Genomic DNA, 288,358 nt, shown 5'->3' on the forward strand with positions numbered 1-288,358 from the left:
AAACACTCCCATTTACCATTACAAACAAAGAATAAAATACCTAGGAATAAACCTACCTAAGGAGACAAAAGACCTGTATGCAGAAAACTATAAGACACGGATGAAAGAAATTAAAGATGATACAAACAGATGGAGAGATATGCCATGTTCTTGGATTGGAAGAATCAACATTGTGAAAATGACTCTACTACCCAAAGCAATCTACAGATTCAATGCCATCCCTATCAAACTACCACTGGCATTTTTCACAGAACTAGAACAAAAAATTTCACACTTTGTGTGGAAACACAAAAGACCCCAAAGAGCCAAAGCAATCTTGAGAAAGAAAAATGGAGCTGGAGGAATCAGGCTCCCTGACTTCAGACTATACTACAAAGCTACAGTATTCAACACAGTATGGTAGTGGCAGAAAAAGAGAAATATAGATCAATGGAACAGGATAGAAAGCCCAGAGATAAACCCACACATGTATGGTCACGTTATCTTTGATAAAGTGGGCAAGAATATACAATGGAGAAAAGATAGCCTCTTCAATAAGTGGTGCTGGGAAAACTAGTACAGGAATGACAGCTACTAATGGATGATAGCTAATGGATGATCTGTCCATTGGTGAAAGTGGGGTGTTAAAGTCCCCTACTATGATTGTGTTCCTGTCCATTTCCCATTTTATGGCTGTTAGCATTTCCCGTTTTATGGCTGGTAGCATTTACCAAGGCTTTACAGCTACATGTAAAAGAATGAAATTAGAACACTCCCTAAGACCATACACAAAAATAAGCTCAAAATGGATTAAAGACCTAAGTGTAAGGCCAGAGACTATAAAACTCTTAGAGGAAAACATAGGCAGAACACTCCATGACATAAATCACAGCAAGATCGTTTTTGACCCACCTCCTAGAGAAATGGAAATAAAAACAAAAATAAACAGATGGGACCTAATGAAACTTCAAAGCTTTTGCACAGCAAAGGAAACCATAAACAAGGCGAAAAGACAACCCTCAGAATGGGAGAAAATATTTGCAAATGAAGCAACTGACAAAGGATTAATCTCCAAAATTTACAAGCAGCTTATGCAGCTCAATATCAAAAAAACAAACAACCCAATCCAAAAATGGACAGAAGACCAAAATAGACATTTCTCCAAGGAAGTTATACAGGTCGCCAACAAACACATGAAAGAATGCTCAACATCACTAATCATTAGAGAAATGCAAGTCAAAACTACAATGAGGTATCACCTCACACCAGTCAGAATGGCCATCATCAAAAAAATCTACAAACAATAAATGCTGGAGAGGGTGTGGAGAACAGGGAACCCTCTTGTACTGTTGGTGGGAATGTAAATTGATACAGGCACTATGGGGAAGAGTATGGAGGTTCCTTAAAAAACTAAAAATAGAACTACCCTACTACCCAGCAATCCCACTACTGGGCATACACCCTGAGAAAACCATAATTCATGCACCACAGTGTTCATTGCAGCTCTATTTACAATAGCCAGGACATGGAAGCAACCTAAGTGTCCATTGACAGATGAATGGATAAAGAAGATGTGGCACGTATATACAGTGGAATATTACTCAGCCATAAAAAGAAATGAAATTGAGTTATTTGTAGTGAGGTGGATGGACCTAGAGTCTGTCATGCAGAGTGAATAAGTCAGAAGGAGAAAAACAAATACCGTATGGTAATGCATATATATGGAATCTAAAAAAAAATTGGTTCTGAAGAACCTAGGGGTAAGACAGGAATAAAGATGCAGTCGTAGAGAATGGACTTGAGGACATAAGGAGGGGGAAGTGTAAGCTGGGACAAAGTGAGAGAGTGGCATGGGCTTATATATACTACCAAATGTAAAATAGATAGCTAGTGGGAAGCAGCCGCATAGCACAGGGAGATCAGCTCAGTGCTTTGTGACCACCTGGAGGGGTGGGATAGGGAAGGTGGGAGGGAGACGCAAGAGGGAGGAGATATGGGGATATATGCATATGTATAGCTGACTCACTTTGTTATAAAGCAGAAACTAACACGCCATTGTAAAGCAATAATACTGCAAGAAAGATGTTAAAAAAAATTTTTTTTCTAAATGGCTCTTGATTCAAGAGGAAATAAAACACTGAGATTATAAATGCTTTAGCAGTTAATGCAAATGAGCCCTTGTCATTGAGAAATCTCCATGATGTGAATAGAGCTGCACTCAGAGCAAAATTCATGACTTTAAACTTTTTAATTATTTTAGTACAAATGAATCAAGCCCTTCACTTAGGAAACTAGAAAAAGAATAACAAAATGAACCACAAGTGAAAGGAAGAGAGCAAGAATTGAACAAACATAAGGCAGAAATTGCTATATTTTACAATATTTTTTTATTGAAGTATAGTTGATTTACAATATTGTTTTAATTTCTGTTGTACAGCAAAGCGACACAATTATACGTATATATACATTCTTCTTCATATTCTTTTCCATTACGGTTTATCCCAGGACATTGAATATAGTTCCCTGTGCTATATAGTAGGACCTTGTTGTTTATCCACCCTAAATGTAATAGTTTGCATCTACTAACCCCAAACTCCTACTCCATCCCTCCCCCCACCTCCCCCTTGGCAACCACAAGTCTGTTGTGCGAGTCTGTTTCTGCTTTGTAGATAGGTTCTTTTGTGTCTTATTTTAGGTTCCACATACAAGTACAACTCTTTTTAACAATTACCTTTCTCATGTACTGGTGGCCTTTTGAACATTCTAGAGTTTCATATTCAATTTAGAATTGCTCTCAAGTCTTAGATATTATATACTGTTAGGTGACTTGGAGAGCAAGTTTCTGTGTTTTGTTTTTTTTTTTAACGTCTTTATAGGAGTATAATTGCTTTACAATGGTGTGTTGGTTTTTGCTTTATAACAAAGTGAATCAGCTATACGTATACATATATCCCCATATCTCCTCCCTCTTGCATCTCTCTCCCACCCTCCCTATCCCACCCCTCTAGGTGGTCACAAAGCACCGAGCTAATCTCCCTGTGCTATGCAGCTGCTTCCCACTAGCTATCTATTTTACATTTGGTAGTATATATAAGTCCATGCCACTCGCTCACTTTGTCCCAGCTTACCCTTCCCCCTCCCCATGTCCTCAAGTCCATTTGCTAGTAGGTCTGTGTCTTTATTCCCGTCCTGCTTCTAGGTTCTTCAGAACCATTTTTTTTTTTTTTTTTTTAGATTCCATATATATGTGTTAGCATACGGTATTTGTTTTTCTCTTTCTGACTTACTTCTCTCTGTATGGCAGCCTCTAGGTCCATCCACCTCACTACAAATAACTCAAGAAATTGATATGTTTTAAAAAACCTACCCCCAAAACCTCCGAAAGCACTGGACTTAATCAGTAAAACCAAAACAAAATTTTTTTTAAACAAAGATGCTTAATGGGTAGACTTGCCAGATAAACTAAAATATATATACAGTACATATAATAAGTTTATACAAAAATTATTGTTCATTGTCTGAAATTCAAGTTTAACTGTGTGTCCTATATTGTTATTTGCTGATTCTGGCAATGCTCTTAGTGGAAGAGAATAATTATTTTACTTTGAGAATCTAGATGAATTAGATCACTTTGTAACAAAATTAAAATTAAACAGACTGCTTCAAGAGAGGATGATAAAGACAAAAGCTAAACAAAGAACTAAATACTGAAGAAATGAGGGTCTAAATATCTATCATCAAAAAGGCACCAGGAATTCTGCTTTCATCCTTGAAGGAGTAACAATAATCAGATTTAACTTTCTGCCGTAAAACTGGAAAAAGTATATGGAACAACTACTTCTAGATACTGGACGACAGGCAGTGCACAGCATGGTCTGTGCGAGAAGGGAACAGATGAGGTAAGCCCTAAGATCTTCTTGGCTTAATGCTTGGAGGCAATTTTCAGACACAGGCGCAGGGAGAAGAAACCCCTACAAATCCTTGTTGAGCTGTGGAGATGGAGTTTGGAGTTTGGGGAGGCAGAAGCAACCAGAAATTATAATGCAGAGTTCCAGAAATGAAGCCCTGCAGAGAAGCAAAGGCCCCCAAACCTATATGGGGTTCCTTTAAGGCTTTGCTGAGCATGCATGACCTGAAACTCCACTAGGAGGTGCAAAGGATGACTGGGGAGGTATAATCTGAATGATTCCCACAGCACTGGTTGGATGGGAAACTTCTGAGCTCAACAGCAACAAGGGCGGCACCTAAACTACAATTAGTTTTACTTATGACTAGAGGTGCAGAAATGTAAAACAGTACATTTAAAATTACGTACAGAAATCTCTCACGCTCAAGTGAGATTTATTCTAGGAGTGCAAGGGTCCTTTCAATTATATTAGCGAATAGAGTAGAATCAAATGGGATTTATTCAAGGAATGCAAGGATAGTCCAACGTTAGTGAATCAGTCTATCAACTTAGCATCTGTTCTTGGTGGAAGCTCAAAAACTAATAGAGGTGAAAAATTCCTGAATATGGAAAACAGTATTAGACATAAATAATAATCATATTAAATAATAAATGTATTTTCTTTAAATTCAGGGAGGAAGGTAGATGCTATTGTCATGTGATTCACATTTTTTTGAATATTCTAGTTAATGCAATAATACAATAAATGACATCTATATTAGAAAAGACACAATTATTATATATAGAAAACATGACCTTATGCATAGAAAATCAAATAGATCTAAATGAAACAGTATTCAAACGCATAATAGAATTCACAGAAGTATTTGGAAGCAAGTCAAATATATAAGATAGTTTAGTTAAATCAGCAATAAATAGTTAACATTAAGTTTTTAAAATGTATTAATGATAGCAACAACAACTGTGAAAAAGTCTCAGACTAAATGTCATAAGAAATGTATAGGTCTTCATGAAGCTAGAGATGGCATTTTGCCAAAGAGATATGGGCCTGAATAAATGTAGTCAAACTATCATCTTTCTCAAATTCATATATCAGTCTTCTGAAACTCCCATCACAACCCTAATATGGTTGTGGTAGGAAGTCAATAGAAGGGGACTTGCTAATTTTTTAAAAAATATTATCGACTGTGTGCATGTGCAAATTCACTCAATAATTTTTTGAAAGTGATTTTATTAAGATGAGATTTAACTTACTTGGTATTAAGGAATTCTATAATAATATAATTGAAACATTGTCACCCTGTCCCATATTGGACAAATAAATAAATGAAACAGTAAAGAGGGTCTGTTAAGATATGAAAAAAATGATTGCATTTGAAATCTACAGAGCAGGCATGTCTTTTATAATAAATGATGATAGGACAATTGGATTTCTCCTTGAAAATAAAAACTTAAATATCTACCTTGTATCAAATATAAAATAAACTCTATTAAATGAAAGATCTAAACATTAAAAAATAGAACAATTAAAGTACTACAGGCAATATTTTATTATCTTTAGTAACTAAGGCCTTTTAAATATGACACAGAACTCAGAAATCGTAAAGAAAAAGATTAAGATGTATTACTAAATAAAATTTTGAAATCTTGGTATGGTAAAAAAACAATGACAGATCAAGGAATATATATTTCCTTATTTATAGTCATATATGTCTACTACAACATTATATTATATATATAATGTATTATATATATCACAGGTTACTCTTTGATGCATATGGATATAATATAATCATATATAAAGTATCATATCAATGATATATAAAGAGCTTTTACAAATCAGTGAAGTAAAGACAGTGACCAATAGGAAACCACACAAAACCAATGAACAGGTGATTTGGAAGAGTTAATTTAGATGACCAACAAATAAATGAGAATATTCTAAACTTTGCCAATAGTTAAATTTGAATTAAAATGAGATATGATTTTTCATGTTTTGTCTATCGTATTTACAATCATTTAATAACTGATAGTATTCCGAGTTGGTGGGGTTATAGGGAAATAATAATTTCCATGCACTTTTATGCTTATAAACGATTATACTTTGGAAGGCAATTTGATAGTATTCATCACATTTAAAAATATTTCTACCTTTTGGTAGGAAAATAGTACTTCTAGGATTTATTATATTGAAGCCTCTTTACTAATAGGCTAGATGAATACAAAGGCCACCTTGATTCCTTGGTCACCTGCTTCTTCTAGGTATTGGATTCTACATGCCCTAGACTCAATCTACGAGGTAGCTTCCCTTCTAGTCTTTGACTTCTACAGGTCAGATCACTACCTCATATCTCTTTAGATGAACCCATTCTCTACGGTTCCTAGAATATTTTGCGTTAGTAAGTTTATTCTCTTCTCTACTATTATCCCTTTGTATAAGATTTTTCAGAACAAAACCCTTTGCCTTCTATCTCTAAAGATTGTGTTTCTAATGTGAAACTAAGCCCCTGGGCTGTGACATCTTTATTACGGTGAGGAAGGTCCTCTATTCATCTAAAATCCAGCTCAGAACAGATCACTCTGATACCTGAAGTTGATATGGCCCCTCAGTGCCTCCAGTTATTGTTAAACCCCTCCCTGGTGTAATATATTTAAGCACTATATTTCATATATTTTAAAATGCAAAATATTTTTCTCCATAGAGCATCCCTATACTCATGACATGTCTTAAAATCAGTGTCATACTGCAGTTTAATTGGCAGTGTTTTTTCTTTTCTAGTAGGACAGAGGGTAATAGTGCATCTTATAATCAATGGTATTTTAGTTACAATAAAATTTAGTTGTTGTACCAGTTTAATGAAACTGTCAATCCAGTGTTGTTGTTGTTGTTTTAAATTATTTATTTATTTATTTTTGGCTGTGTTGGGTCTTCATTTCTGTGCGAGGGCTTTCTCTAGTTGCGGCAAGCGGGGGCCACTCTTCATCACGGTGTGCGGGCCTCTCTTGTTGCGGAGCACAGGCTCCAGACGCGCAGGCTCAGTAGTTGTGGCTCACGGGCCTAGTTGCTCCACGGCATGTGGGATCCTCCCAGACCAGGGCTCGAACCCGTGTCCCCTGCTTTGGCAGGCAGATTCTCAACCACTGCGCCGCCAGGGAAGCCCAATCCAGTGTTATTTTATTTTGCTAGTGAGATATGTCACATCGAACTACATCAGAGGTCTTGCTATTATTATTATTATTGTTATTATTATCAGTAGTAGTAGTAGTAGTAGCACCAGCAGCTGCCTCTCCTTAATCTATAATCTCGTCAGTATTTTAGGAGATTTTTTTCCTAGTCTGAAGGCTGTTGTTTACCAAGAGTAGGTATTTGCAAGTTAATAATCTGCTTTGGTATTAATCATGAGCCTACAAGGAAACTAAGATCTGGGTTTTAGGCATCATTTTCTGTAGCATTATTTTATTTAGATTGTTTCTTCATTTTCTCTCTTTCTCCTACCCCTCCAAACTGTTTTCCCTTACTTTGGAAAGATTTATAGGAACTGAGATTCAGATAAAGTATTTCTTCTTCTTTTTTTTTTTTTTTAATTTTATTTTGGTGCGCTGGGTCTTAGTTGCAGCAGGTGGGCTCCTTAGTTGCAGCTCACCAGCTCCTTAGTTGTGGCACGTGAACTCTTAGTTGCAGCATGTGGGATCTAGTTCCCTGACCAGGGATCGAACCTGGGCCCCCTGCATTGGGAGCATGGAGTCTTAACCACTGTGCCACAGGAAGTCCCCCAGATAAAGTATTTCTGAGAGAGTGTTTCTGAGAGTGGCTAAATCCAGGTTATGTTACTTAGTAGCTATATAGACTGGGCAGGTTATTGCAGTTCTCTCAGCCTCAGTGTCCTCATTTGTAAAGGCTTGTTTACCTCAGGTTTCTTGGGAAGAGCAGCTAAGGTAATGCATGTGGATGTTCTTTCTTAACTCTAAAACTATAAAATTTCTGGGGGTTATTAATAGTCTCAGAGGGCACCTTCAATAATAGCTAGTTTTAACTAATTTCCTGGGCAATGACGCAAGGCACCCCCATATATTCAGTAAATCTAGGATAAGTTCCTTTATTTCTGCTATAGCTCATTATTGTGTCTTCTCATCCCTGATGGCACCTGCTCCCGTGTTCAGATAGCCTTCAGACAAATGGAGTTACGTCAAGGTTATATATCATGAGCCTATGAGAAAGTAAGGGGAAAATTCACTTCTCTCATAAACCAGGTTGCTCTATCTTTACTAGATTAATAGCTTCCCATGCATATGGTTTTCATTCTATGCATATTTCTCAAGTGAACATTCTGCTTCTGTAATCTTGTAATCAGTCTGCAACTACAGGATCACGTGCAAATTGCTAGCCAACCCAGAGCTCTATTCACTACAGTATTCTATGAACGATGGAACTGTAAGTCTGGAAGTGACTTGGAGTCAATCCTGTTCCCCTAACGGCTAATCACATCTGAAGCATCTAAGACAAATTATAATTTAGTCTATTCTTAAAGACCCCCTCAGGTGATTTGCCAACCTCTCTCAGGAGCACATTCCAATATTGAGCAAATGTTACGGTCAGAAAATACTCCTTTGTACTTCAATGAAGTTTCTCATGGCACAGACTAACCAAGGTTTTACTTTGTTTTTACCTCAGTGAGATGAGGTAACACTGAACATACCATCTACTTAAGCTTAGCACTGATTTGTTTCAAACCCTGTAATAAAGAGCTCCCTCTTGCCTATAAAGTCACATTCGAATTCCTCAGTATGCTGTACAAGACCCATCAGAATCTGCCACTGGCTATATTTACAGTATCTATTCCTGACATGCCCTTTCATGCATTTGTTGTTTAGTTTTGCTAAAGTACTTTTCGAACCCCAGGAATACCATGTTCTTTAATATGCCTTGTTTTTGCACACACCCCTTGTTTTGGAACGTGTTACCCTCTCATCTTCCTAAGTGACTCTTACCTTTATTTCAACATTCAGTTCAAATAGCACCTCTTCTGGGAAGATTCCCTCAGCCTCCAAAGCAGTTGGTCACATTGTCCTCTTTCCAAACTTCCATTACAGTATTTGGCTATTTAGGCTAATACTGGTTTTTTAATTATTTGCTTGCTATTCTTCACTGCTCACCAGACTGAGGATTGAAGGCTGGGATGAGTCTTTTTCATGTATTCTCTGTGTACAATAACTGGCATCCAGTAGGCGATCAATAAATGAATGCTCCTATTTTTTAGGGAACCAGAAGGCTTTCCTTGCCATAAATTAGGAGGAATGTGAATATAAAAACGTGAAAGACCTGCCAAAAGCATCAACATGCTAAATATCTGTAAAGTTATCCTCATTTACGTTACCACTATCAGAAATTGTTGAAGGACATTTACGATTGTGTATATCTCTGTGAGAGACATCCTAGTAGGTCCCCATTTGCCATCCCTAATGTGAAAAGACTTTCCTAAGCCAGAAAGTCAAGGATTGATGTTTTATTATCAAAGAGTGATTTTTCCATTAGCTTTTCAGTACCCGTCAGCAGGACATTTTGCAAAAGCATATGGATGTTGGCAACCAGTGATGTATCAGATGCATGCCATTAAAAACATTCACGCAGTTTACCAATCCCATTAGAGGTTCTGATGGCCAGAGATAAAAGACCAAAGATCTGCTTATACAAGATGCACTGACACTGGCAAAGAATTGTGATATAAATAACGAGTGCGACATCATTACGTTTTCCTGATTTTATTAACAGGACAAAAATATAACTTCCCAGTAAGCATGTCCTAGGGAAGATAAAGTGAATCAGTACTGGGAAGGGACCTGAGGTTGTATAGTAATTTTTGTTACAAAGGTAGGGGAAGTTTCTTAAACTCCCCTTTATAAGCACTTGTAATTTTGTTTTCTTACCATAATCTTTTCTTCATAATGTACAGGTTGCTGCTATTTCTAGATGGCTTTTTAATCTTTTTGTGTCCTATACTTCCAAAAGGATATATTTTTTGATGTTGCTTAGTTGGAGTTAGTGCGAACAGAAGAAAAAAAAAAAGGGTTTGTGTAATTTACACACTGGAAACATCTACTCCCCCTCTCTCCACCCGCATTACTGTGGCTATTGACGACATGTGTTAGACACCTGTAGGTTGCCCTTCTCTGGCCGTACATTAGCATTTAGGGCATCTGTTGGGATTTGAACTAGCTATTAAAGGAAGAGATTGAGATATGTCTTTTTATTAATGGAGGATATAGAGTCTCTTGTATGTAAACTTTAAAAATAAGTGGGCAACAGTTTTCTTTCTTCCTTTTTTTCCTAAAATTGGCTTCTGAGGGGTTAAATAAAGACTACTTCCAGCTCTCTATGACACATGTCTTTATTTTTAGGAATGCCATTTCCATCACCTAGTTTCCCTTTGTGAGTAGTAGTATTCTATCCAATTCTCTAATGATGTTTTTAGTAAAGTTCAATTATTGATTTTGTGCATCAGTCATGGCATAGCTGTTATATCTGTATTTGGGATGGTTAAGAGTCTTGGGTTTGGAGTCCTGGATTTGCTCTGTTGTGTGACCTTGAGAAGAGTATTTAAACTCTTTAAATGTTATATTCCTAATCTGTGATAAGAGACATGGCAGTTGTAACGACTTCATTTCTTAATAGTACCTATTCCATAGGGTGGTTGTGAGGATTTAAGGAGATAATGGCACAAATAAAAAAGTGTGTATGTATATTATATGTATACATACATACATGTATACATATACATACACTTGATCTTTAGCATTCTTTTTAGATCCTGGGGCTAGAAGGCAGGTTGTAAGGTAGAAGGTATAAGAACAGGACCTGACTTCATTTCTCCCAACTTGGCTATCCTGGCAGAAAACTGTGTGTATATCATCTCTCCAGGTGATTCTGGTATGTCAACATGTTTGAGGACCATTGGTCTAGAATATTTTCTTGCCCTAAAACATAGCTGGTTTTAAAAAGTAAGGGTTCCCATCCTACATTTACAGTGTATCAGAGAACTTGAGTTTGCAACCTTTCCTAGTAATCTGTTCCCAATATGTCTTGTTGTCACTAAATCCTTTCTTAAATTGTCTTTCTAAATCATCCATGCTTCAGGTGAGCATAAAGCCCTTATTATAGCCTGTGTGAAGATGAGGCTATTTTACATAAAGTTCTATCATATGTGGTTATTTGTGTATGTCTGTGTACCTCTTGACTGTATGGATATCAGTGTGAGTCACAGAGAATGCCTTATTATGTATATTTGTCTACATCAAGGTAAAATGAATGTACAAGCATCTTATTGAAATTTACAGGAAGGAAGAGCCAGCAAAAGTTTCTAGTGAGAGATTACAAATGGAAATTAATGGCAGTTTACTCATTATTGCAAAATTAGATTCTATAAAGCATCACAGATATTCTCGACCTTAATGTGTTGTCTTGATTGATTGATGTGGGAACATATTTATGAAGTCTTTTATAAATTTCCTCATGAACAGACTTGCCCTCACACAATTCTTCCACTGTGTTAGTTAGGACTCTATTGGTTGCAACTGATAGAAACCCAATTCAAACTAAAATTTAAAAGGAAGGATGAGTTTTTTGGTTCTTACAATAATCCAGAAATTAATCTGTTGACCTGTCTCTGGACTAGCTAGACTACCTATATCCAGGGGTTCATACCGTGCTTTTAGGACCCTGTAACACCCTTACGTCACTCAGCCTTACTTTCCTGTTAGTTGGTTTCATTCTTAAGCAGGCCCTTGAGTCCATTTCCCCCAGCTTAGCCATTCCAGCAGAAAGAGCACTTCTCTTTTCCAGTAGTTCCAGTAAAAATCTCAGGGCCAGGTCTCATTGAGTGTAATCTGGATCACATATCCATTCCTGACCTAACCACCACAGCTAAGGAATAGAGTACAGTGATTTGGTAGGCCTAAATAACATGCCAGTCTCTCTGTGGATGGGATCAAGCACATCCTAAAAACACACAGAAATTGGAGATAGGTGATTCCCTCAAGGAATGCTGAGGGACAGTTATCAGAAGAAGAAACATGCTGAGGAGCCAAAGGACAATAAATGTCCACTACATCTCATGAGGTCCTAAGTCCCTTAACTATGAAACTTCCCACCTTGGAGATATTCACCACTAAGTCTTAGGAAGGGAAGACTAAGCTGGGGCCTTTTCTTTTGGTGGGGAAAACTAGTAGTTTTAGAAAGATGTCAATATGATTTTCCCCCAGCCTCTTCTTCTACCAGTTTATACAGTTCTTGTCTAATTTTTTGCCAGTGTGATGGGAAAGAGAGTTGAAGTCATCAGAAGGCTTTTACATTGTGCTAAAGTGCCATATTTAATTATATTTTAATTATCTTCCTAAAAATATTTGAGTGGAGTAAATTGAGCTTACATATAAACCCAGGGAGAGCAAACCACAGGAGAGAGATTTGTTTTCTGAGAGCCTCTCTGTGCCATTAGGTCCAAATTTAATAATATTTAATAATAGTCCATACATTACATGCAAGGTCTTCTATTATGCAAAAATAGACATCCTATTTGGGTATTAAACATGCTTTTAAGCAGGCAGTGCCTCTCTCTTTGCTTTCTATACTTTCCCAGGAAACCAATCTTCAAGAATCAATGCAATTTCTTGAGTTTCCTAATTTGTAATATTTTGGACTTTATGGCGTAGCCCCAATTTCATGCATTTATATCACCTCAATAAAGGAGACTTGTGATATGCAGTTAAAAGGTTTTTTAACTATTTTGCTTTGTGAATGTTTATATATAAATACATTTTTAAAATCCCAAAATAATTATATCATGATTCTAATTCGTGCTTCAAAAAATGTGATTTCAGATGCCCAGTGACCCATCTTCCCAGCACCACTTGCTGTGGATGAGGTGGTGAGCAGAGATGTGACACAACCATCCTTTCTTGGTTAGAGATTATTCCCAGTAAAAAAGAAAACCCTGTTGATTGTCCTTCATGTTCACAGTCCTATGTTTGGTACCATGATACATTAAATAGAAGACAGCCTTTGCTCTCAAAGCCGTTAAGATTTAGGACAATTCACAAAACATAAACAGGCACTTCAAAGAGTAAACATACAGTGTCCCTGGGAGTATAGGTTGGTATAATCCCTTTGCAAGACAATTTAGCAATATCTATAAAAATTTTACATGCAAAATCTATAAAACCTTAATATCAGAAAAAGATATAAAAATAATTAAAACAATAATCTCCAGGTGGGGAAGACATTTCAGAGTATGACATAAAGCCCTTAACAGCATAGACTGATGATTAGACTATATAAAATCAAATTTTCTGCATGACACAAAAAAAGTCAATGACAAATATCAAACAGTAACTTATAATTCACACAAAGAGCTGCTTTCTTTAGTGTATAAAAAATCTGCTAAAGATCAATAAGGATAAGGACACCAAACCAACAGAAAAAAAAGACAAAGAATATGAAAAGTTAGATCACAGAAAAGGAAGCATAAATGTTTTTTAAATATATTAAATCAGATTGATACCATAATGAAATACCATTTAACCTCTCAGTTTGGCAAAGGTCAAAAAGTTTCTTAATACATTATGTATGTTTTGGTAAGTTGAGAGTATGGGGCAACATGTAAGTTTCTGTTGGGAATGTAAATGGGTACGACCTCTTAGAGGGCAATTTGGCAATTGTTACCATACTTTAAAATACAGCTACCCTTTGACCCAACATTTTTATTTCTAGAAATATATCCTCCTCTGGACGTATTTGTTCTTTTGCCAAATGATCTGTGTAGAAGATTATTTATTGCAGCATTGTTTGAACTAATAAAAAACTGGAAATAACCTACAAATCCATCAAAAGGACTGGCTAACTGAAATTATGGCACATCCCCGTGTAGAATGCTACTCACCGTAAAAAAGAATGAGAGCCTTTCTACATGCTGGTATATAGTCATATAGCCAAGATATATGGCTAAATGAGAAAGGAAGGTATAGAATACTGCATTTCTCAGCACATATAAAGGAAGCTGGTAGCAGAAAGTTGCCTCTGGAACGGGAACTGAATGGCTTTCAAACAGTGGTACTCAGGAAGCTTACTTTTTCCTAAATACACACATACATATATATATATATTTTGTATAATGTGAATATATTCAAATCTTTAGAATTTAATATAATTTTAAAAATACAATAAAACACACATTGGAATTTATGAAACAACTCTACCACTAAAAATTAATCTAACAGCATCATTTATAATAGCAAAATACAGTCCATCAGTAGCAGCTTTAAAAAAGAATCTCATGAGTGGTGGTGTGGAATGCTTTCTAAGACATAGTGTTCAAAAATAAAAGGCAAAAGCAAGTTGCAGATATACTATAGTATAAATATATACTATGTGTCCTTTATGGAAAAAGTGAAATATGTATATAAACTTCTTGTATAGGCAAAGGACATGCATGTGTGTGAAAAGACACACAAGGTATTTAACAGTGACAGACTCTGGGCAGGAGGCCAGGGGGTACTTTCTTTGCAATGTATCCCTTTATATACCCTGTGTATTTTAACTTTCCATGTCCAGATAATAATTAGTCAAACAAAAAGGAAAACATAAAGACGAGGACAGACGTGTAGCTTTATTGGTTTGTGAACAGCTGAGTTGACCTTCTGGATGAAGAGAACCATGCCGAGTTAGAATTAGTGTTCAAGGAAGACCCAAGCTCATAATGAGCAGAGCCGAAGTCCTAGAGTTACATTTGGGTTCTCTTTAATTCCAAAATGACCAAATAGAGAAGGCAATCACAGATGATAGACGACTTTACATTTTGAGCAATATTAGGCTTAGTTTAAAAGACATTCAGCTATACCAATTTCTTTTTCATAGAAATTTTGCACTTTTTAGATCCTCCATGGAATTGGCAGACAAGAAAAGAAAAATGTTGACTTTTCCACGTTGCCCATTGTGCAAAATTCTGAAGTATTCAGAACACAAGAGACACATGCAACAAATACAGTGACCTTAAAACTTTTCAGGCAGATATATCAGAATCCGTTTCACATTGCTGATGTCCTTGGCCAGCGGGCCAGCATACAGCTGGTTAAATGCCGCCTCCACGGCAGCCGGTGAGGGGTGTGCATTAGCTTTTGATTTAAAGGGAAGCAAGGGAACATGATGGTGGAAAGCAAGGCATGTTATTCAGAGTCAGGTGGCAAACAGGGGAGGGCCTGAAAAACACTCTGATGGTGCCGGTAGCAGGAGGGCTCAGAGTGGGTAGAAATACAGAGATGGGGTTCCGTGTCTGGATGTGAAAGCAAAGTTCAAGTTACCCTTAGCTGCCACATCAGAAGCTCATTCGACCACGTGGGTACTGTTTATGTCAATCAGTAGCTGCTCTTGCTGCTTTTTCTGTAAGAGTTGCAAAGTGGCACCAAGTAGGGACACATTGGCTCATTACCATGTCCTCATGTTACCTGCTGTTTTCAATCAGGAGTCTCTCTAGTCGTGCTTCTGTCATCCTTACCTGGAGCACTCATCTGCTTACTTCTTGCTCTAAGCCTGTGTCTAACCGCAGATTTCCTGACTTCTGAGTGGGTATGTGTGACCATCCTGCTCAGCTTGCATTCTTGCTTTCTTAGTCCCCTGGGTGAGCCATCCCCTTCTTGCTCTGTCTCTAGTTCAGATGCTGAGGTTCCAGGACCCGAGGCCGGGATCAGAGCCAGTGAGGACTCCAGATCCCCTTGGCCACAGTGATTGGTTTGTGGGTGCACATGTGACCCAACTGATCAAAGCAGAACGAGTCCTGGAACTGGCGTGAGAGCTTCTGGAACATGCTCTTGCCCACTGAATTTGAGCAGGGGAGAACGTGAGCTGGAGCAGTCTTGTGGCACTGCATGGAGCCTGAGAGTGAGGGCACGCAGCTGACGGCGGAGCCCAGAGCTGCGCAGAAAGTGAGTCTGAGGGCATGGTGTGATCCTTGAACCCAGCTAGGCTAAAGCTGCACCTACCCTGGTCATTTTAGCTACAACAGTTCCCCAAACCCAATTCCCCTCTTTACTCCCATGTCCTTAGGCTGGATTTGGTATCATCTGCAAGAGAGCGAACTCTTGACTAAAATACCTCCCACGATGTGAATAATAGCAACAAACCTGGACAGGGCTTTACTCTTTCCAAAATTTTCATCTACATTAGCTGATTTGTCCTTCCAACAACGCTCTGCAATAGTTGGGATAACTTATATTAATTTCCTTTTATATTTGGGAGAACCAAGGCTCGTAAAGGTTGAATGACTTATTTGGCATCATAGCTAGTGATAGAGCCTGTTCTGTAACCCAGGACTCTGGATTTCATGCTCTTCGTAGTGCCTCCTGCTGCAGGTAGGGCGTGACTCAGGGTCCTGTGATTGGCCTCTTCTGTCTGGTGCACTGCTGGCCTGTATTTCAGAGGACCTGTCACCCCCCCCCCCCGAGGACTGCCACTTGGGCTCCTGCAGACTCAACCAGGAAGGAGAGTGTCTGGGGCCTCGGGAGCAGAAAAGGAACCTTTTGCTGAATGAATGGGAACTAACTGGTCCTCATCTCAAAGGAGTGCCAGGGTAGAGATTGGTTAACTGTCAGAAATAAGCCACATCTGGGTGCGGACGGCACCCAGGGACAAAGCCAAGGAAAGGGAGGCTGAGGGGAAGTGACTTCCTTGGCCATGGAGTGGATCTGGGGGAAGCAGACTAGCGGGGAAGCATAGGTGGCTGCGTTTCCATTTGCTGTGAGCATCTCAGCAGACTGGGCTCTCCTTCCCTGGTACCCGCTTACCTCATCTTTTTCCATTGCCATTTGTGTTCAAGAATGATATAAATATCAACGTGCTTGCTGGTATAAAAGAATAGAATATAAAGAATATAAAGTCTTTCTATTTTTTTTAAATCAGAGAATGGAAGCCATTTTGTATATTACAGAAAAAATTAAATTTCTGGATGAGGTTTGAAGTATTCTCTTTACATTTATCACTGTCTTTGAGGCAAGGGGATTCAAGACTTGAGGCACCAACCTAATTAAAACAGCTGGGATGGAGTGAAGAGGAAGCAGTATCTGTTAGCATGCTCTGTAATTAAGGTATTTTTTTTTTTCTTTTGAAGGATCACCTCCACTGCCTGCAACAGTGATTGCCATTGATTCAGGATTTCGTGGGTTCCTGGGGAGTGGCAAGGCCATGGGTGAGCTCATACTCTCCCCGTTCCCCCCGCATCTAACCTCTGCCGACCCCTCCACCCGCTCGTGGTTTTTCTCCTTCAGGTCTTGGCAGGTATTTTGTCACGCTGATCTTAATCAGATCACTGTGTAATTACAGAGGGACTGTCAGGATATTTTTGGTTGTCATCTTCTAACAAAATGCAGATTGCGTGGCATGTATACATAGAATTACTCTGTAATTCAAAGTAAATTGACATTTAATTTCAATTTAATTACACAGAAATTACAGACATGACAGATACAGTCTAATTAGGAAGCAAAGTATACGAATCTGTTTATGGAATGAAAATCCATATCATGTCACACTTTTAACAGAATCAAAAGAACTTCTCTGCATTTTTGTAGAGGGTATGTAAGAACAACAACAGCAGCAGAATAATTAAAGCTCCAGTTCTGGCCTGTCCACCATTTGCACATATTTTATTTCATCGAGGGGTAAAGGTGACTCTGTGAAGCTGGTGTGGGCATTCCCATGGCGCACGTGAGACTGGCAGCTGGAGAAGTTAGGAAGTGCGTGCCCAGTGTCACACCTTAGTAAGAGGTCACGGTGAAATGGAATTCGGTTCCTGGGGACTGAAAGGCTTAGGGTCAACTCTGTGCTGCCTCTTCTCCGTCTTCCTTTCTAGGAAGAGGTGCGGGAGGCCTGGGATGAAATGCTGAGCCCCGGCCTCTGCTCCCTGAGCTCTTTGGGTTCTTGGCCTGGAAAACTGGGCTTTTCTCTGCCTTCCTCTCCCTGCCCCTCTCTCCCTCGCTGCTTCCTTTCTTCTTCATCTCACTCACTTAACGAATGCCTCTGGGCACCCACTCTGTCGGGCCCTGTTCCAGGCACTGGGTGCTAATTTCCAGGGGAAGCTGAGAGCGTCGTTGCCTCGTGGGGTTCACCCTGCTGTTCTGTCCCCTTCCATCTAGGACAGCTTGAGCTGCCCACACAGCAGCTGGATGTGTAATGGACCCAAACCGCCTGGCTGCTGGTGCCAGGCCTCTTCAGGGTGCAGCCATGTGTGGACAGGCCAGAGCAGGGGTGTGTGTGGGCCAGGGCACAGAGCCTGTCTTGTGCTGTGTGTTTACCCTTAGGATATTTGTACTCAGACTTGGGTTCTACCTAATCTTCTCTTTTCTCCTGGTGGGTCTTCACATTGAAGCGATTTTTGTTTTGTTTTGTTTTGTTTTTTGGCTGCGCCACGTGGCTTGAGGGATTTTTGTTCCCTGACCGGGGATCAAACACGAACCCTCGGTAGTGGAAGTGCGGAGTCCTAACCACTGGACCGCCAGGGAACTCCCAAAGCAAAGTTTGTTTTTTGATTTTTTAAATTCCTCTGACCCCTACCCTTGTGCAAAACAAATCACACCGTGGGTTGCTTCCTTCCTTTCCAAGCCCCAGGCCCATGCAGCTCCAGCGATAGCAGAATTTTCTTTCTAGCTAATGAACCAGTTTGCTTCAACGTAACTTCCTTTTATCCTCTCTTATCCCTCCCTTATCACTCATTTATTATGATCATCACTTAACACGGGTATAATACTTTACAATTAGTAACAGCCTTTTCCTTATAATTTCTCACTTGATCCTTAACCAAAAATCTGTGAATTAAGTTAATATTTTTATTATATTCAGCTTAGCGGTGGGGAAACCAGTCACCAGATGTTCCTTAATGGCCTGTCATTAAGAGTATTAGTCTCAGACTCAGCTCTTCAGGGGTTAATACCAACTTTTTTCTCAGGACAACAGCTGCTTTTCTTTCACTGAAGGCCCTTTACCTTTTTCCTCCTCTTACCCCAAATGTAATCATTAATGTATCAGCTACACAATTATTTATTTAATTTTTTCTTTAAATCGATTAAAAAAATACTTGAATACATTTATTTTTAAAGATAACTTTATATCACTACTTCAGATGTTCAACTAGCATCACTTGATAGAAAGAGAAGGTAAAGGTAAATCTGAATACAGCAGAAGAGGAACATGATTGCTAGATTGTAGCTGGCTGCTGTGACTTGCCCGAGGTTCTTATCCTGATGCTGGCTCTTGGGTGACAATGGGACTTAGCAGGAGTGAGAGGGGTGTTAAATATCTACTAACATTGAGCAGAGACTTTACTCTAATTGGAAGCACTGAAAAAGAATTAAAAATGAAAATGAAAGCAGAGAACAACTTTCTTACCATGCATTCCAAGTTTTCTGATGTTCTTTGTTAAATAATCTCACATACAACCCTTCTGGCCTAACCACTCTATTTCACATGAATTTAACTTGACTTGTACTACAAAGGATGCCCAGAAGGTCATGTCCTGACTGTGCAGTTCAGCAAAAGGATACTTCTGGGCAAACCTTTCTCACCGGGTGCAGAACAGGCCTTGTGCCCAAGGTCTGTGGCTTTCAAGGCGTCTTCTCTGTGTGCTGGGGGTTAGGTGGCTGTCGTTCACTAATAGAATTTTTTTAGAAATTGTGTAGACTTATGTATCTTATAGAGAAGTGTACCTAATGGAAGAAACACAGATATTAAAAAAAAAGTGGGCTCCTCCAGAGTTTGTGAAAGCTTAGTGAGATTACGCCACACTTAGATTTCAGCTACCTGTCAGTCAAACTTCCAAGGTTCAGATTTCCTTTGCTTATGGAAAATAAAAATTCCCCACGCTGAGAAATGGAGCATTTCGAGAAGGACATCAAGTGTCTCCTTGAAAACATGTCATGATGAAATGTAAATGATGATGGAAATGAATCAAACCCCATGGATTAATCAAATCATTAACATATCAATCATTAACAAGTGGATTTGATAAAAAAAAAATCATATGGAACTGCTCCTACACATAGATCAGAAATTCATACATTATGCTGCCTTAAATCTTTCCTGGAACAAAGCAGATATAAATAAACAAACATAAGTTAATAATAAAACAACAAAAATCTTGTCCCTCATTGTAATTTCAGATTTTGAAGTGAAGAAAAGAGGTGCCCAGGAAAAGATACTTCTGTTTGTTGGATGCACCCACTCTGAACACAGCCAGAGTGTCGCACATATCTGATACCTGGCCGCAGTTGTGGTTCCTGCAAACCTCACTTCTTGTGCAATTGCTTTCTTAGCCTCATGGAAATGAAATCTAGGAGCAAGTAAGTCCCTTCTAGAAAACACACTTTGCATTCATCTTCCATCTGCAAGAGATGAAAATCAAAGAATGCATTGCTTTACCTTTGCCTTTTCATCAGTTTAAGAAGAGTGTAGACAAACATCAGATCTGAACATGCAGAGGGGTGAGCTAATCAAAAAGAGATCAGAGGCAATAAGAGACTCTCCATGTGGTGCAGAGTGGGCAGAGGAGCAGGGATGCTATAGAGAGACCATTTGTCATGTAGCAGGTAGAGGAGAGAGCATTTCCATAAAGGAGGAAGGTAGTCACCAGGTCGCACGCTCCCTGCTTTTGGGATTAGGAGAGAAATCTATCCTTCTGGCCAGTGCTGGTTGCCAATCCCGTTCACATTGGTGCTGGACGTGGCGGGGCAGGTAGGAGAGAGGGTGAGGGACCTCCTCTTAGTGATGCTGTTTGATGCTGAAGGGTCAGCTCGTTTGCAAAGGAGCAGTGGTGGGAAGGCTAAAAGCTCACTGTGGTGGTTCTCTTCAGCAACATGGTCAAGTCTGTATATTTTTATTGTATCTCAGTAACCTGTCTCAGTTGGCAGACACCCCTTTTCAGTCTTGCTCTACAGCTGGGTTACCTCACAGAGAAGATGCCCCCTTCTCTCTGGATCTGAGCCTCTTGCCTCCCTGTGGTCCAGCTCTCATCAGAAAATATCCACGCCTTGTCCTAGGCCCGTGACACAAGAGGTCAGGGGGACAAGCTCAGACAGCTGTCCAGACAGGCAAGCGGTGGTCCCCTCTGGCGGGAGCACGGGTGCCGTTGTGTACAGGGGAGCAGGCCCTCCGTCTGGAGCAGCCAAGTAGAAGGCGCTGCTAACTTCAGAGCTCGCCCAGTAAAACACTTCTGTGGAGAGGCGTCCATCAGCTGCAACGGCTCCCAGTTTGAAACCTCTGCCGGGTCTGATAAAGAGTCTGCTACAGGCAGTGGAGTTACAGTGTTCATGAGTATGATTTATACAATGTGCTCCCTCTCTCTCCCACCCCCCCCCTTCAAAAAGAAAATAAAAAGGATTTGGACTCTGAAGGGAGTCCTAATCATGTGAAGTCAAAATAACATGCGGTGGAAGTACTCAGGACCGGAAGGCAGGCTGGTCAGAAAACATGCCCCTTCAGGTCACAAAGACTCCGCATAAAGCAAAAGCCACACATTGATTCTTGAGTCGCACTCCCATCTCCCGCACTTGTGCGCTGGCCCATATGCCTGGCACTTCCACTCACGGATCTTAGAGTAATCGGCCAAAGACACCTTTTCCACGTGGCACTCCCGGCGGTCACCCTGCTCTACTGGGATTGGCAGGGGAGATGGAGACGAGAGGCGATTCCTGTATACCCGGAGCACGTGCCGTTTGAGGCTGGGTGGGGAAGGGTCTTGGAGGTACACTCAGCCCCTCAGAAGGAATAACTCTCCAGCACCACCATGGAAGTCCACTGTTAAGAAATCTCTCACTCACACAGGCCAGTGGCCACCAGACCCCATTGGAAAGTTGGATTCAGATGGTGAGTGTGATCAAAAAGGACTGAGCTGGGAGTTGGAAAGTCTAAATTCTAGCTCCGGTTCTTCCATTTATTAGTCATGAAACTTCGGTCAAATTGCTTCGCTTCTCTAGCCCCTGGTTTTCTTGCTGTTAAATGACTTTTCCAACTCCATCATTGTGGTCAGGTCCAGAAAGAGAGTAATTAAGCTTAAATCACAGAGTTATGTCAGGCCCAAAATGAGATGCTCTGTGTAAATGTCTTGGGCAAACTCAACAGCACCTCCCACATGTGCAGTGATTCATTTCTGGCTATTTCCACATGGAAAGTCAGATGCCATGGAAAATTGGAGAAGTCTATTCTTGAGAATTCCTAGTATCCTCCTGAATCCAGTGGAGAAACATCAGGCCAATTGTAAATCCATATATTTCAGAGAGTAGAGTTCTTTTAATGCTAAAATAAAAATTTTACTTACCCCAGAACTTGATGGAAATAAAATGAAGGCTGCAGGAACACTGAGCATTTAACCTGTCATTTGCTTGCTCTTGCGAAATATTAAAAAACGGATGCATTGTGTTGTAGTGTCCTGTGTCTATACATAATTAAAGATCTCTTTTACCATCCAAGATAATTTCAAGTTCAGTAGGAATAAATATCACCACTCTTGCAAATGTGATAAATTGATGTTTTAATAAACTGAATCTTACGCTGCTTGGTTCTTGCAAAATTAGGAATTAAGAACATATGCTTTCCAGGAAAAGCAGTCATTTGCCGTGCTTTCATCTGGACTAGAATATGATCATTTCCCCAGCAAAGAGAAAAACAAAAAAGGCTGGCCTGTGTTTAGCACTGCTTGATGACCCTGGGGCCAGCTGGCAGCATAGAAAGGAAGAGATTTGGGTGTTAGGAATGGAGGTACAGCTTCAAGACTGCAGCTGTTAGGGAAGAACCCCAGGGACTGCCCCGCTTTTGGAGGTCTGCAGACTACATCTATCTTTCCTCCTTGAGTTTGTCCTTAGAATTTCCAAGTGTCTCCTGAAGTAACTTTAACTTTCCTCTTTCTCTTTTTAAGAAGTTAATTCCACTCAACACATTTTCACTTTTGATTTCAAGTCAATTGTTTCTCTGTTCATAATTTTTGTATATTCAGAAGAACCTTAAGTTTTAATGATCGCTGGGTCCAGTAGCAACTGTCCTCCAGAACGTAATGTGATAAGGGTAATCCTGAAAAGCCAAGCAGAGAAGTAAATTTTATCAACATAGTCATGTTTTGTATGCACTGAGAGACTTCTTTATAAAAATTACCTGCCACTTGCAAGTAATAATTCTTCTTGGTTTTTATAATTAACATATCTAGATTAAAGCTATAAACATGTCTGAAAAAAGTTGTCAGTGGATAGAAAAGTATTGCTCGACAAATAAAAATTCTGTTTACAATGTGGAGTCACATTGCTGTCCTTGCTGGAAAGTAACTGTAGCTTCTGTTTTAATAAAATGCACCAGGTGGGTCCCTGAGGCGGGCTTCCAGTAAAGAGAGGGTGTGTCTGAGAGGAGAGGGCAGAAGCGGCTTCCCAGAACTGAGCACTGTTTACCTGAACGACCTGCTTTCTAGGAACCCCTACATCCAGCTGGTGAGTCCCAGGGAGTGAACAAATTGTGTGTGTGTTTGTGTGTGTGTGTATGCACATGTGTGTTTGTATATGCAGACCTTTGTGTGCATGCATGTGTGGCTTGCACACATGTGTGCAGGCATGTGTACTTTGTGGGTTTGCCTGTGTGAGTGTGTGCATGAGTGTGTATGTGTGTGCATGCATTGGGGCTTGCATCTGTATGACGGTGATGTGTGGACAGAAGAAGGGAGGAAAGCTCTCTTTATATGCTTGCCTTCAATTCAGAGTCACTTCTACAGCTGCAAAGTTAACGACATCTAGCGTGATGCTTATTCTAAAGTATTACTCAGGTCCCACATTCACAGAATCCGAGGGATGGCAAGGAAGAAAAAAGATTAACAGGTTTGGTAGAAGGTAAGTTGCTATGACTATATTCTGAAAACATGAAAGTTCCCCATTGAAATGATTCTGAATTAGGATGATAACAGTCCTAAGGAAAAAGGATTGTGAAGAACCTCTTCAGGCGCAAGAAATGCCCCATGAGTAGCTAATATTGATGAGGAAGCCATGGCCTGGAGGACTGGGGGCTGTACATGGCTGTGGGAGCGCATCTCAGCACATCACGGTGCATGCTGAGCGGTGAGATGATAAACAGTTCTGCGCGAGAGGGTGGCTGGAACGGGGCTGCACCACGCGGTATCTGGAGAGATTGCACAGCTTGGGGTTTAGAGCCTGGGTTTTACTTCAGGGGCCTGGGATTTGAACCCCTAGCTCCATCATTTACTTGCAGTGGGACTTGGGGCAAGCTACTAACCTTCCTGAATCTCTGCTTCCCCATCTGTAGAGTAGAAATAGTGGTACCGTCCTCTCAGTGGGGCTGCGAGAAATTGAATGAGAAGTATCAGGCTTCATGAGATGTCTTCTCCATTCACTTACGAGTTCTATCCTGAAGTGAGTGGTTTTACAGGAAATAAGTGTCAAGAACTGGGTTCCCTTAGATCAACTAGTTATCCCTCCCCTCTAGGTCCAGTTATGAAGTTGAGGAAGATTGGAGTCTTGAGTTATGAATGTCTGCAGTCGAATCAAGGTCAATGATGAACCACGTAGGCCCTGGTGCTGGCTGTGCTGTGTCCTGAGGGGTCGTGTTCCCGGTGAACCCCGTTCAGTCAATGGTATGTAAGTAAGGGGAGGTCAGGAGAGAAAGGGCATTGTGATTCCAGGGTCAGGAGGTTCCACTGGCCCTTCTGCTCTTGATTATTAATCTCTCTAGATTTCTGTCCTCAGAACAGTGCCTTTGACAGAGGACACTCAAGTTTTCCTATAGTGTACGGGTTACAAGCATACTTTTTGCCCTAGACTGCCTTGGTTCAAATCCTGGCTCTGAGAGTTACCAGCTTATAGCGACCTTACCAAATTACCAGCTAAGTGACCTTAGCAAATTACTTCGTCTCTCTGGGCCTCAGTTTCCTCACCTTTAAAAGTACAGGGATCATGCTTACCTTATATGGTTGTTGTGAGGATTAAATAAGTTTGTATATGTAGACTGGCTGGCTCATAGCAATGAATAAACATTGGCTTTGATTATTATTAGATGATGATGGTTATTATCGTAGAATATTGCTTGATGCTGGATTCTGGGCATATCCTTGGTCTGCTGAACGTACTTCAGAAGACATAGAACTGTGAGGTCTGGGAGCCATTTTGGGGTCATGAATCCCACAGTCCTAGGACCAAAATGTTCAGTTATCCAAGCTGAGAGCCTTGACAGTAATGCCTAGACCCAAGTGACAGGAAAAAGTCACGAGAGAATCTTGTTTCTTTATGGCGTTCTGGCAATATCAGTTTATATTCTCCTGTGTACTCAGTGGGGGAAAAAAAGACTGTTTTTCTATGACTTTTAGCTTTCCAATCAGTCCTCATCTCCAAACTCACAATCAATCAGCACATCAATCATGAATCTTACTGCCAGTGAAATGAAGAACATGTTTTCCTTTTATAATCAAGCTATATGGTCTGGTGGCTAAAACTACATGTTTTAGAGTTAACGGCATCTGAGTTTGATTTGAGACAAATTACTTGAACTCTCTGAGAGTCCATTTCCTCCTCTTTAAAATGGGGGTATGGGCTTCCCTGGTGGTGCAGTGGTTGAGAATCTGCCTGCCAATGCAGGGGACACGGGTTCGAGCCCTGGTCTGGGAGGATCCCGCGTGCCGCGGAGCAACTGGGCCCGTGAGCCACAACTGCTGAGCCTGCGCGTCTGGAGCCTGTGCTCCGCAACAAGGGAGGCCGCGATAGTGAGAGGCCCGCGCACCGCGATGAAGAGTGGCCCCCGCTCGCCGCAACTAGAGAAAGCCCTCGCACAGAAACGAAGACCCAACACAGCCAAAAATAAATAATAAATAAATAAAAAATAAATTTAGGGGCTTCCCTGGTGGCGCAGTGGTTGAGAATCTGCCTGCCAATGCAGGGGACACGGGTTCGAGCCCTGGTCTGGGAAGATCCCACATGCCGCGGAGCAACTAAGCCCGTGAGCCACAATTGCTGAGCCTGCGCGTCTGGAGCCTGTGCTCCGCAACAGGAGAGGCCGTGATAGTGAGAGGCCCGCGCACCGCGATGAAGAGTGGCCTCCACTTGCCACAACTGGAGAAAGCCCTCGCACAGAAACGAAGACCCAACACAGCCAAAAATAAATAATAAATAAATAAAAAATAAATTTAAAATGGGGGTAGTGATGGTGCCTGGGGTAATGATGCTTTTGTGAGGATTATATGATAAAAGGCACATAAAGTGCTCAGAACAGGGCCTGGAACGTACTCAACATTCAGTAAGTATTCATTTCTACAGTGTTTCCAAATACTGCCAAAGGGGGCTTGGTAAAAAAAAGGAATGCATCACCGTGAGGTTGTGAGAACCCGGCTGGCCCCCAGAGCCCTCATCTCTAAAAACCAAACTCAGGAGGTGTTTCAGCAGAGGTTGTCAGGATCCATAAAGGCAGGAGCAGGACTGGCTACGTGATTTGCAGGGCCCGGTGCAAAATGAAAACGCAGGGCAGTAGCGAGAATTTCAAGAAGACGGCAGCAGCGAAGCAGGAAACCACGTGTGGAGTCCTGCTGAGCCCGGGACCCTGTGCAGCTGCTCAGGTCACTGGCCCTGGCAGGGACTAAGGGGGTGGTGCTGAGGAGGGGGCCCTGCCCTAGAAAAAAAGTGTTGGTTTTAGAGCCCAGGAGCCACGTCGAGTACACTGACATCCCAGGCCAGGACACGCTTTTATAAATCTGCTTCACAGAAGGTGTGCTCCACGCTTTGAGGAGGGGAGGCAAGCTAGTGGCTGCACATTTGTTTAGCTCTGTGGTTGCCAAAAGCCAGGCCAGCATTTTAGGGCCAAGGTGCAAGGTAACCATTTTCAGGCTCTTTCCCCGCGCAGTGTGCTTTACTTAGGGTTAATCCGGTTCAGTAGAGGAGTAGCAAGGACATGTGAAAGACGCCTTGGAAGGGCTTCACGTTGCAGCCTCGACTCCTAATAAAACGGGCTGTCTCCACCAGTCCCTGGCCCAGTTTCCCACAGATCCACCGGCCCAAGGAGGCAGAAGCGGGCTTCCCGCCAGCCGCTCAGCACTCACTTCATTTGCTGTGGCTTAAGCACCAGCCCTGCCTCCCCCTAGAGCTTCCAGGCCTTGAAGCGAATGCCTGGCCTGGGATTGAAGGGAGCGAGGGCTTTGTGGGAAAATGGGCTGGGAGAAGGGGGGAGGGGCCGAGGAAAGAGAATGAGGCTGGGCAGAGCGAGTGATTAATCAACGCACCGCTAAGAAGGTCCCCTTGCCAAGAGCACTCACTCACTCCTAAGCTGCCCAAAGACCTCGTGGAAGAGCTGCTCTCTGAACTCCAGGCAAGCCTTCTCTCCTGCAGTTAGCTAGAGCAATTAACAATACACACGTTACCGTCCAGAGAGGGTGATGCATTGCATGATCCGCGGTCCTTTCAAATACTGGTGATGGATGACGCGTAGTTCATTTGTGTCACGTGAGGGGTGTTTTTTCAGTGCTCCAGAACGTGGGGTTTTCCCTCCCCCGTCTTATCTCAGGAGCTGCACAAAGAAAGAAGTAACCGCGTGCCTCCTTGTGTCATTTTGTCATCTGAAATGGATTGACGAGGCCCAGTACAGTTCATCTCTTCTTCAGTCCTTCGTGGCAACATCCAGGGGATTCAGCTGTGCAGCTGAGTCAGTGAGCGATGTGTGCTAATCCTGGTTTACGGGGATCTGAAATCCGGGTGTGTGATTCTGAGTTTATGTGCCTTGGAAATTTTTCTGCCGAGTACTATGCAGTCTGCGTAGGACAGAATTGGAAAAACATGTCTGTGTAAATGACACGTGTCATGAAATAGACAGCTAGGCCTCTGTGTGGGAAGGACAGCAGGCATTAGTGGCTGGGCAATGGATAGAGATGCTTACCTCTTTTTCCACCATTGTAATTTTGTCTCTGAAGAACTTCCAGGGGCTTTTAAAGAATTTTCACTCCTGCCGAGAAGAAGCAGGTGAACATTTCTGAGGCTTTTGACTTTGCCAGTTCTGGTTTGTTTCTCTGTTCATTTTTCAGGAATTAGTCTCTTGCAAAATATTTTAAGAGAGTTTCACTTCAAAGATTCTTGCTTCCTTAATACAGAAATTTACGGCTGACAGAGATTATATAAAACCTTTAGAACTTTTCTGAATATAAAGATGCTCAAGACCATAACAAATAGGATGAACCTAGGGAAGATTTGCTTTTAAATCATGCTATGACTAAAAGCTATTTAATAAACTCCCTGATGAAAGATTACTGAGAAAAAAATCCTTTGGATTGGTTTGAACATCCAAAAATTAAATATAATTTACACTAATAAATAACTTTAAAGTGAGAGACTAAGTCAGAACAACCAACTACATAATCTGTTAAAATATAAATGGTGATAAAATGTGTTTTTACATCCATTGTTTATCATAAGGAGCTGAGTGAATTGAAAAGGTTTTTTAATCCAGCTCTGCTGACCAGAGGGAGGGTAAAGTTGATCAAACCCAGGAAAGAAGTTGGGGGCCTGGGGAGGCCCTGGGGTGGGCTGTGCCTGATTTATCGCCTGGACAGCCAGCTCTCCTGACCTCAGGGTCAGTTGACCCCTAGAACTGATCCTTTGCAGGGTGAGCAGGGCAGAGCTGGGCTGAAGAGTATTTTATGATGGGTTTACTATAAATATATTTATTTTAGCATGTAATGATGAACGTTTGATAATTTTTGGTCTTTTGCTACTATAAACTGTTAAAATGAATAAGACTGTACGTATGTCTTTGCCCACTTTTTGGATTTATAAATCCTTATGAGAGCCAAATTCTTGTTGAGTCAATGGATATGTGTATTTCAGACTGCCATTTTGCCTTCCAAATAGGTTGTACCAATTTATACACCTGCCAGAATTTTATGAGAATATCTGCTACTTCACACACATGCCAACACAGCACGCTATTCAACTTTTTGATCTTGATTCATCTGTTAGGTGAAAATGACATCTCAGGTTAGTATTAATTCGCATTTGTTTTCTGATGAGTAAGGTTGGATATCTTATCTATGGATGAAAAGGCCATTTTGTAATTAGTTTTTCTGCAAACTCAGTTCACGCTGTCTTCTTAATTTTTTGGTTGATGGTCTTTTTCTTATTAAGTTTCAGAAGTTCTTTATATATTAAGAAACTTATCCTTTTGTCTATCATTTATGTTGCAAATACTTTCCCCAGTTGCTCACTTGTCCTGTTACCCTTTTTATGGTACTAGTTCTTTATTTTACAGTGCAGAAATTGAAAATGTCTTATGTATTAACGCTTTCAGTGGTACTGAATGTGCTAATTTTTCAGAACGCTGTGAGATCACTGTGGGATAATTTATAGGGAAATGCCAGGAATCCAGGGCCTCCCAGCCACCTTTGGTGTGTCTTTTCTGCCCTTAGCGCATTTTCCTCAACGCAGTGCTTTCCAGAAACACCTGGAGAAGGCTTCAGCACATCTGCCATTTCATACAACATCCCTGGTGTTCAGCTGCCTTATGTTTGGGTTCTCCAGGACACAGATTCTGTGGCTGTGCTTTACACATAGTGAGTCCCCTGGGGAGTGGTCTCAGTGTTTGCGAGAGAGTGAGGGAGGCGGGGAAGAGGAACAGTTGAACTCTGCTGCAGTTGCAAGCAGGGACCCCGCCACGGAGAGCTTTGTAATTGGAACCATCCTTCAGAGATGCAAGGTGGAAGGGGCTTGTACCCCACATAGACTTGTCATTGAATGGCGGTTACTCCTCGCGTTACCAAAGCAAACTTGGGTCCACTTGCCCGCGAGCAATAAAGGCAATCTGCTGACACCGGGTTGCGGTGAAGGAAGGCGCAGCGTTTATTGCAGGGCGCCGAGCAAGGAGTCCAGGCAGCTAGTGCTTAAAAGGCCCGAACTTCCCGAAGGCTTTCAGGGAAAGGTTTTTAAAGACAGGGTGAGGGAGAGGGGTTGTGGTGTGTGCGTAATCAGCTCATGGACATGGGCGTTTTTCTGATTGGTTCATGGTGAGGTAATCGGGCGTCAACATCATCAGCCTTCTGGTTCCAGCCAGTCTGGGGTCTGTATGCTGGTGGTCAGCATACAGTTAACTTCTTCCACTTGGTTTCAGTATCTGCAAAACAGCTCAAAGGACGTGGCTCAGAAGATTATCTAGAGCCCTTGAGGAGGAACTCAAGGTCCTTGACTTAGTTTAATGGCTAAGCTATTATTATTTTGTCTTGCTTGACTGTTATCCTTTCTGCATTTGCTCACTTCTCTGTTTAAATGTACTCTTTGGGACTCAGGGAAGGCCTAGGAGGCTAAAGTTTTTCTACAGGCAAGAGGAAAGTGGGGGAGGGAGAGAGGGCGTCTGTTCCGGGAAGGGTCCATAGGGTCCTACTTGGTTACACAGGGAGGGGAGGGACCCTTGGGCACAGGTGCTCCCTTCAGCTAAGATAATTCCCAAAGAGGAACCAGGCTATGAGCTGTCAGCCCGTAACACTCTTTGGAAAAGAAGCCCTAGTTTCTGATGGGAGGATCTGATGACATATCCCAGTCCTCACTGCACAAACTACTCTGGCGGTCCCTCTTGCAATTCAAATCTAGTCCTAGGGTCCCTCCAGCCTTAGTGCTCTGCCAACTTATGCCCCCTTCCATTTTGAGCGGTTTAAATACCTTTCCAGTGACAAAGAGAAAGGACCAGCAGCACAGTCATTGGCCTGAGTGAGCGTTTCCCCTCCCCCCATCCCCAGGGTCTTTATGATTCTTTCACACCTTGCACCAAGATGTGAAAATGCTGTAAAAAGTTCCCGTGATTGCAAATAAAGTGAACCAGACACAGTAATTAAAGAGATGAAGATGGCTGCAAACTTAGGGCTTTTTAGAAGATTCTGGCTGATGTGTTTCAGCAGTGAAGGAAGGAGAAAAGGGATTGCATTTAATTAGCTGGAGGTCCCAGGAGGCCTTCCCTTTTCCATGCCTGTTACCCACTGAACGCCATCACACCGCTGAGCTGGAAGCTCCTTTCTGGATGGTTTGATAGGCATTGCAAATCCTCTCAGAGGACCCTTTCCAGAGCCCACAATAGCGCTCCTAGCAAAACATCACCACATGTTCGTAGTACCATTTCCTTTTTCGGTGCTGCTGGCTCTTACTGGAATTGGGTTTTCCTGGTGCTTGCTTTGGCTCCTGGCCACCAGCTGCTCCTGTGCCTGGAACAGGGCATCCAGTGAAGAGCGGAGGTTGGAGCAGATACTGCTCGTGCCCTGCCTGTATCTCCTCAGCAGGCACTGTACTGCAGACTCCCACAGCCTGGCTCTATCCTCAGAGTTAATGCCCCTGGAAGCAGCTCTCACTCAGGAACTGTGAGTAAATACCCCAACCTCAATGCCCCTGGAGTGGGCCAACTCTGAGGCTTGCTGGAGTCTGGGGGGCTCCAGAAGGACCGAGTGAGTGCCAGTTGCTCCCAGAGCAATCCTGCATATTAACTCATTATATTCTGGCTCCCTTCCTTCCTTTCCTCACCTCACTCTCCTGCTCCCCACTGCTGTTTCCTGGGATCACTTCCCAGCTCAACTACTAGCATTCAAATCCTTATCTGCCAGTACCAGGTGAGCTTCAAGGTGTTAAAGTTGCCAGGCAAAGGGTTCCATCTGGGAAATCAGGCTCAAAAGTGTATGTCCTCCCTTCTCCATCATCTTGTCCATCCAAAGGAAAAACAAACCACCAGACAAAAACAAGAACAACAGCAACAAAATACTAGTGGCACCTGTTATGTTGCCCACAGAGGACTTGTCCTAATTGTCCGAATTGGTCTTTGCAAATGTGTTAGTTTTTACATGGCGGGCTTCCAAAACTACTTTCCAGGCAGGATTCCAAGCCATTCTGCCTCCTGGTTCTTCACTTGCCATTTGCACAATCTCCTTGATTCTTGACATCACACCTAGCACATTGTCGGTCTAAACCCACTGGGATTGGAGAAAAGGGGGTTGTGGGTGAGGAGTCAGAATTACTTCCGGCTGCCCAGGACCCGGTTCTGATGAACTGCATCTAATTTTGGATGGGCAGTTATTTTCCCTATGTCTACATCAACAGCGTGATCTAATAAAGATGAAAAGGGGGAAAACAGGGCTTGAGAGCTTTGCAACTCCTACTGGAGTTGCAGTGCATTTTCCTATCTGTCCGTTTGATTGGAAATTTAAAACATCTCACATTTCAGGAAATTGGTAGCCTCATAAGATACGAAATCTGACAGTTCATGGCTCAATCTGTGTCTTGCTGTCTTTAAAGGAAAGGTGGTAAAAGTTGAAATTCAGGAAAACAAATAAATACCCTAGTCCTCTGATGGTGCACTTGATAATTATCACATCTGCTGCGAAGCGTCTGAAAAATGGCTCTGGAAGGCTGCCGGCGCCGCAGAATGGCTCGCTCTGTTAAGAGGAGCTGGGCAGGAGAGGATGTGGAGTAATGGGCTTTTTACACGAGAGTTTAACCTTGCAACCACGAGTATGACTGGTCTTTCTCCCTTCTGTTTTGTTTGTGTTGCAGTTGCTCTGCATCTTTCAAAGCACATGAGATTCCTGTCCCTCCACACCCTTGCCCTGGGGTTCCCGTGTCACAGCGCAGGAAGGAAATAGACAAGAGCAGTCAGCAGGGCTGGTGTGTGCACGACCCTGAGAGAGGGTTGAGGAGAAGCCAGAGAAACAGAGCAGCAGCTCTGACCTCTTGCTGCCCTTTGCTTTGGATCTTGGCTCCTTGGCAGGTCAGGAGGACAAATAAAAAATTCAAGGCTTACCTACATTATTTAAAATTAGAAAGATAATCATGAGAAAGTATTAATTCATAATAAAATAGTGGTTAAGTTTATCGTGTCAGACACTGTGCTTAGCAGCTTATGTGCAATATTTTATTTAATTCTGACAACCTTCAGAGGTGGGTGGTATTATTTTTATTATTATTCCCGTTTTAAAAGTTAAGAAATCAAGGTTTAGGGAAAGCACCGGAGCTGCTAGTGAAATCAAGGTGATTGGCCTCATTTGCAGCGTTCTGATTGGCGTTAGAGCCATGTCCACTCTAGGACCACTTTTCCCAACCGAGGGAGGGCGTGGCGGGATGAGGGCCCTCCTTCCCCCTTCCCGGGTGCGCCTTCCTCCACGCTCCGCGTTCGCGCCCATCCACCCAGCTTGCAGTCACAGCCTGTCTGCCTATTAAGATATAAATAGCCTGCAGTGCTTGTCAGGAGGCTTCCCTCAGGGGCTCTGCGTTTTCACCTGACCTCATCCTAAGACCAAGGAGCTTCAAAGACCAAGCCAAGGTATTAGGGGGAAGACTGTGTTGGGGGAGAAGAGGTGGCTGGAAAGCTAGAGCTTTGTATTAGTTTGCAATAAGCCAGCTCTGAGTCAGCAGTTCTTTGGAGGTGAATGAGTCTCTGGCAATGGACTGGGGGACAAAAAACAGGAAAGGGGAGCAGCCACTAAAGCTTGCTTTATTAAGCAGTGACCTCAGAGGGCTAGCAGAACTTCATCCCCACTGGGGACACTTATGGAAGAACATATGCCCCAGAATCATCCTGTTCAAGGGGCAAGGAAAACTTGGGTATTTATATTCTACTCCCTTGGTCGCTGGTTGGTTGAGGGCGGTTCGGTGGGGGAGTGTTAGTTCCCTGCTGTTTTGGCCTGCCGAATAGGCAGGAAAGCAGGCTTCCATGGTCAGAGAAAGCCCTCAGGCAGAGAAGTGCAGGTGCTGGCACTTGGAAATGAGGCCAGAAGTTACTGGCAAGGAAAGGGCAAGGAGATGGGGCAGGGCGCTGGGGTCCTGCCCGACCTACTACAAGCTTCCTTGGTCTTTGAAACCAGTGGCCCCTGAAGTTTGGAGTTTTATCCTGAATGGGCATCTATCTAACTGAGCCTCAGGTTCACCAGAAAGTGTTTCCTTTCTAGGTCCAGATAGATAACAGAACAAAAAGTGATATTGGGTTCAAATTGGGGCACTATTATGTGTGTGTGTGTGTGTGTGTGTGTGTGTGTGTGTGTTTATATAACTGTCTTCTAAACCCTAGAGGAAATCATGAAAAATTATACCTGTTTTGTGTGGGTTAGGTATTTTCTATAGCTTCCCTTTTCTTCTTTGATTTAAAGAAGCTTTGATTTAAAGGCCACAAGATCCTATTATGCTTCTAAGTCTCTAAGTAATACAATTGAAATTGTCTACTGCTCTGCATGGCAGTAACCAATTCTAGTTATTCTACTGTTTAATGCACATATTTATTCAAGTGACAGGAGTACAGGGTCTTGGTGCATTATTCTCCATGACTACTTTTTCTTTTTTGCCTTGGGGGAAAAATGTTTTTTTATTAGTTATCTATTTTATACATATTAGTGTATACACGTCAATCCCAATCTCCCAATTCATCCCACCACCACCCCGTGCCCGCTTCCCCCCCTTGGTGGTCATACAATTGTTCTCTACATCTGTCTCTATTTCTGCCTTGCAAACTGGTTCGTCTGTATCATTTTACAAGATTCCACATATATGCGTTAATATACAATATTCGTTTTTCTCTTTCTGACTTACTTCACTCTGTATGACAGTCTCTAGATACATCCATGTCTCTACAAATGACTCAGTTTTGTTCCTTTTTATGGCTGAGTGATACTCCATTGTATATATGTACCACATCTTCTTTATCCATTCGTCTGTCGATGGGCATTTAGGTTGCTTCCATGACCTGGGTATTGTAAACAGTGCTGCAATGAACATTGGGGTGCATGAGTCCTTTTGAATTATGGTTTTCTCTGGGTATATGCCCAGGAGTGGGATTACTGGATCTCTATGCCTGCTTTAACTGATAGTTACAGCACGTTTTTGTCCACTCATTCTAATGATCCCTTTGTGAGACAAATGGGTAGCAAGTATTCTTTACACGGAGAACTTTGCAGCTTCTATATGCAATCCAAATGATTTTTTTTAAAGAAACAAAATAACTAATTCATTCACTTTACAGCTATTTCTGGAAAGAATAGTTCTTTGGCTGAATTCAGAGCTTCCCTCATCTGCCACTTAATTTGTGTGTGTGTGTCTGTGTGTGTGTAGTTCAGATGGATATCAGCCATTGTTATCAATTAACAGAAAAAAATTCATTGAGAGAGTTTTTAAAGAGTATATCTGTACTGGATGTCCGTGGGGATTTAGGGAGGATTATTCTCTCCAAAATCTATCTCCTTTTTTTAAAAATTAATAAAAAATTTTTTAATGAAGTATAGTTGCTGTACAATATTATATGCTACAGGTATTCAATATAGTGACTCAATTTTTAAAGGTTATACTCCATTTATAGTTATTATAAAATATTAGCTATATTCCCCATGTTGTACAACATATCCTTGTAGCTTATCTTACTCCCAGTTGTTGTACCTCCTAGTCTCCCACCCCCATATCACCCCTCCCCCATGGCCTCTTCCCACTGGTAACCACTGTCTGTTCTCTCTCTCTGTGAGTCTGCCATCTCCTTCTTATTTTGTGGGAGTTTCCCCAGCGCATGTGAGTATTTGTAGCAGGGTCTTCTCTCCCCCACAGGTGGGAGCCAAGGCAGTCACGTGAGTTAGGTGATCAATCAGAAGCTCCAGATAATCTCATGCCTTGCGCCAGCAATGCAAGGATAAAGCTATGGTGCATATCTTCCATGGGAGTACTGGGGCCAGGAGTGATGGTGGAATATAGTGGTGACAGTCACAGCAGCAGCGTCCACTTGTGAGGGTGTTCTGGCAGATTTTGCGTTTCCTGTTTTTTTGCCTTTTGGAGTTTCCTCTATTTTATTCTTTTAAGAAGTATTTATTGAGAGCCTGCTCTGAGCAGGTCACTGTTTTAGATGGTAGAGCTATAGAAGTGAATAAAAGAGATATAGTCCTTGGGATAGTTTGTAAAAATAACCACAAATTCCTCTCCCTGCATCTAGGACCAAGCGATGTTGCAGGTCCTTCCAACTAAGAGGCAGAATCTGTTCTTCTACCCTTTGAATCTGGGTTGGGCAATGGCACTGGCACAAATGTGACTCACTCACAAGTGCATAAAAAGCACTTGTGTGTTGGAACCCTGACCACCACAAGAACAAGCCCAAGCTAGGCAGCCAGAGGGTAAGAGGTCACTTGGAAAAGAAACAAAACAGGCCAACTGAGAGCTGGCCAGCCTTCCACTGACTCAGTTAATGAATGCACAGATTTGAGTAAGGTTCAGTCAAGATCAACCAAACCTGCCCCAGACTGGAGAACCGCCCAGCTAAGCCCAGCCCAAATTGCCAAACTATAGTATTAGGAGCTAGATACATGGTTCTGTTCTTAGTGACTAAGTTTTGGGGTGGTTTATTAACTCAGCAAGAGTTAACTGATAGCGTCTCTGCCCTCATGGTATTTACACTCTAATGGGGAGAGATAGTCTATAAAAATATATAGCATAATCTCAGCTTGTGAAACTGCTATGTAATTTGTAAAAGAGAAGCAGGTAAAGCAGTCAGGGAACAGTCAGCTGAGAAAAATACTTGAATGAAGTGAGGGATTGAACATTGTGCAGACTTGGAGGACTGCTATTTCAGAGAGAGGGGACAGTAAATGCCAGTGCTCTAGGTGGGAATGTGTTTGTTGTATTCAGGGAAGGTGAGAAGGCCAGTTGTGAGTCAAGAGAAAGAGGGTAGGAAATGAAGTAGGAGAGGCAGCTGGGGGCCAGGACTCACTGCAAAGGATGGAGCAGTGAATTCAGATTTTCAGAGTGAAAGGATCTGCCGGGACACACTGGGTGCCTGTGTACCGCCTAGGCTGGGCCAGCTCAGAAGGAGGAAATGACCAGGAAGGCAAAATGAGCAGGTCAGGCCATCTGGAGGAGTACAGAAGTGGCATTTAGAAAAGAGGGGGAGGTAATGAAACAGCCAAGAGAAGAGCAATACAAAAATATGATGGACAAACAGCTTTTTTTTAGGAGCACAATAAATATTTATTAATTGACTGACTGATTAAAACTTTGTATTTTTACAAGTCATGATCATAGAAGAGTTGAATTTATGCTAATGATCTTGATGAATTTCAAGAATTTTGAAAGTATTTTGACTTTGAAAATTTTTAAATATGCAGAAAAGTTGAAGGGATAGAACAATAGTATGACCTCCCCCTAGATTCACCAACTGTTAAATTTTACCACAAGTACTTTATCTGCTTTGCTGAATCATTTGAAAGTAAGTTATGACAATATGACAGTTCATCCCTGAATACGTAAGCATTCATCTCCTAGGAATAAGGATATTCTACATCCTGGACAATAGGTTTAATTCTATACTATTAGCTCTTTGCTCCCTCTGTACAAATCATCAGTTTTGTGGATGTTTTCCCCCCAGGAAACCTTAAAATCCCATACTCCCTGCTCTTTTCTGACATGCAGTTACATTCTTCCCCACCTTTCCTCTTATGCAGTGATAGGTGCATAACAAGGGGCATGGTTCTTAATTTTAGCCCAGGCATAAAGTAATTTGGAAGATAAATATGTTACATGAAAGAATCAATCCTTTTACTCATTCTAAAATCAAACTGAAAGTTTTTTTGTTTTTATCCAAGTCATCACACTCTTCCATTATGAGAGATTGTACTGAGTTTGCTGCATTGTTTTCAAGTTGCTAATTAGAAACAGGAACAATTAGTCCAGTGTGCACAACAGTGAGTTCATGTGTCAGAAGTTCAATTCTGCATGATTAGCCTCTTTCATCTGAGACCACTTTGAACATGAATCCAGATACCATATAGTTTTTTGTTTTTAAATTGAAGTATAGTTGGGACTTACCTGGAGGTCCAGTGGTTAAGACTCTGTGCTGCCAATGCAAGGGGTGTGGGTTTGATCCCTCGTCGGAGAACTAAGATCCCACATGCCACGTGACGTGGCCAAAAGATAAAAAAAAATGAAGTATAGTTGATTTACAATGTTGTGTTAGTTTCAAGTGTACAGCAAGGTGATTCAGTTATACATACATACATATCTATTTTTTTCAGGTTCTTTTCCCTTAAAGGTTATTACAAAACATTGAGTATAGTTCCCTGTGCTATACAGTAGGTCCTTGTTGGTAATTTATTTTATATATAGTAGTGTGTATATGTTAAACCCAAACTCCTAATTTATCCCTCCCCCCACTTTCCCCTTTGGTAACCATAAGTTTGTTTTCATGTCTGTGGGTCTATTTCTGTTTTGTATATAAGTTCATTTGTATCATTTTTCTTTAAGATTCCACATATAAGCGATATCATCTGACATTTGTCTTTCTATGTCTGGCTTACTTCACTTAGTATGATCATCTCTAGCTCCATCCATGTTGCTGTAAATGGCATTATTTCATTCTTTTTTATGGCTAAGTAATATTCCATTGTATAAAATACCACACCTTCTTTATCTATTTATCTGTCCATGGACATTTAGGTTGCTTCCATGTCTTGGCTATTGTAAATAGTGCTGCTATGAATATTGGGGTGCATGTGTCTTTTCGAATTATGGTTTTCTCAGGATATATGCCCAGGGGTGGGATTGCAGGATCATATGGTAGTTCTCTTTTTAGTTTTTTGAGGAACCTCCATACTGTTCTCCATAGTGGTTGTACCAATTTACATTCCCACCTACAGTGTAGGAGGGTTCCTTTTTCTCCACACCCTTTCCAGCATTTTTTATTTGTAGACTTTTTGATGATGGCCATTCTGACCAGTATGAGATAGATACCATATAGTTTGTGACACAGAGATTTACTAAAGAATATCCTGGTCTTCTGAAATAGTTGATGCATCTTGACTGTTCCCTGGTGGTATGAGACATTCAGCACCAAATGGCCAGTGAGGGCCGGAGGTGTGTACAAAGTGGTTTCTGAGACAGCATGCCAAGAGTCAAAGCTGGTGATATGTGTTGAGGCACAGTAGCAAGGCAGAAAGACCTGGATTGGTAAAATAAAATGAAATGTGAGAACCACAAGATTGGGGCTCCATGGAAAAACCACAGTGGTGGACCCACAGTGGGTTGAAGGGTAGTCGGAGGAGAATGGGGTTTAGCAAAAAGGTCTTTTTATTCTTTGCTTGGTGCTTAGCCAGATAAGATCTAAAGAAGGAGCTGGAGGGGCTAGAGGGGATGAGGGATGCTTTTCCAGGGAAGAAAATTCAAATGTAGGTATACGTCTCCCTACTGCCTGAGGATTATTCAAGGAGAAGAGTTAGTGTAGAACAGGGCAGAGAACGTCCAGACTCACAGTCCTAAATGGAGAGCACATTTGGGACAGTTCCAGCAGATGAGATGGCTGTGGACATGCTGTGACTCCACCCCAGGTGCTGTAGGTCTGTGGCCATGTACATGGTTTCAGCTTGCAAAGCTTCCAGAGACAGCACTGTCCAGTAGAACTTTCTCTGATGATAGAAATGTTCTATATTTCTACTGTCCATTAGGGTAGCCACATGTGGCTATTGAGCACTTGAAACGTGGCTAATGTGACTAGGAGCTGAAATTTAAATTTTATTTAATGCTAATTAATTAAAATAAAATTTTGAATTTTAACAACCATATGTAGCTAGTCGCTACCAACCCTTTTGGACAGCACCATTCTAGAACATTTGGTCACAAGGTCTCTGCCTTTGATCTGGTGATGGGAATATTGTGGGAGGTCAGGGGACCCATGAGAGCAGAGACTTGTTTTGTTTTATTCTAACACCTAGAACAAAGCCTGGCACAGGGTAGGTACTCAATAAACATTTGTTGATATGTTAATTACTTAATTAACGAGAGAGAAAGATAACCAATCAGACTTAACACTCTTAGATCAATATTCATTTTTTTACCAAATTGCCACCATTTTGGTTTCCCTTCTGGGGCTGACTCCATGGTTTGGGATGATCTATGTCAAAACTTCTCTTTGAAAGCCCCTTGCTAAGGACGGGACTAAGACAGAGTCTCCATCCAGTCTGTCTTCAGATGATTCTTTCACTTCAGGCTTAGTTGTTACATATCAATATTTTAAAAGGTGTATTATTTTTTGCAAAGTTTATAGAAAATAAATCATTGAAAAACTAACTAATACATTGTAAATTCTCTCTCCTCAGAGGACCATGATCTAGTTTTTTACCATATGAAAACAGTCACAATAGCTACTCTTGATTTAGACATACTGTGTGCTGAGCATACTTTGCAGATAGTATTTCTAATCTTTACAACAGTCCTACCAGTAGGAATTTCCATCTCCATATTACAAGTGAAGAAGCTAAGGCTCAGAGATACTTGATTTACTTGTCCAAGGTCACACAACTTCCAGATGTCCCACTTTTCACTGTACCATATTGACTCAATACACTGTAGTTACATCCTTCAAGAAGCCCAAGAGCATTGGAATGTAGTAAAGAAAGTTCATTGCAAATTGCTTGTTTTTTTGAATACACAACCCAGAAGAAAACAACCCATTATTTTAACTAGCTCCTTCTTCCTGGAGCCCAAATTTAATTATGCATCCCATACAGAAATGACAGCCACCTGAAGCACAGGCCTGCCCTGTGGAAGAAGGTGGTATTTAGCCTAGATGATGAATTGCCCCGCATAGGTAATAAATCTGAGAGAGCTTCATGAAGGATAACTACTGAGAAGAAAGATAAGGGTTTCCATTGGGAAGCTGGAGAAGGGAGGTGGATAATTATTGTGGTGAGGTTATTTATGTTGCCACTTTGGGCTTTCATGGGAAATCCTAAAAGCTACATCTCTGGAGCTGGAAACTTGGCAGGAAGACAAAAGAAAATGTTGTCCCATTTCTATCCAAGTGGTTACCAACGTGATGGCAATGGGAGTCATTCTCTTTCCAGAAGTGATTGAACCCAGCGTACAGTAATCAAAAGGGGAAAATGAGCCTAGCATCAAGTCAGGATGACTCTCATGTCTTCACTTTCTGCCAGCTTGTAGCACCTGCTGGGAAGTGGTAGCAAGCTGGTTTAAGGAGAACAGGCAGTGCTCTGCCTCATTTTCATCAGAACTTAGCCAACAGAGACCAATGAGCAATGCAGAGTCAGACTCCGAATGGCATTGCTGAGAGGAATTAAAGATGGTTAAGAAAGAGGAGACCTTAAGGTCATGGGTCCAGTTCTTCCTTTCGTATGAATTAAAAAGCGTTCCAGGGGAGCGGATGCGCTGTCGAAGGACCCCAGGCCAGTATCCAGAATCCAAGTCCAATCCATTTTGAACAACCCCACTCTTTTTTAAATTTAATTTTTATTTTATATTGGGGTATAGTTGATTTACAATGTTGTTAGTTTCAGGTGTACAGCAAAGTGATTCAATTACACGTATACATATATCCATTCTTTTCCAGATTCTTTTCCCATATAGGTTATTACCCCACTCTTAAGAGCCAATCTCACCATGACTCTGCTCCCTATGGCCTCATTCCCCTCACCCTAGCCATAATTATTGTCATGGTCTTTATTTTTCTCAGTACTTTTCTGGAGGCATAATTACCTGTAAATTTAAGTCCTGGGAAAATGCTTGCCTGCTATTTGTCATGTCACTGCTATCTTCCTTATCGCTGCCCACACCTAGCACCTAGCAGATTTCTGTCGAGGAGAGACTATTATTGCGTGATAAGCCTGCTGAGATGTATTTGGAGTAAGCTTGTGCCAGAGAACTCTAGGAGGCTTCTGGAGGAGGAGAAGGAGGAGCAACAAGAATAGGTTTAGTGATGGAGTGGTGAGAGCAGTTGTCTCACCATTTATTGAGCACTTAGCGTGCACCGTATGTGATGTTAAACATTTTATGTGCATTGTTTCCTTTAATTCTCACATTATACTTATGAGATGGCTATTGGTATTATTTGCCTTTTCTGACTAAGGCATCTTAAGCTGAGAGAGCTTAACCACTTGTCAAAAGTCATGCTCTGCTGAGTAAGCTTAGGTCTTTCCATGACTTTATTCAGGGAGTTGTGTGCCAAGCATGGAAATTTTTTTTTTTTCACTTGAAGCCCCCCTGTGAAATGTGGGACTCCCTGGGCTTTCCCCCAGATCTCTCAAGAGTCCTGCTGACACCTGGGGCTAGAGTGAGGTGTCCAGATTCCACGTTCCTTCCTGGGTCTGCTGGAGTCCCACTCTGGGTCTCCCCTCCCTGCAGGGGCCCTTCTGATTCGTTGTCCCCCTGGTCACAAGGATGCATGTGAATGAATGCAGGGAGTTTCCATGGTCGAAATGATCAGCTGACCATGTCTGTAACTGTGCCTTAGAGTCTACCATTAGCTTCATAACACAAGCTAAACTCTACTGTTTCTAAATACCCTCTTCAAGGTGCTAGGAGAAGTTCCCAGCTCAGAAGCCAGCAGTCTTGAAAGTTCATTCACTGTTTGGCATTTGAAGTGTACTTTCCTATCAAAGCCATGGTACAAACAGTGGGTAGATTTCTACATTGGCCCACAAATCCTTCACTTTAATGTAAATGTCCTTTGGTATTTGTATTACCGTGATGTTATTTTAACTCCATGTAACTACTGTCTAAAAGTTATTTCTTTTAGGAAATGAGGGGAGTTTCTTTCTTTTTTTTTTTTTTTAGTACTATATAGGCATGTTCAGCACTGCTTTTGTCTGTTTACTTTTTTTCTTATTTATTTGAAGTATAGTTGATTTACAATGTTTCAGTTGTACAGCAAAGTGATTCAGTTATACACACACACACACACACACACTTTTTCAGATTCTTTTCCATTATAGGTTATTACAAGATGTTAAAAATAGTTCCTTGTGCTATACAGTAGGTCCTTGTTGTTTATCTATTTTATATATAGTAGTGTGTATCTGTTAATCCCAAATTCCCAATTTATCCCTCCCCCACCTTTGGTAACCGTAAGTTTGTTTTCTGTATCTGTGAGTCTATTTCTGTTTTGTAAATAAGTTCATTTGTATCATTTTTTTTTAGATTCCATGTATAAGTGATAACATATGATATTTGTCTTTCTCTGTCTGAGTGACTTCACTTAGTATGATCATCTCTAGGTCCATCCATGTTGCTGCAAATGGCATTGTTTTATTCTTTTTAATGGCTGAGTAATATTCCATTGTGTGTGTGTGTGTGTGTGTGTGTGTGTGTGTACACACCACATCTTCTTTATCCATTCATCTGTCGATGGACGTTTAGGTTGCTTCCATGTCTTGGCTATTGTAAATAGTGCTGCTATGAACATTGGAGTGCATGTATCTTTTTGAATTAGAGTTTTCCTCTTTTCCGGGTATATGCCCAGGAGTGGGATTGCTGGATCGTATGGTAACTCTCCTCCAGACTATTTTCCATAGTGGCTGTACCAATTTACATTCCCACCAACAGTGTAGGAGGGTTCCCTTTTCTCCACACCCAATGTGAGGGGAGTTTCAATGCAGGAGACACACATCCTTGTCCTTTCAACAGTGGGGCTGGGGACCGACTGCCTGGGCTTCCATAACTGCGACAATAGTGTTTCTTGCCCAGCCAGGATAATTGGCAACCATGGCACAGGGCCCTGGCTGCACTGGGGTTTCCAGCCTTGGCACAGGTACTGAGCAGAAGCTGCTATGGGCCACTGTGCATGGAGCTTTGGGAATATTCAGGGAGGCACTGTCTGGGGAAAAACAACCTAAAGCCAGGCAGAGTCCAACTATATACTCTGACAAAACTTTTTTATTTTCTTTGTTCATTTTTTTTTATTGTGGTAAAATATATGTAACATAAAATTTACCATCTTAACCATGTTTAAGTGTGCAGTTCAGTGGAATTAAGTACATTCATACTGTTGCCCAGCCATCACCACCTTTCATTTCCAGAATGCTTTTCATGTTGCAAAACTGACTCTGTGTACCCATTAAACAGTAACTCCCCATTCTCCCCTCTCCCCAGCTCTTGGCAACCACCATTCTACTTCCTGTCTCTCTAAATTTGACTACCCTAGGTACCTCATGTAACTGGAATCATGCAATATTTGTCTTGTGACTCGCCTATTTCACTTAGTAAAATGTCCTCAAGTTTCACCCATATTGTAGCATGTGTAGGAATTTCTTTCCTATTTAAGGTCTAAGATATTCCATTGTACATATAGAGTACATTTTGTTTATCCATTCATCCACTGATGGACACTTGGGTTGCTTCTACTTTTTGGGTATTGTGAATAATGCTGCTGTGAACATAAGTGTACAGATATCTCTTTGAGACCCTGCTCTCAATTCTTTTGGGTATATACCCCAAAATGGAATTGCTGGAGCATATGGTAATCCTATTTTTTAACTTTCTGAAATTTCTAGTTTCCCTTGTGATTTCTTCTTTGATCCATTGGTTGTTTAAGAGTGTGTGGTTTAATTTCCATAAATTTGTGAATTTTCCAGTTTTCCTTCTGTTATTGATTTCTAACTTCATTTTGTTGTTGGAGAAGATACTTTGTATATTGTCTGTCTTTTTAACTCTATTGATACTATTATTGTAAAATTGGCTATTTTTCTCTTTAGTTCAGTAAATTTTTGCTTCTTATATTTTTTTAATAGATCTTTATTGGAGTATAATTGCTTCACAGTACTCTGTTAGTTTCTGTTGTACAACAAAGTGAATCAGCCATATGCATACATATATTCCCATATCCCCTCCCTCTTGAGCCTCCCTCCCACCCTCCCTATCCCACCTCTCTAGCTCATTGCAAAACACCGAGCTGATCTCCCTGTGCTATGCTGCTGCTTCCCACTAGCTAACTATGTTACATTCAGTAGTGTGTATATGTCGATGCTACTCTCACTTCGCCCCAGCTTCACCCTCCCCCACCGTGTCCTAAAGTCCATTCTCTATTTCTACATTTTTATGCCTGCCCTGCCACTAGGTTCATCAGTACCATTTTTTTTTTTTTTAGATTCCATATATATGTGTTAGCATACAGTATTTGTTTTTCTCTTCCTGACTTACTTCACTCTGTATGACAGACTCTAGGTCCATCCACCTCACTGCAAATAACTCAATTTCTTTTCTTTGTATGGCTGAGTAATATTCCATTGTATATATGTACCACATCTTCTTTATCCATTCATCTGTCGATGCACGTTTAGGTTGGTTCCATGTCCTGGCTATTGTAAACAGTGCTGCAATGAACATTGTGGTACATGTCTCTTTTTGAATTATGGTTTTCTCAGGATATATGCCCAGTATTGGGATTGCTGGGTCATATGGTAGTTCTATTTTTAGTTTTTTGAGGAACCTCCATACTGTTCTCCATAGTGGCTGTATCAATTTACATTCCCACCAACAGTGCAGGAGGGTTCCTTTTTCACCACACCCTTTCCAGCATTTATTGTTTCTAGATTTTTTGATAATGGCCATTCTGACCAGTTTGAGGTAATACCTCATTGTAGTTTTGATTTGCATTTCTCTAATACTTAGTGATGTTGAGCATCTTTTCATGTGCCTCTTGGCCATCTGAATGCCTTCTTTGGTGAAATGTCTGTTTAGGTCGTCTGCTCATTTTTTAATTGGGTTGTTTATTTTTTTTTTGATATTGATCTCCATGAGCTGTTTGTATATTTTGGAGATTAATCCTTTGTCCATTGTTTCATTTGCAAATATTTTCTCCCATTTTGAAGGTTGTCTTTCGTCTTGTTTATGGTTTCCTTTGCTGTGCAAAAGCTTTGAAGTTTCATTAGGTCCCATTTGTTTATTTTTGTTTTTATTTCTATTTCTCTAGGAGGTGGGTCAAAAAAGATCTTGCTGTGGTTTATGTCAAAGAGTGTTTTTCCTATGTTTTCCTCTAAGAGTTTTATAGTATCTGGTCTTACATTTAGGTCTTTAATCCATTTGGAGTTTATTTTTGTGTATGGTGTTAGGGAGTGTTCTAATTTCATTCTTTTACATGTAGCAGTCCAGTCTTCCCAGCACCACTTATTGAAGAGGCTGTCTTTTCTCCATTGTATGTTCTTGCCTCCTTTGTCGTAAATTAGGTGACCATATGTGCGTGGGTTTATATACTCCGACAAAACTTAATAAAATTCAGTAACATATTCTTTTGACCCAGTGGTCTCTGCAGAAATCTAGCCTCAGAAATAAAAGAATCTGTATATAAGGTGACACACACACACACAGGCTGTGGCACTCTTTTTTAGCAGCAAAATCTAGAAAACAAGTTAAGTGTCCATCAACAGCCAAATAATGGTACATGTTTAATATGGAATATTATGCACCTGTTTAAAATTCCAGTTAGTTTTGGAAGGATGGCCATGAGGTATTGTTAAAAGGGAAGAGAAATGTAAATGATATGTATATTCTAAGTCAAATTTTGTCACATGGCATCAGCAACAACCCAAAGCAAGCAGACTATGCCCTCTCTCTGCATCTGTAATGAGAGTTGGTCTGAGAGTGGAGAAACAGGTGGGGTGACTCATACTGGGGGTCAACAGTGGTGACCTCAAGGAAGGAGTGGCATGGGGGGATTAGAGATTTCATTTTCTTTGTGCTTCTTTGGCTTGCTTCACTTGTTTTGGAAGCACATGTTGCTTTTCTAAGTATAAACATGGAGATAATAGTAGTTCTTAGAATAGAAGAGAACATACCTCTAAAAGCAGAGGAAGTAGGAATGAAATGGGGGAAGGCGAGGCATTCCTGAGGAGCAGCAACTTCTCCACCCTATAATTCCTATAGGCAGAAAAATAATCTTATTTTGTACCCATAGCTCCTAGCGCCATATCTGGATCGAACATCAAAGGGTGTTGTGATCTGGAGAGCAAAGGCCATTTCCAACTTCTGTCCCCACCCCCACCTTCCTGCCACCCAAACACACACACACACACACACACACACACACACTGGATAGTGGGACAGGCAGGAGTCTGACAGCTGTAGAGGATATTATTTTTGTATATAAGGCATTGAGAAGATGGGCATGGGGTCTTAAGCTAGGGATAACTTTCTGGTAGGGGTTCCATTAAGTCATTTGCACCAAAAATTCAGACCTAGCACATGGGGACATTCTCATACTCTGTGTTTTGGCAGAGTGACCCAAGAAACATGCCAAGTAGAGACTGCATAATAGTTCTGTCAGATGATTTATATCTTGTTGAACAAACATTCCTCAGCTCTGTTAGCATATCAGAGTCATCTGCCTGTTTTGATACTTTGATATCATAAATATCATCATCATCATCATCACTAATGCACCTTGAGTGCTTATGTTCCAGGCACTCTGTAAAGGCTTTACATCCATTATCTCATTTTATCTGTGTAAGAACCCTGTGAGGTAGGTTCTATTATTATCCTATTTTACAGAAAGGGAAACTGAGCCAGGATTCAAACACATGATCTCCGACTTCAAACCCACACTCTATTCTAATAAACTTGGGAGGTCAGTTGTTACCACAACTATTTGATTTCAGATTGTTGGTTCGAGCCCCCAGATCTGTGGTCACAAGCTGAGTCAACAGTGTCAACAGTCCCACATGGCTTTAATAGAAGTCCAGGGTCGTAATGTAATTAAGTAATGGGCCCGTTGGACTCTGTTGTTCAAAACCCATCGGGAACAATTTTTCCTTTGGACAGTACATTTTTAAAATAAGCATGCACAAACAAGAGTGTGTCAAGAGAAGCATGACAAGGAATTTTCAAGCTACTCTTAGTGAGAACTGACTCTAGGCCAGGCTCTCTACTAAGCATTTTACATGCATCCCATGCATCCCATTTTTCAGTCTCATAAGGCTTTAAGAGGTGTGCTCTCAGTCTTTCACAGAAGAGAAAATCGGGCTCAGAGTGCTCAAGAATCTTGCCGCAGGTCATAAAACTGATAAAGTCAAGCTGGGATTTCATACCAGGCTTATCCAAGACCAGAGCCTAGGACTGGACCGGAGCCTAGACTGCCTCTAGCTGGGACCCAGGACACTATGGTCTGCAAGCAACTGTAAAGGAAGTTCAGGATGAGCCCAAAGAAGATGGTACTTTGTTGAAAACGCCAATAATTATATTCTGCCGTCTGGATAAACATCTTACAAAGACATGTTTTGTTGGACCCACAGAGTTGTTGCTATTGTTGTTTTCTTTTTAAGGAGAATTTTACATTGCGATCCTTATTTCCTACTTTTCTTAAAAATTTGCAAGCAACGCTAGACTTGCATGTTTAGCCTCTGTAGCTGCAGAGTACCTTTGCAAATGAAAAGGCATAGGCTGGCCAAGTCATTACAGTGCCCACAATACCTTATGCAATCTCCTACCTACTTGGTTCCCTTAAGTGATCCACCTGGCTCCAGGGGAGAAGAAAGGAACATTTGTGTTCTGTCCAGCCCCTGAAAACAGTGAGCAGAAGGGATGCCAGTTCCCACAGCAAAAGCTCTTTCTATCAAGTAGAGCTAGTTGCCCATTTAAACCAAGAACCTCAAGAGGCAGTGAGGTTCTCATCTGTAGAAGTAATCAAGTGCAGTTTGAATCTGTCAGATTGTGTGTAAGGCTAAGATACCGGAGTAGATGACGTCTATCATTCCATCGTTCTGACTTTCACTTAATAGGTTCTTAATATCTACCTTTGGGTTTCAAGTCCCAGCTAGAACATTTTCTTGCAGGGCTATTTTTCTTTTTAGGAAAACAATACCCATCAAATAGAGAAGAAAATTGGTACTGTGTTTGCATGTCCCCCACCAAACAGGTATTATCTTAATGATAAAATATTAGCTAGAAAGAGCGGATAACTGTAGCCAGGTATTTTATTCAGTCAGGATTTTCTTTGCCTACAAGTAGCTGGATATTGTTTTCTGCCAGTTAATTTCCATGTAAGCTATTGCAAGATTCTTGCAGGTGGACATTTACAAATAACGGTTGAATTCCCAGGGAAAAGGGGGCTTCTTGACAGATCTAACCCTAGCCTTTTACATTCACACTAAAGTAGAAATGACTGGCCATGGTTCTATTATTTTAAAACAGTCAAGTATTAAGATAAATCAATCACTTAGAAGGCATGGTGGTGGGTTCAGAAGAAATACAGTGATCCTGCATCCCCTCTCCTCCAAAAAAGGAAAGTCTACTTGTAAACAAAAAGTCTAGATACCACAAGATTTGACGTGCAGTAAAATCAGAATGTAATAAATGCCACATGTAGGCAACATGCATTTGTGAAGTCAAGACAGCACAAGATAAGAGCAAGCAGTGAAGACTCTGGGGACCCAAGAGGGACTGACTAGTGGCACTCTGACACTGTGTGGGGAGTGAGAGAGTGCTGGCATCATCTAAGTGGTCTGACAACAAGTCAGCTCTATGTGATTCTTGCCCTGCAGGAAAGAGGACTCAGTGTTGGCAGATCTTGAACACAACAGAAACGCAGACATTTCAATTAGCGCCACTATAGTATCTTGATTCTGCAAATAATACTGTGATGGTTTCCAAATTTTGAGATTCAAACATCTTTTGGGCCACCAGTTTGAGACCTCTGCTGGGGAGGATATTGCAGAGCTACTTGCAGTAGAATCAGGAAGTTTCTGGAGGTCTTGCCTAGACCTGGAGTCTTGCTAGGAGGCCCTGGGTCAGACTGTGCCAGCAGCTTTAACTTACCTGAGTGGAAGGTCCGCTGCAGCCCCTTCTCATGATACTTTGTCCATATCACCATTGGGAAAGCTGAAATCATAGGGCTTAAACAGCAACGTGGCCAGCAGATGTTGTGCTGCCTCGTCCTGCCTCTTGCATGTTTTTTCAAATTTACTGAAAACATTCTCAACCATCACAGCCTGGCTGGGGTGCTATGGGACTCAGGGTTGCAGTAAAATAATCGTCATTACTAAGTTAGATGGGCACTTAGAGAATAGTTGACTTTGTACATTTAGTGAGTAGAGCCTTAGGGGGTAGAACCAGACTCTCCCCTGCTGATCCAGTGCCTGGGAGTCAGCCCCCCAGACTTGCATTCTGGGGCTCTCGGCCATCCATGCCTTCTGAGGCTGAGCTAGGCCTGTAAAGTCTTTTCTCCCAACAAAGAAAAGCAGGCTGAGAGGCTCAGGCGCTGGATGATTGTGTGTCCCTCGGCCCCTCTAACCCATGCTCCCAAAGCCCAGTGAGCAGGCAGGCTGGAGGGGATCCCCAAGAAACCACCTGCCCTGCTGTTTCAGGATTAATGGAATCAAGTGATGCAGCAAAAATGCCATGACAGAACCTTATGCTTCCAACCCTCTCGGTGTCATTTAGCTAAAGAAACCGTCAACAAAAACGAAGGCGAAGAAAACAGCTGGTGGTATAATCCTGCTTTATTCTTCAGAAAAAAGCAAAGCAGAGAGGGAGTCCTTATTTTCACATCTTAGAGGACTCTATTGGCAGAAACTTCTAGGGAACCCGCTATGTGTGTGTGTGTGTGTGTGTTTAGTTGTAACTCCAACTTGATTGTGAAACGTTAGAGCTGGGATTTAGCTGCAGCCCCTCCCTCTCCAACGTGGCCCTTTGTGGGCCTCGACAGAGTTTTACTTCAAACAACTCAATTTCAGGGATTTCATAGCTCTTTATAAATCCAGCAGTGAGGAGCACATTTGATTTCCCTGCTTCAAGAAAAGAGAAACCAAGGCACTGAGTAAACTCAGGCCTATTGGTGTGGTCGGGGGGGTAAGGGCATGGGCAGAGTCTGACATTTGAGTTCCATCCACTGGCAAACAATACTATTTCTTGAAAATTTCAAATTTTGCTCTTGAGGGAGGAACTGTAGTTGTGACTTTGTTCCTTCAAAGACATGGAATCAGGCACTCAAATGTGCCCTCAATAATGCAGGGGTTTGCAGGAGGTGACAGCAAATGGGACAAGTCAAGGATGTTAACGGCTAAGGCAGATGAACAGGTGATTCACTTTCTTTTTGAACTCTCCACCTCTCCACCTTCTGGGGATTAGATCTCCCCCTCCTGAGAAAGCAGATTGGCTGTGGTGGAGAGCCCAGATGCTGGCTGGAGTCTCATTAGAGACAGTCTGCTGGTCCTGCTGTCACTTAGCTCTAGGCTTTTTTTAAAAAAAAAAATATTTCTCAAGCTTGTGTACAGAGCTAAATGGACCTGGAGTGGTGGAGAATACTGGAGAATTGGCGGCTGAACCCAGGGTGAAATGATTACAATGTAAAATAATCCTTTTTAGAAAGCCTCAAATTTTAAAAGTCTTGTCCTGGAGTTTGGGAATTACAGAGCTGTGATGAACAGTGGCTGAGTCATGACGTGGCAAGTTAGCATCCAGCTTTTCCTAGTATATATTATCAAGGTCTTCTTCTTCGTTAAAAAAAAAAAAAATCAGAAGTAATACTTACTCACCAGAAAATCATTTCTACATCCAAAAACCAGGACTTTTGTGGCTTAATACCAAGTGCTTTATTTAGGTTAATAAAAGTGAATATTTATCAAATGTTTTATCACGTGCCAGGGACTGCACTGAATTAGCACATAACATAAATTGACTTAATTTTCACAATCCTATGAAAGAATATGATTATCCTTAGCTTAGAGATGGATAAATTAAAGCATGAAGAGGGTAAGTAATATGCCAAAGACGGCACAGATAGTGAGGGACACAGCTCTCAGTAGGCAGAGCTGGGACTCAAACTCAGGGATCTGGGGCAAAGGCTCAAGTGTTGACCTCCTGCCACCTCTAGACCCATTGTTTGGAGTGTGGATTCCTCCATGTTTCTATTACTCCATGCTGCACCCTGTCTCTGGGCTCCAGCTCTACTTCTTGGCAGAATTTTAGGTTTCCTATTTGAGAGCCCTTAGAGGTGGGCCACTGGGTCTGAGTATGTCCCCTTTGCAACGATAACACCCTAGGTACCACTAGCAGCACAAACTTGGCTATGTACTTGCTGTGCTCTCTGCACACTTTTGTTTCAACACAGTCTAGCACCTGTAAGTGGAATTAATTAAATTTAACACAAATTAGACCAGCCAAAGTTCAGAGTGAGTTAAGGAAGAATCTATTTCACCAACTTATGTGAATGTTGGAAAAGTACTCAGGGAAACTCTTCTGTCAAATGAGGAGTGAGGGTGGTGGTAAACAAAGCCCAGGTCCCATAAAATCCCCAAGTGTAACTTTTTCCATGAGTATTCTTACTGATTTTATTATTTATTTATTAATTTTTTTAAACATCTTTATTGGAGTATAACTGCTTTAAAATGGTGTGTAGTTTCTGCTGTATAACAAAGTTATTCAGCTATACATATACATACATGTATATGTATAGCTGCGCCTCCCTCTTGCATCTCCCTCCCACCCTCCCTATCCCACCCCTCTAGGTGGTCACAAAGCACTGAGCTGATCTCCCTTTGCTATGTGGCTGCTTCCCACTAGCTATTTATTTTACATTTGGTAGTATATATAAGTCCATGCCACTCTCTCACTTCATCCCAGCTTACCCTTCCCTCTCCCTGTGTCCTCAAGTCCATTCTCTACATCTGCATCTTTATTCCTGTCTGCCCCTACGTTCTTCAGAACCTTTTTTTTTTTTTTTTTAGATTCCATATATATGTGTTAGCATATGGTATTTGTCTTTCTCTTTCTGACTTACTTCACTCTGTATGACAGTCTCTAGGTCCATCCACCTCACTACAAATAGCTCAATTTCGTTTCTTTTTACAGCTGAGTAATATTCCATTGTATATATGTGCCACATCTTCTTTATCCATTCATCTGTCGATGAACACTTAGGTTGCTTCCATGTCCTGGCTATTGTAAATAGTGCTGCAGTGAACATTGTGGTACATGACTCTTTTTGAATTATGGTTTTCTCAGGGTGTATGCCCAGTAGTGGGATTGCTGGGTCATATGGTAGTTCTATTTTTAGTTTTTTGAGGAACCTCCATACTGTTCTCCATAGTGGTTGTATCAATTTACATTCCCACCACCAGTGCAAGAGTGTTCCCTTTTCTCCACACCCTTTCCAGCATTTATTGTTTGTAGATTTTTTGATGATGGCCATTCTGGCCGGTGTGAGGTAATACCTCATTGTAGTTTTGATTTGCATTTCTCTAATGATTAGTGATGTTGAGCATCTTTTCAAGTGTTTGCTGGCAATCTGTATATCTTCTTTGGAGAAATGTCTATTTAGGTCTTCTGCCCATTTTTGGAATGGGTTGTTTGTTTTTTTGATATTGAGCTGCATGAGCTGCTTGTATATTTTGGAGATTAATCCTTTGTCAGTCGCTTCGTTTGCAAATATTTTCTCCCATTCTGAGAGTTGTCTTTTCATCTTGTTTATGGTTTTCTTTTCTGTGCAAAAGCTTTGAAGTTTCATTAGGTCCCACTTATTTATTTTTGTTTTTATTTCCATTTCTTTAGGAGGTGGGTCAAAAAGGATCTTGCTGTGTTTTATGTCATGGAGAATGTTCTGCCTGTGTTTTCCTCTAAGAGTTTTATAGTGTCTGGCCTTACATTTAGCTCTTTAATCCATTTTGAGTTTATTTTTGTGTATGGTGTTACGGAGTGTTCTAATTTCATTCTTTTACATGTAGCTGTCCAGTTTTCCCAGCACCGCTTATTGAAGAGGCTGTGTTTTCTCCAGTGTATGTTCTTGCCTCCTTTATCAAAGATAAGTTGACCATATGTGCATGGGTTTATCTCTGGGCTTTCTATCCTGTTCCATTGATCTATATTTCTGTTTTTCTCCCAGTACCATACTGTCTTGATTACTGTAGCTTTGTAGTATAGTCTGAAGTCAGGAAGCCTGATTCCTTCAGCTCCGTTTTTCTTTCTCAAGATTACCTTGGCTATTTGGGGTCTTTTGTATTTCCACACAAATTGTGAAATTTTTTGTTCTAGTTCTGTGAAAAATGCCATTGTAGCTTGATAGGGATTGCATTGAATCTGTGGATTGCTTTGGTTAGTATAGTCATTTTCACAATGTTGATTCTTCCAATCCAAGAACATGGTATATCTCTCCATCTGTTTGTATCATCTTTAATTGCTTTAATCAGTGTCTTATAGTTTTCAGCATACAGGTCTTGTGTCTTCCTCGGTAGGTATATTCCTAGGTATTTTATTCTTTTTGTTGCAATGGTAAATGGGAGTGTTTCCTTAATTTCTCTTCCAGATTTTTCATCATTAGTGTATAGAAATGCAAGAGACTTCTGTGCATTAGTTTCGTATCCTGCTACTTTACCAAATTCATTGATTAGCTCTAGTAGTTCTCTGGTAACATCTTTAGGATTCTCTATGTATAGTATCATGTCATCTGCAAACAGTGACAGTTTTACTTCGTCTTTTCTGACTTGGATTCCATTTATTTCTTTTTCTTCTCTTGGTGCTGTGGCTAAAACTTCCAAAGCAATGTTGAATAATAGTGGTGAGAGTGGGCAACCTTGTCTTGTTCCTGATCTTAGTGGAAATGCTTTCAGTTTTTCACCATTGAGAACGATGTTGGCTGTGGGTTTGTCATATATGGTCTTTATTATGTTGAGGTAAGTTCCCGCTATGTTTACTTTCTGGAGTGTTTTTATCATAAATGAGTGTTGAATTTTGTCGAAAGCTTTTTCTGCATCTATTGAGATGATCATATGGTTTTTCTTCTTCAATTTGTTAAAAGGTTTATCACATTGATTGATTTGCGTATAATGAAGAATCCTTGCATTCCTGGGATAAACCCCACTTTATCATGGTGTATGATCCTTTTAATGTGCTGTTGGATTCTGTTTGCTAGTATTTTGTTCACGATATTTGTATCTATGTTCTTCAGTGATATTGGCCTGTAACTTTCATTTTTTGTGGCATCTTTATCTGGTTTTCGTATCTGGGTGATGGTGGCCTCATATGTAGCATGAGTTTGGGAGTGTTCCTCCCTCTGCTATATTTTGGAAGAGTTTGAGAAAGGTAGGTGTTAGCTCTTCTCTAAATGTTTGATAGAATTTGCCTGTGAAGCCATCTTATCCTGGGTTTTGTTTGTTGGAAGATTTTTAACCACAGTTTCCATATAAGTGCGTGTGATTGGTCTGTTTATATTTTCTCTTTCTTCCTGGTTCAGTCTCGGAAGGTTTTGCTTTTCTAAGAATTTGTCCATTTCTTCCAGGTTGTCCATTTTATTGGCATAGAGTTGCTTGTAGTAATCTCTCAAGATCCTTTGTATTTCTGCAGTGTCACTTGTTACTTCTCCTTTTTCATTTCTAATTCTATTGATCTGAGTCTTCTCCCTTTTTTCTTGATGAGTCTGGCTAATGGTTTACCAATTTTGTTTATCTTAAAGAACCAGCTTTTAGTTTTATTGATCTTTGCTATCGTTTCCTTCATTTCGTTTTCATTTATTTCTGATCTGATCTTTATGATTTCTTTCCTTCTACTAACTTTGGGGTTTTTTTGTTCTTCTTTCTCTAATTGCTTTAGGTGTAACGTTAGGTTGTTTATTTGAGATGTTTCTTGTTTCTTGAGGTAGGATTGTATTGCTGTAAACTTCCCTCTTAGAACTGCTTTTGCTGCATCCCATAGGTTTTGGGTCGTCGTGTTTTCATTGTCATTTGTTTCTAGGTATTTTTTGATATCCTCTTTGATTTCTTCAGTGATCTCTTGGTTATTTAGTAGTGTATTGTTTAGCCTCCATGCGTTTGTATTTTTTACAAATTTTTTCATGTAATTGATATCTAGTCTCATAGCGTTGTGGTCAGAAAAGATACTTGGTAAGATTTCAATTTTCTTAAATTTACCAAGGCTTGATTTGTGACCCAAGGTATGATCTATCCTGGAGAATGTTCCATGAGCACTTGAGAAGAAAGTGTAATCTGTTGTTTTTGGATGGAATGTCTCCTAAATATCACTTAAGTCCATCTTGTTTAATGTGTCATTTAAAGCTTGTGTTTTCTTATTTATTTTCATTTTGGATGATCTGTCCATTGGTGAAAGTGGGCTGTTAAAGTCCCCTACTATGATTGTGTTGCTGTCGATTTCCCCTTTTATGGCTGTTAGCATTTGCCTTATGTATTGAAGTGCTCCTGTGTTGGGTGCATAAATATTTACAGTTGTTATATCTTCTTCTTGGATTGATCCCTTGATCATTTTGTAGTGTCCTTCTTTGTCTCTTGTAATAGTCTTTATTTTAAAGTCTGTTTTGTCTGTTATGAGCATTGCTACTCCAGCTTTCTTTTGATTTCCATTTGCATGGAATATCTTTTTCCATCCCTTCCCTTTCAGTCTGTATGTGTCCCTAGGTCTGAAGTGGGTCTCTTGTAGACAGCATATGTATGGGTCTTGTTTTTGTATCTATTCAGCCAGTCTATGTCTTTTGGTTGGAGCATTTAATCCATTTACATTTAAGGTAGTTATCAATATGTATGTTCCTATTACCATTTTCTTAATTGTTTTGGGTTTGTTATTGCAAGTCTTTTCCTTCTCTTGTGTTTCCTGCCTAGAGAATTTCCTTTAACATTTGTTGTAGAGCTGGTTTGTTGGTGCTGAATTCTCTTAGCTTTTGCTTGTCTGTAAAGGTTTTAATTTCTCCATCAAATCTGAATGAGATCCTTGCTGGGTAGAGTAATCTTGGTTGTAGGTTTTTCCCTTTCATCACTTTAAATATGTCCTGCCACTCCCTTCTGGCCTGCAGAGTTTCTGCTGAAAGATCAGCTGTTAACCTTATGGGGATTCCCTTGTATGTTATTTGTTGCTATTCCCTTGCTGCTTTTAATATTTTTTGTTTGTATTTAATTTTTGATAGTTTGATTAATATGTGTCTTGGCATGTTTCTCCTTGTATTTATCCTGGATGGGACTCTCTGCGCTTCCTGGACTTGATTAACTATTTCCTTTCCCATATTAGGGATGTTTTCAACTATAATTTGTTCAGATATTTTCTCAGTCCCTTTTTTTTTCTCTTCTTCTTCTGGGGCGCCTATAATTCGAATGTTGGTGTGTTTATTGTTGTTCCAGGGATCTCTGAGATTGTCCTCAATTCTTTTCATTCCTTTTTCTTTTTTCTGCTCTGCAGTATTTATTTCCACTATTTTATCTTCCAGGTCACCGATCCGTTCTTCTGCCTCAGTTATTCTGCTATTGATTCCTTCTAGAGAATTTTTAATTTCATTTATTGTGTTGTTCATCATTGTTTGTTTGCTGTTTAGTTCTTCTACGCCCTTGTGAGACATGTCTTGTATTTTCTCCATTCTATTCCCAAGATTTTGCATCATCTTTACTATCATTACTCTGAATTCTTTTTCAGGTAGACTGCCTATTTCCTCTTCATTTGTTTGGTCTGGTGGCTTTTACCTTGCTCCTTCATCTGCTGTGTATTTCTCTGTCTTCTCATTTTGCTTATCTTACTGTGTTTGGGGGTCTCCATTTCACAGGCTGCAGGTTCGTAGTTCCCCTTGTTTTTGGTGTCTGCCCCCAGTGGGTAGGCTTGGTTCAGTGGGTTGTGTAGGCTTCCTGGTGAAGGGGACTGATGCCTGTGTTCTGGTGGATGAGGCTGGCTCTTGTCTTTCTGGTGGGCAGCACCATGTCCAGTAGTGTGTTTTGGGGTGTCTGTGAACTTATTATGATTTTATGCAGCCGGTCTGCTAATGGGTGGGGTTGTGTTCCTGTTTTCCTAGTTGTTTGGCACAGGGTGTCTAGCACTGTAGCTTGCTGGTCGTTGAGTGGAGCTGCGTCTTAACATTGAGATGGAGATCTGTGTGAGGGCTCTCGCCGACTGATATTACGTGGGGCTGGGAGGTCTCTGGTGGACCAATGTCCTGAACTCGGCTCTCCCACCTCAGAGGCTCAGGCCTGACACCTGGCCAGAGCACCAAGACCTGTTCTTTAGGAATTCTGGGGTATTTTTTTCTTTGTTTTCTTTCTTTCAGGTATTTTTTTTTCTTACTTAGTTGCAATGAAATTTCCAGGAATGAAGCCATAGGCAGGTGAATGGTCTCCAATTCAAAGCCAGGCATTTGTTAAGCTCTTGCTAGTTCTTCTTTTCTTGGTGTCCCTGGAGGGAGAAACAGGAGGTGGTGCCCAGTAGGCGGTCCCTACTGCTTCCCCGTGCAGACCAGTGCACACATGTCCTCTCGCTGCCTCTGCTCTTGGACTGGCAGCCTGTGAACACACTTCCCAGTCCAGGGCATGTATGGCCGTTGTACAGACCGTCTGTGTATTTCTCACTCTGTCCCGTCTGCCACAGATCGGCTGCTTCACCCTCTTCTGACAGCCTCAAATGCTTCCCTTCCAGTTATGAAGGGAACTTTATAGTCCTTTTTGGTGTCCAAGGTCTTCTGCTAGTTTTCATCCGGTGTTCTCGGAGAACTGTTGCATCTGTAGATGTATTCCTGATATATCTGTGGAGAGAGATGAACTCCACGTTCACCTACTACTTCGCCATCTTGAATCCTTACTAATTTTAAATGATGTTATGCTAGCCTCACTTCTCTTCACTCCCCAACCCTCAGCAATTAATTTTCCCCTTAAAGATTTTCTTTTTACAACTTCCCTTTGTAAATGCACATCAGCTTTTAGCAACAAATGCAAGCAGAATCCTTTTTTGGTACTTTCTTTGTTGCTTTTTCTCAAAGTCTGGTACTCTAATCTTATGTTTCTAATACATTAATTAGATTCTTTCTTTGCCGTGATTTTGACCAGTTACCTAGATTGAAAAGAAGACTGAGAAAGAAACTCACCTGTAAGGAATATTTCAGGTCAATCAGTAGGGAAATGGCAAAAACAAACTTTAGTATATTTATGCTATATAAGTGATAGCATAGTTAAAAATGATGAGATACAAAGTAAGTTCTAACATGGTAGAGCAAAATCACAGTATATATGTATAAAAGCATTTTACATTTCATTTATGTAAAAAGCAGTCACCAAGCAATGCTATATCTTTTCCCTGTGAGGACACATACGTGGATGCAAATGAATAGAATAAGGTCTTCAGATCTTTCAAGATGCATTCCAAGCCATACCAACACCCTCAGGAAGGAGAGAACAGAAGTACCAGGAATGAGCAGTGTTAAAGGGGATTTGAGTCTTATCTACATTGCTTTAATGTGAAAAGAAAAATTAATTCATGGATTTCTTCTATAATTAAAGATCAATTTAAAAAATGTAAAAGAATAAGTTCAGCCTTAGGAAAGGCTACGGTGGTTCCCAGATAGACTTTTACTTATTTCTTGGTGCATACAATCCCTTATTGCCTTTATTCACAACTACAGTTAGAATTGAAATGTATATTTTCCTGGACTAGGACACAAGGAGATCTCACCTTCCAGTAGAATGTAAATGAGTGAGAGTTTCCTTGAGATCATCTTTTGTTTGGGAGGTGGCAGGGCTGCAGGCTCAGAGCTGAGGAAGCATTGGTTTTCCTGGGGTGTAATACTTAGTCAGCTTTACATTTCCTCTGGGGGTTGCCCTGGTTAAGTGGTCAGTCTCTCAGCAGAGTTTTCCCAGTTTTTAAAATTTTATTATTATTATTATTTTTTTGCTGTAGTCTACACCCAAAGTCCTGTCCAAGCAGCTTACCTCTTTGGTAAATTTTTATGGAGTCCAGACTTTTTGGGAAGCCAAAGCAAAACCAAACATCAAGCCAAGAAACAACCCCACTGCAGTGGTGACAGTATGTCTCCTTATTAATGACCTCAAAAATCTGTAAATTCTGATGACTAAGAAACACGTCATCTCAGTTGAAGTACAATCCAGAAACTGCAAACCTGCATGCATTTAGCACCCAGTCTGCCAGGGAACTGGATCTCCAGGACCTCCTGGTGGAAATGACCTGGAGATAAGTTAGTGACCCCACATGCTCTGTGTACTTCAGTGCATCTGGGCTGATTCACGGTCGTCGCAACGCCTCAAGAGGATTTGCTGCAAAATCTCTGAGCTCAGGGAAATGAAGGAATTGGAGAAATTGGGCAAAAGTTGGGGCTGGTTGGTCTAAGAAAAAGCTGGGCAGGGGAGAACGTGGGAAAGTAAGATGAAATGGTGCAAGGAAGAAGAGTGGGCAGCAGAGAAGGTGAAGGAAGAGCCGAAAGCTGCAGAGGGTCTGGAGGAGAAGAGATGGTGAGCAGGCTAGAGTGAGTTCTAGATGTGCAAGTTTGTTGAGATGGGGCCTCGCTGTATCCCTGAGGCTATTTCCAATTTAGGTTCAGCTTTCTCTCTCACCCAAGACAATCATGCCCCAAAGCTACTTCCATAAACAGATACTCTAAGTGGCCACAAAGTACTTTCTGTGTGAGCTGAGCTGCGGGACTAGCTCCACTTTCAACCAGATGGCTACCCTCTGACTCTTCTTAGTAGACAGAGAGCTGCCGCAAGGGCCACATTTTGACTTTCCTGGGTCCTAGAGACCTTTTGCTTTTGTGTTGCCCCTCCTCCTAAAGATAGTGTTAAACATTACATTTAACGATCGTGTTGGAATAAAGGTAAATATATTATATCTTAAAACTCTTTGATTTTAAACTTCACTTTTTTCTTCTGATTTTAAAGGAATGAGAACATTTTTGTTGACTGCCCCCCTGGCCCTCCCCCCCCACCCCGCAAAAGTACTGTGAACCCTAAGCACTCTGGCTACAGTGCCTGATGGAGAAGTCATCCCTGCCCCAGATGATTGACACCTTTTTTGTTTTCTCCTATAAATAAATTTAGCCTTGAATCATAAGCTTTCCAGGAACTCCTAATCTGGCTCTTCTCTGATTTTAAGTTTCCTGATGTTCTTTTGGCTGTGCCCCCTCCTCAAATAAATAAATAAATAAAAGCATAAAATCTGATTTTAAGATCAGAGTTTAGTGGCCTTTAAATCTCAAAGCGTTTGTCAAGATAAGATAGAAAATCAAGTCCCTTTTAAGGAGCAATTACCATGTGCCATTTAATAAATAATCCTATACGTTCCTGCGAGTTAGATAGTGCAACCCTTTCAAAGGATGACCTTTCACAAAGGGCCTCGATGTGTAAAGGGACATGTTTGAAGTCACACGCCAGACCGAGTTGGAGATCTCCGAGATTGAAACTCCCTGTCTTTTCCCTCTGCCCTCGCTGGTTCCTCTGCTTGGAATTCTCTTCCGCCAGATTCTGACCCCGGCTGGCTCCTTCTTTCCTTCAGGCTCAATTTCTGAAGAACCTGCTCGGAGGGCAACCCTTAGGTCCTTCTTGATTATATGACACAATGGTAGTATCTGGCATGGTGTTTTCCATTATCCAGCATTCTTTCTCATTTTCTTTCTCCCTTGTATGTGTGTTCATATTACATAACGGTCTCTTTCTCCCTTCCTCTCACCCCCATCCAAGTATATGAACTCTGTGACAGCAAGGATCTTTTCTCTCTTGTTTACTGTAGGCCTGGCACACAGCATGAGGTCAGTAAAGAGTTATTGATGGAATGACTCAGAATCCAAAGCCTGTATGCGCATAACCAGCATACTATCCTGCCTCTGGGGAAGGCTTTTTTTTTTTTTTTTTTTTTTTTCTCTTTTCTTTAAATTTGATACAACCAAGCAAATTTTAAATTGAGGTGGTGTGACTTACTGAACAGGAAGCACAGGCTCAAAGTTCACAGGCTACATGAATTTTGAGAAATTGTTTGACCTTCTTATGTTTTGATTTCTTAAAAAAATAAAACCCAAGAACGAGAGGACAGTACCTCCCACTCTAAATATAAGAAATAATCGAAAAATGAAATGCACCTTTAAAGTGTACAGATGATAATACTGATGAAGGTTAAGGTAGCCCAAGGAATGTTGTCTTGCAATACTCGAGACATGGCTCATCAATAGCACAGCATGCAGTGAGCCTTGAGACGGTCCATTATGAGGTGCTTTCTGGAGAGAGCTCTGAAAGGCCAGAAAGAAACAGTGACTCAGCCAGTATTACTCACCTCTGATGCAGAGAACTGCGAGTTCTGGGCATTCTTTTCACATTCAGTGTTGCCATCACCTGATGCTACAGGAGGTACGCCTGGGGCCTGAGAGTCCTGTCCATGTGGAAAACAAGACTTTGCACAGAATCGAATGAAATCAAAGCTGTGGGAGGTTTGGGGAGCTTCTCTGGATCTTTTACATCATTTAACCAAGTCCGATAGCTAGACACCAGAACTACTTCTGCCCCTTCTGTGTCAAGAGGGTAAAATAAGAATCAGAACCTGGGCAGACACTTGTGTCAGCAGCCTTTGGGGTCCAAGGTGGGAGCTCTGCATGGCTGGGGAGCATCCTGGAGTCCTGGCAACGATCCTCTCATGGTAGAAACCATCTCTAGGGTCCAAGGCTGTACCTCTTGACACTGAGGACCTAACGGCTGCTGGATTTTCACTTGCACGGTCATTGCCCTCTCAGCGTCCAGCTCATCACTTTGCAGAGCACTTTGGGACAAGTAAGGTCGAATTCTGCCCCAGAATAACAGAGACTGATAAATATTTAAGGCTGTAATTTTATATTGCTTTATGGAGGTTTACATATATAACTCTTTTGCAATCATATATGAGTATATTCAGAGCAGGTATTTTCCAGTTAAACACACGCATCTATGTATATTTGACTCTAAAAACATCCTTTTGTAATTGCAGCCTTGAAAGAAGTTGGCCAACATTAACCAGACAACGATGTTGGCAGATGCCTTTTGTTGTCTAAAGAACATAACTGGGGAGGCTGAGCGACTCCTCTTCTGTGTCAGGTTGGAAAGCCCCTCTTGGCAGTGGTCTGGCTGTGCTCTGTTTGCCTTGCTTACAGCATAGCACACCCTGTTCTGTAAGAGAAGGCTTGTGAAGCTGTCTGCATCAGCACTCATCATCTTCAAGCCTCAGCTTTTTTTATTCAGAGTGGTTAGGGCATCAACACACTTGGGACCCATTTGTTCATATTTTGCATAAGGAGCCTTGTATTTTGTTAATTCATCAGAAAAAAATGTGCTTTAGTGACTGATTCTTTGGGAGGAAATTCAGCGTCTCATTAGAGATCATCATGGTAGCCTAATACAATTATGTATGTCAGACTGAATGACATTTGACATTATGGGGTGAGGGATTCTCTCTAAATGGGACATGGCTTAGGACAATGATAAACCCAGGATAGTCTCTGTTTCATTTTTTTTCCCCTTCAAACAGAAATGTAGATCCATGAGGAATGTGAAAAATACAAAACCTTAGGGCTCGCTGGTATCTCCTTAGTAGCTGACTCAAGTGCACTGCTCACTAAATTCTCTTGTTTAAGGCTATGACTTGGTGGTGGAAAAAGAAGAGTTAGAAATTATGTTTTCCTCTATTTAGATGTCCAGGGCTCCTAGGAAAATAATATCTCAAGCAAAGCTCTATGGCACAAAAAGTTTAACCGAAAGACCAGTCCAGACTCAGTTGATAGGCTCAAACAAACAGGCTTGTATATGCATGTCAGTGAAGAAGAAGTGACCCGCATATACATTAAAGGTGTATCATTATTTAAAATTCCCCATTCATTTAAAAGAGGCCTGCCAAATTGTTTGATACGTCCATTGAAGTTTTGCTAGTCTATCCTGTTAACCAACACCTCACTTCACCTCTTACCAGACATTTAGGCCTCTTGTCTTTCACTTTTCCTTATGTTTAGGACACAGGTCTAAAGGTTTGCTGTGGCTGAAGTTTTGTTACCGAACTGGTTGACTGGACCAGTGCCAGGGAGGTTATTTTTCCAATCAGTTTCTTGCAGCCAATAATGAAACTGATGCTGAGACTGGGACAGTACAAGCTTTACTCAGTGGCCAAAGAATGGAGAAGTGGGATCCTAGTTCACAAATCAACTTCTCATTTCAATTCTGGAGGAGACACGATATATATAGGAAGGTCGAGGTAAAAGGGAGGGAATTGGAAAGGGTGGGAGGAATATGCATGGGTGTGGTTTGGACCCAGAACTGATGCAACACTTCAGTCCTTGTGTGGGCTTTTCTCGTTGTTGTCATGGCAGTCGTCAGTTGTCATGGCCCTGGTGGGTGTGTCATTTAGCATGCTATTATATTACAGTGAGCATATAATGAAGATCAAGGTCTGTTGGATGTCAGATCTGCCACCATCTTGGGCCTTGTTGGTTCTAACCAGTTCTTGGATTTTTCTCTTTGCAACTTCCTCCCAAAACTTAGATAAGAGGAATTCGTTTCTATCTGAGGGAGGGGCAGGGGGATGATTCTGGGGCAACAGCCTTGGTAACAGTTTGACCAAAGACCAAAGCAAAGAAGACCAATGACAAAATTCAAGAAGTGTTTGAGAGGTATTGTGGTACAGCGAATTTGATTAAAAGCCAGACTGTAATGGACTTGCTTTCCGATCTTGGGAAAAATCATTTAAACTTGATATCTTCAGTATTACCTTCTGTCTGCTCAGATGACCAAGGGCTCCTCCTGCACAAGTATGAATTACCCTTTCTCCCTCTCCCACATGGTGCCCAGCACAAGCTCTTTGTATGGCAGGGGTCCAGCAACATATGACTGTGATGTTAGTTCTTAAAGATAAGTATTATTCTGTGCTCAAGGCATTTGCTTAGCTTTATTTCTTAGCATTAATAAGAGTAAAAATATTTCTCTACATAGGTAGATCTAGCTTAAGACACTAAAGAGATTAGGAGAAATTTTGACAATTTTGGCTAATATAATCAAATTTTAAATATAAATGAGAATACTTTCACCTTCAGGAGTTCTGTTATAAATGGTGTGGTAAAGCAGGCAAGATCCTTTTGCAAATGAATTCACACCATTTTTCACATCCACATGTATTTTAATAAACTACCTTTGCTTAAAATAGGATACACCTGAAACAGGAGGGAAGGGGGCAGGGGACAACTTTTAAAAGAATGACATAGCCATAGGACATGACAAAAACTGGTTAGAACCAACTAGGTCCAAGATGGTGGAAGATTAGACTTCCAGTAGACCTCAAGCCTCATTATACTCTCATTGTAATACATTAGCATAAGCTAAATGACCCACCCACCAGCGCCATGGCAGTTCTGAAGCCAACCATAAAAGGTCAAAAAGTGGGCAGTGGCCCAATTCCTGGAAATCTCTGCCCCTTCCCCCAAATAACTGCAATAACCCTCCCACTCATTAGCCTATAAACTTACCCAGCCCATAAAACCTAACCATGCCATATTTCGGGGCCCGCTCTTGCCTTCTGAGATGGCCCACACTCTGTCCGTGGAGTGTGGTTCTCTCTAAATAAGTCCACTTCTTACCTATCACTTTGTCTGTCACTGGATTCTTTCTGCGATGAGACATCAAGAGCCTGAACTTCATTAAGTCCTGAGACCAGATGTGTGATCTCAGTGAAAAAACTGTGGGTTCAAGTCCCAATCTGGATTTTGCCTGGGTTTGGGTCCCGGGATGTGGGTTCAAGTCCGAATCTGAGTTGCACGGTTTCACATCCGTGTGAACCAACATCTTATACCCACATATTTAGAATTCACCTAGAGATGTCCATTAAAGAGAGGGGGAATACCAAGATATGTCTGATTTAGAAGTTCACCCACCTGCATGCCAGGAGAGAGACCCTCCTAATTGCTAAGCCTTTCTAATTTGCATCCGCTTTGTTTCACAGCAGATCAGACTGTCTGGAAAGCAGGGGGGAGAAGTGAGTGTATTACACTCGCCTCGGAAGGCACTCTTGATGGTAGCAGAGCAGAGGCCAAGCTGTTTCTAACAAATGTGCTTAGTTGCTATGAATGTTTTTATGAAACCTCCTGTTCACCAACATTTTTAGCTCTCCAGGGATCTTATTAGTTATCCCTGAGAAAGCCAGTGACCAGTAGCTCCTCTGGGGAATCTCTGTTCTAGCTTTAAGCCAAATTCCCTGTGCAGGTCCAGAGGAACTATGGACAATGGCTTTGCTAAAAAACACACCTTGGACCTGTAGGTTTATCTCTTAAGAGGTGAATTCTCTTACTGAGTTCTCTGGAACAAGCTGTAAAGTTCTTTGGCTACAAGACACTACTCTTTCAACAAGAACGACATTAGGGTTTGCCTAGATGGAAGACCTTTGTGAAAAGCTAGCTTTAAAGTAAATACTGTAAAACATTTTTTAATGCCACTTGGGCGTGAGAGAGTGTCCTCTTCACTGTGTGTGGCCAAACCATGCTCAAGGACTTTTCCTCCCTGCTCTGAAAAGGGGCATGTGGAAGTGATTGTCAGGAGAAGGGAGCAGCTGTAGACACAGGGTGAAGATTCCGCAGCAACACCCCAAACCAGTTCTGGAAGCCAGGGAACAATGTCAGTTCTGTTGTCCAGGAATGCAAACTCAACACAGCGATTTCCTGAAGACCCCAAGAGATGCAGGCAGCAAAAGGCTGAAGTCCAGACTACAGGGATATCTCTGCTGTTCTGTGCAGACAATATTCATGACTCCCTAGTGATGCTTTAAACGAATATGCAGCGTTCACACACGGACCACGTCTAGTTAGATAATGTTAGCATGAGGGCTAGATTCTACTTGTGAAGGGATAGGATATACACAACTTTGAGTAATTGACATCCCAAGGTTAGAAAATATGTTTGAACTGTGAAAATGTTAAAACAAAGCAGAAATGTAAATTGGGTGAAGTTGTGATTCAGTGGTTATGAAACCCTGAACTTTTCACTGAAAATGCACGATGCAGTCCTATTATGAGAGACAAACTAGATTAAGCTCCTCCGACATCGGAATCCTTTCCAGTGTTTAAAGTCTTAATAGTTAGTAATAGGGTAAAGACGGCCAACTGGACTCTGGGTTAAATGACAAAGTCACTAGCCCATCTTAGTGTTCTTTATTTTTTCACTTTTAGAATGTTTGGGTGCTGGACAAACAGTCTGAACTCAGGTTATCTACTCATTCATGTTAATATTTATTATTTTTTCTTTCTCCAGACCATCCCTCCAGCTAAAACTGCAGTGGGTCTGAGACAGGGGGAAATAGCTGCTTCTGACATCCCTCCGGAGAGCTGAATTTGCAGATGGGATCTATTAGTTGCATTTCTAAGCTTGAGAGATCATCTTCCCTTTACCTTAAAGGTAAAACTTTCCTCTCTGATAATCCACAGAGTGATTTTCTAATCTGCAATTTAGATTACTGGGACCATCTGGGTACATTTGCAAAGCGTGCTGTGTTGTTTTGGAAATAGGTGTCTGGCTATATACATCTAAATGTTTCTCCTCCTCCCCCCGCTTTATGGACTCTGTTTTCCAAGTCCCATTTTAAAACATGGAATGGGTTAAGCTCAGCATAAATCAGAGACAGACGATTGCTAAAAAGAGGCTTTCGTTTAGCCACCGATTTTAGTGTGGAACTTAAAATGGGAACGTCTTTAGAAGTATTTTAGGTCGAAGAATAAAAACAGACACACCAGAGGGAGACTGGCCAACCATATAAATACATAGGCGTTAAGCCCCCTATACGGAAACCAAATATGAATGGAAAGACAATGAGTAAACTGCACATATAAACAGGCAAAACCCCAGTGGATAACTCATAAAGATCTGACAGCAAGGACCATATGTCTTTAAAACTCTCAGCTTTTCTACTCAAGTAATGTGTTATTTGTCCCAGGTTCGCAGTTCACTCATTCCACTCAACATCCTCCTTGGCACTGTTCAGTTTGTCTGCTGTCTACCCGTTTGGGCTTTTGGCAAATGGAGATGCTCTCGAGAAGAACAGCTTTTGAGTGTTATTCAGACCCCTGATGGGCCTCAGATTGTATAAAACAAGGATTTGTAGCTCTTGAGGGATGTAGCTCTGTTTGAAGCAAAATATCTTCTCACTTCTTGCCAGCACTTACACGTGGGGAGCTAATCCCAGAGCAGGCACTTTCTTTCTTACAGTACCAGCGCATAAGTCATTTTCCCAGAGTTTGGGGAGTAGGTGAGCAAACATTAGAAAGCTGACGAATGGTCTCTGATCATCTACTTGAGCAAATCCTGAGCTGTGTTTTCCCATATGAAATAGTCTCAGGTAAATACAAGTTAGGAATCCCTCAAACCACTTTTTTTTACTATCAAATGAAATGACATATGTGAAAGTGTTGTAAAACTGTAAATCGCTATGCAAGATTATTATTGTTAGAGGGAAGAGAGGGGCTGTAAAAATTGACTTCAGAAGTCATGACTTGGGGCTGATGGCAAGCTAGAAACCACTTAGGTTCTTAGAAGACGTGTTCCCACGGCACTGAGCAAATCTTTATTCTTCACTTAATGGTCTAGTCACATGATGCCCAAACTTATTCAGTTTTTGGTCAACAGATATTAAAATGTCATTCCACGTTATGATCTCTGGAGTTGTTATGTGTCCCATCCTGTCTTGGAAACAATTATTACTTTGAATAGCTCTCATCCCTCGAGCTCCCCAGTTTCTTTGACTTCTTTGGTGTGCCAGGACCCAGGCTGTGACATGTGAGCATGTTTAGTTTGCAGAGAAGGGCAGGGAGCCCCGCAGGGGCTGTGGACAGACAGGCCGGTGAACGTTGTGGCACACCCCAGTACAGCTGGCCATCCGGTGGCCTTGCTGTGAGCGATTGCCAGACAAACCTTCTAAAGTGACAGCTGTTTACACGAAGAAGGTGGAATATTCAGCCAGAGCAAGGACAAGGGGCAGCATGATCCCTTACAAAGGGGTCGGGAGGCAGGGCGCTTTACCTTGCTCGGAATTATTCAGGAGGCTCAATAGCTTTGCATAGCAACGGAAGGCTTATTGACAGGAGTTAAAGGCTGGGGACAGCCACACACAAAGTCATTAACACCCTGCGGGAAAGTGTGAAATTATCCTGTATTGGGGGCTGGGTTAACTTGTGTGGCCCTATTGAGGCCATTTCCCCCCTGGCCAGTTGAGAACCAATCTCCCCCTTCTTTCTGAATAATTAGTGAGTTTTGGGCCCTGTGTCGCCAAAACAGTTGAGGTCCCAGCTTTTTCTTCCTTCCTCAGGGGGCCCTCATTCCCCTCCTCACAGAGTTGTGTAGTTAGCTACTGTCTCTACACCCTGCTGGGAAGTGAGCTCTCACAAATCCTCCCACCTTGACTTTAGGGGGAAATGCTTGCTCCTCCCCTTCTCTCCACCCCCCCCCCCCGCCCCCGCCCCGCTGCCCGCTCCCCTCCCCCCCCCCCCCCCCCCCCCCCCGACCCTGCCAGAAGGAGCTGCAGAAGTCTTATTTCTCCTTCTCCTCCAGCAAGGAACTCTTGCATTTGGAGGGGTTAGATTTTTATTTAGTACAAAGAAACGAGGGGAGTCTTCTCTAAGTAACTTGTTCGTAACCACATGAGCCATTCTAACAGTAGTACTTTGGACAAGTCACTTAGCCTCTGAGTCACTTTCTATGGAAGCAGTAGAAAGAAAAGAAATTCCTAGGGGAAGGTATCGAGGGAACAACCAAAAGTCTCTCCCAGCTGGTTGGCAGACCTCATGCCTGGGGTTAGCTGGGTAAACATCCAGTATAACGGAAAGAGCAGGGACTTGGAAATTATACAAACATGGATGTAGTGTTAGCTCTGGTGCTTTTTTAGCAGAGCAATATCAAGCAATTAACTCGTTTATCCTTTTTTGAGCCCTAGTTTCCCTCCTTGTAAAATGGAGTGGCTAATGCCTACTTAATAGAAGAAAGTGGAAACAACCTAAGGATTGCAAATAGGGAAGCAGTGAAATAAATTGCGGTACATCTACAGTAGGCAGTACTATACAAACTCTAAAAATAGATAGAGATGTATATACTGATGTGGAAAGACGACTAAAAATAATAAGTGGATAAAAGCAAGATGGAGGGCAATGTGTATGTTAGCGTTCCCTTTCTGTAACTATAAAGGAATTTTACCTAGGGACATATGCATCCTAGTATGTACATAACAAGCAGGGGGTGGTAGGAATCATAAGAAACAGTTAAAAGTTAGCTTGAGGGAGAGGGATGAAAAGTTAGGTGTCAGGAGGAAGGTTTACACTATTTATATTTTTATCTGTTGTTTAAGTTCTCTAGCCAGGTCCATGTATTACTATTAATTTTTTAGCATCAACAGAGTTTATTTGCATAGTAAGATTGTGGATATTTCTTCCTTTTCATGTTTTTCTGGATTAAAAAAATGAAAACTTTTGAAACTGATGTGAGAATAAAATTACACATATCAAATGCTTGAAGCACAGAAGGGGCTTGGTGAATGTTAGTGCAATAAAACAGAAAGAATGACCTGAAAGTTCTTTTTATCAACCTTTTTCATAAATAGATACAATTTTTTAAAATAGTGATCATTACTATCTATTAGATACAATTTATTATTTTTATTACTATTTTCTAGAGAGCATTTTCTGTCTACCTGTTTCTCTGTCATCTTTGGTCTGTGGATGTGGGGAAAGGTCACTGGATTGGTCGTAGGACCAGATTTGCCAACAAGTATCGTGATTTGCGGCAGGATGGTCGTCTAATTTTTCTGAGCTTCAGTTTCTTCAGCTTTCGGTTAGCCAGGAATCTGGATGATCTCTAAATTCCCTCCAAACTTGAAATTCACATATCCATTCGCCGATGACATCGGCTTAACTCAAAAGCAAGAGCGTGCAGTGGTGGACTGTCTGGAGATCCAAGGCAAGAAAGAGAAGAAATGTCATAAAGATAAGCTTGAGGTTGGGAAAGTTTCCTAAGACGGACCCAATCTTTTACAATCCACACAGCCACTAACTCACTTACTCTGTTTTTTTGGTCGGAAATTTTAAGCTATTTCTACCAATGAAGCCGTAGAAACAAAGCTCTGTCCCTGCTATAAAAGGCGGCTAGGATAATTTTATATTTCCTTGGGTTGTGTTTTGTTGGCTGTTTTTTCTTTTCAATGATTTGTTTAAAATCTAAAAGACAAGGTAAACGTTTTGGTATACATATTTATTTTCTCCATCTCCTATTTGGTGGAGTAGATAAAGTCAATTCTCTTATCCAGAGCAGTCCCTAGTAGGCAGCAGGCCTGTCCAACTGAGGCCTACTCTGTCATATATGGGGGATATGTATGTATCTAATCTATGTAAAATAAAATAAACCTATGGTACAGAGTACTGTGGGCCCCCCACCAAGAGCAGGGTACAGGACAACTATCCCACTCGCCCCTTTCCAGGGGAACAGCTAACCCTCATCCTTCTCTTCAGCAGCCGAGCAATCCGTGAATCAACCTGCAGGCTTTTTCCAAGCTGCAAATGTGTGCAGGGATTATGTCCTTCCTTCCTGTCTTGATATTGTTCTGGCAGCCTGGTGGGCTCATGTGTGTGGCTACAGGAAACTGGGAAAGACTTTGTTCCCTCCCTGAGCCTGGCTTCCCCGGGAGCGGAGATGTGTAAGAGCAAGCAGCGGGCCTGGAGACTCTGCGCTGTTGCCATGGTCACTTCCCAGCGTGCCAAGGACAAGTCCCCGCATCCTCTGTGAGACTTCATTAGGGACAGAGCAGCGTGTGACTGCAGGCCTCGACACTTCATAAGACTGGGGCCTGGTCTTTTTCCTTCATGTAGTTTTGACTCATGAGTGGAATGGAGGTGATCTGAGGCCAGTAGACCAGTGCGTTCCTAATGCAGAAATAAGCACACTAACACTTAAAACACCCTTGATAGGACCAACAAGCAAAATTGTGACAATGAGAATATTGTTTTATAACCAAAACAATAATCTGAACAAATCACTGACATGATTTACGTCCTTGTAATCATCCTATACCCAGGATTTTTGACTTTTTTTCACATAACATGACTTGGTGAACTTTTTCCCATGTGACTTTGTGGCCTACATAATTAGTTAGGATTTAAAGGAAAATCAACATGGTTGGTCTTAGACCCCCCCAGCTACTAGCCTCCAAGACACAGGACACGGTAGAGAAAGACTAACTGGATCATATAAAATGTCTCTAATTTGGATTAGATTGTATTTTACGTACGAGAGAGTTTGCCCCTGCTTATGAGGGAGTCCCAGACTTTATTATCTTTTCCTTCAAGGCAAGTCCATGTATCTCTCTGCTTGTCTCCATGCAATGTGCTGAGAGTGGCAATTGCTTGTCTCTTTCTCTTGTCCTCAGCCGGGGGACGTGTTCCTCATTAGTTGGAAGTAACACCCCACCACCTGTCTCACCAGACACGTGACCAGGGGCCTCAGGTAGGATTTCTCAACGTGCCAGCCTCTTTCCCCGAAGTCATTAAGAACTCCCATCAGAAAGAATGAGGCTACCTTTTTTTAATTTCAAGGGTTCTGATAAGTATGCAGAAGTCGGAGAAGGTACGCAGAATTCAGGCAGATTAATCACTTGGTTCCCGAATGTAGGAAATTTCCATGACATTGATTCTCATTCCGTTTTGAGTGGCTCAGGAGGAAGGGCAGTTCCTGACTGTGGGACAGACACAGGGAAATCTCCATTTCTCTGAGCCGAGCTCTGATTCTCCCTGCTGTTGACTGGCTTTAACGTGTGAGGTCCTGGGCGGGCCTTGGGGGAGAGACGTGCATCTGGGTGAAAACTGTGTTGTGAGGGCAGAACTCCCACAGCCAGCCAGGGCCCTCCTTCCTCCCCTCTGGAACGTTGCCACCAGCTCGCTGGATCCCTCCTCAGTGCCCCTTGGCCGCAGTAATGCAGGCTCTCTGTGTGGCGCCTGTCAGCCATGTGCACCGGGGCTGTTTGTCACTGCTTGGAGCCCACCTGCCCCTGAGAGAGGGAGGCTCTCTGAGCACGAGGTAGCCTGTGTGAAAACGTGGACATGGCTGAGAGCATAGATTCCCACTGGGGGTCCTGTACGTCCCCCAGGAGAAGCAGTCCCTGGATTCCTAGGCACAGAGCAAAGAAAAGCCTCTTGTGAGACCAACCACACCTAAGAAAACTGGGAGCCCCGTGTGGCTAGTACACAGGGATGTCCGACAGAGAAGGGAAGCAGGGATTGTTAAAAACACTGACAAAACTTTCAGGTTCAATGGCTCTGAATCCCATCTGAATAGTAGAGCCAATGGTCATGGCAACAGCAGTCCTAATTAAGGGTTCACAATTTTATTCGAGTCAGCCGGGGGAGAAGGAGAAGGGTGATTTTTCTTGGTTTGATTGTTTTCAGCTTATAAAACAAATCCTGCTTCCCCCTACAATTATGTGAAATTACTGTCTCCAAAGAAATACTTTACGTATGGACGCCCTCTGATCTGTCTTCCCAGACCGACTGACCTGTCTTTCATGCAGCCTGGGAGGGTCCTTCGAGGTACCGCAGGGGTGGGAGGCAGGAGGTGGGCCCAGGCCCACTGACAACTAGCTGGTTTAAAGAGTATAATCTGACTGTATCCTGCAAATAGTTACTGTGATCTTTTCTACCAATAATCATGCTTGTCAGAAAATACGGGGGGAAATCACTGCAAGTCAAAACTGCTGAAAGATAAGATGTTATGATCTTCTGCTGATTACGTGCGTGCAATTAAGAAGTTGGGGCTGATCGCTCAAAGCTTCCAATACATAAAATCAGCAGCCATTGTAGTTGAAATGCTGCATCCTGTGACCTGTTTTTAATTGACTTTCCTCCTCCTCACTCTTCAAAGCAGGGCTCTGCCAAAGCCACCAGCTTCTGACTTTGAAGCTCTCTTGAAAACGAGAGAAAAAACAAAGGACAAGAGTCAAGGGCTTTCAACTGCATATGGTTTAGGCCAAATTTACAAATGTCTTTTTTTTTTTAAAAATTCCCAAAAGGTTACTTTTAGCGAGTCCTTTGATCTAGAAAAACAAAAACAGAAACTAAGACACCCCGTATTGATCATGTTTAAAAACATTATTTAACAATTGGTCTAGTCACAGATGTCTGCTTTTCTAATTTTTTCCTAAAGATTGAGGCTTAACATTTCTGATAGGTACAGAATAGCAAATCAAATTTTTTTTTTCTTTTTCCTTCAAAATACCTCTTTCTCTAACGTAATGATCACATCCGGCCAATGGCCGGTGCTATTGGACAGACTCTTTGCCGAGCCCTATGGGCAGCCAGCTGTGGCTCAGTTATAGTTCTGGGCTCGTGGTCTCTGTTCAGGGAACACATCATTCTCTACGACCACCTTAAATTATAATATTTATATTACAAAAATAAAATCCCAATGATTTAACATGAAATTGATTATTTGCCAAATTCAGACATACATGAAAAATGTTTGTAAATTCATGGAAGGAAACAAGATATACTAGCCCATCTTGGAAGGAATATTTTGCAGACAGACTCAGATAAATGCTCAAAGCTTAAAAAAAGGGCCTCCTTGGAAATGCTAATAAGACTTGCAAAGTCTTCATTTTGTAAGGGTTAGGATACACTGCAGCCCACTTAGTTGTGATGCCTGTTCATGGATCTTCAAGTCAAAACTAACATGTGTTTTTATCTTGGCATCACCTTCTCATTCTGACATATAGAAGGTCCTGGGTTCTGTATAGAGCAATAAGCCACATTTGGATAATGCTTTTCCATTTCGGACCCCCCCTCCCAAATTTTTCAGATCACCTTAATACTTAATTCCGATCTTGTGAGGTAAGTACTGTTGTTATCTCTATTTTATAGATGGAGATGCTGAGCTTCACACAGATTTTAGTGCGTTTAGTTAAGTAGATGAGCCAAGACCAGATCTTCTGATATCACATCTTTGTATATACTATGTGCACCTCTTCCCTCAATGCTTCTAGGCTTAGTGTCCAAAGGAGTAGGGTGGGGCAGTGTCCATGCTGTGCCTGTATGCTGATACTCTAGTCAAAATCCTATACATTCTTGGGAATTCCCTGGCGGTCCAGTGATTAGGACTCCGTGCTTCCACTGCAGGGGGCCTGGGTTCAATCCCTGGCTGGGGAACTAAGATCCCGCAAGCCTCGCAGCATGGCCAAAAACAAACAAACAAAATCCTATACATTCTTTACTCTGGGAAACTTGTGTGTCCCATGTTACCGAAAAAGGACATTATATGACCTTCAAATTAATTCATTCAACTTTTTTGGTCACCACTGTGAGCCAGACTCTATTCTAGACATGAGGATACAGCAATGAACAGTTAGAAAATGTCAGTCCTTCTTCTTAGATGGGGGAAAACAGAAAACAGATGTGTAAAAACAAACACTTCTTGATTGTTATAAGCATTATGAAGGAAGCAGAGCAAGGGACTATATTAGGGATGTCTAGGGAAGTGAGTTGGAGGTGGCGGGTAAGGTGGTATGGGTGGTAGTATTTTTAATAGGGTGTTTATTGTCAACCTGCCTCAAAACATTCAGAGTCATGTATTATAGGTTCTGTGCCAACATATGGATTCAGCTAATGCACTGCATGAGATCTTTCATACGGAATGGTTTTTATTTTACAGATTAAAAAAAAGAAACTAAGAGAGAGGTCAAGGAGCTTGGCCAAGGTCACACAGGTGATTTGTGCAAGGTTAGGGCCAAGGTCTAGGTTTCCTGACTCCCATGATCAAGCTCCTTCCATCACACTGTACAGCGTTTATCTGCAGGAGCCAAGCACCCTCGACACGGCAGCTTAGCCCGGTCTTTCTGCCTTATGCCGAAGGCCAGGGAAACCCAAGCAGGGAGACAAACAGCGTGTTCTTGGTAGCTCAGAGCCACACTCCCTGACAGCGAGCTCACCCTGAGCGTGCTAGTGTGCACGCAGCTTATCACAAGTTTCCAGATTTTTGGTTGTAAAAACTGAGTGTGCATGTGGCAGTAGGGCATGGATTTTTCTGGGACTCTGAGGACCTCTGGGCTGTGGTGATTCTTTGTGGAGAATTATAGACAAAGAGTTTGGCAAGGCTGATAGTTCTCAGGCCACGTGTGCCATGGAAACCCAGCCAGGTCAGCTTAGATTGAAACAGTCTTTTGGTGCGATTCCCAACAGCTCACCTCTCCATCTCTGTGGAGGAGACCTGGAAACACAGACTGGCCTCAAACAAAGCCACTCAGCCACGTGTGTCAGTCCTGTTGTTTCAGCTCATTTCATCATTTTTGGCTCTACCCTTGGAAAAGTACTTTCATATAATTGCGACAGCAAAATGTTTTATTTTCTTGCCATAGAAAAAAAATGCATGTTCATTGCAGACAATTTAGAAATTATTGAAGAACACAAAGAAGAAATGTAAATCACTCACTCTAATCTGATTACCTGACAATGATCATTAGTAAATGGAAAGTAAAGCCCCAGTCTATTTTTCCATGACTTAAGATACCTTTTAAAAAATAGAAAAAAATTGGACCCTACCATAAATTGCATTGTAATTGGCTAATTTTTAATTTTCTTAATACCATCATCATAATGATTTAATCTGAATTTTTATCGACTGTCTACTACAACTCAGCTACAGAGATTCTGTGCAACAGCTGTTTCAATTCCTATTTTACTGCTGAAGAAACAAGGATTCTGAGATTGTTTATTCTTCCTCTTCATTGTCTCATTAGATGACCTCATTCCTGGCCGAGTCTCACAGTTCATTTGTAAGCTCTAGCTCGAAATTTGATTGTCAGCCCTGACCTTTCCTCTCAGCTTTAGACTTTTATATCCAGTTGCCTACTTGACATCTCAATTTGGATCTCAAAGGTACCTAGGACTCAACCCACCCAAAGTCATGCACCGATCCTCTGCGTTGTGCAGTGTGAGGGCCTGCACCTCTGTCATCACAGCTTTGGTCTGAGCTACCATCTTAGCCGGTCTCCAACAATACACTCTTGACCTTCTTGAATTTATTCTCTACACAGAGCCAAAGGATCTTTTCAAAATGCAAATCCTATTATACTACCACACACTTACAGCCCTTGAATGACTTTCCTCTGCTCTTCAGGTAAAGACCAGAATCCCTAACATGACCTACTAAGCCAGCATGATCTGCCTGTCTCCCCTGGCTCAGTTCACACCGTGCTCCCCACACTCTGCATCCTAATCATGTGGACATTATTTTAGTTCATTTATTGACCAACTAAACCTCAACAGGGTTTTTGCACTTGCTGTTCCTTCTAACTGGAATGCTCTTCCCACCACCTTGTTTATTCTTTGCCTGGATAATTCCCACTTTCTCTTTAGACGTCAGCTGCCTCAGCACATGAAATAGAGGAGGGAAGACTGCATAACTTGCCCAAAGGCACAGGGCCACTAAATGGCAGCTCTTGGCCTCGAATTCACATTCCCAGACTCCAAGTTTGGTGACGTTTCCTTTGCCTCTTGCCTCTGGGTTAAGTGTAAGAACTTGAGCTGTAGTTCTCTGAAATCTCTGTGAAGTTTCCCACAGAGGTGGAGGCTCATCTTCCAAGTTTAAGAATGTACTAGGAATAATGCAGAACCTGGTCTGAAGCGTCCCTGACGTCTCCTAGGCTCAGTCCTTCTCGCTCTCAGCATCAGGCAGGATGCCAGATCTCAGGGAGCAGTGATTCTGTGACAAGTTCAGCAGGGAGCATTGGATTAAGATTCTCATGTTGACAGCAATTTTATCTTGTGAAGATGCACAAAGCCTGCCTTATGCATTCCTTTCACACCTGGAAGGATTGAAATATATTTCTGTTTGCAAACATATATACCTTGATACATATATCATAAAAACAGAAATGTGGTTTCTTTGAAAATATTCACAGTTACTCTTCCATTTCTATCATTTAGTGTGTTTTGAATGTATTTCTCTTTCCAGAGTCCATGAAAAGGTGTTTGTTTTCCTCCCTCTTTTAACTAGCTTGGTGCCAACATTTTCTTTCCTTCCCTTGATCTGACGTAAGTTCAGTGTTTTGCTTCTGTCTGCTACTCCAGCTGGTAACCTGTAAGTAGTTGAATAAAAGAAGCTTTCTCTCAACTCAGGCAATGCACCAAGTCCCACCCCAAACACAGATACACATACTCACACATAAACACTGTGGAGTACAATAGTTTGACGTACAGGATGCTCTGCAGAAAGAGGGCAGTTCACTTCCACCCACAGTCCTCTGCAGGCCAGTTCAGGGCAGTGAAATTGGCTGCTATTCGTGCAAATCAGCATGCTGGAAAAGGAAGGTCTGGGTCAAGAGGAAGGAATATCCCATCCTGAGGAAGAAAGATTAGGTTTGTTCTGTATGATTGCTTGGGGATAGCTTCCAGATTTACAATGCACTGAGGCTCTTAATTTAGCCTGCTATCAGTCTGAGACTGCGAAACTCTATTTAGAAAAAAGACACATTCATTATTGTTATTAAGCAATCTAATTTTAGAACTATTACTAGAATAAAACGCAGGAATACGATAATATTTAACTAAAAATGTGACTAATAAAGCTCCCCATGTTTCCACATTTAGGTATTAAAGACTGTAATTAAATGTAAATAGTGAAACGGAAAATTCTTTTGGGTGGTATGGTGAAGAATGAATTGCTTTTAGCAAGCATTGTTTGATGGAGCGAGTTACTCAGATGACAGATTGCCTTTTCAGATTTGGTCACATGTTTTTTAGATTAGAGACTGACTATAAAACATATTCTTTTTATTTAGGCTGGGTGGAGACAAGGGATTACTTCTAGTTATCACAGGACACACACAACTACTTCATTACAGATCAACTAGGAACCACCTCGGACCCTGTGAACATAGGGTCAGAGACACAAATGAGATGTTGAGACTAGGAATTTCAGGTGACTTGAGCCTTCACTCAAATCTAGTATATAGTAGTATTGTTTATTAACCTGATAAATTTCCCTCCCTCCTTTCTTATATGCATACAACTGGTTTTTTTTTGTTGTTGTTGTTTGTAATTTTGTTTTCTTCTCTAATTGCTTTGGCTAGGACTTTGGCTAAGACTTTCAAAACAGCATTAATTAAGGATAATGATTGTAGTTATTTTCATCTTCTTCTTGACTTTGATGAGAAAACTTATGGTTTATGGAGAAAACTGATTAAGTTTGTATTCTCTCTCTATCTCTGAAAGTTGCTGCACTTACTGGTAGTCCTTGAAGAGACTTCTGGAGTAAAGCATTTTATGACCTTTATGATTTAAGACCTGTGTGGTTTGCAGTCACTGCAACCTTACCTTTGTCTGTGCCTAATTAGCCTTGTCTAAGTCTCCGGGACCAGTTCCTAACCTGAGTCAGAAGAAACTTTTGGAAGTCTAGCCCAGCATGCTGGGATGCAGCACTAAGTTATCTTTGATGATAGTCTATCACTGGACTTATGCTTTGGCTCTGACATGTAGATTTCTGCCTTGTGCCCAAGACTTGGTCTTTACCTTGTACCAAGCGCTGGTAAGTGAATTTCTGTGCTTGGGTTTCTGTCTCTATAAATGCCTATGACAGGTACTGGTTAGTGCAGTGACTCTAGACCATAGGGCCTGGGTTCAAATCCTGGGTTTCTTCTACTTATTAGCTATTTAACCTTATGCAAGTTATTTAATGTTTTTGTGATTTCTCAATTGTCAAATTAGTGTAATAGCAGTACTTGTCTAAGAAGGTTGTTATGAGCTTTAAATTAAATAATGCATATAAAGGTGTTAGAAAGATGTTGGCACATAGTATGGTACTCACTAAAGGCTTGTATCATTATTGCTAGTGAAAAACGTAGTAGTACTGTATCCCTTTGCATGTTACCTGACTTCCGTCTATCACCCTCCTCTCAGGGTTGGATGTCCATGACTTGAGTCTCATCTTGGTGGTTGGGGATCTGTTGCCTACTATTAGACTTGCCTTTGTAGGGCACCACACAACAACATATTGACCTTTGAATAAAGAGTGTTTTAAAACTATCCTACTGCCTGACCTGAGGTTACAGTATTCTATCTGGTGGGTGAAACTCTCTTCAAAGCCTCACTTCTGACTTTAATTCTACTGGTCACCTTCCATCACACTGAGCCTTCTCCCATCTAAAGATTTTGATTGCATATTCGTGGCCTTTTTTTTTTTTTTTAACAGCATCTGACACACTCATATAACTTATGTTAGTGCTTTTCCAGAATTGACATTGATTTGTGATTAGGCATATTGTTCCAACTCTGCAAAAATTCCTTCTATTTATCATGAGCCAGAGTTCATAAACATAAAATCGTGTTAATTAATTAGTTTGTTTATTTAGCACATATTTATTTAACCTATAATCTAGGGATAAACTATGTCAAGACATAAAATAAATATGAAATAATGTAAGACATGGCCACTGCCCTTGAAGAACTTACACTTTAGTTGAGTAAGACAAAGACCACGACTGTATGAGGCCCAGCTGTGGAAGTGAAGGTGTGAATGGACAGCCCAAAAGGGAAGTGAGATCTTAGTTGAACCATGCAATTTTTGCATACAGTGCGTGAGTTTTGCATTTTTTTCCTAGAGTCCATGGAAAAGTGTTTTCTCTTCTCTTCTTTTGACTAGCTGGATGACAACATTTTCTTTCTCTTTCTCTTGATCTGAAGAAAAAGGAGGGCATTCCAAATGGATTACTAATACTGTCAGTAGATTCCAATTTGATGATATTAATTACAACTGACGTAATGCACTCAGTTGACTAATTAAGCTATTCTTGTACTGTTTTCATGATTTTCCCTTACCTGTATATTATCTGCACCATTATTTACTTAATAGTTTTAACTCCCTGATTTTTCTTTAAATAACTTTATAAAGTGTTGTCATCATTATCTTAAAATAGAAAAGCAGTATACCTTGCCATACAAAGATAACACAAAAGATATACACAACTATTTAAACCCATAAGTCACCTAAAATTGTCTCCATATTGCTACTGGGAAGCTCCATCCTTGCCATTCTGATGTTACTTTGGGAAGAAACCCTGGACAGTTTATTGAAGTCTCTGTTTCAAACACTCCTCCAATTCGAGTCACCTGTCACTTGTTCCTGACTTTGTTTTATTTTCTTCACAACGTGTGTTATTTTCTAAAATTGTATTGTTTATTTCCTGACTTATTCTTTGTTCTTTATGGCTAAAATATAAACTCCAGGAGAGTGAGGACTTTGTCTTGTTCACTACTGTTCCCCAGGACTTGGTGTGTATTAAGCACCCAATTGCCTGACTTTCATGGCAAAATGGTAAGAAACTGCAAAAATCTGGGTTTAGATAAAATAACCCTACTTGGTAGCTCAGCACATTATGGCTTGATTTTTTCTTTCCTGTGTCTTTGATGGTCTATTATGACTTTGCACTTTATTTACCCACCTGGGCTCATGGGACCTTTTTACTTTTCAGGAATGTTTTACTTTCTTACACTCATTTACTTCTTCTTCTTAAAGTCAATCTGTGGGCTCCAATTCCTTTCCTGCCTAGACTACCTAACAGGGCACTGATTGGATTCCTCTGTTCAGGTAGCTTCCTGGACCGCCCACCATTATGCATCTAAGTGGCCCAAAAAAGCCATATAGCATTTGTCCGGGAAAGGGTAGCTATAACAATTCAATCGTCCTGGATGGTATGTTCTAACATTTAAAAAATAAACAATAGGACAATGGCAAGTATACTTGTCTGTGCGAAGAATAGCTTTAACTAAATCCTTAGTTATGTCCCTTTATTTTAGTTCTGAAGACTGTTTGGATATTTCATTCTTAAGGCGATGGGTGCATAATCATCAAGGTTGTTCTCCCAATAGATGAGATGATTTTAAATAGATTTGGTTGGAGCAGAAGCATAAAGAACTACAATCCTATAGCTTGTGGAACGAAAACCACATTCACAGAAAGATAGACAAAATGAAAAGGCAGGGGACTATGTACCAGATGAAGGAACAAGATAAAACACCAGAAAAACAAAGTGGAGTGGAGATAGGCAACCTTCCAGAAAAAAAATTCAGAATAACAATAGTGAAGATGATCCAGGACCTCGGGAAAAGAATGGAGGCAAAGATCGAGAAGACACAAGAAATGTTTAACAAAGACCTAGAAGAATTAAAGAACAAACAATCAGAGATGAACAATACAATAACTGAAATGAAAAATACACTAGAAGGAATCAATAGCAGAATAACTGAGGCAGAAGAACGGATAAGTGACCTGGAAGACAGAATGGTGCAATTCACTGCTGTGGAACAGAAAAAGATAAAAGAATGAAAAGAAATGAAGACAGCCTAAGGGACTGCTGGGACAACATTAATTGCACCAACATTTGCATTATAGGTGTCCTAGAAGGAGAAGAGAGAGAAAGGACCTGAGAAAATATTTGAAGAGATTATAGTCGAAAATTTCCCTAACATGGGAAAGGAAATAGCCACTCAAGTCCAGGAAGCGCAGCGAGTCCCAGGCAGCATACACCCAAGGAGAAACATGCTGAGACACATAGTAATCAAACTGACAAAAATTAAAGAAAAAGAAAAATTATGAAAAGCAACAAGGGAAAACGACAAATAACAAACAAGGGAACTCCCATAAGGTTAACAGCTGATTTCTCGCAGAAACTCTACAAGCCAGAAGGCAGTGGTATGATATATTTAAAGTGTTGAAAGGGAAGAACCTACAACCAAAATTACCCTACCCAGCAAGGATCTCATTCAGATTTAATGGATCAAAATCTCAAAAGCTTTACAGACAAGGAAAAGCTAAGAGAATTCAGCACTACCAAACCAGCTCTACAACAGATGCTAAAGGAACTTCTCTAAGTGGGAAACAGAAGAGAAGAAAAGGACCTACAAAAACAAACCCAGAGGCTCTTTGGTGGGGCTAATGGCGGACTCCGGGAGGGCTCGCGCCAAGGAGTACTTCCCAGCACTTCTGCCAGTCTCCTTGTCCCCGTGCTGAGCCACAACCACGCCCTGCCTCTGCAGGAGACCCTACAACACTAGCAGATTAAATTTATTGATGAGCTTAAAATGTAAGAAGAGAGGGAGGACCTTAAAGATGGTGGAGGAATAAGACGTGGAGATCACCTTCCTCCCCATAAATATATCAAAAATACATCTGCATGTGGAACAACTCCTACAGAACACCTACTGAACGCTGGCAGACCTCAGACTTCCCAAAAGGCAAGAAACTCCCCACGTACCTGGGTAATGCAAAAGGAAAAAAGAAAAAACAGAGACAAAAGAATAGGGACGGGACCTGCACTTCTGGGAGGGAGCTGTGAAGGAGGAAAAGTTCCCACACACTAAGAAGCCCCTTCACTGGCAGAGACGGGGGTGGGCGGTGGGGGAGGCTTCAGAGCCATGGAGGAGAGCGCAGCAACAGGGGTGCAGAAGGCAAAGCGGAGAGATTCCTGCGCAGAGGATTGCTGCCGACCAGCACGCACCAGCCTGAGAGGCTTGTCTGTTCACCCACCAGGGCGGATGGGGGCTGGGAGCTGAGGCTCGGGCTTCGAAGGTCAGATCCCAGGGAGAGTACTGGGGTTGGCTGTGTGAACATAGCCTGAAGGGGGCTAGTGCGCCACAGCTAGCCGGGAGGGAGTCCGGGAAAAACTCTGCACCTGCCTAACAGGCAAGAGACCATTGCTTTGGGGTGCGCAAGGGGAGGAGATTCAGAACACTGCCTAAACAAGCTTCAGAGATGGGTGAGAACTGCAGCTATCAGCACAGACAACAGAGCCGGGTATGAAACGCTAAGGCTGCTGCTGCAGCCACCAAGAATCCTGTGTGCAAGCACAGGTCACTATCCACGACTCCCCTGCCAGGAGCCTGTGCAGCCTGCTACTGCCAGGGTCCTGAGATCCAGGGACAACTTCCCCGGGAGAACACACGCACGCCTCAGCCAGTTGCAACATCATGCTGGCCTCTGCTGCTACAGGCTCGCCCCGCATTCCGTACCCATCCCTCCCCCTGGCCTGAGGGAGCCAGAGCCCCCTAATCAGCCGCTCCTTTAAGCCCCACCTGTCTGGGTGGGGAACAGATGCCCTCAGGCGACCTACACACAGAGGCGGGGCCAAATCCAAAGCTGAACCCCAGGAGCTGTGCGAACAAAGAAGAGAAAGGGAAATCTCTCCCAGCAGCCTCAGGAGCAGTGGATTCAATCCCCACAGTCAACTTGATATACCCTGCACCTGTGGAATACCTGAATAGACAATGAATTATCCCAAATTGAGGAGGTGGACTTTGGCAGCAACTGTAGACTTGGAGTTTGCTTTCTGCGACTGTCTAGTTTCTGATTTTTATGTTTATCTTAGTTTAGTTTTTAGAGCTTGTTATTATTGGTGGATTTGTTTATTGGTTTGGTTGCTCTCTTTTTTTATTACTTTAAAAATTTTTTTATTTTAGTAATACTTTTGATTTCTAATTTTAATAACTTTATTTTATTTTACTTCTTCCTTTTTTTTTCTCCCTTTCTTCTGAGCCGTGTGGCTGACAGGGTCTTGGTACTCTGGCCTGGTGTCAGGCCTGAGCCTCTGAGGTGGGAGAGCCGAGTTCAGGACATTGGACCACCAGAGACCTCCCAGCCCCACGTACTATCAATCGGCGAGAGCTCTACCAGAGATCTCCATCTCAACACTAAGACCCATCCCCACTCAACAACCACCAAGCTCCAGTGCTGGACACCCCATGCCAAACAACTAGCAAGATAAGAACACAACACCACCCATTAGCAGAGAGGCTTCCTAAATTCATACTAAATTCCCAGACACCCCAAAACAGACCACCGGACACGATCCTGCCCACCAGAAAGACAAGATCCAGCCTCATCCACCAGAACACAGGCACCAGTCCCCTCCACCAGGAAACCTACATAACCCACTGAACCAACCTTACCCACTGGGAGCAGACACCAAAAACAATGGGAACAACGAACCAGCAGCCTGCGAAAAGGAGACCCCAAACACAGTAAGTTAAGAAAAACGAGAAGACAGAAATACGCAGCAGATGAAGCAGCAAGGTAAAAACCCAGCAGACCAAACAAATGAAGAGGAAATAGGCAGTCTACGTGAAAAAGAATTCAGAGTAATGATAGTAAACATGATCCAAAATCTTGGAAATAGAATGGAGAAAATACAAGAACTGTTTAACAAAGACCTAGAAGAACTAAAGAGCAAACAAACAATGATGAACAACACAATAAATGAAATTAAAAATTCTCTAGAAGAAATCAATAGCAGAATAACTGATGCAGAAGAACAGATAAGTGACCTGAAAGATAAATTAGTGGAAATAACTACCGCAGAGCAGAATAAAGAAAAAAGAATGAAAAGAATTGAGGACAGTCTCAGAGACCTCTGGGACAACAATAAATGCACCAACATTAGAATATAAGGGTCCCAGAAGAAGAAGAGGAAAAGAAAGGGACTGAGAAAATATTTGAAGAGATTATGGTTGAAAACTTCCCTAATATGGGAAAGGAAATAGTCAATGAAGTCCAGGAAGCACAGAGAGTCCCATCCAGGATAAATCCAAGGAGAAACACGCCAAGACACATATTAATCAAACTATCAAAAGTTAAATACAAAGTAAATATATTAAAAGCAGCAAGGGAAAAACAACAAACAACATACAAGGGAATCCCCATAAGGTTCACAGCTGATCTTTCAGCAGAAACTCTGCAGGCCAGAAGGGAGTGGCAGGACATATTTAAAGTGATGAAAGGGAAAAACCTACACCAAGATTACTCTACCCAGTAAGGATCTCATTCAGATTTGATGGAGAAATTAAAACCTTTACAGACAAGCAAAAGTTAAGAGAATTCAGCACCACCAAACCAGCTTTACAACAAATGCTCAAGGACCTTCTCTAGGCAGGAAACACAAGAGAAGGAAAAGATCTACAATAACATCCCAAAACAATTAAGAAAATGGTAATAGGAACATAAATATCAATAAGGCATAATTGATATCAATCATAATATCAATAAAGAACATAAATATCAATAACATAAATATCATAAGGCAAATGCTAACAGCCATAAAAGGGGAAATTGACAGTAACACAATCATAGTAGGGGACTTTAACACCCCACTTTCACCAATGGACAGATCATCCAAAATGAAAATAAATAAGGAAACAGAAGCTTTAAAAGACATATTAAACAAGACGGACTTAATTGATATTTACAGGACATTCCATCCAAAAACAACAGAATACACTTTCTTCTCAAGTGCTCATGGAATATTCTCCAGGATACATCATATCTTGGGTCACAAATCAAGCCTTGGTAAATTTAAGAAAATTGAAAGCTTTTTTTTTTTAAACATCTTTATTGAAGTATAATTGCTTTACAATGGTGTGTTAGTTTCTGCTGTATAACAAAGTGAATCAGCAATATGTATACATATATCCCTATATCCCCTCCCTCTTGCGTCTCCCTCCCCCCCACCCCCCCATCCCACCCCTCTAGGTGGTCACAAAGCACCGAGCTGATCTCCCTGTGCTATGCAGCTGCTTCCCACTAGCTATCTATTTTACATTTGGTAGTGTATATATGTCCATGCCACTCTCTCACCCTGCCACATGTCACCCCTCCCCCTCCCCATATCCTCAAGTCCATTCTCTAGTAGGTCTGTGTCTTTATTCCCATCCTGCCACTAGGTTCTTCATGACCTTTTTTTTTTTTCTTCCTTAGATTCCATATATATGTGTTAGCATACTGTATTTGTTTTTCTCTAAGAAAATTGAAATCTTATCAAGAATCTTTTCTGACCACAATGCTATGAGACTAGAAATCAATAACAGGAAAAGTAGTGTAAAAAATACAGACACATGGAAGGTAAACAATGCACTACTAAATAACCAAGAGATCGCTGAAGAAATCAAAGTGGTAATCAAAAAATACCTAGAAACAAATGACAATGAAAACACGATGACCCAAAATCTATGGGATGCAGCATAAACAGTTCTAAGGCGGAGGTTTACAGCAATACAATCCTACCTCAAGAAACAAGAAACATCTCAAATAAACAACCTAACCATACACCTAAAGCAATCAGAGAAAGAACAAAAAACCCCCCAAGTTAGCAGAAGGAAAGAAAGCATGAAATCAGAAATAAATGAAAAAGACATGAAGGAAAGATAGCAAAGATCAATAAAAGTAAAAGCTGGTTCTTTGAGAAGATAAAATTGATAAACCATTAGCCAGACTCATCAAGAAAAAAAGGGAGAAGACTCAAATCAACAGAATTAGAAATGAAATAGGAGAAGTAACAACTGACACTGCAGAAATACAAAGGATCATGAGAGATTACTACAAGCAACTATATGCCAATAAAATGGACAACCTGGAAGAAACAGACAAATTCTTAGAAAAGCACAACCTTCCGAGACTGAACCAGGAAGAAATAGAAAATATAAATAGACCAATCACAAGCACTGATATGGAGGCTGTGATTAAAAATCTTCCAACAGGGCTTCCCTGGTGGTGCAGTGGTTGAGAATCTGCCTGCCAATGCAGGGGACACGGGTTCGAGTCCTGGTCTGGGAAGATCCCACATGCCGCAGAGCAACTGGGCCCGTGAGCCACAACTACTGAGCCTGCGCGTCTGGGAGCCTGTGCTCCGCAGCAAGAGGCCCTGATAGTGAGAGGCCCACGCACCACAATGAAGAGTGGCCCCCGCTTGCCGCAACTAGAGAAAGCCCTCGCACAGAAACGAAGACCCAACACAGCTAAAAATAAAAAAAAATAAAAAAAAAAAATCTTCCAACAAACAAAAGCCCAGGACCAGATGGCTTCACAGGCGAACTCTATCAAACATTTAGAGAAGAGCTAACACCTATCCTTCTCAAACTCTTCCAGAATATAGCAGAGGGAGGAACACTCCCAAACTCATTGTACAAGGCCACCATCACCCTGATAGCAAAACCAGACAAAGATGTCACAAAAAATGAAAACTACAGGCCAATATCACTGATGAACATAGATGCAAAAATCCTCAACAAAATATTAGCAAGCAGAATCCAACAGCACGTTAAAAGGATCATACGACATGATCAAGTCACGTTTATACCAAGAATGCAAGGATTCTTCAATATACGCAAATCAATCAATGTGATACACCATGTTAACAAACTGAAGGAGAAAAACCATATGATAATCTCAACAGATGCAGAAAAAGCTTTCAACAAAATTCAACACCTATTTATGATAAAAACCCTCCAGAAAGTAAGCATAGAGGGAACTTACCTCAACCTAATAAAACCCATATATGACAAACCCACAGCCAACATGGTTCTCAATGGTGAAAAACTGAAACCATTTCCACTAAGATCAGGAACAAGACAAGTTTGCCCACCCTCACCACTATTATTCAACATTGTTTTGGAAGTTTTAGCCACAGTAATCAGAGATGAAAAGGAAATGATCCAAATCGGATTTGGATTATAAAAGGAATCCAAATCGGGAAAGTAGTAAAATTGTCACTGTTTGCAGATGACATAATACTATGCATAGATAATCAAAGATGCTACCAGAGAACTACTAGAGCTAATCAATGAATTTGGTAAAGTAGTAGGATACAAAATTAATGCACAGAAATCTCTTGCGTTCCTATACACTAATGATAAAATATCTGAAAGAGAAATTAAGGAAACACTCCCATTTACCATTGCAACGAAAAGAATAAAATACCTACCTAAGGAGACAAAAGACCTGTATGCTGAAGACTATAAGACACTGATGAAAGAATTAAAAGATGATACAAACAGATGGAGAGGTATACCATGCTCTTGGATTGGAAGAATCAACATTGTGAAAATGACTATACTACCCAAAGCAATCTACAGATTCAGTGCAATCCCTATCAAACTACCACTGGCATTTTTCACAGAACTAGAACAAAAAATTTCACAATTTGTATGGAAACACAAAAGACCCCAAAGAGCCAAAGCCATCGTTTTTTTTTTTTAATTTATTTATTATGTTTATTTATTTATTTTTGGCTGTGTTGGGTCTTTGTTGCTGCGCGTGGGCTTTCTCTAGTTGTGGCAAGCAGGGGCTACTCTTCGTTAAAGTGCGTGGGCTTCTTATTGCAGTGGCTTCTCTCGTTGTTGAGCAGGGGCTCTAGGCATGTGGACTTCAGTAGTTGCAGCACGTGGGCTCAGTAGTTGTGGCTCACGGGCTCTAGAGCACAGGCTCAGTAGTTGTGGCGCATGGGCTTAGTTGCTCCATGGCATGTGGGATCTTCCCGGACCAGGGATCGAACCCTTGTCCGCTGCATTGGCAGGCAGATTCTCAACCACTGCGCCACCAGGGAAGCCCCAAAGCAATCTTGAGAAAGAAAAACGGAGCTGGAGGAATCAGGCTCCCTAACTGCAGACTATACTACAAACCTACAGTAATCAAGACAATATGGTACTGGCACAAAAACAGAAACATAGATCAATGGAACAGGATAGAAAGCTCAGAGATAAACCGATGCACATATGGTCACCTTATGTTTGGTAAAGGAGGCAAGAATATACAATGTAGAAAAGACAGCCCCTTCAATAAGCGGTGCTGGGAAAACTGGACAGCTACATGTAAAAGAATGAAATTAGAATACTCCCTAACACCATATACAAAACTAAACTCCAAGTGGATTAAAGACCTAAATGTAAGGCCAGAGACTATAAAACTCTTAGAGGAAAACATAGGCAGGACACTCTATGACATAAATCACAGCAAGATCCTTTTTGACCCACCTCCTAGAGAAATGGAAATAAAACCAAAAATAAACAAATGGGACCTAATGAAACTTAAAAGCTTTTGCACAGCAAAGGAAACCATAAACAAGGCGAAAAGGCAACCCTCAGAATGGGAGAAAATATTTGCAAACGAAGCAACTGACAAAGGGTTAATCTCCAAAATTTACAAGCAGCTTATGCAGCTCAATATCAGAAAAACAAACAACCCAATGCAAAAATGGGCAGAAGACCTAAATAGACATTTCTCCTAAGAAGATATACAGATTGCCAAGAAACACATGAAAGGATGCTCAACATCACTAATCATTAGAGAAATGCAAATCAAAACTGCAGTGAGGTATCACCTCACACCGGTCAGAATGGCCATCATCAAAAACTCTACAAACAATAAATGCTGGAGAGGGTGTGGAGAAAAGGGAACCCTGTTGCACTGTTGGTGGGAATGTAAATTGATAACAGCCACTGTGGAGAACAATAAGGAGGTTCCTTAAAACACTAAAAATAGAACTACCATATGACCCAGGAATCCCACTACTGGGCATTTACCCTGAGAAAACCGTAATTTAAAAAGAGTCATGTACCACAGTGTTCATTGCAACACTGTTTACAATAGCCAGGACATGGAAGCAACCTAAGTGCCCATCGACAAATGAATGGATAAAGAAGATGTGGCACATATATACAATGGAATATTCCTCAGCCATAAAAAGAAACAAAATTGAACTATCTGCAGTTAGGTGGATGGACCTAGAGTCTGTCATACAGAGTGAAGTAAGTCAGAAAGAGAAAAACAAATACCGTATGCTAACACATATATATGGAATCTAAGAAAGAAAAAGAAAAAATGTTTCTGATGAATCTAGGGGCAGGACAGGAATAAAGATGCAGACGTAGAGAATGGACTTGAGGACACGGGGAGGGGAAAGGGTAAGCTGGGACGAAGTGAGAGAGTAGCATTGACATATATATAGTACTAAATGTAAAATAGATAGCTTGTGGGAAGCAGCTGCATCGCATGGGGAGATCAGCTGGACCTAGAGACTGTCATACAGAGTGAAGTAAGTCAGAAAGACAAAAACAAATATTATACGTTAACCATATATGTGGAATCTAGAAAAATGGTACAGATGAACCAGTTTGCAATGCCGAAATAGAGGCACAGATGTAGAGAAGAAATGTATGGATACCAAGGGGGTAAGCGGGGTGTGGGGTGGTGGTGGGATGAATTGGGAGATTGGGATTGACATATATATACTGATATGTATGAAATGGATAACTAATAAAAAAAATAATAGATTTGGATGAATTTTTATCCTTATTTTTTAAATGTTTTGCTTGACATTTATATATCAGTCAGAATCATTTAAAGAGGTAATATGATGTATGAGATAGAGAAATGTTATTTAAAGTATTTCAGTCTAGTTTTTTATTCTTCAAAGAATCTGTTTACAATTTCCTTCCTAATTATATAATGAGTAAGTCAAGGGGATGAAAGTACATACCTACTTCCTGTGACAAATCCAATGCCTGTTAAGGCTGGTTGATTAAAGAAGCCATAGTTCTTGGTCATAAATGACTCCGAGTCTACGATAAGGCTCATGTACTTCCAATGAAGTCTTTCCTGTCGTGGAACAGGAAACAAGATTGCAAATTTGAGCATGGATGCTAATGATTAGTATTGGGTGCTATTTATAATCAGTGACACAGGAAGTTAATTAGTTGTTTTCAATACAGTGACTGAGCTGATCCCAATAGAAAAAGTGCATATGATTTTGTAAATGAAACCTGTTTTTAAAAGGGCTGAGACATTTCATGGTTTTGGTAAGGTTAGGAAGAAAGCATGCTGAGTAGTTAAAAATGACACAACTGGCAATTTTGATTGTAGTCAGAGATGATTATTTTAAACGTATTTTAATAAAATAAGCAACAGAGTATTTGAAGGAACTTGGGTATGTATTTGTAGAAAAAGAGACCTTTCTACTTTGGTACTGATTATCATCATAAAATAATGTTATATTCTCTACATATACAAAGCATTTACCCTGTGGGAATAAGTATGAAATGTGTTAGTAACTGACCTAAACTACAAAGATACTCTTTAATGCACTATGGGAATATTTATTAGTGAATACCCGTGTGACCTGAAAGAGCTGATTGATGTTGTTTGCTAACGGGCCTAACTTGTTCCCAGAGAGCCATTCACAAACTGGCAGCATTTGGCTGATTATGGGAAAGCATGACCCTCACAACAAAAATGAAAACTGCAAGTGCTGCCGATAAAGAAGTCCAAGGTCAGAAAAGGGCCGGTCTGATTCTAAAATGCATACTATCTGGACAGTAATTGGAAGAATCACCTAGATGGTGGCCCGGCGTCGGGACATAACAACTTGTGTAGTGCTTCCTGTACTTAGTGTCATTGATTCTTACACATCAACAGGTTTAAACCATTCAAGTAATTTAATTCAGATGACTAGTGATGATATTTCTTTATTGACATCCTACAATGGGCCAGACCTTTTGCTACAGGATTTACATGCCTTATCTGACTCTATTCTTGCTAGAGCCCTTAAGAGGTACTTCTAATACACGCATTTTAAAAAGGAGGACAGTAAATCTGGGAATGAGGATCCGAAACTTGTCCAGGATAGCAGAGCATGGCGGTGGCACAGTCAGGACTGAAGCCTGGGTATGCCGAGTTCTGAGGTGGAGATCTTCTATCACTAAGGTAGGTCTTGGAACTTAGTCTTCAATATACAAGTCCACTGCTCTTTTTTCCACTTGGCCCATCCTAATCCCTTCTTTCTTCCAATAGATAATCAGGTTTGCAGCATTTGGGGGTTCCGGGTTTTTGTCTTAATTTTGAAAATTTTGCGTGTGTATTTTATAATAGATTTGTATTTTTTAGAGTAGTTTTAGGTTTACAGGAAAATTGAGCAGAAAGTACAGAGTTCCCAGTTACCTCTCCCCTCCCCATACAGTTATTATTTGCCCCTTGCATTCTTCTTACAATTGATGAACCAATAGTTGATACATCGTTATTAACTAAAGTCTATAGTTTACATTAGGATTCACTGTTTGTGTTACACACTCTCCGGGTTTTGACATGTGCGTAATGTCATGTATTCGCCATTATAGTATCATGCAGAATAGTTTCACTGTCCTAAAAATCCCCTGTGCTCACCAAATTCATCCCTCCTTCCCTCCTCCCAGGGCCTTGGCAACTACTGATCTTTTTACTGTCTCTGGAGTTTTGCCTTTTCCAGAATGTCAGATAGTTGGAATTATACAGTATGTAGCCTTTTCAGACTGGCTTTTTTGGGCATAACAATATGTATCGCTCCATGCTTTTTTGTGGCTTGAAAGCATAATTATTTGTTTCTTTGCTGACCTACACAGTAGACTGGCAGAAGCAAAGTCCTACTCGGAGTTTGTTTTTTCCTGTACCAGTGTCTGCCAGGTAGGAGGTCTTTAAGACGACAACACTGAATATTGACTCCATCTTCTCAATTGTTTTCTTTTACTCATGTGGTCTTGTTACTCCTTTCCATTTGAAGAATAAAAGAGGACCAGGATCACAAGATGAGAAAAAAGAACCCAAGTCAAAGGGATGCTGGGATAGTTTCCCCTTTAGCCATAGCTGAGCATGGGGCTGAAAGGACCATGCCCAGTCTATCAGGGCACCTTAGTCACCTTAATGATCCACACGGTTAGTAGCATTATGAATTGGGCCACTGGGAATATTATTGATCATAGAGGTGGCCAAAATAATTGGAGCAGCCAAATTGTGGTTCAGTCCAGTAAGTACTTGCCTATTTGATGAGTGTTCCTGTAATCTGGTGATTTTTCTTTGTTTTTTACAGAATCTCAGTGTTAGAAAGAATCTCAGAAAGCATCTAGCACAACATTCTTATTTTAGAGATTAAGTCATTTAGTTCAGAAGTTAAAATCTAGACCCAGGGCCAGTGGCTAGTGTTGGAAACACTGGTCCCCAGGCTCCTAATGCCTTTTCCTTTCAACAGCACTCTAGTACCAGTGAGTAGTAGAGTGAGAAATAAGCTTCTGTTTTTATATGTCTCTTGCATTTCTTTTTCCCTGTGACTGCAGTGTATCCTAGCCCAGGCTGTCTGGTCCCTGTATGACTAATTTTATGAATAATAGAGTTCTGTGGACATGTAAGGTTCCTCTGAAAGGAAGAGGTGGGTGTAGCACCAAACTCATACCTCCATGCACTGGTGTTGACTGTCTACTGTTTTAGAGCCTCTTAGGTTAAGTGTATGTGTGTGTTTGTGTGTGCGTGTGATTGTTGTTGTTATGTTGTATTTAATTTTATAGATATTACACATCTTTCTTGAGATTGAGAGCTTTTTGGGGGGAATTTGTGGATTGGGAGTTTATTTTCTTGAAGAATAGTTAGTAGAATCAAGGAAAATAATGTAGACCTAGAATCTCAGCTATCATTCCTTAATTATGAACAATGTGTTGGAGTAGAAAAACCAAAGGAGGGTAGATTGAATCATTCAACAACCTTTCATTTCTCTTTTTAATGATCAAAGGTAATATATAAGAATCTCAACCCATTGAAAGAAGTTAATAAGAAACTTAAAGGGAGCTTTGGCAAAATAGACTGAACTGATAGTATTTGAATGGTGTACATTTCCAGCCAAGCTGACTCATGTTACCTGCAAGCCTGGAGATCCCACAGCTCTTAGGTATAGACCTGAGTGTGCAAAGGGGGGCAGAAAACTGGCTTGTGCCCTCGAAGTGGTTGAGACTGGGTCCCACCAGGGGAAGACCTGTTCCAGTCCAGATTCTTTTCTTAAGAAGCAATGGAAATGATGCCTGGATGACAGTGATGGGACCACAGCTCAGCACCCAGCTGGATACCTGGTCTACCAAATCAGCTCTTCTGGAAACAGACACTTGAACAGGAGGTAAGATTTTGTTGCTGTTAGGCTTAGGCTTCCCAGAAAAAATGACATGTTCTGAAAAGCTTCGTTAACACTTTCAGAAGTTCCAGTAATTATTTCAGACTCTGTAGACTCTGCTAACAATAACACAGACATTGGAAACATCCCAGGAGCTGTTTGCCAAAAGGAACACCCTAAGTGCACCTTATGATTCACATCTGACTGTTCACCTTTCCAAATTCCACAGGCGATTCCCCAACCCCTGCTTTTGCTCCTCCTCTTCCCAGAGCCTGGGTGGCCTTTAGTTCCTTTTCTACCTCATCCTTCAAGGTTGAGTTCAAATGCCCCAACTTTCATAGTAAATACCCACAAAAATGTTAAAACCCACACTGACCTTATAGCCCAGCAATTCATTCTAGTTATTTACCCAATCAAAGTGAACATGCATATTCACAAAAGACTTGTTACAAGAATGTTAGTAAGAGCTCTGTTCAAATAGCTAAAAACTGCGAACAATCCGAATGTCCATCAGCAGATCCAGGATAAACAGACTGTGGTGTATTCATACAGTGGAATACTACTCAGCAATAAAAAGGAAGCAATTACTGGTTTTCATAACATGTGAATACATTGTGCTCCATGACAGATGTCAGAAACAAGAGTGCATATAGAATATTTCCATTTGTATAAAATTTAAGAACATAGGTAGGTGATACTAATCTATGGTGAATAAAATGAGAACAGTGACTGCCTTTGGCCAGGTGTGCAGTGGAAACTGACTAAAAAGGGCTGGAGGAAACTGTGTGGGATGATGGAAGAGTGTTTGAATTCATGAAACATCAAACTGTAACATCTAAGATCTGTGCAGTCACTGTAGGTAAATTAAAACAATTAAAAAAAAAAAAACATTGGAAGGAACCACGTCATTTTTTTTTCTAGCTCTTAGTATTGCTTATTTCTTATTACTTTAGGCATTATGCTTTCCCAATCACCTCTCTGCAAACTTACTATCAGAAAGACAATAGAGTATAATTACACTTTAATGTTTATTTCAATCGATGGTTTACATCTCCTAGTTTTCAAGTCTAATAGTGGATTTAAAGTATTTGTTTTCAGGTCAAAGTATTTCAGACATTACACAGAAGACAAGAAAGATATTCGGGGGTATTGCAAGGCTCTTTTTGGTGCTTCTGATATCACAGCCAGGTGGTTCATTCACCTATGATGGTTATTGCTAATACCTATGTAGTTATATGTTAAGGATAGTTTTCTGTTTGCCTTTCTTTTCCATTTCTTCTCACTTACCCCTACACAGAAGATTGTATAGGTGTGTTTGTAAACACACATTATCTTCCTTTAAAACCCACTCTCAAAACTTTCTGCTGAATCTTTTTCTTTTATGGAACTTCCAAATTATTTTATGATTTCCCTTGGCATGTGTCTCTCCCCCATTGAACTTGGAGCTCTCTTAAGGGTGGGAAGTATCGTAAAAAGTCATTGCAGCAGTGCCCAGCACAGGATCTGAAAAAATTATAGGCATTCAATAATGTTTATTGAAAAAATTAATAAATGACACTATTTTTTTCCTTATGTGGCTGGTGAAGTGAAAAAGAGCTACATTCAGAGAGGCAAGAACTTTTGGATGGTTTGTGTTTTACAGTTATATTATCTGTGCTCTCAAAACCATCTCGTTTTCTTCTTACTCTTACCCTCGCCTCCCCATATGACTATTTTATGACTGAATCAGTGTAGTATAAGTGTTCCTACTAATTTCATACTAGAGAAGTCTTTGAAAAAAAATGACGTTATAAAATGAAAGCAAGTTGAGTCCCAAAACAGGATTTCTTTTCAAACGAGATTACAGAGTTTTACACCTTGGCCTTTTACTTTCTTGAAGTCAATGTTTTTTTCACCATGCTTCTCAAAACACAATATGTTCGGATTGGATTGGGCTTCAAATGCAATATTTAAAACAGCAACATGTCTGACAGATCCCAGAAATGAAATATGTCCCTTTCTTTAGCAAGGAGCTGAAGGCAACATAAAGCAGCTGCAAGAATTAATTCACCAAGATAGTTGACATTTTCGAGCTGACTGCCTCTTAGAGAAAATGATGTCATCCTCCAGCAGCCTAATGACAGTCCTCAGCCTTAGAGGACACATGCTAATAAGGTTCATTGCTTACCTACTTCTCTTTGTTGTTCAGCCAGGGTGAACTTGGACGCCCATAATTTGGCTTTGTGCTCCTAGAATAATTTCTAAGAGGGACTGGAGTGTGAAACTCAGGGAATGATTTTTTTTTTTTGGTCAGAAAAGGGAATTAATAGATTTCTTCCTTCTTCCACTGACTCAAAGTTCTATTTCCAGTTTGCTCATAAATAACCACATTCGGGTTGACTTGTCTTTCTAAGGTGTTGGAACCAGTGATTAAAATGTGAAAGACCATTGCTTCTGGATGCTGGGACAGTTCTGACAATGAAGAAGAAAAGGTGGCATAAAAATCGAAAATTTTATTTTCAACCATAATGAACATTACATCTGAAACGTCTAGAATACCCAGGGTAGGTGTCCTGGGTTTGGCTTTACTCCTGGACAAAATTACAGTTTTCAAAGGAGTTTTGAGATGAATTTCCACAGACCAGGTATGAACAAGGGAACAAACAATACCAGCTTAAGGGAATGAACTCTGCCAGCTCACCCACAGCTCTCTGACAAGGGCTTTCAAATCTAGTATCAGGACTCACCTCGAACAAAAGACTTGTTAAGTTTCCCAAGCCTTTCTGTCTTTATCTCTTCCCTGGTACACAGCACCAGCATAGCCTCTTCTGAGCAATTTTGCACTGGGGACATCCTGATACATCTAATGGCACCTGTATATAACTCCCTTCCCTAGCAAGGCCCACTGGAAATCGTTCAACTGAGAACTGTCCTGAACAAGTAAAACATGTTGGCTAGGGGCCAATAAAGAAATTGAGCCCTGGGTTTTGGAGGAAATCAGTGAGTTGCAGGTATCAAAGGACTGTAATTCAGAGTAGTGTTTATTGCTAAGGAGGTTTTATTGGACCCTACCTTTGGCTTCCTAGTCTCCCTAGAGAGGAACTTCTGGAAAAAGAAGCACTTCTCCACTTGGATGAATGCTTGAGAGTTAGACATTTAGACCCAGCTGACAGGAGAAAAACTATCTCCTTGGCAACTGAGGTGCTCCAGGTGATTTCAGGGCTCCCTACACTGGAGGGCAGGCCGGTCACTGACCAAATCAGTGGTCAGTGGTGTTTTGTTGATAATATAATGAAAAAGTCAGTCTTCATTGAATCTGTGGAAGCATAGATTCAATAAATTTAATAAACTAGATAATTTATATCCTCTGGATATGATGTCTGACATCCTTCAAATCAGCTGTATGTTAATTTGGTTAATGCTTATTTAGCACCGATTCCGTGGAAGGCCTCTTCGAGGCTATGGAGGAGGGAAAAGATAAAGGAGATACTGTAGTTGCTTTCAAGGGTATGCACTCCAAATTGTGTGTTAGCATACTTACACAAATAACTTACGTTTCATAAGGCATATGTCACATATATTTAATCATCACAACGATCCTGTGAGTTGGGTACTGTTATTAATTATACACCTTTACCTCAGTGTGAAGTTTTTCTTTTGTCTATGCCTCAGTTTGTTTTCTGTAAAATGGGAATGTTAGATTAATACTGATAATAACATTGGCTAACATTGATTATGTACTATTTGTCAAGTGCTTTGGAAGCATTAGCTAATTTAATCTTCACAGCAGCTCTGTGAATTCTATCCCCTTTTACAGAAATGCAGCAGGGTTAAGCAACACACCCAAGGTCAGTGTTGCAACTCAAATCATCTGGCTCCAAACCCAGTGCTCTTTCCAAGATGCCATGCAGCTTTCCTTCGGAGTGGTAAGCAGCATGTACGATAGGTAAAGGGCACATGAAATCCATGGAGGGGGCATTACTTCTGGCTGCAGAATTCCAGGGGCTCTATGGCAGACTTGGCATTTTAGCTGTACACCTGGAGGCTCAAGTTTGACCATGGACTGAGGAGGCAGCACAGTGAGCCCCCTTTATAGGTGACCTTCTGGTCCCTTGCAGATGTTATCTTTTTATTCTTTCTTAATTCCAACACTTATCCTTGACAGCTTTCCAAGTAGGAAATCCTATTTCCTATTGATGAAATTGTTGCAGTTTTTGTCCAATGCAGGACTAATCTTTTATTTGTTTATTTATTTTATTGAAGTATAGTTGATGTACAATACTATATAAGTTACAGGTGTACAACATAGTGACTCACAATCTTTTTGAAGATTATACTCCATTTATAGTTGTTATAGAATATTGGCTATATTCCCTGTGTTGTACAATATATCCTTGTAGCTTATTTAATAGCTAATAGTTTGTACCTCTTAATCCCCTACCCCTATACTGCCCCTCCTTCTACCAGGAGGAAAGAACTCGAGGTTGCATTTGGGGCAGAGTTAGGTGTGATGGTCATTCATGGAGAGATGCAGATTGGTTTCGGATGAGGGGTCAGGGATGTGGGTTATGGTCTTGGCTTTTCTTGTTACTGTTTTTATGTCTTTGATGAGCATTCTCCTTTCTCTAGGCTCATTTCCTTCCTCATCTGTAAAACCACTCTATCTTCTGGACTTCAAAGAACTGTTGGTAGTTTCCAGTGAGACCAGGGACGTAAGAATTCTTTGTGAATGACTCCACCAGTGTAAGGTATGGCCACAATCATTCATGATTTTTCTCTTAAGGAGTATTGATACACGTACCCTCTGGATTTTTCAGACATCGTGGAAGGTTCTTTTTCTCCAGGGAAAAAGAGAATCCTGAAATATCAATTAAAATCAAACTTTTCACAGCAAGTAAAGTATCTTTGTGTTATCTAAGTATGTAATCTCTTTTTTTTTTAATTCACTTAAGGAATTTTGAAGAACTAGATCTCTTTGATATCTTACATTAATTTTTTAAGCCATGCATAAAAATACTTAGAAAGGAGGCTGTAGGCAAAATGAGTGCAGAAGAGGCATGATGGAATTCCTTTCCTTATAGGTCAGGTCATTAATGTTGGAAGGAGAGAATCAAGTTCAGTGACTTTGAGACAAAGAGGGAAGAGATGGACTTGACTCTCCATGTTGACAGGTAAGAAGAGACATTTTATGGCCCAAATGATAAAGCGGAGTGTTCAAACCATTCTAGTCAAGCGGCCCAGACAGTGGAGTACCAAAGAAACACTATTCTGAAGCCTCTTGTTAAGTGATAGTCCTGGTCATTGTCAACATGGAAATCCCACAACAGGGCAGAAACATTCACTCTCTTCATTAACATTCTCCTTGCTCTCAGTTTGCATCTCTCTCTCCATTTTCTAGCTCTGAATGGAAGTTTCCTGGGAAACCTTTTCTATGAATGGAATGTATGAGGTTTGTCCCGTGAGAGAAAAATAAAAAAACACAAGGAACTACAACAAAAAACTTCTTCCCCTGAAATATTGCCTTCAGGAGCAGATAACACCTATCTTTTTTCAAGGATGGGTGAAGAGTCCCACCCTCTGGTATTCAGTAGTACCAAGTATGTTGCTCCCTCAGTTTAACGGCAGAGCTTCCTTTCCTACTGATTAAAAAAATTAAAAGGGGTTTAAAATTACTTAGGTAAAAAAAACTATGGTGGAGCCTTCTCAGTCACAGATAAGCATCAGCTCTTTCTGATCTGCTCTATTGTCAGCTAAGGAATGGCTCACTTTGTGCATTATTCTCTCTGTGCCAAACAGAAGGGAGAGTACACCTTATCCACAGGCTCCTGTTACCAGCAGACACCCGCTCCCATCAGAGGTGGGCTCTGGGGACACAGCACATTCACCAATTAAAAGAAGGGGAGCGGCCAACATTTACACAAGTTACTGATATACCCTATCCCAGCTAAACCTTGAGTTTTTGTTTGTACAGTGTTGTCTACTTTGTTTTTAAAAAAACAATGAGAGAGAGAATTTATAGACTACTGAGTTGGATTGCAAACACAAGGAACACTTGAGGGGTGGGGATGAACCACCGCTAATTAAAATCGGGTTTTTGTTTGAAACCTCTTACTACTTTACTATAGCAGCTTCCTTGCTATAGTAAGCATTCTGTTCCTGAGCTGGGTAAGGCATGTCTTAAAAAAAAAAAAAAAAAAAAAAAGAAAAGAAAAAGAAAGACAGCTTTACTGAGATATCATTTACATACCATTAAATTTACCTAAAATATATAATTCAGTGGGTTTTAGTTTATTTATGAATTTGTACAACCATCACTATAATCTAATTTTAGAAAGTTTTTATGGCTTCAAAAGGAAACCCAGCACCCATTTGTTGTCACTCCCTGTTCCCTCCTCCCCCCACCAGCCTTAAGCAACAACTAATCTACTTTCTGTCTCTATAGATTTGTCTATGGAATCTTTCATACATGAACATGCAGTACACGTGTTTTGGTGACTGGTTTCTTTCACTTAGCATAATGTTCTCGAGGTTCATCCCTGTTGTAGCAGTACTTCATTTCTTTTTAAATCACCAAATACTATTCCACTGTGTGGATAGAACACGTTTTGTTTATCCATTCATCAGTTGATTGACATTTGGATTTTCCCCCCTCTGGGGCTATTAGGAATAACACAGCCATGAACATAACGTGTACATGTTTTTGTGTTGGCATATATGTTCATTTCCATTTGGTATTTAACTAAGAGTGAAATTGCTGGGTCATATGGTAACTTGATGTTTAATATTTTGAGGAACTTCCAAACTGTTTTCCAAAATGGCTGGTCCATTTTACATCTCCACCAGCAATGTATGAGGGTGACACCTATCTTTTTGCAATTTTCTCCTGTTTCTAGGGATCTAAAGCCCTGTGATAGATTAGAAATGTAGCAGGTAGTTCATTTTGACACTTATTTAGGAAGTCTCCTTTCTCTTCCCAAAATACAAAGCATTTCTGTTGGTCTAATGAGGAGGTGCTATCGCCTATGAAGCAGGAATACAAATTTCTTCTTTGATTTATAATCGTCTTTAATAATTACAGAAGAATCTGTATGTATTTAGCTTTCTATGTATATATGTTCTAGAGTACTAATGTTCCTTTCTTTTTAAAATGCACATTCTTCAGTGTTTCGCTATTTGCTAATTTGTACCTTGATTACCGGTCATTAATGCCTGTTTTAAAAGCAAGTTCATGTTCGCATTTCAAGACATGCTGTTTATTTCATACCGATTCCAAGCAATTCGATTCTTCATCCATAGAAACATTTAGGCCAAGTTATAAAACAGCTACTGTAAGCAGACTAACATTTAGTCTTTGGAATTGAAGTGTATTTATCTTTTATTTGTACTTGACCTGAAGGCGTTAGGTATGGAATGAATTTTTGTGACTCAAATGTTGTTCCACTGGTAAAGCCCTTCTCTTATAAACATAATAGATAAGGCTACTAAGATAAAGCTATCTTTAAGATAAAAAAACATTTGTACGTTTAGATTGATTTCTTCATTGTGCTTACTTAACGTGAAGGATGGTTCAAGAACTAATCTTTCCCCTGTTTCAGACATTAGTTGGCATTTTAGTTTCAACATTTGCTAAGCAGTTAGGGGTCCAGCTCATCTGCATGGACCAATTTGGAGGATCATCTGTAATGAGCAGGGAGCTTTCCCTCGATACTATCACCCCTGCAACTTGAAACCAAGGCTCCTAACGACATGTGTTGAAGGACAAGGCCTGATTGCAGGTTTCCCTTTGGCTTGTTTCATCTCCGTTTGCTGACCCTGGATTATGCAGATAGTATCCTGCTTTTAGTAATCTGGCCCCCTGTGCCAGACCTTGGCTGTCATACTACATTATAACCGATGGTCCAAACACTTCTTTTACGTAAGGACTGTCTTCTTCCCAGCGATCCCTCTAAGATATTCATGGCTAACTAAAAATACTGCTGAATCTCGTTCTTGAGTAGAGTTTCAAGGTTAACATGAGAACAGTTATCACTTGCTTATGCTGCATAAAAATCCGCTTTATCTTTGTAATAATCCTTTTATTTAAAAAACCATTGCCATTCCTCTGCTACATTAGTGTTTTCTCAGATACCAAGCAGACTGTGGCTTGCTGGCAAGAAAACAGGTTGTGATTATTTATATGCCAGTATGCATTTGTTTCCATCTAGTTATATACGATTAATTTATGATACTCAATCGTGACAGCAAAAAGAATTTCTACCACACTAGCTTATCTTTCCAACAACAGAGGAACACAAGTAATTTTGATAACGTCTTGTGTGTCCAGTGAAGTAATTTCCCTACTACTGGTTTTTAGCAAGACCTTATAATTAAATCAGTGAAAAAACACTGACAGCCAACGTTGTGTCACATTTATTTCAAGTGTAATGTCAAAAATTTCGTGGATGGTTGTTGAGGCATTGAAAAAGCACAAAGATTAGAGAACAGAAATGAGGCCATGAGGGTTTATATTCATTTTCCTGCCTTCCCAAAATAAGAAGGGTAAACATAAATAAAACCATTTGCTTAACAAGGCACTTGAGTTTCTTTGTAAATGAACAATTGATAAGACAGAAATCCACCCTCAGATTTTTTCAGATAAAGTAAATCTCTTAAATCTGTTCTTTTTTTTAAAGAAGTTGTCTGTATATACAATACTCCTATGTCTATATATAAAATCTTTAAAAAATGGATTTAAGAGAATTACTTTATATATTTTATATATGTATAAAATATACATATACTTATGTATGTATACATATATATGTATAAAATATATAAAGTATACATATAATACAACAAATGTGTATGTCACTTGTTAAGGATTTGAGAACGTATTTATGCAGGTTTTTCTTTCCCATGTCTGCCTATGTACTTTTTCAAAAGGCTACCGACAGAAAGGGAAAACATTAACAGCATTGCAAGATTAAAACTATGTTTTATGGCAAACGGTTTAAAACTTTAGGAAACCATCTTTAAAGTCTGCAAATGAATGCCTGCTTTTCGCTTAGGCCAGTGGTGATTGTGTATCACCTAGAAATGCAGAGACACTCTGTAGAGCATGTGTACTAGTGTGCATTCCTGTCCTCATTATAACGTGGCCTGGGGCTTGGAGCTAAACATTTTTCTAGAACATAATGAGCTGTGTACTGTAATGAAGGTGTTTGAAATTGATTTGACTGTTGTTTAGTATAAAAAGTCCCAGATCAAAGACTCTGGCAAGCCCAGAGACACATAGGCGTCCACAGACAAAGGATGTCGTATGATGGTCGAGGGGGAAGTGGAGAGGTGTGGTGGCTTAAGCTGAGCCAAGGAATCTATCAAGCAGTTATTTGCTCGTTTTTATTTCAAGTCACCATACATCGCTCGCAAACTGCCATATGGCACTAGATGATTTTGAGGATTATTTTGAAGAATATTACAAACCCAATTTAATTTCCCTCTTGTTTCCTAGTATTTTTGCATTGCTCCTTCATCACAGTCATGGACACCCTCCCAAGCTAATTTGTAAGATGAATTTTACTGAATGCCATTTAGTCTTATTGCCATAGTTACAAACCAAGAAATCAAAGATTGCTAGGCTGAGCTGAAAATAGCTGACTTGATACACGGAAGAGGACTAATTCTTATGCAAAGCTCTGTACTGGCATACAATCTCTGATTCAAAGAACAATGGAAAGTTTGATCCTTGAAAACCCGACCTTCTGATGCCTTTTCACTCTTCAACACAGAAAAATCATAGGTTTGAATGCAATGTGTAAAAACTATAGATGAGGTTCTGCTTTGCAACTTGCTGTTTTAGCTTCTATGTTATTATTGCAATGAGTTTTGATATTTGTCTTGATATTTTCATAGGCAATACTGGGGATTTTTATAACCACTTACAAATTATAAAGCTAGGAACCCATGTAATGTTCATAATTTAAGAAAGGCTTAAATTATCTCTGAGCATTAGTATTTACAATTGACAAATTATCTATATCTATTTGTCTATCAACCTGACAAATCTGTCTTTCTTTCTGTCTATCTGTCTATCTATCTATAATTCTGTCATCATAAAGCAAACCCATAACCTGGGTAAATACATGTACTCAATGGGAGAGGCTCAGGATTTGTTATATGAAAAGAAATTGAGGTGCTAAACACCAAAAAGCTTACTTTTGTAGATATATGTATACCAAGATTATACATACCCATATACATATATTGAATGTAAAGGGATAAAAAGGTTATCAATATAATTAAATATATCTGAAGGAGAGTTATACGCTTGTTTGATAAGTAATCAGTTTTTAAGATTTTTCTCAACACCAAGGGTCCTTTAATCTAATATTCAGTATACTAAAAACCCATTCTATGTGCTAATGATTTGTCACCATCTAGTTCGTGTTATTCTTGGTCCTTAAATCAATTTCTTCTGACATTTAATATTTCATTTCCTTGGCTTTCCATTCTGTCACCTGTAAAATGAAGGGTTTAGACCTTTGAGATCTTTATCAGGCAGAAAATTCTGATTTAATTGTTATTTAATTTCACTAATTCAACCTGCAATTTATCCAGTTTAATTTAGATGACTAAGGCTTTGGTGTATTTGAATATAATTTTATGGTATTTGACCAACAATTCAAAAACAACCATAGTCACTTAAAGATTCTGAGTAAATAGGAAGCACAGCATGTATTGAGGGAGTCAGCACAATGAGGTTCACTGCACTTGCCAGGGCAGGAAGCCAATAGGCCAGAAGCTGTATAGCTATTACCGTATAGTGCTTTCTGACTGTCCTGGGGCTTCTGTACACTCCTTTTTTATATGCAAAAGTCTCCAGAGGACTTTGGGAGTCCTGGAGAACTGCTTGTTGAATGTGGGAGGCACAGAGGCTACCACGGTGTTTTCTTTCCATAATCACCCCGCTCAAGAGGCTGTGTGTGCAGACTGGCCTCACCCATGTGGGATAAGGAGTTGCTAAAAGAGGATTTTGCAGTGTACGTTCTAAGGGACCTTCTGTTACTTTGAAAGTGTGGGAAGTGCTGGGTTAAGCACAGGAAACAGGCTTCCTTACTGTAGGACTTCTCTAGGTCTTCAAAACGCCAGTTTCCAAAAACGTAAGTCCCCAAAAGTGGGATGGGGGATGCAACACTGCTTACTTTTCTTGATCACGAAAGCTTTTCTCCTCTGGGCCACCAGTATTGTGTGGAATGATTGTGTCATTAAATGCAATTGGGCAGAGTAGCAAATAGGTATTTTCTTGAGTGCCACATTTGATCAGTCGGCAGAGACTTCCTGCAGTTATTCCAAGAAGGGCTTGGAGTGCTGGCTCTGGTTAGAAGGAAAGAGAGGGATAGTGGTGATGGATGTATATGGATTTGCCATCCCTGCTCTTGTTCTCAACCCTTTCCAAGTCTTTCACACATCGCTCATAGATACATCCATAGCCTACCCTATTTGGAAATCCTGGAGATTCCAACTGCAGTTTGACTGAGTCTAAGATACTCTTGATTTCACATAAGTTGGAAGGTCAGAAACTACCATGGAAGCTCTCTAGTTGGCTGCAGGCCCACCAGCTGGGGCTCTGTCCAGTGGAGGTGCTGCTTTTAGGGCAGGGGCTATTAGAACCAAAAGGGCAAGAGCCCGGGATTCTAGCTCTAAACTTCATTCACACAAGTACAGTCAGTGAACCACTGCACACATTCAAGGCATGTTCATCTATTTATTATGAAAGAGGAATTATGTTTTGGGCTATCTTTTTCTGAAAAACCTGTTGAATAAAACCTTATTAGCTATTTGCTTGGAGCAAAAAAACCATTTATTATACACTATGTAAACTCTAAAATATTTATTAAGCTTCACTGGAAATGTAGTTTCCACTCCTTGCATTCTTGTGAATATATATTATCACATTATATCCAGACCAATTAGACCAAGTAAATATAATCCAATGAAGTTTGGATGATGTTAGCATCAGTCATACTGAATTATTGCTTGAACCATCGTGTACAATTCAGCATCAGAAATGTGATAGATATGGTTTGTTAAAGACAATGTAGACAAATTTTAAAGGTAAATGACCTGTAGCTAATGACAAATAATAAAATGTCAGCGTTAAGTTAATCCCCCCAAATGTCTATGAGAAGAACCGAATATAAGAGCAGACAGTTTGAACCAGACAAAAAGACAGGAGCCCAGTGCCTTTGAAATAGAAGGCTTGTGTGGGACCCAATGTCTTGCAGGCTTCAGTGTATGCTTTGCCCTTCAATTAATAGGGGAAAAGGCGAGAACACTCGAACTGCTGTAGGATGCTTAGTACAGCTACAGATATAACAAAAAAAGATGCTAGCTCCTCCCTATGAGTTCTTTACCCAGAACTGTTTATGGAAATCATTATCAAAATATTGGTACTTCAATTTCAAATTCTTTGATCAACCTACCATTGTCGGGAGAGTTGGGTAATATGGAAACTTTAATAATTTGAGAAGAGCAGTTTTTTAAGAACTAATGGCATCTATATTACTTATGTTTGGAATACATCTGTGGTTCGACATCATGCCTTAGGTAGGTGTTTCTTATAAACAGAAACAACCAATTATAGATCTCTATCTTTATTTCTAATCATCTATCTATCATTTATCATCTATTTATTTTTTTCCCCAAACAACAAATTATGGATCTCTATCTTTATTTCAAATCATCTATCTACCTATCATCTACTGTTTCCCAAATAGTGGAGCTGACCCACTTCCTAAGGATTGCTTAAAGACAAACTAAAACTCTATGCATGCTACACCCAAAGTAAAAATCAAATTTTTTTTAAAAATTAATTAATTAATTTATTTTTGGCTGCGTTGAGTCTTCGTTGCTGCACGCCGCCTTTCTCTAGTTGGGGCGAGCAGGGGCTACTCTTCGTTGCGGTGCGCGGGCTTCTCATTGCGGTGGCTTCTCTTGTTGCGGAGCACGGGCTCTAGGTGTGTGGGCTTCAGTAGTTGTGGCTCGTGGGCTCTAGAGCGCAGGCTCAGTAGTTGTGGCGCACAGGCCTAGTTGCTCCGCGGCATGTGGGATTTTCCCGGACCAGGATTTGAACGCGTGTCCCCTGCATTGGCAGGTGGATTCTTAACCATTGTGCCACCAGGGAAGTCCCCCAAATCAAATATTTTTGAAGAAGAAAAAGGCATCATATTAAACAGGGTTACCAATATTTAAAAATGTGGAATATAAAAAGTCCGTTGCACTTATGGTCGCGAATGAATGTGTGTGACCGTGGCCCTCTTTCCAGCCTGCCTTTTTGTGTCTCCTCGACAGATATTACGGCAGAGACTGGGCTCACATATGCAGTCTTGAGAGTCAACATCCAAATGTTTTGGGGAAGATCTACTTGCATCTCCCAGGCCTGACCCATAGTGATCATTAAAGAAAAAGTTTTTGAGCAGTGAACAAATAGAAAGTGGGTAGGAAAGATACATATCTAGGATCTTTGCAGGCATCTCTGATCTGTGGACTTTGGGGGGAGTTAAATCTCAGTTCTGAGCACTATGATAGATCCCCTTATATTTTGGAAAGGTAAACTTCATAATGAGGTAAAAGATGATTTTAATTAATTCAGTTATTTAATCTTTATCAAAGCCTTTGTTACTGCATTTTTCTTTTTCTTAGAGCAAACGTTGGAAAGACACAGTTTTACAAAAAAGTTTTTATATGATACTGTGGTCTGGAATTTCCTAAAACATTTCCAGTTAAGAAATGTTGAAAGAATTATTTCTCATAAAAAAATCAAAATGGAACATTTTTTGAAAAGACGACTAATGAGCAAAACCAAATCTTTCCCTCTTAATAAGTAATGTAAAGTGTTAAAAATATACAGTGTGTCACCAAATGCTGGATCCAGATGTGCCCCATATCGACATTTTGGCATATTTTGACATAAAATGACTAAGAAAAATTTTAAAATCCCTCTAGATGGCTCAAGTTAATGAACAAGTAATTTAAAGTGAGGCCAGGATAAGTAATGCCCCAGGAGGAAGACGAGAGTAGAAGAAAATGACATGTGATTTTGTCCCTTGAAATGAGGCCAGCTGAGCACAGCAAAACCCTCGGAGCCACGCATGTTGAAAAGGCAAGGATTATTGCTGTGAAACTTCACTGAGCCTCATCCTGAGCACTGTGACTTCCTACTACTCTACCTTCCTATGTCTGTATGTCCTTCATGGTCTAGATTAATTTAATCAGAGAGCCTCATTTAACAGTCTTTGGAATACTGCCTACAATAGAAGCTTTTTATCTGAAGCAGTGGGGACTGGCAGTGGGTCAGTGAATTAAAGTCAAAGCAGGGAATCACACAAAAATATCCTCTTTAACTTGAGTATTTTATTTTAATCTGACATATATAAATATACGTTCATTTATAATCTTTGATATTGGCCCACGGGCCCCTCTTTGGAGTTTTCCATAGCTTTTCTCATCTAAACTAGACCATAATGCATTTCATTGACTTCCATTATCAGGGATTTGTTTAAAATGGAGCAAGAACTCAAGTATACATGCAAAGCAGTTTGAGTGCAGAAATCTGTATTTTTCCCTGATCATTTACATTTGTCTGGCCCATAACTAACTTAACAGCATTTTTTTTTCTTGGTGACTCATCTTTATCAAGTTTTTCAAAGCATGCCTTTGATGTTCATGAGAATGACAATGATTTCTCTTATCCCACTTTTATTTCTTTATTAAGGATAATAAAATGTGCAATTGGTACAAACAGGTGCAGAGGGCAAAAGTCTACCAAAGTCTAAGAGGAGTACCACCTGCCTGGAGCATGCCGTGTGCTCTGGCATGAGTCACTCCATTAAGGGAGCTTCGACTATGGGTGTGACAGGTTTTAGGAGGTGAGAAAACAAAGGGGAATAAGATGCTTTTATGGGATAGTGCAAGAGGCCAATTAAACATCAAATACACACACACACACACACGCATACACATATATATGTATATGTATAATTTAAAAAAAAATACATACAAAGCAGTATAAGAGAACCAAGGACTAATTTGTGTGTTTAAAGAAGCTTTCCTTGATCAACACAGTTCACACTAATCTTTCTCTTCTCGTGTATGGTTATTTCAAATATGCTTCATATGAATGATAAGGAAATGAGAACAAAGTCACTTCTATCAAATTAAGGTTTATTAGAAAACATTGTAAGTTAGAGATAATTGTTGCATATAGTGTGTATCATTGAAACGCTCTGCTTTGGTGGTGCCATTTCTATGGGGGATGGATATGGTGAGTCGTGTCTAAAGGGGTAGGGGGGAGGCAAAGGCGTCTAGTATAAACTACTTTAAGGCTGAACTGAGAATGTTCTTATAAATCTCTGACAGAGTGGCTGCAAACTTTTCGATATTTCCAACTATACTGAATTACACCAGGCTAAACTTGGTTCCAGAATATCTATCCTGTCAGTGGTCTGCATGGTGTGCTTGAATTGATGATTTTCTTTTTGATGACATTTCTAGGCCATAATAATGACTAATCAAGGAAGCAATCAATGAAATGTGCATAGTGCATTTGATTCAGTAGGATTAGAGTAACTGCATAATGTGACAGGGTATTGTGACATTTAAAACATTTAATTGAATTAAACACATGGCCATTCTATTTACTGGCTGCTGTTAGAACCCAAACATCTACACTGACAAGCCAAAAAAAGATTTGGTCATAAAGACTGGACATCATCATTGAAAAGCAAATCGTGTTAATAGAAAAGTTTTAAATCAATAATGTACAAATTTAAGGTATTTTTTTGAGTCAGGATATGTTTGTTGGAGAACAAAAATAAAAGTGAGAGAAGCACAAAATCTCTTTGGAATTTTTGTAATGTTGGGACCTTATGTATAAAACATTTGAGTGACTGTTACTCTTATAGTGAAGTTTTCTTTGGCTGAGGTTACTGTGAAAGATAAAGATTTAACAATAGCCCCTTAGATAAATGAGAAATGAGACAGAAATTCAAATACTGAAAATATTAACACTTAGGAAAATAAGGTGAAATACAACTTTTACATTACATCAGTGGCAGGGAAAATAATCATTCATCACATACAAGGTTGTTTTGTTACAAAAAAAAAGTAATAAAATCATTCAAATTGTTCACTGCTACCTTGGCCTTTAGAAGTAACTTTTGTCCTCGGTTAAACAAAAGCTTGCAGTTGGTAATAAGCAACCACGAATGTCTGGGGGGATGTCTTTTTAGCTGGAAATTTATGAATTAAGACTTGAACAAATCATTATCGTTGGGGTTTCAGTTAGGTTGTTGTACCTTGGAAAAATACAGTACCGATCTGCCGGAAGCCAGAGAATTAACCTTTTTCTATTTGTTTTTAGAGGCACGTTCTCATTTTGTACTTAGCAGTAATTACTTCCACTTTTCGCACTGATTCCCTATTGTTGCCAGTTGTAAAATTTCTGTTACGGTGTTTTGATTGCAGTGTGTTACGCGGAATGTGTTCAGATGGGAAAAAGCTTTACTAAGGCCTTATTCCCTAAGGTGTGGGCTGCTAATCCTGAGTTTGCCAGGCTGAGAGTCAACATTATTAATAATTTTTAGGGAATGTCCACTTTTCCCCAGATGTCTATAGTTAGCAATTCTAATATGAGGTCCTTTATCTAAAGTTTTATTTAAATGTAAAAAAGGACTGGTTGAAAAATGACGGACCTGCTCTTTTGAAACAGTAATAGGTAACATTTATTGAGTGGTTAATGCATGCTAAGTTTTATAAACATCACTTCACTGACAGAGTGGCTGCCTCTCTTTGATACTTCCAACTATGCTCAATCTTCAATTAGCCTTCTGAGATTGGTAATGTTCTTATTTCTGTTAAGAATCATTTTCAAAAAAGGTAAAGTCATGACTATCATACACATATAAAAAAGAATGTCTATTAAAGATTTTATTCTATTCATTAATCAATGAGAGAGCCAGGCAGATGTTACAGGTGATGCAAAAGAGAATCCAAACTACAAACACATTTGCAGATCAGAACCATTGAAATGAGTGTACAAATAGAAGCAGAACATTTTTTTTCCGTAGCAGGGTGAAGAAAGTCCATTGAACTTGTACTTAACTGAACAGAATTTACATGTCTACAGACAAATATACTGCATTGCTGTCAGTTATTTATGACGTACAGAGTTGTAGAACAGCCCCCTGGAGGGGTATCCCCTAGATAATGCACAGTTTTCCACTTAAGCACATAATTTCCCCTCCATGCCCATCTCTGTGTGTGTGTGTGTGTGTGTGCGCACACGTGTGTGTGTGTGTGTGCTCATGGATTGGAAGAATTAATGTTTTTATTTTAATTTTAATTTTATATTGTAGTTGATTCACAGTGTTGTGTTAGTTCAGGTGTACAGCAAAGTGATTCAGTTATACATATACATGCCCATTTTATAGGTGGTGATATCAAGGTTCAGAGGGGATGGGTTTTTGAATGGGTAATGTTCATTAGTAGGAAAAATCACCATATTGTGGGGAGGAGGAGATTTCTGAGTTAGTTAGTGGAAACAAAATACATGAGGTGAGTGAAGTCACTGAAAGATGTCCGCAGCTCCAGAGCCTTGTGGAGAAACTAACCAAATAATGAGTGGAAGAGGACTGCAGAATGTTTACATTTGACCCATTTGAGGTCTGGGCAAATGAGGCAAAGGATCCAAAATGACAGTTTGTGCCCTGCAACTGTTTCCTGACAATGGGAACCCCTCTCCAAATGCATGGCATTCCAATGAAAACAAATGCACAAACTATACAAATGGTGCTTAGAGCCGTATTCATTTTTCTTCTTAGTTTCACCTAATGTGAAAACCTGGGGAGGAGCTCTGGAAGGGTTTGTGATGCAGATAAAGAGTGAGGTTATTTTGAGCCTATAGTCAAGACAGCTTCTGGGCGTGGTGCAGGTTGCTCTTGCATCTCTGGCTCTAATACAAGTTAAGATAGTTGACAAACTGTGTAGTTACCCTTTGTTATGTCATCACTGCCTGGAAGGAAGCTAGGTAGGACAGGGATATGACACAGGCTCGTTTCCTTGGTGCTCTGGTGGGTTGTCTCGAGGCTGGAGCAGTTGCTCACATGGCTCTCATCCCTGCCACTTCCCAGAACTTGGGAGGGTTGAGCCAACGCAGAGGAGGTAGTAAGGATCAAATAGAGAGCATACATGACATACTGATGGACACAAAAGTAGTAAGTGACAAAGCCCACATTCAAACACCACTTTGTCTAATTCCCAGTTGTGTTCCTAAGTTCTCCACTACACCGTTTACCCTGTTTCCTTTAAAAAGCTGCATGCCAGAGGTCCACAGTAACTGCTAATTGTTCTAGGTAATGAGCTGTTTATCGGTCTCCAGTGTCTCTTCACGGAGTCATTTGGTGGGATCAGCATTGACTGTGATTGGTGACAGTCTCTGCTCTGTGCCATTACTACGGGTGAGAGAAGTTTCATACAGCTTTCACAGCAAAGTGACTTCATTTAGAGTATAAACTGAAAGCCGATTTCCACTGCATGAGGCCAGGAAATGTCCAGGGTGGCATCACACACTGTCCACAGTGTCTTGGGTCTTACATTTATCCACTTCACCTTTAGTATCATGTTGGAAATGCATGGGCTCAAACAAGAGCAAGCAGTGGGAAGTCTTGAATATTGTCCCAGCCCTTGAACATCATTACCTTTTCTGTCTCCGTTTTTCTCATTAATGAAACAAGGATAATAGCATTTGAGCTATATAGCTTCTGTGTAATTAATTCCACGAGAGAATGTAAAATGGGGAAAATGTTTCACATGTAAGAAATGATGCTGTTTGTTGTCAACCATAGAAATGCAGATTCAGGCAATGTCTGTAACAACCAGAGAGCCAGAGTAAAGTTAAGGTAATTTGGATATTGGATAATTCAGAACAGTCCCTTAAAAATGCCTCTTGTCCCAGTGTTTTAGTTGAGTTTCTCTCCATTGCAAGTGACCAGAAACCTAATTCAAATGATCTCAAGCTAAAAAGGGCTCTGATTTTATTTTTCATTTAGGATACCTGAAAAGTTCAGGGGTAGATATGGCTTCAAGTGTAACTTGATCTAGTGGTTTAAATGTCAGTATCAGGACTTGGTTCTTCCCTTCCCTTCCCTCCCCTCCCCTCCCTCTCCATCTGGACTTTGCTTTCGTTTGCATTGGTTTCATTCTCCAACAGATTTCCAGACCAAATAGCAAAATATCTGCTAGTCACTTTGAATTTACATTGGAGAGAGAATGTTTCTCTCCACGGTTCCTGCAAAAGATATGGGGTTAGTTATGATTGGCTCTACTTGGCTGCTCAGGCCAGTTTTTGGTTCTAAACTCACCCTTAAGGCTGGGATTGGAGTCAGCCTCATAGATGCCATTGGAATTGAGATGGGGGAGGAGAGCATTCACAAAGAAAATAAGGGTGCTCTTACGAGAAAAAGAGCAAATGTTGGCAAGGCAGAAGTGGAAACATTCTGAAGGTATTTGTGATAGAAAGAAACTTGAATTATCCTGATTGACTAGATGGCAATCAATACTATAAAATATGAAAAGCACATCAATTAAAATATCATTCTTATTTTGCTATGGGGATGTTAGGGAGATTGAGGTCAAGAGAAAAAATTGCTTGGAGTTAGAATAACAGTCCTATCAGAAATACGTCTTGAAGGGGTTACAGAATGAATGTTTATTTAGTTGGATTTTTAAATTTTATTTGTCTAATAGAATAATGGAAGTTCTAGGAGTAGTGATATAAACTTATCATTTATCTGTCTACGCCTGATACTCTGAAATATGGAACCTATGTTAAAAATTATGTGGACTCAATTTGTCTTTTCTTTTTTGAGAGAGAGATTTTCATGATGTCGGCTGTTTTATTCATTTGTTCAATAATTATTTATGGAGATATATATACAAAGCACTGTATATTCCAGGAAAAATAATTTAGCCATGGTCTTGCTGTATTTTAGTATATGTTTTCCTGATTGAAAAAAATGACATGAGTTATATAGTCAATTAACAAAAATGAAATTTAGCAGGCATATGGAAAATTGCTTAACCTCAGTAGTAAATAGAGAAATAAAAACTTAAATCAGTTTCCTTCCTGGTTCATCAGTGTTGATAATATCAGGGGAGAAATGGTAAATATAAATTATACAGTCATCATAGAGGGAAATTTTGCAATCTATTAAAATTTAAATTATACACAAGGACTCACATAAAAGAAAGCTTATTGTGGTATTGTTTGTGATAGAAAAAAAGCTGTACATAAACTAAAATTCTAGCAAGGGAAAAATGGTCAAGATGGTCAAATAGGCTAAAGAAAAAGAGTCCATGCTTAGGAATGTTACACAGCCATGAAAAAGAATTTGGTATATATGTAAGCATATTGAGAACAATAAAATCTGCTCTAATTTAATCTAACATGGATATATAAATATATAGATTATATTGTATCTATATACAAATATGTTTTTAAATACATAGAAAAAATTCTGAAAATAGACACATCCAACCTAAATATAATAGTGTTTCTGCTGGCCCCCCAGAGGATGTAAGGAATGGAATTGGCTGATGGGGTGGGAGTGGGGAGGCTTCATGTTACCCTGCATTGTTTGAAGAGTTTATGAGAATGCTCTCATGTACAGTTTCAAAATTGAAATCCAATTAATTTTTAAATTGGAGAGATACATATAGCTATGAGTAAAATACATACTGACTTTCTGCAAGCAATCCATTTATTACTGATTCTGCATAAAGAACTTTATTTTTTGATGTAATTTTATTCTTTTCATAAATATATTTAATTAAATATAATTTTTGTATCATTGTAATGTGTATGTCCAAGAGGTGTGAAAAATCTGTGCTCTTCAATACAGTAGCCACATGTGACTATTTAAATTTAAATTTAGATTAATTAAAATTATATAAAATTAAACATTTATTTTTTCAGTTGCACTAGCCATATTTCAAATACTCAGCAACCTCATGTGATTAAGAGCTACTGTACTGGAGAACACAGATATAGAATGTTTCCATCATCACAGAAAGTTCTATTGAACAGTGATTGTCCAAACGATTTTATTTTCCAGGTTCTCTCCTGTCCTTTGAAATTGCTTTTTTTTTTTTTTTTAATAAATTTATTTATTTTCTTTTTGGCTGCATTGGGTCTTTGTTGCTGCACATGGGCTTTCTCTAGTTACAGCGAGCGGGGGCTACTCTTCATTGTGGTGTGCGGGCTTCTCATTGCGGTGGTTTCTCTTGTTGTGGAGCACGGGCTCTAGGCGTGCAGGCTTCAGTAGTTGTGGTGCATGGGCTTCAGTAGTTGTGGCTCGCAGGCTCTAGAATGCAGGCTTCAGTAGTTGTGGTGTACGGGCTTAGTTGCTCCTTGGCATGTGGGATCTTCCTAGACCAGGGCTTGAACCCGTGTCCCCTGCATTGGGAGGCAGATTCTTAACCACTGCGCCACCAGAGAAGCCCCTGTGGGTTGCTTTTGAAAACATAAAATGTATTAACTCTGACCAATGAAAGGGAAAAATCCATATATTTACAGCTATCATCATCTAACATTTCTTAAGTTAATAGAAGAAAGTTTTTTTCTCAAACCCATGAAAATTTAGTATTTGGAGATACTCATATTTCCAGTGTTTGTTTGAGTCAAACCTTTCTTTAAAGTTGCCCCAGACTTTCATAGGAGAACCCTGAAGTGCCCCAAGTGAGGGGTGGGCATAGTATTAGAGTCCACTTTGCACCAGGATGGAGTTCACCAAATTTCCTGAAACTTTATTAATATGGAAAGCAACCAGCCCCCGGTGGGAGAGATTTGCCACCTTTGCTCTTGTGGCCCACACTAGGGGACCTACAAATTTTCACTGAGTTGATTCATATGCATTGTCCTATTGGAGCTTTGGGGTTTGTGAAATTTTGTTGTGCATTTTCTAGGAAATTCTGTCTTTGCCTAGCTGTAACTGTCGTGAGCTCAGAGTGCGAATTCCTGGGCTAATATCTTCAGCTCCAAGAGAATCTGTAGGATAATAGGTATAACCATGACTGATATGACCATGTCAAGAAAACAGTGGCCGCTTCAGGTTCAGGGAGAAAGAAATTTAATACAGAGAGTAAGGGGCTGACACAACCATTGCAAATGTGGGGAGTGGGGAGGGGTTTAGGTTAGGAAGGTCGCTTTTGGGAAATCTTAATGTAACTGAGCAGGACCCTATGGGGCCTTCCCAGGACAGACCCTTCCCCCCTATCCTCTGCTCTAGCTCCTCTCTGAAGTACCTAGATACTAGGATCTGATGCACACTTACTGAGTTGTTTTATGGATGCTAAACCCAGCACCAAATGGAAGAAATTAACTACTTGATGATCCTGAGTCCCCAGGCCTACTGGTGCCTAAGGATTAATAATGTTAACCGCCCTGTTACCTCACCATCAACCAGTCAGAGAATTGTCCATGATGAGACCACTCCCCCACTCCGCCCCCATCCCCCCACATAGCCTTTAAAAGTGCTTTGCTGAAACCCTTTATGGGAGTTCGGGTTTTTTTTTATTACAAGCCACCTGTTTTCCTTGCTTGGCCCTGCAGTAAACCTTTCCTTGCTCCAAGCTCCGATGTTTTGGTCTATTTGGCGTCACTGTGCATCGGGTACACGAACTTGTGACCGGTAACATTAAGAACGCCACCATAGAGGTCTTGGGTATCTTTAGCTCCTAGAAGTTGGAGGCAAACACCATAGTCACCTATCTACCCATATCTACACACCTGCCAGGAACTGCTGCTGGAGAAACATGGCTTCTTCTTCTTTCTCATCCCTCCAAATTGAGCATAACTGCCAGACATTGATGGAGTCTAGCTGGAGCCCTGCTGGTATGGAAGGCTGAGAAATGTAATTGCCAAGCTTTCTGCTCCCGAGGGATAGATGAGAGCAATGAAGGCAAGGAAGACAGAGAATGCCACAAACAACATCCAACAGGCACCGTCCCACCCTGTATCCTAGCACACTGCCGTTGCACGTGCAGAAGTGGGAACGGGGCAATCCTTTCTTCCAACCTCTACTTTGGAACACATTTATTTCTATGATTTGTTCAGTAAGTGCAAACAATGAAGACGAGGATTTTGAAAACTCTCAAGGGTCATTTACTTCATGGGGTCCCCAGATGTGCTGCTTATCAGTGTCACTGAGAGGTGTTCTAAAAATCCCGATTCTTGAGCCCTACCTCAGAGCTCCTGAAGGGGAATCTTCATGCTGGGGGTTGAGGCTGGGGATGGGAAGGGGGATCATTAGCCATGGATGGTGCTGTCAGACCAGCATCTGGGAGACTGATGGTACATTTTCCTCCTGTTTTCTGGAAGGCCATGCAAATTTTTCTTAGAATGATGAGAATCTGTCCTCTGCTACAGCTGTAAGTTCTGGCTTTAGGATGGAAAAGCACTGTCAGATGCTGCTACGTAGTCATATCCTTGGGCGTCCCAATGGCTCTTTATGAAGTCAAAGTATCAGCCTGAGCATGGTCCCTGAGATGATGAAGACATCCCCAGAAAGGAAATGTTGATAAAACCCTAAGTATTGGTAAAGTTTTGTCTTGCAGGGAGAAGAAAAGGGAAATGAAATATTTTGAAACTGCTTATATCAGTAATAAGCATATGTTTTCTGCATTGTGAAAAGGCCAACTGTAAATAAGCACTACTGCTGTCACTGCTTATTAAAAGACACACAAAACACATACTGGGGGACTTCCTTGGTGGTGCAGTGGTTGAGAATCCGCCTGCTCTTGCAGGGGACGTGGGTTCGATCCCTGGTCCGGGAGGATTCCACGTGCCGCAGAGCGACTAAGCCCACGCGCCACAACTACTGAGCCTGCGCTCCAGAGCCCGCGAGCCACAACTACTGAAACCCGAATGCGACAGCTGCTGAAACCCGAGTGCCTAGAGCCTGTGCTCCGCAACAAGAGAAGCCACCGCGATGAGAAGCCCGCGCACCGCAACAAAGAGTAGCCCCCGCTCGCCACAACTAGAGAAAGCCCACGCACAGCAACGAAGACCCAACGCAGCCAAAAATCAATACATAAAATAAACAAATTAAAAAAAAACAACAAAAAAACCACATACTGGACTGATTATACTATTTTTTTTATTATAAAAACATATATTAAGCTGAGGCCAACTCTAAAACACAACTTGTGTCTGTGAAAGGTGCTCAGGGAACTTAGCGGTGAGCAGGTGTTGGCTGCAAAGGTATGGCAGGTACATTAAAAATCCTTTTGTTTGTGTGATTAATTGGGTATTCTCTGGGAGCATGAAATATGAACTGATTTCCAGTTTTCGTAAGGGCTCTGGTTAGTTTGTAGGGTGGCTGGAATATATGATTTACAGTATATTATAACTAAAGGGGGAGGAAGAGTGACTTGGTAAAGAAAACAAGGGATTCATCTCTGCCATCTACTGTTTCACAGCCTAAATAAATTTGCGGAGTAAATGTGTGCTTGTTGGGGTATCTTGCCCTCTCATCTTTTTTTCCTTAGCTTTTTATTTTTAAAACAGCTTTATTGAGGTAGAAGTGATATACTGAGAACTGCACATATTGAATAAATACAATTTCTTCCACCCTTATCTTGTGCCAAAATTTTAAAAATGAATTTTTGCCAGAAGAATAAAACCATGTAAAAGTCATTCGGCCACGTAGATTCTGAAATCAGACTTGCTGGTGCAATAAACTTGATAAATGATGCTACTTACAATTGATGAAATTTCCTTTTATGAATCTGTGTTAAGAATGGAAAATCTGTGAACTTTAAACATACATGGAAATTGGCTAGCTTTGCAGCATGCACTTTGAGCCATTGGACTTTGAGTGTTTAAAAAATACTCATTTCCTCCAGTGTCAAAAGAAAATTCTAGACAGTGATGTAAACATGGGTACATGAAAGGAAAGGGTTCGAGCTCTTTACACCAGGAAGAGATTGTAGACATGAACTGACACTGGAACATAGGAGCAAAGCAAAGATTAATTAAACTGGCAAAATTATCTGATTTCAGGTTCAAATTCAGGTTCAAATATCCAGATCTACCAAATATCGAAGTTTGGTTTTCAGATCTTACTGCCTGTTTGAGGCAAGGAAGAGGAAATTCTTGGCTAACCAGTCAGAGAAAACAATTGGATTAACCAAGATATTCTTCATGACAATAGTAGCAAAAATGCAACATGACTTTTAAAAATCTTGGTATTAACTTTAAGAAGTGTTCTTGATTTGGGAGAGAGTCAATAACAGGATCTGAAAATCTGATAAATCCTCTGAACATTTTATTCATAAAAATAAACATGTTTCTGGAAACTATATATATATATATATATATATATATGTTTTTTTTTTTTTAATTTCTGTAAATTGAATCATATAGTATGGATTATTTTGTGTGTCTGGTTTTGCTTTCAGTGACATGTTTGTGAAATTCATCATTGTTTTATGTGGTCGCACTCATTTACAATGCTTTATTCTCTCCTATGTTTGACTGTATCACAATTTAATTATGCGTTCTTCTGTTGGTGAACATTTAGGTGGTTATATGTTTGTTATATGAACAACATACATGAATGCATGCATTTCTGTTAGGTATATGCTTAAGACTGAAATCACTGCATATGCAAATCTTTAACTTTAGTAAATGATGCCAAACTGACGTTCAGACTTGTGAAAATTTATACTCCCATCAATAGAATATAAGATATCCTTTTGACTCATTTTCTTGCCAAAACTTGGTGATGTCAGAAGAGCAAAAAAGTGATCATATTATATTGCAATAGTGGCTTCTTGGAAGCAAGACAGACCAGTGATTGGGAGAGAGCAAAAGGGGCCTTTTGTAGGTACTGACAGTTTTCTGGTTTTGACCTGGGTTACGCTGCTTTGATGTTCACCTTGTGATAAATTGTTGAATTGTGCACTCTGTGCACATGTCCATATACTCATTATTTAACAATTAAAAAGTAAAACAAAAAAATGTTATCATAAAATTTCACATATGATTTAGGATGTTCACAGATGTTTTCTGTTGTAAATGATTAGGAAATAAATAATCTTAGTTGTGAAAATGAAATTTAATGTTTGACATTGTCCAGCCAGGAAGTGGGAGTTTCCCTCTTAAAAATGACTCCAAAATGCTCTGAAAATTAGGGGGGAATAAAATATTTGTGTTATAAATTCATGAATTTGTGCTATTTAAAAAAATAGAATCTTCATCCCTATTCAAGATGGAAAGTATTATGAAAGCAATCAGAGTTTTGACTGTGGGTTTAGTAAAACTCTGAAGTTGCATCTTGGCACCATGGGGTCCACTTACGTCAGTCATCAAGTGGGGCTTCATAATTGTTAGCGTGCCTGAGAACTAACTGAGGAGATTATCTGGGTTACAGATTTCTGGGTCCAAGCCCCCAGAGAGTCTGACTTGAAGGTTTAGGGCGGGTCCAACAGTCTGGGTCTGAACAAGTGCTGCAGGCAATTTTCATGCTCCTCTGAGCACAAGCTGAATAACGCTCATTTGAAGTGATGAGTCTCTTGGTCCATCTTTTTTTTTTTTTTTTCAGTATTCTTTTCTGTCTTTTAATTTGCCTCTAACCCTTGATCTCTGTTTATTTCTTTTCTATTTTAATTTAGAATTTTCCTAATATCTGTGAGAGTATAATTTTTCCCTTTTTTCTAACGCTTTATTCTGTCTCTGTTAACGTAATCCTTCTTAGATTGTGTTTACTCTGATTTCCTCCCTCTTTTTCGTTTCTCTTTTCTGTCATTTTACCTTAGCGGAATGTTCCACAGAATTTATTATAAATAATATTTACTAAATACATGCCAGTTTAATGGTCTTTTCTTAATTTTAAACACAGATAGGTGAAACATCTGCTGTTTCTCTTTAAATATGACAAAAGTTAAATTAGGTTGCTTTTTTTTACTGATGTGTTCATTCGTCTTCCTACTCTATTTTGCTGATTTATATATCCCTAGTTTAGGTATTACTGAAGAAAGAAACCAGGGAAGAGTTCGAGATGCCTCTGTATCAGGACAAAGGCTGGGCTATGGTCCTTTATAAATTGTTCCAGAGGAAGCTGGGCACATCTGCTGACAACTGACAGACTTTCACTCCCTTTTCTCATAGGAGACAAAGAAAAAGAAAGTAGATTGTTTCCTTTGAAAGATATGTTAATTTTTTCCTAGGAAATCAGATCACTATCTTGGGAAAAAAAATGATCAGTTGACTCTAGCTGTCTACAAGAAATCAAAATATAAATTACCTAGCTCAGTATTTGATACAGAACAGACTGCCAATAAATTTTGGATGAAAAACTTCTGGCAAAATGTTATTCCTGGTGTTTTTGCATATATGCCAAATATTAGCTATAGATTTAATGTGTGCTGTCATAAATGCCATATTTGTACACATAACATGCAAAAGAGACAGATATAAAAGAAAGTAAAATTTGAAATACATCTGTATTAGTGATCATTTGTGTGTACTCAGATTTCATTCTCATATACTTACCAGCCCAAGGCTGGGAAGCTGCAAGGCCTAGTGATTAAGAGCTATGGAGTCAAGTGGACCTGAGTTCAAATGCGAGCTTGACCACCATATAGCGGGAGACCTAAGTTACGTAGCCTCTCTCAAGTCTGTTTTTTCATCTGGATAATGGGGATAAGAATAGTAGCTCCATCATTGTCTTGTTTTGAGGCCTCAGTGAGATACGTAGGTAAAGCATTTAGCACTCTGCCTGACACATAGCAGTGTTAGACAACTGGAACTATTATTATTCTTCCTGAATACAGAACATTTGTTACTTCCCAGAAAGTCTGTGCTAAGGAAAGGAAACTATCAGCTTTTACAATAATACTCACCATTGCTTCTCATTTTAAAAAATTAAGGGCTTCCCTGGTGGTGCAGTGGTTGGGAATCTGCCTGCCAATGCAGGGGACACGGGTTTGAGCCCTGGTCCGGGAATATCCCACATGCCGCGGAACAATTAGGCCCGTGTGCCACAACTGCTGAGCCTGTGCTCTGGAGCCCGCGGGCCACAGCTGCTTGTCTAGAGCCCATGCTCCGCAGCAAGAGGGGCCACCGCGATGGGGGGCCCACGCACCACAGCGAAGTGTGGCCCCTGCATGCTGCAACTGGAGAGAGCCCACGTGCAGCAACATAGACCCAACTCAGCCAAAAAAAAAAAAAAATTAATAATCAAGATATTGTTTATGATGCCTAGAATGCCCAAACAAAACCACTGAAAAGCCATATCATTTCAAAGTCTTTGCTTTATTAACCGAAATATATAACAAATATAACCAAGCTGTATAACTTCCACCAAGGATGCTGATCTTTCACTGGAAAGTACATGGGCTCCAAAACTGCCTCTTGCCGTATGGTCTTGAACAAGTCATTCAAAATCTTTGAGCATCATTTATTTTTTCAAAATGGGGCTAAAATCCTGTGTCATAAGGTTGCTGCAAAGATTGAGACAACAGGTGAAAAGGCCTAGCAACCAGAAGTTGGAATAGATACCTCTCGGTACTTTCTGCAAGAGTATCTGTAATTCACAGCCATTGGGGTAGGGATGGGCCTCAGCCTCCCCGTCAGAACCATGGGACCCTTTCCTTCCCTTGGTGACTCAACCATGGTTGGGTGGCTGATCCAAGCTAGACCAATCAGACTCTCTTTTCTGGTCATTTGTAATTGGGACACAGAGACTCTATTGGCCTTGGGCTCTGAAGGTAAGAGGTCAATGGTCAGCCAGGGATGTGCTGGCTATTTTTTACCATCGAGGCCACTTTTCAGTAGTGCAAAGAAACCATTGGGTAGAGAAAGGACAGATAAAGGCAACACCCAGAGAAAAGTAAGAGTAACAAGAGCCTGTGTGAACTAGAATTTGATCAGTGTCATATTGGCTCTGCAGTGCCCATTTTTTGGACCTAGTGCCTTATCAGGCCCTACTCTGATGCTTGCCTTTGGGTATTCCTTACACTTGCTGAAAAAGTTTCTTTTTTGTTAACCTAGCTTAGGTATGTTTTCCTTTGTTGCAATCGCATGATTAACTTCGGAAAGCAAGCACTCACCAAATGCTAGTTTCCTTTTCATTTACTTTAAAAGTTACATAAAATCATAAACAGGGCTTAAAGGGCATGAGTAAGGTCATGGCCCCCTCATTATTCAGGTATGGAAACTGAGTCCCAGAAACGTGTTTGAATGATATGTCCAGTATTACATGAGAGCTAACAGAAGAGTCAAATTTAAACCCAAGTACTTCGCCTACCAACTGCGTGACACAAATAAGAACTGAGGTTTGTGTGTATGAGTGTGTATGGAGAGGATGGGGGAGGGACAGTGGTTTACATATTTTACATAATTTTGTTTCCATGACCTGCCCAGATGCATTTCAAGCTTTTGAACAGAGATAGAATGCTTCTTTTGGGATCAATTGCTTCTCTGTTATTCTTGGTGAGGTTGGCTAATGGTTAGTTGAGCCTGTTATCTTACGTGAACATATTCTGTAGACGTGTATTTAGGATCTTTTGAATATAAATGAAATTCATTATGAGTTTTAGAATTTCTGATGATTTAAAAAAGATGGACCCCTTACATTAAGTAATTTCAGTAACCAGAATCAGAATCACTGAAAAGTTTCTTGCCTGTTTATTTCAAGGTTCCCAAACATTGGAGGCAAATTCCTTAAGAGAGACTCCTGTTTACCATGAAACCCAAGAACATAAACAAGTTGAGAAGCATGCATTCTAAAGCCTTGCAGATGCTCAGCTTTCTTCCATTTAAAGAACAAAGCCTGAAAACATTCCTAGCTATATGAAACGTTTCCTTTCTTTAACATTGTTTTATTATTTTACTTTTTATAGTTAGGTTGAGAAACAATAATGACGTCTTGATGATAGGGCAATATGGGTCTGCTTTACTAAGTCTGGGAGCTGACACTGTGTGCAGAAGAGGTAGGTAGTGTGTGGGAATCGGAGTTTTGAGGGTCCTGAGTCCACTAGGTAATATCCGCCCCACGTGGAAATGATTTCTCCAGTGACCTCCACAACCCACACTGAACTTTTAAATGGTATTTCTCTGTTGAATTAAATTGAATTCCAAAAATGTTTATTGAACATCTATTTTATTGAAGTGGTAGTGTTGGTGAGGATTGGGGATTGGGTGATGTTCTATAGAAATGAACAGTGCACATTCTCCATCCTCAAGAAATTTACAACCTAGAAGTTTACTTAATGATGTTCCTGATCCATATTTTTATGAATGGTGGTCCTCGGTCTTAGATGCACATGAGAATCACCTGGGGAGATTTAAAAACTCTTAATGCCACAGGCTGTGCCCCAGACAAATTAACTCATAAATCTGGGGGTGATATCCAAGCATTAGTAGTTTTTAATGCTCTCCATGTGATTTCAATGGGCAGCCAATCAGTATTTCGTGAATGAGTTATAGGTATGTCCAGATACTGATCTTGTTAATTCTTTGAGCTGTTGTGCAAGGCCTGGAGTAGATGGAGCCCACAGCCTGTTAGCTCTGGCCACAAGTATTCTCCACCAGTAAGCTGTTAAAATATATTTTCTATGTACTATGATGTAGAGAAGGTTGGGGAGCACAGAAATGTCTCATTTAAACCTTATGATAACACTGTGAGAGAACCATTTGTTGTTTCAGATTTTACAGGTAAAGTATTTAAAGCTTTGAGAACTAAAAACTGACTGCACTAAAATCACAGGGTCATTCACAGAGCTGATATTTGGACCATACTTTTCTTACATTGCAACTTCTTAGGTATATTACAATGCAGACTGTGAAAAGTACTGTAGAGTCATGCAAATAAAACACTATGGAAACCCAGAGAAATAGACATTGATTCTGCTCTAGTGTGATCAGGAAAGAATTTGTCATTTGAGCTGGACCTTCAAGAATGTATGGATTTCCAGAGGTAAAAATGTGATGTTATCCTAGGTTTATATAATAAATAGTGATCTTATTTGGCTATAAAATAAAACATTAGAAGCTTACCTATCCTGGATCCCTAGTAGAATCGTTTGGAAAGCTTTCAAAATGTATTGATGCCAGAGCCCCACCATAAACGATCAAATCAGAGTAGTGGGATAGGACCCTCTGGGATGGTGTGGAAGGAAGCAGCAGGAAGTAAAACTGGTTTGGGGTTAGATCACAGAGAATATGGAATGTGAAATTTACTTGATTTATTACTTAGGTTATGGCAGGCCAGGGAAGGCTTTTTTAAGCAGGACAATGATAAAGCATCAACTTATAAACTCTGTCCAACTCCCTGCTGTCTTCTGTTTTGTTACTTTTTTAGAAAATATCAAGAATCCCAGTGGAAGTGGTTTTAAATCCAGGAGCCTATCAGGATTCCCTGGGAAGGCTTTTCAGTTACACCTTCTTTCTCTGGTTCTGGGACGATGCCAGAGTCTTGAGGACGCCTGGATAGTTCCACAAACTATATTCAAAGACAACCCCTTCTCTGGCCTACCCCAATTTTAATATATCCAATTAGGGGACAGAGAATGTGAAGTTAGGGAACAGTCTACCATCCTCACTTCTGACACCAATTTCAAATTTAGGGAGTCCCCAAAACCACCCTCCATTTTGATAATTCACCAGAAGGACTCACAGGATTCACTGAACTCTGTTATGCTCCCAGTTCTGCTTTATTACAAGGAAGGATCAGAATCAGATGAGGGGAGAGATGCCCGAGGCCAAGTCCAGGAGGGCTCCAAAGGTGGACCTTCCAGTTGTCCTTTCCCAGTGGAGCTCTGAGGGAGGGGCAGTTCCCTCCTGTGGTCTCAGGAGGGTGGGGCAAACGCTTATTGATTTTATTTCTTTCCCTGTCTTCCTACAGCTTGGCCCTGATGTGACATAGTCTCAGGAAGTGCAGAGCAGTGTAAAAAAAGCCCCCTTTTCTAATAAATGGGTCCAAAAGGGGAGTTTCAGTGAACCAAAGAGAATTGAAGATATCTCAAGAGAGGATGGAGCTTGGGAAGGGGACTCCATAAAGTTGTTTATGAACTCCTTTGAACTCTGGGGATCACGTCTAACCTACACATGTGAGTATCTTACTCTAAACAGTGAACTGTAGATTTTGAAGACTGAATTATAAGATAGAACACTGCCCAGATCCCAGACTGGTCACTGGATAGCAGACAGAGGATGGGTCCAAAGAGCATTACAGAGGCTTTGAAAACAGAACTGACATTGGAACCACAAACACAGTGAAAGGCTGGTCATAACTTGAGACTTGAATCGAACCAGGTTGATTGTCTACTGAAGCAAAAACTTCAACATTTTCCATAGAATTTAAGTAAGACCTAGAGTCTTATAATATTCAAAATGTATAGGATACAATCAAAATTACTTGGCACAGAGATAGCCAGGAAAATCTCAACTCACATGGGAAAAGACAATCAATAGATGCCAATGACAAGGTGACACATGTTGGAATTACCTGACATAGACTTTGAAGCAGCTATCATAAGAATGCTTCAACAAGTAAGGGTGAATACTCTCAAAAAGAAAGGAAATGCAGAAAGTTTAAGCAAGTAGAAGATACAAATAAGAACTGAATGAAAATTTGAAAAATACAAATTGAAAAATACAATAACCAAAGTTGAAAACTTACCTGTTGGCATAAGAGCAGAATGGCAATAACAGAGAAATCAGTGAACTTGAGGACAGATAAAATTACCCAATCAGAGTATCAGGGATAAATAGTATTAAAAACAGGAAAAGAAACAAAGTCTCAGAGAACTGTGTGTGTGGAAAAATCATACTACCCAATTTTAAGACTTACTCTAACGCTTCAGCATAAAGACAGCATGGTATTTATGAACAACTAGGCCAGTGGAACAAAACAGGGAGTCTAGAAATAGACACACACACAAATATAGCTAATTTGTTTTTGACAGAGGTGCCAAGCAAATCAATAGAGAAGGCATAGTCTCTTGGTGTTGGACCTCTGTCTGTAAAAAGAAAACCTTTGATCTAAATCTCTCATATTATTCAAAAATTAACACACGATGGATCTAACATGTAAATGTAAAATATAAAACTGTATGATGTTTAGAAGAAAACATTAGAAATCTTTATGACCTGGAGTTAGACAAAGAGTTCTTAGAGATGGTACCAAAAACAGATCCATAAGAGAAAAAAACCCATAAATTAAAATTTATCAAAACCAAAAACTTTAAGAGAATGAAAAGACAGGCTAGAGATAGGGAGGAAATACTTGCAAATTGCATATCCAACAAATAGCTTGTATCAAGAGCATATCAAAAGCTCTCAAAACTCAACATGAAGAAAACAAACAATCCAGTTTAAAAGTGGGTCTGAGACTTGAACAGACACATCACTTAAAGAGGAAATATGGGTGATAAATAAACAGGAAAAGATACCCCATGTCATTAGCCATTGGAGAAGTGCAAATTAAAATCATGGCATACCTGTTACAATGACTAAAAAAAAACCCTGATAATATCAAGTGTTGGTGAGAATGTAAAGTAACTAGAATACAAAATGGTACAGCCACTCTGGAAAACTGTTTGGCAGTTCCTGATAAAGTTAAACATATACTTACCATATGACCCAGCAATTCTATTCTTAGATAATTTTCCAAGTGAACTGAAAACGTATGTTCACATAAAATCCTGTACATGAATATTTACAGAAGCTCTGTTTGTAATCACTAATAACTGGAAATAACCCAAGTGTCCTTCAGTGGGTGACTGGATAAACACACCGTGCATGGTGCCTTCATATAATGGAACACTAAACATCTCAGCAGTAAAAAGGAAGAAACAATTGATGCACACAAAACTAGCATGAATTTCAAAGGCATTTTGCTTGGTGAAAAAAGTCAATCTCAAAAGGTTACATACTCTATGATTCCATTTATATGACATTCTCAAAAAGACAACCCTATAGTGATAGAGAACAGAGTAGTGGAAAAAGGAAAACATGAAGAGGTTTTGGGGGTGATGGGATTGCTCTGTAAAGTGTAGTTTATACATGCTTTCCCCACATAGATTAAGTCAGCTGCAATGATGATTCGATGATTTCATTATCAGAGCTTATAATAGAAGCAGGGCATAGGTTTTCTTTTTCTATCTTCCAAAAATTGAATAAATGGAGAGAAACCCACAGGCTTCAGGAAAAATGGTCTTTGTCCACTGGGGTAGTACTGTCCATGTTATCTTAGACCAGGGGTTAGCAACCAATAGCCCTCAAGCCAAATCCTGCATGCTTCCTGTCTTTGTAGAGCCCCAGAGCTTAGAATATTTTTTACATTTTAATGGTAGGTAAAAATCAAAACAAAAATATTTCATAGGACATGAAAAGTCAAATTCAAAAGCAAATTCAAATTTCAGTGCACATGAATGAAGTTCTGTTGGAACCTGGCCATGCTTGTTCATTTACATATTGTCTGTGGCTGTTGAGTAGTTGTGACAAGGACTGAACGGCCCTCCCAAAGCCTAGAATATTCTTATGTGGCCCTTTATGGAAAAAGTCTGCCAACGATTGTTTTAGAATACTCCTTAGATAACGTAAGTATTTTTATTTAATAGCAGAACCCTAAGTGGATTAAGATCTAGTTATACTTTGACTCCATGAATAACTTTTGACAATTTTTTCAGAAAAATAATTTTTCTTACATAAACAAGAATCTTAAAAAGATCCACAATATTTCAGATATTGTCCCTTTTTCCCCCTTCAAGATCTGATATTTGATCAAGGAAAGAAAGTTCAAAAGTGTCCCCTCACTGACACCAAAAGATGGGGAATCTATTATCGTTTTTATTATCTGTGGGCTGCTTATGGTATCTCTGTATTAGAGGTTAATTATAGCAGCCCATTCCTGGGTGATGGGTTGTGAAACCAGAAGTTATCAGAGATAAACATTGCAGAATCTGATTTACTTGTTCATGAGTATACCATAAAATCCTCAGTTAAATTACATTTTTATGACTATGGCCTCCAAGTTTTTAAATACAGCCGTTTGATTACTTCATCGTTGTAAAGGCTGACTTTCTTTTTCCTACGTGGCAGTGAGTAATTTATAACGTCTGTTAAGTGAACAATATTTACCAAGTGCTATCAAAGAAGATAAAGATATATTTCACTGTGTCTTTACAGCAGTGTAGATAGCTAGAGAAAATATATTCACTACTTATGACTGCACTCCATGACATTAGAGTTCTATGAAGCAATTTATGTCCTACCTCTATTTATTCCTTGCTTAGTGTGTTTTTGAAGACCACTTTGGGTGTCTTCTTTGAAAGGAAAAAAATGATGCCTTAAAATATGATTTTCTTTAAATGCAGCTTAAATGACTATTCCGTATGTTGGGGAATTTATGTGCCAATCACATGTGATATATTGAATCATGTCATGACTTCTGTTCACAGTGTTAAAGACTGTATAAAATAATAACTTGTCTATTTGTGGTGGTTTCATAATTAAATGTAATAGTGGGTGCAGAATGTTTTGCAAAAATAGAAAAATATCAACTATATAGTTTCCCAAACATGGTCTTGTACATTGTCTCAGTTGATTATAATATGAATATAATTGCAATATGAAATATACAAGGCAGATATAATCATCTTTATGCTACAAAGGAGGGAAATGAGATTCAAATAGGCTGAGCGACTTACCCAATGACACAGTTTATGAGTGGTGGATTGAGGAATAGAACAGAGATCTTCTAATTCCCAGTCCAGAGATTGTTCTGCTGCAGTATATTTGCTACCTTATTCCTTATTAAGAAAAACACTCTTTTGTCCTATAAATGGTAATGTTCTTTTTAAACCAGGGAATGACTTCTATATATTAAAATTCAGAAGTACAATCCTTTTGCATAAGTGTTGCCCTTCACCCTATCCTCCTAGATTTCTAGATCCCAGCTGTATAATGGAGTTGATTTATACATAATTTCCTGCCTGAATTTGGTAGTGAAAATACGAAATGAAAGTGTTATATGGGTGTGGAAACATGTAACCCCCCTTGTGGAGTTAGAACAAATTGCTTTGGGGGTTTATGTTCGTGCGGTGTGGTCAGGACCGTTTCTATATTGATCTTTTCTCAGCAGCACTAAACCTCAGACAGTAGGAACACCACTGCAGTTTTACTTAGCACCAGAGGCAGGATGGGTCTTCACAACCGACTCATGCAGTTAACGTCATAGAATGTATTGAGGTGGCAGATTGTACTTTCTTACCCAACAGTCTGTAAATATTAGATAAGTGGGGGGCTGTGGCATCTATTACCTCAGAGCTATATTATATTAACAGTTTATTTTAAAACGACCAGTTGAGCTGTTGGTACATAAAACCAGCTACCCTTTTCCTTTATCATTTCCATGAGGCCAAATTTCTGATCCTGGGTATAAGTCAGCGCCTATGGCCAGGGTTGCCTATGGTTAACATGTGTGTTTGGGAGAATCCTTGTACTCAAACTCCTCAAAATGTTTTTTTTCCAATTCTCTTTCTGTTGGCTTCTGTATTAGTGCTTTTTCTCACCCTTCTGTGATCCACCTTTCTCTGCCTTTTGGGACCTTGACTACTTCAGTGGATATACTCATTTATTCATTCATTTATTCATTTATTTATGGCTGTGTTGGGTCTTCGTTTCTGTGCGAGGGCTTTCTCTAGTTGTGGCAAGCGGGGGCCACTCTTCATCGCGGTGCGCGGGCCTCTCACGATCGCGGCCTCTCTTGTTGCGGAGCACAGGCTCCGGACGCGCAGGCTCAATAGTTGTGGCTCACGGGCCTAGTTGCTCCGCGGTATGTGGGATCTTCCCAGACCAGGGCTCGAACCCGTGTCCCCTGCATTGGCAGGCAGATTCTCAACCACTGCGCCACCAGGGAAGCCCGATATACTCCTTTTTTAGTTGAGTTTATCATGTGCTTGTTGCACTGAGCCTTTATTGGTTTTGCAAATGGAAAGAGAGCTGACTTTGTTTCCTTGAAATTCACCTTCTCTATTTTACCATGCTAGATATATCTGGTTTCCACTTTGACCTTCACATTATTCTCTTCTTTAAAAAAAAAATTGTATGTATTTAAGATGCACAGCATGATTTAATATACATATACATAGTGAAATGATTACTACAGTCAAGCTAATTTATGTATCTTCTCACACAATTGCCTTTTTTTTTTGGTGGTAAGTGCATCTGAAATCTATTCTCTTAGCATATTTCCAGTGTTTAATACAGTATTAATTTAACTATAGTCATCATGCATGTAATTCTCTAGACATATTCATTCTGTGTACTAACTGCAACTTTGTACCTTTTGACCAACATCTCCCCATTTCCCCCATATCCCCAGTCCCCAGTAACCATTCTACTCTCTGCTTCTATGAGTTCAACTTTTTTTTTAGATTCCACATATAAGTGAGATCATACAGTACTTGTCTTTCTCTGTCAGGCTTATTTCACTTCAGTAATGCCCTACAGGTTCATCCATGTTGCAAATGGCAGGATTTCCCTTTTTCTCTTGGCTGTACAGTATTCCCATGTATACATATACCACATCTTTTTTATCCATTCATCCATTGATGGACACTTCAGTTGTTTCCATATCTTGCTATTATGAAAAATGCTGCAATGAACATGAGACTACAGATAGCTCTTCTATATACTGATTTCATTTCTTTTAGAAAAATACCTAAAAGCGAGATTGGTAATTCTATTTTTGTTTTTTTGAGGAATATTCCTACTGTTTTCCATAATGGCTGTACCAATTTGCATTTCCAACAACAGTGTAGGAGGGTTCCCTTTTCTCCACATCCTCACTAACACTTGTTATCTTTTGTCTTTTTGATAATAGCCATTCTAACAGTTGTGAAGTAATATCTCATTGTTGTTTTGATTTGCATTTCCCTGGTGATTAGTGAGGTTGAGCATCTTTTCATATATCTGTTGGCCATTTGTGTATTTTCTTTGAGAAATGTCTACCCAGGTTTTTTTGGCCTGTTTTTTTAATTCTTAAACTCGATTCTTGCTATTGAGTTTTTGAGTTCCTTACATATTTTGGATATTAACCCCTTATCAGATGTATGGTTTGCAAATATTTACTCTCATTCATTCCATAGGTTGCTTCTTTACTTTGTTTCCTCTGCTGTGCAGAAGCTTTTTAGTTTGATGAAGTCCCATTTGTCTATTTTTGCTTTTGTTGCCTGTGCTTTGGGGTCATATCCAAAAAAATCATTGCCCAGGCCAATATCAAGAAGCTTTTCACCTCTGTTTTCTTCTAATAGTTTTATGGTTTCAGGTATTACATTTAAGTCTTTAATCCATTTTGCATTGATTTTTGTATATGAAGTGAGATAAGGGTCAAATTTCATTTTCTGCATGTGGAGAACCAATTTTCCCAGCACCATTTTTTGAAGAGACTGTCCTTTCCCCACTGTATGTTCTTGGCACCGTTGTGGAATATCAATTGATCATAAATGTGTGGATTTATTTCTGGACTCTATATTATTCTGTTCCATTGATTTATGTATCTATTTTTATGCCAGTGCCATGCTGTTTTGATTACTTTAGCTTTATCGTATATTTTGAAATCAGGTAATGTGATGCCTCCAACTTTGTCTTTTTTGCTCATGATTACTTTGGCTATTTGTAGTCTTTTGTGGTTCCATATGAATTTTAGGATTTTTTTTCTGTTTCTGTGAAAAATGCATTGGGATTTTGATAGGGATTTCATTGAATCTGTAGATGGCTTTAGGTAGTATAATCAGATTAACAATATTAATTCTTCTAACCCATGGACACAGGATATCTTTCCATTTATTTGTATCTTCTTCAATTTCTTTCCTCAATGTTTTATAGTTTTCAGTGTACAGATTTAACCTGCTTGGTTAAATTTATTTTAAATATTTTATTTTATTTTATTTGATGCTACTGTAAACGGGATTGTTTTCTTAATTTCTTTTTCAGATAGTACATTGTTAGTGTGTAGAAAGGCAAATAAATTTCACACATTGATCTTGTATCCTGCAGCTTTCCTGAATTCATTTATTAGTTTCAACTGTTTTTTTTCTGTGGAATCTTTAGGGCTTTCTGTATATAAGATTATGTCATCTGCAAACAGAGACAGTTTCACTTCTTCCTTTCCAATTTGGATGCCTTTTATTTCTTGTTCTTGCCTAATTGCTCTGGCTAGGACATCCAGTACTATGCTGAATAGAAGTGGTGAGAGTAGACATCCTTGTCTTATTCCTGATCTCAGAGGAAAAGCTTCTAGCTTTTCACAGTTGAGTATGATATTAGCAGTTGTGGGTTTGCCATATATGGTATTTATTTGTTGAGGTACATTCCTTCTATACTTAAATTGTTGAAAGATTTTCTCATGAAGGAGTGTTGAATTTTGTCAAATTTTTTTTTTGAATCTGTTGAGATGATCATATAATTTTTATCTTTCATTTTATTAATGTGTTGTATCACATTATTTATGTATGTTGAACCATTCTTGCATCCTATGGTTAAATCTCACTTGGTCGTGGTGTATGATTCTTTTAATGTGCTGTTGAGTTAGTATTTTGTTGAGGAGTTTTGCATCTGTGTTCATCAGGGATATTAGTCTGTAGTTTTCTTTTCTTATAGTGTCCTTATGTGGATTTGGTATGCAAATGATACTGCCCTTGTAAAATGAGTTTGGTAGTGTTCCCTCCTCTTCAATTTTTGAGAGAGTTTGAGAAGGATTTACATTAATTCATCTTTAAATGTTTGGTAAAATTTACCAGTGATGCCATCAGGTCCTGGGCTTTTATTTGTTGGGAATGTTTTGATTACTGATTCAGTCTCTTAGTCATTATTGGTCTGTTCAGATTTTCTATTTCTTCATAATTCAGTCTTGGTAGGTTGTATGTTGAACTTATCCATTTGTTCTAGGTTATCCAACTTGTTGGTATATATATGTTCATGGTAGTCTCTTATGATCCTTTGTATTTCTCTGATGTCAGTTGTAATGACTCCTCCTTATTTATACAGGCATACTTCATTTTATTGCACTTCACAGATTTTGGTTTTGTGGGTTTTTTTTTGCTTTTTTGTTTTTTTTTTCGGCTGTGTTGGGTCTTTGTTTCTGTGCGAGGGCTTTCTCTAGTTGCAGCGAGCGGGGGCCACTCTTCATCGTGGTGCGCGGGCCTCTCACTGTCGCGGCTTCTCTTGTTGCAGAGCACAAGCTCCAGATGCGCAGGCTCAGTAGTTGTGGCTCACGGGCTTAGTTGCTCCGCGGCATGTGGGATCTTCCCAGACCAGGGCTCGAACCCGTGTCCCCTGCATTGGCAGGCAGATTCTCAACCACTGCACCAGCAGGGAAGCCCTCGGTTTTGTTTTGTTTTGTTTTGTTTACAAATTGAAGGTTTGTGGCAAACCTGCATCAAGCAAGTCTATTGTTGCCACTTTTTCAATAGCATCTGCTCACTTTGTGCCCCTGTGTCACATTATGGTAATTCCTACAGTACTTCAAGCTATTTCACTAGTACTGTATTTGTTATGGTGATCTGTGGTCAGTGATCTTTGATGTTACTGTTGTAATTGTTTTGGGGCACCACAAAACATGTTCATATAAAATGATGAACTTAATAAATGTTGTGTGAGTTCTGACTGCCCCACTGACTGGCTGTTCCCCAGTCTCTCTCCCTCTCCTTAGACCTGTCTATTCCCTGAGACACAAGAATACTGAAGTCAGGCCAGTTAATGACCTTACAGTGGGCTCTAAGTGTTCTCGTGAAAGGCAGAGTCAATCGATGTGGCAAACTTCGTTGTCATCTTACTTTAAGATATTGCCGCCACCCACCCCCACTCCCCACCTTCAGCAACCAGCACACTGATCAGTCAGCAACCATCCACAGCGAGGCCAGACCTTCCACCAGCAACAAGATTACAACTCACTGAAGGCTCAGGTGATGGTTAGCATTTTTTAGCCATATAGTATTTTTTAATTAAGGTATATACATTGTTTTTTAAAGACATGATGCTATTGCACAGTTAATAGCCTAGAGTATAGTGTAAACATAACTTTTATATGCAAAATTTGTGTGACTCACTTTATTGCAATATTTGTTTTATTTCAGTGGTCTGGAACCAAACCTGCAGTATCTCTGAGGTATGCTTGTACTTTTATTTATTTGGATCTTCTCTCTTTTTTTCTTAGTTAGTCTAGCCCAAAGTCTGTCCATTTTGTTTATCTTTTCAAAAACTCTGTGTCTTATTTTCATTGATCTATTTTACTGCTTTTCTAGTCTCTATTTTATTTATTTCTTCTCTGATCATTCTTCCTTCCTTGTGCTAAATTTAGGTTTAGTTTGTTCTTTTTCTAGTTCCTTGAGGTGTAAAATTAGGTTATTTATTTAAGATCTTTCTTCTTTTCTTAGTATAGGTGTCTATTGCTATGAACTTCCATCTTAGAACTGCTTTTGCTGCATATCATCAGTTTTGGTAAGTTCTGTTTCCATTTTCATTAAGTCTCCAGATATTTTTTATTTCCTTTTGATTTCTGATTTCTTTTCTCACCCATTGCTTGTTCAGGTGTGTTTGTTTAATTCCACATACTTGTGAATTTTCCAATTTCCCTTCTGTTATTGATTTCTGGTTTCATACCATTGTGGTGATAAAAGATTCTTGATGTGATTTCCATCTTCTTAAATTTGTTGAGATTTGTTTTAGGGGCTAACATGTGATCTATCCTGGAGAATGTTCCATGTACACTTGAAAAGAATGCATATTCTGTTGCTATTGGATGGAATGTTCTATATATGTTTATTATTTCTATTTTACCTATAGTGTTGTTTAAGTCTACTGTTTTCTTATTGATTTTAGGTCTGGATGATCTATCCATTGTTGGAAGTGGTGTATTGAAGTCCTCTGCTATCATTGTCTTGCTATCTATTTTTCCCTTCTGTTCTATTAATATTTGCTTGACATCTTTAGTTGCTCTGATACATTACTCTTTCATTTAAATATATGTATTAAGCCTCTATCACATGCCAGGTATTATTTTAGCTTCTTGGGATGCATCAAAGAACAAAACAGAAAAATACAAATTTCTCTAGTGGAATTTATATACTAGTGGGGAGTGGGTTTGGCAGGGGATTTGGGAAAGAGAAAGACAATTAGTGCTGAACAAAATTAGCAAGTACATTGTGTAGCATATTAAAATGAGGAGAGGGGATGGCTGTGCAAATATCAGGGGGATGAACATTCCAGGTAGAGGTAGCAACATCCAATGTTGAGCTATTCCTGGCGTGTTTGAGAAATAGCAAGAAGGCCAGTGTAGTGGAGTGAGTAGGTGAAGAGGAGAGCAATAGGAGATGAGGCAGAGATGTAAGGCGTGGGGTGGGGGAAAATCATGTATGGCTTACAGGCCACTGTAAGCCTTCCACTTTTATTCTAAGTGAGGAGAACCATTGAATAATTTCAAACTGAGAAGGACATGGTCTGATTTACATTTCCATAGCCATGTCGAGTCTGATGAGCCCATCAAAGACAGTCTTCATTTCTGTTGCAGTATTTTTGCCTAGCATTTCCTTTTGGTTCTTTCTTACAGTTTCCATCTCCCTGCTTACATTATTCATTTCATCTTGCATACTGTCCACTTTTTCCATTATAGCCCTTAATCGAAGTTATTCTAAATTCCTGGTTTGATAATTCCAACACCTCTGCCATATCTAAGTCTGCTTCTGATGCTTGCTTTGACCCTTTAGACTGTGTTTTTTGCCTTTTAGCAGGTTTTGTAATTTTGGGTTGAAAGCCAGACATGATCCTGCTAGGAGTTAGGCCGTGTTTATTGTTTGTTTTACCTGCGGAGTCAGAGGCTAAAATTTCCCCTAATGTCCTTGGTTTTGTCTTCTCTGTTTCCCTTGGGTATCACTAGAGAGATCTTAAACAGAGTCTGGATCTTGGAGTACTTTTAGCTGTAATCCCCTATTATGATAAAGAAGCCCTATTGATATGGTGGAAAGACGTGCGTGAGAGAAAGCATCTGTAGTCCCATGACTCTCAGGCTTTTAGTGAGTCTGAATTGGTTATTTCCCTCCCCCCAGGTCAATTAGGTTCTGGTAAAATAGTTTCCTTTGAGGGCAGGCCTTGTTAAGAAAGGTGAGGGAAGAGAAAGAAAACAGATGAGAGGAAGAGCCATGCCAGGGGAGGACTTGTGCACAGGTTGAGGAGAATGCCACCTATTCCTTGCCCATCTGAGTCTGTAGAATGAAATTGCCCATCTCACTAAGAGATGACTCTACTTTTCAAGTTGCTCTAGCCAAAAATCAGAGAGGGTTCATGACTGCTTTCTTTCCCTCATAACCCACATCCAACCCACTAGGAAATCCAGACTGTTCCATATTTGAAATGTTTCCAGAATTCAACTGCCTCTTACCAGCTCTGCTACTGATGCCACAGAGCTGGTCTCCATCCTCATTTACCTACATTATTGCCATGGGCTGCTGACAGCTTCCTCCTCTTTCTCTCTTCTAAATAGTACTCTTGTACTCCAGACCCTCCCCTCATAGGCCACAAGGGCCTGTACAATATGCCCCAGCACCATCTTTCTCACTTACCTCCTTTCACTCTCCTCTTCACTGTGTGTTCTCCAGCCAATCCACATGTTTTCTTTCTTTCTTTCTTTGCCGCATATGTCTCTACCTCAGAGCTTTTTCACTTACCGGTCCGTCTTCCTAGAATGTGGTTCACCTATACAGATTCGTGACCAGTTTTTTTCACTTTTTTCACTTCTCTGCTCAAATGTGACCTTACTGAAGAGGACTTATTGACCGTACTGTAAAAAAAATCAATCTCCCATCTTTCTCTTTCTCTTACTACTTGGCTTTATTTTTCTTAGCATTTAGCACTACTTGGCATAATATATGTATGTTTATTGTTGGCCTTCTCTTACTAGAATATATGTTTGATAAAAATAGTCTGTTTACAACTGTATCAGAGACACAGTAGCCTTTTTGTTGAGTAACTAAATGAATGCGTGAATACCTATACTTCTTTTCAGAGGCTTTGGTAATCCAACCGCTAGTACTACGTATTCTTAAATTGTGAAACAGTCTTAGTCTGGGTTCTCTCCAAAGCAGAGTCTCAGATAAAGACTGTGTATAGACAGCTTACTGGGAACGCGATCTTGGGAGCAGGAGTGAGGGGTGCGGACACTAAGCAGTGAAGGAGGGAAAGCTGTTATAAGAATAACTTATCCACAGCTACCAGCATCTGATGGTACCGTCCCACAGGACCTCCTGAGTAAGATCCGTCCCCAACTGGTTTAGCACAGTCTCTGAGGCATTAACTCCCCTGAACTTCTGGGTCATTTGCATATGAGTGCCAAGTGAGTAACCACTAGATTTTCACATGATGATATCAGGGAAGCCCTGAGGTAAGAAGCCAGAAGTACATGTCACAGGCCAAGGTGAGGTGCTGGTAAGTTACTCGTGCACAAACTTGGTCATAGCCCAGAACTAGTTCCTGGAGCAATGACTGGAATAAGAGGTAAGGCCAGGAGGATTTGAAGTGATACATAAGAGGTGTTCAATATAGTCCATTTCCTCAGGTTCACCATGTTCTACAGTAAGTCCCTTCACGTTGGTGAGTAGTCACAGTATCAGCAGAGACTTAATTAAAACAAGAAAAATGACTACAGTCTCTGCTCCTTCACCCACATTCTAGATTTCCTTTACTTTTAACCAACAGTTTGACTGGTCTAAGTTGCTTGTCTGTTAGATTGACCCAGAACTTCATCCCTGAGGGTATGAGGCTTTAGCTGCCTTGGTCTTATTGGGCTGTGATCACTAAAATGCCCATGCACCATTAACGCCCGATATGGGTCCTAAAGCAGCATCTTTGTTGCTTTCTATCCCATCTTAAAATCAATGCCACATATTTTAGGTTTTGTCCCAGCAGCCCCCTACTTATAGATACCATTCTTTACGACATCCAGCTTTTACAGCATTTTAACAGCTACAGAGCTCCAGTGGCATACAGCAACCAGCATGTATTTTTTCTCACATATCTTTGGATCCAGTTGGGATAGTTCTGCTTCGTGTGTCTCATTCTGGGACCCGAGTTGAAAGGGAAACAGGTAAACGGGTATGTTTTTTCTCATGGGGATGGCTGAAGCACAAGAGGGAATATTTCAAGCTTCTGCTGATGTTACGATCACCAATATCCCACTGGCCAAACCAAAGTCACATGGCCAAGTTGAAAATCAAAGTGCGGAAAAGATAATCTACCCGCGATGAGTACCAGCATGGATGTGGATATACAAAACTACTAAAGAGGAGTGAAGAATTGAAACCAATAGCTCAGTCTACCACAGGGAGTGAAATAGTAAGTGAGAGAAGGCTAATGTAATAACCTATTCCTAAGTTGGCCATTGCTGTAAGCAGTCAGTGTGAAATTCTACAGGACCTCCTGAGAAGTACTGCAAAAGATGCCTTAGGACCATTTGCTCAAGTGAAAGAAAGGGAAAGGGTCTCTCCATAGTTCCTTCTGGGTTGCACATGTATGAGTGCTGAGCTGGCTCCTGGGGGTGCCCCCTCCCCTGGTATCACAGAAGCCCTTGAGCAGGAAGTAAGAGGCCAGCAGTTTAGTCCTACAACAACACATTGTCAGTTTTCAACTGTGAAAAGGGGACGACTGTGTGGAATGAGTCAAGTCAAGGAGACTTGAAATGCACAAAGGGTTTCTGGTAAAGCCACTATCTTCACCTCCCACACCAGTATCACCTTTAATTCTGGTGTTCAGCTTTCCGGCCCCCAGGCCCCATACACCAGTGAATATCTAATTCTGGGTCTCATTTCAGCAGAACCTTGTTCTTAATGATGCTTTAATCTAATATATTAAACGTTGGTTGATTGAGGCTTTGGGTATTACCATGCAGATATTTTTGTTCTAAGAAAGGGTATGCTGCGATGTGTGCTTCTGGCAAAGATGGAATAACGGGGATTGAATTTATAATCCTGCCTGAAAGAACTAAAAAAAAGACAAAATATCTCAGACAACAATTTACAAAACATTGGCTATCAAGCAGTGAAGGACAGTGATCCCTTTGAGAGAAGTCTTGTAATTGCCCCAGCTCACTGCCTGGAGAGAGTTTACAGGACACAGCACAGGCATGGAGAATGCAGGTAAAGCCTGGCAGTCTCCTTGATTTGAGGAGACAGAGCTAGAAGTCCAGGGAGGCCAAAGCAGGTAGGGTTTGCAGGGAATAGCAGTCAGGAGGAGAACACTGTACAGAAAGAGATAACTTCAGAGAACGGTTGAAGGTCCAACTTGAGTCTTAGCTGAGTATTACTCAGTGCATGCCAGGGAAAGAGCCATGTGGAAAGCATAAAAGGAAAAATCTCTGGTGTTCACCCAGGGCAGAGCATATAGTTCCTGTTATCACTAGTCAAAGCAGAAAATCTCATAATTCATGGGGCTTCAAGTTTGAGTATTTAGAAGGGTCTTGTCTTAGTAGGGGAACAAATATTGTTCTGTACTAAACACTGATCTATCTGGTCCTTAAAAGCAAGACCTGAAAGGATCAAACTGTTTCCAAGTATCTTAACTGTGTTCCAGAACAAAGCTCAAGAATCTTTATGGAAAAAAATATTTTCTAACACCTAAAACTGTGAAATTCACAATTCACAATATCCAATAAAAATCACCAGACAAGCAAAGCAGCAAGAACAGACAGCCCATAATGAAAAGAAAAATCAATCAAAACTGACTCAGACATGACACAGATGATAGACTTAATAGACATGAACATAGAAATCCTATATTCCCTATGTTCAAAAGTCATCAAGGCATGGAAGATATTAAAAAAGACCAAAATTGAACTTCTAAATGAAAAATAGAATGTGTGAGATGAAAAATATACTGGATGAGATTAATGGAAGATAAATATTGCAGAAGAAAAGATTAGTGAACTTGAACAAATAGCAATAGAGACTATTGAAAATGAAATGGAGAGAAAAGAGAATTAAAAAAACACCTGAGCTGTGAAACAACTTCAAGCATCTGGCCCTTGGAGTGGGCACTGCTTCCCTGGTGCCCAGTGCAGGGGTTCCTCCTGCAGCAGGCTCCTGAAGCAGGGCGGTCTTCTCTCATTCCTGGCTCCCGCAGTACACAGTGGTCAGCAGCACTCTGTGGCCAGTAGATTCCCCCTCAGCAGTTTTATAGTAGAATACCCCTCGGGAGACGTGTCTCCATGAACTGTTTTCCCTGGAGGGTAGATCTCTCTCAACTTTTACTAATGTGTACCACAGTGACTAGTCTGTCATTGATGAGCTACACCACGCCTTCTCCACCAACGTCTGGATTTCAGCCACAAAGCAGGGGTGAATCTTCCTTGGGTGCTCTATTTCAGCGCTAAGGATTGTTGGTTGCTCCTAATGACTGCTATCCCTATCTAGACTTCCTTTACTTCTTATCTGCCAGTACCTCATTACTCCATTCCCCTGTTTTAGGTAATTATTCCTAATTTATTTTATTTATTTATTTATTTATTTTTGGCTTCATTGGGTCTTCAGTGCTGCGCGCAGGCTTTCTCTAGTTGCAGCGAGCGGGGGCTACTCTTCCTTGCGGTGCACAGGCTTCTCATTGTGGTGGCTTCTCTTGTAGAGAACGGGCTCTAGGCGCACGGGCTTCAGTAGTTGTGGCACGCGGGCTCTAGAGCACAGGCTTAGTAATTGTGGCGCACGGGCTTAGTTGCTCCGCGGCATGTGGGATCTTCCCGGACCAGGGCTCGAACCCATGTCCCCTGCATTGGCAGGCGGATTCTGAACCACTGCACCACCAGGGAAGCCCTAATTATGCTTTATATTAAACTTCCCTGTTTAAATATGTGTCCTCATTCAACCTTGAATATTACACTTTCCAACTCATTCTGTTAGACCATCATTGCCCTGACACTAAAAGCCAAATAAAGATATTATTAAAAAAAGAAAACTAAAAAATAATATCCCTTATGAACATAGAAACAAAAATTCTAAATAAAACGTTAAGAAATTAAATAAAAAGTGTGACACATTATGACTAGTAGGGTTTCTCCTAGGAATGCAAGGGTGGTTCAACATTTAAAAAAATCAATGTAATTCAATGTATTATCAAAGTAAAAATGAAAAATCATGTCATAATCTCAATAAATGTAGAAAAGAAAATTGACTAAATCCACCATCTACTCCTGATAAATACTTTCAGCAAACTAGAAATAGAAACAGAATTCCTCTATGCTAAAACCATAGAGGCATTTATGGAAAATCTAATAAAGGGCATCTATAAAAAATCTACAGCTAATATCATACTTAATTGTGAAGACCGAATAATTTCGCCCCTGAGATCCCTAACAAGACAAGGATGTCCACCCTCACCAGTGCTACTCAACATTGTACCAGAAACTGTGGCCAATGTACTCAGGCTGAAAAAAGAAATAAAAGGCATATCTACATGGGAAAGAAAGAAGTAAAACTATCTTTACATTCAGATGATATGATAGTCTATGTGGAAAATATGATGGAGTGTACAAAAAAGCTACTGGAGCTAATAATTGAGTTTGGCAAATTTGCAGGATACAAGATTAACATAAAAATTAATTATATTTCTGTGTACTAGCAAAGAACAGAAATCCAGAAAGTGAAATTAAAAATGCCACTTACAATAGCATCAATACATGAAGTACTCAGGGATAAATCTGACAAAAGATATGAAAGACTTGTTCCCTAAAAACTACAAAATACTGCTGAGTGAAATTAAAGAAGATCCACAAAAATGGGAAGATATACCATGTTCATGAGTTGGAAGACTCAATATTGTTAAGATGTCGATCTACCCAGATTGATCTATCGATTAAGTGAAATGCCCATCATAATCCCAGCAGGCTTCTTTGTGGAAATTGACAAACTGATTTAAAATTCAAATAGAAGTGCAAAGGCTCTAAAATAACCAGAACAACATTAAAAACATCATTATAAAAATGTAAATTGCTTTTTTTTCAAGAATGATTTCAAAAGGACACAAGGAAACTTTTTAGAGTTTTAGATATGTTCATTATCTTTAATTGTAGTGATGGTTTCACATATGTACATATATATCAAAACTGATCAATTTATATGCTTAAATATTCTTTTGTACTTGAATTAAACCTTAATAAATCTACTTTTAATGAGGAAGCTATACAGTGAGAAGTCTTTACTAAGAAATGTTTATGAGGCAGAGCAATTTCTAAAGATAGAACTTAGACCCTGGGACATATATGTGGAGATATAGACAGCTATTTCAGTCTCTTTGAATTATGCTCTTTTATGGCAAACATCAATGTGGCTGGTCCTTTACTACTACCATTAATCTCTAGCTTTTTTCCTTCCCATCTCCTCAGTTGCACTCATGAAAGAAAAAAATGTTTCTGGACAGGCTTATGATGTGTGAAAGATGTGAATAATTGCCTTCTTGATGGGGACAGAGGTACTTCTTCTGTCTTTGTTCTTGAAGACCCACTGTGTGCACACTTCAGTTATTTGGGGCACAAAGCACTTTAGAGATTGACTCCAGGAGGAGAAAGCATGAATGAATGGGTCATAAATAGGCTTAATCAGAGGCCTCAAATTAACTTATTTTCTTTTTCTTCCTCTGTCTCTTCATCCCTCCACCCCTTGGTCCCTCCCTTCCTCTCTTCATTTCTTTTATCCTTTTTCCTTCATTTCTTCTTTCTATTACTACAGCTTTATCATCTTTTCCTGTCTAAACACTGAGAAATTGTTGACATATTGGGGAATGAGGTGGTCCAAAGTTGGATAACTGTCTGTTTATTAATTATTTTATATAAAAATATACCTTGTTCATGGATGGATCTTCTCATCCATAGCAAATTCAGTAATGCAGATGCTTTTAGGTTGATAAACTAAAGATAAGTACTCAAACAATGTGACGGGAAGATGTTATCTCTGCATAAAACAACAAAGAACAAGTATAGTGATTATTTGAGGTTTCAAGGTTCAGATTTTTACTCTTCACACTTGGTTTAAAAGAAAAACTAACCCCAACTACAACCTTTTCTAAGTATTTTCTTTTGCTTAGATTAAGAAGAGAAAATAACTTTACTAAGAACTAATCAGAAAGGGAATACTGAATATAGCCTGAACCAATTCTAGGAGATCTGAACTTGAAATTAACTTAAAATTTCATTACAGTATTAATATTTAGTATCTATGTAGCACACTATTGCCCAGAGCTTCCTAATCATCTGAGTTATGCCCTTTCATCACTTTTAAAATTCCATTTATTCGTTGTCAAGTTCCAAGAATCTTGTTTAGTGGCTGATGTTTAATTTTACTGACAGTACTCTGATACTGCAGAGAAAAAAATCTTAGCCTCTTGAGCTATTTCTCAATAGGAGCATGGACTCTACTTGTATAGTTTAAGAAGCTATATTTTTACGTCCATGCCACAGCTGTTCTAAGGCTTAAGATAAGAATTTAGCAACATGCTGACTCACCAGAGAGATTTTACAGTAGACAGCGACTTGTAAAGACTGGGTGCCCTGGTAAAATTAACCAGTAAACCGATGCTTAGCATTCTCGGTGCTCCTGCCATGAGGCCCATTCTCTGTTAAGGACAGAGAGAGTTGCAAATTATTTGAGGCCTTGAGTAGGTCTGTGCTGATGAAAGGCACCATCACTAACATTATTCATGAAAAAATATGAAAGGCCATCTGTCTCTCTAAAGGCTCATTTGGTGCACTTTTAATGAATGACGGATGAAGTGCAGAGGCTTTGTTGTGAAGGGGCTGTGCCCTGAGAGAGGTTGGATGACTGCTGCCCTTCCGACGCTTCTCCAAACATTCTCCCAGTCTTTCCCCATCATGGATTTTTCCCCCTGATGGTCTTCAGATTCTCACATTTCCTTTTTTTCTAGGCATTTAGGAAATTTGATTTCTCTCATGCCTCTGTCTGCTAAGTCTTTTATTTCCACACCTTTTTTCCCCCCGCCCTTAGTTGCTTGAGGTAAATGACGGCTTCCTAGGGTTAAATAAATCCAAGTTGCTGTTGCTTAGGCCAAGGTTTTGTTCATGTCCCCTTTTAGGTAGCCTACCTTGGTGTAATCTTTTAACTAGTTTAGCTGATTACTCTCCCGTCCCGTGCATTCCTGCTTTCCTTCATTCTTTTCTTTTCCTCTCACACGTCTGCTCTGTTCTCCTGAAGGTTACCTTACTCAGCCACATCTCCTTCTTTCCTCTCCATTTCCAGCTAATCTTGGTTTGCTTTCCTCCTCCAGTTTATTCTCTGTTTACTTCCAGAGGAATAGAAATGGGCAAGATAGAGTCTTACCTGGGATAGTCAAGAATTCTGCAAGGTCAAGTTATTGTTGAGGGAGGAGATTCTAAAGACAGAGGAACTTACTTGGAGATGGGAGCATAGTGGCTGATGGGTCAAAAGTGTGAGCTGGAACTGCACACGTGGGTGACGAGGGGGAAAGGCAAAGTCAAGGAAGGGTGTCAAAGGGTATCGAACTGTTGAGATTGAAAGAAAGGAATTGGGAATAGGATGCACATTCAACATAAATGAATTTTAAGAAAAAACCTGGTTCACATCAGGCTACAAGGGAAGTTAGGATTGGAAGCTAAGATAGTCTCATGGATAAAATGCAGACATGGAGGTCTGGCTTTTAGTCACTTTGGGTTCTCAGGAGGGCTACTAAGTTCAGGAGCACAGCTAACTGTTGAATGAGAATGAGTCACCTGCCCCTGGAGGGCAGGATCTGCAATCTCATTAGGGGTCTGTGAACCCAATGCACCCAGGTTTCAAACTCTCACATGCATGGTGGGAGGCCAGTACAGTGAGACCAAAGTAAACAGAGCTCCACTGTGGGCATTTGGCAGCCTTTACCATCAAGGAATCAAATCCGAAGGCTGTGAAACCAACTGAGGGAAGTCAAACTTAGCAGGAGAAAGGAATCATGGAAATATTGAGATTACGTGTTTCCAGAAGTGATTTAGAACTCAATATTTTTTTGTCTTTATCACTGTGTGTATTCTTTTGTTCTTTATAGGAAAAAGAGCCAACTGTTTGCACACATAGCTTTCCTTGCTCAATATATTACTGTAAATATATACACACATATGTGTGCATTCTTGTAAGTACACTCATTTTTGTGTGGGCAGGCGGAGGCATCATATGTGCAGGGCTGTGCATATCATAGTAAAGAACAGCTGCTTTTCAGAGCTTCTTTTTTTGTTCAGTCACGCTGGTGACAGATTTCTGTGATCCTCCTTAGAGAAACACTTGGCCCTGCCTCCCTGCCCTGCTGGAGTCCCTAAACTGCGATAGCTTTTCTTGTTGCCCGTCCAGGTTTACCTTCTCATACCTCGGTGTTTCTAGGTCCTCATCTTCTCGTGCAAAAGTCAAAGCAACCACATGGCAGAGCAGGGCAAGACTGTCCTAAACAAAACGATGCTACAACATGGAATAAGTTTGTCTTCTGTGTTGCTCTCCTCCCTCCACACACCTCACTCAGTCTTCATGCTTCTCACCGATATTCTCATTCTTTCTCTTCTTCCCTCTCTCTTCATTCTCCCCCGCCCCCAACGCACACCACTTCCTAGTTCAGTGCTTTCTGGCTTTTGATTTCTGCTAGGTAGTCCTAGGTAGCTCTGGAGGGTAGGTATTCATCACCTCTGCATAGTGAGAATAGATATTAACAGGTTAAACATTTCCCTTTCCAGGTAATGTCTTTGCTTAACTATAGATGCAATGTTTTAACCAAAGACTGGTTCAAAGATGGACCTTTTGAAAAATCTGACACTGTAATGTGTTGGGGCTGGAGAGAACAGACATTTGAGGCAGACCGCCTTTCCATGGCTTCTGATATCATACCATAAAGGCTCAGTGGTCCATGATTGAAATCAACCCAGCAGATACTTGCCTGATCAAGTGGGAGATTATGCTGCTTTTGAATTATACAGGACCTCCTGCCCTCATCAGATGAATCAACACTGATGCTCAGAAACCTGTCAGGGTATCTCCTTGCAGGATAAATCGATAAAGGAAGATCACAGAATTAAGCCATGTGCACCAAAGAGTTCAGCTTTCTTTCATGGGAAAGCCGTTCTAGGTTTGTGATCATAATGGGGTATTAATTTGCTTTATGGTGTACGCTGGGATATTTTTCTTTCTCCTGACAGAGCAGGCATCTGTCTTTACCAATAAATCTTGCAAAGTTTGCCACTTTTGAGGAGTCATCTGGTTCAAAGCAGAACTGTTCTTAAAACCTCAGGAAAAATTTTCAAAATCCTCTGCTCTCTCTTAAATATCCTTAGAACAAGACATGTTAAAATCTTATTTAGTATTCCATGCCACACATTCTTGCAGTGAAAGTGTCCCGCCTAAGAGGTAACTCACATCTTTTTTGGCCACAATTTCAGCCATTTTCTGAGCATGGCTAAAGTGAGTGTCCAGAACTTAAAATTTTTTCTACAGCTTGAGGGAGACCAATATGTCTGCAGAGACCTGAGCAGAATGCGAAGTGTCCTTAAAACCTTTCTGGTCCTACCATCTATCCATTTGGATGGCTTTTCCTTGTGGTCCTTCGGGATTCTGGGTCTCCCCATCAGTGACTTCTGAAAAAGAGACAGACAGCAGTAAAGATGCTCAGTAATCCTTTTGGCTTTTCTGGCCACTGTAGAATTGAGGATAGCTTTTTAGGAAAAGAAGGCAATGAAGGTAATCCTCAGGGGCCCTGGGTGGATCCGCTGTGTGATGGGGAAGGACTGGGCATGCTCCTCCACTGCAGAAGGAGAGCGCTGTGCCGGGGGACAGATGAGGTTGGCTCAGCTCGGCCACTATCCGTGGGTCCCCAGCCTCGGCCTGGCCTCAGTGTTAACCTCAGCGCTGCTTTTCTTGCGACTGTTTCCTCCACCCCATTCCCCACTTGGCCCTGTGCTGGGACAGCCTAATTCAGGGGTTGTGTGGAGGAGGCGGCCTGCCACTGAGAGCCCGGGCTGCGACCGCAGAAGAGCTGATTAGCTTTTAAGAGCAGACCCCCAGCAGACAGGCAGGGGTCTAAAGAGTAAATAGACGTGCTGGCCCTGGAATCTTTTTTTAAAGGCCCCAGAAGAGTTTGTTCACTGGCGTTTGAATTTCTATAGAAAAGCTCTGTGAAACTCTAAATTAAACCAAGCTGACCCCTTTCACAGCCCGAGTTATTTACAGTTCACAGGTCTTCGGAGAGTTCTAGTTTGCATGGCAGTTGAAAATAGGTCCCCGGTTGGCAAAGGTAGCCTACTGTGGGGCTATTTGCATCACACTACCTTGCTTTCCTTTGGTGTGGGTAAGAGTTCGGCAATGGAAGCCAAAAGATGTGGTCTAGCTGTAAACAGGCCTTTGTTTTTCAGCAAAGGAAAGGCGCCGCCAGTAGGAATATCCACAAAAAAGAGCCAGTGACTAGAGAGCAAGTAACCGAGTTCTCTCTATAATTAAATGCATTCCTCAGAATAACAACCAAGGAGTAGGAAGGAACCCAAGTAACACCCCCTCCCGCTCCGTAACTGATTTCCTTTGCAGTTTAACAATCAGATCAGTCAAGAAGACTGGCCCTGATTGCAGTGCCTAGTTTCCCCTTTTGCTCCTTACTGGAAGAGTAATTAAGTTAGAGAGCTCTCAGTGCCTGAGATCTGGTTTGTGTCAAACTCAAATCAACCACTAGTTCAGGTTTGTTGATCGGTGCCTTGAACTTACCTCGGGCCCTCCCTTGGAACCACGGTGGGGTTTAGTACCAGGGCAAGTGTTGGATGGGGAGGTCCTGAAACCCCTCCCAAACCTCATTTCCTGTGATTGAGAATGTGCCTCTCTTTCTCAAGATTGGTAAACTTGCTTTGGCCCATATTTAGGAGAAACTTTTTGCGATTTACCAAATAAAGGAGAATAGCTTGCCAAGAGTAAGTCTGAATTTAGTCACAATTTCTGAAAGCTGGATTTCATCGTCAAAGTGTAACAATAAAAGTTGTAGTCTAGAATCAGGCAGAAGGTGAGAGTAGAAGGCCTGACTGAAGAAAAAAAAAGAGGTCATCTGCAATTCAGTTAAAACACGTCATACTCCCTTTTCTATGTAGGAAAGCATACGCGGTATGGATATTGGTAATGATGGTGGTGACTGCGAGTGTGGGGAATGATTAGAGTGGGAAGGATGGCCAGCAAGTACGATGATTGCAGAAGAGAGAGGAGCCATCAGTCAGGTCTTTAAATTGTTTATACTGTACTTGGAAAATAGGACAAACACATGAAAAAGACGTGAAACCATATTCATGCAGAAGAATGTGTCAGAAGTACTTGATACAGGTCAGGCACTCAAACAACATTCGTGAAGTACAGGAATGAATGGGTAGAGCGAAGATGGATGGATGGGTAGAAAGTCAAGTACTTCAGCAGCAAACACTGTCATCACGGAAGTATTCTGCCGAAATGGAATTAATTGTCCATCTCCCGCTGGGAAGAACACCGTGGGCCATATTTCTTAGTCGTACAGCTAAATTTGAACAAATGTAGGTATTATGTGAATAGATTAGGCAGTGTATGATGACTAAGCCTCTATATTCCTATGCATTAAAATTATCCTTATCTAAGGTGTAGGCAAAAATTTATGCTGTGATATAGAAATTATATCAAATGTGGAAATTTTAGAGTACCAGTTTTATATAAGTCTAAGGAGAATAAGGTAGGTTGGCAACAGAGAAAGCAGTGACCAAGAGGATAGGAACTGAGCCCTAAAGATGGGAGGAGAAAATAAGTCTACAGGACATGTTTAACGTTTAGACTGGAGATACGCATATGGGAGTCCACAGCATTCTGGGTCTGTGTGGGAGCCGCTCTTCAGTCTTTGAAGATCCAGGTCAGATGCTGTTTTCTCTGGGAAACCTTCCTGACTGTGTAGTCATTCCTTTCTCTGCAATCCCCAGGGCTTCGTACTGCCTTGCAATTATATTCCTCCTTTTGCAAGAGCAAGAATCTAGCATATGTTAGCAGTCAATCAATGCTTGTTCATTATAGGCCAGGAACTGTGCTAGTTTCTTTCAAATAAAGCATCTTATGCAATCCTTGCAGCAACCTGTTCATTCTCATCATACATACGAGGACCTTGAGCTAAGTGTGATATGTGTGGTAAGAGGGAAAGGCTTCAAACCAGAGGTCTCCAGACAACAGGTTCACTGCTGTTTCCGCCATAGCAGCTCCACTCTCTCGAGCAGTGCTTTATAATAGGATAATTTTAGACACGTGTGAAATGTAAACATTTTTTAGTAGCCGTGTTAAAAAAATGAAATGGGTGAAATTAAATTTTTGTAATAATATTCCATTTTAGAATAGTTTTAGAGTTACAGAAAAGTTGTGAATATAGGTAGAGATTCCTGTATACCCTGTACCCCATTTCCCCAACACTAACACCTTACATGAGTGTGGTATATTTGCGACAACTAATAAATCCATACTGATATATTATTATTAAGGAATATCCGTGCTTTATTCGGATTTCCTTTGTTTTTACCTAGTGTCCTTTTTCTGTTCCAGGAGCCTATCCAGGATATTCATCATGTCTCCTTAGCTTCCTTTATGACAGTTTCTCAGACTTTCTTTGCTTTGATGATTTTGACAATTTTGAGGATACTGGTCAGACATCTTGTAGAAAGTTCCTGAATTGGAGTTTGTGTGATGTTTTTCTCCTGATTATACAGGGATTGTGATATTATTGTCTGTAATAAGATATATATATATATTTGATCTTCGTCCCATTTCTGGCAGAGCTCCTAAAACCCTTGGAATTTCCTAAGTGATAAGAGCAATAGAGGTGTCTCCTGGTAACAAACCCCTTTCTACCACACCTCCGTTTATGTTAATGAGGTGACTTTGGGAAAGCACTTAAGGATGGGGGCTTGTTGCCAGGGGAACCAACCATGTGATTGGAGGGTTGGAATTTCAGTCCCACCCCCGACCTCTAAGGAGGGGAGGGGGCTGGATGTTGATCTCCAATGTCCAATGATTTACTCAATCATGCCTTACAATGAGCCTCCATAAAAACCCAAAGGAAGTGGTTCAAAGAGCTTCGAGGCTGGTGCAGCAGAACTCATCCACTTGCCCCAAACTCCACGAGGACTGAAGAATCTGGCTGTTCAGTCCTGTCCTTTAATATATTTTGTAATAAATTGGTAATCTAGTAAGTAAAATGTTTCTCTTGAGTTTTGTGAGCTCCTCTAGCAAATTAATCGAACCCAAGAAGAGGGTAGTTGGAATCTCAGATCTATAGCCGGTTGGTCAGAAGCACAGGTAACAGTGGGGACTTGTGATTGGTGTCTGAAGTGGGGTGGGGGAGGGCTCAATCTTATAAAACTGTGCCCTTAATCTGTCAGATCTGATGCTATCTCCAGGTAGATAGTATTAGAATCGAGTTAATTGCTTGATGGTAGTGTTGCAAAGCACACGTGTCATAGGGGTTGTGGGTGTTGGGGAGAAGACCACTGAAGTATATTGCCATTCTCATCACATCCTATCAAAGGTATATGCTACCTACATGACTTACCACAGATGATGTTAACCTTGATCACCTGTCAGGTTTCTCCACTGTAAAGTTACTCCCCCAGCCCTTTCTATACTGTACTCTTTGGAAGGAAGGCTTAAGGGGTGGGGAGTTATGTTCTGTTTCCTTGAGGGGGGAGTATTTACATAAACCATTTGGAATTCCATGTGAGAAATTTATCAACTGTCCTTCATTTCTTTCTTTATTGAAAATAAATAAAAGCATCATTTATCTATAGCAGTATAGATACATGACTATTTAATAAAATTAGTTTAGATATATATTTTGTTTAACCCCATAGATAAAAAATTATCATTTTAATTCATAATCAATATGAAACATTTATGAGATATTTTTCATTTTGTTTTCATAAAAAGTCTTCAAAATCTGGCATGTAATTTACACTTATAGCACATCAAATTTGGATGTTAAATTTTCATCAGCAATACTTGATCTAGATTTAGATTTCATAAAATTTGCAGTTGAAAAAGTAGATTCACACACCCAAGTATCTAAACATACCTAAAACTTTTTCAGTAATTAAAGCAGGTGCACAAAAGTCATTTTCCTTTAATGTTTGCATCTATTTGACAAAATTATTTTTTTTAAAGAAGAATTGATTTGACATAGTTTCAAAACTATGTCCAAGTTAACTAAATTCACTAACTCCTGTGTCAGCTCAGTATTATCACCATCAACTTCTACAGTATTGCATAAAATGAAAAGCATCTTTAAATTTGTCACAATTAACAAAGCATTATTCAACTATTCAACTTTTCTTTTAGTTTTGGCAGCAATTTACCTAACACTGTTGGTTATGATTAAAATCTTTGCTAAATCGATTCATATTGGAAATAACTGCAAAGTAAGTATTATTGAATTTTACTATGAAAAGCTTCTATTTCACCACAAATTCCCATACTGTACTGCTAGGTCACGAATTAGTTTTACTTTCTTTGGAGCATCAAATTTAGCTCATTTATATGCAGTGTAATATCAGTGAGGAAACATAAATCACACTTATTTTTTGTAGCATGAAGCATATTGCCATTTTTTTGTCTTTGATTATTGAATATTTGGCAAGCATTTCTTTTGTTTCAAGAAAATCTTGAATTAGAATTAACATTATAGCAAATCTCTGTAAAACTCTTCCACAACTCAACCCATGAGCATTTGCAAAGAATAAAGATCATTAAATTGTTTTCTATTTCTTTTAACAGTTTCACAAATGGATGATTTTTCATTTGCTATGTACAGAATGATTTTAAGAACTCTATACATGACATTTTTCATGAAGTCTGCCTCGGAAAACTGATGACAGATACTTTCAATATGTATCATACGTTAGTATAAAACAGTAAAGGAAAGGAAACCAGTCTCTTGTTTTAAAATTCCCATAAATCCAGATTTTTTTGACCTATAATATAGCTAGAACAATGTCTGTCATAATAGGAACTAATTTTTTTCATATCCAGCTAAAATTCTTTGATAATTTTAAAAGATTAAAAAATACCTATGCCATGAATTGGATTTTTTAGGCTGGGAAATAACAATTTTTTTTGTATTTTTGGAAGTCCTTGGAGATAAAATACAACCAAAATATTAATCAGGCAGTGACATATTATATAACTCAATAAGTAATAAAAACTTGCAATTTAAAAAATTTTGAATCAGTTAATCTTTAATATTGTTTGTAAGATCTTGGATTCTATGTGCAATCATTTGGTGGCTTAACTGAAGATCTTTCACTTTTTGTAAAACATCTTTTAAACCTTGTTCCTCATAGTTTTATTTATTTACTTATTTATTGAAGTATAGTTGATTTACAGTGTTGTGTTAATTTCTGCTATACAGCAAAGTGATTGTTATACATATATATACATTCTTTTTCATATTTTTTTCCATTATGGTTTATCACAGGACACTGACTGTAGTTCCCCGTACTATACAGTAGTACCTTGTTGTTTATCCATTCTATATATAATAGTTTGTATGTGATAACCACAGATTTTTTTCCTCATAATTTTCTGATAAAATTTTAATAACAAATAATAATTATTTTACTATATCTTCATCTAAAAATGGTGTTCTATTTTGTATAAGGATCCAAATGGGTATATAGCTGGTCAGACTTACAAACTCACTTACACTCACTCACTTATACAAACTCACTCACTCACTTATAAACTCAGATGCCACTGAAAAATCATTTAAAACTTTATTGGACATTAAATCTGATGTCAGTAAACTAATCTCGCTGAATACTTTTTGACAGTTTCAAATTTTTTATCAAATTAACAATGTATTTGCTGAAAATGGCTCTCAACTTTGCCTGCTTAATTTTGTATAATTTTTTTAAGACAGCAAAGAAGCAGATTTTTCATTTTGCTCTGCTGCAGCAAATTGTAGTTGTCATTCTTTGTGAAAACTCTGACATATTCTTCCAGTCTCTTTTTCCTTCCTACTGTTACGGTCATAATACTAACTCCTAATTTCCACTTGATTTTGTATGAGTAGTATGTCTTCATTTTAAATTTGAAAAATTTTCCATACTTATTTTTTTGTACTAGAAATGTGATTTAATTCTATTATGTTTTTTAAAAAAAAAAGTAATTTAATTATCAAATGGACTTCCATAGATATAACTGTAATTTATGCTGTCTATATAAAATATTCAAATAAACATATTACAATGTTACATCAGTCCATAGGAAAAAAAAAATTATTCAAACTGAACCAAACTGTTGACACCTAGGAGATTGGTCGTGCATTTCCATGTATGCTCGAAATGGCGCATGAGCCAGAAACACGCACTACCATACAATAATTATATCCTACAAAATGCAGTGATTAAAGCAAAATGTAATCTGCTAAAACAGTAGTGTTTAATGGAAACAGTTTACACTGCTTTAATTTTTTAATTTAAACATTAAATAAAAATTCAGTTCTTCAGTCACACTGACTATATTGTAAGTGTTCAATTGCCACATGTTTCTGGTGACTACCATATTGACAGAGCAGCTCTACAAGCTACAGTCTGAATGGCCTGACTTTTACTCCAAGGTCAAGGTCTAAAGAGAAGCAAGCCCTTAATCCCTTAACTAGGGGCTGAAAAAATAACTAGAGATAACTTATAGAAGCTTTCTGCCTCAATACGCTTTGTGTAGTTTTGTTACAAGGGAAAAGTAAGAGAAAAACAGAAAAAGACAAAGAGGTTGAGAAGCACATATCCATAAAATAATGGTACTTAATAGCTGATAGCTCATTGGAGGTAAATTTCCCTGTCTTTTACGCCAGAACTCATCCTAAGGCAGGAGGTGTCTGATAGCAGATATGCATCATTGGATTTTAGGTTGTAAAAGAGAAATTTGACTTGCCCTATGAATGGATGCTGATGAAGGGGAAAAAGATTTGGGCCTATTTTCCAGAAGGACCTTGTAAAAATCAGAGCCAGACCATGAAGGTATGCATTGCCTTAGGTGGGCCCAGGGTCTCTCACTGGACATGTTCAACTACAGATTGAGTACAGAATCTAGGGCGTTCCAGCATCAGATGGAAAAATAGATTTAGATGACCCAGAAAGTCCACTCCAATCTTTATATTTTGTGAGTCACAATCAGCAAGGCATAATTGGCTCTTTTTCTCTTTCAAATTAGGAAGCCACCAGGTGTTACAGCTTTTCTGTATTCTTTTTTCAGTTTGTGAAGTGGGTGGTACTTTTGTATTTCATCCTAAATCTTAACCAGCAGAACTGTTCTGGCCACATAGATAAGCACAATCCTTTGACAATTTCTCTATTGACTAATACATGACTCACTTTGCCTCTATTTATGGACTTATTTTCTTCTTACTCCCAGAGAAGATTTGAAGTAGCTCACAGTAAAAACAATATACTTAGGCACTTTAGAAAACAGGGTCTAACAAATGATTGTATCAGGTTACAATAGTCGTTATTTCCAAAGAGAGAAGAATCCAGCTCCCCTATGTCTTTTTTATAAGATTGATTGGTGACTTGAGCCCAAGGTGTTTAAATTTAAATCAGCAGTCTCTTAATGACATGAATGAGATGATCTTACTTTTAAAACATAGTTGCAGATTAAATTATCCGAACACTGGAAGAACTCGCTGCCCATCCTTGAAGCTCTATTTCTAAATGTAAATGAATAGCCAAAGTCAAAACAGAGGAAAGCAACATGACAAATTTCAAATTAATTTTGCCCAAATGCACAGTGTTTTCACATATTTAATGGATTTAATGCACAGCCATTCTAAGCAAGAATCTGCTTTATTAGAAAACCACATCAAATCTGACCCAATATAATTAAATTTGTCTACTGCTACCGTGTGAGTAATGTAAGATGTGTTTAATTCATTGATTTACTCTAAGGGTCTCAAGCTAGTATTTTAAAAATAACATTTCAAAGTGATGTTTTACATTTAGAATTCACTCCCCTTTTATCCTTCCATAATCAATAAAATGAGGATGTTGGGCTAGATAACCTCTGATGCAGTGCTCTTTGTAATTAATAATTTTCAATATTTCTTCTCTCCTTGCCTCTTTCATGAAAGAATCTACCTTATTTTCTACCCTAGAGAAGTCTTGTGGTTCCCCACCCCATGCCACCCTTCAGCCTTCACCTATAATCTGTAATGGTCCCCCTGACCATTCTTTGTTGTGACCACTACATACATGTAGTTTACCCAGAGAGACACACACACCCATCTCTACATAATGAGGCAGAGGTAGAAACTGCAGCACAGAGAGAGAAAAGACAAGGCACAGCTCCAGAGTGGTTGAGTCCCCAGAGGGAGAGATGAACAGCAGTATCAATGTGTGGTTAAAACTTACAAAGTAATAAAAAGCTGGATTCCTGTCCACATTTCCCCCCAATTGTTCCAGTGGGCAGTTGCTACAGAGATCAGTCAATGCCTGTCCAGGAATTCTCTTCCACTGAGCTCTTGTACCCCATGTGATTCTTCTCAACATCCAAATCCTTCTTTTGCTCTTTACCCCTCAGGCAACTGCTATTAGGTACTGAACCAAGACTTCTTTCCGTTCAAGGATTTCTGCCTTTGTTCTCTATTTCTAACAAACTTGAATGTCCTCTACTGTCCTAATGTTCTATATTTCAACTTATATTCTAAAGCCAAAGAGGCAGGTGGCTTAAGAATAAAATATGTGGCTCCCCTATTCAGATTTCTCACTCTCCTTTTTCTTCTCCTTGCTTCCATGGCATAAGAAGCTTTGCTAATTTTAACTCGATAGTGGTTTCTTCTTTCAGTTCTCTTCAATTGTATAGGTTGTCATGAAGGTTGATAAGTTTGAGGGCAGGTTGTAAGAGTTCAGTGAAATGCATTTTCTTGGTGTAGGCTGAGAGGTTGAAAACGATCAAATCAGAATGAATTAATTGGATAGAGAAAGAAGCAATGTGCAGATTGAGGTAAGATATAATCAATAGAGAAAACAGATCTTAAATTAGGTTGGGGTACACTGGAATGAGTTTCTAGGGCAGTGTCCTTGTATCCATGGGGTGCTAGGGAATGAGTAGAGGCAGAGAAGGAGAGATTTAGGTGAATTCTTTGAGAAGCTATCCATTTCATTTTTATTCAACAAATATTCACTGAATTTTTATGTGTCAGTAGTGTACTGAACAAAACCACAGTGCATGTAATAGACACAGCCCTGTTCTATGAAGCTTACTCTTTGATATGAAGGTAGACATTAAATAAATGGGCTACAAATAAAGTATGTAATTACAGAGTTATTCACTCTGCACACAGAAAGTGATTCTGACCATTTGGAAGACAACATACATCTCAAAGAAACTTACCTCTCTCCAAAGGACATGAGAAGGTGTCTGTTGGTTTCAGAATTAACATTAAGATGCCACAATACAAGTGCTCAATTGTCCTGGTATGACTCCTAACTCTACCTACCTATGTTGCCTTGAGCATGTTATTTAACATTATGAATCCACTCACTAATTTGAAAGTGACAACAACCTACCTTACGATATTGTTCTAAATACATAATGAAATCATTTATGAAGTGTCCAGTAGAAAAGTGGTAGGTAATACCATAAATGAATGTTTGACAAAACAGTCACAGTGCTTAGTCACATAACCAAATTTTTCATTTAGCAGAAACATATGTTAGCAAATGTAAAATAGGTAGCTAGTGGGAAGCAGCCGCATAGCACAGGGAGATCAGCTCAGTGCTTTGTGACCACCTATAGGGGTGGGATAGGGAGGGTGGGAGGGAGATGCAAGAGGGAGGAGATATGGGGATGTATGTATATGTATAGCTGATTGACTTTGTTATAAAGCAGAAACTAACACACCATTGTAAAGCAATTATACTCCAATAAAGATGTTAAAAAAAAAAAGTGACCCTCTCTAAAATTTTGGGTCCAGAAAGGATTTGCAGGGAAGAGAAAAATGGTAGACCATGGGTCTCTGTTTAAGAAAATAGTTGTACTGATACTTGCACCAAAGAATTTTTAATAAAACCAAGTCAACAGACGGGCTTCCCTGGCGGCGCGGTGGTTGGGAGTCTGCCTGCCAATGCAGGGGACGCGGGTTCGGGTCCTGGTCTGGGAGGATCCCACATGCCGCGGAGTGAGTAGGCCTGTGAGCCACAATTGCTGGGCCTGCGCGTCTGGAGCCTGTGCTCTGCAACGGGAGAGGCCGCGATGGTGAGAGGCCCGCGCACCGTGATGGGGAGTGGCCCCCACTTGCCGCAGCTGGAGAGGGCCCTCGCACAGAGGCGAAGACCCAACACAGCCATAAATAAATAAAATAAAAAAAATAAAAATAAAAAAAAAAACCAAGTCAACAGAATTTTAAGTGGCTACTGTTGATGTGTCAAAGATGAATAACAAGCTTTTTTGGACCCAAGAAGTCTAAAATTTGTTGAGGGGGTTGCTGTAAGACAAATATTCTCAAAATAATAATTTTTGATATTTCTTTTATGTAGCCTGCATATTTTTCTTTCCAGTTTCCTTCCCCCACAACCTCAGAGAATAGGGCTGTGACAGTGTATCAGTTAGGTAGTGCTGCCTAACAAACTACCCCCAAACTCAGTGACTTAATATAATAATTATTTCCACTCATGTGTCTGCTGTCAAACTGGGGGTCTGCTGATAGGGGCTGAGCTCAGTCAGCTAGGCAACTCTGCTTCAAACTGAGGGTCCAGCTGGACATGAGTTTTTGATATGGGTTGTGCTTACTTTTGCTGCCTGAATATTCATTTTGGGGCACAGCACGAAGGGACATCAGCTACTCTGTGAGGGACCTTTTTCATGGCACTTGCAGAGGCATGAGATTGCAAGCAGAAATACATGATGTAGTGAAAGCCTAGGCCAGCACTGGCATGCTGTTACTTCTGCCCATAGGCTGTTTGGCCAAAACAAATCACACAACCAGATCCAAAATCAAGAGGCAAGGAAATACACTCTACTTCTTGAGACCAAGACACTGCTTTCTCAAGTGACAAATATTAGGGATTCTAAAAGTAGGATGGGATTTATGTGCAAGGTAAGAACATGCACATCTAATTTTAAAGAATTTTCACTGATAGATCAATAGGAGAAAAAGAAGAAAATGGTAAGGAAGTATTATTGAATTATGAATTTCTCCATGAGAAATTCTAACATACCTTTCAGAGTTTTGAAAGATTCCTTTGCTCAATTGTTAAGCACCGCTGGATAGTATTTTGAACATTTCAAAATAAACTGTTTCAGTGGAGCTGAAATGTACTAATTTTGAATACTTAGCCATCTGAAGCATTAGATGTTTAATTACAGTTAAAAACTCATGAATGAACAGTATGAGGCAGTTTTTCTTTCCAGTGGATCCCAATTGTCTTTGTCTTTATTTTCAGTAGAGAAAAAAAAGACAAAAGATGCCAGTGGTCATATTGTCCTATTTCTTGGGCTTTGTTCTTTTCTTCTCTTTTTGTGTAAGCTGATCTTAAAAACATTGTCAAACCTTGCCAAGATCCCTGTCTCATTTCATAAAACATCAACTATAAACGCAAGTCTATCTGTTACGTAAAATAACAATAGTCATAGGAAAGTATTTTATTATGTCAACTTCATTTAAGGTCAGTTTCCTCAAAGCTTAGGAGTTTATATTTCTTTTGGAACATATTCCTCCCTGTTCAATCTATTTAACACTCTTAATAACTAACCACAGTCATAGACATAAAAGAAATGATGGCTCTATTTTCAGTATGAAGCAAAATTATAACAATTGAGCTAAAAGTTAAGAGGTTTTAAAGAAATTAATCAGATGAGATACTATATTTAAAATTTCATAGCATTTATAACATTATAGATTTTAGGCATCTCGTTTTTCCATTCTCTCCTGAACATACTAAAGGTCGGTAAAAGCCAACTCGGTAAACACTATTTAATGCCCCTAAGGTATGTGCAGCCCTGGTCAGGTAGTGTAGAACTTGTCGATCTAGTTTAAGACCCTTCCCTGCCATTGAAGAGCTTGCAGTCTGGTTGAGAAGCAGAGAGACTGGTATGAAATAGTCAACTGCAAATCTAGCACTGCAAATCTAGCAGTATATTATATGCTACATTACTCAGGATTAAAGGTAACCTCCCCTTCTCCACCCTATTTTAATTAGCTCTGTCCTCACCATCTGTTATTATCTCTTAGCACACCTTGCTTATAACCCTCAGAGCATCTATCATAGCCTGTGATTCTATATTTGTATGCTTGCTTATTGCCTGCTACCCCCATTAGATCAGAAGCTCTGATAGCAGGTGCCTCGTCCCATTGATCCGCTGATATTAACACCCTGTGCTTAGCGGTAAGGGCCAGCATCCGTAAATACTGTTGAGTGGATGACTAAGTGAAGGAGTGAAATAAAAAATAAATGAATAAATATCACTGCCTGAATAAAATTAGAGGGTTTCAGTTTGATTTGGTGCATTAGTTGGAAGCACATAGTTTTGGGGTGTTGTTTTTGCTGTTGTTTGGGAGGTGGTATGGTAGACGGAAGAGAAAAGGGCGGTCAGGGAAGCAGATGTGGAAGAACTGTGTGTGTGACCATCCTCCTTCTCTGCTACCCTAGAGATGCGAGTCCACGCTTCGAGGAGCAGAGAGTGAGGCTGTGGCCATCCCGATCTCGGGCTTCTTGTTCTCAAAGGTAGGTCTTTGGGAGTCAAGTGTGTCATAAGAAGAGTTCCTCGTTACCGAGCATGCAGTCGTAATAGCAGTTACTGCCTACAGAGCACTTGCAATGTGCTGCAGCCTGTGGCTAAGGACTTCTACAGTGTAATATCTGAACAGCAGCCCCAAGAGGTAGATAATATTACCAAACCCATTTTCCATTGATGTGACTCAGGATCAGGAGGGGCTGAAGGGTACCAAAGCATCTGTGCTGGGATTTGAACCCAGGTCTTGCTCTAAGAGTGCATGCTCCTAGCCCATGCCTCTCTCAAGGAAAAGAGAAAGGAAATAAAAATATTCTCCTGATTAATTTCATTTGGTTCCCTTTCTTGTGCATGAAGACAACTTTGGGACAGGCATTTATGCATTCATTCAATCCATCAATAGTTATTGAACATCTAGGTCCTTTAAGATACAAAAAATTCACTCATTCACCTGGTCAAATAGTTCCTGAACACCCCATTACGTGCCAGGTACAGTTCTAGGTGCTTATACTTTATCAGTAAGTTACAGTTAAAGACTCCTACACTCATAAATTTTATATTTTAGGTAGGGAGATAAACCATCATCAATAAACAAAATAATAAGTAAATTATATTGTGTTTTAAGAGGTGTTAATTGAAATGGAAAAACAAAGGTCAAGGGGCCTGGCCAAGGGGCTCAAGGAAGGAGGAAAGCCAGGTTGTACATGTAAACAGGGATTTCAGATGAGACCTCAGCAACAAACTGACATTTGAGCAAAGATGTGAGGAAGCAGGGAGTGAGCCATGAGGATCTCTCAAAGAAGAATGTTCCAGGTCAAAGGAACAGCTGGTCCAAAGGCCTTAAGGTGGAATAAGGACAATGCCTTCCAGGAGTTCACACTCTTGTGGCAAAAAAACTAATAAACAAACAAAGTAATTATAAATCATTGTCGTTGAGGGTAATAAATCTTAAAGAGAAGGTGTGCCTCATGCGACGAGATCACAGAAGCAAAGGAACTGAGCGCCCAGGGGCGTTTGGAAGAGCCTTGCTGAGCAGGTGGTGTTTTCATTCCTTTCCTTAAACACAGGAAGTATTCAGGAGGATGGGGAGGGCTGCCAGAGGCAGAGGAGTAGCTCAGTGGAGCATTGCACATTCAGGAAGAAAGAGGAGCTTTGCCTGGTGCCTAAAGGGGACAAAGGAGGTGATGGGTTAGAAAGGTGAACTGGGGTCAGATCATCAAGAGCCTTGCTTACCGCTAGAAGAACATTTCACTTCTTGAAGATGGTGTGGAGGCCCTGAGGGATTTAAGAGGGAGTGTATTTTTATAGGTAAGAAAATTGAGGCTCCTGAGAAGGTAAGAAACTTCCGGGAGAGGGCCACAGAGCTACTAAGTGGTGGGTCCAAGACTCAAGCCCAAGCTTGTCTGACCTCTGAACCATGATGACACCAGAACTCCCCCTACATATGTAAGGGTGTGATGTTAGTTACTGCAGAGCAGTTAACTTTGTGAAGTGGGCGCTGTTCTGGTTAGGGAAACCTGGTCAGTGGTTACCTGCCTTGTCTTTGGGAGGTGCAGAATCCACTTTGCCTAGCTCTCTACTTTTCCAAGGAACCCAAAATTTATGTCACCAGTTATTTTACTAACATCTACATTACAGACAGAAGTGGCTGTAATATATCTCCCTTTTAGTAGTTGAATACATGGTGTTATAGGTATATTGACTTCACTGAAGTCACCCGGCAAGTCACTCCCAGACCTGCGTGAGAACAAGACCAAACAACCTCAAATAAAGATACACCATGAATGTACCCAGTCGACAGGTATATGTTAGGCCCTTTTTTCAGGAGTTAGAGCTACGTGTAAAAACAGTTATGTTGAACAAACTTAAATTTGGTGTTTAATTTTTTTTAATTTATTTTTTAAATACATTTATTTATTTAGTTATGGCTGTGTTGGGTCTTCGTTGCTGCGCACGGGCTTTCTCTAGTTGCGGCGAGCGGGGGCTACTCTTCATTGCGGTGCGTGGGCTTCTCATTGCAGTGGCTTCTCTTGTTGCGAGCACAGGCTCTAGGCGCACAGGCCTCAGTAGTTGCGGCACGTGGGCTCAGTAGTTGTGGCACACGGGCTTAGCTGCTCCATAGCAAGTGGGATCTTCCCGGACCAGGGCTCGAACCTGTGTCCCCTGCATTGGCAGGTGGGTTCTTAACCACTGCACCATCAGGGAAGTCCAAGTTTGGTGTTTTAAATTGGAGGTGTATTGAAATTAGATGAGTAAATATTACATCAGTTGTGCAAGATACTTACAGCTGGTTCTCTCTCTCTTTTTTGAAAAAGTAAATATAAAGCTACTGATACAACACATTGTTCTTTTCAGAGATGTTTTTACATCACGATTGTTAAAGAAAAGTCATGTGTTAGCCTGAATGTCTTGTTTTGTTAATGTAAGTGTGAATATACATAAGCTTAAAGTAAGGCCTGCAATATTTACATCCTCTCTACTGATGTGTGCATGTTCTCTAGGGAAAGATTTATAGAAGTATCAAACTTTCAGAATATACTTTTAAAATGTAAGAACACGTTCATGTTCAGTATTAGTTGTCGGAAGATAGATCATGGACCTGAGAAGCAATATATTATTTAGGACAGGTAAACTGAGGTTTAAAAAAAAAAAAAAAAATAGGTCTCTAGGGGACTCCCCTGGCAGTCCTGTGGTTCAGACTCTGTGTTTCCACTGCAGGGGATGCGGGTTCGATCCCTGGTTGGGGAACTAAGCTTTCAAATGCCGCGTGGCATGGCCAAAAAAAAAAAAAAATCTCTAAAGCTCAGTCACTTAAAGAACAAAAAGTTGATCTCTTTCTCATCTTAGGTTCAGGCTGGGAATTCAGATGTAGGGAAGCTCTCCTCCATGCTTTGATTCAGAAATCAAGGCTGCTGGCTGCTTTGACGTCTTTAACGTGTGGCTTCCAGGTGGTCCTGAGTGTTGCCACTGCAGTCTGTCTGAATGGGGAAGGAGCATGGCGGGGCACACTTGGATGTTGTTTATGGGTCTGGTCTGGAAGGAGCACACATCACTTCCACTAATATGTCCAGGGAGAGAGTTCAGCCACATGCCACACCTAACTGCAAGGGAGGCCGGGAAATGTAGTTGTGCCCCCAGAGAAGGGGAGAGTGTATTTTGATGGACAGCTAGAGGGCTCTGCCTTAACTGCTTACCGCTTTCTATTGTTTTTTTACATGCTGATGGGAGAATGATTCCATTAGCAAAAAAGTATCCCCCCTTTATTTGCTGCAGATTCTGTGCACTAAACATTCATACTCAAGAAAGCCAAGTCTCATGGGTATCGGCTTGCTTGACTTAACATTTCTCACTTTATTAACTTTCCCATAATTTATATCAGTTGAATTATAGGTCTTATTCACATTCAGGGTGATACCAATTTGCAATTATTAACCACTGATTCTCAAACTTCAGCAGGTTAAAATCAGAATTTTTTAGACTTCAGATGAGAATCACCTGGAGGGCTTGTTAATGCGCAAATTGCCAGGCCTCACTCCCAGGAGTTTCCTATTTAGTAGGTTGGAGCCGCCCTGATAATTTGCACTTCTACAAGTTTCACGTGATGTTGATTTCGCATCCGGGTCCACGCACTTTAAAAACCACTGCCTTGCCCTCTACTAAGGTGCCTGTCTTTCTCCGGCGGGCGTTCTCTCCCATCGTCTTACATCAAAACCAGCGTTCTCTGACCCCCCAAAGGACGTGAAGAGATATCTGCCCACCTTCTGTAAGGCAAAACTGAAGTTCTTCTTGAGCTGGTAAGTGTTTTTGGTTAAATGTTTTAGTCTCGAATTGTGCTTTGAATCACTTTTAATTGGAGGGGTAACTATGACTTGTTTTATCGCAGCTCTGAAGGGTAACTGGTAGCCTGCTACTCCTCTACCCCAGACTTCTTTTTCTTTTGCTTGGGTTTTCTTGTTGCGCTGTCTGAATTCCAGTGTTGCTGTCCACTGGCTCACAAATGATATTTAAACAGCCTTACTCAGAGGCTGCAATGCGTTGCTTTCATCTCTGTAGGAAGTGAAATACAAGTCAGCGTTACTTGGGAAGTTGTGTTTGTTGTATCAAATGGCTAGCTGGTCTGGGACTTTTAAGAAATGTTTTTAAGTTAACAACCTAATAATCTTTGGGATAAGTAAAAGAATGTATTTTTTATGGTTTGACATCTTCACTTTCACTTTTATTACTTGAAATAATAGGCTTGCTATTGGTTGCTTCAGGTTGCCTATATAACCCCAAATTAATCACACATTAAAATTTGTTGTTCTTGTTGTTGCTACTCAAAGAGTTATCTCGGGCAAACAGGAGTCTACATGAACTACAGTCATATCCTTTGACCCAATTTGTCTGCTTACTTCTCTTGGTGATTTCACAGTAAGACACAACAGGTGCTAATCTGCCTGGGGCAGGAAAGTGCAAAACAGATTTGAGACAACAGTTTTAAGTCTTACAGGTAATTAACTCAGCACGATTTAGCTGGATTTGTACCGAGTGGTTGTTTGCTCATGCTGAGAAAAATAATGCTTCGTCCCTTTCATCAGTGGATCTCAGAATGCTTCACAAATGTTAATTAATGCTTATCACACACCCCATCACCCCCATTTCCAGATGAGAAAACTGAGTGATAGGAGCCAGCAGAGTCATTAGCCTGCAGCCCTGAGGCTGGGTGCAGTGAAGTGAAGGGCGGAAGACTCATTCGGTCTCCTGACCTTGGGGTCATGCTTTTTCCTGTCGCCACATCTTAAACTTGGACAACCAAGTCTAGCCCTTGCGTCAACCTAACCTATTCAGAACACAAGAAAAAAGTGGGAATTGGGGAAAGATATGTTGTTACGTGTTTTTTTTTTAAAGTATTTTTTAAAATTAATTTTATTTATTTATTTATGGCTGTGTTGGGTCTTCGTTTCTGTGCGAGGGCTTTCTCTAATTGCCGCGAGCGGGGGCCACTCTTCATCGCGGTGCGCGGGCCTCTCACTGTCGCGGCCTCTCTTGTTGCGGAGCACAGGCTCCAGACGCGCAGGCTCAGTAATTGTGGCTCACGGGCCTAGTTGCTCCGCGGCATGTGGGATCTTCCCAGACCAGGGCTCGAACCCGTGTCCCCTGCATTGGCAGGCAGACTCTCAACCACTGCGCCATCAGGGAAGTCCCTGTTGTTACATTTTATACAGATAAATCCTGAAAGGAGTGTGGGCGTGTAAGCACAGGTGTGTATGCTTCTGAACACATATCTAACCTTGAGATAGGATTCTTTCGTGCTTAGCATTCTGTAAGTTTATTGGACTTTTTGCCCTGTGGAGAGGGTGACCAGTGAATGCCCTGGAGTAGGAACGGTCACCTTTTTTGCATATGTTAGGTCATGAGTTAGCTGGGAACAGAGGCTCACCTCAGGGAGGGGCTACACCTCAACTCAGCTTTCCACGGGACAAGAAGCTTTCCTCCCAAATGGAAGGGGTACAGTTAACTCAACTTCACAGCAAGTGCCAGCACCTGGCATTCCCAAGTAGCTCCCTGAAAAGCAGGTGCCTGGCCCAGGCTGCCTGTCTGCCGCTTGCAAGGCTACTCTCCCACTGGTCTTAGGGAAAGGGAGAGCAGCAGTGGGGTGGGCTCCTCTCATGGAGCATACCTTGAGTGTGGCCCTGTGTAGGCACAACTCTAGTGGCCGGGCACCCCTCCCTACAGGGAGACCTGTGCGCCTTCTCAGGGCTCTCCTTTGAGTTCCAGCTTGCACCAGGTGACACTGCTGGTGTTTGCCCCGGCCCTTAGCGCAACAAGCCCATTCTAGGAGGTAGAGAGAGTTCTTGATTCTCATTTGGGCCCTCAGTTCGGGCATCTACATCAAACAGTAGGAATGTTTTTGTCTTTGAAGATGAGGACGAAGCAATTGAGAGTCCGAACTCTGTGCATTTTACAGGGCATCAACATTAGCATAGTATACATTTAATTAACATTTCATGTACACATCTATAAACACACCCACATGCATAGTGGTGGACATTGAGCAACTTCAGGTTTTCCCTATGAAAAAGCCTTCAGGGGCTTCCCTGGCGGCGCAGTGGCTGAGAATCTGCCTGCTAATGCAGGGGGCACGGGTTCGAGCCCTGGCCTGGGAAGATCCCACATGCCGCGGAGCGACTAGGCCCGTGAGCCACAACTACTGAGCCTGTGCATCTGGAGCCTGTGCTCCACGACAAGAGAGGCCACGATAGTGAGAGGCCCGCGCACCGTGATGAAGAGTGGCCCCAGCTTGCCGCAACTAGAGAAAGCCCTCGCACAGAAACGAAGGCCCAACACAGCCAAAAACAAATAAATAAATAAATTTAAAAAAAAATGAGTGTACTTAATTAAAAAAAAAAAAATTGTTAAAAAAAAAAAAAAGCCTTCAGATACCTTAAGGTGGTAAGAAACATAGTTGCTGCTTTCCTATGTTTCATCTGTATGTTTTTCTTTTTTGTCTGAGATTTGGGTTTCCCCTGCTATAGCTGAGGTCATTGTTGCTCTATGCTGCTCTGTAAGATGATGTAGAATTTTTATTACTGCCTCCCTGTTAGTTTGGTGGTTCTCAAGTGATAGTGTTCCTTGGAATGATCTAGAGATCTTGATTTAAAAAAAAAAACCCAACAATTTCAGCTTCCTGGCCCCAGCTGCAGAGATGCAGGTTTAATAGGTCTGGGAGGGGCCCAAATTGCTGTGTTTTTAACCGATATGCCTAGATCATTCAAATGCATGTGGACCACACTTTGAGAAACATTAGTTGCTTTATTGTTTAAATTTCATTTATTTTTTAAAATTTATTTATTTTTGGCTGCGTTGGGTCTTTCATTGCTGTGCACGGTCATATATTATTTGTAATATATGACTTAAAATTAGATACCAACTTGCAAAGATAAGTGGGTATATACATACACTCTTGAAATTCTTTTTTTTTTAAAATAATTTTATTTATTTATTGGCTGTGTTGGGTCTTCGTTGCTGCGCATAGGCTTTCTCTAGTTGCTGCGAGTGGGGCCGCTCTTCGTTGCGGTGTGCAGGCTTCTCATTGAGGTGGCTTCTCGTTTCAGTAGTAGTGATATGTGGGCTCAGTAGTTGTGGTGCATGGGCTTAGTTGCTCCATGGCATGTGGAATCTTCCCGGACCAGGGATTGAACCTGTGCCCTGCATTGGCAGATGGATTCTTAACCACTGCGCCACCAGGGAAGTCCCTAGTTGCTTTACTTTTTGCATTTGTGTATTTTGAGTACAGCCTTTGCCAAAGCTTTACTCATATAAAATAGCGGTTGCTTACTTTGTTGGTTAAACACCAAGAATAGCTTTTGCCACTTAACTGGTCTCAAAGCCTCTCTCTTACTTGATGTCCTCTCCTGCCTGTGACCTCTTTATCCTCATGTGTTCATTTTGGTACACAAAGGTAAAAGAAAAAAAATGTGTGTTCTACAAGAAGCATAACTTTTGGTAGGAGTCCTAATTTAGAAATCTCCCTGTTACACATGGTCATAACACTATTAAGCACCCCTTAGGTGGCAATTAATGAGTTTTTGTTTAAATAACTAGAATGGTATGCTTTTGGGTGGCCCAGTTCTTAGGAAATGATTATTATCGATCAATCAAAAAGCTGTTTCTGTGTCTACATGTATATACATATATATAAATATACATTATACTGTACATGATAAAAAATGAATGGGCAGTCTAAGTTTAGCAAGTTTGATTCCAGTCCGTGGCAGCAGCTAATACTATATATTACTTTAGAGATGGGCAAAGTATGACCTACAGGCTAAGTCACGTCTATGGCCTGTTTATCAAAACAGAGCCAAGTCCATTTGTTTACGTATCATCTATGACCGCTTCTGTGTTACAAAGGCAGAGTAGTTTTAACAAAGGCTCTGTGGTCCACAAAGCCTGAAATACATACTATCTGGTCCTCCACAGTAGAGTTCGCCTTCACCGGCTCTACATGATATGATGGGCCATTTCTGTGGTCACTGCCCACGTGGAATACACACGAGCATAAATGAAATTTGTCCCTGTGGGGCATTATATTTCCTATTGGCCTGTCCGGAGAATTGGGATCACTCACTGGTTGAGTATTCTAGTGGATTCCCTTGGGCGTAAGGGTGGCGAAGCCACATTTAAAGTACACATGCAATAGGTTACAAAAACTTGCTATTGTGTAATGCCTCAAAGTGTCTTACACCACGGTTTTGCAAACTGTACTCTGAGAAATGCTAGTATACCTTTAGATATGACTGTGTATATAAAAAAATAAGTTTGGTAAATGATGTAATAGACTCGTAATTCTATACAATCTCTCAGATTTAATATCCTCCATTTCTAAAAAGAAAATACAGCATGGAGTGTTTTCCAAACTTTTTTAACCCAAATGGTTTTTTGAGGAATAATGACTTTTTTGTGGGAGCATGAATTGGGACATGCTGGCCTAAGTTAAGCCCCTGCTTTATTTTACTACAACATGGTTCTAAATAATTCTAAATAAGCAGGATTTGTCTTTCTGCACAGTTGGGTCAGGAAATTCCATCCACTTAGTTGCAGCTCTGCTCACCTTGTTGAAACACTATTAATTTGTGGCTTCGAAGTCTACATTCACACCATTCCACTGACTAGAACTGCTCATTCTAATTGTTTTCAACACTGGTGCTGTTTAAAAAAGCAGCCTCCAAAGACTGCCTCCAGAGCTGGGTCAATTATTTAAGATGCTGATGCAGAACAGCAGTACATCCTAAGAAAGATGTGCCATTAATTAACATGTCTTCTAACTTATCATTGTCCTTCTTCCCTTCTTATCCCACTGTCAACTTTGTTTAGTTCATTAATAACTAAGGAAGAATTTTACTGCAGTGTTTGTGGTCTTATAAAAAATGTGCATTATATACAAAAAGCGTTGTTTTTTTTTCCCACCTTCCCTGTGTGTGTGGGTGGAGGAAGTGGTGTGACACAAACGTGGAGAAGAAGCTTATATCCCGTGCAGTGTTTTTTGGCTGTATTAGGAAGTTTATCTTGAAATTCATCAGCGGCGTGAATTCATGATAAATATGCTTGAGCAAGGGTCTCTCACTCTGTGTGTGTGTGTGTGTGTGTGTGTGTGTGTGTGTTTTGGAGGTTATGGGGACTTAGCCTCCAAAAGGACTTTTTTCCTAATCACAAATCACTTACTGTGCTTAGAACTGTGATTGTACTGCCCAGACTGATTCATCCCAAACCACTGATTCACTCAATGACTCTGGGATACACGTTACCCTTCTACTCTGAGCCAACAGTTCCCTGTTCACGTTTGGTAGTTTCTGGAGACGTTTATGAGACTTAGAATGTATTAATTTTAATACATTCAGAAGATGTTACACAGGCATTTAAACTGCTTTCTCCAAGCTAGTTCAGATGGTGATCTGGAAGCCTAACCACCTGGAGCCATAAATGAGCAGGTGTGGAATAGGCAGCTTGAATCCACTGGCTCAGGACAGACAAGTATAAAATTAACTTGAAACACAACAGAGAAATTTCACTTGTACCCTGAGACCTGAGCTCCTTCCACAGTGTTCTACAAGTGAGTTTGCTCTTCTGAAAGCAGAGCTCTAATTTGTATTAACTGTCTGTGATGTATCTGTAGGTGTCCGTCAGCAGGTGTCTATGTGGATCAAGGCAGCAGTGACCGAAGGTGTAGTGGCTGTTCTTTTTTTCCCATGCTCTCTTTGTGAGGAAGTCCTAGCATCTTAATCAGGAACAGCACATGCCTGTAGGAGTCTGATGTTTTTCTCATTATAATTCACACCTGTGCAAACAGTGCCTCAGTCCTAGGAGGTAAGCTCACCAAACACTGCTCACCAGTGCTTCTCTTTCCACTCCCTGACTTTGAGTTTTTCCAGGGGTGTGTTGGAGGTGGCTCACAAAAGACAACGCTGTGCACATCTCCTAACGCCATGTTCAGTGATGGCAGGTGGCCGCCAAGTTGGGAGTATTTGCAAATAGGGCTCTTCCCCCCAAAGAAGACCGGCTGTTAAACCTTTACTAGCACGCCACTGGGTTCTTTCTGTCTAATCTAGTCTCCCAGGACTGTTTTTTTTGGCAGGTACAACTTCAGTATGTGTAGAACTCAATCTAAATTGTTCTACTTCTTTGGACTTTATCTTTGATTCATTTATCAGTATATTTATATTTGAGTACATCCTATATACTAGGCACTGTGCTAGGTTGTAGGGAAAAAATATAATGTCTTATCCTTTAAAGAATAGATAAAATTAATAAAAGTGTCATTTTTTAATACATAAATATTTAATAAATACTTGATAAAACTGGCTTTCTTATTATTTTCATAATATTGCACAAACATCACTGTTTAACTCCAGGATATTTCTATCACCCTCAAAAGAAATAGCAGGTCTCTTCGTCTCTTGTCAACCACTAGTTTTTCTCTATGGATTTGCCTATTCTACTGGACATTTCATATAAATGAAACCATACTGTAGATGGATTTTATCTGCTTTCAGTTAGCATAATATTCTCAGGATGCATCCATGTTGTAACAACATGTGTCAGTACTTTATTCTTTATGGCTGTATAACATTCCACTAAATGTACTACATATTGTCTATTTTTCTATAATGGACTATTTTCAGTGTTCGGCTATCATAAATAATGCTGCTATGAATATCCATGTATACTTGCTTTTATGACCATCTTTTTTTTTTAATTTATTTTATATTCTGGTATAGTTGATATACAATGTTGTATTCCAGGTGTACAGCAAAGTGATTCAGTTATACATATATCAGTTCTTTTTTAGATTCTTTTCCCATATAGGTTATTATAGAATATTGAGTAGGGTTCCCCATGCTATACAGTACATCCTTGTTGATCTATTTTATATATAGTAGTATATATATGTTAATTCCAAACTCCTAATTTGTCCTCCCCACCCATCTTTCTCCTTTGGTAAGCATAAGCATAGACATTTTTTTCTCTGTCTTGTGTCTGTTTCTGTTATATAAATAAGTTCCTTTGTATCATCTTTTTAGATTCCACATATAAGTGGTATATGATATTTGTCTCTCTCTGTCTGACTTCATTTAGTATGATCATCTCTAGGTCCATCCATGTTGCTGCAAATGGCATTATTTCATTCTTTTTTATGGCTGAGTAATATTCCATTGTATATATGTACCACATCTTCTTTATCCATTCCTCTGTCGATGGACATTTAGGTTGCTTCCATGTCTTGGCTATTGTAAATAGTGCTGCAGTGAACTTTGGGGAGCATGTATCTTTTCGAATTAGGGTTTTCTCCAGACATATGCCCAGGAGTGGGATTGGTGGATCATATGGTAGCTCTGTTTTTAGTTTTTTAAGGAATCTCTCTACTATTGTCCATAGTGGCTGCACCAACTTACATTACCACCTATCTACGGATTTGCCTAGGCCTAGGAGGGGTCCCTTTTCTCCACACTCTCTCCAGCATTTATTGTTTGTAGATTTTGATGATGGCTATTCTGACTGGTGTGAAGGTGATACCTCATTGTATTTTAGAATCTTTTGGGTATATACATAAGAATAGCACTGCTGGGGGTTATGATAACTTTATGTTTAATTTTTTGAAGCAATGCAAAATTGTTTAAGTGTCTGTACTAGTACACATTTTCACTTATACTAAGGTTACAATTTTAATGTATCCTTGCCAACAACTTTTATTTTGTAATTTTTTAAAATTACAGCTGTCTTAGTGGGTGTGGAGTGGTATCTCATTGTTGCTATTTTTTTTAATCTCCCTGATGCCTAATGATTGAGTATTGTTCATGTGCCTATTGGCTATTATGTGTTGTATTCAAATCCTTTGTCCATGAATCCTAGACTTTCATCAAATATCTTTTGTAAATATCTCTTTCTTGATAATGTCCTTTATGTGTAAGTTTTAATTTTGATGTCTGATGTATTTTTTCACTTGATTCTTTTGTTTACTTGTCATATTTAAGAAACCGTTGCCTAATCCAACTTTGTAGATTTCACCAAAGTTTCCTTCTAGGAGTCTGAGATTTTTTGTTGTTGGAAGTTTTTGACTTGACTCGATCCCTTTACCTGCTATAGGTGTATTCAGATTTCCTCTGTTCCTGAGTCAGTTTTAGCAGTTGGTGAGTTTCTAGGAATTTGTCTGTATCATCTAGGTTATCTAATTTGTTGGCATACAACTATTTACTATTTTCTCTTTATTTCTGGAGAGTTTATAGTAATATCCCCACTTTTATTACTGACTTTAATAATTTGAGCCTTTGAGATGGGTGGTTAGGTTATGGACTTAAAATTAATAAGGGTCAGATTTTTTTCCTTACAAGCTAATAAGTTAGTCTGCCACAGTTAGGTGGATGCTAGTTGAAGATACAGTGCTCCTGGGTCAGAGACAAAGGACAATTAGCATTAGCGAGAACAGCAACATTTTTTGGTGCTACTTCTGTAGGGCAATATGAAAAAGATGACACTTACACATACAATGGGTTGTGTCAGAGGAGAAGAACCCGGAGCTCATGGAACCCAACTCTTTTATAATGGGAAGTAAGCATGCCCGCCCTTTGCCCCACAGGGAGGTACTCTTTAACTTTTAAACCTTAAAGTATTTAACACCTTAAATGTAGTACAATGTACTCTTTGCTATACGAACACCTTAAATATCGTCTGGAACAAAGTGCAGTTTGTGCCTCACATGCAAAGACATGCAGAAAAAAAAAAACCCGTGGAGAAGTGTCTCCTTCAAAGTCAGAAAAGTACACAGAAAGTAGGGTATGAGAGGTGGCAAGGACTTTGGATTTCACTTTGTGTAAAGGGATGTCATTTTAGGGTTTTGAGGAAAAGTGGCACATGTTCATTTTTGTTTTGAAAGAATCACTCTGCTTCTGTGTAGAGGTTAAACTGTATGGACAAAAGAGTGAGAGCAGTTAGGCTATTAAAATACCCAAGACAGATTATAATGATTAATTTAGTGGTGGAGGTAGGGGTAAATGGTCAGATTGACAATTTTGATGGCAGAATCCACTGGATTTTTGGTGGGTTGGATAAAATTTGGGAGGAGAAGAGTCCACTGGGATGGACAACACTGGGGTACAAAATAGGTTGGGGGACTATAATCAAGAATACTGTTTTGGGTGTCCAGTTGACATCTAGGGGAGATGCAGGGGACATCACTGGATATAGAAGCTTGTGGTTAGGGAGAGATCAAAGCTGGAGATGAGCTATTGACTCCCAAATTTTATATTTGTCATTTAAAGTCCTGAGGCTTTGTAATATTTCAGTTTCTTTTTATACTCTGTCCCATTGTAGTCAGAATACTGAACCCTGGTGTCCTTCTGACATTCGGAGGTCAGAAAGAAGAGGATTCAGCAAATGAGAGGAAAAACCAGGAGACAACTTGACCTTAGAGCTAGATAAATAAAGATGACAGTGATGGTGATAAGGGTGACCCCCAACACTAGGTGGGGAGCTTTGTTTACAAGATACGGATTCCAAAATAACTGTCAGAGTCCCGTTGGTATTTAAATTGGAAACAATGTAATTGCTAATCTGCTGTCCATGGAAGTTAAGAAGGAATTTGGAGGGATGGGGAGAGTTTTGGTGAAGGGAACTGGGAATAAGGGGAGAGTGGATGTCTGGACCACGTGGTGAGGTGGCTAGAGAACTTGTAGAGTTTGTTATTTTAATTGTTAGGAAGTAAATCCATCTCTTTGCCCAAGCCTTCAGTAATGTGTGCTACACAGAAATGCTTTTAGCGTCTGTGTATGTTGTTGTGTATGAGAACAAAGACAGTTGTCTACATCTGATGGAGAGTGGAGGGGAGGGGCAGAAGAAGCCACAAATCTAGAGAGAGGAGTAAGATGTAGATTTCTGTAGGAATGGCAACTTGAAGCTAGAAGGGACAAGGGTAGGGAAGTCACAGGGAATGCAGAGACCTTTGGTCAGAGGATCAAGCTGGGATCCAGGTTACACCTAGGTAACCTAGTAGCTCCCTGATTCTTCCATCATATTAACTGCTTTGGACCGGGACCTCTTGCCATTTAACTTTTAGTATTCATGCTGATTTTCATAATTGCTTGGACTCTTAGTCTTGGCTGCCACTGGACAACACCATTGTGCTGTCAACCTTGCTCTGGCCTTGCCCTTTACTTCTGAAACAGGCCAAGTGAGATTGATGGTTATTTCATGCTTCTAACTAAGTACAAATAATTACATTGAATAAGGATGTAGCCTTCTCTGAAACAAGGACGAATGTATCTTTATGTTTTCAGCTGCCAGATTTTCAAAACACACTATCTTTTCCCTCACTTCTGGGTTCTTCTTGTTGTTTTTTGTAGATGGTGGTAATTAATTCTTGTCATCACTTAGACAAGTTAACTCCATATTTAAAGAAAAAAAAATTGTTCTTCCTAAAAGGAAGTTTTGACAAACCTCCTGTACCTTTTAGATAATGGTTAGTTGATAACATTTTTGATAGAATCTGAATCCTGGTTTCAATATTTGAATGCTAGAGAGAGAACACAGAAATAAACCAATAGTGTTGAAGTAATGGAAAGAAAAACTGGATTTATGAATCTAATCTTCCAAACTCTCCAATAATTCCTCATAAATTAATAAGTTAGGTAGTGCTACTCCTCTGGTCTGCACTTGACTTTATCCTTCTTCTCTAACCCTCTCTCCACTCTCCCTCCCTTCCTTTCTTCTTTTATTCCTAAATGTACCCCATAAACCCCAAAGCTAAAAAAAATATTGAACCACAGTTGAATCTGAGTCCAGATCTCATAGAAGTTCAAATCTCACCTTTAGCACCTTCCATCCTTGTGAACTTCTTAAGGTAACTTTTCTGCCTCGGTTTCCTAACCTTTCAAATGGGGGTAATATTATTACCCTATCACATAGGGCTGTTGGGGAAATTAAAATAGACAATAAATACCAAGTGATTACAACAATGCCTAACATACTAAGCACTCAGTAAATGTTAACTTTTGTTATTCTTCAAATAGACTCATACTTAAACAAGAAACTAGAGAAAAGTGTTTTGTAATGATGTCCTTTTGTATAGAAGAAGCTGGAGCTGGGGGGAAAAAAGGAGATCAAGATAAAGGCCTATCTTCTCTGAGCGAAATCAAGAAAGACTGTGTCAGTTGGTTTCTTTCTTTATTGCTCCTCATCTACATAGCTCTGCCCTTTAGATGCTATTGAAAGAGCATGCGCTTTGATACCTGCAGGCCTACCACTGGCCTTGAAAGTAACAAAAAACAGTGACTGAGTAATTAATTTAACTTCTGGAGTTCTGATTTCTTATATCTAAGACGGGAATAGTAACTTGGAATCACATACACTATGGAAATGTACCTTGAAAACATTACCAAGACTCACCCTGGGTTGGAAGCTTTTTAACATTCTACTGTAAGTAAATGCGGGCTGGGTATGATTTCACAAGGTTCATCTGGTCGTTGCAGACTGACTTAGCCACACAAGTTCTACTGTTTCTAGGGAAATTACTTCAATTAATCCCTGAATGGCAGCTCTCTCCCCTGGCACAGCAGACAGCAGCTGTTCAATACCCCAGAACAGGAGACAGCAGTCTTGGTTTGTGAAAGGGAGGACAAATTTTTTGTTCAACTGTAATCACAGAGGACTTAAGGAGGGGGTAGAAGTTTTTCCAGAGCGGAATAATTTCCTCTCCTTTATTCAAAACAGAACGCAAAAACAGATGAACGACTCCTACCTGTGTCATGACAAAAGAAATCCAGTTCACTCATGGTCCTTCTCTCCCGGCTACCCATCCTTAGGACCAAGGCATTCAGTCTCAGAATCACCAACAGACTAGAATATAATGGCTGTTTTGGAGAAGTTATGATCTATCTTGTCAGAGGCCTTCTGGGGACACTTCAATCCTTGTATTAATACACAATACCCTGGAAATGGTTCTTTGGAAACCATCTGAATATATTACAAAACCCTGAGGTTCAGCAATCCCAACTCAACTGACTGAAAATTCTTTTGATTTTGATAATTATTTCAGGGTACAGACAACAGTACACCACCTTGAAGCACCTTTCTTTTCCCCCTGGAACTTGCAGGGAGCCATACACCTACATTAGAGACCTGTCTCGCACAGGATTTCATTGGAATAACCAGAGCTATTATAAATAATCTCTCGGGCTTCCTTGGTGGCGCAGTGGTTGAGAATCTGCCTGCCATTACAGGGGACACGGGTTTGAGCCCTGGTCTGGGAAGATCCCACATGCCACGGAGCAACTAGGCCCGTGAGCCACAACTACTGAGCCTGCGCGTCTGGAGCCTGTGCTCCGCAACAAGAGAGGCCGCTACAGTGAGAGGCCCGCGCACCGCGATGAAGAGTGGCCCCCACTTGCCGCAACTACAGAAAGCCCTCACACAGAAACGAAGACCCAACACAGCCATAAATGAATGAATAAATAAATAAATGAATAAATAAAAATTAAAAAAAAAAGAATAACTAGCATCACAGGCCCACATGACAATACCAGAAAACTTTATAAAAAAAAAAAAATAAAAAATAAAAAAATAAAAAATAATCTCTCATAGTAGCTAAAACCGTAAGCTTTTTTTTTTTTTTATTTTTTTTTATTTTGCAGTGCCTCTTAGAAATGGTCAAACTGCTTTATATTTAATTCTTACGAAAACAGTTTGCCCTTGGACAGGTCCTTGGTTTTCTCTCTGATGTGTTTGTGTAATTTTTTCCGTTAACAGATTCAGGCATTTTGGCATTAAAGGCATTCAGGCATTAAAGGCAGATTAATGGATGTTTAATTCAATAAACAGCGTAGGATTAAACCCAGTACCCGAAGTGAGGTGATGTAACATATTTTAGCAAGGGTCTTAGTTTTTCCTCTTTACTCCCAAGCCCCAAATTGGCTTCTACTTTGACAAAATTATTTGTATATTTTTTGGAGCTATTTTCCTGATTGTGCAGGGTTTGAATCCAAGGTGGCCTATTTGATCCATCTGTGTTTCTGTTGAGGTTGGTTCCTGGCTGAATGATTTTCTGAAAAGCATTAAGTAAAGTTCTTTAAATATAGAAAATTAGTCCTTTCAGCTGGGATAGGTAATGCTTTCCTCACTATTTTTTCCTGTGGTTAGTCAGAAACAAGTTAGAAAAGAACTAGTAGAATATGGGTGGGAATAAGTTGTATGGGGGGTGCTCTAAGTTGTCAAGATGACTCTCTGGAGAGGAAGTTAAACGTAGATCAAAGAACTAACCATGCAGGTCAAAGGAAATGAACAAGGACAAATAAAGCTCAGGAAACAATAAATTAGAAGAAAAAAAGAGTATCGTAATCTATTTTTATAATAAAACAGTTAAATCTTATTTGTTACCATTAAGTCATTAGCTCATCTAATCAAGAAAAAGAATACCCAAACGCATAATTAGGAATGAGAAATGTGAAATACCTACAATTAGAGAATATAGCCAAAAATGTATGCAAAAATAGGTGAATTTATGTAGATGAAAAACTCCTTTTCAAGGAAAATATGGATTACCAAAACCAAGAAAAGTTAAGCTTGACTAGACCAATAATCATAAGGATGAGAATATTAAAAAAAAAAAACCCCAAAAAAACCTTAAAGATTTGAACCATATGATTTCACAGAGGAATTCTTTTAAACATTTAAGCAACAAATAATCCCTATGTTATTTCTACTGTTCTCCTTTTGTTTTATCTGGTTCCGGCCCCACCCAACTCCACCCAGGAAATCTACCTTGACCACATCAATACCCACCCACCTACCCACTCCTACATAGAATAGATTACTCTTACTCACAAATGTTGATAAAACAACTCTAAATAGAAAAATTTCAAATAGAATTTAAGAAAAAATTTTAACCCTAATCAAATAGGGTATATTACAACTTTTGTGATTGTATGTGAAGGACTCGACTGAGATCCTTCAAGATTTCATATTGGTTTATGGAATCAGCAGGCCCAGGCTTCAATGTGGCTTTAGACATAAAAGTATCCATAGGCTCAAACAATGTGTTCTTTTATTTATCAGTTCTGCTTTCCCTTTGTGTTAAAGTAATTGAACAAGGAGGCCATTAGCCTGGGGTGGTTCTAATGCCTTGGTAACCTAGGTTTTCGTTGGCTTACATAAGCCAGAGTCAGTGCACTCCAATCTAGGAAAATGAAACTTAAGAACAACCAGGACAAACAGCCAACTAGGCTTTCCCAAATAAGGCAACTGCCTAAGTGATAGGCAGTCGAATAATCTCCTTGCTTTGCTTCTACATAGTCTCTATAAAAACCTCTTCCCCCGTTCCTATCACTGAAGGGTTCCTAACCACTTCTGGTTTGGTGCAGTCTGATTGGAATTGGTGTATGCTTAAATAAAACTCTTAACTGTGGCACATCAAAATTTATCTTTTAACAGTTGATGACACCTTCCTTTTTTCCTTTGTAGGGAAGGGAAGATGGCTGAAAGCAACTTGTTGCTCATGTTTTCTAACCTAGGAGAGAACTCTGACCTTAGTGTCGCATGCTCGCTTCTGTCTCATTAAACCCACTTAATTTTTTTCTAGGCTTTGTCTCTGTGCCCTTCTCTATTGGCAACAATTGAGGGGCAAAGTAAACATGTAAAATAACATGGAATGGGGGAGAGGTAGCCTCTCAAAGAAAGGGATGCTGGTGCATTAATATGGTATGTCCATTATCAAGGGTTTGTTCTAAGAATACATATCTGGTTAGATATTAAAATGTTTCTTATGACTTTACTGTATTTACTATATTATGGTCTTAGGTGTGAACAGACATTAGATCAGCTCTTTAAATGCCACAAATGCATTTAATATAATTGAATATCTATTCTCAAAGTAATTTTAATTAAAACTGTAATTGAAAAATTCATTAAAAAATAGGTATCTCAAACTAACCGGTAGTGTAGAGCTTAATGGTGAAACATGTGATGAATTGTCAATAGTAAGTAGTTTGAAGAGAGCTTGTTATCAACACTGTGACTTACCATGTTTAGGGTATGCTTGCTAATGCACTTAGATACTATAACAACAAAAGGGATGATAATATTTGAAGAAAGAATCAAGTTATTATTGCAAGCCGATTATTTAACTGAAAAATTAAAAGGATCAAATGAAGATCCGTTGGGTACTATATTATGGCCCCCCTCCCATTTCATACAAGTCTTATCCATCCCAAAGCTTTATATAAGCTAGTGATTCTCAAGAGTTTCCCAGGAAACTTGTAGGGGGTCAAAACAGTCTTTATAGTAATACTAAGACCTAACTTGCTTTTTGCTTTGTGTAGACATTTGCACTAATAGTATAAATCCAATGGTGGGTAAAACTGTTGACATCTTAGCACAAACTCAATATTATGTACTCATAGTACAAAAAAGGGCTAGTTTGAAGTAATGTCTTGATAAAGCAGTCTAAAGGATTAATTGACACATGAATAAACATCTTTGTAATATTCTGTGTGACAAAGTGGGAAGTACACAAACACTTCTGCTGCAAGTGAAGTATGATGGTTATCCTGAGGAAGAGACATCTGATTTTTTTTTTTTTTTTGAGTTGTGAGTTGAACTAGCACCTTCTTATTTTTAAGAACCATATACTCTTTTATTTGAAAGTGTAACTGACAAACTATGGTTACTTAGACCTAGGTTTATTTTTTTAAATAAAATTTATGCAAAATACCACTTCAAAGAAAACAACTGACAGTGTTGCTGATGATAAAAATTTAAGCTTTCAAATAAAAATTATTTGAAAACTTGAATCTATCACTATGATAGATTCAAGTGGCATTCAAAAATGAGCTTGACATTTTTGAAATACTTAAAGCTTTTTCCTATGACATTGATGTTAATATTAACAAATGTGATTTCTGTTGATAAGGTATAATTGATAAGGTATAATATGCTAACATTTGGAAGATCTACCTCTGAACACAGGGATCTAATATTTTCAAAGTGGCCGATGCGTGACTTCCAGAACCTATCAAGTAGATATAAAGGATCCATTCCAAGTGCAAGACAGACAAATGGATTTTCATATAATAAAGCATGAGAAATTAATTTCTATCACTTCAAATTTCCAAATTGCAACTACCACTTGCCAGGTTTTAGTGGGGTATCCAAAAATAATATACACAATTATTTTTCTAATAAGGCTATATTTTCTTACACTTCCATCAAAGCAACATGTTGCAATAGACTGAATGCAGAAGCAAGTAAGAAAATACAATAGAAAGCTATCTCTTATTAATGCAGACATTGAAGAAATTTGTAAAGATGTAAATAGTAAAGCAATGCCACCCTTCTCACTAAATTTTTTCATTTTGAAATACTTTTTATAAAAAGATCTTATTTGTGGTAACATAGGTTTATTAAAATTTATGAATAAAAATTTTAAATAGTTTTTATTTCAAATATGGTAAATACTGAGAACCCATGTAAAAATGCTCTTTGAGGAGCCTCAATAACTTTAAGGATAAAGACAACTCCAGTCCAAGGAGTTTGTGGTATTAGCATGTGCTAGCAGGTCTCAGTTGCAAATCTTCCCTCCCATCTATACCTCTCTAAGCCCTGACTGCATGATTCGGTCTGAAATAAGGTCCCCCACCTCCCAGAGAGAGTTATGCTGCCTAATAAGGAGCTCCCATGAATTCCTGAGTTTCTCCTCCATGTCACATGGACCTCCCTTCAGGCTGCATTCACTCCTGCTGCCATCTTACTATGTTAAAGAGGTCTGTTTCTTGGGCTTCCTCAGTGTTTAAAAGGGCATTCGAATCTAGTTTTAAAATCTGGAGCAGAGGGCAATGTTAGCCTTGCTGTTAATTAAGTTTTAGATCCTCTCAGAATACATGGGTTTGGTTTTGGAGTATAATTCAAATACCAAACTGTGATGATTATAACTGATATGGTTCTATTTCAGCCTCACCTTATTCTGTTATTGGTCACAAAGGCTTCTTTCTTCCTTCTTCCCTCTACCCTCAGTAGTAGTGTTATCAAGTGTTGGAGTATCACAGCACAAAAAATGAGGTTCAGACTCATGGTGGTTAAGTCAAGCCAATTTGTATAAGCATCAGGGACTAGAGACTATTGCTTCTTACCTTCTCTACCGTCAAGTGCAGGTCACTTAGCAACCTGGAATAGGTACTAAGAGTCTATGGAGAGAAAGCAATTGGTTAGTTTAGTTCTGATGATGAGATTACCATGAGTTAGTGAGGCTCTTACAAGGATTCTCTACCATCATTTTTCTTTTCTTTTTCTTTTTTTTTTAAAATATACTCCGTCATCCCCATTTCCAGCTTTAGGTTCTTTTTTTTTTTTTTTTAAATTATTTATTTATTTATTTATTTATGGCTGTGTTTGGTCTTCGTTTCTGTGCGAGGGCTTTCTCTAGTTGCGGCAAGTGGGGGCCACTCTTCATCGCGGTGCGCGGGCCTCTCACTATCGCGGCCTCTCTTGTTGCGGAGCACAGGCTCCAGACGCGCAGGCTCAGTAGTTGTGGCTCACGGGCCTAGTCGCTCCGCGGCATGTGGGATCTTGCCAGACCAGGGCTCGAACCTGTGTCCCCTGCATTGGCAGGCAGATTCTCAACCACTGCGCCACCAGGGAAGCCCCATCATTTTTCTTAATAAGCTTCTTGCATTGTGAATCAGAGGGCTCTCCCACTCTTAATGTACCCTGATAAATGAATTCGGGTGGGTGAGCACATTTCCGCCAGGAATAAAAGTCTCACTTAAAAGTGAAATGAAAACCGACCAATAACAAAGACATGATTAATTTCAAGTAGAAGACATAATTCACAAAGCTAACATCTGTCACTTCTCATGGGTAAAGTATTTCCTTTTATATACTTTGGTAACCCTAGTATATATTAGTATACAGGAACCAACCAGAATAATATTATTTAACGCTTTTAGATTTTCAACACCACCAATCCCATGAGCTGAAAATGCTACAAACTTCAAAGTGTACCCATAGGTACATCATTACTCTTCAAAACACCCTTCCTCAGTAGCCCACAAACTTCCCACCCCCTGGGTAGGTGAGCAGCAGTTACACCATATGTAAGTTCTTGTCTTCTTGGCAAGGTGCCACCTCCTGTGGTTGAAGGAAGAAATACAAAAACTTAATAAATACTTGTGAAACTGCATCACTCAGTGTTTTTTTATCATTTGCATGGAAATGAATCATAACATAGAGTAAATTTTCCCTCAAATTCAAATTATTTGAATGAAATGAAAGAGAATTGTATATGGCACAGATGTAAGCTCCATGTAAATTCTTTCAATTAGTTTTTATGAGAACTCACCATTGTCTATTTTATTCACTCCCCAAGAATAAACTTAGAATATGATTTTTAAAGTCAACCCATAAGACTATTAGTTTTTTTTTTTTTTCTTAAAGTCAGATGTACTGGTGTTTCAAGAACACTTCACTTAAAAATCTGAGTATCTTGGTCTTCTGCGTCTTACTTTGCTTTTTCAAAGGGGAAGATTTAGTTCATTGCTGAAAGTTACTTGAAAGTTGATGTTGAAGACCATTCCATGTGGAACTATATGTTGTTGCACACATGTTTATGTGTATATGTGTATTTAAAATATGCATATACATATAAATGTACAGTATGTATATTTTTCCTTTCTCTTTCATGTTTATTTCAAGGGCTTGATAAACCTTCCAATGTTAACTTCTAAGCATGAGCTTCCATAAAATGAAATGTCATCATAACAGATTACATACTCAAATCAAGATTTCTTATAAGCTTGTCCTTCTGAGTGTTTGAAGTATTTCTCCAAAGTGTAGTCTGTTTCCGATATGTTTCTTGCAAAGGCTGCAATTAAATGGAATATAACACATAGGGGATCTGAACTCTTTGGCTTATTATTACTCTAAAGGCTTTAAGACCTCCTTTTATACAAGTCAAAATATGCAGCATGGTGAATGGTGAGTGACACTTTGTGGTCTTGACGCGACTTTCCCCTGATCATCAGATTTTGAAATTGCTTTGCCAGAATCCTGAATAGCCCCCGACCCTTTTTCGTTTAAGCACCATATGGGGGAAGACTGGATGTTTGATACCCATACTTCTTGTCATCACGTTATGTACACTGGGAGAAACTGACTCTGAGGTTGCCTTTTTCCTGGATAGAAATAAGAGCTCACACATCTAGATCCCCATCATCTCTCTGCTAGAACTTAGATGGGGGCATATGTTTATATACTGACTTGAAGAGAGAACACAAACACATATGCTTTTCAGTTAAGTGTTTCTCCTGCACCTGCTTGATGCAATTCAAATCGTGAATGTATTGTTCGATGGCTTAATCTTCTTAGAATGTTGAGATTATGTCTCCTAAGTCAGTGTCAGAACTCCCTCATTACTGAACACGTAGGAAGTTGAACACAACTCCTGAGAAACTTATGTATTAAAAGGAACTCATCCAAGCGCAAATAAAAATAAGTCATGTGAGCTTCTCTGTGGTTACTGTGGGTATCAGGTTTGAATGAAAGGAGTTTTGGTGGCTGGACTGTACAGTAGGAAAAATCGGATCAACTCAAGAAATGAGGTCCTGAGAGAAACGGTTCTAAACTACATCACAACAAACTAGGTTGGGTGGGTAGGATACACAGTTGACAATGTTGAAGAGCTTGGTTTTGGGACTGTCAGTATTAATACCAAAAGTTACTTTAAAAGAATCAACTTAATGCTCTTAAAAAACAAAACAACCCCCCCCCCCCCAAACTGAAAGGACAGCTCCCTTCTGATGGTCTGCTTGGTAATTCTTTAATGCTGTTTTGAGCTTGACATATTTCTGGCTAAAGACACTCTTAAAAGAATATCTATTCGTTTGAAATTTCTCATCCACCCCATTTCTTCCCGTTTGCATAGTTGCTCTCTGCCCAGGGAAGGGTATTCTCAGCTGTGGCTGACAGCTCTCCTCTGTCTTAAAGATGCTCTGGCGTCTCACTCAGGGCTTTGAGCCACTATGTGCAGGAAGGGAAATGCGGGAAGTATGTTAATGTGGGAGAAAAGAGATTATTTCAAAAGCAGCATGCTAGTAATTTATAAAAAGCTACTTAAAGAGCCAGTTTCCTTCAGTGCCTAAAACACTCCCTTGAGTGAGTTAAGAAGCAGCTTTCTGGTTTTGTGTATGTGGTTTCTTAGCCTGAAAGAGTTAAAGTTTTTGAGGAAAAGCGGGCATGTGTGTGCTCACATGTGTTTTAGTTATACCAATTGACTGTTTTAATCAAATATAATAAATACCGTCTTAATTTCTACTTGACAACACAGACCTAGTCTTCTCTAACAGAATGTTTATAAAAGGTTCACATTTTATCAAGTATCGTGTGTCATGAGAATTTAAACATATTTAAAACCAATTATTTCACTGAACTGATAACAATGTATTCACTATGTGCTAAGCACATGTGGGTTTTGACAATCTTCCTAATTTTATCTGCAAACTGCCTTATTTTTATAATCAGAACTCAGGTCAGATTAGGTAGAATACGGCTTGAAAAGTATTAACACGTGGAATATGTAGCTTCTTAGTGACTTTGAAATGAAAAACCTGTCTCTTCTATTTTACCTGTTGGTTCTAATTGTTCATAACCCCTCTGGCTATACAATAACAATGTTACCTTCAGCAGATTGATGGAAATAGAAGGTAGGAAATGCCGGTTTTAGAATTGCCTTGAAGTGGATTGAAATAGAAGAGGGGGTGTAAACCATCAGCCATGCCTGTCCTTCCTCTCCCTTTGCTAGTGCCCTTTATCTCCCATTAGTGTCCGGTAGAAGTCCTGTATGTCTTGGAGCTGTCTACCATAAAGGTGCTGGCTGTGATCCACAGTGGTGAAACCAGCTAACAGGGGGAAGTGTGGAATGAACTTAGGTCTACAAAGTCTTATCCTCTACCTGAGGACATCCTTGTGGGTGCAGGTTGCAGAAAGCATCTTCAGTGAACCTGCTTTAGGTTATTCTGTCTTTTCAGATTTGTTGCCTCCACCGTGCTAATGACTTTAAAAAGCCAAAGAAGATTGTGTTCTCTTGTGTATTAACTAAAGATAGAAGTATGGGCTAAGAAAGCCAGAGAAACTTCAAATATTAGCTGACTTTTTTTGGGTTTTTTTTTTTTTTTTCAGAATAGCACTCTCCTTCTGATTTGGTATCATTTTTGTCTATAGAAGTAGATCTTTCAGGGTCCAGTGACCTGAGAAGTGCTGTTCGTTGTGAGGTGGTTGGTGTCTCAGATCAGCCTTGTTGGCATGGAATGGAATGTCCCAGCGATGGCAGCTGTGCTTGTCTCTTTGCTTGGTCTGCACAGTTTTTGCACATATATCTGGTGATTTATTGCAAGCCCAGCTGCTTTGCTTATTTTTTCATTACTTGAAATTAAAAAATTCATTTGTAATTGAGACTCAGAGAGAAATTATATTAAAAATGACTTTCCCTCAGCCAAGGAGCAGAATGTACAAGTTTGTCTCGTGATTTACAGCCATCTGCAGACAGATGCATGGTTATTTAGAGTAGACCTCTGGATGCTGGCTGGAATGCATTTTTAGCTGTGGAGGTGCTTACTCTTGGGACTTAAGCTTAAAAACAACTGTATGGTTTTCTGATTAGCATGACTAGCACTAGCAATCCAGAAATAAAATGAGACTTTAAAACACATGTGCAGACATTTACGCCTACACACCTTCGCTCCTGCCTTTACACACCCACCCACACGCACACAGTTACGGTATTGTGTGGATTCAGAACTAGAGTTAAAGAGAACCAAGTAGAAACATTTCCAATAGATCTAAATGAAAGGAACAGTTGAGGTCAAAAGAAAGATGTCTAGGAAAGGAGGGGAAAAGCTCCAGAAGCCTCTCTCTTAGCAGTTTTTACAATTACTGTGTTCTTCACAGTAGAGAGTTGGTGTCCCATTGGACTCCATTCAGGCATTTTTTTTTCAAAGCACCATTCAGTTTCTTCATTCATCCATGATTTTCATTTGTTTGTGTATTTATCCTACTTTAACAGTTCATTTTAATGAGAGCCTTAGGTGTTCCTTCCTCTTTGCAGGCTCTGTGGTAGTATCTGGATGACCCAAAATTGTTAGGACTAAGCCCCTGCTTTGTGTGAGTGTATGTGTGAGAGACAGACATAATACATTATTTTTGTGATGACTGCATGTAACTAGGAGAATAAACAAAGTGTTATGGGACCACAGGAAAAAGAGTGACCAGCAGCTTTACGAAAGAGAGCAGTGGGTATGGTTCTTTTCACTGAATTTCCCTGAGAATTCACTTTTTCATACAATCCTAGGTCCTCTTTCCACTTGATCCTAAATAACAGGAGAACCTCTTCTATTTTCCTGTATCCACTCATTTTCCTTCTTCCCTTCCTTTCTCTAGGCTTTATTTCCTTTTCTCATTCATTGAAGACTTAAAGACTTAAGAATTGACTCTTTTTTTTTGGTGGATATTCTTAATATCAGCTTCCAGTATGGCCAACTTCTGGGCATGGTCTGTCTTTTTTAAAATAAATAATTAATTAATTAATTAATGTGGCTGTGTCGGCTCTTTGTTGCGGCACTCGTGATCTTTCATTGTAGCGCAAGGGCTTCTTTCTATTTGTGGTGTGTGGGCTCCAGAGTGCACGGGCTCAGTAGTTGCAGCACACGGGCTCTCTAGTTGTGGTGCACGGGCTCTAGAGTGCACGGACTCAGTAGTTGTGACATGTAGGATCTTAGTTCCCTGACCAGGGATCAAACCCATGTCCCCTGCATTGGAAGGCAGATTTTTAACCACTGGACCACCAGGGAAGTCCCTGGCCATAGTCTTTCAAACATCTTGTCAGGTTTCAGCCAGGACAAACAGTAAACATCCCTGGAAGAGTATTGAACAAACTCATGGATGCCAGAGGCATCCTTAAAGAGATACAAAAGATGCTACCTTCCCAAGATCCAGAGCCACTCCCAGAGATAACCAAAAGAAAGAAAATTCTCCTGAGAGCCAGCAACAGTCAGGAGGACCTGAGCCACAAATGGGGTGCAACCCACATTTCTCTTCATATTTCTGGGGCCCCCCTATCTGATGTGCCAGGTCAAGTTCTCAGGACACAAAGTGAGACCAGAAGGCAGTACTGTCCCTGGGAGAGAAAGGATTGATAACCAGTGGGTACCCGAAAGCAAATTCAAAGATCTAATTTTTAATTTTTTTTTGCCTGCCAATCTGAATTTGGGAAGGTAGGGACAAGTGAAATTTTACCTTTTTCTCCCAACCAAGCTCCACAGATAAAGATCTGGAGAGAGCTGACTTTGGTAAGAATTTTCACTCTTTGCTAGCTTCTGCAAGTTTTCCCAGGATCCTGTCTACAGCTTTTGAGTGAGTGGGGTGTCCCAGAGGGATTCCTCCTTATCTCCAGAAACTGTAGAGGAGGAAGAAAAATTTTCCTTCTGCTCTTTATGGTGAGGGCTTTGCTGAGACTCCTTTTTCTCTAGGGCACCTCATAAATGGATGAATTACCTGGGTTGAAAGTTCTTCACTGTGGCCACTGTAGTCCAAGATCATCCTTGGTAAGGTTAATCTACTTCTTGAGCCTAAAAATTAAGGCTCCCTTGTGTTGGGCCCCCTTGTGTCATGCCCTCCTGTGTCAACAAGAAATGCTCCAAGTTTGTAAGCTCGTAACACAAAAACTGAGAAGTTAGGGTCCATGAGGGACTTGGCCACCACCTCCAGTGGCAGTGAGCAAGCTGTGAGCTCAAGGGGCTCAGCATGTACCTTCACCTGGTTGCTCATTGCTTCTGGGGGCCATTGCGAGTCTGATGTTTCTAGAACTGTTCAAAGAAACTGAGGCATATTAAAAATCTTAGTTTATTTGAGCAAAAATTAATTCAGTCAAGAAGCATCCCATCTAGCAGGTTGAAAGGAGCACTGACTGAGGAGCAGTATGAAATGGAAGACTTGTATAGGCAAAAGGAAGTGGGAACAAGGAAGCTGTCATAATCAACCTACTTCTGATGGTCTAGGGTAAGGTTACTTTCTTTAGGGGATGGCAGGGGGCTATGAAGCAGATTACCTAGCTAGTGCTGATCGGGGGATTCCTGATGGACTCATTTAAGTTTCAGTTTCTCAGAGAGTCAAAACTGTAATTAAGTCTTGGTTTGGTGACGTGGGGTTTAGCATCAGTGACTCAATTTCGGGCCTGGTATCTTGTTTTTAACAGTATATATTTTGGAGATTAACCCCTTATCAAATACATGATTTACAGATATTTTCTCCAGTTTCATAGGTTGCCTTTTCATTTTGTTGATTGTTTCTTTTGCTGTGCAGAAGCTTTTTAGTTGGATGTAGTCCAACTTGGTGTTTCGCTTTTCTTTGCACTTTTTGTGTCATATCCAGGAAAGCACTGTGGAGACCAGTGTCAAGGAACATTTTCCCCTTTCATTCTAGGAGTTATATGATTTCAGATCTTAAATTTAAGTCTTTAATCCATTTTGAGTTCATTTTTATGAGAGGTATATAATAAGGAGCCAATTTGATTCTTCTGCATGTGGTTATCCAGTTTTCTCAACATCATTTATTGAAGACTATCCTTTCCCCCACTGAATAATCTTGGCTCCCTTGTTAAATATTAGTTGACCTGAAAAAATTCTGGAAAGCTATCACCAAGAGACTGTTGAAATAAGGAAACAAGCAAAACCACTATTCCCTATAATAAAAATAAGGAAAGGTCTAGAGATAAGGGACTCCTTTGGGTTCAAATGCAACATCTCTGTCACTGTGTACCTACCCCTTATTAGCTACCTGAGAATGAGGAAAGCATTTCTTCAGCCTCAGTTTCTAAATCTCTTAATTGGGGAGCTTGACTAAATCAGACTTCGAACTTACCTTTTCTGCAGCAAATGAGAAGTATGATGACCTGCCCAGTGCAAGTCTCAGGGCACTAACTGTACCTGAAGCTCTTTCTCTCCTATAAAGGAAATCTTAGCAGAAAGCAATCAAGTACCACTACTCTTGGATGGCATTGAATTCTCATTAATTTATGTAATTGAATTTTGCGATTTTAATGATTATTAGTACTAAGTTACTTGGGATCTTCTCACATTTTTACAGACTACGCCTGAAAAGGAGAACTCCAAGAAGCTGAAAGGAACATTCTAGATATCATATTTTATTTTGCCAGTGCAGAAAAAGGTTAACATAGCCAGGCCTGAGATTGCTGTTATTGAAAGGTCTGTTTGTAAGGGTGGCCTTTGGCTGGCATCTGGGAACTTGACTGGAAAAGAGTTCCCTACACTGATTAGGAGGACTTTCCTAAATGGTAAGGGTGGCTCAATGTGTCTAGACTGTGCAAACAACACACTTTATGTGGAAAAACTGCTTTCTTTCTGGGAGTCTGGAATTGTGGTCCATGCTAGTAGGTAGAGGATATCTGTGCGACCAGCCTCCAATAAACCTTGGATGCTGAGTCTCTGAGCTTCCTTGGTAGACAACATTTGGTAGCTGTTGTCACAATTTGTTGCTGGTGGAATTAAGCATGTCTTCTGTGATCTTGCTGGAGAATTCTTGGAAGCCTGCACCTAGTTTCCTCTGGACTTTACCCTATGTGCCTTTTCCCTTTGCTGGTTTTGCTCTGTATCCTTTCACTGATGTCTTTGTGCTGGGTCTTGTGAGTCAGCTGAACCTGGGGTGGTCTTGGGGATCCCTGACACAGGACAACTTAATGATTTCTGTTTAAAAAATCATTTCTTGAACAAATAATGCCTACGGAATTTATTTCGGGATGAGAAGACAGAGTAATGGGAGAAGAACAAAGATGAATAACACATAGACATGCCCTGGTTCAGTGGATGAGATTGACTGACTTATTCAGGGGGACAAATGCAGTGGGAACGATGGGCAGGTGGGCAGATGAGAGGGCCTGGGGGGCTGAATGTGGGCTGAGTATCTTGGAAGCTAATAAGATTGAAGATGGAAATAAGAGGGCTGTGATAAGTGCTTCTTTTAAACTGTGCTACAATGTCTAAGTGATCTAGAAAGCCTGACCTGAGTTTGGGTATAAGGAGAAACCCCAGGAGATGTTAGGGGAGAGTAATGTTATGTTTGAGAAGGGCTACCCAGGATTGTATTTAGCCTTCTCCTACCTGAGAGAGAAGGTATTAGCATTTAGTGAGGAACACCTTTTGAAAGAGTCTTCAGGGTGGGGCCCCAGGAATTTCAAGTCAGTGGGAAAGAATCTATATCCTTAAGTGCAGTAAGCATTAGTTTGATGCTTGTGAAAACAATGACTAAACTTAGTGAGTGCTTGCTTTGTGCAGTTACTGTTCTAAGTTTTATACACATTAAATATTTGAATCATCTCAACAACCTAGGACGTAAATACTTTTATCATCATCGCTATTTTATAGGTGTAGAGTAGAGAACCAAAAGTTGTTTTTCCCTGGGTTATAAAGCCGGTGGACCCCAACTTGTAACTTCTGTGCTCGACTGCTCTGCTGGAAGTTAGCAGAGGGTTCATTCATGGGAGGCAGAACTTGTTTCCTGTCAGCATACGCCTTTCCTTGGAATACTCCAGAGCCCATGCAAGAGCAATGGAGCACTGGGGAGAAAGAAGCAGTCTCTCCTCCTGCCTAAGACCACGGTGATAGAGCTGTAGGGAAGCAGGCAGTGCACTGTTTAAGTGCCTGGCTTGGAGTCAGGAAGCTGGATTGGATCTACTCTGCTGTTACTGGCTGAATGATTTGGGACAGGTTCCTTAGATTTCTCTGTGTCTCAACTTCTTTCCTAAATCGAGGAAACCTAGTGTCTACATTTATGTGGATGATGGGAGGACTAAATGCCATAAAATGATGGCTCTAAGTCCTTGGCACACTGCCTGGTACATGGTAAACACTCAACAAATGGTAGCTCTTATTAATCCATAGGGGATAGGTTATTCTCACACCAGTTTCCATTTCATGGCCACTTTGAATTTACCACTAATTACATTTTGATGGCATTTGCATACAGTATTTAGTTGATGGAAAAATCCCATTAATACTTCATAACAAAGTACACAAATTATATGGGGAAAACATTGTTAGGATATTACAAAGGAAGGCCCACTTTTTCCTTTTATTAAACATTTATGTCTCATGAAGATGACTGTATCGCAACGGTAACTTTTATTTAGTGGGACCATTAGGTTCCTCATGAGCAAGGGATGCAGTCATTTCCTAGCCTTACTCCATTCTTTGTGTACCACCCGGAAAAGTGCAACTCCCCAATTCAACCCCTTCTCTACCCCCACCATTACCATGTCAATCGGCTCCCTCCCCTACGGTGGTTTTTTGAGTCACATCTTTGTTCACTTGTCAGCATTACTCTTAGCATTCCGATAGGCCATCAGCTCTCATCTTCTGAATCTTAGTCAGTTGCTGGTTACACACACATGAATTGGTTTTCTACCATCTTCATGCTGCTTCTACCAATGTCCTGAATGGTGTTTCTTAACCACATGTCACTGGCTGCCTTCTCCTCCCCATTCTCAACCTAGTCTTGAAAAAGGTGAGAAAAATTGTGCCTAGACCCACTCATGGATTTCCAGTTCTTTCTCTTCAGTGGCATTTGGTGACCTAAAATTGTGTGCCCACCCTTGAATCCTCGTCACGTGCATCAACATCGCCTCTCACAAGGCTGGAGGGGAGGGGTCTGAAATGAGCTTGCTAACATTTCCACATAAAGGGACCTTTTGAATATCCATTCTTGCTGTTATTTAAGTCCACTTTGTTGCCTAGATATTTTCCACCTGTACTTCTGTATAGCCTTTATTTCTTAGTCTACTATTTGCACTGCAGGTGTTTGTCTTTAGGTATTACTTCACGCTTGTCCTGACTGAAATCCATCAATTGTTATTGACATTTAAAATATTTTCTGTTCCAGAGTTCTAACTATAGCACTTTATCAAATATTATATGAAAATTTTATGAGAAACACTGGGAAAATTTTATGGAAAACATTGTCTATTATTTCATTCATTCATATGTAACATCTTGAAAACTCTTTGCTGTATACACATACCTCCTGTACTATTGCTTAATATGTTTAAAGTCAAATGTCCCCGGGTGGGCAGAATTGCTGATGTGATTCACACACATAGGGGAGACCCACGCAGATCTCCTTGTCTTGATACTTACTCTTTTAGTTCAAATCTCGGGTTGGTTAGTCACATCAACAAGACTGTAGTTGGACCATCCTTACTTGTTCTGTGATTGAAAAGGTCACATGAGACGTCAAATCAGACTGCACGTATTGTTTATGGAGGCCGTCATGCTGTCACAGAAGGAAACTAGATAGGTTTGCTAAGATTTATCGTCTTGTTAGCTATGCAGTATTTAAATCAGTGGTCTGTTCTTAGAGGGGCTAGAGAGGAGCTATTCTTTGTCTCCCTTGATTCATCACAAACAGAATGGGACCCTGACACGGAGAGGTGCTACCGATTGCCTGTTAAGTCATGGGAGGGGTAGACAGATCACAGATCAGCAGATGCTACTGCAGTCCTTACCTTGTTTCTAGGTTCTGCAGCTGTTCCTGTGATAAGGCTGATGCAAGGAAAATAATGCTCTTTCCCTCTCTCTGGTTCTGTATTGGTATAAGAATTTGAAATATCATAAGAGAAACATACTCATCCATACAATTAAAAAATTTTTTTTTTTTTTTTTTTTTTGCTTAAGTCACATTTGGAAGTGGATTTGGGAGGTCCCCTGAGGCATCTGTTCTCTAAGTGCTTACTCAGGAATCTCAGTACTGCTGCCTTTTTGACTATGTAGTGAGAGCATCTTGGATCAAGAGCTCTGAGAAGGTCATCTGGGGTATTTCGGGCCAGGCTTGGAAGTGGCAAACTTGACTTCTCTCCATAATTCATTGTCTAGAATAGTTTACCAAGATGTAATATGGGTAAAACATACACTTTTTTTCTTTTCCTCCTCTGGAGGAAAGGAAAATTCTAAACAGATAGCATTGCCTTTACCCTGCTACCTCCATGTAAAGACGTGGTCTTGCCTCTGGGTTTGGGACTGATGACTTTAAAAGTCAGGGGAGAAAGGAGAAAGTGTAGTCCATACCCACAGTATAGACTCAACATGTATCTCATTCTTCTTACCGGCTCCTGCCATATAGCTGAGTCCAAGTCCTCACCTTGTAATAATCACAATGTATTTTCTATTGTCGCTGTAACAAATTACCACAAACTTAGTGGCTTGAAATAACACAAATGTATTACTTTATAGTTCTCTAGGTTCGAAGTTAACACAAGTCTCACTGGACACTACAACAAGGTGTTGACAGGGTTGTTCTTTCTGGGGATTCTAGGGTAGAACTAGTTTCCTTCTCCCAGCTTCTAGAGGCCACCCACATTCTTTGGCTTGTGGCCCCTTCTGTCTTCATATTCAACAGTGTTGTATCTCTCTCACCCTTCTTCCATGGTCACATCTCCCTCCCTCCCTGACCTTAGCCAGGAAGGGTTCTTCTGAGGACCCAAATGATTAGGTAGTCTAGGATAATCTTTCCATCTCAAGGTCCTTAACCTTAATAATACCATCAAAGTCCCCTTTTCCATATAAAGTAACATATTCACAAGTTCCAGGGATTAGGATGTGGATATCTTTGGGTGGGAGCCTTATTCTGTCTACCACTCCCAGCAAACACTTACATAGTGGTTACTATCTAGCAGGTTGTTAATGTTCCTTATATATACTTCTCTCATTTAAACCTCATAACAATTCTCTGAGATAGATCCTAATTATATGCCCATTTTCAGGTGGATTTTTAGATGAGTAAACTATGGTTCAAAGAGGTTAACTCATCCAAGTTCATAGAGCTAGGAAGTACAAGAGGTCAGATTCCATCCTAAGTAGCAGACTTCAGAATCCAGGCACTTAATCATAACCTTATACTACCTATATACTGTAACATAGTAATGTATAGTATATAATATATACTTCATAGTGAGTATATAATAATATATAATACATAGTGAATCATACTAGAGATCTGGTATATATTCTAACTTATCACTGGAACCCTCCCTGTTTCCTCTTCTGCTACTTTGCTTCCATTCTTTTGCAAACCAGCCCCCTCCCTTGTTCTAGAGCCCTGCTTATCTACAGGCCTGGAGTCCTGATACTGACTTGGCGTGCATGCAACGTGCTACTTCCTGACACGCTTGTTAATGCTAAGTCTGGAATTTCCCAAGTGTGGATTGGGCAGACTATTGATGGTCCACGGATGGACATTGTCTATTTCAGTTGGCTTTTAACATTTCCATATAAATCCAGGAGAAAGTTGCTGCTCAGCTTATGTTTTTCAAACACTCTAAAACCTGTTAATCTCTTGTTCACAAAGAGAGAAGATCTCATTTTGTTAGAGGTCTATAGAGCAGGGTAAAGGCCTGCAGAAAAACAGGGTTGGCCAGCATTTAATAACATTGGTTATTTTGGTTACCTACTAATGATGGCAGGTAATTCTGTGTTCTCATTTACAAACATAAAGTTCTTTAAAATTTTATTTCAATAAAGTATACCTATTTCAAGAAAATAGTAAGTACTTACAGTGTGGAAAAGTAGGTACATGGTGATGACAGTAATTGTGAGGGAGGCATATGAGTGGATGCCATTTGCCAGATGAAGTGCCTACGGCCTTCCTGCGTCCTGGACTGTCCCATGCTTCTAGATAACCATTGCCTGTGGGATCTTCCTGGCTATTTGGATCATAGGCTCTGGGTACCTGTCTGCCTGACAGGACTCCCTGCCGTGTCCTGTATTGCTTCCCGGATGTCTGCCCCACCTCAACTCCAAATCCCAGCCACTCCCACCCTCATCACTCAGTTACACAGTCCCTTTTCTGGTCCTCTGTGTGACAAGATATGGCAGCTGTATGGGCTCAAACTGTTCTACTGGGATTATAGTCTGCGATCTCAGACAATGAACCATGACTCCCCAAAGTTACAAGCCCAGACATTCCAACGAGAAGGAATGTTGGAAAATGCCTTCTCATGTCAGATGAGATTTTGCAAATGCGAGAATATACTTTGAGAGAAATGTGAGGTTTTATTTTTAAAAGTATGCCTGTTACAGATGGAGTTATAACTAAAATAAGGAGATTTTCTCCATCAGCAAAACCCAAAGCCACTCTCGCTACAGTCTGGTCACCCCTGACAAAGATGAAAATGTAAGAACAGTTTTGACTGTTTTCATTATGAAGTTTATAGCCAGGTATTTGCATAACATAGTGGGCTTACATAAAAACACTAAAAAACCCAAACAAACCCACAATTGTTTGTGTGAAGATAATGCGAAAGAAAATCTTAAACTCAAAAGTTGCATTTTTACTCTCAGCAATGTTTTTTTCCTTCATGAAGAGGGCAACAGTTTCTCTGCATCTCTCGTACTCATCATACCTAGAAATACTGTTGTTGATGTTTTATATTTTGCTTAATCAAATAAAACTTGATGTTAAGCAAAATTGTGAAAGAGGCAAAATCTATATTCTAGCCACCCCATTCCTCTGCTTTTAACTACACGTCTAGATTCATGTTTCCCTCAGATGCAACTATTCTAGAGCTGTCTTTGTAGGATGGGGATGCTGTCGATCAAAGGTAATGGGTGTGGTTTCTTTGTAATCCTCCAGTTTGTCTACACAGGGATTTTAAAGAGCAGGGTGTGAGCAATAAATGTTGGTCCCATTGATGTCTGCTTATCCCTTGCCTATTGGCTTTGTTTTTATTGCCATTCGGGGAAAAAAATTATCCAGTGAACCAAATATACATCAAGGTGTTAGGGGACTAATATGTTGCTTCCCTTAGGAGAAAATTTTTATGTCCTTTACAAAACTAGGATGTTTTATTTCATGTTAAGCTATTTAGAAGAAAAAGCAACTGAAAACTTTAATTCCATATATGTATTCGAAACTGAGATGGCTCGGAGCACACCAGCCTATGGAGGTTAATAATAGACTAGCAGCAATCATAAGAAAACTCGAAGAAAAATTTTTTTTGTGGCAGGGAGGCACTTCGCCCTCTCATCTTTGTATTCAGTAACTTTGGGGTTCCTCAGGGGAATCCTTCCAATCTTTGTCCTCATGGCCATTAGGCCTGCTGTTTATCCTGTTTCTGGAGCCAGTAAGGTCCTCTAAGGCCCAATATCCGATAACCCTTAGCTTCTGATTTTAGAGGTTTTCTGTCCATGTTTTCACATGTTCCAATCACAAGCCCCAAGCAAAAGAGTCCTCTTCTTCCTCAGCCCTCTGAGCTTTGGAATGCTGTTCTTTAGTGAAACAGATGCTGTAGTGAGTTGAATGGTGGCCCCTGCAAAAGATATGCCTATGTCCTGATTTCTGTAAACTGTGAATGTGACCTTACTTTGGAAAAGGGTATTTGTTAAGGATCTTGAGATGCGACCATTCTGAATTACCCAAGTGGGCCCTAAATCCAATGACAATATCCTTATAAGAGACAGAAGAAAAGACACAGACAAAAAAGAAAGGCCATGTGAAGACAGAGGCAGAAATCAGAATTTTGCTGCCACAACGCAAGGAATATCTGGAGCTGTTGGAATCTGGAAGAGTTTCGAGAATGTTCTCCCTTAGAGCCTTTGGAGGGAGTGTGACCCTGCGGACACCTTGATTTCAGACTTGTGGCCTCCAGAACTGAGAGAATCAACTTCTCTTTCAAGCCACCGAGTTGGTGAAAATTTGTTAAAGCAGCCCTAGGAAAGTAATACAGGTGGACTTTTCAGACATTATTTATTTCAACCTCTTGGCTCCATTCCTGGGGATTGGGTTTAGGGCATGGTATATGACAGTCTCAAAATCAGGCCTCAATCAGATGCTGACTCCTTGACCCTGAGCCATACTATATGCCTCAGTTTTCTCTTCTTCCCTTAGGTTCAAGTTTTTGTGATTACCCTTCAGGGACTCCCCTAGAACCTGTGAAGGGACTCTGGGTGTCCGTACAGGGGGTGTGTCCCTAGCAGCCATGGTGACTTACCCTGCCTTAATAGAGAAGTTCAGAGGTAGACACCTGACTCTGACATAGCCAATCAACTGAGATGGGGGAATTGGGACCCAGAGCAGTGGGCAGATGGAGTAGTCACGTGTAAATTCAGGAGTGGGTAGGACCACATTGCATGGAGTAAACTGAGGCACAAAGGAAGTGTCTGCAGATTAAAAAAAAAAAGTGGACCCACAGATAGGAGAATGAAGCATGTTCCCAAGGCTGTCCACTTTCTGGTCCTTCCTGAGGCCTGTATTTTGGCTCTTTGTTCCCAATCATGAATGTAACAAGTTCCCATTTTTTTTTTTTGCTTACATAAACTTGATTTGGTTAATATTATTTGTCATGAAAGAGTCCTACAGACCCAAACTGTGGGTTCTTCAGTCAAGCCTAGGAACAGTGAGGCTCAGACCGGTTCCCTCCTGGCTAGCATTTGCAACCTGCAAAATATTTTTATCACATTATCTCATTCCAACCTTGCACGGGAGGATGAGCTACGAGGCACTGGGGGCAGGAGCTTTGACCCATACTTGGCGTACGAAGACACTGAACTTAAGAGAGTGGTAGCAGCTCTGGATTCCCAGTGCATTCTGCTCAGTACAATTCTGTTGTATAAAACAAACGCCCACAACCGAACTAAACAACCCCAGCAGGGCCGGGTTATGAAAGCTGCTTCACAGTAGAAGGTTCTGAGCAGGAGAAATAACGGGACCAGTGCATTTTGTGACTAAATTCAGGTCAGACAGTGGGAAGGAAGGGGTTGGAGCAGGACAGAGAATGGCCCAGGCTGAGAGCTGTTACGAGCTCTCAGCCCCGCGCCCAGAAAGGATGACAGGGAGCGCTAAAGAGGTAATTAGGCCCCTGATGTGAGAAGCAGTCACAAATAAGCCGACAAAGCCATAAGTAAGCCAGAGGCATCCAGCGAGGATTAAGTACCATTAGCTAACCTGTTAGCTTAGAAGTATCTGGCTTTTAGAAGACAGTTTTACTTTAACTCATGCGTTGACCTATACCAGTTAATTCTAAAATGGAAAGCAGGCTTTGTGGTTACATGTTTCAGGTTTTAACATTTTAAAAAGAGTTTGGGAGCACAAATGATGAATATCAGAAAGCTCCTGCAGTTTCTGTCCTACTCATTTTCAAACCTAGCTCAAATTCTTCGGGGTTTTTTTTTTTTTTTTTTTTTTTTTTTTTTTTAACAGTATAATTATCAGTCACTACTCTTTTTGCTACAGCCTGTTTTTCCTCTCTGAGCTTTAGATTTCTAGCTGTTCGCCCAGCAGGAACAAGGCAAGTACAATGAAGAATCCTCCCAGTGGTCTGGTCATTCATTCAACCAACTATGTTCTAACAGCTCGGGATATATCAGTGAAGAAAGATTGCTGCCTTTTTGGAGCTTACATTAAAAAGTTTGGTAAAAAGGAAAAGTGCAATAGAGCAGGAAAAGGGATGGGAGAATGGGTTGGAGTTTTCCGTAGGGTAGGTTATTTCTATTTTGACTCACACCCACTCTGCTGATCTTATGTAAGATCTCCTTTGATCGGCCCTTTGATCTGCTCCTCTACAACCCTTAAGGTTTTACGATGGAACCATGCTCCTGATTTTAGGTTTCCTACTTAAATCTATTGGAATTGAGGTAACACTTGCCATGGGCTCAGGATTCGGGCTATGTGGCAAGTAAAGAAATTCTCAGCCATGAGGCTGATATAATATTGTGTCCATGTGTTACCTACCTGTATTATAATTATTCCAAAGGCTTAGAAAAGAGAAGGACAGCCTTCTTTCCTCTTTATCATATTACAGTTGACATTAATTATGCTGCCTATTTGTCCTCCATTCACCTTATTAGGAAAATAATTCAGAGTAGAGGAAAAGTCTGTCTTAAATAATCAATCTGGCTATTTCTGACATGTTTAACAGGAACAAAATAACTAAATTATCTATTTTTCAGAAATAAAAAGAATTTTCCATTTGTTTTACCTTTCTTGCCTTCTCCACCTTCTGAAGAATTGACACTAGTAGGGAACTTCCTTTGAAGTCAAGCAAATGAATCCTTGAGATTTCAGAGTGTGAACTTTGTTAAACTTCACTATTTGGAAAGCCTTTCTACCTTTGAGTTCTTAGCTTGCCCTGGAGGACCAGCTACATAATTTTCAGAGCCCAGGGCAAAATGAGTACTTGGAGCTGGTGTTCAAAATTAAGAATTTCCAGATGGCAATAGCAGGGCATTAAACCAAATGTGGGACCCTGCTGACCTGGCCATCAAGCTGGCTGTACCAATTTGTATTACTACCAACAGTACACAAGGATTCCCTTTTCTCCACATCCTTTCCAACACTTGTTAGAATGGCTATTACTAAAAAGACAACTAAGAGGTGTGGGGTGATACTTCATTGTGGTTTTGATTTGTTTTTCCCTGATGATTAGTAATGTTGAATGCCTTTTCATGTACCTCCTGGCCATTTATACATCATCTTTAGAAAAATGTCTGTTCAAATCCTCTGCTCATTTTAAAATTTGATCACTTGAGTGGTTTTGCTACTGAGTTGTATGAGTTCTTTATGTATTTTGGATATTAACTCTTTATCAGATACATGACTTGCAAATATTTCGTTCCATTCAGTGAGTCGCCTTTTCATTTTATTGATGGCTTCCTTTGCTGTGAAGAAGCTTTTTAGTTTGATGTAGTTCCACTTGTTGAGTTTTGTGTTTGGTGTCAAATCCAAAAAATCATTTCCAAGACTGTAGTCAAGGAGTTAACTGCCTGTGTTTCCTTCTAGAAGTTTTATGGTTTCAGATCTTACATTCAAGTCTTTAATCCATCTTGAGTAAATTTTTCTGTATGGTGTAAGATAGTGGTCCTATTCACTCTTTTGCATGTGGCTATTCAGTTTTCCCAGCACCATGTATTGAAGAGATTGTCCTTTCCCCATTGTATGTTCTTGGATCCTTTGTCATATTAATTACCCATATATGTATGGGTTTGTTTCTGGGCTTTCTTTTCTGTTCCATTGGTCTATATATCTGTTTTTATGCCAGTATCACGCTGTTTGGATTACTATAGTTTTGTAGTGTATTTTGAAATCACTAGGTAGTGTGGTGCCTCTCACTTTGTCCTTTTTGCTCAAGATGGCTTTGTCTAGTTACAGTTTTTTGGTTTCATATGAATTTTTGGGTTTTTCCTTACTTTTGTGAAAAATGCATTACAATTTTGATAGGGATTGCATTGACTCTAAAGATGACTTTAGGTAATAAGGACACTTTAACCGTATTCTTTCAATCCATGAACATGGGATAGCTCTTCATTTATTTGTGTTTTCTTCATTTCTTTCATCAGTGATTTCGAGTTTTTAGTATAGAGATCTCTCACCTCTTCAGTTAAGTTTATCCCTAAGTAATATTTTATTTTTTTGATGCTATCGTAAGCTAGATTTTTTCTTAGTTTCTGTTTTGTATAGTTCATTGCTAGTGTATGAAAATAGATCTGATTTTTGCTTGTTGATTGTGTATCTTTCAACCTTACTGAATGTATTAGTTCTAAAGAGTTTTTTGGTGGAGTCTTTAGGGTTTTTCTGTATATAAGATCACACCATCTTCTTCCTTTCCAATTTGGATGTTTTTATTTCTTTTTCTTGCCTAATTACTTGTTATGACTACCAATACCACGTTTAATAAAAGTGGCAGGAGTGGACATCCTTGTCTTATCTCTAGTCTCAGAGGAAAAGCTCAGCTTTTCCTTTTGGGTATAATGTTAGCTGTGGACTTGTAATATATGTCCTTTACCTATTTTGAGGTACATTCTCTTTATACTCCCTGAGAATATAGTATTTATTTATACCCAATGAGAATTTTTATCATGAATGAATGTTGAATTCTGTCACATGCTTTTTCTGCATCTATGAGATGACTGTATGATTTTTATCCTTCGTTTTGTTGCTGTGATAAAGCTCATTGATAATGCAAATGTTAAACCATTCTTGCATTCCTAGAATAAACCCACTTAATCATGGTGTGTGATCCTTTTAATGTACTGTTGAGTTGAGGATTCAACGATTAAGGAACTGAACCTTTTTGTTTAACCCTGCCTAGGTGTTGGTTGTCTCTCCAACATTTGTGATGACCCAAGCAGCCTACTTTGTTGCTAGTAGTTGAGGGTGTGCCAAGACCTATCATTGTTCCTCAGGGGAGGATCTCAGTAAGCATATAGACTCAAGCTAATTGGTTGTTGGATCCTCAGGCTGCAGCTTATAAAGTTTGCAAATATATCTATTTCAGGGCAAGACTGGGAGATGGGTGTTTCTGTCTGTTCCTTCTGCACTGAGCCCTGGTCTGATAGCTGGTTAAGAACTGTTTCCTTGTTTGCTCCCATCCCAATGAACCCAAGTCCTGCTGGCCACCAGAGCCGGGCTATCAAGGAGTGTGTCTTTTGGACGGCAGCCACAAAAGCTAGGGTGCCAGATATGTGTACAAGCTCCTTTCTTGGAGATACCACTGACCTGGGGTAAGGCAGAGAAAGAGTGCAAAGATGGTACTTGCTAACCTCTGCTCTTTTGGAGAGTATTTTAGTAGGCCCCTAGTTGTGTGTTGAATTGAATGCCTGCAACTTGGGCCGAAGTGTTGAGATAAGCAAATAGGCTTCTTCCACAGAAAGATGGCACATTTCAGTTTGCTACCTCTGTACTGGGCCCTGAGGGGTAGCCGTGTGAGCCCGTGCAAGCCCCTTAAGAACTGTTCCTCAGTTGACTACACATTCAGTTCTCTCATAACATGTTCCTTTGATGTCATGTTGATATCTCTTTTATTTAACTTAAAATAATTACTTAAAACTAGTTCATATTTATTTAAAATTTTAATAATTTTTAAATAAAATTAAAAAAATTTTTTTGGTAATCTAAGCATTTAACATTACTTAAAACTACATTATTCAAGTTTTAAAATTATTATCTACTAGGTCTGTCAAATGTGTATAGGGATCTGCTAAAGATTGTTTTCTCTAACTTTGTCCATATATTTTGGGGCAAAACTTTTCAAAATATGAATTTTCATGGCTTTTAAATTTTTTGAAACAAATCATCATAGATGTATACACCTGTGTAACTACCACCTCAATCAAGATATAGGGCATTTTAATCATCCCAGGGAGTCCCTTTATTCTCCCTTGAAGTTGATCCTCACTTTCATAGTCAACTACTTCTTAACTCTATCACTATAAATTAGTTTTGTCTTTTTTTTTTTTTTTTTTTTTTGCTCAGCTTGTCTTTAAGAATCATTCATATTGTGGTGTGTATAAGTAGTTTCTTTTTATTGCTGAGTAGTATTCCTTTATATGAATACCATAAAGTGCTTATGCGATCTCCTATTGATAGACATTTGGGCTATTTTCAGTTTTTTGCCATTACAAAAAAATCTGGTGTAAACATTCTTCTACAAGATTTTTTACAGACATGAGTTTTCATTTCTCTTGGGTCAATACCTATGAGTGAAATTCTGAGTTGCAGGAAAATGTTAACTTTATAAGAAACTGCCAAAGATTGTTTTAAAGTTTTCAAAGCAATTTAAAATCCCCACCAGCAATGTATGAAGGTTACTCTACATGCTTGTAGGTAAAAGACGCTTGATTCTGGTTGCCCTCAGAAATGATTCTCAGAGTGTTCTTTGTGTCAGTTGGTTCTTTTGTTGAACTCAACAGAGATAGGTTCTTGGTAAATTAAGGAAGAGGGAACACAGTCAACACTGTAAGTGGCTCAAAGAAGCAGTGGGATTGGAACGAGCCACAGTAACAGGCTGATGGGAGGAGCCATCAACTGATGGCAGGGATGGAAATTTCAACCACCCTCGAAGATAGAAATACCAGGCAAGAGTATCTAATTTATCTTAACTGAGTCATAACTTGCCTCTTGGCTAGGGACCAGCAGGGCCCCCAAACACATTTTCTGCCACGAAGGTATTAGTTCCTCAAATGTTAAGGGGAGATCTGTTAAGGAGAGGAATTAGATCTTTGGTAGTCAAACCCAACAAATAGCCATTATAATCTTCTGAATTTTCAGGATGATAGTTCTCTCATTGTCCTAATGTATATTTTCTTAAGTATCTTTTTATTTTTGCTCTTTTCTTGCTTATTCATCCTGGAATGAGGGAGAATCTCAGCAGACCCAGTGTTTGCCAATGGACGTAATAGCAACTTTCCTTCCCATGTTAACACCAGTTCTTTGGCAGTCTGATCCAGCAGAGCATCTGAAAATACATCATCTCAGGAATGTCCTGCTGTGAGGCTTTTAAAAAAACTCTTGACTTCCCAATTCTTTGGGTACTCTTCAGGAATTAAACCTATGCACACATAAGGGGACATGACCCCTTCCTCCCTTCACTTCCTATTTTATTATTATGGGATTGTTGAAACTGTCCAGTGGCTATAAGAGGGATTTCTATTAGATGGTACTTCTCTAGCCACCTCTTGGCTGTGGGACAGTGGCTGAACTGACTGGTACAGAGCTGGTTTACCTAGTTAGGGGACAGGCAAAAGAATAGCCCAACTAAAGGAGTCTCCCTGACTGCTTTCAAGCTGGTGAATCAGATTGCTTTCTGCTTGGGAAGCCTGTGTCCGTTGCCAATAACTAATCCAAATTCACTCCATAGATTTTATAGCTCTTTCTTATTTTTACTAGTTTTTCTCCCAGTGTTAAGAGTTTGATCTCTCTCAATGATTTTATACCTGTTATATCAGAAAATTGGAAGGGATAGCAGTAGCTGACAACCATTTTGGACTGAATATGCATTTATCACAGATTGTGTATATTAATAGCACAATTAAACATAGTTGTTTAAATAGTCTTCTGTATCAATTAGTGGTACCTTCAGTATTGCAAAGAAAAGTTGAAAACTAAAACATTTCTACATGGGAATCTTCTAGAGTGTGTCTACTACTTCCCTGGAGAGTGCATTCAATGGTTCATTCACCAGACATGTATCCTGACAGGCCTGTGATCAGCTTTCCTAGAGGCATGAACACCAACAAACTATAACAAGATTTTGGACTCTAATTTTGGAGAGATGGTTATTTTCTGAAGAATAACAATTTATTTTAGGTACATTCATACAGCTACCTCAATCAAATGGTGTGTTTATGCCATTGTCTTCCTTGTAACGGTATTTAAATCTGTTCTATTTAATAATAGAAGTCTGACTATGTGTTTTTTGTACATATAAATTGCTATAGAGGTTTATCAAAATAAGTAGGGCTACAAAAAGGGCAAAAACTAGACTGACAAACTCATAGCAGGATGGATGAGAGAGCAGCAAATGAACAAAGTGAAAAAGCAGGTTTCTCTGGTTTCCCTGACTATTCATAAGTAGCTAATACAATTTGTTCCAGTGCTGAGGATAATCAGAGTCTATATCCCTAAACTCTTTGACTGAAGTAAGCTGTAAGCAAAGAAAAAGAGACAAGATATAACTCAGAGAAATTTAATCCATTCATCAAAATTAATCCACATGAATAAGTAAAGCTAGGCATAAAGAAGAGAGAATACATGTCATGTTTATCTTTTTCTCCAAGTTTGAAGTCACATGCATGGGAAGAAACTCGGTGCATTTCATTTGTGATGCTTTTGAAGTCTTTGCTTGAAACTGCAAATTATTGCTTTGCTTCTTAACATCAAGCTCTAGAAGTGATTGTTGTTAATTTTGAAAATATTTTGTTTATTTTCTCTGTCAAAGAAGAATAAATCCTGATCGACAGATGACAGGAACTACTGCTCCTTCTTATAGAGACATGTACCAACATGCTTCTGAGTAACCAAGTGACCTCCAAAGGGAACTGATTAAAAACGTTCCATTATGGCATCCGACATACCACATTGGAGAGCTAGTTTGGTAGGAACCGTATTGGATATCTAGCATTTTTTTTCTGCACAATAACAAATAATAAAAATTATCTGATGTTTTCCATGGGAAGAACTAGAACTGAAGGATTTTCTGAGAGTTGAATGACATCTGACAGGGACTCCCTAATCCCTTCCCTCTAAATAACTTCTTGTGAATTCAGGGTTTTGACCCAGCATTTGTCTGCTTTGTGTGAGCTTCTGAATAGAAAGATGATATCAGGTAATATGTGATATGGGGATTAGCTCACAAAGACAAGGTGGCACAGGATTTTTGTAGCCATATATTACCATAAAATCTACAACTGAAGAGCCCAGGCATAGAGAGAAAGTTGATCATTTTTTTTTTTTTTTAATCTTTATTGGAGTATAATTGCTTCACAATACTGTGTTAGTTTCTGTTGTACACCAAAGTGAATCAGCCATATGCATACATATGTCCCCATATCCCCTCCCTCTTGAGCCTTCCTCCCGTCCTCCCTATCCCACCCCTCTAGGTCATCGCAAAGCACCGAGCTGATCTCCCTGTGCTATGCTGCTGCTTTCCACTAGCTGTTTTACATTCAGTAGTGTATATATGTCGATGCTACTCTCACTTCGCCCCAGCTTCCCCCTCCCACCCCATGTCCTCAAGTCCATTCTCTAGGTCTACATCTTTATTCCTGCCCTGCAACTATGTTCATCAGTACCATTTTTTTTTTTTTTTTTTTAGATTCCATATATATGTGTTAGAATACGGTATTTGTTTTTCTTTTTTTTAAAGAAGAATGTCTCATTATTTTGGATACACTCTTGGGAATCTGAGTACTAAGGTCAAGTTCAAGAAATACTTTTTACTTTGGTTCTGTTTTTTATTCAGTTATTTCAAATGACTTTTGAAAACCCTCTGCTCCATTTGAAAGGATTCCTTTGACCATGGTGCATGGGAAAAGGGGGAAGTTCTATTCCAAAAGGGAATAAATTGAAAGTACTTAATCCTAATTCATAAAACTTTAAACTAGAAGCAACCTTTGAGATCATGAGTCTAATCTCTTTCTGAAGATAATCATTTGGTCTCACTTAAGCATTTCTAGTGATTAGAAACTCATTATGTTTTAGAGGATTATGTTGTAGAGGAAATGACTACAAGTTCTTACCTTCAGATTAAATCTGCATACCTGTAATTTCTACATCTCAGAGCAATACAAAAGATGATTAAGCCGTTCATATAAAACAGCAGTTGTTTTAGGGCTCTTCAAATATTTGAAGAAAGCTTGTGTCCTCACATAAGTGTGAGAGCATAGCTAGCTAATAAATATATGACCAGGACTAGATGAGTCTTGAAAAAGCGTATTAAGCATTTTAGGAGAAGGTAGTATTTACCATTTATAAGAGGTGTATTCGGTGCCTGGCATCAAGCTTAAGTATGAATTCACTTAAATATAAAACTTAGTTACTTTGAGCCTCACGTTCTTATTCCTAAGTGACACGATCAAGGTGATATTGCCAGGAACAAAGAGGCGAGGAGCTTCCACACCAGGCTCTCTGGCCCTTGAACTAACCTCCTTCCTGATCACTTGGCTGTGATCTAATTTGTATCCTGCACAGTGCTAGCCACTTAGACTCTTTCACTGTAAGCTCCTTTATGTTATACTCTAAGTATTCTAGTTAAAACATAATCCATGTTAAAAATAGGTATATGTGGATTGTTAAAGGAGCACATGTAACTATTTTGCCAGATAAGACAGCTACAAATTCTTTTGTGCTCCTCCCATTGGGAGGTGGGGTCTTTTTCCCTGCCCTTTGTTCTGGTTGGGCTCTGTGACTAAGGTACTGGCAGCTTGCCTTTCCTGTCTGGGAAGGCTTACACTTGCAGTGTATCCTCTGGGCAGCCCATCTGCCATGATGTGAGAATCTCAGTTCACCTAGTGAGACTGTGTACAGGTGCTTTCATCACCAGCCACAGCTGAACTCCCATGTGACAGCCAGAATTAGCTGTTGGCCATGAGAAAGAGCTATTTTCAGTGTCCTGACCAGGTGGACCTTTCCATGACTGCTGCCCTACTGACATCTGACTGCAACCTTGGAGGACATTCTGCATGTGAACCATCCAGCTAGCCCAGTCAACCTACAGAAACATGAGAAATAATAAAAACAATCTTGTTTTAAACCACTAAAAGCTTGTGTGGTTGTTTTGCTAAAACAGACAACTGGTCTACTTATTCAAGTTTTAGGGAAGGTTTCTTAGTTAAAGGTATATCACTTAACATGACCTTCTACATAAGTAGGTCACTTATTTTGAGTTAGACGATGAGTTTGAGTTATCCATAGAAGAAAGTCAAGGGAATTGGTAGGAGCAAAAGTACAGAGGTATAAACATTCTGATATGTTTAGGAAAATATAAGCAGTTTAGTTTTACTAAGACTGAAATGATAAAGAAGGCTGGAAAGTGGAAAGTTGATCATGGAGGTACCTACGTACTTGTTGAGGACCCGTGTCCGTGACCTAAATTGTCCTCAAGAAGCTAACAGTCTTAGGTCATCAGTTAATTGGCTAATGAACCTATGGGCTCATTCCAGATTATCTACAAATATATTAATTAGCAATGAATAAGGCTCATTCATCCAGCCATCCAAAGATTTATAGAGTATTACTTTGTACTAGATGTTAAAGGGTTTAGGAAACCAAAAAGTCATGCTTCCTTGAAAAAGCTTGGAGTGTCTTTGAGATCTAAATGTTGAAGTAAAAACATACAGAACAGCAAATGATAGATGGAAAAATAAACCTTCTAAATGATCTAGGAGTTGAGAGAAGAAATCATGATTGTAAACTCCAGCCCAAGAGGGATTGTGGTTATTTATATCTTAGGAAGGAACTACCACCACCACCCCAAGCCAATACTACAGCAGTACTCATCTCCAAAAAAGACTGACTTCCTCAATATTTTATGAAATAACAATGAAAGCCAATACTTAAATAGCATTAATAAGCACCATTCTAAGTGCTTCAAATTAACTCATTTAAAGATAATTCATATCAAAGCAACTCTATAGGGTAGTACTAGTATCATTGTCTCAATTTTAGAGAGAAGCCCCAGAGAGTCATTACCTCACCTAAGGTCACATAGCAGTAAGTGTCAGAGCTGGGATTTGAACCCAGGTTGCCATTACTAACCAGTACAGTACTGCCTCTCATTAAAATGCAATGGGTCTATCTAAATGTTTTATGAAAGATTACTTTTTTTAAAAAAAATTTATTTTATTTATTTATGGCTGTGTTGTGTCTTCTTTTCTGTGCGGGGGCTTTCTCTAGTTGTGGCAAGCGGGGGCCACTCTTCATCGTGGTGCGTGGGCCTCTCACTGTCGCGGCCTCTCTTGTTGCGGAGCACAAGCTCCAGACGCGCAGGCTCAGTAGTTGTGGCTCACGGGCCTGTGGGATCTTCCCAGACCAGGGCTCGAACCCGTGTCCCCTGCATTGGCAGGCAGATTCTCAACCACTGCGCCACCAGGGAAGCCCTGAAACATTACTTTTGAACGGCAAGTTGGTGACCCACTTTTGCTTCCTTTATATATTACCTATGAATATTCTTAAAAAACAATAATAAAAATGTTACTTGGTCAAAATATCAGTCATTCTGACTCATTTATACCATTATTACCTCGTACTTTAATGCAGCACTAAATTGATTTTCATTGCTAAGAATACTTTATTAAGCAAAAGAGAATTGGGACTTTGTTTTTATCACTGAGGGCATTTGACCCAGCGCATATGTCCATTTTTTCATCAAACACTTCTTATAAAAAGCCAAAACTTTAAGCTCTGAAGGCTTAAATGCATAAATGCTGAGGGTTGAAAGCGTGTCTGTGCCATGGTTTTAGTCTTTCCTTGATCCTTTTGTTTGAACATACCCATCAAGTTGGCCGATTTGGCCAAAGAAAGCAGCTGCAGTGAGAAGAATGTGGGTGAGGGGAGAGCACACACAGTCAGTGGCAAGAGTGAGAAAGGATTGAGATTGCTTTTGCTTGTGTAGTAACGGTCAGCAGAGTCTGTTTCCAGAGACCTATGCACACACGACTGTCTTTCTGAGTTCTTTTATTTTGTTCTGGTTTTTTTTCCCAAACAAAGCTACATTCAACTTAGTGGTCTTCAGAAAATCACTGCCTCATTAGCTTCCAAGGATAATTGGGAATAAATAGACCACCAGTACTTTAACTTGTCATATGTACGTAGATTAGACCTAGAGGGACGAATTGTTTGGAACATACTGACAGAAATAATAATAAGCTGCGATTTACTGAGCATATACTATAGGCCAGGCCCTGTTCTAAGCATTACCTCCTACCAACCCTATGAGATAAGAACTACTACAATCCCATCGTAAACAGTGGGTTCAGAGACTGTCAGTAACTTGCAAGGGCCACATAATTGGTGTGTGTTGGAGCCAGGTCTTGAACTGGTGGGGTTCTGAGAGGAGTGCTTTGTGACTCTCTGAGGACAAAGTGCCCATTAGAGTTAGGTCAGCCTGCCCATTCTCTTGTTTGATGCTGGGAACATTCTCTTTTCTCTGAATGAGGCAGTGCCACACTCACAGTTAACCTTACATGCATTTTTACCTCCCCTCTCTGGAGGTTCCTCTTGGGAATTTTTTTTCGCAGTCACCGTCTGGTGATAATTGAATAATCCCCGTCTGCCTCAGAGTCTTTGTACTGGCATACCATCCTCCAGATTTTAAGCAGCCTATTCTTTAGGGTCTTCCAGCCCCTGCTAGATTTAAAGGATAGAACACGGCGTGCCCTTTCCCGGAAGAGTGCTTGAAAGTGGATCCGGCTGACCAAAAGCAAAGGAAAACACAAGAAAACAACAAGTGTCAACAGATCGGCAGGGTTCACTGAAACCAGGATAAATTTAGAGAATTGGACAATGGAAATCTAATCACAGAATTCAATGAGAAATCTTAGAACTCTTGCTGAAAATGTAGATACAAGTGATTAAAAAATGACGTATAAAAGTAAACTGGGGCTTCCCTGGTGGCGCAGTGGTTGAGAATCTGCCTGCCAATGCAGGGGACGCGGGTTCGAGCCCTGGTCTGGGAAGATCCCACATGCCACGGAGTGGCTAGGCCTGCGAGCCACAATTACTGAGCCTGCATGTCTGGAGACTGTACTCCACAACAAGAGAGGCCGCGATAATGAGAGGCCCACGCACCGTGATGAAGAGTGGCCCCCACTTGCCACAACTAGAGAAAGCCCTCGCACAGAAACGAAGACCCAACACAGCCATAAATAAATTAAAAAAAAAAAAAAAAGTAAACTGGATTCTATGACCCTGAATTCAGAACTTGGAATTGGAAAAAAGAGTAGGCTGCTTAAGCAGTGGTGATCAGAGCAGCTCAGAACCCACAGGCTGAACCGGCAACCCTGTGCCTCATTGTGGGTGGAGGTGGAACCAGCGCTCCTAACAGAACACAAAGCAATAGGATAAATGGCTATTTTGCAGCCTTGCCCACAATCCCCGTCTGAGATTTTCTTTTCCCATCAATGCCAAGTGATGCTTTAATTGGGACAAACAGAGATCATGCTTTGAAGGTGCTCAGGTTTTAGAGCGTACCGTCTTCTCTGCTGTCCATCCTCTGATTCCTCCTCTTGGCGTTTCAGAATCCAGTGGGCACCCTCCTCTTGATCTCAGACACTGAACGTGTGTATTGGTGGCAGCTGCCAAGGGAATAAACAGGAGATGGTAGTTGTGGCAACAGTTGGAATGAACTCAGTTCATTTTGAAACTGCTTTTCAAGTGAGGCTCAGCCAAACACCTCCCGGACCTATTCATGTGTGTTCCTTTGGTTAGTTAAAAGTGCAAGACATTTATACTTGAATTAGGAAGTCTTAGAAAATGTTTTAAAATGGAACGTTTTGATCTGAAGAACTAGATGGAAAAGTCAGGGCTTCCTAGCATGCCTAGCTCCCGAGGTGTATGTAATTGTCTATGTAGTCATTGACGCTGGTAAAGCTTTCCCTAGAGAAGTTTTCCTAGTTAGAAAGTAAACTAATCTTTGAGATCTTCAGTCTCCATATCACTTCACCTGGGGCTCTGAGAGCTAAACCTGGGTTCCGTTTGAGCAGAGGCAGGAGAGAGTCTCATTTAATTGGGCTGGGGTTTAGCCTAGCCATCTGGATTTTCAAAGGCTCTGCAAGTGGTTCTTACGTCCAACCAGGTCTGAGAACCACTGATGTAGATAGACTTGTCATAGGCAATCATGATGCCCTGTTGGTGGGGAAATTTGTAATCCTTTCCGCTTTGATGGTTAGGTTTATTGACATCAGCGTGAGTTGGAAGCTAAGGAAAAGGCTTAGAGAGAAAGAGAGACTTGGGATCCAAGGGTGTCTCCATCACTCTCTCTCTGTGTGATTTTGGGAAAAGTAACCTCTGTGGTTTTGTGTCCTCTTTTTAAAATGATGATAATAGCACTTTCCTGTATGGCTGCTGATAAACTAAATGAGATAATTCATGGAAAGTGTTAAGCACCAAACCTGGCACTTGGTATATGCTCGATACGTGTGAGTTTCCTAATGTCCTTCCCCCCTGAACAGCCACATTCTGAAACACATGTGTATCTGTGTTTATGTTTATATTTAATATTTAGGTTAACTCTTTTCTAGAGCATGGGTTTGCTCTAGGCAAAATAATAACTCAATAAATATTTGTCGACCTGAAGTGGATAATGAAGTTGATATATAACCCCAGGTGGAAAATATGGCTGGAAGTACCCTAACATAGAACGGAAGTACTGCCTGGCATTTTCCCTCCTGCTTCTTCTATATCTGCTTCTCTCTGATTAACAGAAGAATTCCAAGATGTTTCCTCAAAAATCAGCAAAAATAGTACTTTGCAGCATTAATACACAGCCCTCTGATTTTGGTGTCACGGTGCGTTTTACGTGGAATGAGTGGGCGCTTGACTTGGAACTGTCTTCCACATTCAGGTTTCATGTAAGACTCTGATTGGCAGTCAGCGTTCTTCTGTTATGGAATTGTGATGAACATTTCTAGTCAACCGTACTCTATTGATGAGGAAACTGAGGCCCTATCAAGTTAAATGGTTTTCCAAGTTCTCTCTGCAAATAAGTGAAGGAACTGGGTGGTGAATTCAGCTCTCCTGTCTCCTCCCACGTGCACCCACCCACTCCCACTCCACACTTCCCAGTTGTTCTCAGGGGTCCATAGGGACCCTTAGCAGACTTGAATGTGTGTAAGGATGCCCTGTGGATTTTGTACAAATGCAGATCCACATTCATTAGGTCTGGGACAAGGCCCGAGTGTCTCCATTTCTAACCGGCTTTCGGATGTCAGAATGCAGCAGCCCTTTGACTGTGTGACAGTGACATCCAGGTGCTTCACTTAGGTGCTCTGTGGAGTGAAAGCTACACCTCCACCCCACACGTACTCATCTCTTACCGTTTCTAAGCAGGCAGCTCTCATTTGGAAAGTGTCTGCTCCTCACTCCATGCATCAGAATCCCACCGCTCATCCACGCCTCCCTCACTGTTCCAGCCTTGGGCGTCTTCTTTCCTCTCCACTCTCACAAATTAACATTTAATAGTTATCTTGATGTTTCATGGATGATTTCCTGTATAGTAGTATCTTTATAACTACATCATGAACCCCTTTAGTTGGGAATTCTGTCCTGACTTTTCACAATTCTGCCTGTGTGTAAAATGACCAATAAATGTGTGTAGGCTAAGAAAATGTACCCTGGTCAGCTTGACTGGCACCTGGTAGTGGGGAATTGCAGACCTTCTTTTTCACATGTGTATTCTGAAATAGACCCTACAGTCATTATTATTTTCATGAGCATTGCTTTATTATTTTTTTCTTTCCTCAGGTGGTTGGCTAGGTCTCTGCACGACAGTGCTTTTCTGTAAAATTCTGACACACCATTCGCTTCACTCAGGCAGGGTCAGTTCTAGCCAGTTGTTGCTTAGCGATGATACTGACATGTGGAGAATCGTCTGAGGGGCTTTGAACACCCCGAGCAGAGGCTAGCCAAGGGCAGCTAGTTGGTTAATTGTGGCCTCCAGTCATCACCAGGGGACCAGCACTGATGAGGGAAGAAAAGTGCTGAAACCCCTGCAAAATGCATTTGAAATCAGATTGCTGGTACAAATACACATTTTGAAAAATTAAATAGTAATAAAATCCTTAATACATAGTAGATAATTTTCACGTGCCTGAAACAATGGAGATCTGGCCTGAAATCACATGTTCTCCCCAACAGCCCAAGAGGTGATTTGCCAGTGTGTGTGGCTCCTGCTTTCCAGAATTCTCTGTGGGTGATGGGTGGTGATGGCCATGGCACTGATGGCAGAATGGTCACCTGAGGAATAGTCACTTGTAAAATGTCACTTTTAAACAGTGCTGTTTATGAACGATTGGAATTTATGTTTGGTGCTCCGTTTTTTTAATATAACTCAGAATGAGCTGATTATGGTCCTACGCCTGGGGCCTTTCACGTCAAGTTTAAGTTGACAGTGGATCACAAGTGCCAAGTTATAAAATCCTGAAAATAGGGCTTCTATTGGAAACCTTGGAACTGCACGCTAGCAATTAGAGACTGACGAATGCTCTGGATGACCTCATCCTCTCTTTCCTCCTTCAAGCCCCAGAGCTTTGCAATCATGTTGCAATTAGTGATGTAGTGATAGTGTGTGTACAGAACAGTTGTCATTACTGATGACTGTTTCTATTGTCATCCTGACAGTATTGTTACTACTTCTTGGAACATTGAGACCCTGCAGTGTCATAGGCATAGGACAGAACAAGTCTAGGAGTCTGAAAGATACTTGAAATAAAAGGGAAGATGGACAAAATCCCAGAGAGAAAGACATCGGGGACTGATGGGAATTCCAGCAGGTGACCATCAGATGCAACATACAATGCAGGGATGAGGATATGTTTGTTTGTTTGTTTGTTTTAAATAAAAATATTCTGGGCTTCCCTGGTGGCACAGTGGTTAAGAATCTGCCTGCCAATGCAGGGGACACGGGTTCGAGCCCTGGTCCGGGAAGATCCCACATGCCACGGATCAACTAAGCCCATGCACCACAACTACTGAGCCTGCGCTCTAGAGCCTGGGAGCCACAACTACTGAGCCCATGTGCCACAACTACTGAAGCCCACGCACCTAGAGCCCGTGCTCCGCAACAAGAGAAGCCACCGTGATGAGAGGCCTGCGCACCGCAACAAAGAGTAGCCCCTGCTTGTTGTAGCTAGAGAAAGCCCAGGCACAGCAATGAAGACCTAACACAGCCAAAAATAAATAAATAAATAAATAAAATTTAAAAATATATTTTCAAGAGACTCAAGTGGGACAAAAGATGGCCAGTGACATTACATTTTGTGAGGTGTATTGCTTGGTTCTCTAGAGAAGTATCCTAATGAGATGTAGTTAACTCACACTTGGGTTAGTGTCACTGCAGAGAATCTTTCTTGTGATTCTCTGGCTTCCCTTATTCTTACAACAAGGGATAAAATGTTTTAAGGTTACTTCTGGGCATTTTCTCATTAGTGGCTAGAGTCCCTGAACTTTGAAAATGAGATGTGAAGAGTCACAGATTCTGTCTGCCTCTAGCAAATCCCTAAATAAATTTGAAGTTTGTTTTCAACCATTGCTCTACTTGGCTACAAAATATTTGTTACTGCTGTCATCACACCTGCAGCTTTTATTACTATATTCCTTTCTGGAACATCAAGGCCCTATAATGCTGGAATGCTATGCGTATGACAGGGCAGAGCCAGGAATCTCTAAGAAAACATCAAAGGAAAGATAGAAAAACCCAAAAGAGGGGAAGAGAAATTGCGCTTAAAAAATACATCTTTAAGAAAACGTGCCTGTCTCTCCATACCCAGTACAATCAGACCCATCCCTTTAAAACATTACATTTGTGAAGTCACTCCCATGCTCAAAAACTTCAATGGTTCCCCCAAATCTATAGGATAAAATATAAACACTGCATTCAGCCTTCAAGACTTGCCCAGCTAACCTTCCTCGCCAAATCAAAATGCATCTCACCCCATTTTCACTACATGTAAGGTTTTAAATTTCTGCTGCGTATGTCTTTCTTTTCTAATTAGATTGTGATTACCTGGTCAGGGATCGGTTTTTATATACCTTTATGTCATTTACAGTGTCAATGTCTGCTTTCCTTTGCCCCTACTGGGAGAAATCACTTATGACTCCCTCCCTTCCTCAGCTGACCAAAGATGAACCCATCCCCTTTCCTTGCCTGAGATGTGTCTCAGGCCATAGACTTTTCCTGTCCCAGAGTGTTCATGTGTACTTTGTACCCAGGCTTCAGTCTTGGTTTCTTTCCCAGTGTCCTAACGAATCACCCACCGGGTGGCTCAGAATTGTCAAGTTCCGTAAGTCCTTTAGCCTGCTGCCACCCCTTCCGCCCCCATACACTTCACCTTGTCAACTTGTTTTGACCTTGTAAACACTAAGACTTGTCTAGACCTGGTCCAGCTGGACACTGTGGTTTGAGCTGCTCTTCTTCCTTTGAAACTATACCCTGAGGTAAAGATATGTCTTTGCAAGCTGCTGAACTCTTTCAGGCTTCTAGGGTTTTGTTTTCCAAGGGTATTCATGTACTTTCCTCCTGTGAAGTGTGTAGCAGAAAGTAAGACTCTAGTCTACCGAAGAAAGTTTTAACTTGAGTTTGGCCTGGAGACAGGATAGGCCATAATGCCTTGAATATGCTCTGTGTATCTATGGCTTAGTGACTGAATCCAAAAGGATCCCTGAGGTGTGAAATCATGAGCAGACTTTATAACATTCAAAGGTTTTGGACAATAAGGGAATTGTGTGTAATGTGGGAAAATTTGTTATAATGTGCTGTTATTAGAATTGGAAAATTTTTTTTTCTTTTTTTAAAGTATAGTTGATTTACAATGATTTGATTTGAAGTATAGTTGATTTACAATGTTGTCAAAGTGATTCAGTTACACACACACACACACACACACACACACATATATATACATTCTTTTTTATTTTCTTTTCCATTGTGGTTTATCACAGGATATTGTATAGTTCCCTGTGCTGTACGGTAGGACCTTGTTGTTTATCCATTCTATATATACTAGTTTGCATCTGCTAACCCCAAACTCCCAGTCCATCCTTCCCCCACCCCTTAAAACAGGAAAATTTTAAGAGGAAAAATAATGATTCATCATACTTAGGGCTCTAATAATGGTGAGAGTCAATACAGAGACTCTAAATATTCTGAAATTCAGAAAATTCCTACACAGTTTGGTGTTTGCTTAAATTATGTACATGCCCAGATAAATGCCTTACTTCTGATTCTTGTCTCCAAGAGAAGAATTATATACCTGAGGTTATTCCTATTTATTGACATTTGTTTTTACAATTATAATAAAACTTTTAGAAGACTTAAGAACAAAAACTATGAGCCAAAAGAACAAAATTGCTTACCATCACATAGCCCAACGATAACTTTGATCCTTTTGGTCTCTTACTTTCCCTTTCTCATTACCATATACATAATTTTTTACCAACATTAGATCCTTCTCTCTGTACTTTTTTTGTAACCAGCTTTCTTAATTGACAAAAATTCATGAATGTATTTTCACACCAATAGATACGTACACATATCATCTCTTTTAATGGCCAGTAGAGTTCCTTATATTCATGCCCTGTAGCAGGACTAGTTTCCTATGGCTGGGTATTATAGATATTCTTCATCTTGCTATTTTTAAAATGCTGCAAAATATCCTTCAGCTCACATCTTTGAAATCTTGTTCTTTAGTATAAATATACAGAAATTGATGGCTGGCACGGAAGAATATGCAGTTTTCAGCTTTTAAATACTTATTGCCAAATTGCCCTCAAGAAAGTTTGTCATTTTGACTTCTTTCCAGCAGTATGGCACTGCTCTTTTCTTTATGTTCCACTGTGTTCTTTAGATTAGTAGAGTTCTTTTAAATTTTTGGCAAGCTGATAGGCAAAACACATTGTGTATTTTATTGTGTTTATTTGTTCATTCATTTAATAGATATTTATGAAATGCCTACTATGTACCAGGGACTGTTCAAGGGATGGGAGTGTCAGAGTAAAACAAGACAGAAAGTTCCCTTCTTACGTGAGGTAAGGATATAATTGCAGTCAGAAGGGGGAACTGAAATGCGTGCAAAGTAATCTTAGATAGCGAGAAGTGCTATGTTGCGATTGGGACAGCAAATGATTGGGAAGCTGTATTGGAAAGGTGATCAGGAAAGACTCCTTTAAAGAGATAACATCTATGCTGAGACCTGAATGACAAGGAGCTGGCTTTGTAGTGATCTTGGAGAAGAGTATTCCAGTTAGTGCAACAGCTAGTGCTAAATTGCTGAGGTCAAAAAGGGAGAAATAATCCAATTGTTCATCACCTGGTGAATGGAGAGACAAAATGTGGTATATCTCTACATTGGAATATTATTCAGCCATAAAAAGGAATGAAGTACTGATGCATACTACAATGTGGATAAACCTTGAAAACATTAGGCTAAGTAAAGGAAGACAGACACAAAAAACGCTACATAGTGTAAGATCCCATTTATATAAAATACCAAGAATAGGTAAATCCAAAGAGACAGAAAGCAGATTAATGGTGGCTAGGGTGATGGAGAGTGACTACTTAATGGGTACAGAGATTTTTTTGGGAGGTGGATGAAGATGTTCTGGAACAAGATTAGGGTGATTTCTGCAGAACATTGTAAATGTGCTGAATGCCACTGAACTGTATACATTAAAATGGTTAATTTTATGTTATGTGAACATAAAAGGCCAGGGTGGGTACATGTGACAGTCGTAAGGAGGGAGTTGAGTTCTCTGTGCCTCCCCCAGGGCAGAACATTTTGCTTCTATCCCTTGTCCAATGGCAATAGATCCTTGGCAATATCCTGTGGGAAGAAGGGCTTCCTGACCCTCCTGGAAAGCAGTGGATGACTGCCTGGGCCCTGGGGATGGGAGAGACAAAGGTTTGTGCCCTCTGCCAGCATTCAGTTCTTAGGAGAAAAGGGACAGGGGAAGTAGGTAGTATTTTGTGCCTCTCCCCCAGCAGCTGTGGATCACCTCCCACAGGCTGGCCTCACACTGGTGGTGGGAGTTCTTTTGTCTCCCCCGCCCTGCATCCAGGCTTCTTTGTGGGAAAGGAGCTAGCCAGAGAATGCAACTTCCCATGAGTCTGGAGTTTCCAGCTATTTCATCTTGAACTCTAGCCCATAGTTGGCCTTTATGAATTTTTAGCAATATCAGATGATTTCTTCTTCCTTGCTTGTATGCTGGCTATTTCTTACTCTGTCAGAGCTGAAACAGTTGATATGTTTTGCCTCTCCTAGGAAGGGCTTGGTACTCTTTGGAACTTTTTGTTCATTTGTTTGCCTAACATGTTCAGCTCCAGAAAAGTTACTGGTTTGTAGATTATCTATCTTTTTCTCACTGTTAAGTTGGGAGTGACGTTCACATACAGCTTTCTGTATTCTAAGTTGAAATGAAACTCTGTGTGTGTGTGTGTGTGTGTATTTAGTTTGTGCATAGTCAAATCAGTTCATTTTTTTCCTTAAAGATTTCTGCTTATGGTTACATTTTTAGGAAAGAAAAAAAAACTTTGTCACCAAATATTATATAAATATTTATCTGTATGTTTTAAAATATTTCATAGTTTTCTTTTCATATTTAGATTGTTCATCAATCTGGAATTTACTCTAGGGTAAGATTTAAAGTAAATAATCTTTTTTCCCCCCAAATAATTAGACAGTTTTTTAAAGCATAACTTATTAAATAATCTGTCATTTTCTCTTTTTATTTGAAATAGTACTTTCAGATATATACTTTTGGCCTGTTTATTGGTTTTCCATTCTGATCTATCGATATGTCTTCTACTTTTTTTTTTTTTTTTTTTTACTGTGTCACTGAGTTTTAATTACTGTAGCTTTATAATATGTTTTAAGCAATGGGATAATTTCCCCCTCATTTCTCATCTTTAAAAAAAGATCTAGTTTATTTTTGCATTTCTTTTTTCTAGATGATCATGAATATTATCTTTCATGTTCTTCAGAAGTTGGAATTGTGATTCTGTTAAACTTTAAAGCAGTTTAGTGAGAAAATAACATTTTAAAACAATGTCTTTCTGTTCAGGAGTGTGCAACATTTATTCCACTTTCCTTTATGCCTTTCAGCAAAACTTTAATATTTTTATATATGTATTTTTTTGTTACTTATGAACAATATTCCCTCCATATTTTCCACCTATGTATTGTTGGCATATAGGAAATTATTAATATTAGTAAGAGCTAACATTGAACTCTACTCAAGTGTGAAATACTATGGCAAGGAATTTTGTACAACTATATAATTTAATTCTGCCAACACTCTTGAGTTGGGTACAAATTTAGATCTATTTTGCATACAAAGAAACTAAAGTTTGAAAAGATTAAATTGTCTGATGTTAGAAATAAGTATATAACAGACTTTGGATTTGAAAAAGCAGTATGGCTTTAGTGTTGTATTTTTAATCAGTCACTTGTTCTAATATTTTACTATGATGATGGTGGTTAATTCTATGAGTTTTTCAAGGATACATCATATCTGAGAATACTACTAATTTTATATTATTATTATAAAGGCTATAATTTCCTTTACCTTAGTTTCTAATTTCATTGGCTAGTACTTTTAGCATTATATGAGATAATACTAGACATGATAGGCAGTGTTGCTTTGTTTCTTCTTTTTAGATAAATAAAAAAGGAATAGGATAAGGTGGAGAAGGGCAAAACCAATATGTATGAACACAGTTTTCCCCAGAGATGCAGTGAGCCTTTCACTTTGCCTACACAGATCTTTTAGTTAGCTCAGGAAGTTTTCTTCTATTATATCTGTGAATATTGTTTTTGTTCCACTCATTCCCTTCTATTCTCTAGGAACCCAAATTATCCAGTTATTTTTATTTCTCTGTCTTTATGTCTATAAACTTTTTTCCCAATATTTTCTTCTGAATTTGGGAAACATAATTGGAGTTTTCCTTTTATGTCTCAGATTTGAATTTTCACAAGCTCTTTTTCTATTTGTTGACTCCAAAGTGAACTTCAATGTTTTTCTTTTAAGACATTAGTTCCTTAGGAAAACATTCTTTTTAAAAAAAAACTTTAAAAATTTTTAATTAAAAGCATTTGTTAAAAAAAATTTTTTTAGCCCCATTCCTACCATCTCCTCATAGGGCGCCAGGACCATATTGCCTGTGCCCAGCTCTCTGCCCCCGCACCAAGGGCTGCGCAGGCAGCCCCAGAGCCCAGCCCACCACATACTCAAAGCATTCTTTTTTCATGTATCTGTTATATCTCTTAAAGTTTTATCCTCAGCTTTATTTTGCATTATTGTGAGCCAGCCAGTTTTTAGAAATTTTAATCTCCATGATACAGACCATTTTTTCAAAGACACTTTTTTCCTTTTTAATCTTCAGAATATTATTTCTTCTTTCATGGCTTGTACTTTATTTGAATAGACCCAATTCTTTATTTTGTCCTTATTGAGCTACACCTGAGTAAAACATATTTTGGTGTTTGTGAACACACAACATCTGTGGACTACCTACTTTTTGTTTATGATGGTCTCCTAAGCTTATTAAGCATTAACTGGAGAACAGGTTGATGTGCAAAACTTCTGGCCCAGTCCCTGCATTCACATGGGAACCTGTGCACCACTGAGGTACCACTTATACAGCCTCCCACCCCCAAATTGAGTGTGTGCAATAGAATTTTTTTTTTTTTTTTTTACTAGTGTCAGCACAACTCACACCTTTTGATTTCCACTCTAAAACATACACTATTTTTCATTCTACTCTGAGTGTTCATGGACAGTAGGCTACTCCCTAGTGTGTCTGCATAATTCTGCTCCCTCCCGATTATACTTATTAATAATCAATTGTGCTTGCTCCCAAACCTGTTTATTCTAGTTGTTTGTGATTAAACTTATGTAATTTAATAGAATATTATATAAACCAATACATATGTTTGGAAATAAAGACAATATTTTCTATGAAATATAATTTTGGAAAGGAAAATTGCCAATAAATAATGCTGCCAAAATAGATATTGGCAAGAAAATTGTGAAAGGTTGAAACTAGTAAAAATCTATAAAGATTTTATACTTAACACCGTTTTACAAGGGTATTAAGTTTTTCAATGTTCCTTAAAGAACTAAAACTTGAGATTATAAGTAATGTAATTATTCCAAGGTAGAAGATTAGGGAACTCTAATCAGTGGGCTCGTTATCAAAGGAAAGGCTTTGGTCTCATATTAATATTTGTGAATTACTTTTTAAAAATACGTTTAAGTTAAAAATGGTCATATGTTCAACTTTTCTGATTTTCTGCTCTAACCAAGGAATAGACCTGATTTTATCAAATGCATGAGCTTCTACACGTAGTAGCTGTTTACTATCATTGGCTTCTACTAAGGATCTTACTGATTTTTCCCTTTGTGTAACACTACTTATGGGGGTATACCCTTCAGTTTACAAAGCGCCACCACTGATACTCTACACTCTTCTCTTGTCTTTGTTTTCTGGGAGCCACTAGAGCTTAATAAATGTCACATGACATGTAAAGAAAAAAGGTAAGGTTAAAAGCATTAATATACATGTGTACACATACACACACACACACACACACAGGGAGACCCTTGTAAGCATTTCTCCCAGCTCTGTAAGGGAAAAGGAAAGGTATGACCCAGATTTTCTTGGGGAGAGAAGTTTTAGAGGCCAACTTCCTGTGATATGCAAAATAAATGAACTCAGACAAACTGCAGTGCAGTGGGAGTTCTGCTTTCATGCTGTAAACTCATTTGTCAAAATAATAGATGCTATGTCTACATGGATGACCTATATGGCTTCTCATTAACTTGGTTTGATTAGGCAGCTAAACTATTGAGTTGAGTCTGAGGAAGATTGTAAATAAAATTGGGGGCTAAATGTTGAATGCATGCGGAGAGGCCAAAACTGAGTGGTAGGAATGTAAATTCACTGTTCAAATAATTTCAGATATATAGAGCCACAGAAGAAATCAGAATTATCTCTGGACATCTTTGTGCTACATTAACAACCACTTATCTGTGTATATCGATAAACAGCTAAAACATTGGAGGGTGCAGTGTATTTAATAACTGTGTTAGAAGTTGCTCATAACAGCTGATCATATCTGTTTAATAATCTTGGTTATTTTAGGAACCAACTTAATAAGTGTTGATTGCTATAAAGCATTAGGGATAAAATCATATATGTACACTTTCAAATACTTCATTGTTCTAATCATTGGGGCTGACTTGAATTGCATCTTCTTTTTGGCAAATGGCAGTTGGATTCATTGTAGAGAATACTCACATCTTTTACTTGTTAAAAAAATAATGACAATGGGCCTGTTTTCAGTTTGTCTCTGTTGGTTGCCGTAGTTTCCTAGGATACAATGACTCCCAGTTTCCATGGGCACACCACTGGCTAGGGCTGAAATGCTCTCTATCACGATGCAAGGGCAAATCTGGGAGTATAGTCTGCCTAAAACCACATTATTGAAAGTTTCAAAATGGAAGCATTAGGGAAAAAAATAAAAGCAGGACTCTTTTTTTCCCCAAAAAGGCATAATGTTAAAGAAACAGCTGCTAATTGGAGGCAAGTAGAAATAGCACCAAAATTCATAGAGAAAGTAAAAGGAGAGGGAGATGGGCAAAGAAGGAAGGAGACACAGACCAGGAGAGTCAGGAACTAAGGAGAGAAATCAAAACACATTGTTAAATAATGTGGGTCACATGAGTTAAACGGAATTTTTTAAAAGACGGTTTATTAGATATGCTTTAACAGTAACAACACTGAGTATATCATTTGCTTTATATTGACTCTAGCTTTTGGCACCTTTTTACCTCTTCTTTTTCAGTGTGTGTCAATTAAAAATAAACCATTACCTGAAGAATTCATGAGTATGAAGCCTGTTTCCTCTAGTTTTAAATCAAGTCCTTGTCTTTTCTATGAATTCCCAAGCTCACATTTTTTGTTTCATATGTGGATTTCCTTTGCTTCTTCTTTCCCTGTGTTTTCCAATTTTGTCTGTCTTTCCTTTGAGTTTGATTCTAGTGACACTATTTTCCACCACTGTTCTAAAAAATAGTAGCTAATATTGTTAGATAAGAGAAATAGGGTGTAAAATACTTGAAATGAAGAGAAAAGAAATAATTATTTGCAGAGCTATTGTTTACATGGAACACACCGAAATAATTGAGTGGGGAACTATTTATAAGATTAGGAGAAATCAGTAAATTAACAGTTCTAAAAATCAATCTAAAAATCAATTGCTTTCTGATATATAAACAATAATTAGTTAGAAAATATAGCTGAAAGATCTCATTTCTAAAAGCAACCTAAAAGTTAAAATATTACGATGTAAACATAACAAAAATTGTGAAGAGCTATGTGGAAAACTGCTTTGAACCTCTATTAAGAGTGTCAACTTTGTCTAAATGAATTTATACATCCATCTAATCCCTATGAAAATATCGATAGTGATTTTTCAGAACCTGAAACAATGCTAAAATTTATCTTGAGAAGTATAATAAGAAGGCCAGCTAGAAAAATTCTGAGAAGAAAATAGAGGAGAATAACCTGAACGATACTTCAAAAAAAATGACTACAACTATATATTTGACCATAGGGAAGAAATAGATAAATAGATCACGGAAAATCAGAGTGCATTAACTGGGAATAGGCTAGGTTAAAAAACAAAACAAACAAATAAAATAACAACCTGTAATCCTAGGCACATACACAGTGAGATTTCTGTCTTTGCTTGTGCTCTAAGTTTGTTGTCGGTCAGCAGAGCAGTAAGGTGGCTTCTCTCAGGGACCCCGTCTCATGTGGACTCCTGTAGGGTCTAGCAGTGTTAGTTGCAACATAGAGCTTTTCTTCCGTCTCCACAGCAGGATGAGCAAGTCTGAGGAATGGCACATAGTTATTCTCCCTGTCTCAGCCTGGAAATGAAGTCCTTAGGCCTAACCTCAGGGAGTTGAGAAGCACTGGTTAGGAATGGCATAGATACTAGGAATGTCTATGATGGAGAGGTCAGATGTAGTTCCAAATAGGTATGGGAATATAGTTTGCAATACAGGTGCCACTTCAGATCTTCAGGAAAAGAGGATATTAGTCAATGGTTTGGTTGGAAAGCATTCAGTGCTTGTGTAGATAGAAGAGAATCGAGCAACATTCCTTCCTCACTCCTATACCAACATAAATTCCAAATGGAAAAAAGTTAGAATGGAAATGACTCTGGAAGGAAGAAGGGCCAAAGAACTTGCTAAGCAGGACATCAAATTCAACCCACTAGAAAATGGTGAGAGGTTTGAACTGGCAATTTGGTGTCGGGGGCGGGGGGGAAAGGTGAATCTCAAACTCATTCAGGATTCATTGCAAATCTAAACAAGAATAAAATGTCATTCTTCTCCTTTCCAAAAAAATGCGAAATTTGTTGATACCAACTACTAGTGAGGATTTGGAGAAATGTGCAGGTTCATGTTTCATTGTCAGGAGTATATGTAGATAAAAACATATATATTAAAAATAAAAATGTACATTGATACAAAATTTACCCTATGGATATATTTGCAAAAATTATCCCAGTGAACAGTGTTCATTGAAGAATTGTTTAGAGTATCAATAAGACTGATACAATTAAAGTGTCCTTCAGAGGGAACTGGATGAATGAATTATGCTTCACTATTCATGTAAAGGTGTACCAGATACTTCTTTTAAAAAGGAAGTAGATCTGTATGTGCTGGTATGTAAATATCTTCAAAGTACATTGTTAAATGGAAACATAAGATACAGAAAATTATGAATAATATACATACTTTTATATTGTGTATGAAAATACATACACTTATACATATACACATATATAGATTATTTATCTGTGTTTACTCCCCCCACCCCCTAGATTTTACCTAGAAGGATTTATAAGAATCTTACAGTGGTTATTTTTTGGAGAAGGTCCTATCAGAGCTGTGTCTATGAGAGAGGAAGGTTTTACTTTTTTAAAAAATGAATTTACTAATCATATATACATATTTTTTACATCAAAACAGTTTATATGGTAATTTTGTGGGGTTTTTATTTCTTAATGTTTAATAGACACAATTAGAAATTTTATATGTATGTATATGAAACAAACGATAAACTTTTTGTCCAACATCATGGTTTTTCAAATATTAAACGGAAATAGGAAGAAAGTAAAAAGTGAAATTAGAAAATGATAGGTTACACTTAGATTAAACTATTAAAATCCTGAATCTCATTTCTCCCTGAGAATTTTCTTTCTTTTCCTTTCTTTTATTCTCCAGCTCTATTGGTAAATAATTGACAAATAAAATTGTATATATTTCAAGTGTACAATGTGTTGGTCTGTCATACATATCATACAAGTGAAATGATTACTACTATGAAGTAAACACGTCCATCACCTCACATAGTTACCATTTTTTTGGTGTGTGTGGTATGAACACTTAAGGTCTACTCTCTTTGATTTCAAGTGTACAATATGCTATTATTAACTATAGTCACCATGCTGTACCTGAGATCCCCAGAACTTTATCTTGTAACTGGGAACTTGTACTCTTTGATCAGTATCTCTCCCTTCCCTCACCTCCAGCCCCTGGCAATCACTATTCTCTCTGTTTATATGAATTTGACTTATTTTCTTTTACACTACATTTCTTATCAATTTCAAGAAGTCTCAATAAATAAAGGCTGTATTGCAAGGTCAAAATTCTTTGGGTTTGCATACTTATGAACACTGATTTTTTAAATATATATATATATAATTTACTACCGTAATACCAGGGTATCCGCATACTTACACAAAAATGTCTACATAAAGATATTTATTGATGCATTATTTGTAATAGCACAATGGCAGAAATATCACAAATGTTCCTTTGTTAGGTACAGGTTCAATAAAACATGGTACAGCCATAAAATAGAAACCTTGTAGAGCTTAAGAGAAAGAAGCAGGTTATATACTAAAGTGAAAACTATCTAGGCTCTATTGCTTTGTGAAAAACAAGGTGAAGAAAACAGTGTATAGTGTGCTACCTTTTGTTTGAAATAAAATGATGTCCTCCATACATTCAGGTAGTGTGTGTGTGTGTGTGTGTGTGTATGATCTTATTCTGTTGGGATATGTAACTATAAGACGTGTTGCTCTGATGAGAGTGGGAATGAGGATAGAAGACTTATTTTCCTTTGTTTAGCTTTTTTATATTGTTTGGTTTGTTTTGCCATCTAAACTATTTCTTTTTAAAAAAGTGAACCAATCAGGCAATCAAAGAAACACATTATGTTCTATGTTTATTACCTTAGGCATATGAGTAAACAAAATTAAGGTAAATAACACCTTAGTTTTTGAAATCTTGTCTTTCATTAACTTTCTGTAAGTAGTGACATCTATGTTTTTATCGTGTGGCAAGTCATTATCGTCATCATGATAAAGGATCTTATCCAGTCAAATTTCTTTTTCTTTAAACTCAATTTTCGATGACATAAATATGGTGGACAAATAAAAACCATGAAATATCCAAGGTCCACCCCTCGCTGACTCTCTTGGGTTAGGCAGACCATGTAGGTTGAGATTCAGGCTGTCTTGCCTCTGAAGTGGGCATGTAACTCCCACGCTGCCCTGTTGGATTCAGGCGTGCTATCTGTCAAATGTGATAGAAACCTACGTGAAGGGGCTTCACATAACATGATGTTGTTAGTGTAAGTTCATGTGCCCGATGCACAGTGAGGCCAAAGAAACCAAACATGGGAGTTTGGAGCAGAGAAAGGTTTATTGCAGGGCCATGCAAAGAGAGGGGTGGCTCATGCTCTAAAACACCCAAGCTCCCCGAAAGGTTTCGGCCAGGCGTTTTTAAAAGTCAGGTTGGGGGGGGTGGTGGTTCCTCACCAAGGAGGAGTGTGATTAGTTCCTGCACAATTCTCTGATTGGTTGATGGTCAGGTAACAGGGCAGTGTCAGTGTCACAAGGGTTAACATTATCAGTCCTTAGGCTCCAGTAAGCCTGGGGCTATGTGCTCATGGTCATCAAATAGTTAACACCTTCCATTTGGTGGTGGTGGGTGGATGGTGGTTCACATCTGTAAAACAACTCAGGAAATGTGCATCAAATACTCTTTTCTCGGTACTTCAGAGAGGAGCTAAGGCAGAGCATATGGGGGAAGGCCTGTCCAGGGAAGGCCCCATAGGGCCCTGCTCAGTTGCAATTCCCCCCTTTTCTTTGATACTCCTCAATCTTGAGGAGAACAAGTTTTGCAACAGAATACAAAAGTTAAACAGATCTAATATGGAGTCAGATATGTTATTCCCTATTACAGTGTTCAGTTTCAACGTAATGAGGTGGTACTGATCTTCTTTTAATGGTAGTAGGATGGATGCTCTAGAAATGTGCATAGAACATGGATGTGTAACATTAGGCTGTAAGTTGTGACTCAAGATACGGTAGTCCTGTACTCTGTTATTCCACAGGAAGAGAGATTGAATGGCTACTTCATAAGAAGGCAGAGAAGTAGAGTGTCCTTAGAGGAGTTAGAAATCTGACTGCTAGAGGCTGAGATAAAAAGTTCCTTGGCAGCAAGGTGTTCATTCATATGTCGCCTCCACACCGATGGAAGATCCAGGCATAGATCCAGAGAGGAATCACTCTCCATTAGAATTCAGTTACTGTTTATTTTGTTTAACTTCATAACCCTCTGCTATTTAATTCCAGTAGAAACAACAAAGGCAACATAAATTAGCTTTTAAAAATTATATTTATATACATAAATATATATACACGCACACTTTTGTATTACCCGAGAGTTGGCAAGAAAGAGATAATGGTGCTAATTACCTTTTTACTGTTCATGTCACATTGTGTTTAACTTTCCCTTTTGCAATGACCTTTTGTTCAACAGCTCTGGAAAATAAGGGGATCCAGTCTACTTTAACATCCCTGGCACCTTACGAGCAAACGATTAGTGATATTTTGGGTGACTGCTGGGGTAGTTACAAATATGGTGATAGTATATGCAAATCTCATGTGAGAGAAATTATAGGTCACTGCTGTTTGTATCATGCCATTTCTGTGGTGATGAAAGAAATTGCTGTTAATTACCAGATTATTACCATCCTTAATTTTGATAATTCTAGGCTATCAAAGAATGTTTTGAAACACAAATCATATTATTTAATTTTTCCAGCAAGATGGCAGCACTTGGTTCCTCAGTCATGATCCCTGCAGATTTGTGTGTGTGTGTGTGTGTGTGTGTGTGTGTGTGTGTGCATTTGATAAATTCATAGCTATTATGGGGTAAACATGGATTATTCATGAATCTTGGGAAGACAGTTTCCTTTTCACTGGCCAACATACATAGTTCATTCCCTGGAAGTTTCACTCCTGAATTCTGCATAAATATTGCTTTTCTTGTAAACTTCCCTGTCCCCTGGGGAGAAGTGAAATAAGAAACCAATGAGAGTGCATTTTGGCGTATTGAAAAACATAACAGATTCTCAGAGCTAAAACTTGTCTGTGCAGTGGACTTGACCACTGGTGTAACCACAATCACTTTCTCATTAAATGTTGGTCAGTAACATTTCTACTACCCTAGTAAGTGGGTCAGACTTCACTCAGCCTCTGGCCTGCTTTTAAAGCACTTATCCATGGAAGGTTTTTTACTATCTAGGGCCCTGGAATGACATGGATCCTTCTCACGATGTCACTGTTTGTTTATAAAGATGAAATCCTATGTTCATCATTTTAAGTGATGAGATAAAAGACATTACATACAAGGATTGGCAGCTTTATTTGACTAGATGTGGTTAATAAGGTAATCACTTTGGCATTTAAGTTCATGTCTTTTCTTGTCTGAATATAATTATTGAAATAATTTTTAGTGTTCATGGGGGAAATTCTCACTTACTCAAGACTCAGTGACTGAGGTTTAGTTGCCCTGTTCCTTACAGATAAAGCCAAAAAGCAAAAATCTGCATAACTCTTTTGTAGAATATTACATGTGTAAATCAAACCACCTCATCTATACGTAGCAACTGCATTTGTGATGTCACTCATGAAAAAGGCATTTTAGTGTTTATAGAAGCTACAGTTCAGTCTTCCATTAATCTCTCAAACTTAAACTTTCTTACACTCATAAAGACAGCCTGGCTAGTCTATAAATTCAACTTGTTTTCAAAACTCAGTTATTTACTCTTTATGGTAAAGTGATATCGTTCAGGGGAAGATTTAACTTCTGTATTGTTTATCAGAAATGTGACACATGCCTATGTGCCTTTATATTCCAAGAACAGAGAGAAGACCTTCATGTTTCCAAAGTGCCATCTTACTTACCTGTGTTCTCAACTATGCTTACTTACTGTGTGCATTTTTTTTTGAATTTTATATATTTCTTACTTTACAGGAACGTACCATACCCCTACTAACACGTTAGATGGGAAACATTTCCGAGATGGAAATCTTTGGATTCAAATCCTTTGGAGGCAGTCCTTATGGGTTCACTGATGATTTGTATCTTGGCAGATTTTCTCATGTCAATTGTTGTCCCTTTTCAGTCTTTACTACTGGTGAGAACTTTTCAAGAGTCCCTCCTTTCTCCCCTAACAGACCTCGAAGTTGACTGATTTGAGACTGAATTTTTGACAGTCTGAATTTTTAATACCACTGCAATTTATAGTGTAAATAGGAACAACTTAAACTCTTGCAGGTTGTGTAGGACACATGATGTTCTGCAACAGCCGCATTGCCTTTCCGTAATTTGAAATCCCATTTATATAAAGAGAAATTTGACCTGCATGTCATGTTTCTGGGGCATTCACACCTGTCTTACTATAAGCAGTGGAAGGAACAGCATGATGTTCACAAACCTGATTTTTTTTTTCCTTCAAACCTGGGTCTTCAAATATGTCCTGATCCGAATGAGTTTCCTTATCCCATTTATGAAGACTTTTGCTAGCTATACATGGTCAGGTTGTCTGAGAAATCATGCGATTGAAGGAAAGAAATTTGTGCTTCATTTTGCAACTTGAACTAGACACGTCAGTTAGTATAGTCACAAAGCAAAGGCTAAAGAAAAACCAAGTTTTCTTTAAAGAATGTTTATAGACAAATGTCTCCCTAGAAAGTGGCATCTTCTGCTAGATTTTCACTGACGTTTACTCAATAATCATGCAGAGAATTATGGAAGATTTGAGTGTGAAGGCTGTAAATTTAATACATTTTAATGTAGTTCTACTTATTTTAAATATTCTTGAAATTGGTATTAGTAGTAGGAGAATATCAGTCGAGAGCTCTGCCTCCCTAGAAGGCAAAGACTATATTTACCATCAAAGGTTGTTGGTTGAAACTTGAGTGCAATCAGTAAAAAAGGTGTAACCTCACAAACAACCCAATCAAAGAATGGGCAGGAGAACTAAATAGACATTTCTTCAAAGAAGATATACAGATGACCAAGAGGCACATGAAAAGCTGCTCAATATCACTAATTATTAGAGAAATGCAAATCAAAACTACAATGAGGTATCACCTCACACCAGTTAGAATGGGCATCATCAGAAAATCTACAAACAACAAATGCTGTAGAGGGTGTGGAGAAAAGGGAACCCTCCTGCACTGTTGGTGGGAATGTAAATTGATACAGCCACTATGGAGAACAGTATGGAGGTTCCTTAAAAAACTAAAAATAGAATTTCTATGTGACCCAGCAATCCCACTACTGGGCATATACCCAGAGAAAACCACAATTCAAAAAGACATATGCACCCCAGTGTTCATTGCAGCACTATTTACAATAGCCAGGTCATGGAAGCAACCTAAGTGTCCATCGACAGAAGAATGGATAAAGAAGATGTGGTACATATATACAATGGAATATTACTCAGCCATAAAAAGCAACGAAATTGGGTCATTTGTAGGGACGTGGATGGACCTAGAGACTGTCATACAGAGTAAAGTAAGAAACAGGAAAACAAATATCGTATATTTACCCATATATGTGGAATCCAGAAAAATGGTACAGATGACCGGTTTGCAAGGCAGAAAAAGAGACACAGATGTAGAGAACAAATGTATGGACACCAAGGGAGGAAAGCAGGGGGTGGGTGGTGGGATGAATTGGGAGACTGGGATTGACATATATACACTGACATGTATAAAATAGATAACTAATAAGAACCTGCCGTATAAAAATAAAATAAAATTCAAATTTAAAAAAAGTTATAACCTCAAAGACATTGTCAAGCTTTAGTGTACAGAGCAATCACTACCGTAGCTTCTTTAAAATGCAGATTCCCGGGTTCTGGGCCTCAGAGGCTCTATTCAGTGAATCTGGACTAGGGCCTAGGAGCTCAGATTTCTAATTTGTCCCCCAGGTGACTGTGATGAGATGATTCCTCAAATACTCTTTTGAAACACCATTCTAAGATAATGATAATTTGTACTTCAATTTTCCTGACTAAATGTGGTAGAAACGTGTGCGGTCCCCACCCAACCGCTCATATATGTATATACCCATTATAAAAACAAATGAAGAAATTAAAGAAGTTTAGCACCTTTTATAGTCTCAATAATATACCCCTGGTCTCCATCCCAAGATTAGAACACATGACGTGGAGTTACTTCCTTCCATCCCCTAGATGTTGATGCATAGTTACCTTCTGAAGATACATATCCTTACAAGCCTTTTCTTACCAAGTCTAGTTTGGTTCTTTGAAATGATGATTCTAATTCAAGTCTTCTAGTTTTAAAAAAGATTACCCTTGTTAGGCATCCGATAGTATCTTGAGCTCCCAACATTTAATAGTTCTGCTTATTTTCCTTTCCTTGGGAAAGGAGAGCAGAGCTGAGACCATGATTGTGGGAGCCTTGGGTAGTTCATGGTCAGAAATATTCTTCAGTCAAGTGTGGCTCAAACATGGGAAGTCCTAAATCTACATCTGTAGATTCCAGGGATCTGCTAAACTGTTTCCTAACAGTCCCAGTAGGCAATCATCTGAGACTTCTTATAGAGTATTTGTAAGGTGAAACATTTCTTCACAAAGGCAATTCCCCTGTTTTGATGATCTTAGAGATGTTCTTGTCAGAGACCTAACAGTGGGTTAAAATGTAATATTTTATAGACCCAACCCTCCCCTGTCTCTCTCCATTCCCCCCGTAGAAGAAGAAGTGAACAGATGAAAAAATTAGTCCAGGAATATCTTGTATGTCCTCCTAAAGTCCCAGAAGAAATGGGCACTATCTGTCCCTTTGTGTGAGCAGGTTCTATGGGACCTTACAGAAATTGATTTTACAAAAGGGAGGCATGTATCTTCCATTTGAATGATGGCTGTGTCTTAATTTTCCCACTGGATGCCTGTTGTGTTGTTTCTGCATCAACCATGACCATGATTCTGGCTGGAGTTCTTCAGTTTATTCTTCATCAGCCTGGCCAAGAGAAGGATAAAAGGGTTAAAAGAGACACTAAAGAAACTTTGAACATGTGATTCTTATAAACCTGACAGGAAAAGCAAATCCTAAAGATGTACTATATCTTGTTCAAAGTTAGCCATTGGGTCTGAGTCAGATTTGGAGTAAAAATTTCAATAACTTTTGCTTCCCAAACCAGGACTGGAGCTGTCGAAAAAATCACATGACCCTATGAACTTAATGAGAAAATTCAATAGAAACTGGTTCTCATTCAGAAGACCACTTAACAGTGGTATAAACTAGAGATTTTAATAGTTGAAAACTGTTGTATCTTGGATTGAAAAATTGATTTACAGTAGATTTTAATGCTCACGGCAAGAGAATTTTGGCATTTTATGTCGTACTGTTTGTCACGCTTCTGTACTGTTTGTCACGCTTCTGTACTGACACAGCTGTAAATCTTGATTATAGCTCCACTTCCAGTTAATATAGACTTTATACATGTAATCTTCATCTTTTTTTCTTGTGAAAAGTGAGAACATATTAAAACTAATCTTAAAGTTTTTGTAAAGCAAAAATATCAAAAGTAATCATAATGACATATCCTGTGTGGTGAAGGACAAAATAGTATTAAAAGAAATACCTAGATTTGTGGAAGTCACAATGAATATAAAAGAATACATGGCTCCATGAAAAATTGACCGTTACATTTCTAGTTAACTTGGCCTTATGTATTGTTTCTGCTCTGTAAGAAAGTACAATTTTTCCATTAAACTTTTTATTTAGGGATAATCATAGATTCACATGCTGGTCAAAGAAATAACACAGAGAGAGCCTATGTGTCCTTTTCTCAATTTCCCACAGTGAGACATCTTGCAAACCTATAGTACAGTATCATGACCAGATAGTAACTTTGATACATTTAAAATACAGAACATTTTTATCACCACGAAGATCCCTTACACTGCCCTTTTGTAGACACAACAATTTTCTTTCTGCCCTCACCCGCGCCTTAACTAATGGAAATCACTAATCTTTGCCTATTTCTATAAGTTTGTAATTTCAAGAATGCTTTGTGAATGGAATCATGTGGTATGTAACTTTTTGGAATGGGCTTTTTTTACTAAGCATAATTTTTGGGAAATTCACCCACGTTGTTTTGTGTATCAGTAGTTCATTCCCTTTTATTTATTGAGTAATATTCTATGGTATGGATATAAACCAGAATGTTGAATTCACTCACTGAGGGGTGTCTGGATCATTTCAAGTTTTTTAGTTGTGACGAATAAAGCTGCTAAAATATGCAAAAAGTAAAAATTTCATGTGCACATAAATTCCCCTTTCTATGAGATAAATGACCAGGAGTGCCATTGCTTCATCGTATGATAGTTGTGTGTTGAGTTATAAAGAAATGGTCAAACTGTTCTCTATAGTGGCTGCATACTTTTACATTCCCACTTTCTTTACTTCTGGGTGGGGTTGGGAGTGCAGGCTCTCCACTAGGCTCCACTGATACCCCCCTGCCGCTTGGTAGGGACAGGAGTGTCTTGTTACTGCTCCCCACATGGCCTCCACTGACCAAAAGGGGCCTATGATGAGGTGCGAGTGGCCTCATTACTACTAGGCAGCAGTGAAAATCCTTACTCCTTCTTAGATTTGTCTGATACCACCCAATCGGGGAAAGGGATGGCCACTTTATTGCTGCTAGGTGGGGATGTTAAGTCCAGGCTCTCTATTCAACCTTACTTAATGCCACTCTGGCAGGGGAATTGCGGTGCTTCGTTATGTTTCCGAACCAGGTCCATTTATCCCATGTGCAGAAAGCCACGTGCTGAGATGCCAAAGCCTGCATCCCAGAAAAGTTTATTCACAAGGCAGCCAAGCGAGGAGATGGGTGAACACATCTTTGATCTGCCTCCCTGAAGGTGAGGCTGTTGGAATATTTATAGGATAAGAAGGGAGGGTGGTCTTAGGCGTGGGGAAAGGTTATGGGAGGCAAGGGGAAAGGTAAGGTAATTGGAGTTCTGTGCAAGTGTATCTAGGTGACATGCATAAGCAAAAATGGAGGCACTTAGCATGATCTGAGCGTGGAGTTTTCCGGCCCTTCAACATCAGAAGGCCATTCACTGGACACCTGCATTGGCCCAGTTTTACGGTTGGTGGGCCCAAGGAGCTTTAGCCAGCTCACTCTGAACAAGAGCTGACTCTACATTCCTGTAAAATAACTGTGCTATGTGAAGCCAGGAAGGTATACAATTAAAGAGAGGAAAAAACAAAACTAAACTAAAGGAAGCATACAAGGCAGTTTACAAGCAGAGGGGTTCTAACAAGCTGTTCCTCTATCTGTTGCTCTGCAAGACAAACTGAAGAACTTGTGTTAGCCATCAGCTTTGTTAACTCTGTGGGGCACGGTTTCAATTATGACCTGGCCAGAGTGTAATCTCAGTGCCCTACTCAGCCTTTTCCAGCCTGGGTGTGGATCAGGACATAGTTTCTTGTGGTGTTTGACTAGAGTAAAACCGTTACTGTCTAAAAGTTTCCTACATTGTTAGGCTGTCCCTTCCTGGTCCTTTGGCTTGAAAGAGCAAGCTTTATGTTGGGACTTGATTTGTCTGTGCTTGTTGGCATTTCCAGCCATCTGGCTTCTTCAGCTCCAAGTCTGGGATATATGAAGGGGGAAAAACACCTTGGAAATCACCACCACAACTTTCCTTGGGTCTCTGAGTTCTCTGGGCTGTCTATCTTCTTCCTACTTTTCAGAATTTTACTATGTTTGTTCTCTAACAAAGATAAAGGTATTTTAGTTGTACTTGGTGAGAGGCATAAGGAAAAATACACCTCCTCCATTTCCCTGGAAGTGAAAATCCTCATACGTTTTTAACACAAATGTTTGTTCAATTTTCTATAAGATCCTTGGGTAACTAGATTGATACCTTCATTCACCCAATTAACAAGCATTTATTGAGTTGCAAGTCTGTACCAGGTACCAGGCTACCTGAGGGAATAAGAATAAGATGCCTTCCAGACCTCATGGAGCTCAGAGTTGAGTAGGAGAACAAGAAATACTTAAAAAAAAAACAAACAAAAAGCAAAACAAAACGGGATTACAACAAGGCAATAACCACAGTAATAGTGATGTGTACCAGGCATTATTTTGGGTGACATACCTTTTCAAAACCTCTAAACCCTCAGCCTATGTCTGCTACACCCAAGCAAACTTGGGACAATCTAATACATGGAGAAGACAAGGTCTATGAAATTTTCTTTATAGATCTCTTGCCAGATGATTAAATGGAAAAAAATCAACATAAAAATAACAGGCAATTTAAGTCAGATCGTGGCATATGGAAGGTAAAAATGCCCCTTCTTGCTGGCAATATTCCGACCATTCAAACAACCTTCTAGTGACTAAGGGTAGGCAACAAGTGATTCTATTATGACTTCCTCCGAGTTTTTTTTTTTTTTTTCCCCTGTGCTTTCTGTTGCAGTTTTCCTGCTTTTCTTGTCTCTTCCCAGATAGCACATGTGGGCATCATCGTCTGCTCTAGGTGGTCCTTAAGCACGTACTTAGCCTGTGAATTATTCTGAAATTGATTACTTACATATTTCTATAAGACCTGAAGCAGAAATATTGACGTTTCTGGTCTCTGGGTTGCTTTTTGCTGAAGGTAACTTAACCCCTGTATGACTCCCTCCAACCCCACCCTTTCCTTCAAGACTTGCCCATTCCCCTTCAACGTCCATCTCTCTCTTTTCTGCTATCCTTTGTTATCATAAACCAGGGTCCTCTCCGGGGACAGTGGCCCTTATTTTATTCTAATTAGCTTGCTCTCTCATACCTACTTACATGTATTTCTTATCAATTCTCTTAATCCTGCACATTGTACTTTTGGTGTCTCTGCAAATCAGTACCTCCCCCAGAACAGTTTTTTAAAATACATGTTTTCTTCTTAATACCAGCATCTCTAGCTCTTCTTTCAACTTCATAAAAATTTATTTCTTTACAATTGAAAATCATTTTTCTTGGATGGACACAGCAATTCTGCTTCTCTGAGTTTGTTGCAGAGCCAGGAGCCTAGAATTGGGAGTGTCCTAATGGGCTTCCTGCCCAGTATCCCCCCAGTTCGCTAACTCCATATACAGTAGCCTTGACAAATGGCATCGAATATTATAGAAGCAATGCTTTCTCTCTGCCTTTCCCATGTTTTGGCAGACTGTAGTTTTAGTATCTCCAGTCCTTGTCTCTGGAAAATATGCCAGGTCTGAGTGTTTTTCTGTCTCTTAGTACTTAACATTTGCACCCAATTAAGTGCTTAGCAAGCAAACACAAGGGGGAAAAAAAGGAAGAACTGATAGCTGCAAGGAGAGACATGAGAAGGAAAAGGGCAAAGAAGGAAATTAGGACTAGTGAATTGCCATGGCACATCACTTAACTAAAGTGGCACTACTTGAGAGGAAGCTTTGACTACTCAGAAAGGTCTTCTTAGAATTTTCTCTTCTCATGAAGATCATTTCAGATAAATGCAGTTTTCATCAGAATGAATAACTTGACCTCTGAATGGGCGCTTGCTGAAAGCGGATTTGTTTTGCATATCTTTTCCTAGAAGGTTAACAGAAAATAATATTTAGGTATTTTGCAAAGCAGTTTGGAAAGAAAATAACTACACTTAGTTACCAATAACAACGTGCTTTATTTTACAATGTTTACTTTGTCAAAGTCAAGAACTCTTCAGCTCTCTGCAATGAGACACTGCGGTCATATGTGCTTTAGCATGATGTGTAAGCTAAGCCTGCAGAAACCAGATCCTTATCGGTATTGCTAACAGAATGATGAATCTGCCTTTGTGAACTGTAAGTTCATTGTTAGTGCTTGAGGAAACTGTTGAGTCGTCATTTTTATTATGGGATGGTATTTTGTAACGGCTTGCGTTTTGACCCAAGTTTAGGTCTGTCCCAGTTACTCTCTTTCATCCCTGCTGTTACTATTTCTTAGCTATTTAAAAAACATCTTATAAACTAAACTGCTATAACAAATATATCCCCAACTCTATAATGGCTCAACAGAATAGGAGTTTAATTCTTGCTTGTGTCCAAGGCAGGTGTTGATGGTTACAAGGTGGCTTTTCTCCACTCAGTGATTTATGAATCTAAGTTTCTTCCAACTTGCATCACTGCCCTCTACTAGAGCCTGACTAAAATTTGCAACTAGTTGAAAAGTACCTTCCCTCTTTTTTTTATTTTTTATTTTTTATTAATTAATTTATTTTGGCTGTGTTGGGTCTTCGTTTCTGTGCAAGGGCTTTCTCCAGCTGCGGAGAGCGGGGACCACTCTTCATCGCTGTGCGCGGGCCTCTCACTATCGCGGCCTCTCTTGTTGCGGAGCACAGGCTCCAGACACGCAGGCTCAGTAATTGTGGCTCACGGGCCCAGTTGCTCCGCGGCATGTGGGATCTTCCCAGACCAGGGCTCGAACCCGTGTCCCCTGCATTGGCAGGCGGATTCTCAACCACTGCACCACCAGGGAAGCCCAGTACCTTCCCTCTTAAAGCCCCTACCCTGAAGTGGTGCTCACCATTTACACTTTCATTCCCTTTGAGCAAACAAAGGCATTTGTCTTACTGTAAGAGAGACTGGGAAATGTAGGCCAGCAATGTGCCCCAGACATACTCCTACTAAAATGGAAGCAGGAAACAGTGGTCTTTCCTACATTTCTATGGATTTTTCCTTTTCTAAAGAATAATTAACTATACCCCTGGAGATGAGTCCTTTTGCTGTATACATCTAGTAGAAAGTCAGTAGCGTTTTTCTGTGTTCATAGTTTGACACAATGCAGAGATTTCTCTTTGGAAATTATCTGATTCTTTTCAGAATTGTGGTCTAATTTTATATCTGGATAAAAATTACTACAAAAGATATCAAATCTAAGATGTCTGTATTTGTAATTTTACTCTCTTCATATTTTTTGGTGCTGCTCTGAACATTTTCTCTGAGAAAAACCCATGGAATCATATATTTGAAGGAACTAAAAATAAGATGTGTAACATGAACTTGATTTTTACTGCACATGGAACCAATATTGTCAACAATTAATTTGTTATTTTTTTATTAAGAAACTATTAGGTGGTTAGCACTGTGCAAGGTGCTAATGGAAATAAAAGGCTCATCTTTTGCTTTGAAAATCCTCGAATGGGTCAGAATTTGTGTAAATAGTGGAAGAGAAAACCAAAAAGAGACTGTTTCCATGGGTAGGCCTAACATTAAAAATTGCTTCAGATTTAATAAACCAACATCCCCACTAACCTCACACTACATATGACATGGAGTATTAAGATTCACAGGTATGTCACAGGTATTGACCAGCTCTGGGAGGTCTGGCGCTGGAATACTACGGATGTGAAAAAGATCGGACTCACCTGGATTGAGTTAGTTTCTCAAGAGTCAAATAGCGGTAAAGGAAAGTTATCACATCAAAAGTGATTTTCAAATAAATCTGACAATAAAAAATCTCCACCATTAACAGTAGGTATTTCAGGTAAACATCTTAGACATTTGCATTTGTTGTATTAAAAACTTCAAACTGGTCTGCAGACCTCTTGAGTAGCAACATTCCTTTTTGGTGGATCTGTAGTTCATCAGAGGCAGCTGCAGGTGGTACAGTAAACTCTGGGTCACCAGAAAAGCCTTTGCCCAGTGACAACACCAGGATTATGGATTTAATTGTCAGTGACATAATCCTCAGTGACTGTGTACAACTCCATTATTTTTAAAAATACATCTTTATTCAGTAATGTGTTGTACTATAATGAAAGTAAGAACCATTGCTGTGATAGATGGATTTTCTTTAATCGAGGTGAAATTCAAATAGCATACAATTAACCATTTTAACGTGTATGATTCAGTGACATTTAGTACAATTGCAATTTGTGTAACCACCACTGCTCTCTAGTTTCAAAACTTTTCCATCGCCTCAGAACAACCCACCCCATCCCCTTTGAGAAATCAATCCCCATGTCCTTCTACCCCAGCGCCTGACAACACTAATTTGCCTTCTGTCTCCATGCATTTGCCTATTCTAGATATTTTGTATAAAAGAAATCAGATAATATGTGACATTTGTGTCTGGCTTCTTTCACTTCGTATAATGTTTTCGAGGCTCATCCATGCATAGCATATATCAGTACTTGGATATTTTTCATGGCTGAATAATACTCCATTTCATATATATATCACCATTTGTTTATCCATTCATCTGCTTATGACACTGTTTCACTGCTGAGGCTTTATTAATTCTATATAGGTTGGCTTAACTTTAAAAAAGATTCTGTGCAGTATAATCCAATTTTTTAAAAAAGTACATACACGTAGAGGAAAAAGAGGGAATGAGGGAGGGAGGTGAGGGAGAAACAGAAAGAAGAAACACACTTGGATAGATCTACAGTTGAGCCTTGAACATTGTGGGGACTTAGGGTCACCAGCTCTCTGTGTTGTCAACAGACCACGTGCAACATAGTCAAACAGCATCCATGGTTCCCCTGCATCTGTGGATTCGACCAACTGCGGATCATGTAGCACTGTAGTATTTACTACTGACAAAAATGCACATAAGTGGATTCACACAGTTCAAACCTGTGCTGTTCAAGGATTAGCTGTATTTCAAAATTCTTCTCGGAATTTTCGGAATGTAATCAGCATATATTAATTTTATATTCAAAACAATTTAAATCTATTTTATAACCACCAAAAAAAAAATAAACTAAACCCAGGACAAGGATATGGTTTAAGGGCTTTTTATAAAAGTCGACAGATTTTATTCACATAGTTTTGCTTTTGCTGTCCTGTTTATTATGCATTCTGAAATTGTAAGTAAGTCGCTATATATTTTTGGAATTGGGGTTTAAATTATAAACCAATTAACAATACAGAATGCAAGCAGAATAAACATTTAAAGGACACTTTATCTGAATATGGGTTTAAAAATTGCAGCTAAAGTTATTATGTGCTTTTAAAGTCTTCTCACATCCTCCTTAGGACTTCAACATTTTTCTTACCTGTCGTGAAAATATAGTAACTATATAGCCTATCATCTCTGAGTGTCAGAGGCAGATAATGAACTTTTTGGAATTTGAATAGGGAATATCTGAGTAACATACTATTTTAATTTGAAGGAGTAAGTAATAATATAACAGCAGTTAACATTTTTTATTTAAGCATGTGCCGGAGACAAATTCTAAGAAGTAGGAGTACATTAGCCCTAGACTAAAGACAACCCCAGATACTCTCAAAACAAAGAATAAAAGGAAGCCTAGAAAGGAGTCAGCTTATTTCAAGTAACTGCATCTCAGAAAAATTCTAACACTATTTAAAGTAATACAAGAAAATCCAGCAACCAAAAATAAAAAACTGAAACTGTACAACATCAAATTAAACATTTCCGTGTGTGTGTGTGTGTATGTGTGTGTGTGTTGTGGATTTACTTGGCTGCTTATGTCTCTGCATTGTTATTTTTAAAAATCATGTGTGAGACTATTTTGACTTTTTTCTTTAAATTTTTTTTCTATCTCATTTTTTTTTCTTGCTCCTGAATGCCAATTGCATGTATGTTAAACTATTACTTGGCATTGTTTTTCATGTCACTGACACTCTGCTCATTTTTTCTTTCTGTACTTAAGTTTGGATAGTTTTTATTGATCTGCCTTCAAGTTCACTGATTTTTTCTTCTGGCGTCTTCCATCTGCACTTAAGTGAATTTTCCCCTTGAGATATTTTTCAGTTGTAGAATTTACATTTGTTTGTTTCTTTTTTTAAAAAAATAATTTCTGTTTCTCTTTTGAGGTCCGTTATCTTTTCTCTTGGCATGTTCATCTTTTCCCTTAAATCTTTGAACATAGTCATAATAATTTTTAAAATTGCCTTTATCTGCTAATTTCAACATCTGTGTCATCTCTAGAATTGTTTCTGTGGATTGATATTTTCTCCCTAGTTTTAGGTTATATTTTTGTCCTCATTTGTCTAATAATTTCATTTTTTATTATCATTTGCTCTTTGTTATAGATACTATGTTATTGAGAATCTTGATTGTGTGATCTTTGTTGGGTCTTACTCTGGATAGCAGTAAATTTATTGGAGGCTTAACTTGAACTTGTCAAGACTTGATTTTAGGCTCATTTTATGGCAGTTCTAGAATAGCAATTACTCTAGGATGAGGGCAACTCTATTCAAAAAGTGCATCCTCTTTGGGGTCTGAATTACATGTTTGATGTGTTCAGCAAGGATTTTCCACCATGGCTGGTCAGAACTCCCACGTCTTAGTGCTATGAAACCTCCGGAATCTCTTTTAAGCTCCTCAACCCCAGTAGTGGTTGTTTTATTTTGGCTGCCATGCCTTATGGAGTATTGCCTACATGTGCATACATAGCTTAGTATTTAAGCCTAAGACTCAAGCGGACTCTTAGGCAGATTTTTGCGCAGCTTTTTTCGCTTCAACTTCCGGTCCACAAACTCCAGCCTTCTCAGTAGCACTGAACTCAGAGCTCTAAGTCCTCTGCCTAGCCAGACCGCTCCTGTCTCCTTCTCTGTGTTATGATTTGGAGAGTGTCCCTGGCCGAGAAACAGGATGAAGATGGAGCTCAACCCACATGCCCTCAAGGATCACACACAAGTGCCGTCCATTGTGCACTGACTGCAAAGTTGTTTTACATAGTTTTGTCAAGTTTTATAGTTACTTACAATGGGAGTTTTAAGTCTGATACCCATTAGAACTTTATAGCCAAAATTGGAGGTTGCTTATTTAATCTTTTCAAACATGCTAAATTTGTATCAAGTCCCTTTCTACTAAGTATTTATTATTTCTAGAATGCTTTTGCCTCTGTATCCTTTTTTTGGGGGGCGGGGAGTGTGGTGTTCCTTATCATTATTCAGATCTCCTTTCAAATGTCACCATCTGTGATCACTGGATCTAAAGTACTAGGAGACCCTCTAGTAACTCTCTATTTCAGTACACTGTTTTATTTCTTCATGGCCTTCATTATCACCTGCAATTATCTCATTTGTTTATTCATTGTCTCCCTGTTCTCACTAGAAGTTCAACTCCTTGAGAGATGTGAGCCTCTCAGTGTGGTTTGCCCCTATACTTGGCTAGCACAGTGACTAGCGCTGAGAGGTACTTAAACAATATTGCTTAAATGAATAAAAAGGGAAGGAAGTTGCTAAGGTCCTTCAACCCTGGGTTAAACACCTATCTATTAAATGATACTGGCTAATGTGCTACAGAGCAGCTCACCTGAAATGGCTTTAGGTTGTAAATATAGAAAAGGTTATTTCAGCCTGAATCTTCATGAGCGTATGCCCTTGTATTGGCCTTGGAAAAATGTGCTTACCTTATTTTGTAGAAATTGAACATAAAATACTTACCCTCAGTTTATTTAGTTGTATTTCATTTAGTAATTAACCTTTTAACTCTGTATTATGAAAACAGAGTATATCAGAAAACCACATTCTATAACTGGATGTGTTAGGAGAACTTTTATGAAGACTTCCACATGATTCAATGATTATTTCTGCATTCTGAATGAATATTTGGTAATTACATAATTCATTTTGACAAAATGAATTTTGTTACTGAAACTTCTTTCTAATGTTTGAAGAATAAGGAGAAAATATGTAGAAATATTTTAAAAGAAATGTAGAAAAATGAAAATGTAGATAAAAATTCAAAATTTATTTTAGTGTTTCTTGCTATTATAACTGAATTATCCATTGAATCAAAATCTATTTTACTCTTTTCAATAATTTTAATTTATCCCTTTATAAAGTCATAGATTTTGTTTCCTTATATGTCTGATTGTTTCAACTTTCTTTCCAAATGAAATTATCTTCCTGTTTTAAATAACTTGTACACCTGTATAGTCACTTAAAACATTTCTTTCAAATTTACAACACTTATTTAACTCTTTTAGGACTAAGAACTTGCAATGAATAAAAATCAAATAAAGGTAAGTAATTTTAGCACATGCTGTATATTTGACAATATAAATACAGAAGATATTGAAAATATCTAAATCTATTTTTTAGATCTAATTCTTAAAAAATGGTATAAATGAACCTACTTACAAAACAGAAATAGAGTCACAGATCTAAGAAACAAACTTATGGTTACCAAGGGGGAAAGGTAGGGGGAGGGATAAATTGAGAGATTGGGATCGACATATACACACTACTATAAATAGAATAGATAACTGATAAGAACCTACTGTATAGCACAGGGAACTATACTGAATACTCTGTAATGACCTATATGGGAATAGAATCTAAAAAAGAGTGGATATATGTATATTTATAACTGATTCACTTTGCTGTACAGCAGAAACTAGCACAACGTTGTAAATCAATTATACTCCAATAAAAAGTAATTAAAAAAAGAAAATAACATTTAGTCACAAATTAGATCTCAAAAAGGTACGAATATGCTGTAATATTAGCGTGTATAGAGAACTATTCCATGTACGTTTCTAGCCCATGATTTTTCTTGTAGTAGATTAACAGTTGAGAAAATATACTTTTCAGGGCAGTAAAATGGAGGAGCCTGTAAACAGCTATGTAAACTAAGGATTTAAAAATGTATGACTACAGGCGAAATTTTGGCTTTTCTTCTATGTACTAAATACCTTGGAGATCAGTGCATGCTTTTGTAGCATCTGTTGAATAATGGTGTGCTCTACTTGAGACATACTGAAGAAAGTGGAACAGCGTTTTCAGGCCTCTTGTATGCCCTGATGAGAAACCACAAGAAAAAGAATACAATGTGCATCCTAGGATAACATGATGGTTTAAAGGGTTTGGAAATATTGACATGAGCTGTCCTTGGATGTGTTTAGTGAAGTCAGGAGCATCTCAAAAGTTTTAATGTTGGGGCATTGAGATAAGGTATAGATTCTCCTCCCAGCATGCTGAATGGGACCAGATGTGCTTATTGTACAAGTTTGCTTAATGCACATTGCAAGGAAAACAACTTTCAGAATTTAAAGCTTTCTTTCATGAAGCCCCCATTTCAATAAGATAAAAACAGAGTCAGATTTGGCAGTGTTTCAGCAAATGAGAGCTAACTTTGCTTTCAGTGGGGACCTAGCGCAAGAACCCTGGAATTGAGGTTTTATTAAGACTTACATTCTTTGCCTATCACCTTTTTGGTGGTTAAATCCAGCAGTTGTTTCTCTTTCTGAAATTTGTTTGAGGGAGAGACCTAGTTGATATCAGTTTAATAGATACAAGTCTCATTAGAGAGGCTGAAAATATATGTATATGGCATGTAAGAGACAAATGAAAAATGTTGTATTTAGATCTCCTGAAGTCACACTGAAAAATACCCCAAGCTCATTGATTTGTCATGGGATGGCAGGTTTGTGTTTGAGAAAACTGGATCATGCCTGTCAGTATATTACAGACATAAACTCACCACCTAATCAATATTCTAAAGTTCCTCATAACTGATGAGACACATCTACATGACCTTCATGGTGGAAGGATAGGGAGTTGTTTGTGCTGTGTCTGTTTTGTAGTGTACCTTCTGCTTCCAGATCAGCTTGCTAGAAAATTGTGTAGCGATGCCAAGGTTATCTGGTTCAGAAGCATCAGTAGAGCTATTAGTCAGCCTTTTGGTCTTTCTTTGCTTATTTCTGTTGTTTGGTTAATTATCGATAAAATATCCAGTGAGGCCCCACTGAGAAGCGATAGATGAGCAAGAACCTTAAAGAACTCAGGGCACTGGTCTCATAGTTATGTGGGAGAACAGCATTCCAGGCTGGGAAAGTGGCAAGTGCAAAGGCCCTAAATCTAGTAAATATCACTGGTGTTAGAGTATGCATCATTCATTCATTCATTAGTTCATTCATTCATTCATATATCCACTTATCTTTAGGCACCTCTTGAGCACTTAATATTTATAAAGCTTTGAGTTATGTTCTAAAGGAAACCAAGGTGAACCATGGATACTAATTGTACTAAAGTATACAAGCTTTTAGGCTTGAAAATAAGCAACACGTGAATAAAAATATGAGTAGGTCACTTGTTTCCTCTGCTACAGCCACAGTAAGCTCTGTACTATTCCTAGAACCCACCAGGCACAATCCTGCTTCAGCCCTTTGCCTTTGTTCCCTCTGTCTGAATTGCTGTTTCCCCAGAGAGCACATGCTTAGTACCCTAACTGCCTTTAGGATGGTATTTAAAAAGTACCTTTTCAGTGAGGCCTTTATTTGTCACCTTATCTAAAATGTGACCCCTGTAATACTTATTTTCCCTTATCCGCTTTATTATTACTGTTATGTTAAATTTAGCACTTAGCATCTAACGTACTGTATATCATATGTGTCTTGTTCCTTGTCTGTGTCCCTCATTAGAATACTAGCTCCATGAGAGTGGAATTCTTTTCATTTATTTCAGTTTTTCCAGTGCCCAGAACAGTTCTTGATAAACAGTATGTGCTTTGTCAGTGTGTGTGGTTCAAGGGTAAATGTATTAAGTGAAAAACGCAAATGCAGAGCACAGTATACAGTACGACACTAGTTGTGTGAAAGGTGGGGAAAGTAAACATGTGTCTCCTTGTACATACATAAAACATCCCTGAAAGGGATCATAAGGAAAAAAATCACGGGTTGATGGAGGAATGAACAGGCTGGCTGGAGGGAGAGCTTGTTCACTGTATCTTGAAAACTACATTTTGACTTTGAACTATGGGAATTCGTTGTTTAAAACGTTAGTTAAAATGAAAATAATTCCAGAAAACACTGGGCAAAAAGTGACACATGTAAAGAAAAAAAGCACATAAAGTGTTGTTTTCTTCTACTTAGAGTCATGGCATTGTCATTAGCTTTGAAGGGTGGGTGGTGTATGTGTGGATGTGGGGTGATGCCAGAGGAAATGCATTTTGTGAAGAGAACAGTATGAGCTGTCCAGATGCTGAAAAAAAAAGGCTACAGTTTTGGGAACAGATGTAGTTTTGCTCAATTGGAATCAAGCACATAAGGAACTGGAAAAAATGTGTTGATAGTTTGGAATAAAACTGTGGCCGGCTCTATCTCCAGGTTAAGGAGTTTGGATTTGAATTTGTCAAATAATTTGACTCCTAGTAATAATAAAATTATGTACACTCTGGAATTCTATGGTATTTTTAAGCTAAAGATGAAAAAATGTACAGAAATTAAAGATAGAACTAGATAAGGCCATCTTGAAGGAAGGGTAGGAAAGAGACAAAATCAGACATTTAATAAACATTGTTTTTTCCAGATTTGCATTTTTCTTACAAAAGTTGTGATACATATTTATTGTAAGTGTATTAGTTTCACAGAGGTAACCATGTCCTTGTAGGCACATGTTTAGATCTTTTTTCTCTGAATTTATAAATATATATTCCTTTAAAAAATGAGATCCACACTGTGCATACTGTTTTGCAGTTTAATTTATTATATTGGCATCATTCCATGTCAATTTTTATAAGCTAAAACATTCCTTTTATAGTAAATAATGTTCCACTGGGGAGATATCGTAATTTTATTTTGACCAGTTCAGCATAAGTGGATACTGATTTTTTTTCTTTTTTTGTTATTTAAAGGCAATGAATATTTTCAATTAAAGAGATCTTTAGATATTGCTCTACTTTTATTGCTGTTGTCTTTGCATTCTCATTTTGTTTTAGTGAAGTTGCTAGATGACTTAGTACTTGAAAGGTAGCCTCTGTTATTATTTATCCAGTTTAGAAGGTCTAACAATGCTGGAGAAGACTGAAAATGAAATTATGTGTTTTAGTTATCTATTGTGGTATACCATCCCTACCCCCCAAATTCTGGGCCTTGAATAGAAATCTTTTACTCTTTCTCTGGTTCTGTGGGTTGACTGGGCACTGGTGGGTGATTCTCACTTGGGATCCTTCATGCCGTGTGGGCAGATGGTACCCGTGGCTGCAGTCATCTGAAAGCTCACCTGGGCTGGTGTCTAAGATGAGTTTTTTTTTTAAATTGAAGTATAGTTGATTTACAATGGTGTGTTAATTCTGCTGTACAGGAAAGTGATTCCTCTATATACATTCTTTTTTAATATTCTCTTGCATTATGGTTTATCACAGGATATTGAATATAGTTCCCTTTGCTATACACTAGGACCTTGTTTATCCATCCTATATATAATAGTTTGCATCTGTTAACCCCAAACTCCCACTCCATTCCTCCCCCTGACCCCACCGGCAACCACAAGTCTGTTCTCTATGTCTGTGGGTCTGTTTCTGTTTCATAGATAAGTTCGTTTGTGTCATATTTTAGATTCCACATATAAGTGATAATCGTATGATATTTGTCTCTCTCTGTCTGACTTACTTTACTTAGTATGATAATCTCTAGTTCTATCCATGTTTCCACAAATGGCATTATTTCATTCTTTTTTATGGCTGAGTAGTATTCCATTGTGTGTGTGTATGTATATATGTATATGTGTGTATATATATATATATATATATATATATATACACATATACATACCATGTAAGATGACTCCTTCATTCACTTGTCAAGCGCCTCAGTGCTCCTGGCCCTCACACTATTTATTTCCTCATCATGTGGATTGGGCTTCTTAAAGAATGGTGGTCTAGCGGTTATACTTCATGTAAGGTAGCTAGCTTCTAAGAAGCAAGAAACAGAAATTTCCAGACCAGTTAAGGGCTATACTCAGAATTGGCACAGCATTAAATCTGTCATATTCTTCGGGTCAAACCAGTCATGGGGCCCACCCAGGTTTAAAGACTTAGACATTCCAGTTCTTGACGGAGGAGTGACAAGGTCACAACGCAGAAGGCCATGCCGGATGGGAGAGATATTTAGTAACATTTTTGGAAAATACTGTCTGCCATAGTATGTTACATGTGTTATCTTTTGGGAGTGAAGGTTCTACCCCACCCTCTGTTAAGACGTCACCCGTGTCACCCTATTGTGCTATGGCTACAAAATGAACTCGGCACCGTTGCTTACTCTGTCACTGTATTGTTCATGCTCAAGTTGCTTGACAGTTTCTCCTTCTACATCATGTATACAAGCTGTATAAATGTAACATATTTTTCAATAAATTTTTTTTTTCAATAAATATTTTTTAAACACCTACCATGCATCTAGCCCTTGGGTCTACGGAGGTGAATATAACATATTTAATGTCCTTAGAATGATTACAATTTAACAAATGGGGTAGGGAAGACAGATATCCAAACATACATAGTGGAGTGTAAAGACACAATGAAAGAAGAAGTCATTTCTGGGTGGTTTGGTACAAAAGCAAGGACGGGGTGTGGTCACCAAAAGGTTAACAGTAGAAATGACAAGAGATGAGGCATGGAAATAAGTGAGATTATCCAAGGGTTAAAGTGTGGCAGGGTATTTGAGATAGAGGGAAAAAAGCCATGGAGACATGAAACAGATGGACGTAGGGGACATGAACAGCTTTGCATTTTAGAAAAACAAAATACCATGGCAGTGATGTGGAGAATGAATTGGAGGAATTTGAGATTAGAGCAGCAGATTATATTAGAATCCATTTCTTGGTGAGAGCTAATGGCCTATATTAAAACTAAAAGGCATGCACAGGAATAGAGATGTGAGGTTAGATATGCAAAAGGCTTAGAAGGTAGAATTTACAAGATCTGCTCACTGAATGCTTGGGTGTTAGGCCGAGAAAAAGGAAGTTAAGAATGACTCCTAAGTGTCTGGCTAAGACACGTAGTGGATGGAAGTGCTAGTCACAAAGAAAGGAATGAAGCAGAAGGAGCAGTATTAGAGGAATCTGTGTTTAAAACAACAGGGGGAGGTGCCCTTGACTTTAAGATTCAAAAATCTTAAACTGGATGTAATGATTTGGGACTAAGCAGACCAGCAACTAAGTAGCAACGGAATGCATGAGCTCAATTAGCTCTTAAGATATTTAAGAAGACTGAGCAATAAAGACTTGGGAGAAGAGAACCAGGTAAAAGTGAAACAGAGGAACTGGGGATGGACAAAGTTGCAAGGTGGGAGTAAGCTGTGTAGAAGCTCCAGATTGGTTAGGCAAGTTAGATCATTGCAGTGTAGTTACATCAGTTTCAGGTAGTCAGTCTTGGGTTAAATGGGTGAGGGAAAGATGAGGCAGGACAAACAATTTCTAAATGATTAGTTGCCTTCAATATTTACCTCAGTGTTTTAGTATACGTTTGTTTCTTTGGCATTCTTTTCATTTCTAAATGTACAACATACTTGATAATTTTAAGACTTGTGGCTTTAGTTATTTAATTTAGCCAAATTATTTCCTGCTAAATATTTTTCTCTAAACCTAAAGTTCTTATGTGTTTGTGACTTGTTTGGTGACCTATTTCTCGTTCTTCACAGTCTGTCTTAACATCTAGGTGAGTTTCATTGCCTGTCTCAAAACACTTGCCCCAATTGTGCTTAAAATGTCAACTTTAGGAAATTATTCTTATAGGTTTAAATGTTTCTATTTTAAGTGACCCTCCTTAAAATAGAAACTGCCTCGGTAGATGTAACACCTTGTGAATAAAACTACATTGAGTAGGAATAGGGACAGTTGTAATGGTGAAGGATATCATTTTTGAGCATGATCATGGGAAGATGGGCTATGCTGGGAATAGAATATAACTTGAATTTCCAGAGGCTGTGTAAGGATGTTGGCAACGGCACTTACGGAAGGGAATGAGGAAGAGAAATAGTTTATGATAAGCACTGAGCAGTGTGCTTACATACATATTATCTCATTTTATAGTCATCAATACCCTTTAGGGTAGGTACTATTCTCCCTACTTACAGATGGGAACATTGAGGACCTAAACGGTTGAATTATTTGCTCAAGGTTACATTGCTAACTAAAGTGCCAGAAATATATATATATATTTAAAAAAAAAAAAAAAACTTTCCCCAAACCCTTAACCTTTCAAATCCCAGAGCTTATCCTCTTTCTACCAACATGCGAGTCTTTCCTACATTCCTAGATTTTATGGCCCAATGCCTCAGATTAGAGCTCAAAGTCCTCTATCATCAGGTTTCCCCCATCTCATGTATATATTTCATTGTATCAGTCAGGATTCTTTGGGTTGGTAGTAACAGAAACTCAATTCAAATTGGCTTAAACAGAAAAGGCAGTTTATCGGCTCACATAATCGAAAGATCTGGGGGATATTGGAATACAGGCACAGTCGAATCCAGGGTGTTTGAGGAAAGCTGTCAGGAAACTGCCTCTTTCTATGCATGGTTATTATTTTAATTTGTATTGGCCTCCTTCTTGGGCAGGCTGTCCCCTTGTAGTGCACAGGTCAACACTAGTAGCTCCAGGTTTATGCATAACAAGATGAAATAGTGTGTGTATCCCCAAACTTTCCACTTCTTCCTGGTATTATTCTTATGGGTTGGTTTCAGTCCCATGCTCATCCCTGAACTAATCTCTGGGATTTTGGGGGTGTGTCGTTCCCATTGGCCAGGCCTGAGTCACATGCTAACTTTTTGAGGCTTAGCCTTACCCAAACCATGTCAATTACAAGTGGAGGAAGGGTGTTTTTCCACGGGAAAATCAGGAAGCTATTAGAAAAGAACATTGGAATCCTGGACAGTCACAAACAACAGATGTCCACTATCATTTTCACATTATTATCCTACTTGGGCCTTCTGCTCTAGTCAGTAATGCAGACATGATTATGAGATGATTTTCTCATTTGCACTTGCCTACCTGCTGTTTCCTTTGCCCTTGCTATTCTATCCCGCCAATCCTTCTGTCCTTTCAAAGACTTTCTCTCAGAAGTGCTCCCTGCATTCTGGAAGCATTAAGAGATCTGCTCATTTCCCTGAAGTATATGTTGGTAAATCTTAGTTTTTTTAATATATATAATTTTTGTCATATATCCTTGTGGAGGGTGTATCTTACTTCATTTATGTAACAATTCAGAGCCCAGGGATAGGGATAGGAATCTATGGACAAAATGGGTTAAAATTTAACTGGAAAACTATTATCCTTCCACCAGGCCATCCAATGAAAGTGAAAGGCTGAATTTAGGGAAGTCCCTTAGTAAAATTCTTTGTGGTTACATAGAAAGAAAATATTTCAGGCCCAGTAGGAAGACATGAATACTGGTTCCCTGTGGGGAGATGAGTACAGCATACCCCTACTGCCATGTTTTCATCCTGATTCCATTAAGGTCTTTATGCATGTATGTTTGTGTATGCCTGTATTTATGCTATGTTTTGCTAAAGATACTTTGGACCACTCCTTGGGATGTTTCATCTCCCTAGTTGATGAAGTACAATTCCACATGTTTTGAGCTTGACTCCCAACTTCTCCTGACTTGTCTCTCCTCTTTTCTCCTCTACCTTTCTCCCATGAATTATCATTCTTCTTTTTTTAATTTCTTGTCTCTTTCTTTTTGTTCTTACCTCATCACTCTTCTCCCTTTGTAGCATTCCTTCTCCATTTCTTGAGCCAAATAGTATTATAATTGAATCCTATTGGACTACACAGGTTTTAACCAGTCCCTAACCACAGATTGGAATGAAAATTATTAGAATCCCTACGTTCTTTCTTTCTCCAGGATATATTGTGATCACTGAGAGTAAGTAGAAAATAAGTATTGCTAAGGCTTTTTCTAGAAAGAGAATCCAAAGAAAACAAGTGAATTAGTGTAGAAATTCTCAAGAGCACCTACTTGATGGTTCTCTATCTCAGGGTAAATATGAAAAAAATGCTTCCAACAGGACATTTCCAGGGGTAATTTTTAAAATATTGTTAAAAAAAATCTTCCTTATGAAATCTTCACTCCAGAAAAAATTTCCCTCAAATAATTCCAAAATGTCACGGATTTTAATGTAATTTGTTGGAAGTCATAATGAGTATGACTTCTTTATTTGTTAATACCAACAAAATTGGCCTGAAAAATTAAAATTGCTGGTGTTACAGCAAATCTAAATAAAATTGAATGGCTTAGGTTTTTTTCTACCTCATGTGAATGTTTGTTAATCTGGTAAAGTCTATGTCCTAACACTCTTCTTTGATTAGCACTGGGCCTATTTATTTATTTAATAAAGAGAAATGAGAAAGCTATTTTATCTGTAAGTAGTACCTTAGTTGCCATCAAAACCCATTTGGCTTTTTATTCCTAAATGGTTCCATATTTTAATGCGTCTCTCTGCAAAGTATGGTAAAGACAAATCTATGTTAAAAGAAAAATGAACAAAATGAATATATTATAAGGCAAGGCAAGGTTGAGAACAAAATGCAAATAGAAATGTTTTTTCCTATTCTTTCTACAATAAGGAAGGGAAGTAGGAACTGAAGTAAATAACACTGCTGTGATGGTGTGGCAATACCCATGGTAATGCTTTTGGTGGTGAATTGAGAGCATTCATTTTGTAGACAGGATATTTAGCCTTTCCTGACATTATAGAATGCTTCATAAAGAGATTTTCCTGTACTTAGTCTCTGATATTTCATACTTAGTATCACTGAGTGCCATGTCTATGCAGGGCATAATAAGAAAGATGAGAATGGGAGACAGAACATGTGCTAAACAAAGTTTACCGTTGTGTGGGAGCTATAAAGACTTTTTCTTTATGATTTTTCTTTTCTGCTCTGCCTTGACAAAATCCGAGCTAGCTAAGATAAAAAGCAAAGCAAAATAGAAGAAAACTCTATCCCATTTCTGTTACTTGGTTGAAAAAAATGAGTATTTTTAAAAGTTATTTTCTTCTTTTTCTCTTAATATTGTTGTATTCTAATTAAGACTCATTTACTTGCAAAGATCTTGTTTCTTATAGTTGAGACTGGTGATAAAAAGATACAATGTAATGTGGCCTACAAGATGATACATAATCATATGTCAAAACAATAGGAGGAGCAAGCATATTTCCTATCAACTGAAAAGTGCTCTTGCATTATCTGTGCTGAGATCAGGAGTAATTCACATATGAAAGGTGCCCAGAACACACACACACACACACACGTATCACATACAGAGATCACTGGAAAGAATACTTTCTTGCTTCAAGCATTTACAAATGATGACCTAAAATCCCAGTGACAATCTCAGTGGTCATGCAGCCCAGTCTAAAAATTCCCAGAGGTGTCATAGATTTCTGGACAGGTCACAGGAGATCAACAGCATTGGCTACAGGATTGAAAAGTGCATGGAGAGCCTCAAAGAACACAGGGCAGAGCCTCTCTCTCACGAAGAATGAGTCATTCTTCAGAGACACACTATTATAGGTTTCTGCTGAGAGTGGTGTAAATTTTTACCTACCATTGGAAACTTTCTAAATGTCTTTCCAGTAATTTTTCATTATTACGCAACTGCTTTAGAAATGAATCAAAATTTTCCCCACATTCCATGGGTACCTTCATGTACTAAGAAACTTTTATAAAAAAAAAAAAAAAGTAAGTATATGCATGGAAAATGAACATAGTTAGACATCACCTTCAACAAATGAGTTCAATCGGGTCACCATTTTAAAAACTCCTCTTACATGTGAAGAGATCTATAATTCACATTGTACAGATTTATTTTTACCAGCAGATTTGAGATAAATCTGAATTGCTGATGCATCTGCTGTTCTGCCTTCATGCCCCACACTTCCCCTACTGGTCTGAAAAAAATGAAAACAGACCTTCCTAGAGAGCCTGTCATATGACCAGGGACTTAAACACAGGCAGCATCTTTCTGAATCTCTAGTAATTAATTATCATCAGTTGTCTCACTGACAGCTGGGGGCCACATTTAGCCACCCAGCTGCCCTGTGTTGCACAATGCTGTGTTTGTTCTAAGCCCCTTGGGTGATTCTTGCTGTATGTAAAATAGCAGCAGTTGGAGTACCATTTGCTTCCACATAGATGCTTTATGACTTGGGTGTCAGGACTATGGCAACCCTTCAGGACCAATGAATGCCTGGTAAATACCGTGAGATGCTTCCTTGGATGGGAGTGGAGAAAACAGGAAATGATTAAACTGTGAGTGGAAGTAAAATAGAAGACTCAATAAAATGGTATTAAAGTGTGAAGTAGGTTCACAACTGACTTAATGACTTTGGTTATTAGGAATTTTATGTGGGGATCTTAGGTGGAAGATCAAACCCTCAACAAGGACCCCTGTGAATGTTTTTGCTCAGCTATAGAAAATTGTTTGGTGCAAAACAGGTCTTACCAGACTGTGACGAACATAATTAAGAGTCTAGCCTGTTACTAGATCTTACTGATCTATGAATTAGCAGATGATACTCTGCAGGCAATATCCGGTACCCTTATCTATTTCTTTAAATATCAGCAGCATACTCTTCAGTAATACATCAGAATAAATCTGAGCTTTGGAAGAAGCAGAGTGAAGTAACAAAATCCTGAATTTGGTCTGTTATCCAAGCAACAGTTCTCAGACTTAAGAGGCCAAGGGCTAATATACTTATCATCTTAAAGGAAGTTCAGGAAACTGGATGCTGCTTTTGTCCTAAATTTCCTTTTGGTGTTTTCCACATGGCCTATAAAATGACTTTAAATATTTTGAATTTTTAGCACTGACTATTTTTCTATTCATAGAATGTTCTTCAGATAAACTCCTTTGTTTATCTCTTTGCCTGTCTCCTATCTTGTTAAGAGTTGTTCCTTATGAATTTAGAATTAATTCAAATGAATGCAGACTGGGGGCGGGAAGAGTCTAAGGGGTCAGTTCTGAGCTCACACCAGCTCTATCAGGTCCACATTTTTTTAAACTTGATCAGACGTATCAGAGGCAAGATCGGGCAGTGTTTCTTCTGAGACTGGCCAGTTGCTGCTAGTTTCTTTTTGAAAAGATTGCTGTCATGGATGTCAAGATTTATTAAAGCTTAATCCTTGACAACTTTGTGATTAACATTAAAAATTGTTTTTGAAATCCAAAAACGTGTGCACAAGTGCCTGTAATCTTGATATGTGTGTGTGTGTGTGTGTGTGTGTGTGTGTGTGTGTAGGTTTATGTGTGTGCTTACCAGTTGTATAGCTCTAAGCTTGGTTTCAAGCTTGGATGTGTAAAGTTGCATTACATTCATGAAGACTTCTTTGAATTATTAGTCACTTAGGATCTTAGTTGAAAAAAGACATGCCACACTAAGCAAATCCTAGTAAACACTGCAATTTTGCTCATCTTTTAGTATTTCTTTTCCTTGTTTCAATTTGACATTGTTCTGACATGAATTTGAGAAGTATTTCTCAGCTTTGTGAAATTCACATCAACATCTGTTCACCGCTATAAAAGCTTATAGATACTTAGAAATTTGAAATGTAAATCGGATATAATTTTCTGCTACAATTTTCAATTAAAAAGAAATAGCTAGATGTTTTAAGGGAATCAATGTTAGCAGAAGGATGCTCACATAAATACCTTTTTACCTAGACTCTAAATTCACGCTCGCCAATGCCATTTTCTCTTTTGGTGACATTTTGTGTCTTTGTTACAAAGTAAGAAACATGGTCCTTCTCCAAAATACTTCTGATTAGATAGGAAACACTTAAAATTTGAGAATATTGGGCCATCTGTTGTCTTAGCCGACATTTTACTAAGGATGGTACCAATGTTTCTGAAGAAATTTGGAAACAGGCTTTTTTACATTCAGAATTACTTGAGATTTCTCCATTGTGAAGGAGAGGTTTCTCTGACCTAGAACTGGATAGATTTTAATAGTAGCGACAATTTTAATGAAAAGGCTTTATACCCTGTTAAGTACTTCACAAAGTGCTTTACCTGGCATGTAGTAGACACTCAATGGTTTGGAATGAGTGAAGGCACAGAAAGAAAAATGCACAATAAAAGCAATGGAAAACCAGACTAGATCCTGGTAATGAATAGGGAGGCTTTTTACCCAATGGCATTGTATTTTCATCTCCTGATAGTTACATTATTTAATCTTTTGTTTCATCTTAACAAATGAAATGTATTGGGAAAATTATTGTTCAGCCAATATGATAAACTCAAGGAAATCAGAAGCTTAGGAACCATTCTTCAGGATCTGCTCCAGTGTTTAGAATTGAAAAATAAACAGAAGGATGCTGAAATTGATGGCATCTAAAGTTCAATGTCTGTAATAAACTTTAAAAATGTCTTAAGGAATTTCATTTTCCATTTCCACATTCAGCTAAATCAGAGACCTCTTCTTTTCTTATTGCCTGTCGTGAACCACGGTATTGCCCTAAAGTCAAGTCAGTTAATAGTTGGAAATACTCATTTATCACATTTTGACTCTAATCAATGAGATACATGATGGGCTTTGGTGTCAGAGAGACCTAGCTTTGCAATTACTGTCAACTCTCAAAATGTTTCCTAGTGTAAAAATGGTCATAATGATACCTAGCTTTTAGGGTTTCACTGGGAAATATTAAGACATATGATTTGTGAAAAGCGTTTCAGTCCAGTTTCTAAATGCATAAGAAATGGTGAGCTATTATCAAAACAGCTTTCTGTGGTCCTTTCTGGTTAGGGTGACCAAGTAATTTATCATCCAAGCCAGGGAACTTTTGAGAATGAAAGCAGAAACTATTCATAATTGCACTGCAATGCCGGGCATAAACCAGGACCGTGGGTAATCTGAGAACTATTCCTGACACATCCATCCTAAAGTAAAATATGCTTGCTAGACATTGAGAAAGAGGACATATAAACCTTTACTTTAAATGTGATAAAAATGGCATTAGGAGAGTTTTTTTTTTAATCCACTGCATAGATTACTTGTGTTATTGCCTAGATAAGAGGATGATAATTTAAAAAAAATTTTAAAAAAAGAAGATGATAATTAAGAAGGGAGAATTGTATTGGTGATAACCCTCTGAAAGCCAATGTGGAGAGAAGAGAAAGTCCAGCAAGGAAAGACTGAGCAGTAGAAGAGATCTACTGTAGGACGGAGCTGCTCAAAGTGCAGTTCTTTGAGAGGCAACGTTGGCATCACTGGAGAACTTGTTATAAAGACAAATTTTCAGGCACTTTTTTCACACCTGCTAAATGGGAATATATGGTCTGATGCCCAGGAATCCGTTTTAACAAGCTCTTTGTGTATTCCTCTACATACTAAAGGTTTAGAAGCACTGCTCTAGGAGAGCCAGAGATTTTTCAAGTTGTGAAGGCAACCTTAGATGTAGGCCAACTTGCATTTTACATACAAAGCAACCAAGTTTTGAGACAGGTTAGATACCTCAATTAAACGCACAAAGTTAAGGGAAGGGAAATGAGAGGTACGATCTGAGTTTTTCCATTGTTTCTTTCTTTCCAGTTCATTATAGTGATACATTGCCCATCTCCTTATGCCCAAATACCCCTTATATGGTTAGACTTTTGAACACAATCTGTCCCTGTTGACCAGGGACAAATGTATACTATTTAGTATTGTGTTCTACTCTCTGAATGCAAAAGTATGCCTGGGATGTGTGAGAGGTTGGTGGTTTTCACCATGAAGTATATTTGTTTGACTCTGATGAATTTATGCTTGTAATCAGTCTGATCTTCATTTGCTTTAAATGAAATATATAACTTATACAGGGACAAGAGTGGATAGAAGAAGGGTATCACAGATTAAGATATTGGACACTGTACTGAGGATTGTAGAGTATTTGGAGGTGTGTGGCTTAGACAACTCAATGGGAAAAATAAACAATAGAGTTAGAAAAATATAGGATGTACTTCAGGATAATAACAGCTGACATTAATTGACTACTAGTTACACGCCAGGCTGTATAGCGCTCCATGTGTATTATTTAATCCTTGTAGTTGTCATATGATGTAGGTAATGTCATTATTTCAGTTTTACAGAAGAGAAAACATTTTAAAGATAAAGAAAGGGTAAACTGTTGCTCTTAACGTTTGATTCCAAAAACCACTCTTTCACTATTTTAGTTTCTTCACATATACCTCAGCCTATGCCAAAGAATAATAGCAACAGCGGCAGCAAAACAAAACACATAGAAGATTGCTTGCAAAGATAGATAAAATACGGCATAATAAAACAAATTTAAAAGAAAGAAAATGAGGGAAAGTGAGCATATATTAGGAAAATAGGAGAAGCCAGAGAAAGGAGAATGAACAAAACGAAAGCAAACAAATAGGCACATTTGTTAAAAATGGGCCAAATTAGCAACCAATATGAAGGAGGAACTAAAGCAAATTACAAGGTTCATAGAGTCCATAAAGTAAAAAAAAAAAAAAAAAAAGTAACTTATGGAAAAACTCAAGTGCTGCTGATAATGAGAGGTGAATTTTTCCAAGGGGAACTCATAAATAATACTAGCATTAATCACTAACATTTAATTCAATACTTTGCTTCTATTATCCCGTTTAATCTTCAGAGGCAATTGGGAATTATTCTAATTTTGAATATGGGAAAATTGAGGAACAGAGAGTAAAGTGAATTGTTGAAGGTTACATAGCTGGTAAGTAGCAGAACTGGGATTTCAACCCAGATCTATTCTGGGCCTCCAGCCAGCCCTTTTGACTACCAAATCACACACATTCTTGAGAACTTTCATATAGTAAATGCTGGAATATATTCAAAAGGGAGCTTTCTGCTTCTTACACGTCCCCTCAATAGAGTACAAGAAAATCAAGTCAGGCAGAATTATGCAAAAGCAATCCTAATGGCCACCATTGTAGCAAGAGTCAAAAAAATGTATTTTTTGTGCTGAACTCTTCTTGGACCAACGCTTTAGAACAGAGTTTCAGTTTGCTGGGCATTTGCTTACACTGTGAATGGTTGACACCTAAGTGCTTAGGATAGCTAGTGTGTCTGGGGTAACCACAGCCCTGGGCTGTTTGCTTCAGGGCTCACGTACATGGATGGTGACCTAAACAGATGGCAGAAACTGAGAATATCTGCTGTAATTGCTCTTCAGAAACTCCCCGAGCCTGTCCAAGGAAGTGCTACTACCTTGCCATCTACGTTAGCATCCAGTGTAGAACGCACTATTGTCGATCTGTAACGAAGGCTCAGTGAAGCTTTTTCCCATATCATCGGTTGAAAAGACTATCCACTGAAATGACTTTTCAACCTTTGTTAAAAATCAGTTGTCTGCACATTCATGTGACTATTTCTGGACACTGTTCTTTTTGTTTATCTATTTGTATTTACACAGATACCACACTCTTTTGATTACTCTAGATTTATAAGTATTAAAATCAGATAACCCTAATCTTCCATCTTTACTCTTTTTCAGAAATTTTCAAAATTGTTTTGGTATCCTATGTTCTTTGTATTTCCATATGAATTTTAAAATTAGCTTATTTTTTTCAAAAAAAGCCTGCCAAATTTTGATTGGGATTTCATTGAATCGATAGATCAATTTGTGGAGAAGTGACATCTTGTCAATATTGACTCTTTCGACCTGTAACTCCATTTATTTAGGTCATCTTTAATTTTTCTCAGCAATGTTTTGTAGTTTTCAACATACAGGTCTTGCACATCTTCTTGTCAGATTTGTTCCTAAGTATTTCATATTTCCTGATGCTATACTTCATTTTATAATTTCAGTTTGTGTTTGTTACTAATATATAGAAATACAATTGACTTTTATAGATTGCTCTTGTATCTTGCTAAGTTCATTCTTTAGTTCTGGTAGCTTTTTATAGATTTCAACTGACTTTCCATGTAGATGACAACGTCCAACTAGCTCTTATTTCTATGTCTCCAATCTGGGTGTTTTTAATTTATTTTTCTTGCCTGACTGCACGGGCCAGAACTTGGAGTACAGTGTTGAAGAAAGCACTGTAAGAGCAGTCATCCTTGCCTTTTTTTTTTTTTTTTAATGGAAAAACATTTTATTTTAAATATAGCAGTGTGTGCATGTCAATTCCAAATTCTCTTATCCTTCCCCCACCCCTTCCACGCCTGGTAACCATAAGTTTGTTCTCTAAGTCTGTGAGTCTGCTTCTGTTTTGTAAATAAGACCATTTGTATCATTTGCCTTTATCCTGATTTTAGGGGGGAATCTTTGGGCTTTTCATCATTAAGCATGATGTTAGCTGTAGATTTTGTTTGTTTTTGTTTTTTGGTAGATGCCCTTTAACAGGTTGAGAAAATTTTCTTCTATTCATAGTTGGATCAGATTTTATTTATTTTTTTTAGCAGAAACGAGTGCTGGATTTTGTCAAATGACTTTTCCGTATATATTGATGATTGTATAGTTTTTTCTTTCTAGTTTGTTAATAGGTTGAAATACATTGATTGACTTCTTAATGTTAAAGCAATTCTGCATTCTCAGGATAAACCTCACTTTGTCATGATGTATTATACTGTCTATATGGAGTTGGATTTGATTTACTGAAATTTTGTTCAGAATGTTTACATCTGTGTTCATGGGGTATATTGGTCTGTGATTTTCCTTTGTTGTAATATCTTTGTCTGATATTGGTATCTGGTTCATGCTGTCCTCATAGAATGACTTGTGGTATGTTTTCACCTTGTCAATTTTCTGAAAGTGTGTAAAATTGGTATTAGAGTTGACCTTTGAACAAAGCAAGGGTTAATCCACATATTACTTATAGTCAGCCCTCTGTATCCGTGGTTTCTCCACATCCGTGGATTCAACCAACCACAGACTGTGTAGTACTACAATATTTACTATTGAAAAATATCCAGTTTTAAGTGGACACTTCCTTGGAGTTTAAACTCACATTGTTCCAGGGTCAACTGTATTTCTCTCTTAAATATATGGTAGAGTCACCAGTGAAGCCATCTTGTCTTAGATTTCTCTTTGTGGAAATGTTTTTACTACATTCTTAATTAGATACAGGTCTATGTTATTTCTTCTTGAATGAAATTTGATAGTGTGTGTATTTCCAGAAATTTGTCCATTTCATTTATGTTTTTCAGCTTACTGGCATAAAGTTGTTGATAACATTCACTTACCATCTTTTTATTGTTTGTATAATGTGTAATGAAATTATCTTTTTCATTTCTGATATTGGTAATTTGTGTCCTCTTTCTTTTTTTCCTGGTCAGTCTGGTTAGAGGTTTATTTTATTGATCTTCTCAGTAAAATTGGTTCCATTGATTATTTCTGTTGCTTTCTGTTTAATATTCCATTGCTTTCCATGGTAATTTTTATTATTTTCTTCTGCTTACTTGGGGTTTAATTTGCTCTCCTTTTTCTAGTTACTTAAGGTCATTACTATGAGAGATTTCTTCTTTTCTAATGTAGGCTAGTGCTATAATTTCCCCCCAGTAGTATTTTGGTTCATCTCACAAATTCATATGTGTTTTGCTTTCACTTTTATTCCGTTCAAAATATTTTCTGTATTGCCTTTTAATCTGTTCTTTGACTCTTGGATTTTTTTTTTTTTTGGAGTGTTATTTAGTTTCCAAATATTTAGGGATTTCTAGAGATCTTTTTGCTATTAATTTCTGTTATAATTTCATTATGGTTAGAGAACATATTTCACATGACTTGAGGTCTTTTACATACATTGAGATTTGATTTTTGGTCTAGAATGTGGTCTATTAGTATTAGTATAGCTACCTTACATTTCTTTTTATTAGTATGAATGTGATATATGTATTTCCATCCTTTTACTTTTAATCTATTTGTGTCTTTATATTTAAAGTGCATTTCTTGTAGGCAGAATATAGTGGTCTTACTTTTTTATTCAATGTAACAGTCTCTAACTTCTCATTGGGGTGTTTAGATCATCTACTTTTAATATGATTATTGATATGCTAGATTTAACTGTATCATCTTGGTGTTGGCTTTTTATTCATCCTATCTGTTTTTCCTTCACTTTTTTCCTTTTCTATCTTATTTGTGATTAATCAAATATATTTTATAATTCCATTTGTGTCTTTTTGAGGGTTATTAGTTACAAGCATTTGTTTGGACATTTTAATCATTCCTTTGGGGTTTATAGTATATATATTTATCTTATTTCAGTTTACTATTAAGCAATATTATACTACTTCATGTATAAGAACTTTGTAATAGAATAATTCCATCTCCCATTGTGGTTTTTATATTTAAACAGTCAGTTATCTTTTAGATAGATCAAAATGATAGGAAACAATTTTATATGTTTACCCATTTTCTGGTGTTCTTCAATTCTTAGTGTAGATTCTTAGTTCAGTTGGTATCATTTTCTTTCTGCCTAAAGGATTTCCATTTATATTAAGTGAGATGAGGGTGATGATTTCTTTCAACTTTCTGTCTGAAAATGTCTTTAATTAGTCTTTGTTTTTAACGACATTGTTGGTGGACTCTATGTTGACAGCTTGTTTTTTCTTTCAGTACTAAAGGATGTTGTTCCATTGTGTTTTCACTTGTATTGTTTCTGACAAGATGCCTGACATCATGCTAATTTTTTCTACTATAGTAAACATATCTGTTTTTCCTGGCTGCTTTTAAGATTATCTTTTTAAAACTGGTTTTGAGCCATTTGATTTTGTTGGTGTATTTTTTTTCTTCATGATTTATGTGTTTGGAGATAGTTGAGGTTCTTGCATCTATAGGTTCATAGTTTTTGCCAAATTTAGAAATATTAGGCCATTATTTTTTCAAATATTTTCTCTGCTCTCATTCAGGGACTCCAGTTACATATATATTGAGTTACTTAAAATTTCCCCGTTTTTCACTGATGTTCTTTTCACTTTTTAAATTAGTTTTTTGTCTGTGTTTTGTTTTGAATAATTTCTATTGCTGTGTTTTACAGTTCACCAATCTTTTATTCTGTAATGGCTAATCTGCCATTAATCCCATCCAGTGTGTTTTTCTTCTCAGACACTGTAGTTTTTGTCTCTATTGGTTTTATTTGAATGCTTTGTACATCTTCTGTGTCTCTATTTAACTTTTAAAAAATATGTAAATACAATTATAACCATTCTAAAGTTCTTGCCAATGAATTTTAACATATGTGTCAGTACTGGGTCTATTTTGACTGATTAATTAATCTTCTCATTTTAGGTTGTGTTTTTCTTCCTCTTTCAATGACTGGTCATCTTGGATTAGATGCCAAACCTTGTTAATTTTATTTTTCAGATGCTGAATATTTTTATATTCTTATAAATTTTGTTGTACTTTTTTTCTGGGAAACATTTGATCCTTTTGAGTCATGATTTTATGATTTGTTAGGTGGGTCCAGAATAGTGGTCAGCCTAGGGCTAACTGTCCCCTACTATGGGGTCAGAGTTTGTTTCACTATTCTACCCAGTTCCCTGTGAATTATTAGTTTTCTTTTATTCTTTCAGATGGTTTTCTCCTGGCTTAGGACAGTTTTCCTCCCATGCATACACTGATCGGTACTTTACTCAGTAGCTGTGTGAGGCCATCTGCAGATCGCCAGGGTTCTCTGTGTACAGTTTTATCTCTGGTGGCCTGTCTATGAACTCCAGCTGCCTTGAATCTCCCTCAGTTTCTTATCTTCATCTTCTCAACTCAGGGAGTTGTCTGCATACTACTTGGGTTTCCTCTCTCTACACCTCCCCCTGAAATTCTTTCAAGGCTGTAGGCTTAGGTAAGCCTGTCTCTCAGAGATCACTGTCCTTGTTGCCTGACTTCTGGTTTCTTGGATATTATTCCTTAATATATTTTGTGTGTAACGATTGTTTCTTTCAAGTGGGAAAGTAAATCTGGTCGCTGTTACTTCATCTTGGACTGGTTTTGCACTTTTTGTTACTGATTTGTACAAATTTTCTGATGGATGGTGACTCTCAGGATTCTGAATACATCACTATTAAAAAACTTAATTGAGAATTGCATCTAGCCATTTTAAGAATATTAAAAAGTTGTGTTCACAAAAGCAAGCTAAAGAGTCTCATTACATATTTGAAAGTTTTTTATTTAGACATTTTATGCACATCTAATAATTATTATCTTCTCTAATGCTTTGCATTTCATGCTTATAATTACATAATATAAGAAAATATAATGAATTTTAAAATCATTTGCAGCTTAGATTCCCCCAAATCCCTCAGCGTCCTATACAAAAAAATCTAATTTTCTATTTGTACCACGACATGAAAAAATGTTGGGAAGTGCTGACTTATAAAATCTGATTAAAGCATTGAGCTGTTTCTCCTGAAAAATATTCACAGAAATCCAATGTTACATATACTTTGGGGGCATTTTTAGGTCTCCTGAAAACTACTCGTGAACTCCCCCAGTTAAGTCTCTGCTTTAGTGAATGGAAAGGCTTCAGGTAATTTTTCACAAAAATTGTTTCGCTCAGCTGAGCACTTGAAAAGTACTTGGTAGGAGTGAATTAAAAATTAAGAGTAGATGCTTAAAATAGCATCTTTAAGCAAGGGTCTGGGTTCTACAGTCAGTGTCTATAGCTAAAATCATGTACAGTTACATAGACTTCTGAAAATCTCTTAAATCTCCTATAAAGTAAAATATCCATGTTTGTATATACAAGCCTATTCTGTAATTCTCAAACATACTAAAATTTGAGAACCCTTGAGTTTAAAAGGAATGAAAGGAAGGTCTATGTTTGGGTTTCTAAAATGGTCCTGTTTAAACTGTCCAATTCCTAGGTTAAGTAGGGTAAAGGTGGAAATTACTAATGTGGGCCTGGAGGTACAGGGTTCTGCTTACCTCATTTTAAGAGTAAACGTCTAGAACATTAAATGCATGTAAATAAATTATTTTGTTCTTGTAAGGATTAAGTAAAATAGTGGAGTCTATTTTGGATTGATGGATAGTAGAAGTTGTTTATGATTGAAAGTAAGAGTAAGTTAAAAGCTTCTATAATGAGAATTTTTGGTGTGGGAAAATGATCCCAAATGAGCAAAGCAAATTGAGATCTTGCAGTATCAGTCTAATATCATTTCAAATACCCCTAGACATGAAATAAAGCATGATCTTATAAATTTCAAGAATCTTTAAAGTTAAACAAAAGTTTTCATATTTTAGGAAATAAAATATAAAATCTAATCAAATGATTATTAATGTTGGTGAGAGTCACAAACTTCTCTGAGCAGAGAATTCTCTCATTCTCACATAATTCCATTATGTGCTCGAAGATACAAATCCCCCTTAAAGTTTTGAAACCCATGATACAGGGAATATAAAAAGCATTGCAGTATAGCAGTTGGTGGAAATAAGACTCTCTCTAGGTTTGAAAATAATAAGAATTGCGTAGCCATAGTTTACTGGAGTCTTCCATGAAAATGCATCTTATAACCATGGGATGATTTAGAATTATGTACAAATAATTTTAAAAATTGTATGACCCCAAAAGAGAAAAATGAAATATCTTGTTTAGAAATATATACATATGTGGTAAAATATTATATACATAAAGATAGGCAAAGGGATGATAGCCACCATCACTGTTCAAATATTTTTTAGTTTGTTTGGGCTGAAGTAGGGTGATGGGATGGGGGTGGAACTCCTAGGTGGATTTCAGTGTAGAGATCACTGTGTTGTACCTGTGACTTGAGTGGTAGGTTCATAGGTATTCATTTTTGTAACTATGCTTTACAACTAATATATTTGTTACATCTATTCAGTTAAAATGTTCAATATTGGATTTATGGGACTTCCCTGGTGGTTCAGTGGCTAAGACTCCATGCTCCCAATGCAGGGGGCCCAGGTTTGATCCCTGGTCAGGGAACTAGATCCCATGTGCAGCAACTAAAGATCCCGCATGCTGCAACTAAGGCCTGGTGCAGCCAAATAAATAAATAAATGAATGAATAAATAAATAAATATTTTAAAATATTAGATTTAAAATAATAATGAAGGTGTTTTTATCAGGTTAAGAAAAATAAGAATCATAGTACTAATCTTGTGTTAAAAAATTTTGTATATTTGATGTTTTTAGTAGTTATAAATACGTAAGAGAAAATGGCATAAACCTGGCAGCACCTGCAACTCTAATGGAAAATGTGTAACTGTGTAGTTGATTCAGTCTTAGGATTTTAAGAAATTTTACCAAGAGAATAAACAATGTTGGGTTATTAATAATATTAGAGTCACTATATTTACAAGCTTAATTATGTTCACAAGTTATTTAAATCCTGGCCATTTTTATTAAGTCAGAGAAAAAAATACTTGAAGACAGAAGGAAAAGTCACAAATTTAATAAATGCTGTTTAACGTGCTTAAACGTTTTTAGCTAGGTTTGTTAATACAACAAAATATTTAAAGACCCTTTTAGAAATAATTGATAAAATCTGCTAGATGTAAAAATAGATGGTATGATTGGTTATGTAAATTTACAATCCTAAGGAAGAATGAAGATTTAAACTTTTTAGTTTTAATAAATTTAATAATAATTGTTAAACCAAAACTAAACTTCTGATCAGTCTTTTTGTTGTATAAAAAAACTACATATTCAAACATATAACCAAGTATACCTAACTTTGCGAGGTAAATATAGAATCATGAACTTTAATCATCATCAAACCTGGGGTAGGGTTGACATCTTTCTGCGAAAATCCAGGATTCCTAGAAAGATAGGTATATGAATAGAAGGCCAGGTACTTCTGCTGGGAAGACAGGCAACCAATCCAAGCAGGCATAGTCAAACCTTTCTTTAAAAGAGAGTTTGCATTTACTACGATGCAAAGACATAGTATAATCATGGCCTCAAATTTTATAACACAAAGGAAGAATGCATCCATTTTGTCCCGGGGGGATAAAAAACAAATTAGCTGTAACAAAATAGCCACCTCCACTTTTAAACAATGAAAGTGAAATAAATTATTGACAAAGCCCAACTTAAAAGTCTATTGTTCATTTTACTAATGAGTAATTTGCTATGGTTAAACTATTAGCCATTACAAGGAAAGGTTGGGCCATGACCTTCAACTGTGGTGACTTTGGTTTGAACGTAATTCATCTTGGTCTTCTTCCTGGCTGCCGCAAGATGGCAAGACCAGTGGTCAAACAAGGCTGCTCTTGATTGTAACCATGAAACCAGCATTTGTGAATTTAAAAAGAAAAAAATTTTATATTTTCGATAGAAACAGGAGGACATCCATAATTGGTATCAAATAACGTATGAGTTTAAAGGAATGGGCACTGCAAGATTTGGGTTTCACATGAGTCTCTCTGGAATCCCAAGTCAGGAGCCCATCTCTCACAGCTGCAGGGTAGTTGAGAGTGGAGGGCAGCTTTGGATAACTGTTGTTTGGTGGTTGTGTTGTCGTTTTCTCAGGTCTTGCACTAAAGAAGTAAAATATTATATGGCAATGAACTTGGAGACAGTTTTTTTTTTCTTTAATATAGGTTTTATTATGCACACACCTAGTTTCTAGACACAGAGTAATTCAGCTCTGTAATGACATCAGAAGGACTATGACATAATGGGTGCAGGGAGTTGTAAAAATGAAACACCACTGTTATCCTTCATCTTGAAACTCCAGATCTGTTATGAATCACATTGTCATCAGTAGTCTCCTGTGAAGTTGAATGCTGTGTTCTACAGTGAGGCAATAATTTGAAGAGACTTGCTGAAGGTCACAGAACACAAAGGCTTTTAGCCTCCAAGAGGCTAGAATTAAAAAGATGTGGACACAGAGTCCTACTTTGAACTCAGATGAAGTATGGTTTACTCTTTGGGAAGAATCTTACATACCTATGGGCCTGGGATAGAATGTAAACACATGGTTAAGCATGAATGTGATAGATCAGGATATCATGTCTCTTTGAGTGTGTGTGAGGCTGAGAATGAGGGAATACTATCCTCTATGATTATGCCAAATTATTATATATTATTTTCTGTAGAAATAAATGTTATAAAAGGAATACATTGCTATATTATTATCCAAAGACTAGTTATATAAGCGTGGCAAACTGTTCATTTAATAACATGAATAGCACTTAAAGTCGTGTAACATTGTTTGAAAACGTGTTTACTTGATCTCCTTTAGACAAAGTAGAAATTCAATTTGTTTTAGCTTTGTTAGAAACGCCCTCATCTTCTAATTATCCCTGTTCGTGCATGAGTAGACAGAGCAGTAGATAACACACTGACAACTTGCAGACCAATGTGTGAATATCTATTATCACACCTCCTAGTGTTTAGACCAGATGTTAGTGAAGTCAATGCGTTTTTCCAAGTGTGACGTGGCCACCATGTTTAACAGAAAAGACTTGCCTTCTAAAAAGTAGAAGGCTGTTCAAAGAGAAAGGTATCTATACGAAAATTAATTATAACAGAGATGCATAGTAAAATACCTTAAATTAACCACCACCACCAAAAAAGCTCCTTGTGATATGTGTGAGTGAAATTTATCTTCCTGTAAACTTTTTCTGGGGAAAATGAGAGCTGAATTTCCAGCAGTGGCAGTGAATTTCAGTTGTCAGCACAAGCTGAAGAATTACTGGACATACATCTAGGATGTGAGTAAAGTAAATCAGGTTCCCCAGTGACTGATTTCTATTTAATTTTCTACTAGAAGCAAATAGTCCTGAGATTCTGATTACTCTTTTTAGTGATGTCCAGGGTCCCTGCGTTAACTTGTGGATATCAGTCATGATATTATTCTACACAACAAATACAGCTTAATGCAATGAATCACTGAGGATGACATAATTTATAATGAATATCAAAATCTGCATCAAAGTTTGCTTGGACAGTAAAGATTATTCATGGCTGCAAAATATAAACTGCAGATAATAAATTTATAACTTAAGGAAGTTTCCTTATAATGCTGTGGGAAAAAAAGTATTTCAAACATTTAAAAACCGAGTGTATGCTGGTGTTCTGAAATAAGGGGATAAATCAGAAATCTTTTATTTATTCATAAAACAAAGAGCTTTTTTATTGTGCAATGCCTGTGACCTTAACCTCGCATAAACTGAACGTAAACTCCCACCCCAACCCCTGCAATCAGCCTTTTCTTCTGTCAGAGAGAAAAGCTGTTGCCAAATTACCCTGATTGTCCTGAATAATGGACAAATAATAATGGGAATGCTTTGAACTCATGAAACACCTTTCATCCACAAAGCACAAAACACTTGAAAAAGAATAAGTCACACTTTCACATAATCTCCCAACCCCCCTCTTGCTGGGGCTGGAGGCGAGGGTGAGGTGACGTGTTCTACTTTGTTCAGGAAAAGAAATTAAAACGTATAAAATTAAAATATTCTTAGATAAGGAATAGATGAAAATACAGGGATGACTTAACTGGATTGAAAGCTTATGGGACCGAGTGATAAGCAAGTGGTTGAATGTGAATTTGGGGAAAACAGGCGTGTACCAGGGCTGGAATGGGGGTGAGGTGGAAGAGGTGCCTAGGACAACTCTCAGGGTTGCCCAAGTGCCTCATTAAATTGTGCACTGGGGGCGCCCATCTTGCTTAATCCTAGTGCCAGCAATTTTACTAGTGCTGCAGTCCTGCCTCGTGTAGTATTGCCGCACGGTCTTAGATGTGTGCTTCTGTGTGTGTGGTGACAGTGGTGGAAGGCAGATTTGGTTGACCTCAGACTGAAAGGCAATCTGGTAGGCATTGGCCATAGAGCCTGAGATCTGTGATTTGAACTCAGCTCAAAGTGCCTCCAAAGGCAATCCTCTCCCCTCTGTGATGGGCTGGGTCTGCCATCTCATCACGGTAACTCAGAGAATTGAGTTCCACTGCTTCAGATCCGTTTGGAGACAGAGCAGGCTGGTACAGCCAGCAATGGGGGAAGGAAACTTAGTCTCTTTTAATTCCCAGGTCATGGTTCAGAAAATGATGGTTTAAATACTGATTGTGAACAGGTCAGTCATTGTGACTGTTTATGATGATGATAATACTTAAATACATGACATTTAACATTTTTTTGGTCTTTTTTTTTTTTTAATTTATGGAATTGTAGAGAGCCCTCTTTGTTCCCTACTCAGTAACCATTCAGTTACCTTTTCCTTTCTAACAGAACCTCAATTTTTGTTTAGGTTTGACCTTTCAGTCAACCCATTTGACTTGAGGGATGCTAAATTCAAACCTCTTTCAGAACCTAGGCAAGAGCTAATCAGCTAATTGGAACTATTTTTAGTCCAGGCATGGGTACTAGTATAAATTGGCCCAATCAGTTTGAAGGGAAAAACTTTAATTGCATAACTGTGGAAATCTCTCCTTCTCTTCACTGAATGCTGCTATAGTTGCTACTGGCCTCCATCCCCCAATCAAAAGTGGACCTACATGATGCTATTAAAGGCAGACCAGAGACAGGAAGACAACCTGGGCTTCTTATGACACCACTGAGTCACGAAATCAACAAAGTCAGGGCTCTTTGTTGCCAGATAAATTTCTTCACTGCCTAAATTACTTGGAGTTTGAGTTTACTGTTACTTTCAGGAAACAGCTTCCAAACTGATGGAAAAGATTCAGTCAGTTTTTCTCTCCTTTGTATAAATGCCTGATGACAATAATATTTGGTGAATCATACCATTAGCTGGGATTTGGAATTGGCCGTTTTTAAAGCATACGTGTATATCTTTATGTATATATTTATGTATAAACATTTATACAGTATATAGTAATAGACAATACAGTTAACCTGTGGATAACTGTACATATGGCAGTTAATTATGTTTGCATGTTCATTTTTGTATATGTAGAGCATATGTTATTAACCATATTTTATATTAAAATATTTTTATATTTCTAGTTTTTTTTTTTAGAATATAGAAGCTACAGCTCATATTATTTATCCTTTAAAACACTCACCATCTTTCTGGTGATAACTACTGCATTCTGAAATAGAGAATCTCAATCAGGCATTCTGAAATTTGGTTAGTTTCTGGGAGACAATAATCTGGGTTCAGACTGTATGTCATAAAATAATTATGAGAGACAGAATAAATTTTGAGATAAAGTCTAGGTGATGTGCAAGTAGAAGATACAGATCAAAAATAAAGGAAAGAAATGCAATGTGCTCAGAATTCAGTGAGGTTTTTTAGTGATTTTCACTGGGCTTCAGCCCTCTTGTCTGAATTATATGCTCCTGTGGGTTTGCGCCAGTCGTCCCACCTTCCTGTGAAATAACGCTTCCTGCTCGTCCCAAAGGAGCATCCAAACAAAAAAAAAAGGGGGGATTTTTAAGGAGGGAAACAAAAATGCCTTTCAGTTTTCTCGTGGGATTTGAGGCAATGAATTCATGGAAATTTATTCAGAAGATATTCTTTGATAATTTAGGGCCCAGCTTTTGTAAATGATAAATATTACATTTTTCTTTTTTGCAGCTGTTTCTTTAAAATTTTTTGTTTCAAACTAAATCTGAACAGAAGTAGCTTAAGTAAAAAGCTATAGATTAACTACTGTGGCCAAAAAGCTCTTTTACAAAAATTTAATGTTTCTGCAGTCCCTGTTGCCCCAAACCTGGGAGTTCCGAAGTTTGATATTATGGCTATACTAAGGCAGAGTCACATTCAGCCCATGGATCCTAGAAACTAAGGACGTAAGGATGTAGAGTCACTTAGAATGTCCTAAACGAGGAGTTTGAAGGAGAGTAGAACTTAACAACATCCACAAAACAGATGAGTTTGTTGCAAGAAGGATAAGAATGATGTAATACACGTATACAACATAGGTGGACATACTACCAAGCCATGGGATACATTTTGATATTGTGGCAACTGATGAACACTAGGAAACATTTTTTATCCTATATTAAAAGCACAGAGACAAACAAGTTCATCACCTTCCTCACACCACCCTGTATGATGCAGTGTTTTCATTTCTGCATGCGTATGAGTGGGCGGCAGAATGAAAATTTGATGCAACATTTGCCTGCAAAGCAGACAATCACATGAACATGTAACTGGAGGAGAGGTCTAAGCACCCACTTGTACCAGAGTCCATAATGTGTGCTGTTATACTGTGGGGAATCATTGCTGTACCAGCTGACTAGTTGTTGTTTTAAGAAGGAAAGGAAGTCCAGTTTAATATTATAAAAGTACGTTGAACAATCGGAATAAGTTTGCATTCCATAAAATTAATGATAAGCTAATCCATTTTGCTTTCTTCTAAATACAGCTGTATTCAACTAAATTTTCTCTTTGTAACTGTAAATTTTAATTTCTTAGCAAGCCCAGCATGAATTTACCTCAGGCAGTGATCAGTAGTACTTATTAGGCGTTCTTAGAATTACTCAGTTAAATTTCTAGTTGACATTTATCACTGTTTGTGTTTCAGAATTTTTTGACAACTATCCCACCATTTATTTGTGATTGGTGAGAAATAAGTATATTTAAACGTTTGACTTTATGGTAAGATGTGCTTATAATTTCATAACTTGAGGTGGAAGCAACACTGAATTAGGGGTTAGAAAGCTTTGGAATATTAGGGAAACTTTCAAGTCTTTGTTTTCCTAATCTGTAGAAAACGATTGAAGGTCCCTATCCTGATAGAAAATGTTTGAGAGTAATGAGGTAGTGTTTCTAAAAACAATTTTTTTTAAAGTGTAATGCGCTATACTGTTGTGAGGTTTGATTATTTTAAATATGTGAGTACTAGCATGGTATGTCATTTCAGATGCTTTCATCTGCAGGTAATAGAAACCCCAGTTCCAAGTGGCTTTAAGATGAGGAGATTTATCATCTTAATTAACAAGAAGTCGAGGAGTAGGGTAGCTACAGGATTAGCTAACTCAGTAGTTCAGTGGCATGATCATGGATCCTGGCACTTCCCTTATATAAAATCTTCCCACCTTTAGCTTGCCAGCTAGCTCCCCTCATGCTCAAATATGGCTGCATCTCTCCAGGAGTTTGATGCTGTCTTATTCTGTGCTGGCTGCTATAACAAGATCCCACAGATTGGGTGGTTTATAAACAACAAAGTTTATTTACCAGAATTCTGAAGGCTGGGAAGTCCAAGATTAAGATGCCAACAGATTCTGTGTCTGGTGAGAGCCCTCTTGTGGGTTGCAGACTGCGGATATCTTGTTGTGTCCTCACATGGTGGAAGGAGCAGGGGATCTCTCTCAGGGCTCCTTTATGAAGATCCTAGACTCCCTTGTGAAAGCTCCACCCTCATGGTCTTATCACCTCCCAGAGGCCCTACTTCCAAATACAATCACATACAAATATAAACTCAACATACGAATTTTGGGAGAGGAGAAAAAACCTTCAGTCCATAGTAGATGCCTTATACAGAAGTGTCCTCCTGTCTCTTTTTAAGGTCTAAAAAGCCATTCCCTAAAATCTTAATCTCATCCCTAATAAGATTCTTTTTATGTATTTCCCTTTTTGCAAACCACTGGCAAGAGGCATTGGATGGAACGATTGGTTTAGATTAACCAGTCCCCACCCCCGGGCCCAACTGGGGATGGGGGTCAGCCTTGTCTGAATCACATGATCGTGTCTAGCAGTACTGAGACACAGACTGAGCAAGGAAGAAGGGGGTACTGACTCTTACATAGCACCCAGCAGTTGCTGCTAAAAAAAATGGCCTCAGATATGAGCAGTTCTGTATATGTTATACTTTAAGCCATTTTAGGTTGGATTTTGTTTTGCTTAATCAGCAAAAGAATTTTATTGGCTCAGTAACTGAAAATACCAGGTGTAGACTGGTATCAGGCATATTTATATGAAGAGGCTCAGGATATTATCATGATATAGTATATCATGATAATATATATAGTATATCATTATCACGAGGTTTCAACCTCATGTCTCTGAGTCTCTGGACTCTCCTCAGTTTTGAAGGCCACCTTCATCTTTGTCTTCAGGCTGGCTTCTTTGTAGCAACATTGACTGTCACAGTTTGTTTTATATTTTAATACCGTGCCATCTAGAGGAAGAGAGGGCTTCCGTTCTGGTCACCATAGAACAGAGAGGGAGTTAAGATACCGGAAACTCTGGCAAACGTCTCCCCATGGCTCATTGGCTCTAACTGGGGTTTGGACCCATTTTTCGACCGATAGCTGTGACTAGGGGATGGAATGTGCTGATTGGCCTGAGTCATCAAGGGTCCACCCCTGGAATGTAGGCAGAATCTGCCACATCTAGACCTCAGTGAGGAGGATGGCATTGGATGGTTCCTCAATGAAAAGAAGAGGAAAATGGATGACATGAAGGCAGCCATCAAATGTTCAATATGTAGTTAAGTTACAGATAAGGAAATTGAGACAGAGACATCAAAATGGCCTGTCCATTGATTACCAACTGTACCAGAATGCAAGACTTATAACTTCCAAGATGATCCTTCCAGTACATCACAATTTCTCTTTTTATTCTTCAGTATTATCTCTTCTTATAGTTTATTTATTTATTTATAACAGTTTTTATTAACATTTCTATTGGAGGCTACTTCCCATATTTGAATATTGCATATATTTTCCTAGAGCTGAGTTTGACCGACCATAAATTGAGTTTTCCAGATTTAAGCATTATTTCAAATCTGCCTCATGCAGAATGTGCTTTGTGGCATTCATGCAATTTGTTGTATTTTAGGAAATGTAGTAAATTTTAATCCTTAATAGGCTGGGAGAGATTGATAGTTTAACACTTCCTACTGTAATAAACCCTTTCAAGAGTGAGTATTATAGAGCAGGGGACACATTTTATTATCTTATATTCATAAATGCCTTTATGAATTAAGTTAAAGTTAATACTTTTGAATTAATCCTTGTATATTGGTTTGTAAAAACGATTATCATAATTTACAATCTGTCTGACATTTATTCTACATTGTAGCTATGAGGTATATTATATCACTTGACAGCTTGATTTGCCGAGGAAGACATTACATGTGAAGAAAATCTCACTTGGTTTCTTCCTTTAGTCTTAACTATTGCTTAGAAAACCATGCGTAAATAGCTAACTAGGATTTGGTTTAGATCACCAGTTCTGTCATTTAAAATTAAGTTTTCTTAGTGGGTTTAGGAGAAAATCCAGCAGACTGGACAGTGTGTTGTTTTTCACAGTAACAAGGAAAGTGTGATTTTATTATTTAATAGCAGGGAGAAACAACAGCTGCATTTTGGCCTTAGATACTTGGAACACACTTGATGGAGTGCAGACTGCATCCTTGTCAGGGGATTTTGGTTGGAGTTTGAACCAACATAATTTGAGGCCACAGACAAGAAGCTCATGTATCAAGATGATGGCAAAGGACTAATCATTATAAAATGCTTTGAATAGCATACATTTTTAAACAATAAGATCTTATATGGAGCCCACTGTATAAACAGATAAAAGCAGAAGTATTCCAGTTGAATCAGTGGAAGGCTCCAAACTTAGCCAGCATGGTTTTGCCCTCTGCATCTTTCCTCACCTTCCCTCTGCCTCTTTCCTCACCTTCCCTCTGCCACTGAAGAACTTTAGCAAGCCCCAGGACTCCAAAGAAGGTATCTTTAAAAACCACTGAAATAGATGAGTCTTTTAAAAAATAGTCATTGAGCATCTACTATGTGCCACTCACTGGGGACAAAACAGTGAGATAATAAAGCAAAACAAAGTCACTCCTCTCCTGAAGCTTATATTCTAGTAGAGAGAGAAGAAAAGGCAAGTAAATAACTAACAAGGTAACTTTGAGGATGGATGAATGATAAGAAGAACGTAAGTAGGGTACCATGGTAGCCCTTGGCAGGCCTGTGGATATCACCATTCAGTGCGGGTAGACATGTAGGTGTCACTGAAGAGGTGACTTTTTCAGCTGGGTCTGAAAGACCTTGAGGGAGGAATAAGCTTAGTTTGTTTCAGGAAGAGAAAGAAGGCCGATGTGGCCAGAGTGTGAATGAGGTGGGGATGTGGTGGAGCTAACATCTGAGATAGGGTACACAGGGACCAGGTCAGCGGTAGGCTTTATGCCATGTTCAAGTTGGACTCTATCATAAAAACAAATGAGAAAGCACTTTATTTCAATCAGGGAATTGTAATATCCTATACGCATTAAATGGTTCCTTTAGCTGTTGGAGGAGGATAGAAACAGGGAGACGAGTTGAGAGGGTTTTCTAAGGATCCAGTGAGATAACGGTGATGGCAGTATAGATGCAAAGAAATAGGAAAAAAGATACATTTTGTGGATAAATTCAACAAGACTTGCTGATGGAGTAAATAAGTGGGGTGATGGAAAAGGAAGAATCGAGGATGAAGCCTAGTTTTATACTTGAGCCGCTGGATAAATGGGATAGTTTTATTGAATTAGCTGGGGTTGGGGAAGAAAGAGGCTGGGGTGATAGAAAGAGAGGTTTGGTTTGTTTCAGACATACAAGTGGAGTTGTCAAGTAGGAAATTTGACATATAAATCGGGGAAAGGTCAGAGTGATATAAATTTGGGAGTGACTGACATACAAATGATATTGAAGAGAATGAAATGGGCTGAGATCACCTAGGGAGAGAGAGTGGAGACGGAGAAGAGAAGAGGGCGGAAGAGTGAAATCTAAGACACTCCAACCTTTAGACCTCTCCAGGAAACTCTCTCAGGTCTCTCACAGTTCTAAAAGGCCTAATTATATTGTGAAAAATGTAGTATCTTCTTTACTGTAAGGCTCTTTTCAACTGCAACTTGCTGTTATGGCCTCAGACTTTGTTTCTCTGTTGCTTAGTTCTTTCTCTCTTCCCTCGTAATTGGGGATGTGTGAAGGGCGCTGCTTAGCATGACCCCACAGGTCTATTTGTCATGCACGCCACAATTGTTAGATGGCGTCTCCTTTGGTTAGGATCGTGTGGGCTGGTGGCACTTAGTAGTGGAACAAAAGGGCTTCCAGCTGCCGGCTGTCAAGAGTTTTAAGACCGTTGGACTTTGAAGCCCATGGAAAACTCACCATCATCCAGGACTCAGCTTGCATACTGGCTGAGCTTGAATGGCAACCTAGCCGTTTATATCATACAGGTTTAGGTTCTGAAGTAAGAAAGGATAGGCACTTCTGAAGGGTCAGCGTTTAGAAAGGTGCCTCTATTTCTTATGCCAATCCAAAGGGGTAAGTATTTTATCCTCTGTTAGGGAAGTAGGCAGCCCACTGGGCGAAAATGAATTTTACCTCTGGATGCCCCGTGGGGAGGGCTAATCCGTAACCTATGGATATGGTAGACTGGGCGATTTGTTGTCCAGGAGACATTGTATTCTGTGATGATTCCTACTCTTGGCTCTCTGTCTGGTTCAGGTAAAAACAATATCCTCAGCATAAAAAATTGGAAATAGAAATCATCTGTGCTAAACCTTGTAAAATCTAAAGATTGTAAATGTGGTAAAAATCCTCAGAATGTTAAAACTAGAAATGAATTTAGAGAATGTCTGACCTGCCATTTTATAGATAGAGCATATATCCAATACCCTCTAGTCTGTCTCCATTTGGAAGTCTGAAGGCATTTCAGAATTAAAATGAACATGGCTAAAACTGGATCTCTAATTACTATTACTTTCCCCAGTAATCTGTCCCATCTTCAGGGTTCTCTATCTTTTTTTAAAATAAATTTATTTATTTATTTATTTTTGGCTGTGTTGGGTCTTCGTTGCTGTGCACAGGCTTTCTCTAGTTGCGGTGAGCGGGGGCTACTCTTTGTTGCGGTGCGCGGGCTTCTCATTGTGGTGGCTTCTCTCTTTGTTGTGGAGCACGGGCTCTAGGCACGCAGGCTTCAGTAGTTGCAGCACACGGGCTCTGGAGCGCAGGCTTAGTAGTTGCGGCACACGGGCTTAGTTGCTCCGCGGCATGTGGGATCTTCCCGGGCCAGGGACGGAACCCGTGTCCCCTGCATTGGCAGGCAGGTTCTCAACCACTGCGCCACCAGGGAAGCCCCAGGGTTCTCTGTCTTAATAAGTGGCACCACTACTCACTGAATTGCTAATGCCAAAAACATAGGAACTTTTTTGTTTCTTCTCTTTCTCTCACGTAGCATAGTCAATCAATTCAATTCAATTCTGAGGGTTCTACTTTTAAGACATAACCCAAATCTGATAATATCTTGTCTCTTCCATGGCTTTCACTCACATCTAATCCACTGTCCTATTTCCCGTGTACTAGTCGCCTATTGTTGACTCTCTTGGCTAGCTATTACCCCAGTAATGCTGTGCAACATACCATTCTCAAAACACAGTGTGTTACAACAACAAACATTTTTTCTTATGAGTATGGGTTGTTAGGTCAGCATTTAGGACCTATCAGTTCTAACAGATAATTGACAGTCACGCTGTACGTTTGTTTCATTTTTTGCCATTCTCCTGGGTTTTTATACCTGTCTACTTCTCAGATCTGCAGTTTGTTTGGGTTTGATATTTCCCACCCCCTGACTATGGGGATTAGTTCAGGGATGGCTGTGCATACGATATAATGGATATTAGGCCTCATGGGTAATGAAGCAGAAGAGGTGCCCTCTCTTCCTCCAGACAGTGGGGGGATGACATAGTATGTGCCTGGAAGATGTGTTCATTCTTCTGCTGCCTGAGGAATGAGCCTGGAGCTGCTGGGAGACCACTCATGAGCAGAGGGGGAGAGACAGAGAAAAAGCAGTTTCCTGATGACATCATTTGTTCAAACCTTGCCTGAAACCAATATCGCTTCTGGAGTTTGTGATGACAGGAGCCATAAATGTATTTATTATTTAAGTCTGCTTGCACTGGGTTTTCTCTCCCTTGAAACTGACAAAGTTCTGACTGATAGACGATCCTAGATCATAGCACCATTTGCCCTGGAGGGAATGCCCTCGCTACCCTGCAGATAAAGACGCTTCAGAGCAGAAGGGAAACAAATATTCATTAAGTGCCTTGTGCTGTGGGGAACATTGCATATATCACCTCATTTACTCCTCAGGCAATCCTCAGAGGTAAGAATTATGCTGCCTAGATTTAAGGCAGTGGAAGTTGAGGTTCAGGGACACTGGGGGATTTCCTAAACTTGAATCTCTCATTTGGCTTCAATCTTACGTGAGGTGACAGAGGAAGCTGCATGTGGGAATGGTGATGCAATTCCTAATGCCGGCATTTCTAGCCTTTGACTAATCATGCTTCATGTTGTGCTTATTTTTGTCCCCATATTTCCCATTGATTTCTCACTTCAACACATCTAAGTTTCAGTTTATTTGCTGCCGTATTATTACAGGTGCTTGTAACCATTCTGACAAGAGTGCAGACATACTGCTTGCTTGATACGTAATGTTGCAAGCATAAAAGTATCCACATTCTGGATGAAGATGGAAGTGGAAGCATGTATTTAACAGCTCAAATCAATAAGACATTTGCCCAAAGGAGCAGATTGATTTTATTTACACCTGCAGCAATGGGCTCTCTGTATCTCTCTTCCTTGGGGCTTATACTGCTCATGGCATCGACAGTGACAAGACTGCCGGAGATCAATGAGAATGGAAACCACATTTAGCTATGGTCAGCTGCAGCTGGAGATTTAGCTATCTGTAATTGACTTAAAGGCAAAACAGTTGAATTTTCACAGTGTACTCAACTCTACTTTCCTTAAAGGCATTTCTTACTAAGTAGAAGGTTTTTGTGTTAACCATGATGTTCCGGAAAGAGGTCTTTAGAGGATGAATTCTCCAAAGGGAGAGGAAGCTGAGACAGGAGCTGACTTTGTCTGTGGAGGTAACACTCACTGCAACAAGCTCAGTTGTTTTGTGGTTCTGGATGGTAAGTTCAAGGTCCAACTCTCGAGTCTCTAGATGACTTTGACAAGTCATTCCTCCCCATGACAGCTAAGCGTCCTTCCAGAATTTTGATGGTCAAGTCAATCTGTAGGTTCCTTAGGATTAAAAGAAAAAATTGGCCTTTCCTGTACTCTGCAGTTGACAAATGATAACCCCAAGCCCAATGCTTGGTTTTTCTCTTCTCAGTTTGTTAGTCTTTCAAACTTTATAATTATCTCCATAGCAACTGCTGTCTCTAACAGCTTATGCAGTTTGATCCACATGCAGTAAATGTAGCACCTCAAAAATCTTGGATTGCCATGTGACTGTCCCCAAGTCTGTTTGTGCTAGGGCTGTCCCTGGGTCATCCCCGAGTGGTACTTAGGCCAGAAATGGCAAACAGACTCTGTGTAATATGCCAACTGTGAATAAGCAAGAGTGCCTGCCTGCAACCATGGGCGGAGGCCTATAAGCCAGGCTGTACCTGGGTTCAGTTGGAAAGAATTCTGTTATTGATTATCAGGCTCTTATTTGGGTACCACACAGCGGGAGTGATGGTATCACCCTTTCTAAGTGTCTGAAATGGAGTATTAGTGGCTGCGTATTTGTATTTGTCAGTTAGGCAAGGGCTCGGGAAGGAACAAAGCAGTACTTTTCATCCTGACTCAGGCAGTTCTTTGCTTCCCAAGCTGCAGCTGTTGCATTGGCCAGATGGCTGTGGAGGTGTTCTGAAGGCCATGAAGCTGGGAGTAGCTTCCGGGATCTGGATGGACCAGTGTAAGCCTCAAGCTGAGGGGAGCTTAGAACGGCAGCCCAGACTGGGACCTGGGGCAGGGCTTCACAGGGTGTGCACACTGAAGGCTACACTGGTATTTGAACTTCAGCCTCTGTAGGCAGTTTCATTCAGGTGAAGATAACCTGTCTGCTTGTCCTGGGAGAGTTAAATGCAACTTGAGCTGTGCTGGATAAAGTTGTTTTCATGTGGACCTTACCATGTAAAATAATTGTAATCTCTAGCTAAACTTAACAAATTTTATTTTAGCCAGGATTATAAACTATTGATCCTCTTTAACCATAACTCTTGCTTTCACTGGGGATAGTTTTTGAGTGCTACCTCATCTTGAATAGTTGAACCACCATTTTTCAGATCAGCTCTTATTAAGTTTCCAATTAAGACACTTAATATAATAGATCACGGTCCTAGAATAATTCGACTATGTCAAATTAGGCTCCCCAAATTGGTCTATTTATTAGCAATTCAACAATCATACTCATATTTCATAAAATACTCTGTCATCTCTTGTCCACACCTATTACTCTTCTTGTGAATTTCAGTAACATATACCAAATCAGTATTACATCGTATTAATTTTGATGTTTTAAGTTGTCCCTATTGAGAGAGTGATGGGGCTTGGGTTTTATATGCTTCTTTATACTCTTGTAACAATTAACACAGTGCCAGATAGAGCAAAACGTGTTAAGATGTGTAAACCATTAATATAATAGTGTTGTTTTAATGAAATAATGGCTTCTTTTGCTAGTCTAGCAGGAAGAGACTAAGTACTAGATCTGGTAAAGGAGAATTCAGCATCTGATTCATTCCTTAGTTACATTTAAAGGAAACTATAGACCTAATGTGTGAACTTATCAGTTGCTGCCTTGTTCCACTGAAACTTTACAACTGATGTGGGCTTAGTTTTTTCATAGATGGTTAAGTCAGCCAGAGGAGGAATTTACAAGTCAGTGAAGAACTTGGTAGAGAGGATGAGCCTATTAACTACAACTTCACAGAAGAATTTTCTCTATTCCCTTTTATGTATTCAAACCATTTTAACTAAAGATATAAAATGTATCTTAAAGTATCTTTTTGGAAAGGATAATATAATTCACCTTGGAAAAAATGATATCAGGTTGGAATTATAAAATCTTTCTCATTTCTCTAAAAAGTTCTACTAATCAAATTTATGGAAGTAGCTTCTCATTTTAGAACACCTATTTATGCTACATGTATAGTGTAGCCTTCGTATGAGTAAAATCTGTGACATGTGTAATAACTTACTTTAGAGGAGTGAAAAAGCAAAAGCTTATCTTGAGAAACACCTCCAGAATGTTCATGTAACATTGAAGGAATTGCTGAGTGCGGTCCCACAATCTTTAAAGGCGGGAATTATTACTGCTCCACACCCAACCTCCCTCTTCTCAATTTGATGTCTTATGGGAAAGGAGAGAATTTTTCTTTACGGTTTGAATTAGGCAAACAATTTGTAATGCATTACATCGGGCCCTCTCAATAAAAATGGACCAAAAAATATTTTGCATTCCTTTGTAAATTAAACTACAAATTCTGTTATTCCAGATGTTTGTCTCCTGACTGAGGATTGTTTTCTGGGAAAGAATATTAATTTCTGAAATGTCAGTCTGGAGGTTCTCAGTGTTGTCGGTGATGGTGTTGTACTTCCCTTACATTCAGAATAAAAATACAGAGTCTCATGAGCAGAATGTTACATGGCCATAAGGAAAAGACCAGAATTAACTGACTGAGGTGTCTCAACTTATAGCAGGGATTCGTTACTTTGATCATAAAAACCTTTTTTATCCTTACTGAGTCTTCTATTAAAACACAAATACTCAGGGAAAGTTAAAATTAAAAGCACAAACTAATAGTGAGGAGTGGGAGGTGGATTATTCAGTACTTCATTACACTCCCAAGGCCATGGGAAGGGGATGCAGGCTAAGGAAAAAGAGATTTGAACATAACCAGGAATAGCCAGATAAGAGGAGAGGTTCTTGAACTTGACTGATAATTAGAACCACCTGGGAAAACTTACTTGGAATAATTGGATGGAATTAGTTATAACTCCTTGTGGGCCTTGAAGAAATGTGATCATGGGTTTTAAGTAATCATTGAATAAATTTTAGAATGTAGGTATGTGTGACAAAAGTACTGTTTTCAAGAAAACAAGATGGCTGTATCACCTTAAGACAGGTAGTGATTCTTCCCTAAAATTCACTTTTGTTTTTGTTAGAAAATAAGATATTGGCTTAGATAATGAAATAAGCAATATTTTTTCTTTTCTCTTTTGCATCTCCGACAAGCAAATATATGGTATATGTGTTCATCTTGATTTTTTTTAAAATTTATTAATTTATTTATTTATGGCTGTGTTGGGTCTTCTTTTCTGTGCGAGGGCTTTCTCTAGTTGTGGCAAGTGGGGGCCACTCTTCATGGCGGCACGCGGGCCTCTTACTATCGCGGCCTCTCTTGTTGCGGAGCACAGGCCCAGTAATTGTGGCTCACGGGCCTGGTTGCTCTGCGGCATGTGGGATCTTCCCAGACCAGGGCTCGAACCCGTGTCCCCTGCATTGGCAGGCAGATTCCCAACCACTGCGCCACCAGGGAAGCCCTTGATATATTTTTTTAAACTCTAGTAGGTAATAATTGTCCTAGTGAATTATATATTATGGTTGGTTGTCGTATAATCATTTTGACATGAGAAACATGAGAGCAACTAAAGACTTTTTTTGCATTAAAAATTAGAAAAATTTCCCTCATGTCTGTGTTACATTTAGTAATATTCAGTAATATTATATTTAGTACTATTCAGTGCTATGAAGCTTAACGAGAAGGAAAATAAAGAATTGAATAATTTGTGTTCTTTATTTTTGTAACAGTTTAGAACAGACCAGAGAGAGTGGTTAGTTTCAGGACTTGGTTGTTTTTGCAGACAGGGAATCTTCCAGATCAGAGCTGTGATTTCCTCCACTATGTAAAACATAGGTCTCCTAAAATAACATTGCTTTAATTATTTACTCTTACTTTCTTTAACCCCGCATGACCATCACTACCGGAACAAAGTCATCAGGGACAAGGACCAGATTTGAAGTCAGTTACTTAGCAGTGAACCAACGAAACCTGTGGATGCTCACTGGTATCCAGTTCTCTTTTCATGGTGATTTGAAGGCACAGGAGAATTGTTTTAATGTATTGTAGGAAGTTGACTTTCTAGTAAAGTGGTAGTTGCTAGAACACCCTGGTGTGAGATAATCTCTGATCAGATGACTCTGTTTAAGACTCTCTAAGTAAAGATACGGATTCTGGAGACAAAACTCTGCAACTAGAATGAGATATTAAGTGCTTGTGTTGTCACACGACTGGCTTTATATGTTTCCAGTGTAGAATGACCAGTTTTGTATTTTGAGAGGAGAGACACTTACATTTCCTGTATTTGTCATCTACAAATTGCTTTCAGCCCCCGGAAATCATTCTTTTCTCACAAGGACAGTATGGTGTAGAAAGAACGTGTATTACTCTGTTCCTTCTACAAAGAGAGACAAAGGATTAGAAGAGGTTAAGTGACTTATCTTAAAGTTAAGTGACAGATGGTAGACATCTCCCAAGGTGTAGAGAGAATACCCCTCCTTATCATTGCCCTTAAGGCCTAACCATGGAGCTGAAGTCCAGGAGAAGCAGGATAGAGGAAGTCTCTTTCCACTCACATGGGATGGTGGGAGGGAGAGTCTAGACTGCCTCATGACAGGTAACTGAGGTGGCTCTGGAGAGGGAATCTCCAAGGCCTTTCTGTTTCTGTAGGCTGTGGCAGGGACCCATGTGTTCTTACTCCGCGAGTGTGTCCAGGAATACAGCTGAGTTGAAAGCAACAGGACTGTCATGGAGCCTGCCTTGGTTAAGAGCAATGCGGTCATATAGCCAAGGTAGCGAGTTGAACACTCAGTTGGGAGATGAAATGGAGGTTTGCCCAAGACTTGGTGAGTCTCTGTACGCATGAGAGCCCAGGTTAGGTCCCCTTGACCAAAACTAGGCCCCTTACCAAGCCAAGAGAAGGAAGCGATACCACTACCTACCATTGCCCCAGATTTGAGAGGAACAAAGGACTGCCTGAGGAAGCATCCTCTTCTCTTCACAAGAAGGTTTTAAGCCATAGCCCTCATCTATCCCCTGTACCTCAGACATGCCCAGCAGCGCTGATGAGGGGGCGAAATCTAGAACACTTTAAAATAGATGAAACAGTATTATTTTAAAGGGTTTTTTTAAAGAATGGACAAAATGTATTTTAAATTGAATAGCTCTCTGAACTAAATTTTCGAGCCAGCCAGTAGGGGCTCAGTAAGAAAAGTAGGTTGTTCGTTGACTCATTAAGGGACCTATATAAATTGTGGTGTGAGTGGATTTGGGACCCCATTACACTTATGTATACAGAGAAATTGTCCATTGAAAGCTACTCATAATACACATGGATATTCCTTCAAAATAACTGTTCCCAGATCGTGAATTTTGGACTTTTATTATTTGCAGCTCAAGCCTGCAAATGTTTAGAATTATTATAGCTTTGATTTTACAGTGTTGAAGAGTAACTGGGTAAAAAAAATAAAAGAACTCAGAAAAAGTGCTTGCTTTATTAGTCACTTAAATGGGGAGTACTGCCATAAAGAAAAGAAGGGAAATGAAATGTTTAGCCTGAGGCACATAGGACAAGAATAGTTTACCTAGGGAATTCTGTTTCCTCACCTACTTGTGAACTGGGGGTGGAGAGTGGAAAATCTCCCACCACTACTTTTGGACTCCTGTTAAGGAGTCAACATTTTTAAATGTTCTGTGCTGATGAAAACTTAACCATTCTCCTACTCAGAATGATGTTTGCGTTTATGTGGCATTTGATCCAGAGTCAAGGGCATCTGAGAATTCAGCACGGCTACTTCATGGAAGTCTCTGGGTCGGAAGTTTGATTACACTATTGTTTTCACTGAAGCTGTAAGTTCTGTGAATTGCTTGGTTTCTTTCCCCACGTTTGGAAGAGTTGCATTGTTAATATGTTAAAAAAAAAAAAAAAAAAAAATCTTTAATTGCCCACAGCTGGAAGTTTCCTTCAATAATTATGAGATTCTTTTCTGCGTTTATATTGTTGATCATCCTGTGTGAGATCCTGTGACAGCCCTCACTTAACTCTTCTATAGTGCTTGAAAACTTATCACTTTGGAGACAGGAACAAACTCATATTAGCTACTTCTTTCCTTGTGACATTGGAGCCAGGTTCCCATTGTTGAAAGTAGGCATGACTAAACTATTTTAAAATCATTCTCGATTGTGTTGGGATTACAATTCCTTCTAGACTCAAGCTTGAAGGCTTTGATCTCAGTCTGACATTGTTTTTCTTCCGCTTTTATGAAAAGTAGCTTCACCCATTTTTAACTGTTAGAAGCCAAAAATGCTATATGTGCGCTGGACAGTTTCCAAGGTTTTCTTCCCCATTTGAAAAGTGATAAGTTAGCTAGTTTTCTATCAAGGCAGATTTATGAAATTCTGTTTACTTCGTCTATTGCTAGTTCATCCATTTTAAAACAAATTCTTTAAAACCACTTTCTGAATTTGCCTTTGGCGTACTTTAATGCAAAGCTCTGAGCCTTAGTGAAACCCACTGAGTTGAAAGTGACAGCCCTCTACAGAGATTGTACTCGCCATCCCCGCTTGGAATGAATACTCTTTTGGTTGAGAGGCATGATTGTGATTTACATTATCACAGTACTTAACACACATACGTTAATTTCTTCTCCCAAAAAGGGAGGTGAGGTTTCCCTCCAGAGTATGAGACCTTAGCTCAAAAGTTAACACATAAATCTTACACTTTTAACTTTCTCACTTTACACTTTGCGATGGCGGCTTATCTGGGCGATTGAAAGCAATTTCAGTAAGTGCTAAATCTAATCGTTTCATATTCACGCAGGATCTCTGGGGGTTTTCTGCCATACTCCACTGTGTGATATGTTCCCCAAATTCTCTTCCTCTGTACAAAGAACACTTCCCTCAGGATCTTTGTGTTGCTGGCTGGTTCACTGTACCTGCGTCAGGTTTAGTACATAGCTCTGTAAATTTGTGTTCAGTAACCAGACAACCTTTGCTCAGGAAGGACTTGGAGAGAAGCATAAAACTGCAGGAAACCAAGGAAGATGAATGTACACTTTTAACAAGGCACTGGAAGGGTCTCTTTGTTTCCCTGTGTGAGGTGTTACCCATGTAGAGTATTTTGCAGTAACAATAACGGCTAATATTTATTGAGAAATTGTTGATCTAAGTGCTTGGCATGGGTCATCTTACTTCATCCTCACCACGTCTTTATGGAGTAGGTGCCACTATTTACAACTGTGAACCTGAGGAACGGAAAACTGGAGTTACTACTTTGCCCAGGTTCCTACAGCCAGTAAGCATCGAAGGCAGTATGAATCCAGCCATTCCAACTTGAGAGCTTGAGTGCCTAAACTTCTCTGCTGTTCTTGATCTAAATCATGTCTTGGTGGTTTGAAGTGCTAGATGGTGACAGTGTGTGTCACGTCGCAAAATGAGTGCTGCCTGCAGTAATTGCAGACTGCAGTATCAAATTGAATTTGATCTTACGGTTTTCTCCCTAATTCGCTTGTGCTTAATAATTCCTTATGATGCATCTCTTTTTTCTAGTCTTCTTAAATATATGCATTGATATTACGTATCTCATTTAG

Source organism: Eschrichtius robustus, chromosome 2 (assembly GCF_028021215.1).
Source record: "Eschrichtius robustus isolate mEscRob2 chromosome 2, mEscRob2.pri, whole genome shotgun sequence".
Classification (NCBI taxonomy): domain Eukaryota; kingdom Metazoa; phylum Chordata; class Mammalia; order Artiodactyla; family Eschrichtiidae; genus Eschrichtius; species Eschrichtius robustus.